The 226,335-nt window shown below is 41.6% G+C and overlaps 1 protein-coding gene, 2 long non-coding RNA genes and 1 other non-coding gene across 8 annotated transcripts; 3 read left to right on the forward strand and 1 right to left on the reverse strand.

The window, feature by feature from the left end:
* The first annotated feature begins 28,269 nt into the window (after positions 1-28,269).
* Positions 28,270-178,150, forward strand: NPSR1 (neuropeptide S receptor 1). 2 transcript variants are annotated; one of them, XM_039239152.1, is made up of 9 exons: positions 28,270-28,425; positions 57,270-57,402; positions 128,300-128,403; positions 137,523-137,616; positions 143,788-143,989; positions 156,345-156,421; positions 171,712-171,798; positions 176,675-176,855; positions 177,737-178,150. In XM_039239152.1, the coding sequence occupies exons 1-9, from the start codon at positions 28,270-28,272 to the stop codon at positions 177,825-177,827; spliced, it is 1,125 nt and encodes a 374-aa protein (XP_039095083.1). In that variant the 3' UTR covers positions 177,828-178,150. The 2 variants fall into 2 exon arrangements, with proteins under 2 accessions (XP_039095083.1, XP_039095084.1); XM_039239153.1 differs by lacking the exons at positions 128,300-128,403; positions 137,523-137,616.
* On the forward strand, positions 152,868-152,974 carry LOC120236389. Its single transcript, XR_005529665.1, has one exon. It is a non-coding gene; the product is annotated as a U6 spliceosomal RNA (small nuclear RNA).
* Positions 178,151-187,774: 9,624 nt separating the features above from the next.
* On the reverse strand, positions 187,775-195,422 carry LOC120236383. Of its 3 annotated transcripts, none has more exons than XR_005529659.1 (5): positions 195,313-195,422; positions 194,645-194,676; positions 194,297-194,527; positions 188,509-188,578; positions 187,775-188,015 (listed from the first exon to the last, which is right to left on the reverse strand). It is a non-coding gene; the product is annotated as an uncharacterized LOC120236383 (long non-coding RNA). The 3 variants fall into 3 exon arrangements; XR_005529658.1 differs by having other exon boundaries at positions 194,645-194,705; XR_005529660.1 differs by lacking the exon at positions 194,645-194,676.
* Positions 195,423-205,284: 9,862 nt separating this feature from the next.
* Positions 205,285-212,383, forward strand: LOC120236385. 2 transcript variants are annotated; one of them, XR_005529662.1, is made up of 3 exons: positions 205,285-205,394; positions 208,865-208,937; positions 212,210-212,383. It is a non-coding gene; the product is annotated as an uncharacterized LOC120236385 (long non-coding RNA). The 2 variants fall into 2 exon arrangements; XR_005529663.1 differs by lacking the exon at positions 205,285-205,394 and adding an exon at positions 208,278-208,434.
* The last annotated feature ends 13,952 nt before the right edge of the window (positions 212,384-226,335 follow it).

Raw genomic sequence — 226,335 nt, forward strand, 5'->3', positions numbered from 1 at the left:
CTGTGACCCCTGAGGGGATACCACGAGACTGATTCTAACAATAAAGTTGGTAACTACTGCTGCCAGAACTTGCTCCCCCTGCTGGGACAAGCTACCCTTGCTGTGGTATGGCTGAGATGAACAGGAAACACTCATTTCCCTTCCCCCTTTACAGCTGGCCATCCTCCCTCTAGCTCCCCCTGTTGGCAGAGACAAGGAAAGGAGCCCCTGACAAAACAGAAATGGGCACAGAATGGTTTGAAGCTCTGAAATATTAGCAAAAGTCCTCTGCACATGGCTCCTGTCAAGAGTATCTGCAAATATTTAGCAAAATACAGCATCCATTCTTGATAAAAGCCCTCAAGAAAGCTGGGATAGAAGGAATGTATCATAAAGATATGATACAAGATCATAAAGGCCCACATATGCAAAAGAGCAAAAGACCCACAGCTAATATCATCCTCAAAAGGGAAAAATTGAGAGGTTTCCCCCCCAAGGTCAGGAACATGACAGAGATGTCCACTCTCACTTCTTCACATTCAGAGGTCAACCCTTCTGAAATACTCTGTTACTCAAGGTCATCAATGAAGCTCAGATATTCAACCATTCATTCATTCATTCATTCACTCATTCAACCAACACAACCAGATTCCTGCTCTAAGATAAGCACTGTTCCTGGTGCTGGGACGCAATTCAAATAAGACAGAAGTAGTCCCTGGCCTCACCAAGCATACAGCCCAGTAGACCACAATAGGCCTATTCACACACCAGACAAAGCTGGGTGTGTATCCTGCCTCCCAATTACGATTTATGCATCCTTGGACAAATTATTTCATCTCTCTGGTCATCAGTTCCCTTCTAATATCTGCCTCCTAAGACTTGTTATTAAGGCAGAATAAAATAGTGCATGTAAAGCCCTTAGCAGAGTATTGGCTTTAATAATGGAGTTCGTGGTTACTACATGAGCATATTGTCGTATTTATATATGTCTTGTATGGCTCTCAAATTAATTCACATGCTGATGATATCCCCAATTCTCATTGAGTGAAGCCACACTGTCATTTCCTCTTTTAGGAATCTTCTAAATATGCTACACATGTAAAACTGCAAAAAAAGGTGATTTTGTCTTTTCATAGTTGAGTTGGCACTTTGTCTTTCCCTCCTCTAGCTCAGAAGATCTCAGGAAAAACATATCTTGTTTCCAGTCATATAAAGGAAATTTTCAGGTGCCTGGGTGGCTCAGTTGGTTGAGCACCCAACTTGAGCTCAGGTCATGATTTCACGGTTCATGAGTTCAAGCCCTGTGTCAGGATCTATGCAGAGAGCTAGGAGCCTGGGGCCTATTTCAGATTCTGTGTGTGTGTGTCTCTCTCTCTGCCCCTCCCCTGCTCATACTCTTTCTTTCTCTCAAAAATAAATAAACATTAAAATTTTTTTAAAGGAGATTTTCATTTGCCATTCCTTCTGTTTGGTGGGGGTAAAAATATCTAAGGACTGAAAGGAAAGGGACAGGAACATGGCCTCAAAGACCCTCAATGACGGTGCCAGAATTACTGCAAACATCTAAGCAGGTGGGAGGAAGTTAAAGGAAGTAATGCACTAGCTCCACCAAGGAGCCTCCATCATTTAATTGGCTCTCCTGGGAGTCACTGTAATAAACAGTTCTCACCAATTCATGGAGTTCCAAGGACTCCTGAGCTCTGACGCCAGGAGGCTGATGATATCCATCATAACACACATCATGATTATGTTACTGTATGTTCAGTCCCATTATGTTCTAATGGAACTGAAAGTACCTGTGACCTTGGCCATATATTTAAAGTTTTGATTAGGCAGTTCCCATTTCAAAAAGCCTTAAGTAGTCCAAGAAAACATAACTCTGACTCTTCTTTTAAGTCTTAAATTATGTAAATTGTTTCTTTGTTGAATGTTTCTTGACTGGAACCACTTAAAAGAAAAAAGTATAATCTATCCTCAAAATATAGTTACGTTCTCTCTCTCTTTTATCTTTTTTTAATGTTTATTTGTTTATTTTGAGAGAGGTGGAGAGGGACAGAGAAAGAAAGAGAATCCCAGGTAAGTTTCTCTTTATCAGCACAGAGCCTCACATGGCGCTCAATCTCATAGACTGTGAAATCATGACCTGAGTCAAAACCAAGAGTCAGACACTTAACCAACTGAGCCACCCAGGCATCCCCTTCCTTTTTTAAATTCTAGACCTGATTAGAGACCTCATTCCCAACCGACTCAGTTATGAGAATCCCCCAAAGCTGAATTTATGAATCAAATACATATCCTCCTATATGTATGCTCTATTAATATGTTAGGGCAGTGAATGTATGACTAACAATATTCCCATATGTGTGAGAGATCCACTTTCTTCCCTGCCAACCCTTTCTCTTCCCAAGCAGAAAGGGTCCTAGGGGTCAGACACTACAACTTTAAAATAAAGAGGACTCCATGATTCCAATACAATTGTGAGAATATAAGGTACCCTTTCAATTCCTAAATGTTTTAAATAAGTATGTAATAAATAAATAGATAATATATACTTGACTTATTCTCCCCCAAAAGATATTTTAATTGTCCAACTTAAGTCAATATGGATCTAGAGAATGGTCACAAATGGTTAATAATTGAAGTCCCATCACAAGCAAATAACTGAAAAACAATGAGGAGATTAATGAATTCTTACCCAGGCAACATATGGTCTTTAACTACAACAGATACGTGAATATGTTCTATGTTTATAAATTTCTAATTTTCCAAAATGTTCTAAGCAGCTCAAATTAATTATTGGCATATGTTACTTCTTAAAATACATTCCATATTTTGATTCACAAAACAAAATTAATTTTTTCGCTTGAAGTCTTAACTGACGTGGATAATCAGATGTCAACTGTGCAGAGAAACTAATTTCCTCCAAATTATGGGTAAATGACATTCTCAGTCAATGATGTTTATTTCAAAATTCTCACCCATCTTACTTTCCACACAATTCTGTTATGTCCTGCTTTAAGCTATAACAATACAGTAATTCCTCCATCTTTTAACTTCCCAAAGAATACTGTGGAACCTAGATAGGAAAGACCTGGTACAAGGCTCATACTTGGCTCCCATTTTCTCTTGACATTTTCCCATTTACTCCATGTATTTATCAATAATGATGAAGAAGCTGATATCATCCACTCAAATGTCATTCAATTGTCTTGTACCAAAATACCTCTAGAGCACTTTCTCATTTGTTACCTCATTTAATTTTTACATCCACTCTAGAACATATTATCTAGGGAGATAATATGATACCCATTTTTACATACAGTATAAGAAAAATTAAATAGTTTTAGAAAATTACAGAGTTCTTAAGGATTGCTTCTCAGAATGGTACCCAGGCCTCCTAAATCCCAGAATACAATGTTCTCCAAAGTACCCAATATTTCCTAGGGAGGAACAATTTGAGTTTTGATATTATGTGCACTTCAGTTGGAATTTTATCTCTTAACCAGCTGGGGGAATGGAACTAGAGGTAAACTCCTTAAAGCTCTCCTTGAGCTTCAGTTTCCTCACCAGCAAAATGGAAATAAATAATAAATGACATGTATAACTACTGGATGCAGTTCTCAGCACATCTTAAAGTTTTAATAAGTAATGGTAGTGAATGGTATAGAGTAAGTATTTACTCCATAAATAGCCAGATCACATCAAGGTTTGTGGCAACTGTGACTGTCACTAAATGAAGACTAATGGAGTAAAAAATGTTTACAAATCAAGTTGAACAATGACGACTAGTAATATGTATTGAATGCCTACTATGCCACACACTGTTTATTCTAAAGTTCTTTATTTATGTAAAAGTAGGTACCATTATTGTCTCTGTTTTACATATTAAGAAACGAAGTCACAGATCGTTTAAATAACTCCTTGAATTCACAGAGCGAAGAGTGACAGAGCTGCTGTTTGAATCCATTAATGTGGTTTGAGAGTCCTCCAAATATAGGCCAGTTCCAATATCAATACTATATCCACATTATATACCAAAAATACACACAAAAAATATAGGCAAGCATACATACATACAAAACATGTCCTGTTTTGTTTTATACTTTTGTAATAATTGGTTTCTGTCCTTGTATCATCCAATAAACCAAATTAAAAAACAGTATTAGCAATATCTTGACATAAAGCAAAAGGTGCTCCTGAGAACAAGCCAATCAACATGGATTTTTTAAGCAGCCATCAATTAAAATCCTACTTTTAAATATTACAATAAAGAAAAGAAAAGTTTCTATCAAGTAAATCAGGGCAATATCATACCACTTCCTTGCTCAAAAATCTCAAATTCCTCTCTTTTTCCTAGAGTCAAGCTTAAATTCCTTTGCCTGTCACTGAGGACTCTACAAAATCTGCCAGCATTTAGTGTTTAAGTCTTTTCCCCTCTAATCATAGCCTGACACCTCCGACTCTTGTACTAATCTTATCTCCACAATTTTTCTCTAACTGTCCTTGTATCCAGATTGCCATCTTGCCTCTCTATTGTCCCTACCTGTTCCCCAAGGCACATGCAGTCAGCAGCATTTCTGTGAGTTAGCCTTCACTTCTGGTATCTTCGAGGGGTCCTTTTCTCTCCATCCTGGAAGCACACCAGGATGGATCATTTGATGTTAATCCTCTCGTTGATTGAGCACCCGTGATGTTCCAGGCATTCTAAATACACATTTGTATTTAATCCTCACAAAGACTGGCATATGCCTCACTGTCTTCATTTTACTTAGAAGGACATCAAAGCTGAGAGGTCTAACTTGACAAAGGTAGATAACTGTTAAGAAATGGATCAGAGATTCCGATCAAAGTGGTCCATATCCAGAGCTAAATTTTTCTCACAATTTTCCAAAATGAAATCTAGGTTTTACCTTTCAAGCCAACTGGTCAATTTCTCATGGTACTTAGAGTTTTGAGAACTCTAAACTAAGGATACTAGGGCACAGCAGCTCTAAGTGTAATGATCCATTAGAGGGTCCTCAGTGGTGGTGGGAAAGGTAGCAGGCATGGAGAGGGGAGAATATGCCTAGGTCAGACAGAAGGAAGGAGAATGTATTGACACGGTGTTAAGAGGTTGCTTCTTCCCTGGGCTTCCTTGTCTCCATTACCTAACTCAGCCACTCTGCAGGCATTTCCAGCACTCTTTTTGCCTCCTACTATCAAGTCCTTAAAAGCCAGCCACTCATTTTCCAGACTCCCTTGGAGATAAGGGTTGCTGTATGACCTTGTTCTTGCCAACAAGATGTAAAGGGATAACTGTCAGTACCTTCATGGGTAGCATGAAAATATTCTTCTCTCAGAAAAGAGAGGCAGATAAGAACACCTTCTTCCATCATCCTTGCTTTCTGCTTTGGATCCTGACACATGAAGCTATGATGATCGGGGACCTGGGGACCATCTTGTCCACAGGAAGGGAGACATTGGCAACATGATAACATGGTATAGAGGATCAAGGAAGCTACCAAACTCACTCTGATACTGCCCAGATCCAGCTCTCTGTGGTATAAACACTCCATTTTCATGGTTTAATCTGTGAGTTAAGTCTCTCGCTCCTTGAAGTCCATGGCATCCTAAAATCAGTACACTCCCAAATGAGCAACAGCAATACCTTTCTACATGTTCTGTCCTCTTTGACAACACAGAAACAGCCCAGAAAAAGGAAAGCTCTGACTCTCTGAATGACATTTTTGTAAAGCTATGGAAGCAAAAAATCCCACATATCTTGACATACTTAGCTTGTAATTGTTACAAGATCCAGATTCTTGAGAAAATTTCTGATGAACTCACAGCCTCCAATTGATATGGTGAGGCAGGAGGAGAATCCTACCTAACTTTTGTTTACTCACTGCAGAGAAGGTAAGAACATTTTCTACAGAGGATTGAGGAAGAGAATAACATAATAGATGCTAATGCTGGGTTCTGACTTCTGACTGTCTTTTCCTGCATATCTGACTTATTATTGGGGGGCTGGATAGAATAAGCTTGGGGATTTAAATGCAGAAAGGTTTGTACCACACTCCATGCCTGGAAGTCATTCAGGAGACAGTTGTGCCAAGTGCCTCACACCAACAAAGGTAGACTGCTACAGAGCAGTAATGAAGGATGGCACAGCGAGACCACCCATCTCAGGCCTTGGAAGAGACTCATAAAGTTCTCAACAGGCCCAGAAGACAGCAGAGAATTAGGGGCTGGAATGCAGTCAGAGATTCACAGCCCCATGACAGAACCAGAGGTGATGTCATCAGAGAAATGGGAAGAAAAGTAGAAAGAGAGCAGCTCAGAGACACTGAGTTTAAAATTGAATAGCCTGAAATGGGAAGGCAAAGGTTGGTTTGCGGGTTTCTTTTGCCTACTACAGAGCAGAAATGGTATTCCGTGAATGGTAAATCAACTAAGTTGATTTCTATAATAAAGTTTCATTTTCCCCATCTGAGTTGGTATTACACATTTAAAGTTGTAGCAGACAATCTGACATTCCTGGCGTACAACGTTAGAACTCATCCATCTGAGCTAACAGCAATTTTCCAAAAGAGCCTACGAGCAGCAGGCTACCCTGCTGCCATCACATCTGACTGACCCAAAAGAAAAGACCTAATTTGACAGTCCCCAGGTGGAGAAATCCCACAGGCTAAGGAATTTGAAGCACGGATTATATCATATTTCACAACCACGAAGAGCAGGCACAAGCCAACCAGATGAAGATGGCTTTATCAGTCTTTGCAGCCCCCACCACCCAGCACTTCCGAGCTCAAGAACAGACCTTGTCCCTGAGAAGCCACATCACTCAGCGGAGCTTGCCTGTGACACCAGGTTCCTGGGGGTACCTGCCCATTGTGAGTAATGTTTCACTATTGGCAGACAGGTTTCTTGGCTTCCTGGTTTACGCTCTCTGAAGTTCTGAAGCATCCAAAAGGAGAATGTTCAAATTATAAACCAAGTCAGATGTAACCAAGGAGAGTTTAGAGCAACCGTTGCAGAATATTAGAGTAATTGTGGGTGTGGAATCAGACATCCTGGGTCAAAGCTCAGTTTCATACCCTTCTGGGGATGTCACTCTTGGCTCCATTTCCTCCTTTGTGAAATGGAAATGCTAATGTCTACCCCAATATACTTTTCTAAAGATTAAAAGAGTTAACACTCAAGTCTGCTAGCGCATATGGAAATGCAACAAATACGAGTTTTTCTCTCTTCTTCTGTTATTTCATGCTATAAATTTTACCATATTCTGAGCTTAAGCACAATCTATGCTAAGGTTAACAACCATGGTGACTTCATTTTTAAGTCCGTCTAGTTCATTTTAGATTTGGCTGTACCTATTGGCCTCTGTAAATAATAACAGAACCACTAAACACTAAACTCTCAGGTAACCACCTGTAAGCCACAGCTAGAGATGGCTCCGTCAGTACTCATTCAACTGATGTTGGGTTTATTAATCTTGTTTTCAGCAAAGGTACAGTATCAGTATTTCTAAGATTCTTTACATTATAATTTAAAGCAGAGTTTAGTGCTACAATATAGGGTATGATGCTTTGACTCTGGTATAAATTTACCATATATGAGAAAAGGGAGAGGAAGAAAAGCTGGCAGTTCAGATAAGAGAAAATAATTAACTAAGAAGCTCTTACACTTGAGAAAGATATAGAAGTAAAAATTGAAATCATTGGCATGAACTGAAGACTTAGAAAAACGTTTACTCTGGAACTGAAACTACCCAGATATGTCTGGCATCATTCCATCCAGAGTCAGGGATAGTGATATAAACCTACAGGCCCTGCATTCAATCTTTATATTTTCTCCCTACTGGGAATTACAGTTTACCTATCAGGTAAGAGTGCTAAATCTGGGGATGGGAAAATAAGATGGGCCTGGGCCAATTTGTGGTTGGATTTGGTGATCTATTCAGACAGTCTGGAGTCTGACAGGTACGTAGATGTGAGATGAAGACTTACACAGCAGAGCATTCAATTAGCAGAAAGGTGACTAGAAAACCAATAATTATGGTTCAATAGAATAAAATTAATCCATAAGTAGGCCTTGAGTCCATGATAACATTTAAAAATAAAAATTAACTGAAAAGTGCTAATAATACTATATAAGTTGGAATCGAATCACACACATGAGACTTCAGTGTTATTTACAGTAAGATGAGTTACTTGTCAAACAATTAAGAGAGTCCTACAGTGAAGTTTAGCCAATCCAGGTTACCCATGACAAACTGCTTCCCTTCTTGTGGAGGTTTTAAAGCATAAAGCATTTCTTAAAGAGATGGGGTCTATGTTCGTGTCTAAATCTAATTGGGCTCACAACTGCTATAACCATTAGAAGATGTTATAGTAGAGCTGATACTATGTGACTTCAAAAATAAGGTCATAGAAGTCCACCTACCTGTGCTTTATTTACAGGAATACTCATTTTTGGATCCCCGAACCACCATGTAAGATGTTCAATTATCCTGGGGTTGCTATGCTTTGAGGAAGCCCGAGCTACATGGACAATACTGTATGTAGGCATTGTGGTCAACATTCCTAACTGAGCTCAACATTGGAGTCATTCCAGTTCAAGTGCCAAGGATTTGAGTGTAAAGGTCTCTAAAATATTACAGCCTGATGCCATTAAAGTTACCCAAAGTTTTCAAGTCTTCTTATTGAGGCCCCAGATATCACGAAGTAGTGAAAAACCATTCATGCTACATCCTGTCCAAATTCCTCATTCACAGAATCTGTAGGCACAGGTTTGTTTCACAATAATATATGATCAGAGCATCTCCAGACTTTTAGGCAAGAAGAAATTATGTGATTAAAGTCTCAGGTATTCATGAAGTGTTGTCTCATATTATTATGCTTTTGATTGTGCTCAGTGTTTACATGTATAATGCATTCCAGACAAAAATCAAGTAAAGTAGAAAGATAACAACTCAAGAAATTTCTACTAAATATAACCACGACAGAATGTGGATCAAAATAGCACATAAACCTCCTCCCTAGGGCTGTTACTAATTAAAGTTCCCAAGAAATTGCTTCGGTGCAGTGATTCTCGAACTTTCATATGTATAAGAATCACCTGAGAAACTTGGTAAAAATGGAGAGTCACAGGCCTATACCGACTTAATATGCCTGAGCCTCTCTATTCTTTATTAACTCTCCAGGTGACTTTGAAACACGTTAATGTTTGAGAACCACCAATACAGCGCTATGGAAAGTAAGTAAAGAAAGGGAGGTAATGTAGATAAAATGGCAATATTTCCTAACCATCTACCCACTGCATATAGGAAAATTTTTAGAAGTTTAGCTGAAGGAAAAGTAAGTATACTTTTTCAGCATGTTGCAGACAGTTTCTGAGCAGACAGTCTCTTAATTGCAGTGCCTTCTTCCTCTGACTTGAGTGAACGCCCCATGCCCACACAGAGTTAGCAATCTGAGGTTATGTGGCCATGCACTCATACCATAGGAGAGACAAGTACCAATTTATTTGCCAACTGTGTAGGACTGGAGCTATCTATCGTCAACATACAGAAGACCTACAGGGGCAGTTGCTTTGTTTAGCTCAGTGTTTCTCAACCTTGACTATCCGCTAGAATCACCTGGAGAAATTTTAAAAATCTCCATTGCTGTACCCCAGACTATTACAGCAAAGTGGAAGTGGACCACAGGCACAGGTTATGTATCAGCCATCCCAGGTGGTTCAAAGTCCATCCAAGTTTGAAAACCACTGTCTCTACCTTAAATTTCCACAAATGAAGCTAATCCATCCTGGATTAAGAGAGAAATCTGTAATTTTAAGGGTCATCATTTTATTAGGATACTCTCATAATCTGGCATCAGATAAAGTAGTTAAAAATATGAGAAAATGGGGGCACCTGGGTGGCTCAGTCGGTTAGGTGTCCGACTTCGGCTCAGGTCATGATCTCATGGTTCGTGGGTTCGAGCCCTGCATCGGGTTCTGTGCTGACAACTAGCTCAGAGCCTGGAGTCTGCTTCAGATTCTGTGTCTCCCTCTCTCTCTCTGGCCCTTCCCTGCTCATGTTCTCTCTCTTTCAGAAATAAATAAAACATTAAATTTTTTTTAAATATGAGAAAATGTAGAGAAAGACAATCCCCAGGGATTCAATTGTCTGTACTCCTGCCCTCCCTCTACCATATTGACAAAAGAAAAGACAATTTCTTTCCTATATACCAGCATTGGCAAGTGAAATTTGAAATTAAAACACACTACCATTTACACTAGTCCCCCATTAATACTTAGATGTAAATCTAATTAAGTCTGTAAAAGACATAGATGAGAAAAACTATATTCTGATGAATTAAATCAAAGAAGCACTAAATACATGGGAGAGATATTCCATGTTCATGGAGAGGATCTCAATATTGTCAAGATGCCCATTCTTCCTAACGTGATCTAAGGATTCAGTACAATCCCAATCAAAATCCAGGAAGTCATTTTGTGGATGTTTACAAACCAATTATAAAGTTTATATGGAAAGGTAAACGGCCCAGAGTAGCCAACACACTATTGAAGGAGAACAAGTTGGAGGACTAACACTACCTGACTTCAACACTTACCATAAAGCTACAGTGATCAAGACCGCAGTGATGTTCCCACAATTCTATAAACTGCTGAGTCAATTTAATTATATAATTCAAATAGATGAATTTTATAGTATGTAATTTATACCAAAATAAAACTGTTTAGAAAGACACAATGTGGAATTGGCTTTAAAATTCTGAAAAAAATAAAGGGAAAATAATAATCATGCAAAATTAAAAATTATTGCTTTGAAAAAGTTACTTTAAGGACTAAGAGAAAAAATTAAGTTGCAGGATTTTTTTTCAAAAATGCATGAACTCTAGGGGCAGCTGGATGTCTCAGTTGGTTAAGCAACTGACTTCGGCTCAGGTCATGATCTCATGATTCATGGGTTCAAGCTCCATGTTGGGCTCTGTGCAGACAGCTCAGAGCCTGGAGCCTGCTTTGAATTCTGTGCCTATCTCTGTCTCTCATGCCTCCCCCACGCATGCTCTGTCTCTCTCTGTCTCTCAAAAATAAATAAACATTAAGCAAGGCATGAACTCTATAAAAACAATTTAATATGTTGAGTGTATACTACTATATACTAACTCTATTCTCAGTGCTTTATATCATTTTGTTGTTGAACAATCTTATAAGTTTGATATTATATCCCCTTTTACAGATATAGAAACTGAGCCTAAGTGGATAAAAAAAATGAAATGATAGTATAAAAAGACTTAAGCTAAAAGGAAGATGGTAGCACTAAAGAAATGATTCAAGGAATTAATAATGCCATATGTATAACTGTAAATGGTATTAGAAAGAGTAAAGACTAAGGAAGACCCAAAAGTAGTTTAGTGGTGACCAGATTGGGGTCGAAGACATCACAGGCAATGCAGAAGAAAAGGAGAAAAAGATTAATGTTATCAGAAAATAAATGATAGATATGGATGACATAAAATGAGGACCAGAGAAAAGATAATAGTGTTCATAGGGGTGCAGGAGGGAATAACATAAAACATATTTAAAAGTTATTATTTAAATTTTCTCTTAGCTGAGGAGAATTTTAAATATAAATGGCACTATCACTAACAAGAATAAATATCAGGTAACAATATACCGGCAGCTGCACTGAACACTTCACACACAGCAACTTGTTTGATCTTCACAACCCTAGAAAGCTCACACTATAATTATGCCCATTTTACAGATGATCCTTAGAATAAGATGATTGTATATCCCCAGTTTGCCTAGGACAATGCTGATTTACTCCTGATTCCTGTGGTACATCAGTAAATGAATGAAAATTACTTGAGGCACCATTTCATTCTCAAAAGTGTCAGAATGTGAACGGTAAATTACACAATGATCCTACTTTGAACCTAAGACCATAGATGGCCAGTCACAGAACTGAAACTTATAGTCATGTAAGTCTCCAAAATCTTTCTTCTTCATCATTTTATGACACCAACTCTGTAGAGCCAAAGTGTTTATCACATCAAGTCAATATTAGTGAAAAGGGGTCATTCCAAAAAATCCTGCTTTTCAAAGATAAATGAACAAGTCTACATACATTTAGTAGAAGCAGTCACTTGAAAAACAATAATTAATTACTTAATTTAGGAAGTAAATAATGCCCTAGACTTATTCTCCACAACATTTGATAACAAGAAATAATTTATATACAGTCAAGTTATAATTAATGTACAAAAACAATGAAAAAGCTGTTTTTAAATATACAAAGAGTTGGGCAGCAAATAGTCAAGCAATTATTTAAGACTTTCTTTAGCTGATTGCGGGATGAATCAAAATTTAGACTTCACAGATACTAAAGGACTGGCAGTGGGCAACAAATCGACTTTAAAAATCAAATTGTAGGGGCAACTGGGGGCTCAGTTGTTAAACGTCCTGCTATTGGTTTTGGCTCAGGTCATGATCTTGGGGTCATGGGATCAAGCTGAATGTTGGGCTCGATGCTGTGCATGGAGCCTGCTTAAGATTTTCTCTCTCTCTCTGTCTCTCTTTCTTTCTCTCTCTTTCTGTCTCTCTGCTTGCCCTTCTCTCACACTTGTGTTCTCCCTCTTTGAAATAAACGGTTTTTTAAATTTAAATATCAAATTATATGTAAATTGATTCAGAAAATATTGTGTCTGGATGAAACACGCAATGGTCTATTTCTTGAAAGATGATCAACATATTTAACTTCTCTAATGCATCAACAATTCCAGTGCAGGGGCGCCTGGGTGGCTCAGTCATTTAAAAAAGACTTCAGTTGAGGTCATGATCTCACTGCTCACGGGTTCAAGCTCTGCATCAGGCTCTGTGCTGACAGCTCAGAGCCTGGAGCCTGCTTCAGATTCTGTGTCTCCCTCTCTCTCTACCCCTCTGCTACTCTCTCTCTCTCTCAAAATTAAATAAACATTAAAAATAATTTATTAGAAAAATTCCAATGCATATCAGCCAAAAGTTTTATGAACAAGTCGGTAGAAGAAAGTGAAAGTGATGAGGAAAACAAAGGCAAGAGAAATGTAGCTTAAATTAAGTCTCCTTAAGGTTTGCAGCCCACTGATACATACCTAAACGTGAAGAGTGTGACCTTCCTCAAGCAACTCATGGCTGCCTTACTTTCTTGATGCTTTTGTTTTATTAAAGACTTAAAGTAACCTTATCTTAACAGCGGCTAGCCCCTCAAGATCCTGAAAGCCTTGTTTCCAAATTCCTTAGAAACTTACTTTATCTCTATCTCCCTCCTTCCACAAACTTAAAAATATATAATTAGTCACCTCCTCACCACCCCAATGCAGCTCTTTTTGCCCACAGGTCCTGTTCCCGTGCTTTAGAAAAATCACCTTTTCACACTAAAGACATCTCAAGAATTCTTTCTTAGTCATTTGCTCAAGAACCCCATCAAAAGAGAATGTATGTGAGCTGATTTTCCCATTTTTCACAGAGGGAATTCAATAATGTCTTCTAGCAGGATTCTCACAAAGAGAGTCGTGACACCGAGGCTTTTCTTTCCAGGAATCAGCTTTATCCTTGGCGGCACCACTCAGTTAGGTTTTTACCCAAAGAACTGAGCCTCGAACTCCGTGTGGCATAGTTTTTTACATATTTTCTAGGTCTTTGTCTACAATATATGGTAACACACAAACATGCAATCTGATTAAGTGGTCTCATGTTACAAGGTCATGAGGGATGCTGCCACTTAAGCATAGAGCCAAGTTGCCTTGAGGGGTTTTTTGTTTTTTGTTTTTTTGGTCTTTCCTCAGGGAGAGGACCCTACCATAGTCTCATTTCTAGTGTTGATAAATAAAGTTTTAATTAAAGTATTTGCAGATATAAAAAATATATAGTAGCAGAACAAAAAATGTATATATCTTTCACATTATAGAAGAAAAGCGACTAAAGAAAGCCTTAAAAAGATAAAAACACATGAAGAGAACATAAAAACTGAAGAAAATACTTGATAAGAAAAAGACAGAAGACAAAGGTAAGATTCAGGAAGTATGTAAAGAGACCAAACACAAAAATGTTTAATAACAAATACAAATGATTAAACCACTGTCTCATTAAAGGAAAGACAGTCTGATGTTGCACAATAGATAGATAGGGAGATAGACAGATAGATAGATAGATAGATAGATAGATAGATAGATAGATAGATAATAAATCCCATAAGTAAATAAACCTATCTACAGAGAGATCTCAAGCCAAAGATTAAGAAATATAAGGGGGAAAATGATAAGAAAAAAAAAGATGTATAAGGAAAAAAAGTTATGCAAAGGATCTTAATGGAAAAGAAAAACAGGCATGTGTCAGGGATTGCTATCTGCCAACCCCAAATTCATGCTTAACTGATTGACTTACCCATCATTTTATGGGGCATGACGATATTCCCAATTTCCCTTGCAAACAGGAGAGGCCATAGAATCAATGAAATAGAAGTGGGAGGCACTGGAAGAGGTTTCTAAGAAAACTCCTTTAAAAAGAGCTGAGCACCCTTTTACTTTCCTCCCTTTCCCCCTTTCACTGGCTGGGATGTAAACATAATAAATAGGAGTGTCCATCTTACAACTATACGCTGCCTTCAAGGATAGAAGCAATTCACCACAGATGCTAGAGCAGGAATATACAAGGGACCTGTGTCACTGATGACATCATGGGACCCCTCCACCAGCCCTAGCCTCTCATCACCTCTTGACTCTGTTACGTGAGAGGGAAAACAAACAAACAAGCAAAAGACTATCCTGTTTCAACTACTCTTCAGATCTCTGTTTCTTGTGCCCCAAAACAACTCTTAACTGATACAAGATGATAAAATCAATATAAAGCAAACCAAAATCCAGTGTGAAAAAAAATCAAATGCGACAGAGAATCACTTTGCTCAGATCTAATCCAGCATGGACATGTGTCATACATTTTTCTGTGAAAACAATATATCAAAATGTTTAGAGGAAAAGCTATTGGAAACATAAGGAGAAACTGACAGGATTTCAAGTATAATAAGAAATATAAGCAAGCTTTTCTGGATCTTTGAAAACTCAAGGAAACAAAACCATTAGGTAAGAAAATGGAGGTTCTAAAAAATGTGGTGGAATTAATGAGGGTGTCCGGACACATATGCATATGAAGGTGTTTGTGTGTATATATATTCAATTGTCTTATAAATAAAAATCCATGGACTTTTTTCCAAAAATTTATTATATGAAAATTTTTTAAATATTTCAAAATATGGATCTTCACTTCAAAACCTAATTCCATAAATAAATAAAAATATGACATTAGATTAGATTGAAAAGTATATATCAACATTTGGAAGTCACCCACAATAATTCTTTGGTCCAAACAAAAATTAAAATGCATACTACATAAGAAATAACGAAAATAAGAATAATATGCATCAGAATTCACATGAAATAGCTAAAAGCTATTCAGAGGAAAAGTCATTGCCTTAAACATGAAAGAATGAAAATAAATGTAAAGCATTTAATCCAAGGATGCAGATTAAGAACAGCAAAATTACAACAGAAGAGGAAATAGATCAAAGAAGCAGTAGCAAGTATACCACAAGAAAATCTTTGGGGGAAACTATGAGAAAAGTACTCAAACATGATTGCTCAGTGCCCAGTTTCCAACAAATCAGACACAACTTAAATCTCAGTTAATATGAGAAGGAATGAATAAAATTATGGGAACATCACATTTGAGCTTTACAGAGAGATACGAGAAGTAACCATTGTATTTATTGATATCAGAGTCAACATTATGCAAAATTAAAGCGTAGAATGAAAAGCAGAGTGTGTAGTATGATTTCACTCTGGGAGTGAGGAATACATTAGCAGTTAATATAATCTGTGTCTTTGCATGTGCAGGTCAGTAGTTAGAGCAGGCAAGTTTTGTTGTTATAATCAGAAAAATACAACTCTAAAATCATGGATGGCTAAACCCTATTTCCTCTGGTGTCCTCTTTAAAGTAGAACATTGCATTCCATTTCTTTAGGGATAATATCTCTTAGTCATTATAACATGTGTAACCTCTTGCACCTATTAGAGCAAGCAATTACCAGATGTAATACTGCATTTATCTTTTCTCTAGGAACCCAAGATTTCTCTCTGTTTTCAAAGCAATTTCCTCTCAGAGGATACTATTATTCCATACTAATGATTCAGAGCCCTCACCACCTCTTCAGAATGCATGGCAAAAATAAAGGGACTATGGAAAATTAATCAGTGTAGAGAGTCAATGATTGTTTCCAATTCTGTGTTTCTACCTGAAGAGCTCTCCTTTACGAAGAGTTCTCTGCACCTTTAAAATGGGGAAACTTGCACCCACTTGAAAGTAACATTCTGGGAGTTAAATGTTGTGACATATGTCAAGCTCCCAGAATAACGATTAGGTGGAACTTTCCCTTTTCCCTCCCCCCGCATCCTATCCTATCTCCTACCTCTAGGATTAAAACTCCTTTAACCAATCCACATTTACACAGACGCGAAAAGAGACACTTAGAGAATAAATGTCCGAGTTTGGCAGTGATATATTTTACTTAGATGCGGTATGTGACGCTGTGTCAACTGCGAGCTTACACTGTCAGCTCATTCCTTTGAGAGAGGAGTCATGGGGCATGGGAGGTGGCTCGTCTATTATCACCTCAACCCCAAGAAATTGAGTCCCTGCAGGCAGTGACACATTCTGGTAGCAGAGAATCAAAATCCCACTGAAGGAAGTTAATTTCCTTTGTCCTTAACCTACTCTTAGTCATCATTTCCCACACTGGTGGAAAAAGAAATGTTGCGTGCTTCATTCAAGGTAGTTAAAAACACCAAAGCCCAAATTTAACCCTCATAACTATGATCTTCCTCTGAACTTGGAATATTAATTCTCTTTAGTCCTCACTTGGGAGATTAACCACACTCTGTCTGTGTCACCTCCTGCTTCTGCACTATTTTACGCCCTCTGTGATTTAACCTGGAACGTTTTATTGTCTGTTCTTTCCGACCAAACCATGGACTTCCCCGCAGGACCTGACAAAATGTAGTCCTCGTTTAGCAAGAGCTCAAAAAATTGTTTTTCTAACCAACAGCATTTCCATTCAATACAGCATGAATTTTTTAACAGTTTGGACTTGGGTAAGGAAAGACTTAATTTGAAAGTTTTGTTACAAGAGGGGAAGTTTTCACTGCAATAGGGAAAAGTGTCCATTATAACGGGGAGAATGTTCCCACCAGTCGATGTGCAAACATCTTTGTTAGGACACAAAGAAGTGTACGAGACTGGACAGAGGCTGGACAGAAGCAGTGTGGAGAAGAGGGCTGAATGGAGCGCTTTGGTCGGATACTAAAGGGGAAAATGTTTTCCTGAGGGGCTGGCCCATCCTAGCGAAGGGCTGTTAAGGAGGGGTTGGTAAGCTGACCTAGGCTGAGGGGCACTGAAGTTCAGCCTGGGGAAAAAAACAGAGTCTTAACTAAAGGTTTCTTAACCAGCATTTTATTCCCAGTTGATCAGTAGGGACACACTAGTTTCGCTAACCATTTATGAGGCAAAGAAAGAGAATTGGAGGGTCTATCTCTGTCTGGCCTTGTTACAGGTGTCCATGACCCACAAGGAGGCATCCAGGAGTCTGATCTGAGCCACATGGGAAACCATCGTTACTTGCAGTAATCTGTTTCTGGAACACAAAGCCATGATTAATTTCCCTGTTTTCCCACAGGGCTCAGGCAAGCTTCAGTGTTGTCACAGGGTACAAGAAGAAAAGGGGCAGCTTCAGCCCTTTAGGAACTTGGAGACTAAACAAAGAGCCCAGGAAAATTTACACACATAAAAGAAAGAGTCATAATTAAGAAGGAAAGAACGAAGACAATTAGCATTAATGGATCAGCATTATCTCCTTTAGTTCTCTGATGCGCAGGCACTACTGTCATCCCTGATAACAGAGAACAAAAGAGAAGCCCCAGGGTGTCCACATACTCATAGAAAGGAGGCAGCCGAGACAATTTTGGATTCAGATCACTGACTGCTGAGGTTACAGTTCATACGTGTAAGTTTCAAATAATGAATGAGTTCTGGGAAGGTCAGAAAATACCTGGGAGCTCAGAACTCTGTCTCACCTACCTCGGACTAAAGGGAAATCATCAGACTTGCAGATTGCAATGAGATAGAATGGCAATCCCTATTGAAAAGGACCCCAATGACCATCAAAATTATGTCTACAAGTTTAAATTTTTTGCCTATAATTTTTATTCCAAAGTTTATGAACTCTTCCCTTTCATTATTATAGAAAAAAACAATCAATTTGCTCAAGGACATAAATATTGAGTCGGGAAAGTGTTAACAGTAGGCAGGGAGAGAGATAGGGGAGGCAGGCTGCAGCTGCAGGGGTGGGGGCTGAAGCAGCAGCGGGTTTGGGCGGGGGGGGGGGATAAAAAGAATGAATGCATTCCAGACCTGCCTGCGCTAGAAGCCAAGAGTGGAGTCTCACCAACTTTCTGATAAGGTCCCAATAAAAAATCAGAGACAAAAGTCCTTGGCGGCTATCCGGTCGGGACCCCTCTCAGTCTTGAGAGCTTTGTAGATTTGCTTAATAAATTCTTTCATTTTGCTCATGCTCTGCTGTCCTCAAGACTCATCCCTCAACTCCCTGAGACAGTGTCTCTCCCTCCCACCTGTAACAAACAACACCTGGCCAGGGTTCCCGTGAGAAATTCATGAAGCTGGTGGAAATTCATGGAATGCGAGCATCTCCCTTCCAAGCTTCTCCATCATTCTGTTTGCCGGAGGTGAAATCCCTGTCCCAGGGGCAACACTTATCAGTTTAGGAAGATTAAGATTAAAAAAAATAAACGCCCCTACCAGATAACTCCAAGGGGTATGTACCTGATACGAGACTGATTCTGAGCAGAGGTTTTCACAGTAGAGATGAAGAAGGGGACCAGTAAGCCGGAAAAGGTGACCTTCATCTAGAAAGGGAAGAGGCTGAGTGAGGTGCCGCACTCCAAACAGAATGTTTGACAGATATATCAGGACGGGTAAGGGGAGTCTGGAGAGGAGAACTGGGCATGTTCCAGGGACACAGGGGGACCAGAAAGAGAGGTGAAACTCTCCCAGACACCACTTCTTTCCCAAAGGCCGATCGCCTGAATGTGCCCCAGGAGCATGATGAGTAAATGATACTTTGTAATATAGTTTCATAGCAGTCTGTACAAACTTTTCTCTTAAAAATCTCCAAGCCTTTGGGGAGCCTGAGTGGCTTAGTCGGTTGAGCGTCCGACTTTCGCTTAGTCATGATCTCGCGGTTCGTGGGTTCGAGCCCCGCGTCGGGCTCTGTGCTGACTGCCAGCTCAGAGCCTGGAGCCTGTTTCAGAGTCTGTGTCTCCCTCTCTCTCTGACCCTCCCCTGCTCAAGCTGTCTCTCTCTCTCTCTCTCTCCTAGAAATAAATAAAAATATTAAAAAAAAAAATCTCCAAGCCTTTAAGGTGCCCGGGTGGTTCATTCGTTTAAGCATCTGACTCTTGACTTTGGCTCAGGTTTATGATATCACCAACTTGAGATTGAGCTCACTTAGAGCTCTGTGCTGGGTGTGGAGCCTGCTCAAGATTCTCTCTCTCTCCTCTCTCCTCCTCTCCAGCTCACGTGCACTCTCTCAAATTAAAATAATAATAATAATATGTCCAAGCCTTGGTCATATTTTATTGAGATGCCCCGCCCCAGCATGTGTTGCATTCTCAGGCAGAGGAACTAACCTGAGACCCACTTCCCTAAAGTCAGGAAGGCAGAATGAATTACTTTACCACCCACGGCAGAGAAAGTCGAAGGGATGGAATTGGAGTTCTATAACCCATTCCCTACCTGGAAAGTCTTCGTTCAGACTCTAGTTGCATGTGTTTTGAGGAAGACAAGTCTTAGAAATGTGATCCAAATTGCTATCTGGGTGTTTCCAAAATGACTTGCTGGTGCCGAGAGAACAAAACTCTCTGCAGGCGCAGAGATAAAGATAGGGGCAACTTCCTTCCCTCTCTAGAGCTACGGGTGCCCGGAGGTTCAAACTTGGTAGTGAGAAAGTAAAGCCCAGAAAGGAGGTCGAGCTCACAGTGGATGCCAGGAGGGCCAGAAGCAGCCCTCAGGGTCAAAGACCGGGCAGAACCAGATAATTAAGATAGCAGCAGCCTGGGAATGAATGCCACCGGCACGCAGCAAAAACCACCTACTGGGAGTCTGATGCTAGAGACTGCTGTCCTCCTAAAACGAGCTTTCTCTTCCCTGGAGGCACATTCGAATCACCTGGGGAGATGTTAACAATCCCAATCCCCAGACTGCACCCTAGAACAATCTCATCAGAACCTTGGCATGAGAGCATTAGTGCTTTAGATAGCACCCTACGTTATCCCAATGTGCAGCTGGGGCTGCACAGGGCTCACTAGGACAGTGAATGTGAGCAGTGAACATGTAAATTCCAGGGCTTTCTTGGAGAGGACTCCCAGTTTCTACAGGGGACAGACATTTGAGGCTCACTTTATTGCAGTCTGTTAGTAAACCATTTACTAAGGTTTGTGTTAGGGAGGTGGCAAGGTGGGGAACACTTAGGCTGCATCTATTGATACCTCGCCTGCAGACTAGAACTCTCAAAACAGGATAGAGTTGCTGTAGGGGTTACTGGCCGGCCCCGCCTTGAGTCAGCCCGCCAGCACTACTGGATAAGTCAAGGCAAAGTTTCTCTACTGCACCGACACAGCAATTGTCATTGTTACAGGCTAACAGCCCGTTAATAAAGCTAAAGTACTGACATTTTCAGCTGTGAAAATATTTTTCTAGGTTTTCTTCTTAGAGCTTATAAGAAGACTTGATCCATCCCAAATTAATGTGGGGCATGGTGTGAGATAAAGGCCAAGGCTCATTTTCTTTTCCACATGGATATCCAGTTTTTTGACACCATTTATTGGACAGACTTTTCACTCATTGGATTATTTTGGTGCCTTTGTCAAAAATCAGATACCCATATAAATGGGAGTCTATTTCTGCCCATATAGTATGCTGTGTTTTGTTGATCTACTCATCAACCTTTGTTTCCTTGCCACATAGTCTTGATTTCTGTAGCTTTATGTAAATTCTTGACCTCCAACATTCCTCAGTTTTAAGAGTACTCTGGATAGTCTAGAATCATTGCATTTCCACATATTTGTATCAGTTTGTCCACTTCTACCCAAATAACTCGATTTGATTGTGACTGGAACTTCAATGAATCTATAGATCAGTTTGGGGAAAACTGACACCCTAACCACACTGCGTCTTCCAATCCCTGAATTGGGATGGCTCTGTATTTTTCAGTGTCTCCACTAATTTCTCTCAGCGATATTTTATAAAAAGTATTTCACATATTTCGTTACATATATTCCTAAGAATATTAAATTCCTAAATTTAAAGAATTCCAAAAAAATTGTAAATGAAAATGTTTTGTAAGGTTTTTTGGTTCAACCCCTTCCATTTATTTTTAACTTCCCTCTAGGGCTCATTATATAGATGCGCACATATGTACTTCTTTGGCTTATATTCCTTAACTATTTTTCTCTCATTCTTTCCTTTTAATGCCTTCAGTTTCTGGCCTACCTTGTATCTCACCAATTCTTTGTTTTTTTTTTTTTTTTTTTTTTTTTTTTGCAATTCAAAACATTTTATGCTTTTTTCTAGCTATTTGTTTTTATATCCATTTTTCTTTTCTTTTTTTTTTAAATATAACTTACAGTGTATGTCGGCTAACATACAGTGTATACAGTGTGCTCTTGGCTTCAGCAGTAGATTCCCATGATTCATCGCTCACATACAACACCCAGTGTTCATCACAAGTGCCCTCCTCAATGCCCATCACCCATTTTCCCCTCTTCTCCACCACCCCCATCAACCCTCAGTTTGTTCTCCATCTTTCTAATTGGTACACCTTAAACTTTGAGCTCTCCTCTACCTTCCTCTTTCTCAAAAACTACCTTCCTCACTTCTAAACATTTAACCCATGGGTGGTATGAAGGATAGATTTAAATTGGCCACCATGATACATGACTCCTAGAATTTATGCCTTTGCATAATCTCCTCATCTTGAGTGGAATGAGGCAAAGGTAGTGGGATGTATGCAATTACATGTATGTGATTACATAAGAGTGTTGAACCCATCTTGCTATAATCTCTCCTCCCTTTACTAGCTTTGAGGGAAAAAGGTGCCATGAGTTCTACAGTTACAAAACATGGATTTTGCCAACAGCATGAAAGAGCCTAGAAGTGGATCCGGCCCAGTTGGGCTTCTGGTGAAACCCAAATCCTGACCAGCACCTTGATCTCAGCCTAATACAAATGGAGAAGGAAAAAGACTCAGAGGCTAGATTGCCCATCTTCATGAATTGTGACCTACTCCCTTCACCCAAGATCAGACTCTGGAATTGCTGCTGCCATTTTTCTGCTCTGCTGTAGCCACAGGCCAAACAATAATCCACTTGGGCAATTTGTGAAAAAAAAGGCACAACTAAGGAAGTTTCCTTTCAGCATATCCCTGTCCATGGCACCTAGCCCTTGCCTGTTCTAGATTTTCCCTCCCACTTTCGGCCTTCATCACATTGTGACCCAACCAGTCTTTGACCCACAGCTGTCACAGAGCTGTCAAAGTTGTCACAGAGAAGTGCGAAGATTGTAAGTGTATATAGCTCAAAGTATTTTCACAAGTGGAATACCCACATGTAACTATCATCCTGACTAAGAAACAGGATATGACCAGCATCCCAAGGGCTCCCCTCCTGGCCCGCTCCAGTCACTACCCACCAAAGGTTTCTTAGCTTTTAATTTATGTAAATGCAATCAAACAGTATGTATCCATTTGTGTCTAACTTCCCTAACTCAAAATAACAACTATGAGATTTGTGCATTTTGTCACCTATTGTGTCAGATCACTCATTCTCATTGGTATATGTCTTCCATGGTATGAATACACCACAATCTATTTGGCCACTTTTCTGTTGATGAGGACTTAAGGACTTCCCAGTTAAGGGCAATTACAAACAGAGATGGTACATTCATCTTTACACTTTTTGATTAACATAAATGTTCATTTGTGTCTGGTATTTTCTTAGCAGAAAAACTGCTAGGTCATAGAATATGCATATGATCAGCTTTATACTTTATTTTCTTTCAGTATTTATTTATTTTGAGAGAGACAGACAGACAGAATGCAAGCAGGGGAGTGGAAGAGAGAGAGACACAGAATCCAAAGCAGGCTCCAGGCTCTGAGCTGTCAGAACAGAGCCTGGTGCGGCTCCTGGCAGTTTTCCAAAGTGCTTGTACCAATTTACATTGCTACAGGAGTGTACAATAGTTCCTCACCCTATACATCTTTACCATCACAATGCATTTTCCCTCTTTACCATTTAAGTCTTTCTAGTAGGTGTCATGTGGTTTCACTCCAAGTCCTGAGATCCATCAATGCCTCTCACATTTTTGTGAATCTCTAGGGCTAAGTTCAGGTGAGGAGGTAGAAGCCATATGAGAAGTCTAGGCTAGAGAACCAGGAAGCTGATGTGTAGTTTCAGTCTAAAAGCCAGCAGGCTTGAGGCCCAACAACAGTTGATGCTTTAGTTCAAGTCCAGAGGCTTTTAAAGACCAATGTTCCAGCTCCAAACAGTCAGACAGTAGTTCCCTTTTACCTTTTATATATGGGAGAATTAGCCTTTTTGTTCTATTCAATCAGATTGGGTGAAGACCACACCCATTAGGGAGGGCAATCAGCTTTACTAAGCCTACAGATTCAAAAGTTAATCTCATCCAAAGACCTAAATGTGAGACAGGAAACCATCAAAATCCTAAAGAGCACAGGCAACAACTTCTTTGACATCAGCCATAGCAATTTCTTACTAAACATGTCTCTGGGAGTAAAGGAAATAAAAGCAAAAATGAATTATTGGGTCTTTATCAAGAAAAAAGCTTCTGCTCAGCAAAAGAAACAACAAAACTAAATCAACAAAAGGCAGCCTACAGAATGGGAGAAGATATTTACAAATGACGTATCTAATAAAAGGTTAGTATCCAAACTCTATAAATGACTTATCAACCTCAGTACCCAAAACACAAATAATGCAGTGAAGAAATGGGCAGAGAACATGAATAGACACTTTTTCAAAGAAGACATCCAGATGGCTAACAGATGCATAAAATGATGCTCAACATCATTCATCAGCAGGGAAATACAAATCAAAACCATGATGAGATATACCCTCACACTGATCAGAATGAGTAAAATTAATAGCACAGGAAATAACAGATACTGGTGAGGATGTGGAGACAGGGGAACCCTCTTACACTGTTGGTGGGAATGCAAACTGGTGCAGCCACTCTGAAAAACAGTATGGAGTTTCCTCAAAAAGTTAAAAATAGAACTACTCTGCCATTCAGCAATTGCTCTACTAGGTATTCACCCAAAGGATACAAAAATACAGATTCAAAGGGGTACATGTACCCCAATATTTATAGCAGCATTATCAACAATAGCCAAACTATGGAAAGAACCCAAGTATCTATCAACTGATGAATGGATAAAGTAGATGTACATATATATATATGTTTATATATATATATACACATCACATAAAGAATGAAATCTTGTCATTTGCAATAATGTGGATGGAGCTAAGCAAAATAAGTCAGTCAGAGTAAGACAAATACTGTAAAATCTTGGTTTGCATAATTCTTTCTGGAAACTTACTTGTAATCCAAAGCACTTGTATATCAAAGTGAGTTCCACCCCCCCAAGAAATAATGGAAATTCAACTGATTCATTCTACAACCAAAAATATTCATTTAAAATGATTACACTACTGTAATACAATACACAATAATAAAGAAAATATAAAGAAAAATAAACAACCTGCCCTTACATTTGAAAACCTTCATGGTTGGTATGAAAGAGACAAGAGAGAGGAGGGTTATTGTGTAGGACGACATTCGCTATCACTAACGGAATCACTGCTATCTATTAGCTCAATGGAATCTTTTTCTTTTCATGTGACTTTAGCAAGGACCCTATCCAATGACACTTGCTTTTGCCTCTTTTTTAGGATTTCATAAAATGTGACATTGCATTGTCGTTAAACAGATTCATCACTTTCACTGTTACAGCCTTATTCGGGTGGTGCTTTTCTACAAAATTTTGCACTGTTTCCCACATTTTACACATCTCCCTAATCTCATTTGAAGTGATGGATTTCTCTGCCTTCTTCTCCTCCTCTGCAGATGAGATGTCCTCCATAACCTCTTGCTGTTGCTCATGATGCAGAACCATCAGTTCGTTGGTGGTCAGCTCCTGGCCATGTTCCCCCACCAGCTCTTGAATGTTGTCCTCATTCACCTCCAATCCCATGGTCCTTCCCCAAGAACACAATTTCATCAACAAGTGGCTGCTTCTGTTCATGAGCAAGCCCCTCTATGTCATGTCCAAAAACGCAATCAGGCCACACACAGCTTTCTCCCAGCAGAATTGAGGGTTCTCTTGCTGACCCCATCCCAGGCTTTATTGATGAGCTTGAGGCAGTTCATGATGTGGAAATTATTTTTCTAAAACTTTCAGAGGGTAAGGTGTATTCCTTTGGTCACCTCAAAGCATTGCTGAAATAGTGCTTTGGTCTAAATATTTTTAAAGTTCAAAATGACCTGCTAATCCATGGGCTGAAGGATTGGAGTAATGCTGGGAGGAAGGAACTTGACTTAATGAACTTGAATTCCTCCAGTAAGTCATCCTTAAAGCCTGGAGGATGAGCAGGAGCATTATCCATAACCAGCAAATCTCTGAGTGGCAGATCTTTCCTAGAAGGCATTTCTTCACTGCAAGACCAAAGACCTCATGATCTACTCAATTAACAAGATGCAAATGACCCAAGCCATGCTGTTGAACCTCCACATAATGTTTAACTGGCTGTTCTGCACCTTGCATTTCTTGAAGGTTTGTGGACTCTAGGAATGATACAGAAGCAGGGGCTTGACTTTGAAATCCCCTCTTGCATTAGCACAAAACAAGATGATGAGATGGTCTTTCATGGGCTTGTAACCGGGCATTTAATTCTCTTCTGTAATGTAGGTTCTCTTTGGCATCTCTTTCCAAAAAAGCCCTATCTCACTGCAGTTAACAACTTGCTCCAGCAGGTAACACTCAGGAACCATGAGCTTCTGGAACTCAGCAGCAAACGCCTCAGCAACCTTAGTGTCTGCACTCACAGCCTCTCTGTGTCTCACAACACTATGGATGCCACTTCTTTTCTTTTCATGTTTTTTTGCCAGTCAGAATTTTCTTTGCTCATTTTGCTGTTGGTTGTTGTCCTGTGTTTTTGTTTTTAATACATTTTTCTCAAGTTTACTTATTTATTGATTTAGAGAGAATGAGCAGGAAGGGGCAGAGAGAGAGAGGTAGACAGAGGATCTGAAGTGGGCTCAGCAGAGATCTCGATGTGGGGCTCCAACCCACAAGCCGTAAGGTCATGACCCGAGCTGAAGTCGGATGCCCAATCTACCGAGCCACCCAGGGCCCCCAGTTCTGTTTTTGCTCTTTCCCCTTGGAACCCGTGGCCTGTCCACTTTTCTGGAAGGCTCCCTCCTATTTGCTGTCCCTTGTTACCGAAACAAAGTGGGTGGACAATGGATCACAGAGAATGATTTCCAAAGTCGGGTCTCTCTGAGCAAGGGAAAGCTGGCTCCTTTTATTAGGGTCTACAATAAATATCCCAAGGGGGATTTTAAGATTGTAATGAGGCACAGGCACTCTCTGGCACTTTTTGAGTCTTCTGTGCAGACATCTTCCTCAAATGTTTCTTTTTCTGTTCTACCAGCTCATTAGTTAGTTTCTAAAAGGCAAGGTGGACAGTTAGGCAGAAGCTTTTTAGGATCTTCCTCAGTTCAGATCAGTCCTGAGTTCAGGAGTTTAGTTCTGAGTTCAGGAGGTCAGTCCTAAATTCAGGAGGTCAGTTCTGAGTTCAGAAGGTCAGTCGTGAGTTCAGGGGATCAGGGTGGTGAGATTTGCTGTCCCTTCAGTATAGACTTAAGTATCTTCTCATCTATAGCTCTCTGTGTTCTTCCTGGCCTGGACAGATTATGCTAAAGTTTCCCAATTTCATGGGGGTTACAGCTTTTTATGATCATCACTAAACCCACTTCTTCTTATACTAGGTGTCCATAACCAATGGCTACCCATATTTGGAGCATTTTCCACGTAAGTGTCAGGCAGTTATGCTTGCTTTCAATACAAGCAGCTTCTGTTGTTTTACACGGAGCCTGTTATCCTGGCTTATGTTAACTTCATGCCTCCATAGGCATTTGAGATGTGATGGAAATCAGTGTACATTCCAGCCAAATGTCTAGGAATTTCTGAATAGATGAGTTATCTCATTTCCATCACCAGTTGTGGGATCTTGGGCAAGTCATTTCCCCCCTGAGAGCCAGTCTCCTCTAGGATCAAATGAGAACATACAGAAGCATCCCCTGCCCACCTCACAGAGTTGCTGGGATATCCAATGAAAGAACGAGGTGATCAGAATATCTATCAGGCACCATTTCCAGGCACATCACGGAGAGTCACAGTTTATTGACAAACATAGACCCCAGGCTTTTCTGAGAAGTGCCCTGTGAAAAACCTAGAATAAATGCAAATATACTATTTCCCCATGTTTATTGTAATAATGTGCAGGCTACTAAGTAAATGGTTAGGGGAGTATCGCAAGTCAGAAGGAAGCACAGCTGAAGCAAATGCATAATTATGATTTCGTATCAGAACGTACAAGACCTGAATTAATCAGTCTGCTGTTGAGTCCAAGTTCCTGTAGTGTTGAAGCTGGAGCAGAAGTGGGGGGTCCATCCTGGAAGTTAAGGAAAGCATAGCCAGGCAGGGAGGCCTGTCTCGAGAGCCAAGTGAATCGCTGTTGGCGGGATCTCCGACCTGCCCTGGGTCGAGGCCCGGCCATGGGCGGGCGGGACTTGGGGGTGAAGAGGCTGTGCGGGCTACTGAATCATAACTGCTGAGGAGAGAGCAGCAGGAGGATCCTCCCTGCCGTCAGGCAGAGCTCTTCAGGGAGGTGGGCTCCGGGAGGGCTCCATGCCTCTGCTCAGCCGAGCTCCAGCCAGAAGCCTCAGGAGGCAGAGCCGGTGCAGAACTGCAGCTACTGGCCAGCTCTCAGAGGGGGCTGGACTCTTCCTGGGCTGCAGGCGCGGGGACAGCCAGGCTCAACTCAACCCGAGCCATGCCCGCCAACCTCACGGAGGGCAGCCCCGACGCCAGCGGCTCCAGCGGCACCACGCATGCCCCGGACACTTCCCCAGCCCTCTGCACCGCAACGGTGACTTTCACTGAAGTGGTTGAAGGGGAGGAGTGGGGCTCCTTCTACTACTCCTTTAAGGTAAGTTTCCTGCTCTGCAATCTGAATGGATTTTAAATGAGACAAGTGGAATTTAAGAGACACAGTTAAACTATCATTGCCAATACCGTGAATGGGTAGAGTTTGTTTTCCCCACGGAAAAGAAAAAAGAAAAGAAAAAAAACTCAATGAGCCAAAGCAAGTTTTTCATATTGTCCAGAGACCTATAGTGTAGTTTATTCTGAATACTGGTCTTTTGTTCTTCTGCTGCTGCTGCTGCTGCTGCTGAAAACATGTGAATCTTGAGTAGCGTTTATGTTAACTTCATGCCTAAGAGTCTGCAGAGTGGATGATCTCCACCCCCCCTTTCCTTAGATAAAAGCACTTTTAATTAATTCTATAGTAGGGCTTGAAATGTTGCCTGTTTCTTGTAGGGGTCACTGCTGTGAGTTTTCTGCTAGGAACATCAGAGGTGTGGAAAGCCCACATCCCCCAGGACAGTGCCTGATGTAACCAGGGACTTTATTGGTAAGGAGTGGACCACACTCGCTTTTTGATCCTATGCTTTGAAATCAGTGAGAAATAGATTCTTTGACTGTAGTTTGTGGTGCCATAGTTTGCAACAAGTTGCCTCCCAGAACAAAAGCGGAATCAGACTTTGGTGAGTATCACCTTCAAAGCATCCAAGGGTTATATTGAGGGAATGACCCTCCTTAAAATAATCTTGCTCCCTCTTTTGCAACAAGATTGCGGGCAGAGACAGCATCTGGAAAACGACAGCTCTCTGCTTCCTGCATCAGAATACAGGGATGGCAGGGTATTTATTTCACACGGTGCCTGAAAGTGCATTAAGTGATGGCAATAATTCCCAGGTCTCCAACTGGTGTTTTAAATCAAAAAGGAAAATACTTCAAAAAAAAAATCCTAGCCATTTCTTTTTAATCCTCTGGGTGTTCTTGAAATGATTTCACTTTTACCCACAAAGTAGAATTACTGTAACATCCACCTCTCTACCGGAGCTTTACTTCTCTGCAAACACTCAAAATAAAACTTCCAGCAGGGAGCAATCCTGGGAGGCAGCCTTGTGCTCCTCAAAAACCAAGAGACAAAATAACAAAGCAGAGCCTGAACGAGTCACGTAGGCTGGCTCCACGGGACCCAGCGCCTCAGAACACACATGCACACACACTGCCCAGCCGCCCAGCTCCGTGGCAGGAAATAGAAACTGAAATTGGAGTTTGTCACCAGTTACCTTTGACTGAATAATCCCCCTTTATGAAATCAGCTTGCGGACCTGGAGATTCTGTCTTGGAGAAGCAGGCTCTGTGCACTCAGGAGACATACACACAGCTCTTTCTCAGTGACACTGCTTCTGAAGCCTCTTTTGTATTTATAAAACATGACAGCAAACAGGATGAGAGAATGGCCATTGCAAAAGGGATAATAGTCAGCAATAAGGCAATAATCAGTCTCCCCTGAAATCTCGTTTGCCACTTTTTGAATCTAGCTCCTAAGCGGATATTTTGAATATTCAGACAACCCCCCACTGGTTCTCTCTTGGTGTTTATATTCTGTACTAGCAACATCATCTCTAGGCACTAATGAGAATTACGTCCCTTTTTTTTTTTTTTTTTATCTCATTCCTTTTCATGTTTGCCCTCAAACAACTGGACCACTGGACAAGGAAAGAAGATAAAAGAGAGGAATTGTTTATCCAGGAGCTTAGAATGTTTCATTTTTTGACCCATGCAATCATTGACTAAAACAGTGATTGGTAGTTACAAGGCAGTCAATGGTGTTTGTGGGAGCCTGGCTGAAATGTTTCAGGGATTTTTTCCCAGGGATCTCTTTGAACAAGGCAGTTCTGTTACATTGTCGATTCAGGAACAATGGTGATGCAAACCTTATTAATTGATCCTCTTATTTCACATACTTATCAAGAAGAAAGCCAGAACTGCCCCTCTTTACTATCTCCCAAATGTCTCCTTTTAGTCCCCGTTCTCTACCAAAAACAGTTAATAAATATAAAAATGGTATCAGCAATAAAAGTAGAACCAACAGCAATAGGAATAGCCTTACATCTCATTTGCCTTGGGCTTTCTTGATCCCAGGAATCTTTCTAAAGGACTTCTGTGAAGTATCTCATTTAATTTTCCCAAACTGTGGTGTATCTTTTCCGTCTGGAATTGCCTTCCACCTTCATCTGTGTTTATATAAATTCCACCCACTCTTAAGTATCCTCTTGAATTGCTTCCTCCTTGAAGCCCTCCTTGACTCATCTCTGGTTCCAGTAGTGCCAAGGAGTGTAGCTGTCTTCTTGCCACTTACTGCTACTTCAGTATGTGTCTAGGAGATTCTAATAGTCATTAAGCCCCTTGAGGGAAGGGAATGCTTGGTTTTTGTGTCCTATTCTCCAGAAACCAGCTAGACATACTCAATAAATGTTTACTACAGAGATGAAGTGTGGTATTCTGTTTCTGTAACCTGCCCACATTTTGTCAGACTGGGTAATAGAAAGCTTGCTTGCTCCATAACAGAATCGGAGGGGGACTGGGAGTTATCTTGTTAACCATGACTCTAAAGGCAACCCCTGCCCGGTCTTGTCTCTACCCTCTGTACTGGCCAAAGTCCTTCTCTGCATGAACATTCAAATCATCCGTATCCCATTTCTAAGCCAAGGCGACCAAGGTAAGTTATGGATTCCATTGGGTGGGGTGTGGACTTAGTTGTGGTGCCATAGACTAGCACCTAGTACTGATTTGGGCCTGAGAAACCACACCCCCCGTGTTACAGCCTTATAGTCTTAACAGTCTTGTGCAGTCCACACACATGGGCATCTGCCTTAGTTTCCTGCTTAGCATTCGTGTTCTCCTCTGAAGCCCAAAGCTCTCTTGGCAGGAGATAAGTCGTCCTTGTGTAGATCTGGTTAGCTTTTCCTTCCACAGGCTTAGAGCTTTTCTTTCCTTCCCATTTCCACCCCCAAAATCTTGCCACCACTCCCCACGACTCTAACCTACTCTGCCATCCAAACATGTCCTTGGATATAGGCAGGAAGGTTAGAGGTGAGTTCACCACCCCCTTTCTCTATCATTGGCTTCGTGCTACCAATCCTTTGTGGTCCTGGATTCAAGGTTCCCAGCTCAAGCCTCGGTTTCTTTCATAGTTTCCAATTTCAAGGTCCCATCCACTCCATCTCTTCAGTTCTCGGCAACAGCACTAAACTCTACCAGAAATTCCCTAGGAGGGTGTGACCTGGCTAATCAGAAAGTGAATGGAGGAGGTGAATATAAACCTGTCCAAGTGGAAGACAAAGATGAAACTCTTCGTGATAGCCTTTCCTTTTGCCCTTGAAGGCACTAGCAATGTTTCCTGTATCTCTTAATGATGAGAAAATTAATTCAAAGTAACTGGGAGACAGAAACCTGTCTGAATGAGTAAATTGGCAAAATTATGAAATAATGCAAATGAACTCATTTTTTTTTATCACTCTCAGGTGAGGGAAGAAACATCAACCAAGATTGCTAAATATTACCTAATGACAATCTTTTATTGAATCTCCTTCGGTGGGTAGTTACAAATGATATGCCATTAGTCTAACTATTGTTTATACGTAAATGGTTGCTGCTAAGTGCTTGAGTGTGATTGGACATGTTTTTTCCCCCTTTGTTCACACAATCTCTTGCCTACTGTCTTACAGTTAATATTCTTAATACACCTTTCTTCCTTTAGTACAACAAAAGCAAATTCTAGTTCAACTCATGCCCTTCTTATCTCACAGGAGGCTTTAGCAAGAGCTCAGTTGAAAAATGTTTACATAGACTTGCTTGTTTTCACTGTATTTCAGTTGACAGTTCATTTCTGAGAACTTGACCTACCTACTAAGTACCAGCATTTTCACCTCAAATGACAGTACCTGTCATTTCAGCTTCTTTTTGTCCTGTACCACCTCTTCGGGACTTGTTTGTCTCCTTCCTGTCTTGGATGCCAGGGCAGTGTCAGAGGTGCCCTTCCTGGAATCCAGGAGCCCTCGGTCCCTGACCTTTCCATGTGATCTCCTGGCAGATGACAACAAAGTCTTTACCTTCACATCATGCATTTGTGTTTGCCTTTCTATGTGGTTTCACTCAGTGCGTTCCTTTTCAGTACATTCATACAGTTGGATATGTGGCTGTTCATAAGAAAATGACAATGAGTTTTGCTCAGTTAAATAACTGTTAAGGGTCTGCTATTTATTGCCTGTCTCTGCTATGCAAACCCAGCACTGCACTTTCCACACCCCTCTTGGGTAGACTCTACCTCATTCAATTTTACTTTGTGTCACTGAGAAAGACACAGATGCTGCTGGTTGGTTCCTGGGGGACGTCCTGCAATTCCCAAGCTGTGGACTCTGGTTTGTGAGAAAGGAAAAGCTGTTCTCTTTGCGTTACTAACACATCTGATGGCAGGAAATATGATCTTCATTCATTCCAAGTGACCTCAGAATTGCGGTTTCTCAGCCTCTGGAGGGCTTTCCCATTTTCTGACTCAGGGGATGTGTCTGGGCTCTTGGGATGGTGTCTCTATGGTGTGATCACATGTGTGTGATGGGGGTGAGGGTAGGGATGCAGCCCAAGGAGGGATCTGGGCAAGCCGGCACCAGCAAAGACGAAAAGCCGTGTCTGGCTTACAGAAGTGGACACCCTTGTTCCAGACCCTTGTTTGGATCCCCATGGGGCCCAAGTCAAGTCAAGACTGCACTGCGTTTGGAGGCGGGGTACCTTTGTCACATTTCCTTCAGGAACACAGATGTCTATACCTCCCTCTTTCCCTCTCTCAATCCCGGCTAAATTTTTGTGTCCTCCCCTCCCAGCTCCAGGCTGTGGGAAACACAGTGGCATCGTCTCTGGTGCTGCCTCTACCCACGTGGCAATCATGTCTGTACCATTCCCCTCCCCCCCCAACGATAGCTGGGAAAATCCCCCAGAGACTGCCATTTCCGGGTTCCTATACAGTAAGTGGATTTCAGTGCCCTTTGAATCCTGTGCTCCCAAACTCAGAGGGTGTTATCTCCTCTTTGTTCTGTGCTGGCCTTTGGAGGAGGCAATCCAACACCCTCTCATCAGAATCTACCCTTCCTCACATGTTATACCACTGTTGTGCTCTTACTGGCCTTCTCCATCAGCCTTTCTTTATGGAGGGGAGACAGGCTGCACTATGTTTTTCCCAACTCATTATTCCAAGCTTTCTGCTCTGGATGTTCAAAAGACAAGGGGAAAAGCCATTTCTTTTCAAGGTATTGAAGATATCCTCCATGAGGCATTTTTTTAAAAGCCTGACTTGGACTTGTTTCTGTCTGCCCACATTGATAATACCCTGAGGCCAGATGGGATACAGCTCTCTGGCAGCCTGGGCTAGGGAAGGACCTATCAAAGGAGTAGGGAGGACCACATCCATTTATGTTTCAAAATGTCACCCTGTCGTCCTGTTGATGTAGTGGATAAGAATGTTTGGAGCCATGTACTCAAGTGGTCAAGAAATGTAACCTCTTTCTTCTCTAATTGAACTTCACTTTTCTCTATCGCTCAATTGACCTGATTGCAGTAGTGGCTTAGTCAGCCCCAGGTAAACGCAGGCTCTCAAATCTTCCCCATCCTGTTAGTGAGGCACAGCCTCTAAAGCCAGACTGCTGGGGTCAGGTACACGTTCCACCACTACCTAGCTTGCGTTAAGCAGTTCACCTCTACTTCTGCCATGGTGTCCGTGTCGAATAAATGACACGAATAGTTAAGTGTCCTTCAGAGGACTGTTGTGACAAGTCAAGTGACAGAATGCTTGTGAAACCTTTCACAAGAGTGAGTGGCCTAAAGTGTTCAAGAAATGTTAGCTATTCTGTCCCCAGGAACTGGTTGTTTTAGTCTTTTCTAAAGCTACTTTCTGAGAGATGAGGAGCCACCATTCTCTATGGAAGAAACTTTTGAATATTCTCAAAGATATTACTGCAGTCGAAGCCCTTTAAGACAGTTTTAATATGCATTAAGTCCTCAATCGGTGGTGGTGAATTGAGCTGTTTCTTTTCTCTCAATTAGACCATGAAAAATGTAGAGTCAGGTATTTAAAGAAGATTCCATTTCTTACTTTATCATCTTGATATAATATCTAATTTTTATGTATGCAAGCTTAATGGCCCACTACAAGAAGGGCTATTTATTGAGATGGGAAATTATGCCCTAACCAGCAGAAGAAAGAATAGCTTCTACTGTGGCAAAAAGATTTTCTGGGCCACAGGATGGCAAAACCACCCAAGGTCATGATGAAGTCATTAAGGAGTAATCCTCAGGCTTGTCTTTTCTTTTTCTTTCTTTCTTCCTTTTTTTTTTTTTTTCTTCAGACTTGGGCAATATTGGCAGCTGCTTAAAAACGCTGGACCTCTTACACCTGTCAGCACTTTACAGTCCACAGCATAATTTACATGATTTTGTTTTTGACCTACCATCAACTCTAGGAGAGTTTAAAATAACATTCTTATATTTTAACCAAAGGTGGACATGAAATCTGAGAAAAGGTAAAGGTGTGAATTTCCTAATACATTAGAAAGAAAACAAGAAAGAAGAAAAAAGAAACAAGATTCTGCTGCTGATTTTAGTCAGGATAAGTTAGGTTCTGCAACAAAAAAAACTAAACTCTGGATATTTGTGGTTTAGCACATTAGAGCTTTCTTTTTCTCTCATATTCCAGCTGCAAGCAGGTCAACTTGTAACTCTGCCTTCTAGAGCAAAATGGTTTCCAAGAAAGAATGCAAACTTTTCCTTATCTGTTCTGGCCTGAAATGGCACATGACTTTGACTCAGTTCCATTGGCAAGAAATTAATTAGGTGACAGGCATGGGAAATGAAGCTTTATGGAACATCCCCAGTGGGGGGAGCATAGTGTACTGCTTTAAAGCTTGGTGTGATCTTCACCTTCTATAGGATGAAACCCAAATTCTTGGGCCTGATCTGAATATGTTCATAATCCCCATATGTTATGTAAGTTACGCATATGAACACATACATTCACACACACACACACACACACACACCACCACCACCACTACCACACACTAGATGTCAGTCGTAGAAGGATAATTCTAGATCCCACTTCCCTAGCATAGTGTCTAACACATAGTAGAAAAATGGTCAGGAAATAGTTTGTTGAATGAAAGAGCACATCAAGAAGTAGTTTGTCACAGGCGCCTGGGTGACTCAACCCGTGAAGCGTCCCCCACTTGATTTCAGCTCAGGTCATGATCTCATGGTTTGTGTGATTCAGCCCCGGGTTGGCTCCAGCATGGAACCTGCTTGAGATTCTTTCTCCCTCTCTCTTTTCCCCTCCTCTGCATTCTCTCTCTCTCTCTCTCTCAAAATAAATACATAAACTTTTAAATAAAAGAAATAGTTTCTGTCACAAGTTTATTCTTAAGGTCTCAAGAAATTAATGTGAACATATAAGAATGGAGAGAGTCTTAATCCTTATACCATAAGCCCTTGTGTTTGAGTGTTAAAGGTACTGTGATCTGGGGGAATTCCTGACCGCAGCACAAGGCTGAATGACAGGGAAGCGTGTGTAGGTAAATCTTTAGACCTGAAGCAAACAACATCCAAGGTCTAACTGTACTTCTTTTGATGCTACTAGCTCTGATTCTGCCTCCGAGGCCTGCAGCCCATCCATCTCTGAGCCCCAGAACATGAAGCAGGTATTGGGAAAGGCAGATGTTAACATTCACATCCCTGCTCTCCATTAATGTGTTCTGACACCTGATTATAGAAGTTCAGCCATAGAGATCTTCTGCGAGGTACAGGGGGCTAAGGGCGCCATCTGTGGACAATAGGACCTGCTGCGATGGGGTGAATGGGTTCCGCTCTCTCTATTAGAATCTCAATCAAGCAGCCACACATGATTCCTATCTGCTGCCTCTGGTCACTGCCCAGCAGAAATTGTGTCTGTCCTGTGAACAGTGAGACTTCAGCTGCTTTCCCAGGAGAGGACCATATAGTAGTTACCAAAAAAGGATGTTCATGGTCTTAAAGGGCTGGCCAACTCATGCTTTCATTCAACAAGTATTACTAAAGTGTCTTCAGCCTTTTAAAACCTACAGATAAACATAAATATTTCTCGCTCAATTTGATTTAAATTTTAAAATAAAATATTGTATCAAAAAATGTCAAAAGTGTAAATACAATAACACAGAATGCAATCTTTTAAACTATATTCTTTCCCACCCCATATAGTATGTTAACCTTTGCCCCAACAAATTGAGAATCACAGATTGGTTTGACAGAGCATTACCTTGGGCACTGGGAGTTCAGAGATGAAAGAAACCAGTATCTTGCCTTTGGACAGATTAACAGACATTTAGTCAGTAATTATAAAGGAAGAGGTTGCAGTCCATCAAAAAAAAAAAAAGAGAAGAAAAGATGGGGAGGGCAGGCAGGGAGTTGTATAAACAGATTTGAAAAGAAGCATTTCTGCATAGAAAACCAAATAGACCTCGTAGAAGACAAGTAGAAGGGAAGCTTCAGGTTTAGATGAAAGAGTTAAGTAAAAAAGACCCAAGGGAATCATTAGACTAAACAGTATGGTTTTTTTTTTCCATATCAGCAAGAAGATATTTATAGAGTTTTATTAGCAAAAATGTTAACAGTGAAAACTAACTTGAGAGAGGTTAATCAGGCTGCAGGGTGCTGGACGGACTGTAGGGAAAGGACCTTGGGGACAGAGTCAGTTATGATACCCTAATGAGAGGTGTCAGTGCTCAAGGAAGGATTGTCTTGTCTGAGAGTGGGGACAAAGAAGCGAGAGGCCACCACACTGGGTCACAGGCAGGGTTCGGGGAATCAGAGAAAGCGGGCTGAGGCAGAGAAGGAAGATGATGAGGGGGGGTTAAAATTGATAAGTTGATCCCAAAATGTATATGAAAAGGCAAAGGAAATTGAATAGCTGTAATAATTCTGAAGAAGTATAAAGTAAGGGGACTCACACTAGGTGGTTTACAGACTTACTGTCAAGTTCCAATGAGGTACTGAGGGAACGCTAAACATCCAGAAATGGAAAAGAAATAAGCCCACACATATATGGTCAATTAATCTTTGACAAAGGTAAAAAGCAGTTCAATGGAGACAGGAAAAATAGTGCTGGAACAAATGGCTAGCTATATGTAAAAAGTGAACCCCTACCCAAACCTTACACCTTATAAAATGTAACCCCAAGTGGATCATTTACCTAAGCGTAAAACCTAAAACACCTAGAAGAAAAGACCGGAGAAATTTTTTGTGACTGTGGATGGGGCAGAAATTTCTTACACGCAGCACTGAAGACATAACCCATAAAAGAAAAAAATTCGATAAATATGACTCTATTAAAATTAAGAACTTCTGTAATTTGAAAGATGCTATAAAGAGAATAAAAAGACTGGGGGCCCATACTGTTTCAGTCAGTTGAGCATACAACTCGATTTTAGCTCATATAATAATGTTGCAGTTCATGAGTTCGAGTCCAAAAAAAAGGCTCTGCACTGACCATGCAAAGCCTGCTTGGGATTCTGTCTCTTCCTCTCTCTCTGCCCTTCCCATGCTCATGATCGCTCGCTCTCTCTCTCTCTCTCTCAGAAAATAAATAAGTAAAATTTAAAAAAAAGAATAAGAATACTAATTACATACTAGGAGAAAATATAAATAGCATATATATCTAATAAGTAATTTGTATCCAGAACATGTAAAAAATTCTTAAAGCTCAATAATAAGAAAAAAAATCTCAATTTAAAAATATAACAAAAGTTTTGGCCAGACATATCACCAAAGAAAATGCACAGATGGTAAATAAGTACATGAAAAGATGTGGAGCATCTTTAGTCATTAGGGAAATATAAAATAAAACCACAATGAAATAACACCACACGCTTATTAGAAGGGCTAAAATAAAAATATACTGACTGTATCAAGCACTGTCAAGAATAGGAAGCCATTAGAATCATCATACAGTGCTGATGACAACATGGTAAATACACTTTGGAAAACTTTTTGCCATTTTCTTATAAAGTTAAACATACATTTATTGTATAAGCCCTATAAGCCCCAAATCCTACTCCTGGGCATTAACCCAGGGGAAATAAAACATGTCTACACGAGAGCCTGTATGTCAATAATTACACTGCCTTCATTTGAAGGTGGCAAAAAGCAGAAACAACCCAGGCATCCTGCAGCTGGAGAATGGATAAACAAACTGTAATACACCCATTCAATGGAATATTACTTAGTAATGATAAGGAATAAACTTACAGATACACAAAACAACATGATGTATTTCTTCTTCTTCTTCTTCTTCTTCTTTAATGTTTTATTTATATCTGAGAGAGAGAGAGACAGCGTGAGCAGGGGAAGGTCAGAGAAAGAGGGAGACACAGAATCTGAAACAGGCTCCAGGCTCTGAGCTAGCTGTCAGCACAGAACCCAATGCAGGGCTCGAACTCACAAACTGTGAAATCATGACCTGAGCCAAAGCCAGACACCTGACTAGGTGCCGCTATAACCATCCTTAAAATCAAGATATGAAATAGTTCCAGCATTCAGAGATTCCCCTGTGCCCACTGTAGTGCCCACCCCAGCCCATGGCAGCCACTCTGCGCACCCCCCCACACACTGTGTCTCTGTCTCAAAAATAAATAAATATTAAAATTTTTTTTTTTAAAAAGGCTGGTTATATCTGTCAAAGCTCACAGAACCATACACCAGTAGGGTGAATTTTCTTCTGTAGAAATTATACCTTAATAAAACATTTATTATCTAGAGTTTTACATTGTGACTTTAGTTTTCAACCAAATGTGTTTCCTTTAACAATCATAAATCCCCAAATGACAGCATAATGGAAGTATAGCTGAAGCCTCAGGAAGACCTGAAACAGGATCTAGATTCAGAAGATGAGTACAGAGTTCAAGATAGATGAGCCTCCCAAAGCAGCAAATATGGATCAAAATGCACAGAAAGATGAAAGTCCCACTTCACACAAGCCTTTACTCAAATGTCATCTCCTCAAGAGTCTTCTTCGACTCCTATGATATTGTATCACACATCTGTGCATGAAACGATGTTCTGTGACTACCAAAGCTTCACCTTGTTTGAGCATGCCTCTTCAGTGTCAACAACCTTATGGGCCTGATTAGACCCTCAGGGAGGCTTGAGGAGTGAATGGACTCCATTGTGGACTTTAGATAGGTATAAAATGTTGACAAAGAACTCAAGACACAGCTCTATGAGTGCTTTACCAGGGTCCTCTTTATTCTACTTTACAAATAGATATCAACCATTAGCCATTTAGTATGAATCTTAAGTATAGAATAGCCGGTACTGGTAAGATATAATGATGAAGCTTCCCAATTCTGGAGAACATCAACAGATTTGTGAAAGGCACTGAATGAGCCTGGGGAAGGCAAAGGTGTGCTCGAGAACAGACGCTGAATGGGCAGTGCTATATGGTTGACCCCATAGCTAATATCAAATCTCTTCTCACTTTCCCAGCTAAATACTCACTGTCCTAGCCTCCCTAATGGTTAAAAGTAGCTCAGTTTGGGAAACTTAATTGGAAAAGCCTGTGAGATTTCTGATAAAAAGTTTCTCCTTTTCTGATAAAAGGAGAATGTTATGGCTGGCCTTTTATTTTTTCCCTTCTGTCTGCCTTGAATTGTGACACAGTGCATGGAGCTGCAGCAGCCACTTTGTGACCACAAGACAAAAGTCAAGGCAAGTTCAATGAGTCAAAGACAGCAGCCACCTACCTTCAGATGTCTTATTATAAGAAAAAAATGTTTGTTTAAGTCACTCTTAAGTAGAATTTCTTTTATTTTTGAGCTGAGCAATTTCCCAATAGATACAAAAAACAAGTGTAAAACTACATGCTTAGAAGCCAGGGCCATGAAAAAGGGCCACAGAGAATCAAATAGACATTTCATTTCTTTTATTCCACATTTGATTGGTACAAGGGGTTGGCTAAGCTCAGGTTTTCTCATGCTGCTATTATCCAGATTACAAAGGCATTGAATAGAGTTTTATAAACATTGATTCAGACTGAATCGTACGTATCTGAGTAACTAAGAAAATGTCTCTCTCCTTTCCGAAGGAAAAAAAGCCTTAAATTTTTCAGACTGATTCTCCACATTTTGGATAATGACGGTGTTATTCACTTGGGCAATTTTATGAAAAAATACTAAAAGCGCTTTTAAAATATTATCTTAAAAAACTACCCAAAACATTAGGTCATTTTTTCACGACAGCTCAACAAGAAGATTTTCTATTCTTCCTAAAGTGTAAGGAATCATATCCTTTCCTGACACTTTAAAAGAACCAAGAAAAGTGTGAGACATGGACCCTGAAACCAATTCCATGCTGTGCAATCCGGAACACCTCACAGAGCTGCTCTCCCCTCATGTAGCTTTGCCATGGGAGCCAAGCAATGACTACTTCACCACAGGATGCTGAAGTAGGGAAGGAACCCATTCTCATGTGAAAGATGGATTTCGGGGGATAAAAAGAGGAAGGCAGTCATGGAGGAGTTCTACTCCTTAATCTCCTATGAGGGTGCCCCCAAGCTGAGAGCCCGTGAGCAGCGAGGGAAGGCTAATGCCCTGCCCCCTTGAAAGCCAACCTCCCAGGGGGCACCTGGGTGGCTTAGTCGGTTAAGCGTCCGACTTTCGCTTAGGTCATGATCTCGCGGTTCGTGGGTTCGAGCCCCGCGTCGGGCTCTGTGCTGACTGCCAGCTCAGAGCCTGGAGCCTGTTTCAGAGTCTGTCACTCCCTCTCTCTCTGACCCTCCCCTGCTCACCCTGTCTCTCTCTCTCTCCTAGAAATAAATAAAACATTAAAGAAAAATTAAAAAAAAAAAAAAAAAGAAAGCCAACCTCCCAGGCTCTTCACCACCCAGATTCCCCACCCACCCATACTCTCCACTCTCCCCAGTTCTCCACCCTCTCAGATTCTCCACCCACCCAGATTCCCCACCTTCCCACACTCTCTACCAGGGTGTTCCCCCATTACAACTAGGCAAATAAAGCAGAAACTTCCAGGGATTCTTCCCGCATTTGTGTTTCATTTTTGGAAGGAAAGAGACTGTTCTCTCAGAGACAGAAGTAGGTGGTTGGAGAGGAATACGAAGGAAGCGTAACCTTGACACAAACAATAGCTCCGCTGTCTGCTCTCATACCGGCCCGCCCAGGCATTCAGCTTGGACCTTACACGCTCTGCTTCAAAAACTTTTTTTCTCCCTCTTTTCCCTATAGTCCTCCTTCCATCTAAAAACATTCTTCCCCAACAAGCCGATTCCAAGTATCAGCATAAAAGCCTTTCTGAGTACAGGAGTCGTTTCCCTGTGAAGCCACAGCCTCCTTAACCTTCCAAGGCTATTTGCATTTTAAAGAGGATTTTGTTTAACATAAACAAACCTCTGCTCTCTGAGCATCCTGGGCAGAGATAGTCAAATCACAGGGTCTGGAGGAGTTGTTGGAGTTCCTTGAAGAATCTACAGCGAGAGGGAAAAGGGTTCCCCTTGATTCTTCTTCCTCTGGCTCCCAAAGGCTTTTGCCCGGTCCCTCTGCTGGGCTGGAGCCCTGATTCACCCAGGCCTGCAAGTTTCCAGGCTCTGCATCTGATAAGAGGTCTCCCCACGGTACTTAGAATTCTGTTCACGTACAGATATTGAGCCGAAGTCTTTGCTCAAGGACCATTATTCACAACTCATAATTTAATAAAAAATGAAATGGAATATTGTTAAGGCCCAAATGCAAGTTTCCTTCCTTTCATCTGGTATTGTGGACTATTGCCCTTGGCAACACATCGCAATCTATGCAAATAGAAGATATTCTTTCAACTGAGGATAAATTTAATTTTCCTTCCAATGCATTATTTCCTTTTGAGGATTTTTTTTTGGGCCTGGGTTGAGATAAAAATGCAAAAGGTATTCAAGAATACCGAAGCTACTTGCCCCTAATCAAACTTAGGATAACTTGTTGAATGCTAACTGCCAAGCACTTTGTTTTCCCCATCAATTATTTCATTTTCTCCTTCATTACTCAGGTGAGGCTGGGGCACGGTGTGGCAACAAGGAACCAGGTATTATCAGAAAACTAACGTTCTGTCTACGCGCTTCCTGCGCGCACGACATGTTTATTACAGGTTAACAAGGAGCCCCTTGCTTATGGCAGTCACTCAGGGACACGGGCCGATGGAGGCCCCGTCCCAACACGGGCTGCCATGATACCAGGGCCAAAAGACAGACAGACAGAAACTGTGAACCCTGCCCTGGCTCTCTTAGCTGCTACCCAGAAATGACACACGTCACTTATGCTCACAATTCATTGGCTAAAGTCGCTTCATGGTCAGATCTAATATCAATGGGAAAAGGAAAGAGCCTCCTCCCTCTGGGAAAGGCAGGGGCTGTGGGTGATCGGAACTGCTGTGCGCTCCCATAACACTGAAACAGGCATTACTGTCCCTGATTTACAGACAGAAAAGGTGAGGCTCATAGAAGACAAACTCACAGAATAATCAATTGTCTACAAATGTAGACAGACCCTGTCAGATCTGGTTCAGAAGCACATGCTTTCTCCACCATAACAGAACCCCCCAAAGATGTTCCACAGAACTCTAATTACGTGGACTGTGGGCAAAAAAGCCTGGGAAAATGCACATATTATATATCCCCACATATAATGGAGTAGCCTATTTAAGTTTCTGAGAAGTCTTACAGTAAAGAAACCAGTTTAGTTCTGCTTAATCAGAAGTTCCCAAATTTATTTGACCACAGAACATTATGATGTCACCTCTAATAATACGCCATGGCGACAATGGTCCCTGGAATACACCTCAGAAAATTCTCTGCCACACCATGTTCTTTGCCCACGGAACCCGTAGAATAACTTAGCAGAACCACCTTTTTTGGCAGATGAAGCCCAGAGAGGTAAAGCCACCTTCCCAAGGTCACACAGCCAATAAATGATAGAGGCAAGACAGAACTGTAGTCTCTAGCTATCTAAGTCAAAGCTCCTGGTTGGCTTGTGAAAGGATCATGAATATACGAGGATACTTTATAAAATGAAAAGCACTAACTAGTCAAATTTAATCATTTGACATCAATTCTTGATACTTAGAACTACTGAAATATATAAAATACTTGAATAAATAAAAAAACTTGCAGTGCTTTAGGAGAGGAAGGTTAAATTGTATGAAGATGTCAATTCCTCCCTAATTACCTTAGAATGTTTAAAGCAATTGTAGTCAAAACTTCAATGTGATTGCTTTATTTTGACAAAATAATGCAAAAGCTTGTAAAAAACAGGTGAGAAAAATGAAGAGATTTTAATATAAATGCTAATGAGGAAGAGGGATTTTTCCTATCGGCTCTTAATAATATAAATCTTCATTAAGCAAAAACATTTCAGAATTAGCACAGTAACTGGCATCAATAATAACAATAATTTGACCTAAAAATAAAGTTCTTATGCATAAATGAACTTAATACTACAAATAAACTACAAAAAATAGGAAGAAGGAATGCATATTTTAGCAATAAAAGTAAAAAGTGTGTGGGTGATGATTCTTACATCATATAAGGTTGTAAGATCAAGTTCACTTGGAGGCGCCAGGGTGGCTCAGTCGGTTAAGCCTCCAACTTTGGCTCAGGTCATGATCTCATGGTTCGTGGGTTCAAGCCCTGTGTCGGGCTCTGTGCTGACAGCTAGCTCAGAGCCTGGAGCCTGTTTCAGATTCTGTATCTCCCTCGCTCTCTGACCCTCCCCTGCTCATTCTCTCTCTCTCTCTCTTTCTCTCTCTCTCTCTCTCTCAGATATAAATAAAACATTAAAAAATTTTTTTAAAAGATCAAGTTCACTTGGGTTTTGAAATGAAGTTTTTACAAAATAGCTAGACAAAAAGTATAATTATCAGACTGATTTGGGGAGGAGCAAGAACTCTCTCAGTTTAAAAATAAAAATTTTAAGGGAAACAAATTTTGTTGAGAAAATTATCTGCAACAAAACTAAATATGTGTCCTATCATAGATGGTAATAATACATAACTGTATGACAAATATAACATGTTAAAGCCTTTAATATATAATGGGAATGTAGGAGAAAAAAGACATTTCTAATGGTAAAGGGGGCAAAAGAAATAAAAATAATTTTAGATTAAATCCAGAGTTAAAAGGACATATAAAATATTGTGGCTAGTGTCTGAACAATACAAACTTAACAGTGAAACATATCAAATTGGCAAAGATTGAAGAAAAATACTATGTAAAGCATGTGACCGTTCTATAAAACTGTTACGAGAATAAATAAGGACAATTTTAAGTTTTCTGGAGAGCAGTTTGGTAATATACAGCAAGTCTAAACAATATATCTGCACTTGAATTTAATAATTCTGCTTGGAGGATTGAGCCATAAGAATACTAAAGAAAAATTCACAGAAAGTTTGGAACATGGTTTTATGTATTAAGTTGTTTTGTTCAGTATGTATCTGGTAGTTGAAGAGTAAAATTATGATCTAACCACAGGATGGAATATTACGCATCTATAACAATCATTGTTTTCATTCAATGCTAATGTTTTTTAAAATCATGATAAACTCTGTAGATAATATATTCTGAGTAGATACATACTCAGAAAATATGGAGGGAAATATACCAAAATGGGAATGTGAGAAATTCTCCCTGGAAAGTGGGTTTTGTCTTTGTTCTTTAATTTTTTCTACAGCAAACACCGATTACTTTTATTATCAGAAACAACAAAATAATCATATAAAATACATCGTGCAGACTTTTAAATATATTTTGCACATTGTGTTTCCATAAGAGCAAATGAAAAGATTAATTTTTTTTTCCTGCAGAAAAATCTGCAGAGAGGTTCTACAAGGCATCTGTGAGCAAGACACCTTTGTGACAACAAAGTATGCCGAAAAGAGAACGTACTGGCCCCAGAGGCTCACACGTGGAAGGGTCTGGGGAAATGCCCATGTCTCTCTAGTAATGACCCATGTGTATGGGGGAGGGATGTGGTCTCTAAATAATTAAGGTTACGCTTTCAGAGTCACAACCGGGCTCTGGAATTTAGTGGGAGCAATGCTGCGATTTTCCCATTTCATTTCTTTCTCCTGTCTCTTGCATCGCTCTTACAATTTCTCCACACTCCAACCCCCAACTGAGATTTTAATAGTGATTTCTGGATTATGTATGCACCCTGCGAAATTATCTGTTCCTTTGAAAATCCACTTTTCCAATCCTGCATCATTTTCCTATCATCGTTGGGATAGGCTGAACCACAAAGTGTTCTTGAACTTCCATCGTAAGAGGAGTAGGAAGGTGATTTAGACAGAGGCAGGCATCGGGCTAGAGGATCAATCTCTAGAGGACTCATCCCTGCAGGGGTAACCAAGGCTGCTGAGTATAAGTCCAAAGTGATATGGCCAAGCCCACCAACATCAAAGAGGCTGAGGTGGGAGTGATGCTTGCAACTAGGCAGGTGATTCCATCTGTCGGCCTCAGATAGGCTCGCATGGAATGACTGATGAGAGGTGGAGGGGTTAGTGTCCGACCGTGGGCCGGGAGGGCTTGCAAGACTCAGAGAACATCTAGGAGAGCCAGAAATGCAGACGAGGGAAGGAGAGGATGAATGGAAACCAAGGCAGATGACCAGCTGTATGAATCGAGTGCATGCTAATTCATTAGCCTTTTATACTCTGTTGACCAACCACCCAACTTGGGTGCCCAGAAAGTGAAGTCACCAGGAGTTCAGTATGATCTCCCTGAAATCCTCGTACTGAATGCCTCCGGTGCCCCTGTCTGTTACCCATTCTCATCTACTCCATATCCTGGCCTCATGTCTCCTCTTCCTCATCGTTTGCTAAGTCCTCCCAGTTTCTTTTAGCTGCTTGAATGTGAGCCTCCTAGATAGACTTGTGTTGCGGACGAAATGACACAAAGGACAAGACACACACAAAAGACAGACACAGACACAACTCCGGCCGGAGGAACAATTCCACACAAGCCCCTCTTGCGGTTTATTTTATACCCCGGTAACTGGATACAAACTGAAATCTACAAGATGCATTCCTTTACCAATTAAGGGCCAGTAGCCAAACACATTTCAAGGACAGCGGGGAGCAAAGGGAGGAAGCGACCACAACATGTTTACTTAGAGGCCTGCCCACAATTCCCGCCTTCTCCTTACTTCTAAGGAGGGCATGTTCCCTCGTTTGCGAGCGGACCATTAAACTTGGATATTGTGTGCAGGCCTCCTGGCAGAGCATCCTGTTTGCAGGCATGCTTTGCCCAGGCAGGGAGCCCCGTGTGCAGGCACATCCCCGCGTCCCTAACCACGCTTTCTTGTGGTCACTGTCGGGCTCCCACAACTTGAAAGTACAGATTGAAAGTATCAGAGTCTGAACTGCAATGGGCTTCCAGGGGGAAACGTACCTTGGACACTTTACCCCATTTATTAGTACCTCCGGGACAGAAAACAAGTTTCCGGAGGATTTTTAAAATTATGTGGATCCTCAGGAGGAATAGTTTTTGGTATATTACACAGTAATTACTTTAGTTTCTACTACATTGTAGATATTTGGACCTAATTTATCCAAATGTTAACTTTTTTTGTTTTAATTTTTTTAAATGTTTGCTTCTTTTTGAGAGAGAGAGACAGAGTGTGAACGGGGGAGGGGCAGAGAGAGAGGAAGACACAGAATCTGAAGCAGGCTCCAGGCTCTGAGCTGTCAGCACAGAGCCTGATGTGGGGCTCAAACTCACAAACTGTGAGATCATGACCTGAGCAGACGTCAGACACTTAACTGACTGTGCCACCCAGGTAACCCCAATGTAAGGTTTATTGTTTGTTTGTTTGTTTGTTTAATTTCAAGGGTCTACGGCTCAAATAGCAATTTAAATGTTCATCTCAGGTCTAGGTACAGAGGTGGAACTTAATTTGTTTGTTTAACAAATATTTATTACTACCTAGACCTGCAGCCCCGTGGGTTTTCAAATGATTTCTAATATCTGTAGTCTGGTCTATTATGGGAATTCAGATGGAATCTCAGAGTTTAATTGCCCCAAAACTACCCATACACCCTATTTGTGATTAATTGAGAGGTCCTCTCATGATCCAAGAATGAGTCACAAGAAAGGACTCACACTGAAATGAATGTGGGGCACTGGTATTTCTGTTGCTGGTGGAATTCAAGGATTCACTATTGACCAAAGAGCTGAATCACGCAGTCCATGCAAATGCAGTCCCACGCTACCAAACCTTGATTGAAATGAGAACAATTAGGCAACGGGAAATGAACATTGTTCATTAAACATGAAGTATAACCCATGGCAGTAGTGATAAAACACTCCAGACCAATAAGTAACCCTTTCTTGTCAGAGTAGAAAGAGCTGATGCAGTTATTCAATATGTCCTGGAGGCTAAACTGAGAAATAAATGTTAGACGGTGAATCACTTCCCTGTGGAGGCCCAATGTGAAGGAGATAAAATTGTCTTCTGTCACTTATGATGGTGGTTGAGAGAGGTAGGGCAAAGGCAGTTCAGACAATGAAGACACTTCTAGATGGAGAATTTATTTTTCTCTTGGTAGTAAGTTCTCCTGACTCGGGACAAAGATCTAGAATGGACCTTGCCCTATTTTTTAAAGAGTTGCTTTTCAGGACACAGGTCCAATTTCTCATTATTAAGCCTTCCATTGCTCTGTGACCACTCTTAATGTTCATAAGTGGCCCCTATCTGTCCTAATAACCTGAAAGGTTTCACCTTCTTTCACGTATACTATTGCCAGGCATTCTACTCTTTCCTTGGCTACTTCTACTCATCTTTTTCAGACTCAATTCAATATTAATTTCTCTAAGATACACCTTTTGGCCAGCCATGACCAGTCTCTCCTCAAGTTCTATTACGTGTCCCTTATGTGGAATTCTAAAAAACCTCCATTATAGTAGCTCACATTAAGTTTTTTTACATATATGCCTCCACCATCAGACAGCGAGTTCCTTGTCTTAGCCTTCCTTCCTTCATCAAACTATGTTGAACTTTAGTACTAGATTCTCAATAAATGCTTGTTGGCTTGATTATATGGAAAGCAAACCAGGAAGTTTGTATTCACAGCAACATGATTTCAAGAACAGTTTTCCACTTCTGGTCTGAGTATCATTTCTATATATATATATGTATATGTATATATATATATGGCCTCCCTTTAGAGCCAATGTCTTACCCTCCTCCCCCACCCCCAATATACTATATGAGTTCACAGAATGACTCTTGGTTCACAACTTTTTCAGACCATCTTGGTCCACAGCCATGCTGTGAGAATACCTCCCATCTCATTCACATTTTCTATTCTTCAAGCAAGAGGCCCCTGTTAGTTTGTCCCCCCAGCCCCTAGTCAGAGAGTGCAACCCACATGTCTGTTCTGAACCCCTGTTAAAGTGATAAGAAAAGCTTTATTATTTTTTAAGTTTTTTTTTAATGTTTTATTTATTTTTGAGAGAGAGAGAGATAGAGACAGCATGAACAGGGGAGGGTCAGAGAGAGAGAGGGAGACACAGACTCTGAAGCAGGCTCCAGGCTCTGAACTAGTGATATGAAAAGCTTTACAGAAAATTTAAAACTGGAATTAACATCCCCAGTAATATGTAGCTTTCTATACAAAATTTCTTATTTTTGCAATAGTAATTATTTTAAAGGTTTTGTTACATATTTTTCCTCATTGGGTACTAGAAATGAAGGCTATCCTGGGAAATCATACATGGAATTCCTATAGCTCTGGGTAAAACAGTTTGAAAAGGTGAATGCAGATAGATGGTTGTGATGACGGTAATTCAATTGTATTTGCGAAGGCGTCTCCCAGAGAGCTGCTGGGAGGGTGGCGAAGTTTTAAAAGGCACATCATCAGTTGTGGGGTAGAAGCCAAGGTGTGCACCCTGGAGCAGCCCCGTCCCACCTCTGAGCCTTCTAGTTGACCATTTCCTGGTAGTGCTTCTGGAACAGCAGGTGAAGTGAGACATGGAGAGAAGTTGGCACAGACGCCTGAATGAGAGGTTCCCAACTGTGCAGAAATGGTTACTTCCCAGCGGTTTCTAGATCCCCTCGACGTATCTCATTCCCCAAATCTAATCAAGCAGCTTCAGGAATCCAAAGCTTTGTAGTCTGTTCCTACCTGTCTCGCTTTAAATTGTGTGCTCCCTGCATTGCCTGGTGATTCATCCTCAATGAAATTAGACATTTTCAGATCTTTGCTTGATATTTGCAGCCCACCTAAGCAAATTAATCGGGCTTTGAGCAGCCTCAGAGCCTGCGTGCTGTGAATGACAGGTGGCATATGAGTCTCAGTGACAGGAGAGCAGAATTTCTTTGCCTGCTCCCTGAGAACTGAGGCTGAATCATAACCTTTCTGAGATTTCATTTCCTCTCCTGGGAAGTAAGATATATTTGCTCCTTCCTGTGTTTGAAGGATTCATCTTCAATGTCACAAAAATAACAATAACCGTAAAATGAACCATGTAAAGGGGTACAGAAAGTTCTGTGATTCCTGGAACCGATGATACAGCTACATCTTGTATGACATTTATGATTACAGCTGTGTGGAAGTCCTATACTGCTCCAGTGTCCATCCAACCAAACCCATACTGAGCACTCACCTTACACTCAGTCCTTCAGGACACAGTTATGAAACTGACCCGACCCCCTACCAGGTTTTGGGTCAGAGGAAAATGAAGATCTGTCTCCCAACTGAAAATTGAAAATAAACGAGGCAACTTCACAATCTCTGGTCTCAAACTGTAACAGAAAACCATGATAGTAAGCAGGGCATGGACTTTTCAGTCAAGTAAAGCTGTGTTCAAATCCCAACTGCAACACTTATGAACCAGATATTCCAGGCTAGTAAGTTTTTGAGCCCCATGTCCTTACTTAGAAAATAGAGGACAGGGGGGCGCCTGGGTGGCTTAGTCGGTTAAGCGTCCGCCGTTCGCTTAGGTCATGATCTCGCGGTTCGTGCGTTCGAGCCCCGCGTCGGGCTCTGTGCTGACTGCCAGCTCAGAGCCTGGAGCCTGTTTCAGTCTGTGACTCCCTCTCTCTCTGAACCTCCCCTGCTCACGCTGTCTCTCTCTCTCTCTCCTAGAAATAAATTTAAAAAACATAAAAAAAAAGAAAATTGAGGACAGTGACATTTCATTGGTCAATTTGTGATGATCCCGCGAGCAATATTTAAAGCTTCTCAAATGATGTTTGGTACATGACAATCAATCAATAACAAAACACTTATAGTATATCTACTATACATGTCAAACTAAGTGAGTCACATTCTAGATTAATGTGATTCACTCAAATAATGTTAGTTCCCATTCACCCTATAACTGTCAAAGATACTTTAGGCCTTTTTTTTTTTTAAATTCCGGTTTTCAGGACTCCTCTGGAAAAGTGGACCCCCATTCCTTGGACTTGGATAACTCATGCTTTCTCCTGCAGACAAGTCTGACATATCCAGCATTAAGCACTATCACCCAACTAAATGTATTTCCTGAGTTAATCCCCATTCCAGAAAATCTGTTCTACTATAGTTCTAATTACCCTTTCACTTGTCATTAACTGTGTATCCATCCAACAGATATGTATTAAGCACTTTCTACAGGGAAGTCGGAATTCCAGCCTGGAGTGGTGACATGGGCCTGATGCCCACCCTCAGGGGCATCCTTTTGGTCTTAGAACCCTATTCTGTGGAGTGAAAATCCAAGGATCAGCCCTGTGGCAGCACCAGCATCATCATAGGAAGGCTGCAATCCATCTCTCTAAATCCCCAGTCTTCATCTTCTGCTCTGAAAAGAGATTACATCACTGCATGGCCTCATTACTCTGAATTTGAAAACCAATAGTCATGAGCCTAAAACCATGTAACTGAGTTGAAAACACTGTAGTCTTTAGTCATCGTAGAATTTTAAACTCACCTACTATTGAGCATCCGGCTGGAATTTTGCCTCACATGACCACTAGGGGGCATTTGATCCCCAACTATATTCTGCAATAGTTTTGAGACTTAGTTTAAGACACCATCCTTACCTACATTGGGAGAAAGGGGTCTGGATGGAGAGCTGGTTGGGCTCAGGTGAAATTCCAATAGGCTGGAACTGAAAATAAGGTGAACAAGGTGAATTCAAGCATCATCCTGAAAAGGTTGAGTTATTTATAAAATACTCCTCAAATCTATACATAGTACATGAAACTAAGGAAGGAGACAAACCAGTTCTTATTGTGTGTATACTATGAATCAGGCAGTGAGCTAGAAGTCTCCATTTTCATCATCATATGTATCTGTCACAAGTATCCTGTGACAGGATATCTTCATTTTATAAATGAGAAAACAGGCTCAGATTATCACTTACCAATGTAACACACATTTAGCAAGTAACAAGGAATCTGATTCCAGGTCTGGCTGGTTTCAAAGTCTACTCACTTTTCTATACATTGCCTGCCTGATTGTGATAGTCAAATGCCTCTGAACTTGTTTCCTCAATTCCCATTGCCGTAATTTTCCAAATCCTTGCATTACTGAGGGATTTGTGTGTCTATGTGTCTGTGTGCACATGGGTAAGAACACTATGAATCAATGATCCTACAAGTAAGTGTTTGCATACTTAATGCCCCTTGTATTACTTGGTCAAAACAAGGTTTAAACTTGGCTGTGCACAATTTATATAATCAACATGTTTTATTTTCCCTTATAGTGCCAACTCAATGCCTATACTATAGACAATTAATTGATTTTGAATAAATTAATAAACAAAGAAGTAAACGTGGCTTTTAAGAAGACTCCAGAAAGCAAGAAGGGGGGGTGAGGGGGGTGTCTTCTTCCATCTGGAAATTTCTAGAAGCTTCTGAGCTAAGGTGAGATTGTCTTCAAATAGAGAACACTAAAGCAGGAGCAGGGGGCCTGATTTCACAAGACTTGCTCAGCCTGCCCTATAGACATCATCCAATCGTAAGGAGAATAGATCCTGACCTGTTTATGGAGAGCCTTGGGTCTAACAGCCCAAGCACAGTGACTGCAAGCTTCTAAGAAAAGGCTCGGCCAAGCTAGCACCGACTGTGCCAGCCCTCCTGAGGCCTGACTTCCAATCCACTGATGTATCTAAGCAGCATAATTTGATTTGCAGTGTTTGTCACTCTGTGCTCCCAGCAGAACAGATCTGAGCTCTAATCCTGCTTTGAAGATATTGGATGCCTGGGTCAGAACTGTGCAGCACAAAGACGAAGAGAACAGCTACCCCATGCCCACTGGGAGGCCAGGTCTTCCACTACGGAGAAACTAGATTGCGGGAAATCTGAACTTTGGTGTCAGCGGCATAATCAGCAACGTGCTATGTGAAAAGCAAACCGTTGACCCACTTTAGTGTTGTTTTTCTGGAAATGAGGGCTGACCGTAACTTACCACAGGCAGTTGGTTATGTGAGGAAAGGAGAGCATCAGGAGAGAGAGATTCTGGAAATAAAACATTGACTAGAAATAAAACATTGACTTTAGTTCCAATTACCTGAGTTGGGCAGATCAAATCTCCTCCTCCTTCTGCTTCTCATCCGGAAGGCCTTCAGAGTATAATTTTCATTGAAAAAAGTACTGTGTCAGAAGTAGAAAACAGAGGTTAGCCCTGCCTGCTGCAAAATGGGAAGAATCCGTATAAGGTAAAGAGTAGGTAAGACGTTCTGAGGGAAGGGCTGACAGACTCAGCGAATTAAGAGTCTCCCTGGAAAAGCAATAAGAAAAGGCTGGCCTCAGGGGATCGCTTTAAAGGAGGAATCCAGAGGCTGAGGGGTGCAAGGGTCGGTGGGAAGTTCACCCAATGCCGCAGGCTCCATGGAGGAGACGTGGCCAGCAGCTCTCATCCAGCTGAGGGACATGGGCAGTCGACCAGAGCCGTAGGTGGTGCTGGTGAAGACAGAGTCTCCCTAAGGAAAACAGCCCTGTCTCCACCACCTTCCTGACACTCTGCCGCTGCCAGCAGAGTAACATGCCTCCTTCTCCGTCTGCTCCCAGACTTTGCTCTCTGCCCACTCACCGCGGAGATCTGGATCCCCGATCTGGCAACGAAGCATCACAAACATTCTGACTTCTCCCTTTCTTCTTCATCTGAGGCTGAAAGAGCTCAACAGAAATCGACTCAGTACTGGACAAGCATGGAAACAACCCCCCACACCACCATCACCTGGGCTGAGGCAGTTTGCTGGACTATAATTTGGAAACAGGAATTTCTTGAAGGCATCAAAGTGTTCTTCTCTGTGAAACATTTCCTGGAAGAAACCGGAGAAATTCATGGAAATGCTCTTGTTTGTATTCTCAGTGGGGCTTGACAGGACTTGGTGTGCACATATCTGCCACACCACCAGCTCCAGGGGCTCCTCATCTTTTCTGAATCATAAACACCCCCAAGAGCCCGCCACCTTCCCGAATAGCACACTATATTAGGACCGTATTGGGGACATAGGTGCCTCATCCCTTCCCCTGGCCCCTGACTGTAGCAGCTATCAGCATCACAGCAGCAATGAGACCTGTTAATGGACGTCTAAGCCACCTAGTTTCTTACGTTGGTCCCCAAGTTGTTCTAGAGTTTTAAAAGTTAGGTCCTTCAAGTTCAAACTGCCTATTTATGCTCTACGGCCTGCACACTAGCTGCTGAAAGGGGAACATCATTCTGGTACCTCAAAGGCTTCCCCTGTTGTATCTGCTCATGACAACTGTCTGTCTACCTCAAAGGAGAGAATTCTCTTACAAAGACCACTCCCTCACTCCACTCAGACTAGCCCTTTTCATAACGGTTTTCATTCTGGATGCTTTCTCAATGCCGCTCATATCTAGATTGCTGGAGAGACGAATCATCCGGAACAAGGGGACCCCTCTGGTTACAAAAAGACCAGAGAAAAATATGGAACCTGGCACTGCGCAGAGACTGTTCTTCATCAGGGAAGATGAAGTAAGCCTGCTGGAGGTGAGGTACTGACCACCTCTGCCCCTCAAGGTAGCAGAGGTCATCAAGCCTGTGGTCCCCCACTCTAGTGTGCACCCTGCCCCTTAGCACTACTATAATGCCTTCCCCCCTAACTTCCACCATCTGCAGTTCCAGGGCCCTGACCTCTGTCCAGGGCCTCAGGAACCCATCTGTAAATCTGCGATGGAGAACTGAAACATCAATATGATAAAGTGCGGGACGGGTGGAGATGCAAGCTCCAGCCTGGACTTCTGGAAAGGATTGGGCTGGAGGAGAAACATGAGAAATTACCCCAGTCCTGGAACATGGCAAAGAAGGTCTAGGTTTCCACCTGGCAGCACAAGGGACCCAACCCCAGTGATGCCTGGGGAAAATAGGGTCTCAGAGAATGGAGCCAATTCAGTATGCTTCCCAGCTCCCTCCCCTCCCTCAGTCTAGATGCCTCCCTACACTGCCAACCTATTTTGTTTTAGCAAATCTAATCCATTTCTTTTAATTGAAATATTTTACTGCACTGTATGAAAGTACTACCTCTAATGGAGCCATCTCTCCAACTGATTGAGAAAAACAGTATGCACAATACATAGAGAGGATAGTAAATATCAAATTGCTGACCACAGAAACAAAATACTATTCATTTGCTATGGGTATACTGTGTGTATGTCTGTGTGTAATTGGAAAGATAATGTCATCAAAATTATATTTACCTTCTGGGAGAAGGGAGTTGATCAAGACAGAGTGGTGGCAAAGGGACTTTGAGCTTTATCTGAATTGTTACAGTGTTTTAATTAAGTATTCTTCACACCCAGTGTGGGGCTTGAACTCATGACTCTGAGACCAAGAGTCATGTGCTCTACTGAGTGAGCCAGTCAGCTGCCCCTGAATTGTTATAGTATTTTTTTTTTGAGAGAGAGAGTGGGGGCCAGTGGGGGGAAGGAGACAGAAAGAGAGAGAGAGATAATCTTAAGCAGGCTCCACACTCAGCATGGAGCCCAGTGTCAGGCTCAATCCCACCACTCTGGGATCATGACATAAGCCCAAATAAAGAGTGGGGTAGACGTTCAACCAACTGAGCCCCCAGGTACCCCTATAGATTTTAAAAATGAATTAATCTATCTGTTACTGCATAACTTAAAATTAATATAAGAAAAAGTGCTACTGTGATGCCTCAGACATTTAGAGTCTATTAAGGTTCTCAACAGAAAACAGTCAATAGGAAGAAAGAGAGACATATTTTAAGAAAATTGTTCATGTGATTGTGGGAATGGCAAGTCTTAAATCCAGAAATGAGGCAGCACGCTGGAAACTCAAGCATGATTTCTATGTTTCTCAAGGAATTCTTTGAGAAATCCATCTTTGGGCAACTTCAGATTTTTCTCTCAAGGTTTTCAACTTAGTGGATGAGTCCCACCCATATTATGGAGGGTGGTTACTCTGCTGTATTTAAACTGAAGATGAATGCAGATGTTAGCCATATCAACAAAATATCTTCACAGCAAGATTTTACACTACTATTTGACCAACCAGTTGGTCATCATAGCCTAGCCAAGTTGACACGTGAAATTTTACCATCACAATGGATATCTTCAGGCTCTTCTTATCTCCACCAAGTAAGAGCTATACTTTGGATTCCAATATTAGATGTGTGTATCCTTACCAGCATTCTGCCCAGACCTTTTGAGCTCATGTCTCTTGGCTTTCTATTTCAAACTTGCCTCTGGTTCACCTTGGCTCTATGCCCTTCACCCATGGCTTTGCTCTGCTTTGTTCTTGCATCTGGCCTGTCCCATGGCCCTGGCCTCTGCTTATTCTGGGCCATGGATTTTATTTTATTTATTTATTTATTTATTTTATTTTTTAAATATTTTTTATTTATTTCTAGGAGAGAGAGGGAGAGACAGCGTGAGCAGGGGAGGGTCAGAGAGAGAGGGAGTCACAGATTGAAACAGGCTCCAGGCTCTGAGCTGGCAGTCAGCACAGAGCTCGACGCGGGGCTCGAACCCACGAACCGTGAGATCATGACCTAAGTGAAAGTCGGACGCTTAACCGACTAAGCCACCCAGGCGCCCCTGGGCCATGGATTTTAAACGGATGGAAAGCTTCATTTGAAAGAATCATGGAAAACTTCTTACAAAAGGCTTGGCATTTTAAATGAGTAGCATTCCTCATTTTTCTGTTGTTTATTATTTATACATTACTGAGTGGAACTTTAGTATTACTGTATTATAAAATTATGTCAAAAGAAAAAGAATAAGATAACTCATAATCACACTACCCTAAAATAACCCCTCTTGACATTTTAGTATACTTCAGTCTTTCTTCGCATGTAGAATTTTACAAAGCTATAATCATACCCAATATATAATTGTATCGTGTTTTTCCACTTACCATTATAGTATAAGCATTTATAATGTTGCTACATAATCATCTTGGTCCTCATTGTTAATAGTTACATAATAGTTCACTGAATTTGTGTTTCATTTGCTTACTATCTTGTTATCTTTAAACAATTAGCAATTTATTCTTACAATAAATATCCACATCTTTGCTATCATAGTATTCTTTTGCACACCTTGAATTCTTTCACATAGACTTAAACAATTGCTTGGCCAAGGAATATATATACATCTTGTTGTCTCTTGACATATATTTCCAAATAGATTTCTTAAAGGCTGCATCAATTTCCACCGCTATTAGTGTAAATAAGGACCACCGTGTCTCTATTCTCTTGAGGGTAGAGCTTTGACAGGTGAAGATTCGACACCAGGAAGAAGACATTCCAGAAGCAAAGCCTAAGCCTTGCATTATGTAAAGTACCCTGGTCCTCACTAGTACACTGGTTTTGTGTTGCTTTGTTTCTCACAGACTGAGCAGTTGATAACTCTGTGGATCCTGTTTGTTTTCACCATTGTTGGAAACTCCATGGTGCTGGTCTCTACATGGAGGAGGAAGAGGAAGTCCAGAATGACCTTCTTTGTGACTCAGCTGGCTATCACAGGTAAGTGACTGTGCAGGTGAGACAGATAAGCTGTGTGCAAAATTCCTGCGGCTCCTTGCTTTCAATGCTTTTACCAGAAGAAATGGTATGCTATCAAGTCCAAAAGGCATTAGCAAATTTGAGAGTGATTTCTATAGGGATTAAAAAAAAAACCCATATTTGGATTTTTCTTTCAGCAAGTTTTAACACATCTATACATCCGTAAGACTCCATTATAAAAATAATTCACTATATAGCACACTTGAAAATACCATTATCAGTGCCACCAAGGGGTTCTCTAGGGTTCCACTCTTTCTCTACACAGCAGCCTCCATACTATCACTAAGATGATAGTACAATATCATACCATATTATAAGCTTAAAGAATATATCCTAGGGGCACCCAGGTGGCTTGGTCGGTTAAGCTTCTGCCCCTCTCCCCCACTCTCTCTTTCCCTCTCTCTCTAAAACAAGAAAAAAAAAAAAGAATATATCCCACAAAATGGACCAGAATTATCTGTACTCAATAATAAATGTGAAGTCTTAAGCACTTTGCAGATTTAAGTCTGTGGACACTGCTTTTGAAATATAAATGATATGTAACACCACTGGAGGACATAAGAGAGTATCTGGGATTGGGATGTTGAAATGTGGATTTGGGAAGTGGCCAGTATAGTTGAAGTGCGAATGCATCACACTTAGAGGGTGAATGGTGAAATATTCTCAAGTTTAAAAATGATCTGGGAAATAAAGGCTTCCACAGAGATGGGTAGAGCCTAAATTGGTAGGGGTCAGGTTCAAAAGGAAAACATAATCCAGGAGAGAGTCCTATTCTACAGGCCAAAGAAGAGAGTGGACAGATGGAATTTCCAGAGAGTCCAGCCTAAGACAGGCTTGGGCTCCTGAGCTCTGGGAACAAGATGGCTGTGATAGGACTTTAATATGAATCAGACTGTAGGGCAAATGCAAAAAAAAAAAAAAATTTTTAAGTGCTAAGAAGAAACAATGGTAGATGACCATCAGAATGGGCTGTTTGGTGCATTTGAACCTGGGCTATACTCTCCGTTGCAGCATTGACAGTGGAAGTTCTTGGGAATTTAGTCTTGAGCCACAACATAGGAAAAATGTAGCACCATATCTTAGAGGAAAAACTTAGCCAAACATTGTTGATAGCTTGACATTCTCCCATCTCTTTCTAAAAAAAGTGTAGCAAGCCCATCTGCTTAAGCTGGGCTACAGACACCAGGATGAGAAACAAAGGCACTACTGAGAAATACAGAGATGGTGAGAAAGCTTGTGCCACAGAGGTGATGCTTCTGATGGGTAAAACCTCCTTCAATCTTTCCTGAAAACAGGAGCCCCACATTTCACTCCTGTAGGAATAAAGGATAATCAGGATCATCCAGCAAAAGCTGAAATGCAAAATCCCTGGATAAGGATGTAATAACTTACTTTCATTGTATTTCCTTAATTACTGTATTATAACTCACATTCTACAGAGCCCTGTGGTTTTTTTTTTTTTTTTTTTTTTTTTTACAACATAAGAACTTAGAGACAGCCAGGATTTCAGCTTGGAATTTAAACTGTTACAGAAAACAACCAACAAATAAATCGTTGAAATATCACCATCTATTGTTAAAGAGAAAAGTTGCGTATTCTAGGTATTCTAGTTTAATCCATAGTCTGCTGTATTAACCCGAGCTTAATTTCTCTTGAATGTTCAAGTCTCTTTTTTATGTGTTAATTCTTTCTGGAAAAACTCAAGGGGTCTGATCAGGGGCATTTTAAGTGAAGAGTTCTGAGAGGAAATTTTGCCAAGGTTCTGAAAGTTTAGGAACTGAAAAATGTAAAATAACTGAAGCTAAAAATACGATAGATGGGTGTAGCAGCAAATTAGACATAACTGCAGAGAAAATTAAACTGGAAGACAGGTCAGAAAATAATGATTGAAGCACGAAGAAACAACAGGATGAACAATGCAGCCAGAAAGTTAGAAACATACGGGCTCAGTGAAAAGGATTCCTTTAGAAAAGGGTAACAGAATGGACAGAAATAGTACCTCAAGATATAATGACCAACAGTTTCCCAAAAACCCTGAAAGACATCAAAACACAGATGCAGAAAGCACCAGAAAGGTCAACAGGTCAGAAAACAAACAAACAAATATAAAGAGAATTGAAACGCATGAAAATGATGAGATTATATAAAATCCCCATATTGGATTTAAATTGAAAGTGTGTGTGTTAACTCATGGTTTATCTCGTGTTTTATTTTTTTTAATGTTTTATTTATTTCTAGGAGAGAGAGAGAGAAAGCGTGAGCAGGGGAGGGTCAGAGAGAGAGGGAGTCACAGACTCTGAAACAGGCTCCAGGCTCTGAGCTGGCAGTCAGCACAGAGCCCGACGCGGGGCTCGAACCCACGAACCGCGAGATCATGACCTAAGCGAAAGTCGGACGCTTAACCGACTAAGCCACCCAGGAGCCCCATATCTTGTGTTTTAAAAGAATCCTTATCTTTTAAGTGTACAGACTGAAATATGTGCAAGTGAACTGATAACACATCTTAAATTCACCTCAAAATAATTTTGAGGACATATAAAGGGCAAAACTGATTTTTGTTGGCGATTGGTGGTGAGTACATAGGGTTTGTTGTGCTTTTTATACTATTCTCCTTACTTTTACGTATATTTGAAAAGCTTTTATAATACAAAATTTAAAACAAAAGAAAAGTGAAAAATGTACTTGATAACAATGAAACAAAATAACGGGGCCTGGGAGAGTTAAAGACTTTAAAGTCCTTGGATTGTTTTGGATGTAGTAAAAGCATTAATTTCTATCAGATATTAAGAAGTCAGGGGGTATGTTGAAATCTGTAGGGTAATCCCCAAATTATAAAAATGGATAATACTAGCGGTTGAAAAAGATGTAAAATGAAATATTTAAAATGTGCGCATACATATAAATGTATGTATTTGTACATAATATGCGTGTATTCTATATAATTAATCTAAAAGAAATTAAGAAAAGAGAAAAAATGTTAGAATTATTAGGACAGGTAGGACAAATAAGCTGATACGTGTCATCTCAAATATATTGGTAATTGCATTCAGTGTAAAATAAAATTGTCAGAGTAGATTTAAGACACACCTACTTTATTGGGCGCCTGGGTGGCTCAGTCGGTTAAGAGTCCACGTTCGGCTCAGGTTGCAATCTCATGGTTTGTGGGTTCGAGCCCCACACTGGGCTCTGCACTGACAGCTCAGAGCCTGGAGTCTACTTCGGATTCTGTGTATCCCTCTCTCTCTGCCTCTCCCTGACTTGCACTCTGCCTCTCTCTCTCTCTCAAGAATAAATAAACATTAAAAATTTTTAAAAAAAGACATACTTTAATCTCTTTGTAAAAGATGTATACCTTAAAAATAATGATACAGAAAACTTAAAATTAGAAGGAAAGTAAAAGGATTAAGATAATAAAACAAGGACACACAAACCAAAAGAAAGCGTATGAAGCTATATTTATATCTCAGAAATTTGGGTATTTACTGTGCTTCTCAAAGCTCGGGTGCCCATATCTTTGTCTCAGCACTTGCTTTAGGGGAGCAAAATAAAGACAGGAGGATTCTAGCTCTAATAATGTTCTTTTTGGTGGTGTTGATTGGAGTTACGTGGATGTGTTCCTTTGTGATAGTTCACCAAGTTATATACTTCGTATTTGTGCACTTCACATAGTTTATATTATGTTTATAATATATGTTTATATATAGTTTATATTAGTAAAAGTTTTGTTTACAAAACACAGCACCTCAGTATAGAGCAGGGGCTGCAGTCTCAGATGCCTTCAGAAGCAAAGGTGTGGAAGAGCTCAGGGGAGGGAAGGCGAAGATGGACCCCCAGGGGACCTGGGGAATGCATGTCTCACCTACAGGCATTCAAAGTCAATTCTTGTCAAAGGATACTAAGCAAACAGACCCTTCTGGCAGGCCACATTTGGCCTAATGGCTTCCGGTGTACAACTGCTGTTATATCAAATCTTAAAGTCAGGGGCGTCTGGGTAGCTCAGTTTTTTAAGTGTCTGACTTCGGCTCAAGTCATCATCTCTCGGTTTGTGTGTTCGAGCCCCGCTTCGGGCTCTGTGCTGATAGCTCAGAACCTGGAGCCTGCTTCAGGTTCTTTGTCTGCCTCTCTTTCTCTGCCCTTGCCCCGCTCACACTCTTGTCTCCTTTTCTCAAAAATAAATAAGTGTTAAAAAAAGTATTTAAAAAATAAAATCTTAAAATAAGAATTTGAAAAGCTTGCACCATTATAAAATTCTAGCCCACTCCATAATATGAATCCCACTTTCAATGTCAAGGGAACATCAAGCTTTTTGAGTAGGAGTTGGGGAGGGTGAGAGCCAGATGGGGAGCTTAACATTTATAAGGGTTTAGACAAGTCACAAGGTTGTCAAAGTTTTAAAATGCATTCTCTTTGGACACCTGGGTGGCTCAGTTGTTTAAATGTCTGATTTTGATTCAGGTCATAATCTCATGGTTAGTGAGTTCGAGCCCCGCATAGGACTCTGGGCTGACAGCTCAGAACCTGGAGCCTGCTTCTCCTTCTCTTTCTGCCCCTCCCTTCCCCTGCTCGCTCGCACTCTCTCTTTCTCTCAAAAATAAATAAACATTTAAAAAATGCCTTAAATGAAATAAATACATTCTCTTGAAAAAAAAACTCTATATTAAGACTTTTATTATAATTTGAAAATGACAAACCATTATGTTGAACTACTGAAACCAAAAAATTGAACTATTATATGCCTCTGGAATAATAATAATGCAAATAAAAATATAAAGGAAATTTCCTCATGATATCAAGCCCAAACCACATAACCTGGTCTGATGATTATCAGATGACCACTAACATTAAGGAGAAAATTCGAGATCAGCATATACTCATCTCTGTTATCACAAAGATTTTTCTTCCAGAACAACATGTATCAGGCTTTTCTGTATGAGGAGAAATCACTGACAAGACACTGGCTCTGTCAGGGTGGTATTATTAAAGCAGAGGCTGCTAGCTTAAACTCAGCATGAATGACTTATTCTCACATAGATGCTGCTATTATTAGTGTGTCCCTGTGATGCCAAGGCATTTGCATAAATACAGCTAAAATTTTATAGGTGTTTTCCTCTTGGCATCCAGAAGGGGATGTCTTAGTCTGCTCAGTGTGCCGTCACAGAGCACCGTAGATTGGGTGGCTTAAACAGCAGACGTGTGTTTCTTCATAGCTCTGGAGGCGGGGGTCTGAGGTAGGGCGCCAGCGTGGTCAGGTTCTGGTGAGAGCGCTCTTGCTGTCTTACAGGGTGTGTCTTCTCACTATGTCCTCACATGGACAGAGAGAAGGCAAGCTCTCGGGTAGCTCTTCTAAAAAAGACACTAATCCTATCAGATCAGGGTCTTATCCTTATGACCTCATTTAACATTAACCACTGCCACAAAGGCCCTATCTACACATACAGCCACCTCGGGAGCTGGGGCTCTCGCGTATGAATTTTGGTGAGACACATTCAGATTACAACAGAGGGGGAAAGCTAGGTGTTTTAGGAGATTACAAGTGACTCAGAATGGGTGGAACATAGTACGGGACGATGGAGGTCTTGAATGAAAGAAATAAGGGGTAGCCATAAATAGGAGCTTCGGATGCCTTGCTAAGAGGTTCAGGCTTTACCTTGAACATAGCCTCTGTCATGCTGGCGTGGCTCAGGACACCACTGCCTTTTATGCAAAAGTCCCAAGGCATAAGAATGAGAAAACAGGAGCGCCTGGGTGGCTTAGTCGGTTAAGCGTCCAACTTTCGCTTAGGTCATGACCTCGAAGTTCGTGGGTTCGAGGCCCCCGTCGGGCTCTGTGCTGACTGCCAGCTGAGAGCCTGCAGCCTGTTTCAGTCTGTGACTCCTTCTCTCTCTGACCCTCCCCTGCTCACGCTGTCTCTCTCTCTCTCTCCTAGAAATAAAATAAAAACATTAAAAAAAAATTTTTTTTTAAATTAAAAAAATTTAAAATAAGAATAAGAAAACAGATACTTAACCCATGGCCAGGTTTTGCTGGTAACATGGGAACACAATAAAGTAAGAAGTTAAACTTCTTGTCAAGAGCATGATACGAATGTTGGACCACAGAGACCATGACTAAAGAAGGAAATGAAAGCAGTACGGGTCAGAAAAATAGAGAGACAGTGGAGAGTCAAGGAATGACAAGTGGCCATGAGGTCTTGAGGTGGGTTTAGCGAGAACCCCTGAACAAGAGGACTGGAAAGAAGCGAGTATGTGTTCAGGGACCAAGATATCCTCTGGTGAATGTTACAGAGAGGGTGTAACTCAGTGTCTCCCTTGTACCGGGGACCTAAAGTGGAATCACAGAGAAAGTCATTAGCAAACAGGGCCACCATAAGAGAAGATAGATTCTATTAAATGCTTACCATGTACCAGGTTCTGTGCTAAACGCTTTGTGTAGATTATTTTCTTTTTTTTTTTTTTAAATGTTTTATTTATTTCTGAGAGAGACAGACAGCGGGGGAGGGTCAGAGAGAGAGGGAGACACAGAATCCGAAACAGGCTCCAGACTCTGAGCTAGCTGTCAGCACAGAGCCTGACGTGGGGCTCGAACCCACGAACTGTGAGATCATGACCTGAGCCGAAGTCGGACGCTTAACCGACTGAGCCACCCAGGTGCCCCTAGATTATTTTCTTTAATCCTTACAATAGTTCCATGACCTAGCCCTGCCCTAATCCTCTTTTTACAGACAGGGAAATTAAAGCTCAAAGATATTCAGACCTTGCCCTAGGTCATGCAGTGAGGGGTGGACCAGATAGTCAAAACTCAGGTAGTCTTTCTTCCAAGTGTGAGCTTTTAATCATTACAGGATGGGCTTCCCCAAGAGGCCTGTGGATGGGTGAGTGATCCGTGGGCATAATTAAACACCTCAGGACAATGGGAAGCTGGTTAGACGGAAAAAAATTCAGAGCCTGGTGCCGATGTATTTAATAAATGAGGAAAATTGGACAAGCCAGAGCATAGGGATCATGAGAGGTAGGAGAATATAAGAGCTGAACATAACCTCAAAGGATTTTGCTTGTTATGAAGTTCAAGCTTATCTGTAGCTGACCAGTTGGCTGGATTTACAGTCTGCACAGTGAGCCTCAGGACTGGAGCTAGCGATAACTGCCCATGCAGGATGGGACGCCGGGGTCCTCCTGTCCCATCCCAACACCTTGCAAACCTGTTGGCATCGGCTACAATGTCTGTCACAGCATAACCAGTTCCTGCATGTCCGTTAAAGTGAGAATCCTCTGAAAACATATCTCACGTTTCACTTTGCTGGTTGCTTCCCCATATGGAATGAAATTCTGAGAGCTCGTAGAAAGAGAAGGGCCCTGGGGCGCCTGGGTGGCTTAGTCGGTTAAGCATCCGACTTTCGCTTAGGTCATGATCTCGCGGTTCGTGGGTTCGAGCCCCGCGTCGGGCTCTGTGCTGACTGCCAGCTCAGAGCCTGGAGCCTGTTTCAGAGTCTGTGACTCCCTCTCTCTCTGACCCTCCCCTGCTCACGCTGTCTCTCTCTCTCTCCCCTAGAAATAAACATTAAAAAAAAAAAAACATTAAAAAAAAAAAGAAAGAGAAGGGTCCTGGGGGACAGTGGATGGTGTGGAGTGGGGATGTGGCTAGTGTTACTGAAGACAAACTTCACCCAGTTTTTACTTTTCTACTTCAGATCCCTTGGGGAATCATTGGTAGTTTACATAAAGGCAAACCAAATGTGATGATTCCAAGGTTTAGGAAGAGCTAGATAATGGCAAAGTTTTACCTTTTTATATCAATCAGCATTCTCAATAGAGAGATGATCTTTTCAAAGTATCTATTCTATCAACTACTGTATAAAATCTCTCTTTTAAATTCATCAAAATTTCGACATACTCACCCCTTTGGGTGAACATTTTGTTTTGCCAGTGTTTTACGTTATCCAGACTTAGGCTTCAGTCTCAGCAATTGAACTTCTTAGCTCTGTGCCTTTGGAAAAGTCATTTTCTCTGAATATCAGTTTCCTAATCCAAAAAGTGAGGATACTTCTCAGAGCTGTGGAGAGTAAATGAGACGATATCAGTGACATGTTTAATACAGTGCAAGACACGTAGTAATAGCTCAATAAATGCTAGCTGCTAATGTACCACTATGGTTGTTTCACTCATCAAAATGAAATGAATGGAATGATTAATTTAAAATTCTTTGAGTCACTTACTAAAAGAGTGAAAGTTCTGCAAAAGGCCTGAAGCTCATTGCAACTCTCAACTGCTCTGCTCTTTTATTCAGGACAGTATACTTAGCTCAGATGTGCCTTTGGCTCTCAAATGTTGCTTTGAAGGGTGGCCAAGTTTTTTCATATAAACGTATTCTTAAATCATCATATTCAACTGACATCATAAATGGTACAAATATTTGGAAAATAAATTCCAAACATTGTACCTGGCTTCTTTGAGGGAGAAAAATGTGCTCTAACACTTATTATTTGATAAGACAATACTAATGTCATTCATTAAATAATATTTCCCTCATCACTCATGTGCTGAGAATAGCCACCTACTTAGAGACTAGTAGGCTTGAGTGGTTCTTTGAAGAACTTTTGGATTTCCACGTGATCTTTCATTTATTTAGTTGGTAAATCAGTTGGGATTAAGTTCAGCCACACATTCATAAAATCCAGGTAATAGTGGCCTAAGTGTATAGGGATTTACTTTTATCTTATGTAAAGAATTCTTGAGGTAGGCGGTCCAGGGCTCATATTGTTCTTCCACATCACTGGGGAACCATGTTCTTCTGTGTTTCTACTCTGTTAAAGGACTTCCATCCTCAAGGTCAGTTCATGGTATGGAGGACTCTTGGTTCAAGACAGCTGCTAGAACTCCTGCTGTCATGTACAAATTCTAGTCAATAGGAAGGAAGAGGGGAGGAAAAAGGGAAGAGAGGAGAGGTCCATGCCAGCTATCTGTCTTTCTCTTAGATGACTTTCCAGAACTTGCACCCATTAATTTTTGCTTGCTTTTCATTAACCATCTGTAATTGAAGGAAAACAAATGTTTTTGTTGGTTTTTCACCTGAATCCATTGGCCAGAATAAAACCAGATTCCGTTTCCTAAGAAAAAATGAGAGAATAGAGGTATGTGGCAGTCTCTGGCATAGTTTATCTTCCATACTTTAATTTCCATAGAGAACTGAGAAGTTTAGACAGCGAATCTATGTTTGACTAGCTATTCCTCTACTTTGAGAATGCTTCCTCTAGAGTGGCATGCTGTCTTCTTCTAACCTTTTATCTTGGCACACTCTCCATACACTACATTGACCCATTGGACAATTGTCCCCTTAAGTCAGTAAACTCCTACTGTTTACTGTTTCCATCCTCTACCCCTACCCAAGTTTTGGCCTTTGTTAGCAATTCTGCAATGAATAGTCTCATGATTAAATCTTGTGAGCATTTATTTTTTATGAGAGCTTATAGAAGTGGACTTCTATGAAAGAAAGACACTCTTATGGCTTTCAAATTGGCTAATGTCTTTTTAGTTCCCCCAGTACTAAAAGATGATGGAAGATGTCAAGAGACAGATGCTCTAGAAGCCACCAACATAGATTCCCACTGAATCTTATTTAAAAAGGTCCCTGAAAACAAAAGCCGTGCTGACTGCACTAGTTATAGAATCATAACCAGTTTTTTGAAGGCTGGGGTTCTCTCTGTTCATCTGTTGATGATACTTATGTATGTATTCAAGTATAATTTGCTTATTTAAAAAGGAGAATTTTCTTCCACTTTAGCCAGTGTATTGGAGAAGAACCTTAAGTTGTCTTTGTCTTCCACAATGACTATAGCAGTACACATATGTTTGTGAAAACAAAGAACACATCATTTATCAGAAAACTTGAATGGAGGAATTGTTTTAATTTTGCATGTGTATGATTTTTTTATTGAAGTATAACTGAAATATCATACCTTATTAGTTTCAGGTGTACATCATAATGATTTGGTATTTTTATACTTTACAAAATGATCCCCCCTATAAGTCTAATTACCAACTGTCACCATACAAAGTTTTTACAATGTTACTGACTGTATTCCTTATGCTATAGTTTATATTCCTGTGACTTATTTATTTTATAACTGGAAGTTTATACCTTTTTTCATCTACTTCACCTATCTGGCCAGCCCTCAAGTCTTCCTCACTCTGGTACCTGACAGTTTGTTTCTCATATTTGAGTCTGTTTCTATTTTGTTTTGTTTGTTTTGTTTTTTAAACTCCACATGTAAGTGAAATCATTAAGAGTATTTGTCTTTTTGCCTGATTTATTTTATTTAGCATAATACCCTCAAGATCCATCCATGTTGTGTAATGACAAGATTTCTATTCTTTTTACGGCTATGTAATATTTCATTATATACAAATAGAGATATAGAGAGATACAGAGAGACTATATATATATATATACACACACACACATATATATATATACACATACATATGTATATATATACACATATATATATATACACACATATATACATATGTATACATATGTATATATATACACATATATATATATACACACATATATACACACATATATACACATGTATATATGTGTGTATATATATATATGTGTATATATATATAGAGAGAGAGAGAGAGAGAGAGAGAGATCTCATATCTTGATCCATTCATCTATTGATGGAAACTTGGGTTGCTTCCATAATATGGCTATGAAAAATAATGCTGCAATAAACATAAGAAACATAAGACTGCACATATCTTTCTGAATTAGTGTTTTCATATTCTTTGGGTAATACCCAGTAATGGAATTCCTGGATGATATTGTTGTTCTATGGTTAATTTTTTGAGGAACCTCCATACTGTCTTTCACAATGGCTGTGTCAGTTGTCATTCCCAGCAACAGTGTATAGGGGTTCCCTTTTCTCTACATCCTTACCAACAGTTTTTATAGCCAGTCTAATGGGTGTGAAGTGATACTTCACTGTGGTTTTGATTTACATTCCTCTGATGATGAGTGATGTTGAGCATCTTATTAAGTGCCTGTTGGCCATCTGGAAGTCTTCTTTGGAAAAGTCTATTCAAGTACTCTGCTCATTTTCTAATCATGTTATTTATTTGTTTTTGATGTTAAGTTGTATAAGCTCTTTATATACGTTGGATATTAACCTCTTATAAAGATATATCATTTGCAAATATCTTCTTCCCTTCAATAGGTTCCTTTTTTGTTTTTTTACTTGTTTTCTTTGCTAGGCAAAAGCTTTTCAGTTTGATGTAATGCCATTTTATTTTAGTTTTTATTGCTCTTGCTGGCAAATCCTGGTCCAAAAAAATATCACTAAGACTGATGTCAAAGAGCTTATTGCCTGTGTTTTCTTCTAAGAGTTTTATGGTTTCAGACATTCAAGTCCCTAATCTATTTTGAATTTGTTTTTGTATATGGTGTAAGATAGTGGAAAGTTTCATTCTTTTGCATGTAGCTGTCCAGTTGTCCCAACACCATTTATTGAAGAGACTGATTTTTCCCCATTGAATATTCTTGCCTCCTTTCTCAGAGATTAATTGACCATATATGAGTGGGGGGGCAGGTATTGCTGGGCTTTCCATACTATCCCATTGATCTATGTGTCTGTTTTCATATGTTTTAACTTACTTCTTCTCCACATTTCAGACTCCTTCAAAAAAACCTTAACTAATTCTTCTCTATACATTCCATTAGGACTTTTGGCGATAGGATTAGTCTTAAGAATGGAAGGAAACCAGAAGCCATTGAAGCTGCTATTTTGGCACATTCTGCAATTTTTAGCACTTCCATTCTAACAATTTTCTGGATGAATTTAATGACTGTTTATATTTTATGAGCTAAAGTGCCAATTAAAATTTATTAGTCATTTATCATCTTCAAGACTGACTTGTCTGTTTTATTCAAATGCAATAAAGAAGAGGAGCTAATGAGAATAACTCCCGTTGAGTGTTCAACAAAGGGAAGATAGAAAACATATTTTTTGGCACACATTCAAATAACTTCCTTTTTCTGATAGGGCCAAATCTTATCATATTAGTATAGAAAATTAGCTTTGCCTCAAAGCACTTCTTGGAGAGCAATTTACTGATGAACTAAGCAATTCTCCACCCTCAAAACCCCCTGGTTAATTATCTGACAACAGAGAAAATTGAGAGGTTCAGCAAGAGACGTGAGACCGGGAGTTGAGGTTTCCAAGGACATAGGGAGAGCTCACTACAACTTTCCTATGCCTATTTCATTCACCTTTTTCCTGGATTTCTGAGCTGCATACTTACTTCATTTATTTATTTTGATTCTGCTCATTCATTTACTTTTAAATTTTTTCCAGCTTCATTGAGATAAAATAGGCTTAACATGTAAGCTTAAGGTGGACAAAATAATGATATATGTATATGTTGTATGATTACCACAATAAGTTTAGTTAACATTCATCACCGCATATAGTTACAATTTGTGTGTGTTAAGAACTTTCAAAGTCTATTCTCAGGTGCATGCACACACACACACACACACACACACACACCTTCCATCCTTTAATGAACACAGGTTGTTTCCATGTCTTGGCTATTGTATATAATGCTGCCTTGAGCATGGGGGAAGGGGCGGGCAAAGATATCTCTTGAAGATGTAGATTTCATTTCCTTGGATGTATACCCAGGAGTAGAATTGCTGGATCATATGGTAGTTCTATTTTTAATTTTTGAGGAACCTCCATATTGTTTTCCAGAGTGACTGCACCAGTTTGCATTCCTACCAACAATGTACAAGAATTCTCTTTTCTCCGCATCCTCACCAACAGTTGCTATCTGTTATCTTTTGATCATAACCAGTTTAACATGTATGAGGTGATACCCTATTGTGGATGTGATGTGCATTTCCCTGGTAGTCAGTGATTTGAGCATCTTTTCCTGAACGCACTGGCCTTTTGAATACCTTCTTTGGAAAAATGTCTATTCAGGTCCCATGCCCATAATTTAAATGGATCATTTCTTTTTGGCTATTAAATTGCATGAATTTTAAAATATATTTTGGACCTAAATTTGGACTTGATCCCCAGAGGTCAAGCTCTGCAGATCTCTCCAGTGATCTTTTTCTTTCCCCTGAAGAAACTGTAGGTCCAAGAGGGGCCCTATTGATGCAGTGGTGTGCCTTCCTGAGTGAGGGGTAATGCAGCCAGAGGAAAGCTGCTCTTTTTAACCCTTCTAATGCAGCCCTTCTTGGTCTCTGTGGTCCCGCAGGGTGCTTCACAATTATATCTTGACTATGGACAACTGCTAGTTTGTCTTCTTGTGAGGGGGGCGTCACGAGGGACATGGGTTGCCATCTTGATGACATTACTTGTAATTCTCATTCATAATGAAAACGTTGAGACTACCAATCTTTTTCTGAATTCATAAATTTGTGTATGACATTATGTTACTATTTTTATTTCTAACATATTTTAGTTTTGAAGTTTTCATTTCCTTTTTCACACAATAACCATTTAGTGTGTTTGGAGTTCTTTTTATGTTTATTGTCTAGGTGACTTTCTATTTTTTTTAACATTTTGTAATTCACATTTAATGTTTTTGCCTTGAAGTCAAAGAGTAATTTCGGAAGGATCCCTGGTTTTTGGAATTTATTAAGAGCATCTTTGAGGACTAACATGGAATTGTTTCTTTTGAAAGCTATTTAATGTATACTTAAAAATAGGATATAATGATTAATGTTGGGAGTAAGAGAAAGCCACCTGAATGAGAACAAGCAATAATTGTTTATTCAGAGCTTGCTATAGCAGGGGAGTCCACCACCATAGTGTCTGTTGGTAGAGACTCAAAGGTGGGCAGAAGGGTGGGAAAGCTTTATAATAGAAAAAAAGGAAGGCTTCAATTGTGCCATCATGGGAGGCTATTGGCATGGTAAGCCATAGGCCAGCTAAGTAGAAACATGGCATCTTATGTCATTGGGTAGCTGTGCATATTTGACTTTCTCTGTTTGGCCCTAAGTTGGAAGCAGGGTCAAAAATTAGAAAAGGTGTCAGTTGTTAATCAAGTTCTGGCTATTTGGAGGGGATTACAACCTTGATTATGGCTTGCCTTTCTGGACTGGTTGCTACAGAGAGATAATAGGTTGGCTTCCTGGGCTAGTTGGTGCTGCATACGTAGGTAAGAGTTCTACTTTTATATACAGTCTGATCATTGTCTGTTGTGTATTCAATCTCTCAATGTATTCTTTGTGCTGATCTTTTAGAATTTGCCCATATTAATTACAGCTTTCAAATATTTTTTATTTTCATGTATTTCTTATCTATTTGATATATCATGGGTGACTAAAAGTGCTGTTACAAACTTTCATACTTTCATTTTCTCCTAGTATTTTTAATCAATATTTATTTTATAAATTTAAACATTTTATTATTTGGCTCCTAAAGTCTCCTGAGTTGTATATCTTTAATATAGGTTGGTGTGCTTAACATCACACACACACAATCCTTTTAGTTTCATTTATTCACTCAGCTCCAAATTTACTTATGTGAAATTAATATTAACTTCATCTGTTTTATTTTTATTGCATTTATTTGACAAACACTGGACCAAGCATTTTAATAAAATATTAAATTCTATTTTTTTTTTCATGATGCTTGTGTGCTTTTATTTTCATTTTTTTTTTTTTTTTTTTTTTACAAATAGTTTATTGTCAAATTAGTTTCTACATAACACTCAGTGCTCATCCCCAAAGTGCCCTCCTCCATGCCCATCCCCCCCTCCCCCCCACATCCATCAGTCCTCAGTTTTTGTCAGCATTCAAGAGTCTCTCATGGTTTGCCTCTCTCCCTTCCCCCCACCATTTCCGCCCTTCTTCTCCCCCTTGTTCCTCCGTCAAGTTCCTCCTAATCCTCCTATACGTGCAAACATATGGTATTTGTCCTTCTCTGCCTGACTTATTTCGCTCAGCATAACACCCTCAAGGTCCATCCATGTTGCTACACATGGCCAGATTTCATTGTTTCTCATTGCCATGTAGTATTCCATGGTATAGATAAACCACATCTTCTTGATCCATTCATCTGTTGATGGACACTTAGGCTCTTTCCATGTTTTAGCTATTGTGGAGAGTGCTGCTATGAACATTGGGGTACATGTGCTCCTATGCCTCAGCATTTCTGTATCCCTTGGGTAAATTCCTAGCAGTGCTATTGCTGGGTCATAAGGGAGTTCTATTGTTAGTTTCCTGAGGAACCTCCACACTGTTTTCCAGAGGGGCTGTACCAGTTTACATTCCCACCAACAGTGCAGGAGGGTGCCCGTTTCTCCACATCCTCGCCAGCATCTAGAGTTCTCTGATTTGCTCATTTTAGCCACTCTGACTGGCGTGAGGTGGTATCTCAGTGTGGTTTTGATTTGTATTTCCCTGATGAGGAGGGATGCTGAGCATCGTTTCATGTGTCTGTTGGCCATCTGGATGTCCTCTTTGGAGAAGTGTCTGTTCATGTCTTCTGCCCATTTCTTCACTGGGTTGTTTGTTTTTCGGGCGTGGAGTTTGGTGAGTTCCTTATAGATTCTGGATATTAACCCTTTATCTGATATGTCATTTGCAACTATCTTTTCCCATTCCGTTGGTTGCCTATTAATTTTCTGGGTTGTTTCCTTGGCTGTGCAGAAGCTTTTAATCTTGATGAGGTCCCAACAGTTTATTTTTGCTCTCGATTCCCTTGCTTTTGGGGATGTGTCAAGTAAGAAGTTGCTGCGGTGGAGGTCAAGGAGGTTGTTTCCTGCTTTCTCCTCTAGGGTGTTGATAGTTTCCTGTCTCACGTTCAGGTCCTTTATCCATTTTGAGTTGATTTTTGTGCATGGTGTGAGAAAATGATCTAGTTTCATTCTTCTGCATGTTGCTGTCCAGTTCTCCCAACACCATCTGTTAAAAAGGCTGTCTTTTTTCCATTGGATATTCTTTCCTGCTTTGTCAAAGATCAGTTGGCTGTATACTTTTGGGTCCACTTCTGAGTTCTCAATTCTGTTCCATTGGTCTATGGGTCTGTTTTTGTGCCAATACCATACTGTCTTGAGGATGACAGCTTTGTAGTAGAGGCTGAAGTCTGGGATGGTGATACCTCCCGTTTTGGTTTTATTTTTCAGTATTACTTTGGCTATTCGGGGTCTTTTGTGGTTCCATACAAATTTTTGGATAGTTTGTTCTAGTTTTGAGAAGTATGCTGGTGCAATTTTGATTGGAATTGCATTGAATGTGTAGAGTGCTTTAGGTAGTAATGACATCTTAACTATATTTATTCTTCCTATCCATGAGCATGGAATGTTTTTCCATTTCTTTGTGTCTTCTTCAATTTCCTTCATAAGTTTTCTATAGTTTTCATCATACAGATCTCTTGTATCCTTGGTTAGGTTTATTCCGAGGTATTTTATGGTTTTTTGTGCAATTGTGAATGGGATCAGTTTCTTGATTTCTCTTTCTGTTGCTTCATTATTGGTGTATAAAAATGCAACCGATTTCTGTACGTTGATTTTGTACCCTGCAACTTGGCTGAATTCTTGGATCAGTTCTAGTAGGCTTCTGGTGGAGTCTGTCGGGTTTTCTATGTAGAGTATCATGTCATCTGCGAAGAGTGAAAGTTTGACTTCCTCTTTGCCAATTCTGATGCCTTTGATTTCCTTTTGTTGTCTGATGGCTGATGCTAGGACTTCCAGCACTATGTTAAACAACAGTGGTGAGAGTGGACATCCCTGTCGTGTTCCTGATCTCAGGGGGAAAGCTCTCAGTTTTTCCCCGTTGAGGATGATGTTAGCTGAAGGCTTCTCATAGATGGCTTTGATGATGTTTAAGTAGGTTCCTTCTATCCCAACTTTCTCGAGAGTCTTTATTAAGAAGGGATGCTGTATTTTGTCAAATGCTTTTTCTGCATCTATTGACAGGATCATATGGTTTTTATCTTTTCTTTTATTGATATGATGGATCACATTGATTGATTTGCGAATGTTGAACCAGCCCTGTAACCCAGGAATGAATCCCACTTGATCTTGGTGGATGATTCTTTTGATATGCTGCTGGATTCGATTTGCAAGGATCTTGTTGAGAATTTTTGCATCCGTATTCATCAAGGATATTGGCCTATAGTTCTCTTTTTTTGTTGGATCTCTGTCTGGCTTGGGAATCAGAGTGATGCTGGCTTCATAAAATGAGTCCGGGAGTTTTCCTTCGACTTCTATTTTTTGGAATAGCTTGAGAAGAATTGGGATTAATTCTGTTTTAAATGTCTGGTAGAATTCCCCAGGGAAACCATCAGGTCCAGGGCTCTTATTTGTTGGGAGATTTTTGATCACTGATTCGATTTCTTCACTCGTTATGGGTCTGTTCAGGTTTTCTATTTCTTTCCGTGTGATTTAAATTCTATTTTTAAATTTAATAATAAATTTAATTTACTAATAACAATATTAAATAATAAAATATTAAATAAAAATAAAATACTTAATAAAATATTAATTAAAAAATAAATAAAATTTAAAAATGCTTTTATGGCCTTCATCTTCCATTTTGTGTTGAGGCTTACAATTATCAACAAGTATTTCTGTGCATCAACAAGTATTTCGTGCTCACCAGCAGTTGGTTTCCTCACTCTTGGCCCCTCAGATACAGCTCACAGTTTCTGAAGTATTTTGAGTTATGATTTCTTCTCCTTTCAGGATTGGTTCCTGAATAGGAGTCTCAAACACCTGGCATTTATGAAAATGTCTTTCTCTTGCCTTCCCAACAATGACAATAAGAGATGGGTATAGAAATCTGGAATTCACAACTCAGATCTCCATAGATCTTACTCCATAGATTCCCTGCAATATATGTCACAAAGGAGAAGTCTAAAGTCAGCCAGGCATTTCTTCATTTATAGGTTATCAAATTTTTGTTTGTTTGTTTCTAGATTTTTTTTTCTTCGTGGTTCCATACCTTTATCTGGTTATATCTGTTTACCAGTCCATTTGATCAGTTACCTGCTCTTGGCCAGGTAAGCTCTTTTGATCTGCAGATTAAAGTGATATCTTAGCTCATTTTATTTATGTCTGAATATTGATTATCTTCCATTTGTTCTGATCTTTAGTTCAGGAATGCTAACCATTCGTATGTCAGTAACTCTGATTTTTCTTTCTCATCATTTAAATATCTTGGTCCTATTCCTCTACATTTGGAAGAATTAAACTTTTCCTAATCACAGATTTGATTTTGATTCCATTATTAGCAGCATTACCTCTACTTTTTATCATTTCTGAAGTCTCTTAAAAGTTGCTTCTCCAATAACTAGTTTCATAATATGTTTTATATTGCCTAGTGCCTTTCATTTCTGTCAATTTCTAGTCTTTCTTTTTTTGGAACTCATTTAATATCTTCTTGGTTCATCTCTCACCTTTTAAGCCATATTGTCAAAGTATTCCTAAAACACACACACACACACACACACACACACTACACTGCTTAAAATTGTAGTATATTTCTGAACTAAAGTGGTTTTTTTAATGTAGATTTTTTTTCCTGACATTTGTGTGCTCTTTTGTACTTAATACCACAAAATCTTTCTACTCTATGACTCACCCATTCCTCCAAAAGTTGCCTAATTGGCTAACATCTGAGTAAATGCACATGCTTTTCATTTAGATTATTCCTACAGTGGCGACACAATGCCATCATTGTTCCAGACTCTGAAAATAAAAGGTCTATGTTTGTAAAGAAAATCAGTTTCTTTTGAGCAGGAAAAGAAAGTATTGTCTTATCACCATGTGAATAATTTGACTAAAAGGAATGAACTCTTCTCCTAGGAAAGCTTTTTCTTCTTTTGTATTTCTTTTTGTTCCCTGCCTTCATGCCACCATTAGCACACTGTGTGACCTGGGAAAGGTACTTATCCTCACTAAGCCTTTGTTTTCCCATCTCTAAAACTGAAGAGGTTAGCTGGTTGAGCTTAAGAGGCCAGAGTGACCTAGTTCTAATAGTCTTGTGCTTCTCATCAGAAATTCCCAGTTGTAAAAAGTGAGAGGAATTTTTACATCTTTATATAATTGTTTAATAACTAGACACCTTTTACTTCAATGAGTACTGACACATTTATGAATTCGCTTTGTTACTTCATAATGGTAGTGTCTGGTTTCTGGCCCACATCAGAGGAAAATGACCAATGGAATGTAGTTATAAAGTTGACTCAATCCCCTGTTGTTTGCTGCCTCGTTGGTCTTTCCAGATCAACATTCGAAAATTCCATGCGTGGCTTATTTATTCATTCCTTCCTAAATTCATTCAACAAATATTATTGAGCACTCACTATGATGAAGTCTGATTCTAGGTGGTAAGGACACAATGGTGTATTAGGTTATAAGTGAGAGTTCAAACAATAATACAAGAAAAAGGACAATTTTGCTTTTGTCCATGAAAGATTCAATGGCAGAGTAAGCCTTGGGCTTGATTTGTTTTAGCAATTCAGCAATGCCACGAAGGAGTCTATCTCCGATATGGTAGAAGGCATCACCCCCTAAGCTTTGTTCCCCATCCTGGTTATGGGATGCTGTATTTGCTGGAGGTGCCATAAATACTACAGACTGGGGAACTTAAACAACAGAATTTTATTTTCTCACAGTTCTGGGGGCTGGAAGTTCAAGAGGAAGGTGTTGGCAAGTTGAGTTTCTTCTGAGACCTTTCTCTTTGGCTTGTTGATAGCCGTCTTCTTTTGTCTTCAGGTGGTCTTTCCTCTGTATGTATGAATGTCTGTGTCTTAATCTTTTCTAATAAGGACACAAGTCACATGAATTAGGTGTCACTCAAAGGACCTTATTTTACCTTAATTATTCCTTAAAAAGCCGTGTGCTAAGTTCTTTATAGATTTTGGATATTAACCCTTTATCAGATATGTCATTTGCAAATATCTTTTCCCATTCTGTAGATTGCCTTTAAAGAATTTTCTAATGTTTATTTTTGAAAGAGACAGACAGAATGCAAGTGAGGGTAGGACAGAGAGAAAGGGAGACCCAGAATTTGAAGCAGGGTCCAGGCTCTGAACCATCAGCATAGAGCCCAACTCAGGGCTCGAACTCACAAATCATGAGATCATTACCTGAACCAAAGTCATTCGCTCAACCAACTGAGCCACCCAGCTGCCCCCAAACAGTCTATTTTTGCTTTTGTTTCCCTTGCCTCCAATAATGTATCTAGTAAGAAGTTGCTATGGCCAAGGTCATAGAGGTTGCTACCCGTGTTCTCCTCTAGAAATTTGACAGTTTCCTATCTCACATTTATATCTTTTATCCATTTTGAGTTTATTTTTGTTTATGGTGTAATAAAGTGGTCCAGTTTCATTCTTCTGCATGTTGCTGTCCAGTTTGCTCAACACCATTTGTTGAAGAGGCTGTTTTTTTTTTTTTTTTCCCATTGGCTACTCTTTCCTGCTTTGTTAAAGATGAATTGGCCATATAATTGTGGATCTATTTCTGGGTTTTCTATTCTGTTCCATTGATCTATGTGTCTGTTTTGTGCCAGTACTATAATATCTTATACTATCTTGATGACTGTAGCTTTATAATATAGCCTGAAATCTTTGTGGGTATTAATATGTGCTACAGTTCCTATTGTAACTGCCGAAAATATTCTTTATTTGTTTTAAAGAAACCCAGTAATCTATACTGTGGGGGAAAGAATACCTTGTGTCCAAATACTGTAACATTCTGAGGTACTGGGAGTTAAGACTTCAAAGAAATCTGTGGAGACACAATTCAACCCATAGCAGATGCTTCCTAATGACTCCTAAAGAACATTAGTCCACGTACATGGAGAAAAACTGTGACTTCTAGAAGGCTTCTTAGAAGTATAGGAAGGCACCCTACCCAGCAATGTTTGGCAAACCTTATCTTGCACCTCGCTGACCTAATTTGAGCTATATGCTCTCCCAAGAGAGATGTACTAAATCAGGCCACTAGTGTGGTGCTCAGTCCTTTGACTCAAAGTTATGTCATCAGGCCTCACCATGATTATATATCCACCCTGTCAACCAAAGCTCATTGAACATCTACTAGACATGAGGCTTGTGCTAAGTGCCAGGAATCTGGTAGTGAGCAAACAAGATGTGTACATGGCCCTGTGGAGCAGAAGCCTAGTGTGGATGCAGATATTAAACATACACTAGTCATGGAGGCTGGGAGGTGGTCTCCAAGACCAGCCGCCAGTTCTTACTCTGATTGTATGATCATGAAGCAACCTTGTGATGACTTCTGGCTCTCCATCAGGCTGTTATCAGAAAATTGAGTTTTTTGGGCAGTGGCTATAGATCAGAGCCCAGTTTCTGGACCTGCTGGACTAAGGACTAAACCAAACACCCTGACAAATTTACCCTGTGAAAACCGCTCTGTAAACCTCTTGGGAACAAGCAGAGGCCTTCTCAGAGACACCTTTCTGCTTGCTGCATACCATCTTTTCAGGAGAAAGAATTACTCGGGCTTCCTTTCTTATTTCCATTGATGTTTTTCTCATCTCTTCATTTCCCTGTCTCTAAGTCTTCCCCCAAATAGGTTTGTCTTGACTTACCTTGAGTTTGTTTGTCCAGATGGTCTCTTGTTAATTCCATGTCACCACTGCCTCCTCTCCCCTGTTGCGTCACAGGGAAGAAGCCTACATTTCCCAGAATCGTTTTTCCTGTTGGCTGCCATGCAGATCCTGCCACTGAGGAGCACATCCAGGAGATGTGGAAGATAAGAACAAAGGAGAGATCATTATTCCCTAGCGGCGAGTCACGAGCAGATGGCAAATGTGAGATTATCATCGGTGCCTTCTAAGCTAGGTCTTGGAAGTTACCTGATTTGTTGGCACTTACAAAGATTGTTGAAGTCTGCCAGGACTCCAGGTGCGCTCCTGCAGCCCACCTGTTGTAGCGCTGCAGGGAGCTAAGGTCATCTGCATGGCTATCTAGCCATTCAGGTGCTTTCAGGTTTTATGAACTCAAGCCAAAGCTTCCCTAACCCCTCTTATGTCTCTAGTTCTCTGTATCCAAGACCCTTTCTACTTGGAATTCCTAGGAAAGCTACTTTCTGTCCCAACCTGACAAGTTTGATAGGTCTACGGGGGAAAGGACTAGTCTCACTTCTTCTGGCACTCTCCGCCAGACCCCAAGACTAAATATACAATGGCCTCCCTTCAGGGAGAGGAGATAAAGCAGAGAAAGGAGAGAAAGATAATCCAGTGTCTGTGAATTGTCTATTTCTAAATTCTATTAGCGACTAACAGCCTTCTGCACTTCCTATGTGGAGTCTCAAAGGCTGCGAATAATCAGAAGCTTGAGCCAATACGATTCCTTTAGCCAATAAGAGAAAGGCCTTTCTGCTTGGCCTGATATTAGATATTTGAGAGGCTCTTCTTGATCTGTGGCCTGATTCAGTGGGGGAAATACTAATCTGGGATCTGTTGTGCACAAGGCCCTCTGCTAGACCTAGCAGAGAAGAGTGGCATTAGTAGGAAATAGTCTTTCACTGGGGGACTTATGTATAACAGGGAGATATCAGAGTTAGTAATTGAAATGACACAAGGTAGAGGGAAATGTCATGGAAAAAATTACATAAAAGCAAGAGCTAAGATGTTTTCAAAGAAGGTGAAATTATATTCTCATAAGAGAAATCAGAAAGGCTTTTCAGGGAGAGATGGATCTTAAATGATAGGTAGATTTCCCAAAGAGATAAGCCAGGAGCTATTCTGGCCTAGAAATAAGATAACCAGAGGTATGTGGTGTTCTCAGAATATGGCCAATAGGCTTGCTTGGCTAGAAGACAGGGACTCTATAAAGGATTGAGGGAGTTTGCAAATATAAGCACTAGAGGTACTTCATAGCATCCAAGGCTAGTGGTTTTCAGTCATCCTGCAGGTAAGAATCAAGTCCAAGAGCACTTAAAAAAAAACAAAAAACACTAATGTCCAGGCTCCACACCAAAGATTCTGATTCAGCTGATCTGGAGGCACATGGAGATAGTACTATTTTTTTCAAAGTTCCCCAGATGATATTAATATGCAGCCAGGGAGAAATACTAAGACAATGCTCTTGAAATGCCTAGCACAGAACCTGCTCAGACAATGTCAGCTTTTGTTCTCTGCTGTCATTGTTTAGGAGATCTGAAACCTGGCTCAGGTTTCTTGGAAGAGCATCATTTTAATTGCCCTACAGCTGCCAAAAGGGTGGATGAGACCACAGAGCACACGTCGCGACACTGGCTGTACATTTTACTCAACAGGGACTTTGCAAAAGCACCGACGTCCTGGCCTACTCTGACCAATTAAATCAGCATCTCTAGGGTGGAACCCAGGCAACAGTATTTTCCTCATTTATTATTCCACAAAAACCCACCACGTGACCTGATCCCTGTTTCCCCCTCATAATTGATTTGTATGCTATTTCGGTTTTCACAATATGCCTTGTATTATAGCTGCTTGTTTATATTAGCTCTCCCGCTGTGCTGTTAATCACTGGAGATCAAGGATTATGTTTTGTTTCCTTTTGTTTTTATACAATCTCTTTCACTTTGCACTCGGTACCCAGCAAAGTTCTAACATATGGTATATGTTTAAGTAACATCAATTTAACTAACTGTCTGAAGCCAAGGGTACACATCTGAAAGGCCCTGACTTCCCCATTCTACTTTTCCATTTACATTACTTGCCATGTTTTCTTTTGCCGTTGTTTTGCTTTATGTCCTTTCTTCGCACTGTAGCCAGAGTGATCTTTTCAAAATTCAAATCCATCATTGAAGTGTTCTGGTGGGTGTAAAAGTATATAAGCGGTGAGATGATTAACACGCATGTCAGTTATAATGTTCGACCTATTTTTGTGTATGTGGACGCCTCCACAATTTATAAAGGTCCCCAATGACTCAAAAGTGTACCCAAAGTTAAGAACCACTGTGCTAGGAGTAGGTTGGGACCAGAAGCTAGAGGGTGAGAAATCAGGGCGCCTGGACATCACCGGAGGCTTTGAGTGGGGGAGCGACTTAAACAGAAATGTGTGTGAAGCATATAAGCTGAAATACAGCCTGTGGATAGAAGAAGACTTAATTACTTCTGAGAGAGTCCTTTATTCATGTCTCAAAGGACTATGTAATCATCTCAGTTCTGTTTCCAGTTTCCTTCCTTCCTTAAGGATTTTTTTCTCCGTTCACTTGCCCTGATAGCCTTATACTCATTTGAGTATCTGTCAAAGGGTCACATTTCAGTATATTAATTCTCTTGCTCAATGTTAGGGCCTGAATTCCCATCTGCTAGTTTTATTAAAATCTAAATGGGGGGAAAAAACCCTCTACATTATCTAGGAGATCCATGCGAGCAGCCTGGCTCCATTAGCTGTGGTCTGCAGTGGAGATGGATTGCGAGTCGGTGTGATTTTAAGGACACAGCTCTAGCGTGCTTGTTAGAAAGCACAGACTGGGCAGGAGGGAAGCCTCCCTGATCAGTAGTTACCGTCGCTGGTCCCCAAAGCAAACAGAAGCTCAACTGTCAGACCTGCCCTGGTGGAACAACAGAATACAACTGTGAATTTAAAAATCTAGGCCATCATTTCATTTTTTTTCCTAAATGATTTTCCATCTTTTGTAAGAGTCAGCACATTTGTGGTGTTGCTAGCACCGTCTTGTGATGTAGGGGGCAAGTGCCCCCAAATATTTGAGATAGAAAGTAAGGAAGTCAGGTTAAAATGTCAGATGGAGCCACCTCTGGGGATTTCGTCCTTGTAGCCCACCCTTGCCCCTTCTCCGAATTACAATGTCTAGAAGATACAACATATATTAAAACAATTGATGATTTAGCTCAAAAGCAGTATGTAAAATCTCCAGGGGCCAGAGATGAAGGGCAAATGCTTGGGGGTGGGGGGTGGGGGGAAGCTTTGAGAGCTGAAGCCCCCTAGAACATAGTGAGGATCCAGATGCCATATTCAAGGGCTGGGTTTTCACGTCTCTGTGGGGGAGTCAAGGCTCCAGGACTAAAGCACAGAATTGGACCACCTGAACAGAGCCCGGAGCTGGGGAGGCTCCACACCATCCATGATTAGGAAATGAAAAATTGCCCCATTGACTGGGAAGCCAGCCATATGTCCCAGGCTTTGTCCCAAGCCCCTCTGGATATAGGAATACCCTCAAGAAACACGATCTCAAACCCACTGTGTCCCACACAGCGGGCACCATGTCCACTGGACACCTCCGGGTAGCATCATTCCTACAAACAAGTGTCCCCTTTTCTGGTCATTGGTTGCTCTATGACCCAACTGCTAATGGCTTAAACATCAGTTTATTGCCCCCCATGTTTCTGGGAGTAAGGAAACCAAGCGAGGCACAGTGAGGGAGTTTGCCTTCACTCCATGATGTCTGGGACTCAGGTGGGAATGGTTTAAATGGCATGCCTGGCATGTTGATGCTGGCTGGCTACTGGGAAATTAACAAGATCTTTCAGGCAGGTTCCCCAGCTCCTTCTCATGCAGCCTCTCTAGAGCTTTCTTGAAGGTGGGCAGCGGGGCTCCCAGGAGCACCTGGTAGAAGCTGCAAGGATTCATTCAGCCCAGACTGAGAAGTTGCAAGGTATCCCTTCTACCACTTTCCATCGGTCAAGCATGAGTCACAGCCCAGCCAGGATTCAAAAGGAGGGGAACATTGCAACATGAAACATGGCTTGAGGTCTAGGAGGGGAGCATCTTTGGAAACTGCTGGAATTGGGCAATGTGCCAGTACTTGGCTACAGTTGTAGGACTCTCTGCAGAAAGCCAAATAGAAACACGGTTCAGAATCAGACAACGACTATGGTTCCCTTCAGAAGTAACCCTAAAAATTGCTTCATAGGACCTCTGTACCTTAGACCACCCACAGAAGCTCAGGGTTCCCAAGGAGGGTAGGTCCCCTGGAAAGTGAACGTAGAGGTAGATGTCCACTTAGCAGAGCGGAGATGTGAGCTCCAAGACTGACCAAGTAGAGACCCACCCAAGACCCACCCAAGACCTAGTCAGTTGTTCCCGACCAACTTCTGGAGAGAAGCAGAGCTGAGGTCGGGGCTAGATGGGTAGGTGGGCTACCCAGTGACTTTAGCTATGCATCAAGGAGTGCCACTCCTTGATGAGAGACCAGGAGCCAAACGAGTGAAGATGCACTATTATTTTGAAAGAAATAAGGCCACTTGCATGTCCATAAGAAATGGTACCAGTTCTGCAAACCTCCCCTCTCAGGCAAACAACAGCCACCTCTGAAAAGAAACCTCAGGCATAAGTCACAGTGAAGATGTGTGCTCCGACGAACACAAATGACAAGTCCCATTGTGCTCCTTCTATCTGGAGGGAGATTAATTGAAGACACCTGATGTGAGAGAGAGAGAAGAATCTGTCAGAGAAGATGTCCTGCATTGTGGCTGGTTCCCCTCTACCTGGCTGATGCATCAGAATAGAGCAGGGATATAATGGCCTCATCATTGGGGCTGCCTAAAAGGCAGCAAAGAAAGAATACCTAACTCGGCAAATTCAAGAAGCTCAAGAATGTAAAGGCAACTCTGTCCCAAGCCAGTGTTGCTTTTGGACTAAACACATGGGAATTTCTCCCAAAGAAATCCTCTTTTTGACAGCCAATCAGACCCCTGGGATTTTATAGGCACCCACACTCTGAATCATTCAAGAGAGTCCAAAAACCCTCATATTACTGGAATCCTCCACCAGGAAATTGTCAGTCAGCCTTATAAAACATTCTTTCTGCCCTTATCTTAAACTTGCCCCAGAAATAATGCCATATATTCAGTGTTCCATTTCCTACCCATCCTTTCTGGACGGGGTCATGTAATTTGTTCCAGCAGATGAAACGTCAACGGAAGTGGTTGCGTCACTTCCCAGTGACGCCACGAAGAAGTCTATGCAGTTCCCAGTCTGCCCTTCCATTTTTAGTAATGAGTGTGGAGGCCGTGTGTTGAGGCATCAGGCTCTTTAGATGAAAGTAACCTGAACTACTGAGTTCTGTCCATTTGGAGGTTGTTTGCCGCTGCAGGCTGCATAAGCCTCAACTCTTCTGTTAGTCCAGAGACTTGGTGGGCCCATCTTTGCAGCTTCCGATGCTGGGACCCTTGCAGGTGGTGGGGGCAGCACCTGGGTGGGAAAGCTCTGTGTTCAGCTTGGAGGGATATTAGTGCAAGCAGCCCAAGGATGTACCGCCATGAGAAGAGAGGTGAGTGAAGCCACAGTCAGAATGAGGGGGTAGCACTGGGTAAATGCAAAGAAGGAAACATAGACAACCTGGAAGAAGAGGGAAAGGTATGGCAGCCTCCAGAATTGAGGTACCTGGATGCTGGGAGCCGCACTGGCCTCGCTGGATGACAGTCACAGCGAGGAAATGGCAGTGTTTGCACAGCTCCTGCCATGAGAAATGAAAACCTGGTATCTCCTTCTGCTACTACTGGCTCTTGTTGGAAATGAGCCTACAGGTATTGACCAGGCCTCACAATATTCCAGATCAGACCAATATTCCCCACACAGATACCTCATATGGAAAAACATATTCCTGCCTCTTCAAAAGAGATTTTAGATGACAGCACTGTGGATGATTGTCAAAAGGCTCTTCCTATGGGCCTTGCAGATCCAAGACTTAGATAAAAAAAGGGGGTTAAGAACACAAGAGTTACAATTGAGCCTGGCCCTGAGTCAAGGAGCCTAATTTAGAGTTAAGGAACAGATAAGGGCAGAACTTAAGTTAATACTTAAACCTTTTCTAACTGGTGATACAGGGCAGTCCCTTCCCTAAGGCCTACATTCCACTAACACCCTCCCTTACACTGGTGGCTGGGATGAGGATAGACAAGAGTAGCTAAGACATAAACCCAAAAACAAAGGCTAACACATTTAGGGCCTCCATGGTGTTTACACATTCAACATCAAGTCAAAAAAGTTTCCACAAACAACTTACTAACCAGCTCAAAAACATTCCTCCCTTTGTGAGCCAGACAGAATGACTCCTAGCCTATCTATATACAACTTAACCTCTGTCCTAATCTTAGCGTTATTAACTTAGAACAAATACGTATGTCATCCTGTTTTTCACTAAGAACATCCTGTTATTTCCTTTGTTGTAAGATTTACTCAACCTCACTATGATTGGGGTAATTCTGCAAGAATACTTCAGAAAAACCTGTTTTTGTATACTTTTCAAAGCATCTTATCACAAAGAGTTTTCCATTGTAAAAATTCCTTTTTCTGACGCCATGTTATCGTTTGACCTATAAATAATGACACCAAAACCGACAGGGCAGAGATGACTGCCTGGTGATCAGAAAGATGCTCGGGACTCTCTCACTCTCTCTCACCAACACCGTCCTTCCTTCAGGGGCCCCTGGACCGGCGAGAGCAGGTGTCCAACACCAGGACATGGTCCACCTTGTGCCTGGGATTGAGCTGTTTGGGACTCATTTATTAACCTTTAGGTGAGAAGAGAAAGAGAATGTACATATTGACAACAGGTTCCAGAGACAGGGTCCCTGGTTCAAATCCTGGCTCTCCTGCTTTCTTTAGGGAGATCTTGCAAGATATTTACTTGATTTCTTTCTGTTCCAATGTTCTCACCTGTCAAGGGGAGATTGAAGCAGTTCCTTTTTCATGAGGTCAGTACAGGAATTACATTAAATCATGCAGAAAATTATTTAGCACTATGCCTGATACTTGAGTCCTAAATAAATGCTAGATATTGTTGTGCCCGAATTGCGAGTCCCAGAGACCTCCAAGGAGCTGGCACTGATGCAAATACGAAAGAGTCTTTATTACAAGCTCGAGCAGGGGCTCACCAGCCTACCAGTGTCCTGGCAGCAAGGTGAAGCGAAGAACAATAGCGAACAGGGCTTTTAAGGAGTAAGGGATGGCGTTGTTACAGTACATGTAGCATCATCACATAAGCACCAATTACAATTACAGCTTTGACCATTCAGTGTCTGTGAGGTGTTCATTACTTTTGGTGGGACCCAATCATGACTTTTGAGAATCTTTTGAAAATGACCAATTATGAGGTGAGTTCAAAGGGCCCACGTGATGTTCAGACAAGCGGTGAGAAACTGGCTAGTTTGTATCTGCAGTTCCCAGCCTTGACTCAGACCATAAGAATGTTTCTTTTTACTTTTTGATTAGCTGAACCGAGGGCGGTCTGAGGATGGCTTTAGCCTTGAACAGTCTGAGGCTTTTCCTGGACCTGGGACTGGAGCTACGTGCAGCCCGAGGTTTCTCTTAATGGAGGACTTAATTTTTGGCTCTTCAATATCATGATTTACCAGGGATCCTTCCAACCCCTGCGCAGGCATCCCTACCTCTTTCTTTACCCCTTCTTCCCCTCTAAATGCCAAAGACAAGTCACTCCTCCCCCTCCCCCACCTGCTGTGCATTCCTGGGAACACAGAAGTGCACTGTGGAGCCTCCCTCTGGGATGGGGGCATCAGGACTTAAGGGCACTAATTCCTTTCTGCATGTCCCAAATCTCTGACTTGCCACCGTCCTGTGTGCTTTATGCCAAGACTATGGTGTTCAGGAGCAGATTACATGGAGCCTTACAATGCCTGTGCCGGGAGCGAGGGTTGCTCTTAGAGGGAGAGAAGCCAGATTATTTCCCACTTCGGTGTGCTTTGTAGGACACCAGAAAACTCCCACTGCCAGTAATATTTTATCACTCGTTCACGTCACTACCATTCCACAAATTAGGACACAATCATTCGGCTAAAATATAAAAATTTCCAGGGAGAAGATATATAGCAAGACCTATCAGTCACATATACCTTAGTAGAAATCAATTTCTAGGATTTCTTTCTGAAAGCAGCTTAGGTGAGCAGGGAGATGTAAGAGAGGATGAAAAGCCTGAGGATTTCAGAAGCAGCCGAGAAGACAAAGGACCCAAATGTGAGCCCCAGAGACCATCACTGGGGCGGACCATTGGTACAGAACTTCCTACACTCTTGCTCTGAATTGGCCACGCCCCAAAGTGAGACATACTCTGGAAAGCCCAGCAGCGCTGTCAGGGTCTCCCCGTAGCGAGAGGCTACAGTCACACCCTGGGGTTGCGGAGTTCGCGGTGGTCATCTCAGGAGCTTGCCCATTAGACACAAAATGAGCCAGTCCTACTTTGAGTCCAGGGTTGTCTGATCTCCAAGCCCATGCTTTTCCCGGTCCTGCTGGCCGGGTGACGCGTCCAGGGTCAGCAGGGAGCAGAAAGAGGTGGAAGATGGAGTCTGCTCTGTGAGTGACCCTGAGCCCATGGCATGTGGTAGCCACGGAGGGTGGATGAGCACTCGATACTTAACAACTGCATGGGGAGGAAGGTGGTATACAGTGAGTGGGAAATGGACAGTCACGTGGCTGGTTATCAGCGGGCTGGAGTCAGGATAAACGCTCTCTGAGCACACGTGCTGGGTATGCAAACTCCACCTGCCCCACCCCTGCCCCCTTGGGGCAGAAAGGGCAGGGAGGTTTTTTCCCCTCCTTTCATTTCCGTCCTGTGCTTGGCATAATTTGCTGCAAAGCTGTTTTCTCTCCCATGACTTAGCGAGGAGAATGGAGTCTCAGATGGTTAGCATGCTAGATTGTTCAGAGCTGTATTGAAGCAGCAGGTGACCTAGAAAAGATTGGTCCTAGGAAAAAAAGGATAATGCGCCATCCCTGGATAATGATGGCATTCTGTCTTTGTGCCCTGTTAAGAAGTTTCAGAAATATGAGAAACAAGAAAGAGGTTTTTCATACAGCTGGCACCTTACTAAATAAATATATATTTCCTACCTGATTCTCTCATGAGGATTTAAAACATATGCTCATGTTGCTGTCAGGTATGTTCCTAAAGCACAGATTGTTTCCAATCTCTTATGCCTAAAATCGAGATGGGCCTCCAGTTCAGGACTGTGCCTGTCTCAGAAGCCCCCCTACCCCATGCAACCTACCCCATTTTCTCACTTAAAAAATAGGGGAAAAAATGAAAACTCCCATCATTATCAAAAACCTCTCACAATGGACAATCTAATGTCAGAATTAGAGAGGAATTGATGCTACTTATAAGACAGATGGGGTTGCACTGAGAAACACTGAGCCAAGTAGCTCTCTAGGCCACTCCTAGATTCATTCTGCAAAACCTGGACTGAAAAAAATACAAGAAAGAGGGAGCATCTGTGTCCTGATGATGCTGATGACCCACTGGGCAAGGAGAAGTTCATCCTTAGATACTGATAATGGGCTCATCATTCCATTGACTAGTTTCTGGAAAGAAATACAAGTCCCAGGGGAAAAATGGGCAGGATGTAGGAGCAAACTCGGGATACAGGGTGATGTGTGGTCCTACAAGTAAAAAGCTAGGTATGTGAGGGGCGCCTGGGTGGCTTAGTCGGTTAAGCGTCCGACTTTCGCTTAGGTCATGATCTCACGGTTCGTGGGTTCGAGCCCCGCGTCGGGCTCTGTGCTGACTGCCAGCTCGGAGCCTGGAGCCTGTTTCAGAGTCTGTGACTACCTCTCTCTCTGAGCCTCCCCTGCTCACGCTGTCTCTCTCTCTCTCTCTCCTAGAAATAAATAAAACATTAAAAAAAAAAAAAAAGCTAGGTATGTGAGTTTACAGAAATCTTCTAGTAAATGTACCAGATTAGGAGTTGTATATGTTTTGTGTGTGGGGTGTGTGTATGTGTGTGTGCACACTAGTGTGGTGTGGTGTGTGTGTGTGTGTGTGTGTGTGGTGTGTGGTATATCTGTATGCAAGTGTTGTATGTGTATGTTGCATGTGTGCATATGTGTATGTGATGTAAGTGTGTGACGTGAATATGCTTATGTATGCATGTGTGTGTGTGTGCACGTGTGTATATGTGGCATCTGTGTGGTGTGGGGTGTGTGTACACCTAATGAAGAGTCCGAAAGAATCAGGTGGTTGAAGGAGAGGGAAGACTTCCCTTAGACAAAGAGCCATCAGAACCTTGGAATTGGCGTGGAGCTCTGCACGTTGGCCTGGCCTCCCAGTGCATTTCAGGAAGGGGTATTATTTGTTCACCAGATGCTGAGCAGAGCACGCACGAGAGTAATTCATTTGCCATATCTGCTTCTAATTATCAAATCTGAAAAGAAATCTGGTGTTTTCCTGAAAAAAAAAAATAAGGAAGCCATTAAATAATTTAGAACTATAGAAGCGTCTTTTATACCAAGAAAAAAGGAAACAACATCTGGAAGGCTCAGAAGAAACAGATAACTATGGAAAATATATACCTCAGTGACTAGGGGAAAAAAAGCTTTCAAGGAAATGTTTCTGTATCATCTAAAGATGTCAGGAAGCCTAAGAAGGAGCAGTAGCATAAGCAGGGTGGGTAACGGGGAACAGGGTGACAGGAAAGAAGCCCCGGCGGGGAATGGACCCACCAAACATCACCTGAGGCAACAAGAACAACAACAACAAAATGATGTCCTCAGTTGCCAGAAGGACAGATGTGAGAAACCTTTCCAGAATGACAAGGGAAAGGATAAGAAAGTCAAAACAAAGTAAAAGGAGGTAGGAATGGAAGACAGGAAAGAGTATTCTGGAAGAGAAACAAGAATAAATAGAAGAAAAGCAAAATCAAGACTGTAATGGAAGAAAGTCTCCCTGAGCTTAAAGAAAATGGGAGAGAGAGGTCTATGTGAGGGGGTCCAAGGGCTCATCATTTCTGGACGCAGTCATTAAAAGGACATGCTGCCCCACCTCCACTACCATTGAGTCACATCTTAGCAAAGGGTTTTTATGCATTCACTCAACAAACGTTTATGTGTAGTTACTGCAGTGATAAAGTTAAAAGAAAGTCTCCAAATTTTAAGAAGAACAAAACTGTTCACTTAAAATGTTCCAGTGACTTCTGACTTCTTTGTGAAAGTGAACATAAGAAAACTTGGAAAAGACTTATAAAGTCTTTTTTTTTTTTTTTAAGTTTTAAATGTCTATTTTTGAGAGAGAGAAACAGAGTGTGAGCAGGGGAGGGGCAGAGAGAGAGGCAGACACAAAATCTGAGGCAGGATCCAGACTCCGACCTGTCAGCACAGAGCCCAACTTGGGGCTCAAACTCATGGAGTGCGAGATCATGATCTGAGCCGAAGGTGGACGCTCAACCGACTGAGACACCCAGATGCCCCAAGACTTGTAAAGTCTTAAGGGAATAGTTTGTGGCCCAGGGATTTCAGATGTTGCCAAGTTACCTTCTGTGTTTGAAGGTAACAAAATGGAGTATGCAGATATGTGGTAGTTTAGAAACCACGGCATTAATATAGAATGTTTAAAAATAAACTTTAAAAACTTAAAAATTAAAGTTCCACAGCCAGTGGAGAATTGGAGCCAAATTAAAGACCTGAGGTTGAAGTCATGGTATAAAAGTCCTGAAATTATTAAAATAAAAATAAACATAAATAATTGGTACACGTGGTTGTCAATTGTAAGTGTCTATCAAATATTGTGTCTGAAAAAGAATATATATAAATGCACATACTGTTAACATAACAACTCTATTATAGTTTCCAAAGAAATTATTTAAGAATAGGTGTAATGATCTCTAAACAAAGATACAATTTACAGTGTTAGTTATAAAGAAAAAAAATTAGAAAAACAGTGGTGTCATTGGCTATAGAAACAGTAATTTAAACCTATAGTGAAATACGATAGAACAATGCATATAAAATCCATTTATAGGAGAATAAGCTGTGATATGTTGTCATGTAAAAAAAAGCAAGTTTTAAAAAAATGTTTTATTTATTTTTGAGAGAGAGAGAGACAGCTTGAGCAGGGGAGGGTCAGAGAGAGAAGGAGACAGAATCCGAAGACAGGCTCCAGGCTCTGAGCTAGCTGTGAGCACAGAGCCTGATGTGGGGCTTGAACCCACGAACCGTGAGATCATGACCCGAGCCGAAGTCAGATGTTTAACCGACTCAGCCACCCAGGCGCCCCAAAGCAAGTTAAAACCCAATATTTCTAGTATAATTCTACCTTGGAAAAAAAATAACGTATGCGTAAAAATAGAAAATAAAGTCTAAACATCTCTGGATTAAGTGTTACTAGTTATTGCATCTGAATGGAAAAGATTTTACTCATTTTACTCACCTGATATTTTCTGGTAAATGTTGGTTTCTTGTGGCCCCTCTGGATTTTCTAGTTTTTCTATAAGTTGGATGTAAGAGATTTAAACAAGGCTGTGACATATTCGATTTTCAAGGGCAGAGACAGGGTTGAGGGCCAGGATGAGAGACCCAGTAATTAAAGCAAGTCAGATGAGAAATGGTGGCCATCCAAAGCCAGACAGATAGCAGGGGAGATGGACAAAAATAGGTAGACTTGAGTAATCCAATGACGAGGGACTGACGAGGCTAGAGATTGGGTAGATATGGGAGTGAAGCCACAGATCATTACTGTACAGTGCAGCAAGAAATTGTGTCTCCTCGGAGTTTTAAAGAATAAGGAAGAGTCAGCCACATCTCTGGAGAGGAGGCAGGACCATTTCAGCCAGAAGTGTGGGTCCCGTTATTAGATATGTCTCCCGGTGGCCTTTCCCAGACAAATTGGAAACACACTCACCGAATCTGAATGCACGTTTTCAGAGGGAGAAGAAAGCACTGCTCCCTCCGGAACCCCTGAGCGCGTTCAGTCAGAGTAAATCCATCCATCTTGGCTGAAGCAATCCCCAGGCGAAGCCGCCCAAGGCCGCTTTGCAGAACGGGGTTATTCTCTGCTGAGCGCCTCATTTACTCCTGAATGGAGAACCCCTGGGAATCCTGCACCAGCCAAGCACAGAACAGTTTCTATTTCTAGGAAATAGGGACACATTTGACCCCGATGGCTTACAATAGCAGAGCAATGTCCCATTGCCCAGTAATAATCACTGTGACCTTCATTGGGACTGAAGTGTCCTTTCCCCACGGACCTGCTCCAAAATACCATCAGGCAGATCGGAGGGCCTGTCAGAATGTGAAGACTCATCACCCTGACAGCTTCTCCCTGAGGACTCCACGAGCCCGAGGATTTGAGCAAAGCATCCTTCACATACAGAATGAAGAGGGTGCAGATTTCTAAACGGCACAAAATAAGATGGCCTGCAATTATCTACATTTAGCAGACTTTTAAAGTAAGGATAGGCCATTGGAATTTGTTTCAAATCATTGAAATTCTTTATCAAAAGACTTCTTCACTTGATCTACCCATTTCTGACAATATAGTTTGTAACAATAGTTTATAACAATAATAATGATAATCATGATAAAGTAACGTGAACGTTTGTTAGTTTGCCAGGCCCTATTGTGAACATCTCATTTTATCTTTACAACGATCACATGAAGAAAGTAATCTAATTTCTATAGACGTCAGAGAGAAAACTTATCCATTGGGGTGAACCAAAACCCATCTACTTCCCACACTGAAGAGTTCAGCTTTCATTTTAAAGAACATGCTATGATCAAGAAAGCCCCATTATACTTTCACTTTGAACTTTGTCCTCAAAGTCGCCCAAACCTGAATTATTAGCAGGTTTCTCCAAAAACATAATTAATGCTGACTTTCTTTTCTTCACCTCCTATAACTAGACCTGGAAAAAACAATGTAGCTAGCATAGAGGAAAAACTCTCAATAGTGTGGCCATATTGCCACTGAAACTGACTGTGAAAAATAAACCTGAGAACTCTAGAGAAGGAAAGCGTATTATATAAGTTTTTCCCTACAGTCTGGCAGCATTTGTTCATCGTTGGATATAAACTCATTCAGTTCTACCCATAAGCCCACACAGCTTCACTTCCTGGCATCTGTTCTGTGCTCCCAGGAGCTGGGAGATTTCTTTCTTCTGATAAAGTGTAAAACGTTTGCAGGAATAAGGTATGCTTAGAGAGGGAGAGAAATCAGACAGCGTGATTCAACAGGTCTGGTGGGACCGGGAAGCTGTTTTTTTTTTTTTTTTTTTTTTAATAACTTCCTCAAAGTTATTCTTATGCAGATGCTTTTGGAGCAATGTTTTGAGGATCTCTAAGGGGGATGTTGATGGTAGAATCACCTAGTGGTTAGGAACTTGGGAGTTACAGAGCCTGGGGTCAAATCCCAGCTCTGTCTCACCAACAGGTGAATGTGGCAAGTCCATTAACTACCTAAGTCTCAAATTTCCCATTTATTAAGTGGGGATGATCATAGATGAAACTTAATGAGATGGTATATATATATGGAAATATATATGTAAAGTGCTTAGCACAAGAGTCTGGAGGATTACAGTAGGCACTCAAGAAATGGGAGTAATTATTATTATCATTATAGTATATGAAGAGTCTAAAACAGATAGTACTATATGCAACTGACAGAAGTGATTAAACACAAACCGTCAGTGTCTGTTGTTGATGGAGTTGGATGAGAGAATGTCTAACGGTAATAGACAGTGAGTGTTACCAAGCTACTAAATGGCCAATACATTCAAATCCCACTTTAGAAAGGAATAAAAAGAGAGGGGAGATCTGAAACCCAGACCCCCAACGGCCACAAGGTGAGTGCCATAATTTCCATAACCATTTCCTGAAGCCACTCCTATTCCAAAAAGAGAAAACATTTGCGGGACTAAAACTTTGTAGTTAAGATGCTAAGCCAAAAGAGGGTGTCATCATACATGTCATAAGTACACTTTTGAAGAATTTGCTATGTCCCCTCAAGGACACCAAATCCTCTACTGAGGTTGGCTCCTTCTATCCTGACAGCCGCCCAAGAGTAAGTCTTGGTTTTATCTCCAGTTCTGACCCGGGGTATTGAGGACCGAGAGATTAAGATGTTGAGCCAAGCTGTACACCTCATAGACAGTGGAACCAGGAATACCCAGGGCACCCTCATCGTAAAGTCCCTGTAATGAGGGCAAAGCCAGTGGAGAGCTGGTTTCCTGAACTATGACATCTAGATGTTGTCACCAGCTTGTTAAAAAAAAAAAAAAAAAAAAAAGGAAGGTGGTCAAGAGAATGAGAAGACAAGCCACAGAGAAGATATTTGCAAAAAACCCATCTGATAAAGGCCTATTAACCAAAATATACAAAGAACTCTTACGAGTCAATGGTACGAAAACAGCCTGACCTTTAAAATGGACAAAAGATGGAAACAGACAGTTCACTAAAGAAGATACACAGATGGTAAGTAAGCATATGAAAAGATGCCCCACATCATACGTCATTAGGGACTTGCAGATTAAAACAACCACGAGTTACCAAGGTACACTTTTAAGAATGGCCAAAATCTGGAACAGTGACAACAGCAAGTGGTGGTGAGGATATGGAACAACAGGCACTCTCATTCATTGCTGGCGGGGATGCAAAATGATACAACCACTTTGGAAGACAGTGTAGCAGTTTTCTTACAGAACCAAACATACTCTTCACCGCACAATCCAGCAATTGCACTCCTTGGTATTTACTGAAAGGAGTTGAAAATGTACATCCACACAAAAACTTGCATATGGATTATTGTAACAGCTTTATTCATATTGCCCAAACTTGGAAGCAACAAACGTGTCCTTCAGAAGGTAAATAAACTGCGGTAAATCCATACAATGGAATATTATTATGCTAACAAGAAAGGAGTTATCAATGAAAAGACACTGAGGAAGCTTAAATGCATATTACTAAATTAAAGGAGCTAATCTGAAAAGGCTACACACTGTGTGACTCCAACTCTATGACATTCTGGAAAAGATAAAACTATTCTAAAACTATTCTTTTTCAAAATTGAACTGAAAACAGTACAAAGATCAGTGGTTGCCAGGAGTTAGGGGAAAAGGAGGGATGAATAGAACAGAGGGCAGAGGATTTATACGGCAGTGAAACTATTCTGTACATCATTGCAGTAGTGGATACATGTCACCATAAACGTTTGTCAAAACCCAGGGATTATGTAACATCCAGAGTGAACCCTAATGTAAACTATGAACTTTGGGGGATAACATAACAATTTGTCGATGTAGGTTCATCGGTTGGTAACCAGTGCAGGGTTCTGGTGCAAGATGCTGCTATTTGGGGAGGTTTGATGTGAGACACAGGTAGCGGGTATCTGGAAACTCTGTACCTTCCTCTCAATTTTGCTATGAACTTAAAACTGATCTAAAAAAATGAAATCTGGGTGTTTTTTTTTAAAAGAAAGGAAGTGGAGACTGAACTTCAAATACATGTACAGTGTTTTTACAATTCATTGATGAATAGTAATCTCCAAGGGGGTAAGAATCATGTGTATCCTGTTTGCTTTATTCTTAACTTATTTTGAAATAATAATAAACTCAAAGGAAGATGCAGAAGCAGTAGAGAGAGAGATCTTCTGCAACTTTCATCTAGTTTCCCCAAGGTTTTTTGCATAATGTTTTGCATAACTTTAATACAATATCAAAACAGGAAACTCATGTGGATAAAATGTGCATGTGTTCCTATGCAGATCCGTGTAATCACAACCATGTTAGGTACCTTGTTCAAGTGCTAAGGTACCCAATAATACTGTGAAGTAAACCGGTGAATGAACAAATAAGCAAGAAGTTGAATAGATGCCTGAATCTATGACATAAATGAATAGCACATATTCTCAGCCAATGTCAAAAATCATTTTATTTTTATATTTATAAAATCTGGATCTGAGAATTGCTTATAAATCCATGGATTGGGAGCCCACACTCACACTATTGAAGAGTCATTCATGCCTTTCATTTCAAGATGGCCAACTGAGCCTCCATGAGCCTACTTGCCCTCCCCAGAAACATTCTTGTTGAAATAATATAATAAAAATTTCCTGAAGACAAGAAAGAGTGCTGTTCATGTGGGGAAAAAAACAAAAAAACAAACAAACAAAAAAACCCAATAAAACAAAAAGGCAAAACAAACAAGCAACAACAATGACAAATCTTTCTTACCGGATTCAAAGCAGGTGACAGGGAAAGCCAGCACGTGAGAAAACAGGAGCTAGTAAGTGGAAGGGATACCAATCAACAGTCCATTCTCAATCCCAGAACTCAGAAAAGCGAGAGCTACAAATAAAAGATATTCTGGGTAGAAGTCATGACAGAGATGTGCCAGACCCAGTCACAGAGCAACGGATCATGGTGACCTCCCAGTGCATACTGGAGGCGGACTGCATTGGGCTGGGGGTGTAGGAGTGGGGTGCTCATGGCAGAGCCACTTCTTCCCTGGGGTGGCCATGCTAAACAGGGTGATGGGGCAGTGCCTCAGTCCCTGACAACGCTCAAAAGCTCTGTAGGGGAAGCTGGTACTTTTGTCCTAGTTTCTAAAAATAAGTGGATCTTGATCTGGCCAAAAGGAACTAGAGAAAATTCCCCCTCAATCTTTGTCCACTGACCTAAGCTTTTCAGACGCTATCCAAGTATTTATACAAGTGTGACATCATCTGTGAAAGAAATAAACTCAGCTCCAAGGCTGGTGTTAGGGAAAAGTCTCAGGAAGAACTCCTCTGCTGGGTTGAGATCATGGCAGCTACACGCAATGAGTGTCTTCTCACAGGAAGCCCACTGGTCTGGAGACTATGGGGACTCACCACTGTCTCTGTGGGCCTCTTCTTAGGGTGAGAGGCAAATAGGAGCAAAGAGAGAACATAAAATGTCTGTAAATTCATCATTACAGTCCCCTTTGTTTAGAAAACATTTTGTTTGCTTTCGATGTTGGTGTTAAACGCAAGGGAGAAACTTATTCCTCTGCCCCTCAAGAGAAAAATAAATGGTGAGATTCCATTTCACTGTGCCCACTGTTTCTGACCTGAGGAAATTGATCAGGGTATCTAGGCACCTCCCATCAACCCTTTGCAAGAACTGTCACCTATCTGGCCCGTTAAAGGGTCAGCTCTAAAACCTTCTAGGCACACCATCCTCCCCCAGGGCCTCTGCTATGTGAGAATTCTATCCTGCTGAGGGCTATGGAAGTCCAGGTGATCTCTCAAGGCTGCTTAATCTTACACTTAAGAGAAATAAAGAAGCAAAACCTATTGACTGATCCCCGCTTCTTTGTTTCCTGAAATTTCCATCTTCTTGTGAATAAGAGTCAAAATACGTTCGATCCCCGAGAAGAGATGTATCCCTGAACTTTGCAAGATTTAAACATCTTGAAAAAATACACTAGCCTCTGATAGAAAAATCAATGATCACATACAGAGATTCTGCAGTTCAAAGGAAACTCTCTAAGGAATTTAGCTAATGCAATCTAGTAAGAAAACAACATAATAAAAGATGTAAGTGGAAAAAATGAGTGAATTATCAGTTTGCAAATGATGTGGCTGTCTAAGATGAAAATGCAAGATTGTTTGGAAACCTATGGGGCCTAATAAGAGATTTAATTAAACTAGCTGATTATAAAACCAACTATAAAAAGCAATTAGCTTTCCTATATACTAACAATAACCTATTAGAAAATATAATAAAAAAACCCTGCAGGTTACATTTTCCTAGAACAATCCAAACATGAAGTGCGTGTGAATATGCTTTAAAATAAATGTAGTGACTTATAGGAAGACTTAACTAAGTGACGTCTGAAAAATTTAATAATTGAAAATCCATTCATTGTTTCTGGTCAGAAGTCACCACCTTCTAAAGACTCCAGTTATCCCCAAATTGAAATTTTAGTTTCATGCAATTCAGATGAAGACTTCAACTGGATTTTTAATTTAAAACTAGCAGATATCATTTTTAAGTTTATTTTTTAATTTTTTTAGAGAGAAAGAGTGAAAGAGAGAGAGTGCAAGTGAGGGAGGGGCAGAGAGAGGGGGAACTAGCAGATACTATTTTAAAGCACAACATGAAACATATACTTTTGATATTTTCCAAGAAGATTTCTTTTTTTTTTTTTTAATGTTTTATTTATTTCTAGGAGAGAGAGAGAGAGAGCGTGAGCAGGGGAGGGTCAGAGAGAGAGGGAGTCACAGACTGAAACAGGCTCCAGGCTCTGAGCTGGCAGTCAGCACAGAGCCCGACGCGGGGCTCGAACCCACGAACCGCGAGATCATGACCCAAGCGAAAGTCGGACGCTTAACCGACTAAGCCACCCAGGCGCCCCGAAGATTTCTTTTTTTAATGTTTATTTATTTATTTTTGAGAGAGAGAGAGAGGGAGAGAATGAACATTGGAGGGACAGAAAGAGAAGAAAGAGAATCCCAAGCAGGCTCCACGCCGACAGCAAAGAGCCTGACATGGGGCTCCATCTCACAAACTAAGAGATCGTGACCTGAGCCAAAATCAAGAGTTGGAAGCTTAATCGACTGAACCACTCAGGCACCCCCCAAGGAGTTTTTTAAAAGGAAAACAATGAGTAATATGTAGCTGCCCGTCTTCAAACAAGTCTGTGTTGGCTTAAGATTTGAAAGTGAAGAACCAGAATGAAAGGCCAGAAACAAATCAAATATCCATAAGACTTGAAGATGTAAGCAAAATGCTTTTGAAATGAATGGGGGGCAAGGGGAAGATGACTGAACAAATAGTGGCAGGACCATGTACTGCGACTGATTGACACTCCTGCTTCCCAGCACATACTTAACTCTGTGCTGCCTTCAGCCCTTTGGGATTGCTCTTCCCTCTGCCTTGAACAGTCTTCCACCAAAGCTATTCCTGGTCTTTAATCAGTGTTCCCTCCTGAGCAAGGTCTTGGCCTTCCTAAGATAGCACAATGCACAGGGGGTTTGAGGGATCTTCAGGCTGATCAATGTAAAAGGTATGACCAGTAATGCACACAAGCTTTATTTAAGGGGTACTTCGACAAGTTTGTGTGCGAGGAAGCTCTTCACATCGGCATGATCTAGAGGCTATGATGCAAGGTCACTGCTCAGAAGGAGAGGAGGGCAAGCAGGAAATAGGATCAGACAGAGGTTTATGTGTCCAGATGATGTCACTCAATGGCACCAGAGAGCTCCAAAGGTGACAGTGTCAGCTTGAGGTCTATACAGCCCCAGAGATTATCTTATCTGTGGCTAGCAGATGTTGGACACAGTTTCAGGGTATACAAAGCAGGCAGGACTTCAACCGCTAAAAGTCCATTTATTGGAGCCATATTTAAAATAATTGGGTGTAAAGTTTTGAATTTGGTGCCAGTGAGCTTTTGAGCTAACATATCTCAGCGTGCTGTAAAGAAATAAGCAACGTAGGAGCCAATAGAGAGAGGCCATCTCTGGCTTATTTACATAAGACATTCCCAACCCATTCTCTATTTCCTTATCCTTTCATATTTTGTTAACGCTTCTCACTCTGTAACACTATAATCTATATTTACTTGGGTTTTGTGTTTATTATCTTTTTTTCATTAAAATATTAACTCTATGAAGACAGGAACTGTATCATCTTTATTCACAGCTGTTTACTCAGTGTCAAAAACAATTGAGTGCAGGGGTGCCTGGGTGGCTCAGTCAGTTAAGTGTCCAACCTGGGCTTAAGTCATGATCTTGCGGTTCCTGGGTTTGAGCCCCATGTAGGGCTCTGTGCTGACAGCTCAGAGCCTGGAGCCTGCTTCAGATTCAGTGTCTCCCTCTCTCTCTGCCCCTCTTCCTGCTCACACTCTGTCTCTCTCTCAGAAATAAATGAACATTAAAAAAAAGTCATTGAGTGCCTGAACATAATAGTAGGTCAAAAAGTATTTGCTGGAGGAAGGAAGAGAGGAAGAGAAGAAAAGGAAGGAGATATACTTAAGTAAGCAACAAGTAAGTTAAAGACTCCAATATAAACATGAAATTGTTTTTAGGAAAAATATTTTAATAATTAGGGTGAGGAGGGATTTTTCTAACTGTGAAATCAAGGTAGAAATTATTAAGAAACAATAACAGATTTGACTAAAATATATAAAACAAAATTTAAACTCTAAAGGGAAAGTTTTTAAAATAAAATTATGAACTAATTAAATATTTACAATATGAGTAGTATCTGAATAGCTGATAACAGTTAATTCACTTACCAAATAAAGGCTTATGACAAATCAATAAGAAGATAAATACTTAATATAAAGAAATAAGCACAAATATGTGAACAGATAAAACACAAAAAGGAAATGCAATTTACCACTAAGCCTATTTTAAATGTTAAATGTTGCCACTAAGTAAATAAATGCAAGTAAGAATAACAATGACCTGCCACATTTTCCTATTAAGAAAGGAAAGTAGGTTTCAAGAAATTGGTAAAGCATCAGGCCATTTCTTCTTAATAAAATCTGAAATGGCATCAACAAAATGTTAGCAAGTATTTATTTCTAGGCCATATTTAGCTTTGGGGCACTTTTTAATTTTTTTAGAAATGCATACTACTCATATAATAGAAAAATTTAATTATACATAAAAAATATACAGCTATGATAAACCTTGGCTCCTAGGATGGGCCAATCCTGAAAAAGATGTCTCAGTACTGAGAATTGCCTAGGTCTGTTGCACCTGTCAGTAGCATGGAGGAGAGTGTGATTTTTTTTCTCTGCTTTGGATGAGGGCCAGGGGATCAGGGTTAATACTGCACAGACGGATCTTAAAGTCCCACTAGAGGTTTCCAGGTGGTCAGTGGGGGAAGGGAATATAGGCAGAAGAATAGAATGTGCAAAAAGAGAGAGTCACAAGACAAGAACATGTTGGCTTCTCACTCTCCAGAATTCACAAGTGCCACCAAAAGTTTATCGTGTCCAGGGTTCAGGTCGAAGTTCACCTCACAGGTTATGGGTAACAGACAGAGTCCTTGATGAAATTTGCAAAGCAATTGTCAGGAAAAAAGAGCGTGTTTCTCTAACCTCTCCCCTTGGCAAGTGCTGGGGTTGGTCTCCTATACCTCTCAGGAAAGAGATCCAGCTTCTCTAGATATTCACCTCTTATTTATCAAGGGATAGGGCAAGTTCTTCAGTGGTGGGGAAGGGAATGGTGGTGGCAAGGAAAGGACTGAGCACTAGGCAGGGTTGTTTAGATGTCAGTTGTTTACACTGGTAGTTTAAGAAAGCCAGCTGCCTGTTTGAAACTCAAGAAGTTGAGTACAAGTGTGGCTCCATCTCCTGACATGGGAAAAACCCATTGCCTCCATTGGCTCATCATCCGAGCAACTTAGTGAGCATTCCCAGGTTGCTTTTAGACTCTTTTGTTTATCCATATCAGAATCCTAGCGTGGCTTTTGGACTACTGGGGTACCCATAGCAGAGGTCCATGATGTTTTAGAAATTTTAATTTTACTGAGACTAGATCTGACTCATCCACAGTTTAAGATTACTGTGCAAAGTACATCACTAAATTAGTGAATGAGACTAGCTAACCACTCAGAAGGCACATCTCTACTAACATCTTTTTTGCGTACTTATTCACAAATACACATGCACACTTTTACAATGAGGCTGTTATTTTGTAAAAAGTGGGTACAAAAAAGGTGTCAACTGCCAATTCTTGTTGTGGGCGTAAAGACTGAGAGATTATTAGTTCTTGGGCAGAAGAAAAGAAGTTGTGGATATATCATAAAGAAATGTTAACTCCTCTATTTTTTAAAGTTTGAATGATAATGAATATAGCATTTAGAAAGAAGTAAAGGTGATTCAGGAATCTGTTTTAATGATTGCCTGAACCAATTCAAAAATTGCTCATCCAGTTAGAGATACAATGAACAAATGATCAAATGGTGGTGAACGTACAGTGTTAGCAGGTGTCTAACTCATTACAGGAATCCATGCACAGCAAAAGTACCATTACGGCTTTGATCACATATGCTGAAAAATAAAAGTTGGTTGGGAATTTTAGGAAGTATGTTTTCCTGTGCAGAATTTAGATAACAGGGTTTTGTGAGGAGAGGGCTTCTTAATTCCACCTCTCTACAAATGTGGATTCTACCGCAGTGCAAAACCCATTCATCATTCTTGACCAGTGTTACTATAGAGATGTAATGCAACATTGTGTGGACGTTATTTTCATGATCAAATGTACTGTTATTGCTATTTAAATTACCTTAGTTCTGCATTTATGGAGTCATGGAAGTCACAATTTTTTTAGTTATAGTATACCATACTCTATGGAAAGAAATTATATGACATCCAAGAAAATAGAGTGTCACAACTGCCTTGAGATATTTCTCTTTTGGATACCAAAGACTGCTTTGGTATTCCCATCAGGTAAACTGGGAAGGGAACAGCGTAGGTGTTGATATGGAGGAGAGCAAGGTGAGTAGCCAACTGTGAGGTTGTGTTTACAGCAATGCACTTAGGTTAGCATCACAGGAGGGTCATAATCATGAGAGTGACATCATCGGATAGGTTCCCCTTGAAACCAGTTCCCTCAAAAGATTTCCTAGGAAGTCGTGTGGAAGACAGACTGGGAAAGAACCAGACTGGGAGAGTCAAGGTGACAATTTAGGAGAATATTTTCATAATCCTAAAAAGATGATAAGGATCTCAAGTTAGCCTCTAGTCCAGCAGTTCTCAACCCTGGCTGGATATTAGAGTCAGTTGGGGAGCTTCGAAAACTGCAGATTCCTGAATACCTTTCCAGATCAATTACATCAGAATCTCTAGGAGTGACACTGGGCACCAATATTCTTTAAAGTTCCCCAGATAATTCTATTGCAAGATGAGAGTTGAAAATGCCACTGCAAACCATCAATGGCAATAGATGTGGATGTTTTCAAAAAAACATTCAGGAGTTAGAAGTTGATGATGACTGATAGAGGATCGGAAGTATGTAATTTCAAGGTGTAGGTCTTAGACAGCTTGGAAGATGGGGTGGCACTTATTAAGATGGGAAATATGGAGGACCTTCTCAGAGCTAGACACATTTCAAACTTTGAATATACTTAAAAACCTAGCCTTTTCTACAAACCTACAGCAGCAAAGAAAGCCTCTAATATTTGAAAAATATTTCTTTCAAATTGGCTGGCTCATGTTAGGAGAATGCTATCCTCTCAAAAGCCACAAGAAAAAAATGGCTTGACTATAGATGCCTGCTCTCAAGGGAGATCTAGATAGTGAAACAGCAACATTTCATTATGAAGATTTTGATCCTCTCTGAGATTAGATTTATCATTCCTTTAAGATTGAGGGGGAGCGTCCCCTCAGAGGACAGTGTTTCTCAGCAAATTGGTTTAAATGGCCAGGAAGGTGCATAGCAATTATTAGATTTCAGTCTTCTTGAAAACCAATGTCCGCCTGTAAGTATGTTCTCTTTCATCTCTTGTTGGCATTACCTGTTTTCTCTTACTGTTCTCTCCCTCATTTAATGGTTGTATTTTCCTCTTAGGCAGGATCTCTGCACAAAGGACCCCAGAGGCACAAGGCTTATATTATCCTTAAAGCCAGTAGTTAATTACTATGGCCATGGGAGAACTCCTCTGACTGGCCATTTCTGGGTCATGACTCCATCCTTGGTGGAGGAATGGAGTTAACACCACCTAAATCATGTGTGTTGGGACCTGGTTGGGGAAAGGATAAATGAGATTCTGTCATCAGCAGAAATATATGCAGGGCGAGCAAAAACAACAGGCGACCAGTAAAACTTCTGTGAGTCTCCAATTTTCCATTCTGTTAGGCCTCACCAGAGTCTCATGAACCCCAGGAATAGTCTGTGGATTACTATGTTCCCTCCCCAGTCTCCATGCATAGCTACAGCCATGCTTTATGGGGGGGTGGGGGTGGGAGCGGTTTGAAGGTTTCAGAGAAAATACCACTCTGGAAGAAAGAGCTAAAATGAAGGCCAACTTGTGCCATTCACAACAGGGCTGTCTCTCTTGTTCCTTATCCCAGAGCCCTGTTCCTCTTTTCTATTTTGCTGACTTTGATAAATGAGTAAATGAATGAATAAATAGATGAATGAATGAATGAATGAATGAATATATATATGTATATATACATATATATATATACATATACATATATATACATATATATATTTGGGTCCTACACATATCATTCCCTATAAATGCCATGCCAGCCTCCCTTCTTTCCTCCAAAAAATAAATTGGGTGATTATTGGAATAGAAGAGTTGATAAAAAATGAGAGTTCTTCACCTCAGGCTCTAGAGAAAACAAAACAGATATCTTGTGAAAAGTAATGCTTAATGAGTTAATTTCCAAAAGCCTGAAACACAGTCTTAAAAATGTTCTTTTTAAAAAAATAGTAGTTAACGTTTTGATAATCTACCCTGGGGAAGTCATCTAAAACTGCTGATGAGGCTTTTTGCAAAGAGATTTTTATCACAGGGCTATTTATAACAGCAGAAAATCGTAAACAACTTAAATGCCCAACATTGAAGGAACGGTTAAATAACATATGCTACATTCCTCGAAGAATATAACGTACCATTAAAAATAATGTTAATAATAAATTTGTAATAGTAAAAAAAAAATCTCATAAAGTAAATGAAATGCAAGAAAGAGGACTATATACGCACAATGGACCTCAGCTATATAAAGTAAAGCCTTGCATAGAAAAAAGAATGTGGAAAACTGTTGGTGGTAGTGATGATAAGACATATGATCTACCTTCTCTCCAAACTTTCTACTTTTCTTTAGCTTCCATATTTATGGTAAACACAACTGACGTTCAGTTCTCAGACATCTTGATTGACCTGTCAGCAGAATTTGACATAGCTAATCACTCCCTGCTCCCTGAAGTACTTCCCAAACTTGCCTTCCAGAACATCAAACTCTCCTGATTTTTATCCCACCCCACTGGTTCCTTCTTCCCGGTCTCCTTACCCTGTTTCACACCTTCTCCCTGATCAGTTAGTTTTGGGTGTCGTAGAACTTGGTCCTCAGACCTTTACACTTTCCCTAGCCACACTCACATCTTGAGTGATCATAGAGCAGCATGACTTTATGCATCACTATATGCCAATAACTCCCATTTATATCTACAGACTAGACCTCAGTCTTAAATTCTAGACTTGAATATATGTCCCTACTAGACATTGCCACAAAAAGATGTCTCCAACAATCCATGCCCAGAGTGGAATTCCTGATCTTCTCTCCCTAAACCTACTTCACTTGGATCCTTTCCCAGCTGTATCAGTCTGGATTTTGTCAATAAATGAAAGTCACTCTAGGTATTATAGGAATAAAGAAATATAGTAGTTAAATGGGTGCTTTCTCAAATGTTAATAGAGTTGGAGGAAGGAAGACCAAGAAGCCAGATGGTCGGGGCACCTGGTGGCTCAGTCGGTTAAGTGTCTGACTCTTGATTTTAGCTCAGGTCATGATCTCACCTTTTGTGGCACTGAACAGGCTCTGCACTGATAGTGTGGAGCCTGCTAGGGATTCTCTCTCCCTCTCTCTCCCCAACTTGCGCTATCTCTCTCTCTCAAAATAAATAAATAAACGTGAAAAAAATTAAGAAAAGAATCCAGGTGGTCAAGGAAGCCAGTGGTTCTCAAATATTCTCTTGAGTACTGCAGCAGTTCTCAAGTTCTATGGCAGAGCTCCCATCAACTGTCTCAACTGCAGAAGCAAAACAGCCTCTTCCGAAAGCTTGAGAAGCCACTGTCAGACTTGCAGCTGCCTATGCATATGGTTTCTATGGCCTCCTGACAGAATGGTCTCTCCTCTTTGGGCTCTCAAATTTCTCATTGAAAAACTATAACCTGAAACAACATGGGGAAGAAGAATCTAGAAAATGTGGTTCCTAGAAAGCGTGAGATCTAGCAAATGTGGCACCGTTTCAGTTGATGGCAATGCCATTCTTAGAGCTACTCAGAACAAAAACCTCAGAGATATATTGACTCTTCCTTTCACACTCAATTTCTAGTCTATCAGGAAATTCAGTTGTCTCAACCTTCAAATATATCCAGTAATGGCCACTGGAGTGTAAGCTTCTTTAGAGGAAGATTTTTATCTATTTTATTCACTATATTTAGAAGAGTGTCTGGCACAAAGTGGACCATTTAATAAATATTTGTTGAGTCAATGACTAGTGATACTACACCAGTTCTCTTTTGGTTACTATTTGCATGGATTTTCCCCCATTCTTTTACTTTCATTTTATTTGTGTCTTTGAATCTAAAGTGTCTTTTAAACAGCATATAGCTGGATAATGATTTTTATCACTTCTCTACCTTTTGATTAGACAGTTTAATCCACTTACATCTAGAGTAATTACTGACAAGGGAAGTCTTACTTCTGCTATTTTGCTATTTGTTTTTTGTTTATACCTTTCTTGTTCCTGTGCTTAGAGGGAGCTGCCAGACAAGTCAAAACATACAACCACAGCTCTTTGAGAATGAGATTTGTATTGCTTCCTGTGGCCTTAGCAACCTGCAGCAGGAATGCAGTGTCCTTTTGGCCATTGCTGATCTGGGGACTAGGGTATGGGAAGCAGGTGGTGTGAAATGCTGTAGCTCTCTCTTATCACAATGCAGCACATTCTTAGTCTTTCCCCTGGTTGTTGTTAAGTTTTTTACTATATTTCAAAGTTCTTTGAAAGTGGATTCTGAGAGTTTCTGCTTGCTTATTAGTTTCTGAAATGACAGAACCAGGGAGTTCCTTGCTCTGCCAATTTCAGTAATACCACTGAAATTTTTTTCTAGCTTCCTAAGTTACTTAGATAATTTACTTTCATACTTTCTTCTTTTCTAATACAGGCACTTAGAGATTATAAGTATTTCTCAAAGATGCTTGAACTTCCTCTCAGAAGTTCTGACAAATACTGTTTTCATTTCTATCTCATGATTAATTAATCTATGATTTTTATTATGATTTCTTGTTGGGCAAATTGTTATTTATAAGTATGTTTTTTAATTTTCAACTGTGCCAGGTTTCTCTAGTTGCATCCTTGTGATTGTTAGCTTAATGTCTTGTATGTTTTGGATATATTGAAATGGGATGAAATGACACATGGTCTAATGCATAACAGTTTTATAATGTGCTATGTGTCTTTGAAAATATGTGTTCTCTAGATTTGAGGGACATTACTTATATATTTATATCAGGTCAAGTTTGTTTATTGTATAATTCAAATCTTTTCTATTCTTAGTGAGTTTTTAAATCTACTTGATCTATAAATAACTAAAAGAAGTTGCTAAAATCTGCAGGTGTGTTGGTAGATTTGTTTAGTTCTCCCTATTGTTCTATTATTTTTTACTTCATTTATTCTAACAGGTTTAGAATTCCTACATCTTCCCAATGAATTAAACTTTTAATCAATATTCAGTAAGTCTCTTTGTCTTCGGTAAAGTTGTTAGCTTTTAAGATTTTATCTTGTATTGATGTAGCCATAGCATCTTTGTTTTAGTTACTCTTTCTCTGATGTATTCTTTTTTAAAAAATATTTTGTGTTTTGGGGGGTGCATGGCTGCCTCAGTCAGAAGAGCATGCAACTCTTGATCTCAGGATTGTGAGTGTGAGGGGTACCTGGGTGGCTCAGTCAGTTAAGCATCCGACTTTGGCTCAGATCATGATCTCATGGTTCGTGGGTTCAAGCCCCGTGTTGGGCTCTGTGCTGACAGCCAGCTCAGAGCCTGGAGCTGCTTCAGAGTCTGTGTCTCCCTCTCTCTCTGACCCTCCCCTGTTCATGCTGTCTCTCTCTCTCTCTCTCTCAGAAATAAATATAACATTAAAAAAAAGGATTGTGAATTCGAGCCCCAAGTTGTGTGTAGAGATTACTTAAGTAAATAAAACTTTAAAAACACACATTTTGTGTTTTTCTGTTTAGGTGCTTCCTTTTTCTTCTTTCGTAGAGCAAGTATTCATGTGCTTAGTCTTGTGGGCACTTTGACTGCCTGCCACAAAGGTAGTAGACTTTAGGTGAGAAGATACGAGAGAGCAGAGGAGGCAGGAAGGAGTCCTGAGACTGGGTGATTCTCCTGGAACCTGGCAAGGCTTTAACAAATGTTGGTGGGATCACCAAAGTGAACGTTTGTGGCCAGGTTTTCTTCCTAGTGTTGGTCTTGGACTCAGATATAAGTCTCCTCATGACTCTTTTGTGTTAGAAACTCTGGGAGTTCCATTAAGAAACCCCGATCCCCTAGGTCTTCTGTTCATAATAGACACTCCATTTGGTTTGTGATTCAGGACAACATACATGATTCCCTCATCCTAAATCTGCAATGCTGTCTGAAAATGGTGTGAGATATTTCAAACCCAGACTTTGTCAGTTTCCCTGTATCTGAAGACTGGTGTCCTTCAGTTACAGAATATTCATAGCCACTGTCTCTTTGAATAATGCCTCTTTTCCTTTCTCTTTATCATCTTCTGGAACTCCAATGAGATTGGTGTTGGACTTTCTCATTCTATTCACTACATGTTTTAACTCCTCTTTGATCTGCCTCCCTGTCTCTATTGACTTCAGGGTGATTTCTTCAGCCCTATCTTCAAGCCTACAGTTCTCTATTCATCTGCCAGTCTTCTATTCAGCATGTTTACTGAGATTTCAATTTTAATTATTACATAATTTCTCTTCATTTCTAAAAGTTCTATTTTGTTCTTCTTTTATTATATCTGCTCTGTTAGAGTTGCCTTTTAATCTTATCAAATTTATAACCCCCTGCTTTATTTTAACACAGTTTTAATGGTTATATAATATTGTTTAGTTGATAATTTCTGATATAGGAAACTTCTGTACACCTGTTTTCTGAGTGTGCACAGATGTTTATGTTTGCACAGAGGAATTTTCCAAAGGCCATAGGACAGTAGTGAGAGACTAAACAGAGTAAAAAAGTCAAATAAAGTCTTAGTATTATTATGAAGATCATTTTGTTTTGACCTGATAGACCGAGGGTCTCAGGGACCCTTAGGGGCCCTCAGATCACACTTTAAGAATTGCTTTCCCAAAGCATTCATTGCTTTAGTGAATTGTTTTTCTCCTGTGCATCCAGGATTACCCTGAGGAATTGCCTTGAGCAACTTTGGGAAGGTATCCACCTCGGGAACACTGAGAAAATGAAAACTCCAATCATGTTCCTTAGGGCTTAATTTTCTCTGGAACTCTATTTGAGAATGACTGCAAGCAAGTCTTTAAAAAATTGAATGTAACCGTATGATGTTTTTGCTCCTCAACCGATGTGTTCTTCCCCCTCTCCTCTTTAGCATTTCTATCACTACATAATCCTCCATTTGGACAACTGTATCATGAGGCTTTTACTGCCATAACGAAGGTTTATTAAAGGAACATGAAAACAAAATAGTCTACTTCTTGGCTTTTGCATTTCAAATGATTTGGAAGAAAAACTGAAAAGCTAGACTACCTGGATCCAGCAATGGGAAAGGACGAGGAAGCACATACAGGAATCAAGAGCCAGGACATCAGGGCATTGCTGAGCAGGAGTCCGTGAGCTGTGAGCCACTCCGGGGCAAATATTAGGGGGCTCTGGGAGGGGGACCACAAGTCAGAGAGATTCAAGAGCAAAGGGATCTGTGACCCACTTTCTTCAGAGGTAGTCCAGGGAGCCAGTGAGGCACTGGGCCCTCCACCCCCACAACCAAGCACTGAAAGTGAGAAGAAATGTCTGTGTGGGTGTGTAGGCAGAGAGCCTTAAATAGCCACATGCAGTCTGCAGGACCACCCTGTATCCCGGTGCAGGGACAGAGGAATGTATTCTGAGCGAGCAAGAGAAGGGAGAGCCGGTGGCCTAAAGGGATCGTGGGATTGGAACAAGGCAGGTGTCACTTTTATCTGCTGACAACCTAAAGCAAGATGGGATTGAGGACTTAGTAGATATCAGCAAGTATAAGGTAAGACACCTAGGACCAGACACTATGCACGCACGCAGACTCCCCCAACCCATCCCCCCTCCCACACATACATGACTTAATACTGCAGAAATGTTCTAGAACTTAAAGAGGACTGCAGAGACAGGGCAGAGTAAACACTTAATTGACTGCAATTAAGTTTTCGACATCCAGCAGAGTAGGAGTTCACACTAGCAATTAATTTCAGGTTTAGGAGATGAAGAATGTTATTTTTCTTGTATACTACAAACAGAAGTGTAACAAATACTCGGATCCCAGGATGCCTCAGTTGTGGTGACAGGTGGGAGGAGGTGGAGAGGGGAAGGAGGGAAGGCATGTGGGTACCGAGGCCTGGCTGCATCCCTTCTTATGGGGGCTGCATCACAAATGAGGCTCATCGTGGCTCTGGGCATGTTTACTACTCAGCAAGGCCCTCAGCCAGAGAACATAATTGATGTGCAGAGAGCTGGGCTGTTGCAGGCTCATGGTGCAAGGGCCTCTAATTCAGAGAAAAAAGAATTGGGCCTCTGCCAGTCATGTACCTTTTATGCTTTCATGTGGGCATCAGTCAGGCCCTGGTTTCCGTCTGACAAACCAGGAAAAATAAAACTGTCAGAATCCAGGCACGCTCTTTATTGGGACTGTTAGCTTGGTAATGGAAGGGAATGTTATTGCTCTAAGCATTTGCATAATATCTATTGATCAAGCCTCCTCCTCACTCCTATTCTTCATGCTGGGTTCTGGCAGTGGGGGAGGACTGTTTGGTGCTCACATCACATTCTTCACGCTCAGGCCCGGGGCACAGTCAGTAACACAGTTCAAGAATAGGGCTGGAAGTGCCCGGTATGACCAAAAGAGGCAGCCTCAGGATGAGGCAGCAGTGTGAGGTAGCTGGGCTTTATTTACAGCTCTGCCCCCACCGTGCTGTGTGACCTTGGGCAAGCTGCCAGCCCATTCTGTTCCTGTCTGCATTCCATACTGCCTGGAATCCCTCCATTATAGAGTCCCTCCTGGGCCAAGGTTTGACGCCCCCATTAAAATGAAAGTACCGTGGAGAGCATAAGTGGCTTCAACCATTAGCCCTGGAGAATTAGCTGTCAGTTAGATTTGTTCACAACGGGGAGCCCTTTGGTTTTGGTGGGCTGAAGTGGGGGCCAGAGTGGGGAAGAAGAGTAGCTGGGGTGTTGGGACTTTCTTGCGTGGGCGTAGGGTGGGTGGGTGACTTAGAGAAGAGTCCTCGTGAGTCATTATGGAATCAGAGACACAGGTCCGGGAGATACAGCTTGGGTCGTTGCATCCATCTCCCCACTGTGCCTGAATCCTTGTCAAATGGACAGAGGCTTTTCACCTAATCCCCTCTAATAATGGGGATAAGCTACTGCAAAACTCCAAGATATTACTGAGAAAAGGCTCTTAGCCAGCCACGTATTAGGCTCAAGTCGAATGTTTTTCCCAGGTGACAGCCCTTAAAGGAATGCGTGACAGGCACACATTAAGGTCAAGAGTGTGACCTTGAAACTTCTTCTAGGTAAATAATGTCCCATCCGTCGCCTGCACTGTGTGCAACCCCAACAAGGCTCCGCCCCCTTGTGGCCAGTCTCAGCCTGATGCCGTGCTCCAAAGAAACGTCCAACTTCAGTCTTAAGGAAACCTCTCTGATGCAATGGCATTTATCCGTGGGGATAAGTTGCAAGAAACCCAGAAAAGTGTCTTAAAATTCCTCTCTACGAGTCCGTTTACCTCTCCCAAAGTGTCCATCAGCTCCTCCAAATCTCTTTCATCGTCTGACTCCTAGGCTCTCTCTTCCCAAAATGTCCTCCCAATCCTGCTAAGGAAAGAGGCAAGGGGAGAGAAAGGGAAGTAAGGAGAAGAAAGGAAGGAAACACTTACGTTATTGTTATGTTCCAAACACTTATGACATTTAATCTTGACAAAGTAAGTATGTATACTTATCTCAATTTTATAAGGTAGCCACAAAGATCCAAGATGTCTAAGGAAGTTGTTCAAGGTCGCAGAGCAATTAAGTGGCAAACAGTGGATTCAGATAGTGACTGTGTCACAGGCCAGGCCCAATTATACTCAAAATAATTCATAGCCTCCTGAGAACCAGAGAGGCAAGCCCTGGGGACCCAGGCATGGGATGTAGAATAAAGCGGAAAGTAGAGAGGTGACAAGCTGCTAATCACAGTTTGACCCTGATTATAAAAACGGCTCCAGTTGAAGTTCCGTTTCATCTCTTTAGAAGGTTTCCTTTATATTCCGAGTCTGATGAGAAGTCCGCACACTAAAAATGGAGACTTGCTGAATATGGAAAATTCAGGCCCTTAGTTAGATCTTTTAAGAAGACTCTTCCTGTGTTTGCCCTTAATCTTTTGTTTCTAACTAATTTTAGTGTCTAGAGCTTGACTAGGGGAATAAAGAAAGCTATTATGAGTCTTATCCATGAGTCTGTCACAGTCCAGTTGGAGAGACTAGTAAATGAAATGACACCCTAAGCGATGAATGGCAGTGGGCGCTTCATACTTCCGTGCCTTCGCACATGCTGCTCTCTTGCTGTGTCTAGCAAACCACTGCTTGGTCCTTGAGATACAAAGCTCCAGGGGCACCTCCGTGAAGCCTACCTTGTCCTCTGAGTTCCTACCCTAGCAGAGCTGATCTGTCACCCCATCCTTTGTACAGATATCATGCAAAAACGCGTTACATTATTTTACATGTCTCCCTTTGACACCAGAATGTGAGCAAGTTGAGGACAGGGATGGAGTTTTCTTCCTTGGGGGATGCCTAGCACATGGTATGGTATGTGATGCCTAGTGGACAGCAATCAGTACTTGCAGACTGATGATCACTTAAAGGAGAACTTAAAGGAGATGAAATGGTGCAAGTCAAAGTCCTCCCTCCAGGGGCACATGGCGGGAACTCCATGCAGAGGTGACTCTTGCAGTATGTTTTAAGGGGTGACTAACATTTGGAGCTGTTCATGCTGCCAAAAGTGCAAGAGAAAGTCACCAGCAGGGAGGGTGAGACAGAATAAAAAGTCCAGAAATGCAAGGACGCCTTCCCAGGGATTTCATGGTGGTACTGATTTCAAATATCCCTTCCCATTGTCTGACACCATCACAGTTTCAGAACGAGGGAAATGGTTCCACAGAGAAGATGGATGATATCTGGAATCACAGATTGGGCTTAGTGCTCATCAAGAATAGGCTTGCGAACAGAACTGCCCAAAGGGATTTCTAGAATTTGAAGCACGAAGAAGGTAAGAGGCAACAACAACCCAACATGACGAAGAAGGCCCAGCCATGTTGAAGCCCTTAAATTCGCTTTGATAGTTCAACAACCATTTGCAGAAATCTTGCCAGGTCCAGGAGGGTTACCCAGCCTCCGAGCTCCTTCCCAACCCCTCTGCTCTTATTCCATTCCCCTGAGGTCTGTCTTTGTAACAGATGGTCAACATAGGGCTAGGCATATCAAAACTTGCTTTCAGGCTGGATTTTTAAGGCAGGGAATGTACTCTATACAATACTATCTATAATGATGATTACATTTTATATATATATATATATATATATTGGGCCAAACTCATAAGATGTACACCACCAAGAGAAAACCCTAATGTAAACTGCTGGCTTTGGGTGCTTATGATGGGGCAGTATTTTCCTTACTTGTAACAAATGCACCACTTTAGTGGTTGATGTTCATAATGGAGGAGGCTGTGGGTATGTGAGGGAAAGGGGTATATGGGAACTCATTGTACTTCTGCTCAATTTTGCCATGACCCTAGAACTGCTCTAAGAATAAAGATATTATAAAATAACACAAAAACTTGCTCTTAGGAAATCTAAAGATGGAAGGAAGGAAGGAAGGAAGGAAGAAAGGAAGGAAGGAAGGAAGAGAGAGAGAGAGAGAGGCAGGCACAATCTACCCATGGAGACACGTTCTGGTACATTCAGTGACTAGCTCTGGAGATTCTGTTCCACATAACAGTTACTGCTTCTAAGGAAGGAGCTGAGTGAATAGAAGTCAAGAGTAGGTTAAAGTTGCCTTTCTCATTTTTATTTTTTATTCTTTATATTGAAATATGAAGTCTAATCCTGTGTACGCATTACCAATGTCAGTTTAATGAAAGTTCACAAACTGAATAGACCTATGTAACCAGTACCCAAATCAAGAAACAAAGCACCGCCGATTCCCCCCCTCCCCCCACCCCATCTCCTTCAGCCAACTTCTAGTCTCCACCCCTCACCTCCAGCAAGGGTAATCCCAGAAGCAGAGGGGAACGTCCCCTTACTGTACTCTTCAGATAGAGCCTTACAGTAGGCATGCATTTTATGTGTGGCTCCTTTAGCACAGCATTCTGTTCAAGAGATTTGTCAACATTGTTGCACATATTGTAGACCCTTCACACTCTTTATTGAATGGCTCCACTGTATGAATATAGCACAATTTATTTCTCCATTCTACTGGTGATGGCCATTTGGGTAATTTCCAGTTTAAAGCTATTATGAACAGTGCTGCCTTGAACACTGTGAAACATTTATTTTTATTATTTGTACTGCTTGATTTGTGTATTGTGTGCTGGTGTTACTCATTGGCATTTTCGTTGGGATCAGAAAATTAGCTTCTTCCCTGCTGACAAGGAGGCAGGGAAAAAATACCAATAATGGTTCGTATTTACTGAATGCTCACTCAGCCAACTCTTTGCAAAACAAACAAAGAACTCTTTCCATGTATTTTCTCATTTAATCCTACAAATTGCCTGAGCTATGGATGTTTTGATTACTCCCATTTTAGATCTGGGGAAACTGACACTGACAGAGGTTAGATGATTTGCCCCAAATCATAGCGCCAGCAAGTGGAGAAACCAACACAAAGCAGCTCCCTGCCTCTAGAGCTTGTGCTGTCAGCCTCCATGTCTGTCCGCAGCCTCCGCTGGGCGGGGCTGGGGGCTCTGGACCCCTCACATGAGGGGAGGAGGGACTCAAACGCAGGAGTTCCAACTGGCAGCCTGGCCCACTGCAAGAGCAAGGATTGTTCTCTCTCCCTCTTTGTGTCCTCATTAATCAAATCCTATGAACATGAAAGAGAATGAGATTGAATTTTTGTTGAGATGAAAGAAAGGAATCTGTTCCCATCTGGTACCTTCGAAACTCTCCTATGTAAGCCAGCAGGGAGCCCTTCAGTGCAACCTGCCTGGCAATTTGAAAAATTCCCCCAAGAATGCTGGAAAATTTGGCAAAGTCACAAGCAATCTGGATCCACCGGCACTTGGCCATAACAGAAAGATCAGGGGGTCTAAGGTCTGCAGTAAGGGTCGGCCAGCTTTATCTAAACATTTTAGGCTTTGGGGGCCAGATGATCTCTGTCTCAGTCACTGAGCCCGCTGGTGGTGCAGCAGGAAAGCAGCCATGGACAATATGTGAGCAAATGGGCATGGCTGCGTTCCAATAACCTTGTGGATACTGCAATCTGAATTTCATATCATTTTCATGTGCCACAAACTGTTTTCACCCTTGTAATGTTGTTCAATTATTAAAACATTTTTAAAAACCATTCTCAGTTTGAAAGCTCTGTGAAAACAACTGGCAGGGTCTAAGTACCTGGGTGGGAGTCCTGGCTCCGGTGCTTATCATTTGTGTGGCTTTCAAAACGTTACTTAAATTTTTATTGCTTCATGTCTCTCTTGGGGAAGTGAGCAGAGCAAGGACCATGTATCCAAGGCCTCCTTGTGACCAGACATGTGCTTCATGCACTTTACTGGATTTAATCCTCATGATGACCACAGATACAGAAATTACCTTGTTGCCTTCCTTTGGACAGTTGTGGGAATGGAAAGAGATTATGTGTAAATTATGCCTGACATGGCCTCCACCATTGACGGAGGTTAGCCCTTATCACAGGCAGAAGTCTGTATGTTCAGTGGCAGTGTTTCAGCTTCTCTAAGATTCTGTGATTTTTCTGAGTGTCTACACCTTAAACTCATCATTTTATCTAATTAGAATTATTTTATTCAGTTAAAAATCTACAAAAGTCCAATGTATACTCCAAATTTCACTGAACCCAAATGTGAATGCAGACTCTCAAAGGTCACTGATTCTATTTATGTGTACAGTAGAGAGTTTGGCTCATATACACTCATACAAACACTGCGTTAAGTAAACTAATGTATGTTAAATTTTTTTTAATGTGTATTTAAAAAAATAGAGAAAAGGAAAGACAGAATGTGAGTGAGGGAGTGACAGACAGACAGGGAGACACAGAATCCGAAGCAGGCTCCAGGCCCCGAGCTGTCAGCACAGAGCCTGACTGGGGCTCGAAACCACGAATCATGAGATCATGACCTGAACTGAAGTCTGGCACTTAACTGACTGGGCCACCCCGGCGCCCCTAAACTAATGTATGTTAAATGCCTTGTGCAATGCCTGGCACAAATGCGGTCAGCCAAAAATTTGTCTCCACCCTCCACCCAGACCCAGAGGACTCTTTTTTGGGAAAGGTGAGTTCACCTAGAAAGATGAGGCCAAGGCCTTATAAGACACACTGGAACAAACAAGCTTTCTCCAAGGAAATAGGGTGGCCAGTGTCTGAGTACTTGCTCTGAAGCCCAGCCAACTCTCTTATTCCCAATCCCTGTTTCTGCCTTAATCAATCACCCACTAGGCTGGGCATTGCTTCATCTCACTCTGCTATTCTAGTGACCCAACCGTGGCCCAAATCATCCAGCTTTCTTCTGATCCTGCAATTAGGTTCTGCTCCCTTCCTCTGCATGCTGGCTCCTATCTTCTGTCTCCTCCTCTAAGCTTTGGCTCCACTCCCCACTCAAGGCAGACAACTCCTTTCTGCCCTAATATATTATGCAGTTACTAGCTCAGACTCTTTTAGATAACTCTGACCTTGAACACCTCAGTGTGCCTCATAAGCCATTCTCAACTGGAGGCAGTCCTGGGGCATTTAGAATTATCACACAATCCAGGGACGCCACATTTTCTGCAACGCACAGCACAGTCTAGCTCAACAAAGAATTGCTCCTTTAAATAGCATCTTTGTCAATAAACAATGGTTCTATCTCTGAACCTTCATCACAACTAGTATTTCTTTGTGTTCTATTCTCCCAAATATTGGCTTGGGTTGTATTCACCTTGTGAGCCAATCCATTAATTTAATCAACAGTGTTTTCATAGTGGATGCCAAATGTATTAAATTAACTAGCATAAATTAACGAGCATGCGTTGTAGAAAATAACATAGATGATCTTTACTGTAGATCAAGTTTAAACAAAGCCTGAACCTCCTATTTATCAAGTTTTTCAGAACACTATCTTCTAGAAAATTGGGTAGGAGCTCGGGATTCCGTTAGGGACTAAGATCTTAGATTATGCAGAGGTAACCTTTAAAGATGATCTCTAGACAATGAATGGTCGTGTGTCTCTTCCTGCCCTACCTCCTGTTGCATGTTGAGTTCTTTGGGAGACAGATGCTGGAACAGAATTAAGCATGCAAAAATTGGAGAACATATAACATCTATGAAAAGAAAAGGGAAGAAGAAAGATTATAAGAGAACCCATTAGAATATGATGACAACCTTACAGCTTCTGCCTGCTTACTGTAGAACTCCCATGCTCGATGGAAATGACTAGACCTTTCAACTCACCCCTTGCCCCGTCATTGGCAGAGCTTGTACCTCTAGTAGCGTGGTCTCAACTAGGAGCTGAGAATCTAACAGCTGGAGGAGGACAGCAAACCATACTCCTCGCACTTTTTCTTCAAGAGGGATCTGAGCAGCCTGTCTTCCATGTCTGCATCATCTCCTTGTGGATAAGTCTGGAGGATGAAGTGAGAACCAAATATTTCTTGTTACAATTTACTACTTTAGTGCCAACCTGCTGCAATTCAGCTGCCTCTGGGCCACTACAAAGAAAAAGGCACATTAAAAGAATTCTTCTCTTGGATAACTGCAAACGGAACCCCTCTCCTTCTCTTGGATTTTTAAAAATGAAAGACCATTGATGGGATGGATGGAAGACCATTATTACTAGGAAAACAAACTCTGAGTTGTCCATGTCTTACTTTATACCCAGAGTCAGTTTGATCCTCAAGTTGTGCAATGATGATGATGTACTGCTGTGCCTCAAGAAGTTCCCCCCCTAAAGTGGAGTGAGGAGGAGAAATAGCAGTGACTCCATGCCTTATTTTTCCTCACTTCAAGGAAACATATACTGTTGCTGAACCTGATGTTTATATGTATGAGTAGAAGAGTTCTTCACCACCCAGCAATGACAAATGACCCACACTGGCCAGTTGGCCTCATGTATTGAGATTCTTGCCTTTGCACACAACGGAAGCAGAGAATAGGTTTTAGGAAGACTTGAATTCCTTTAATTAGACATATGATCTTTATTTGTTTAGTGGACCAATGGAAAAAGAGAGGCAGTAGTGACATTTATGACTTATTAAGACTAACTGAAAATCTCGAGAACAGCTTTCTGTGAAGAGAGTGATCTAATGAGAATGGATGTGATGGTTATTTACCTAATTGAGCAGTAATGACTGAGGTGCGAGCCACTTTCCCAGGATTAATAAAGAGCTGGGGAGTTGACAGTTTGGGCCATTAAGCTCAGCCCGTACTTAATCTTGGTGAAGGGCACAGTGCCAGGACCATATTAGTATTATAAAATGAATCTAAAACTCAGAAACACAAAAACTTACCTTTTTGAGAAAGAATTTTAATTGGCAGTTAAGTACCAGACATCAAGTTGGGCAATGCACATTCCATCAATAAACAAATTTTCACATAACGTCTTCAAATCTTGTTCCATTTAGAGAGTGCTTGGTTGTTTAAAAGAGAGAGAGAAGGCCTCTTAGCAATATCAATAACGTTTTCATGTGCAACCACAAGCAAACAATTACCACCTCCCTTGTTTTAAAAACAAAACAAACAACAACACTAAAGACGTTGAGTTGAGCTGGAAGCATTGTGTACCTTGGAGATTCGCTGTTGACATTGCCACACACAGTGTCCTCCGGGAAAACCAAGGCATCTCTCATCCATAACCCCATAGCTGAAACTAAAAGACTCTTACATTGTCAGAAATGTCAAAGTCATTGTTAAAATTGTGTTCAGTAGTCCTCTTATCCAGTGTGACAAATGCTCGTGTGCTACTCATTTGCCAAGAAAAAGTTACTCGGCTTGCTAAGAGTTCATTATTCCTGTAGTCCTGTTCTGTATGGGAAAATATGAACATCAGCTGAGAGCAAGAAGAATCTAAGAAATGGTGCTCCAACTTGTTCTCTCTGCAGGTGAATCCCATACCAGTGGTCTTGCATTTTCAAGAACTTTGCAAGTCTTCACTCAGCCATTTCCTCCATTATCTCGCGAGCACTGAGTATCTCACAAGACACCCTGAAAAAGGATGAGGCGATAAACATGAGTGAGGCACAGCCACTGCTCATCAGGAGCTTACCATCTAGCAGAGATACCAGAATCTAGAGAGCTCTTTTAGAATTCTGCTTGGGGATCAAAATTTCCAATCACATTCCTCTTTCCAGCATCTTGACTCCAAAATCATTACCTTAATCTACTCTAAAGGAGACAGTTAATGGGCTCAGTCTGCTCTGTGAAACCACATCTGCTGGGACAACCAATCAAGCAACAGCAGTGCTAATGTCGCCATTCATTTACCAGAAAGTTACCACGCTCTTACCACGCAAAAATGTTAGGGTCTGGAGACATGACAGCATATTAAACATTTTTTTTATCCTCTCATAACAGAATTAGAGAGAAATACAAAAACTTAATGTGCTAATGTGTTATAGGTACTTCAATAGTAAGCTAGAGAGAGGCCCAGAGAAGGTAATCAGCCAATCCCACTAGTTAGAAACGGCTTCATAGAGGCAGTAACCTTGAACTAAACCTAGAAGAGTTAAGATGTCCTTTAGGCTGAAGTGCAGCCTAAAGAACCTCCCAAGTGAAGGGAGAAACAGGAAGAAAGGGGCTGGCAGAGTGGGTGGCCAGGAATATTCAAGGGAAAGTAAGGGGTTCCCATAGAAGGTCTGATGGCTGAATCTTCTCCATGCCTTACTGGGTTAGCCAATGTTCTCCACCCTTCACACGCCCTGACTAACTAGCACCCATGACTAGCAGTATAGTCCCTAAGAAGCTGTCCATTTCTGCTCCCACTACTTGAGTTATAGGAGTCACAAGGGTCTGTTCCCAAACCAGTTTGTGCCAGTCATATTCATTATTAAAATTATGTCATGAACACAAATAACATGAAAGAGTTGTTTCTGTGGAAATTAGGTTGGATACATTGGAAAGAGTTTGTTTTTTTTTCCTGAGTCACTAAAAGAAGCAATAGAATTAAGCACAGAGAATGTACCTATAAAAGAATGAAAAAGGATTATAAAAATCTTTACAGTGAGATTCTGCCTCAAATTGTTTTCCTGTATCTCAATTTTTCCAATTTAAAGAAAACAAAACTGGAAATCATAAAAGATGCATTATGGATGTATTTTCTGCACACAAAAGAAAGAGGATGCATAAAATCAAATAAAACTCTTGGCCCTACATTAAAGAAATGGATAAATACATGCACATTAATGTTTTATATAAAAAATGCTTTAAGATGGGGTTGTGTGTGTACTTCCTTTTTTTAACCAATGTTTGATCAATTAACCAGCTCTCAGTATAACTGCTGGTTGAAAGGGTTTCCCTTATGGTATGAATTTATAATTGGACAAGAAAAGATCAGACCTAAAAGGTAGGCAGGAAGGCTCCAAAAGCACAATAGGACCATTTGTAGTTTATTCTGTAGACCAGGGGTGGGCAAACTGTAGCCCTCAGACCAAGTTCAACCTGCAGTTTATTTTTATAAATAAAGTCATTATTGGGACACAGCCATGTTTGTTCAGTTAAAGGACTGTCTAGGGCTGCATCCACTCTACAATGGCAAAATTAAGGAGTTGTTACAGAGTCTGTGCAGGGATACATGAAGGTTTCATTTATGCCTTCAGGAAAGATATGAAATCATGCTCTCTTGTCCAGTTACCTCTCAACAAAAACCTTAGGCCACTGCGTGACCAAATAGTGTCACAGAAACAAATAAAGAAAGCCCTCATCTCTTGGGGATGGGGGCATAAAATGGCTGGCCCTGGATACTATACCAAATCCATTGGAAGTCACCCACCGCTAGGGAAAGGGCATAAAACTCTCCCACACAAGACGCATCACAGATATAAGGCCGAAGTTCAACAGTCATGGTGGAGAAAGAATTGGAGTGTTGAGAAGGTCCCAACCCCATGGCCCAGATGCACAGATGGATATAAGAGGCTGAGCTGGAACAAAATAACAGGCTCCAGTCTCCAGCTTAGCAAGCACTGAGCACCAAGGAGCAGCAGTGTTACAGGGATGCAGATACAGATGAAGGTAGAAAATGGGTTATTAGAACCCTCCACACCCCAGCTCCCACCGTAAGCCAACACTCAAAGAGGGGTTTGAGGCATAGGGGCTGCAAATGACCATAACGTCGTTAACCATTAGGAAAATGCAAATTTTCCAACGATCTCACTCCTGGGTATTTACCCTAGGGAAATGAAAACTTACATTCACACAAAATCTTATACATGGATATTCAGATCAGCTTTATTTGGAATTGCCAAAAACTGGGAACAACCCAAATATAATGAGCTTGTTCTCCTGCATTCTCAAGAGGCACCGCCATCTCCCACGAACCCCCAAGCCAGGACCCATAATACAGTGTAGACTCCTCCCTCTGCCTCACATGTATAACATCTATCACTCAGTCCCCAAGTCCTCCTAATTTCACCTTAAAAAGCATACCTCAAATCTGCATCTTTCTCTATATCTCAATTCCTATTTGACATACCCCAGGTGCTACTTCTCTCTTTCCTGAACTTTGGCACATTTCCCTAACAAGTATAGTGTAAAATCCAGCATTAGACCTCCCAAATTGATCCCCCAATAGTAACTAAAGAAATCTATTTGAAACAGGTGTTTGAACACGTCAACATTCAATTGCTCCCAGAGTACACGGGGAAAAGCGCAAGCTCCTTTAACTGGCATCGGAGACCCTAAACGGTCCAACTCTTGTCTCCGCAGCCCCATTTCTTGTCACTTGGAAGCTCCTACTTCAGACTTCAGCAACTACACACTGATGTTGTTTCATATACACAAGCCACGGAGTCTCTTACCTCATTTTTTCTCGCCACAACTTTGTTCATGGTGTCATCCTTGCCTAGAATCAGTGTCCTTCACCCCCTCTCCATGTGACCCATTCTTACTGACCCTTTAGAGTTCAGTTCAGGCATCCCCTCATTCTTGATTTCTTCCCAGTCCACCTATAGCCATGCTCCAACTGGAAATCCACACTCATATTTGCAAGAAGCCATCAAAGGAACAGTAACGCCTGCAATGAGTCTGTTTTGGCTTTTCTGAGTATTCCAGTTTCCTAAGATCTCTCACTGAAGAAATTTCAAGAAGCAGGAGTAATAGGCTGGAAGTGATTAAGACTTTAAAGTGTACCCTTTGTTCCCAAGGTCCTATTAGTTGCCATTTAAGAAAGGTTTATTTGCAATGTATTCAATTACTTAGGTAACTAAATAGCTTTTTACTGATCAGATCCAGCAGTATTTGCTTAATAGCAACAAATGCTGTAGCCCAGGCTCCACTGATAGTCTACTCCTAGATATGGACTCATTTGAGACTGAGCTCCAGAGGGAAAAGGAAATTTTACTGGGGGTACTTATAATTGTTGATGTATCACTTCGATTCAGAGAACTGTAAGCTTAGGAATTTTCCTCATTATTCTTTAATTAAAGAATAAGTAAACCAAAAGAGAATGCCCAAGGAACTCCAATGTCCATTCCACTCATTCATCCAGTCCATTCCTGCCAGGAAACCCTTCATGAGATTTCTATTGATTGGGTCATAACCCACAACTCTCAAGATAACTGCTCAAATCTGACCTTCTCAGAACTTCTCTGATTTCTCTAATCTTTGACATTTTTGTTGTAGTTCCCATGTGCTTGTCAATGCTCTAATTGTCACCTACAGAGAAACAAAAAGGAAAAGACAGACAGGCAGAAGACTTGGAGGACCAAATATTTTATGTGGCAGACTCTACCTTGTGAATGGTCAAAGGAAGCTCCTGCAAAAAAGGACATGTCAGCTAGATATTGAAAGGTAAATAAGAATTCAACAGACTGATAAACAGAGCAAGGTAACTTCAAGAAGAAAGAATACATGTCAGAAAACATGAATGTGTGATCACTGTAGTGTTCAAAATAAAGATGCCACATGGTTACTTAGCAAGAGGTAGGCAAGACCAAACAGTGGAAATTCCTTATGCTAAGTTAGTGGCTTAGCCTTTCTCCTGTTTACAGTACAGATCCTGAAAAGGAAGATTTGCCATCACAGTTCTCTAAAGGCATAGAAGCAAATTCTATGGGTAGAGTGACCCTATAAATAGAGGAAGCCAAGAGAAAAATCACGGCAGCCAGGGCAGACAATGAAGGGATGGGAGGAAGAATTGTGCCTATATATTGTTCTAGGGAATAAAAGAGAACAGATAGAACAAGAATTAGGAAGGAATAGAATGGAAAGGTAATGGAAGGGAAAGGGGAGGGGGAAAGGGGAGGGGAGGGGAGGGGAGGGGAGGGGAGGGGAGGGGAGAGGAGGGGAGAGGAGGGGAGGGGAGAGGAGAGGAAAAAAACACAGGTAGTGTGGTGAAGACTGGACACTGACATCCAGTCTGTGTTACAAGCCTGACTTTACATCTAACTTGTTATACAATCTTAGAAAACATTTTAATCAGGGGCACCTGGGTGGCTCAGTCGGTTAGGCATAAGACTTCAGCTCAGGTCATGATCTCACGGTTTGTGGGTTTGAGCCCCACATCAGGCTCTGTGCTGACAGCTAGCTCAGAGCCAGGAGACTGTCTTCAGATTCTGTGTCTCCCTCTCTCTCTGACCCTCTCCTGCTTATGCTCTCCCTCAAAAATAAATAAAACATTAAAAAAAGAAAAACATTTTAATCACACTTAGTTTGCCTATCTATAAAATGGGGAATTTATAGTTTTTTGTTACATTAAAAAAATCTTAAGATACTTCAAATACTTAAAATATTGACAAGGATATAATGACTGCTTAGTAACATTCAATAGGATCATGCTCCATGTTGTACAGAAACCTGGGTTAAAAGTAATTATCCTCCTTTGAACAATGAAGCCGACTTGAGTTATGTAAGAAGTCACCATCGGGGAAGCTGGGTGATGGGGACGAGAAAACTCTCTGTGCTATTTTTTCAACTTCTTGTGAGTCTTTAATTATTTCAAATTAAAATTTAATTTTGTATTTATTTTTTTAAATGTTTATTTATTTATTTTGAGAGAGGGAGAGGAAGAGTGTGAGCAGGGGACGGGTAGAGAGAGAGATGGAGAGAGAGAATCCCAAGCAGGCTCCATGCCGTCAGTGCAGAGCCTCATGTGGGGCTCAAACTCACCAACCATGAGACGAGGACCTGAGCTGAAATCAAGAGTTGAATGTTTAACCAACTGAGCCACCCAGATGCCCAAGTTTAATTTTTAAAAAGCCATAAATGCCTTTTCCAAACCATAGTGACAATTTATTTGACAAACATGTTCTGAGCACCTACTCCATGCCATGCTCTGCTTGGGATGCTCGCCTCCCTTCTGTCCTCATTCTCCAGCGTGCACAGACATAACTAACCAACTGACAGTGCCATTTTCAGTTTTTCTTACTCCTCTTTAACAGAAACACAGTAACAAAAATAAACCATTGGAAATGGAATCATGAGTGGCCAGCTCCAAAATGGGAGTTTCTTTTGCAGTTTGGCTGTTCAGCTTTCCGAGAGCCTGAACTCCACCAAATGCACACCCTTCACTTCTGAGTGAGGTTCTGCCCACTCTTCTGTCTGAACAGAAATGCACAGAAACCACAGATTCTCTCCCATAAAGCCTGGAAATGTTTCTCAACAAAGGCAGGACTCGAATTTTGATCTGAACAATTTAGTAGAGGGAACCGTTCATATGCCATGCAGGACAGAGTTGACACTTGCTTTGTCTTTGTACAGCCTGAAGCCAGGGTGCATGACTTCATGACAATATTAAGTCTCGATTTCAGCCCCCTCCACCCTCCCACCCCAGCAGGGCAGAGCACTCTAGAGCCTCAATAATCTGCACAGCTTTACATTGAGAGCCCGCTGCACATGCTTAGCCCCAGTCACTAATTATCTGTAGCCGATCATAAAATGAAGAGCAGATTACGTGTGTTCTACCCATATCTTCTCTTTCCTCACTGTATAAACATAGCTCTGCCTCCGTCTGTTGATCACAGTCAATTACTCTGGCCACCATGGTGACTCCCCTTCTTGACTGCTAGCCCCTGGACAAAGGAGTCCAAAGTGTCTTTGTGGCAGCCATCACTTTTAGTTCAAGGGGACCCTTGCTATGACCCCTGGCAGGTTTGCACTTTCTTTTGGGACAAGGACTTCCAACCTGCAGTGCAGAGAGGGACACAGAGTGCCTCCCGGGTGTTCACCGGGAGTGATATGTAGTGTGGCCATTCCCACCTCTACCCCTTGGTTCTCAGACATATGTGTATCTCCGATTAGTGACACAGCACCATAAAGGGAGCTCTGATTTAATGCATATGCAGCATTTCAAGGACGGAATTCCACCCTTTCAGAGTATTGCCACTGAGCCGGCACTTTACCTGTGCCTTTAGTAGTGCATCTCGGTGCTCCAAGAAAACAGCTGCTGCTGGGTGGTGCGCTACGTGACACAAACAGAGGATTCTATGATCAGTGGTTCAAGCCTCTCTTCCCTTCACAGTGAAGTGGGTCTCCTGATCAGATACTGTGTTATGTGGAATTCCATTCTAGTTGGGCAGTCAGAAATCCTCTAGCGATTGGTGAATGGTGTTGACTACAACTCAGAGGTCAGGGAAAACAAGCCCGTACGCAGAATGGGTGTATACTGGGAAGACGGACAGCTGGTCCTTGCAATATTGAAGGATCCAGTGTAATCAGTTTGTCACAAAGGAGCCGGTTGGTCTTGTTAAGAAACAGTGTCATATTAGGGCTCAGTGTTGATCTCCGTTGTTGGTAATTCAAAGACATTCAAATACATCAGGAGCTAGATTGGCCATGATAAGGGGTAATCCATCGTGTTGTCCAATGAGCAGTCTTGCTGTCTGCCACTATTATGAGGAAGCACATATGGAGTTATTCCAAATGCTAAGTATATCAGTATAAATTAAGCACTCAGAGAATGGGGAAATGAACAATGGAAGGTCTGCACATCTAGTGAACCATTCCGTTTCAACTAGGATTCTATTTGTTACCTGGCCCCAAAGATTCCACTCTTATAGTTGAGCCAAATGACACTTTAGCTTTCTAGGTATCATGTCAACATAGACCCTGTGCCTCATAGTCCTCAAAATGTCTGTATATTCTTCTTTCCCCCGGGTACAGTCATGCAAATAAAGGACTGTAGGTCCCTTTGGGGAAGGACTAGGAGAATTGTTACAGCGCATCCTTACCATAGTATTACAAGGCCTGGCTCTATGACCACCTCTCTTACTGCCCACCCTGGCTTATAGTTGGAAGTTTCTTTGTCATGCAGGTCCTCTTCTCACCAGCACATTTTTTTTTATTTTTTTTATTTCTAGGAGAGAGAGAGAGACAGCGTGAGCAGGGGAGGGTCAGAGAGAGAGGGAGACACAGAATCTGAAACAGGCTCCAGGCTCCGAGCTGTCAACACAGAGCCAGACACGGGGCTCAAACCCACGAACCGTGAGATCATGACCTAAGCGAAAGTCGGACGCTTAACCAACTAAGCCACCCAGGCGCCCCTCACCAGCACATTTTTATTTATTTATTTATATTTAGAGAGAGAGACAGAGCGTGAGCAAGGGAGGGAGAGAGGGAGAGAGAGAGGGAGGCATAGAATCTGAAACAGGCTCCAGGCTCTGAGCTGTCAGCGCAGAGCCCGATGCGGGGCTTAAACTCAGGAACAGCGAGATCATGACCTAGGCTGAAGTCTGCCGCTTAACTGACTGAGCCACCCAGGTGCCCCTCACCAGTACATTTTTGATGAGTGGGGGGTCTTCTGAGTCCTTCCATGGAATATAATTCTCTAGTGGGTCTTCTAGCTTTACATAATACATACATTATAACATGCACACTTTACTTGGCATTTTTGTTCTTTTTGTCCCTACTGTCTGCCAGGGCAACTCATGCATTCCCCTTTTGCCTAGGAAAGACCAACACTTTCTCCAGACTTCTAAAAGCTATTCTAGCAATGAGTTTGCCTTGCCACTTGGGTCTTTGACAGATTATTATATCCCATGTTCCAAGAAAGTGACTCTAAGTCAGTGAATTCTTACTTATTCTGTTTTAAGTCCCAGCCCTATCCATCAGTTAGTAGAGAATCCCTACAGCTCTGTTTTGAGAAGATTCTGGATCACATGATCAATTAATGATATGGCATGGAAGGGTGAGAGAGAACTTCTAGACATATAATATATTTTACCATTTCTGGTGTAGAGATCTGCACAACTTTCAATCGAAGTAGAGGGGTGAGTAAAGATAACCACAGGAGCCTAAAGTCTCTGACTTTGCTCTCAAATCTTGGCCTCAGTTCCTCTATAGTTTAACCAACTAAGGTAATGAAATTGATAGATCATGCACTAGACTTTTTCCAGGGATAGATGCTAAAAGCAGAAAGGAGAAGAAAGAAAAGAAACCTGGGGTGAAAGAGGAATGCTGTCATTGATGGTAGGGAGGTAACAAGAGGTCCACATTATAAAGCAATGGATACAAGAAGGGGGATTTTGAGGGACTTCTTAAAGATAAATATTTTCCTTCTCTCAGTTTTGCCCTTATTGATTCTCATACAGTCCTAGTTTTGGTATAGACCTAACCCACCCTTAAAATTCCTCTTCTGTGACTTAAAAGGTCAACTGTATGGTTACAAATATCATTTTAGTCATGACCAAAATCTTTCCAAAGTGGCTACATCTGAGTAGTAACAAACTCCAATAATAAAAGTCAGTGAACTCTTGCCTTGCCTTACTTTTCCTTAATGGCCACCTGATAAATCAGAAGGAAAAAAAATCTCCCCAGGAATTCATTTCTGTTGTGGCAAGGCTGGGCTGGAAACTTGAAAGAGACTAAAATGAACCACTTGTGTGTTTTTGTTAGACTCTTTCACAGGACTGGTTAACATCTTGACAGATATCATTTGGCGATTCACTGGAGACTTTATGGCACCCGATCTTGTTTGCCGAGTGGTCCGCTATCTGCAGGTATGGTGGCCCCTTACAAATATGATGAGACACTGACAAGTAGTCTTTGGAGCCTTCACAAAGAAAATAATACTCAACACTTCTACACAAAAAACTGCTCACTTCCTCCTAGTTGGAAGGACAAGCCAAACTGGTAAGCTTTTTAAATTTTTTTTTTTTTTTGCTTAAAATAGTAAATGTATAAAGCAAACATAAATAAGCATTAGTAAGAACATGAATGTTCACATTTTAAAATTTGGGGGTAAATATATAGGACTTTGACATTTTCTGGCTGTCTGGGTCCATTCAGGCTGCTGTAAAAATACCACAGAGCAGGTGCCTTAGAAAAAACAAGCATTCATTTCTCACAGTTCTGGAGGCTGGGAGTTCAAGATCAGTGTGCTAGCAGTTGTCAGGTGAGGGCCTTCTTCCAGGTTGCAGACATCTCAGTATAACCTCACATGGCAGACAGAACAAGGGAGCTCTGCCAGGCCTCTTTTCTAAGGGCACTAATCCCATTCATTCACGGGGGCTCCACCCTCATAACCTAATCACCTCCTGAAGGCCTCACCTCCTAACTTTAGGAGGTTGGGCATTAGGTTCCAACATGTGAATTTTGGTGGGACACAAGCATTCAATTTTTTTTTTTTTTTTGCTTTTCTCCACCTCAAACTAAAACAACACAGGCTACTGTCCTTTTTGAACAAATCTGACACATTGGTTAGAAAATAGGTATCATGTCTAATTGTTTTAACTTGTGTTTCTTGTATTGCCACCTAACTTGGACTTTTAAAAATATCTACTGGCATTTGAATCTCTTCTTCTTTAAGTTGCCTATTATCCTTTTTCATTTTTTTATAAGTGGGATACTTGGGTTTTTGGGTTTGTTTTTTTTTACATCTTGTTGATTTATTTCGAAAGAGAGAAAGTGTGTGTGTACTAGTGGGGGAGGGTCAGAGAGAGAGACAGAACCCCAAGCAGGCTCCCTGCTGTCAGCACAGAGCCAGACTCAAGGCTCAGTCTCATGAACCCTAAGATTATGACCTGAGCCAAAACACAAGAGTTGGATGCTTAACTGACTGACTTAATCCAGGCATCTCTGGGATACTTATGTTTCCTCAGATATTGCTAATATCTATTTTTAGATTAAAGACATTTACACTTTGCTTGTTGAATATACTCTAATGTAAAAATTATAAATGCAAATATATATACATATAAGTGCATAAAATATATGGCACAAAATATTACATATGAACTATATGCATATATTGTATTAACAATATACCATATATGTATACACTATGGATTAAGGCACTTCAACTAAGTACAGAAAGAATGAACTGTTTCATAACTGTTGTTAGAACTGATGTGTTCTGTTTCTGAACTCTTAAAATTATTTTACATTAATATATTTCTATTTTGATGCCCATATGCCAGGTCTAAATTATTATAGCTTTATAGATGTAAAGTGCATATCTGGAAAACCTTATCATACAGTATTCCACTAGTTAGTAGGGATTTTTTTAAAAGAATTTTTGCATTTATAATCATCTATGATTTTTATTTGTTCTATCATTTTCGGATCTTGGAAATGGAGTTACTCCATCTTCAGAAAATGAGTAGAGAATAGTTACAGTTAAAAATCTTTTGGGGTGCCTGGTGGCTCAGTCAGTTAAGAGTCCAGCTTTTGTATTCTCACAGTTTGTGAGTTTAGGCCCTGCCTCAGGCTCCATGTTGATGGTACAGAGCCTGTTTGGGATTCTCTCTCTCTCTTTCTCTCTTTCTGCCCCTCCCTCACACTCTCAAAATAAATGAATATATTTTTGAAAAATAAATAAAATAAAAATCCTTCATGTTCTGAACATAATCTTGAAAGCTTACTAGATGTGAAAGACCCCTGATTACTGTCTGGAACTGGTGTTTTCTCAGGGGTTATTTTTAAAAACATATTTTCCTTTCTTATTGAAAAATTTTGTTTCCTTGTAGACAAATGTTATCAATTGCTCATTGTGGCAATTGCTGAGAAATAAATTATGCCAATAGCGTAAGAAGCAGGGATATGGTTGAACTAAATAGCTATCAGTTGAAGTAAACTAAACTATCAGTCAAATTGACCTAATTGGCATTTACACAGCACTTCATCCAACAAAGCAGAATACTTATTCTTATCAAATTCACATGGAACATCCAACAAGGGTAATTACATACTGGACCATAAAATACACCTTAACAATGTAAAAGAGTGGAAATAGCACAAAGTATGCTCTCAGTCCAAATTAGAATTAAACTAAAAATGTATAACGGAAGTATAACTAGCCAATTTCAATATTTTGGGGGATTAAACACACTACTACGTAACATGTGGGTCAAATCAGACATGAAAATACAACCTATAATAATTTGTAGGATAATAAAAACAGTGCTTTTGGAGAAATACATAGCATTGAATTCTTGTATTAGAAAAGAAAAGAGATCTAAAATTAATAATCTTCTATCTTCTAGAGAAAACAGACAATGTATACCTAAAGGAAGCAGAATTTTTTAAATGATAAAAACTAGAGCAGAAATTACTAAAATTGAAAACAGTAAATCAATAGTGAAAATTAATGAAACTATAAGCCAGTTCCTTGAAGAGATAATAAAATTGATCAACTTCTAGCCAGAATAAACAAGAAAAGGGAGGGTTGGCACAAATTACTAGTATTAAAAATGAAAGAAGGTTAATTACTACTGATCCTATAGATTTTAAAAGGATAATAAGGGAATGTTATGAACTATATGCCTGAAACTTTGATAATTTACTTGAAATGGACCAAATCCTTGAAAGATACAATCTACCAAAACTCATATAAGGAAAAATAGACAATACAAGTAGGTCTGTATCTATGAAACAAATTGAATTAGTAATTAATAATCCTGCAGGAAAGAAAGCACCAGGCCTAGATGGGTTTACTGGTAAATTCTACCAATTATTTAAAGGAGAAATTATACCAATAAGTTGCTAATTTTTCTAGAACACAGAAACAAAGGGAATGTTTCCTAACTCATTCTGTGAGTCCAGCATTATCCTAACACCAAAAACAGACAAAGGCATTACTGGAAAGGAAAACTATAAGACCTATATCTCTTGTGAAAATAGATGTAAAAATTATCAGCTAATACTAACAACTGAATCAAAGTATTTATAAAAAGTACTACATACCATGACTAAGTAGAATTTATTCCATGTATACAAAGCTGGTTCAACATTCAAGAATCAATTGATGTAATCCTTTAGAGCAAAAGAAAAAGAAGAAAATGTATATAATCATTTCAATAAATACAGAAAAATCATTTGATAAAATCCAATATTCATTCATGATAAAAACTCTCAGTAAACTCTTCATGGAGGCAAACTTCCTGAGCTTGATAAAGAACATCTACAAAGAGCTACCGCTAACCTCATACTTAATGGTGGAAACTGGATGCTTCTTTCCTAAGATTGAGAACAAGGCAAGGATGTTCCCTCTCACTACTCCTAATAAGCATCATACTGAGTCCCACTAATTCAACAGGACATGGAAAAGAAATAAAAGGTAAACAGATCGGGAAAGATGAAATAATATCTTTGCTCCCAGATGACAAGATAGTCTATGCAGACAATCAGAAAGAATAGACAAAAAACAAAACCAAACAAAACTGCAGAGAACCTATGGGCTTATTAAGTGAAAATAACAAGATTGCAGAATATAAGATTAGTAAGTAACAAAAGTCAGTTGTGCTTTTATATGCCAGCAGTAAACAATTTGAATTTAAAATTAAAAACACAATACCATTTATGTTAGCACCAAAAATATGAAAGCTTAGGTATAAACCTAACAAAATATGTGCAAAATCAGTATGAAGAAAACACAAAACTTTGGTCGAAGAAATCAAAGGCTATCTAAGTAAATGGATAAATATACTATGTTCATAGATAGGAAGTCTCACTATTGATAAGATGTTGATTCAGCTCCAAACCATTTATAAATTCAATGCAATCCCAATAAAAATCCCACCAAGTTATTTTATAGATATAGACAAACTCTAAAATTTATGTGGAAAGGCGAAAGACAGTTGCCAACACAATACTGAAGAACACAGTGGAAAGACTGAAACAATCTGATTTCAAGACTTACTATAAAGCTACAGCTAAATCAAGACAGCATGATATTAGCAGAGAATCAACAAATAGATCAGTGGAACAGAACAGAGGCCCCAGGAACAAATGTACGCAAAAAGTCAACTGATCTTTGACAAAGAAGCAAAGACAATTCAATGGAGAAAAAATAGCCTCTTCAAGAAATACTGCTGGAGTCATGGGACATTCACATAAAAATAATAATCATGAAACCCTACACTTTTCACAAACTAACTCAACATGAATATAGATTTGAATGAAATATGCAACGCTATAAAACCGCTAGAAGAAAACATAGGAGTGAAGCTAGGGCACTTAGGGTTTCTCAATGACTTTTTAGATATAACGTCAAAAGCACAACCTATGAAAGAATAAAAATGAAAAGTTTGATTTTATGAAAGTTTCTTATTTATCTGCATAAGACACTGTTAAGAGACTGAAAAGACAAGGCACAGAATGGAAAAAATATTTGCAAGCCCCACAAGCCTCGGTGGGGCTCCATTGCTTGAGCGTGGGACACTTGATTTTGGCTCAAGTCACAATCCCAGGGTCATGGGATCAAGCCCTGTGTCAGGCTCTCTGCGCTGACAGTGTGGGGCTTGATTGGGATTCTTTCCTTCTCTCTCTCAATCTCTCTTTCTCTCTCTCTCTTTCTCTCTCTGTCCCCTTCCCTGCTTACATGAACACAGTCTCTCAAAATAAATACATAAACATTAAAAACAAAGAGAAAATACTCTTATCATGCAGTATAGCATTTGTGCTCCTAGGTATATATCCAGTTGAGTTGAAAGCATATGTTCACACAAACTTGCACAAGAATGTTATAGCAATTTTATTCGTAATTGTCAAAAATTGGTAGTAAGATGTTCCTCAAAAGCTGAATGGATTTAAAAAAAACTTTGGTGCTTCCATATCATAGAATAATATTTAACAATAAAACAGAATGAGCTTTCAAGCCATGAAAAGTCATGGAGGAATATTATGTGAACTTTGCTAAGTAAAAGAAGTCAGTCCGAAAAGGCTAGAGAAGTATGATTACAACTATATAATGTTCTGGAAAAGGGAAACTATGGAGACAGTAAAAATATCAGTGGTTGCTAGGGATTTGGCAAGATAGACTAGGTAAAGTACAAGGCATTTTTAGGACAGTGAAACTTCTGTATGAATCATTGATAGGTGACATTATTCATTTGTCAAAACCTATAGAACTAAACAACACAAGTATGGACTTTAATGGTAATGTATTGATATTGGTTCATCAGTTTTAACAAATGGCCCACACTAAAGAAAGATGTTTATAATGGGCAAAAGCGGGGGGGTGGAGGTGGACACTATCTTTTTTTCTGTAAGTCTAAAATTGCTCTAAAAAATAAGTACATTAATTTTTTAAGTCAATTCAGGGATCCTCCTTTACATGAATCCAATCTGGTATATTTCTAAATAAAATTTTTCTAAGTTTGCTGCATTTAAGTCTCAACTTCTGTGCAAGATTTTCTTTGGTTTTATATTTCCTAGGTCATTTTTGTCAGAATAGAGGGGTGGGGTAGTGAGAATTCAGACATATGTCCTCAATCTGCCATCTGTTATCCAAATGGTATCCCATATGTTGTTGATGTGTAGAATTTTCATTGTTGACATTTATGAATTGACTATAATTGTACTTTGATTTCCTTCTTGACTCAAGTTAATTACAAGGGTGTTTAAATTTCCAAGTGGTATTTAAAAAAATAACATGATGCTAATTTCAGTTTGTATTTCTTGTTGTTTTAAATATGCAAATTATATAAGTTGTATAATTTTGAAATCTATTGAGGAATTTTTTTCTTGGTAGTTTATTTTATGATCAATTTTTAAAATGTTGCCTAGATGTTTTACAATAATATGTATTATTGTTAAAGTGTGTTTAATTGTTTCTATATATTATTGTGTTTTATACTTGGTAAGTCTTTGAACATTTTAGTTATGCATATTTAGTATTATGTTACTTGTTACATATAAGTTTATTAATATTCTATCATCATTATGTATTTTATCTTTTATCAATAAAAATAATCCCTTTGTCCTATGTAGTACAGTTTGTTTTGAATTTAATTTGTCAAATAGTAGTATTGTAGTAAATGCCTTCTTCTGGTTTTAGTTGTTTGCTATGCCTTTGGCCATCACTCTGTTTTTAAACTTTGATAATAATTTGGACTGAGAGGCTTGTTTTCAACACAGTATACAGTTAGATTTGGGGAAGGATTTTGTACGTAGTCTTCATTTTAGTCAAGGAGCTTAAGTCATTTATATTTATTGAGACAAATAGTGTTTGGTGTTATTTAAATCACCTCATTTTAATCTTTATGTGTTAATTTTTTTATTTACATGCTTTTTTGCCCCCTTCCTGCTTGGTTATTAATTGCAGTAGGCTGAAAATGGCACCCAAAAATCCAAATCCTAATCCCTGATACCTATATATATATTACCTTATATGGCAAAAAAGGACTTTGCAGATATAATTAAATTCAGGAATTTGAAATGGGGAGACTATTCTAGACTATCTTGATGAGTCCAAGTGTAATCATATATATCCTTTATAAAAGAGAAGCGGGGCGGAGATTTGACAAACAGACAGAAGAGACATTGTAACCATAGACTCAGAGATGAGATAGGTGTGGCCACAAGTCAAAGAATACCAGTGGCCTTTTGCAGCTGAAAGAGACCAGGGATGGATTCTCCGCTGCGGCCAATGGAGGGAGGATGCCCTGCCAACGCCTTAATTTTTGACCCAGTGTAACTAATTTTGGACTTCTAGTCTCTAGAAGTGTAAGAAAGTGCATTTATGCTGATTTCAACCACGAAGTTTGCGGTAACTTGTTACAATAGCCGTAAGGAGCTAATAAATTATTTTTTTCCACTTTTATTTTATATCTTAGCTTATTTTTAATTTTTAAATGTCATGTCTCTATCAAAGTAAAAAACAAAAGAGATGTCTAAAATGACCAAATGGAAATACATAACAAGATTTCTTTCCTTCTACTCTCTCTTTGCACTCAACTCCCCAGATTTGTCCCTGGAATGTTTCCTAACTATATTCATAGTCATTTTGTGAACATTTTGTGGGATTCTGGGGACTTGTTACTTATTATTCAATCCTGTCCCTCGTCTTAGAGTTCCTAATTTTTAAATAATGCCCAGTCAGCAGAAATGTTTCCTCAGGGAAGATTTTTCAAAAGATTATGTGATGTTATCCTTTCTTCTTCTTCTATACATCTAAGAAAACTATTCTGTGCCTTGGCACAGAAATGATATTTACAAAATTCTTGGATCATAATTTTTCTTTCAAAACTCTGAACATGTTTTTATGCTGTTTTCTGGCATTTATTTTTGTAAAAATGAGGCATGACAATTTGAAATGCATTTCTTTTATGTAACCTTTCATTTTTTTACCCTGCCCACACGTTTGAAGACCCTTGAAATTAACTCCTGTTTTTGACCGTCTGAAAGTACATCTCTTTGTATTAACATTGCCTACTCCTCCAGGCACTCTTTATTGTGACCTTTTTCTTTTTGCTCCAAATTCTGAACTTTTGTTGGCCACCTCACTCAGCACAGTCAAAGACAGCTGAGATTCTTATGACCTTCTCACCAAGACATTCCATCCCATAGAGTTCTGCCCTTGGGGGCTTTCTTTCTCATATTCCTTGAACGCCACCTACTATGCTGTTTGTGGCTGGCCTTAATAATTCTGAATTCATAGATCACACATAGAAATCCAGTTTTCTCTAAGAAGACAGTTGTGTAAATTTTTGGGTTAAATTTGACCAAAATTCTTCTCTTTGTCCATTGTGCATCTTTTTAGCAAGAGGAGAATTTCTTCTTATATCCCTCAGGAGAGCCTTCAGTCTCTCATCAGCCCTTAGAACCCCCTCCCTGTAATACCTTCCACAACATTCGTGCCAGGATGCATTTGCATCCTGTTATACAAATAAAAATAGTAGAGAACAATAATATAGTTGATTGTTATTTGTCTGAATGAGAGAATGAACAATAAGGCATAGATTCAGACAAAAGTTATTATCAAACTCATGACATTTCTATTTCGTTTTAGAAGGGATTCAGACACTCACCCTTAGACTTTGGTCTTTGAGTTATTCTTTTCTGCTCTGGAATTGATCCAAATGTTACAAAATGGAGATATGACTAGATTCTTGGTAGAAATGAAGCTTAAAGTTACCTGAAAATTTTCCACCTTGATCATTCTTTCAAACATATTTCATTTAATTACATTTTGATTATGCTCTTCACATGAGAGATGTTAACCTATTTTATCCCAATTTCCTTCTCTGCAAACCATGCAAATAACACTGTACTCAGGAAAATTAAAGGGCATGGGTAAGGTTAATAAAAGAGAGGGTGGGAAGGAGGAAGCGGGGGGGGGGGGACCCAAAGACTGACCGTAATGAATAGCTTTACTAGAGAAATGTAGGAGGAAGTGAGCTCTGAGACTATCGATGCAGATGGTGATAAATGATTCTAAACAGCACACGAGCTCCCGGAAGCCAGATCCCTTCCATTGTCTCTCAACAACTCATACTGATCAAAGGCAAATGAACGTTTGTTTCTAATTATTCTGGAATGTCAACGGTGGCAGGGAAAATTAAGTTAGTTTTAAAAGTCAATTACAAACAAATGTACCATGCAAATGTCGAGAGACTCTGATCCTGAGAAGTGGAGTCTCCAAGAAGCCAAGTGAATGACTGAGGAAGAATGAGCTGGAAGCATTCTCGCAGGCCACGACTAGCAATGACAGGTGCAGCACCAAGAACGACAATCTGCTTGTAGACACAGGGAGTCAATCATTTCTCTCCCTAACCCAAACTTCACCCCTCCCTAGATTTGGTGCGCAGCTTTCTCAATAGCACAGAAGTCTTCATCCCATTGTGTGGATTCCCTCACTTCTATGAAATCATGCAGCCCCTCTTGTTTCTCTCTTCAGGTTGTGCTGCTCTATGCCTCTACCTATGTCCTGGTGTCCCTCAGCATAGACAGATACCATGCCATCGTCTACCCCATGAAGTTCCTGCAAGGAGGTGAGCTGGCTCAACCAAGCCTTCTTCTGTAAGAAATCATCTTTGGGTGAGAGTGAGATTTTTTTCACTAATATTGCCCTCTTCATAATGGTTCTTTTCCTCCTACTTTCCCCTGCTTTACTTTCTTTCTACTTCATGGGTCTGATTGTCCACAAAGACGTAGAAAGACAGGCAGAATGCCTGGGGAAATGTTGATGGTTCCCATGGATGATCAAGAGCCACTAGGGAAGGCAATTCGCTGGGCCCTCTTTGTGACCATTTACCTTGACCCTAATGCCTCTGGCTTTTTCCTTTAAAGCAGTGTTGACACATATACCTCTCCTGAGAAATGAATATTCCCACTTCAACTTGCTCATTTTCCAGAAACAAGCACCTTGCCCTCTGTACTCCAAACCACAGAAATAACTGGGAAGATTATTTTAGTTCATAATAATACTGGAAACAAGGAAAAAACTCTCCTTGATCCAGTGAGAGTGAGGAATCCCCAGAAGAAGGAAGCAGATGGGTCAGAGGGCAGGCTGAAACCACACAGCTGACAGTACCCACAGTCAACAGTAATGTGGATAAAGTGTTAAGATTGTGTAAAGGCCCAAGGCAAGAAGGACTCAAGGAAACTATCAGGGTGATTTCTGGAGCACAATGAGGAGAGTCAGTCACTGCATGTTTCCCTTCCTTCTGGCCTCTCCTGCCCTAGAGAGGCCACAGAGATCCTAATCATGTGGATGCTGGATTTGAAGAGACAGAGTTGAGGGTCTTGGGAATCAATGAGTCCTTGGAGGGATAATGTGTACCTAGTCATGAGGCTAATTATCTATTACTCTGCCCATGAGCAGAGCCCACTTTATTCCATGACCTCTGAAAGCAAGTAATAACCCAATGTTTAGCGACCCATACCACTCTTTCTCAAGCAGGCTATGAAAACTTATAAAATGGAGAACTTAATGTGAAATCTTGACTACAAAGATGAGGTGCAAATATAGAAAATAGGACAAAAGCCAAAGTGTGGAAAATAGATAATACTTTAAAATACCATTCTGCAGAGTTTACAGCTAAGAAAGCAAAATGAGCAGAATAAGCAGAACCTTGGAATAAGTAGAATTAATGTCAACAGATACTATTGAATATATTAGATAATATTGGCATAGACCCTTTGAATGGCAGGTAAACAATATCTAATTAAAATATAAAATGTGCCATTTGACATAAGAATTCTACTTTTTGGTATCTTCTCTTGACAAACACCCACATGCATGCATGTATGCACATATGTTGTTTATTGTAACGTTGCTTAGAATAGCAGGAATTCCCTCATTGGAAGAATGGCTGGCTAACCTATGTAGAAGCTTCAGTAGCTTAGATTTATTGATTGCATACTATATTCCATTCATGACTCTAAGCTTTTTATGCATGTTAAGTACTTTAATTCTTACAACATCTCTCGGAGATAGGTGTTATTATTATCTGAATCTTACAGTTGGGACAATTGCAATTCAGAGTACTAAAGTAACTTGCTCAGGATCACACAGCTGGTAGGTGTAGGGGTAAGACTTGAACCCAAGACAGCCTGGGTGTCTTTGACTACCATATCCTGCCTTACTGAGACATTGAGAGCCATGGACAGTAAAGAAAGAAAAAGTAATAAGCAATTGCTTGCAATTACATACCAACCAGTCCTCACTTCTGGGGATGGGATTTGGACTAGTCATAATGACCACAGGGACTTACATACAAGAAGGTGTATTGATGAGTTATGTGCCGTTAAAACAAATTTAAAAATAGAATTTGCACCCATTTTAGGCTTTCTCTAGGGTTGTTTTTGTTTCACTGTGTGTGTCTGTGTGTGTGAGAGAGAGAGAAATTGAGAGAGAGAGAGAAGGTATGTGACCAGCACTGAGCGTTCTGGACACTACCATTGCCTCAGCAATCATGATAAAGATGGAAGCAGGGAGTGGAATGAAGGGAAATGGGAGAAACACTTTACGTTCTATACGAAAGTGTGATATACGTATTCATTCATCTATTCATCTATGCCCAGTAGGCCCCAGGAAGGTTTGGGGGGCGCGTACAGGAAACATATACATCAGAGTATCTCAAAGTGCAGAAATATGAGTGAAGGGAAATCATATAAGAAAACATGTGAGAGGTGTTTCAGGACATTTGGTAGAAGGTGGAGGCTTAGGGAATCCATAGCCAGAAGGGAAACATGGTTAGTTACCTGTGTCACCATATTCATTAGGTTAAAAAAAAAAAAAATCATCTGCTCATAGCAGATATAACTAGTTCTAGAAGACACCACAGTATTGTGAACAGTGTCCTAAATTACAGAAAAGGCAGGAATGAATATCATAGTGTTCGGTTAAAGATGTAAAGTAGTTTATTTCCTCACTACAAAATTCATAGAGGTTCAGTGTGGAGCACTTGGAAAATAATCATCTCCAATGGCTTCGGGGAAAGATGAAAGTTGGAAATGGAAATTAGCCATTTTCCCTTTCTTTCTGCCAATTCCACTGAAGTCATGGAAGAGACATAGAAATAGAGGAGACTTAGGGTTCCTGGGTGTTTCAGTAGGTTAAGAGTCTGATCTCCGCCCAGGTCATGAACTCATGGTTTGTGAGTTCAAGCCCTGTGTTGGGCCCTGTGCTGGCAGCTCAGAGCCTGGAGCCTGCTTCGGATTCTCTGTCTCCTTCTCTCTCCACCCCTGCCCTGCTCGCGCTCTGTCTCTGTCTCTCTCAAAAATAAGAATAAACATTAAAATTTTTAAAATAATAATAGTTTAAAAAAAATAGAGATGACCAGCAGCTGGGTGGGACCCAAGGAAAGAAGCCATCTAAATCCCAGTAACTTCCGGGAATTTTCAGCACACATGGATGCCACGCCCCCAGGAAAGCTGTATTGGCTGTGTAAGAGTTTGGGGGTGAGGTATAGGTGAGAACAAGGAACCCTATGCTAGAGTCTCTTGATGCCACAGCTCATTGGATTTTAAGGGCAAGCCTGAGGGGCAGGACTAAGGGTTTACATCACTGAACAAAGAGATGACAACAGAAAGCCATTCCCCACCGGGCAGCACACCTTGTGGAGAACAGGAGCACGTGAAAGCCACATAGAGTCACACGTGGTTCAACTAAACCAAAGGAAGGAGAGGGGAAGGGCAGGCCACATTTCCCTGATATTTTTACTGCTTTTTGCTAAAGTGGTAGTTTCCTGAGCCCAGCAACTCCAGAGAAGCTGACATTTCAAGGCTCTTCAGGATAAATAAAGATGAGAACAATTAGGAAAGCATCCATTAATAACGAAGAGCAATATGTCATACCAGATATTAAAACATAATATAAAAGCTTGATAGTTTAAAAAACATGCTACTGAAACCAGAATAATGTATGTAAAGCATATAGAGTAACAAATCAGTTAGAAAAGAATGAGTTATTCAGTATATGATGTTAGTATAGTTGTCTAGCCACTTAAAAAATATTAGACTGCTATCCGTCACAGCTAATTATAAAGTAAATGCCAGTTGGATTGAAAAAGTAAAAATTTTAAACTCAATGAATATGAGTAAAACTTTTTTTTGTGTGTGTGAGGGAAAGATCTTCCTAAGAATAACACCCAAAGCAGAAACAATAAGGGAAATAAATGTTGTTCTCATTACATCGAAACATTAAATCTCTTTATACAAATAATAAATATTGTACACATACTTAAGAAGCAAAATGACAAATAAAAAATATTTGTATTTTCTATTACAAAGGGGTAATATTGTTTTTGTAAAGAACTGTGGGGCAAAGAAGTAAAAACATACCAATAGAAAAAGTGGGCGAAGAACATGAACAAATTATTAAGAAACAAAGAAAAATGGGTGGACATATACAGAAATGCTCTTTTGGACCACTAACTGAAGAATTGCAAGAATTAAACATTTGGATATGAAATCTTACCAGTGAGGTAACAAGAGTAAGAAGAGGAATCCTCTCGGGGTTGGGAGGGTGTAAGGAATTAGTCATGTCTGTACACTTCTGGTGGAAGCCATACTTTGTAGACACTTCTGGGAGAAACTTAATAATATATGCCAAAATCTGTTTCTATGAGTTTATCCTAAGGCAATAGCAGTACAAAGAGATACATAAAAATTATTTGTAATAAAAATAATTTGAAACAATTTAAATACTTAATAATAGGCTATTGATAAAATTGCAGTTTAGTGGAATTGGGTGGGGGTAGGGATAAAATTACAGTTTGTGTAATGGTGGGGGTCTGAAATTTATCAGTGCTTTTCAAATTAAATTTCACACACTGGCCCTGGAGGGCTCTTTTTGTAGACTTGCTCCAAGACAGATCTGGAAGCTTCTGGCTGTCACCCAGCCTCAACCTGAGCTCCCCGGGCATCCTGCACTGGGCTCAGGATAAAATTATATTTGATGAAAGGCTTTCACTGCCTGAAAAAGTCTGAATGCCACTTGTATAGATGTAGACATGAAAAGATGTCATAAAATTTTTTGACAAAGATTTTCTTGATGTGAAAAGATGGCCATAAAATTCTTTTCAGGGAAAAAATTAGGTTGAAAAGCAGCATATATATTATGTTCTCATTTTTATACGTGTAATCTATCTATTATATATGAATGCACTATCAAAATTTAGTCTGGCTATTTCTGGGTGGTGCCGCTATGGACTTTTTTCCCCCTTCTTTTTGTTTCTATTTCTCTGCTAGTATTTCTTTGCTTTTTTTTTTTTTTAACATTTATTCATTTTTGAGAAACAGAAAGAGACAAAGCATGAGTGGGGGAGGGGCAGAGAGAGGGAGACACAGAATCCAAAGCAGCCTCCAGGCTCTGAGCTGTCAGCACAGATCCCAACACGGGGCTCGAACCCATGAACCATGAGATCATGACTTGGGCCGAAGTCGGACGCTCAACCAACTGAACCACCCAGGTGCCCCTCTGCTGGTATTTCTGTATAATTATCGTGTGTAACTTCCATTACGAAAAGCAAAGAAGATATGCTTGATGTATAAAAGGTAGAGGCTAAGACAGAAGTACAGAATTGGACAAGAGGTTATGGAATGAGAATCTAACTTTCTATGGGTAGGAGACACAGGCCACTTTGAAGGTAACAGAAGATGGCCTACCTAACACCCAGACTGCATTTCATCTGTTCTGTCCCTGAGTGTTAAGCCCCAAACGGTCACTCTTTATGGCAGGTGGGCTCCCCTGGCCAGAAGGTCAACAGTCTTGCCACTGCGGTGTGTTTGCTGGTGACACATCTGGCTGTGGAATAGCCTAAGACTGGGGACTTCCTGGTATAGCCCAGAACCCGTATGAGAAAAGTAATTCCAAGCATGTGCCCTGGGAGGACTTTGGGGAAACATTTTTAGTACCTTGGTGGAATTAATTCTAAAGCAGTTTCCTATTCTTTGAATTTGATCACTTCCTTGCCCATCCCTTTCACAAGTGAATACATTGTTAACCCATCAAGTGGAGTCTGAGTGGGGCCCAGGAGTTGCAAATCACTCTTAAAAGTCCAGGCTCTAGGACCTACAGAAGAAGATAAAATTTGAATTTTAAACAGTGAAAGAACAAAAGCATTCAGGAACAGTTACTTATGGTGTCAAGGTCTGCAGAAACCTAGCAGGTATCACATCTATCTGATCAAGAGAAAAAGTCCTCCTGCCATAGCACTTGCTCCCTCAATCCCATCCTGCTCTGTGCTTATTTTCTCATGAAATTCCCACTCCTCTCTTTCTACCCAGAATTTTCCTTGATTCCTCCAGGAACCAACTCCCTTACATCGTCAACCACATCATAGTAGGTTCCCTCCACCCTCTGCCTCCTGAGATCCCTGGTCCTCCTGACATCTCTGAATAGGATGCTTCTCAGCCTTCTTTCTGAGAACATCAAGGCGGGGGGGTGGTGTTGACATTTTTCTACCTCCCTGGACCACTTCTGGCTCACTTCTCCTCCTTTATTGCACGTGCATTGGTCTGTTCCTTTGATGCTCATGCGATCATGATTACCTTCTACAATGTTCCCTCTCTGTCTGACCACACAGCCATGCTCCTCGCCCAGCGAAGATGTCAGACACATCTTCGGCCTCTTTCTCACCTTTCATACTGTCCTCATATTGGGTGCTTTGATGTCTACATGGACAAACCATCCAACTTCTCTTTCCTTTGAGCAGAAAAACAAGCCAAGGTCCTCATCATGATTGCCTGGAGCCTTTCGTTCCTCTTCTCCATTCCCACCCTGATCATATTTGGGAAAAGGAAACTCTCTAATGGTGAAGTGCAGTGCTGGGCACTGTGGCCTGATGACTCCTACTGGACCCCATACATGACCATTGTGGCCTTCCTGGTGTATTTCATCCCTCTGACAATCATCAGGTAAGGGACCTGCAGTCCAAACCCATGTCTTTCCTGGTGCACCAATTCCTGCTCTCCTCCCCTACAGGTCTTTCATTATTCCTGGTGTCCTTGAGGGAAGTGGCCAGACCACAAGATTTCATCTAAAGCTACTGTGTGTCAAGCCCAGCTTCTCCAAAGTGGAGTAAAAGAAGGGAACTAATATTTTCTGAGTATGTGCTATGGGACAAGCATTGTGCTGAGTGGTTAACAATTGTCCCATTAACCATATTACAACTCGATGAAAGAACTACTGTTATCTGCATTTTATGTGTGGTAAAATTCAGGCTCAGCGAGGTCCAGTAACCTACCCAACTTTGCACAAGATTTAAACATGGGTTTTTCTGATTTCATGCCTGTTTTTTCTCCTTTAGTATGTAGTCTTTCAAATATAAGACAGAGAACCAGTTTCAGAGACATTATAATTGAAAAGATAGGCAAACTAGAAACAAAACTGAGAAAAAAATGGGGAAAAGGCAATGTACACAAAAACTATACTAGCAAGTATGTGCAGTGAGGTCAGGTAATGGCAGGGAACATTTGTTGGAAGCCGCCGTTGAAGGAGAGAAGAATTCAGGTAGGGGAGGGGAAAGGAGAGAGGAAAGCAGGCTCCCTGGTGACTGGGGGTTAGAGTAAGTGTGGTGACAGGGAAAAGGGCAGGCAGGCGCTGTCAGTGGGGGAAAGGAGAAGCTGGCAATAAGCTCTTTCTGGTGGGTCTGGTGGTGTGAGGCTCGGTTATAAAGGGCCTTAACCACCAAGCCATAGGAAGTTTCCTTTGTTCTGCCATTGATGGTCTTTCAGCAGAGAAAACCACAGCCACCTGGAGAGGCAGGTCTCGCTAGTCATATGGCAGGATTATTTCTGACAAAGTGGCTCTGCATGGGTGGGTAGTATGGGAATAGGGAGACGCTGGCCTGTTGGATGTGTGCATGGCCGGGCGGATTCTGCACCTTTTGAGTGTCCCCAGGCTTGCCCTGGTGTGTCCCCTAATTTCCCTTGGTTGAAGGAAGATCAGCCTTTGGTTTTGGATCATATAAATAATGATGCAATAAAAATCTTTACATTTACATTTTTTCATGAGTCCTTGATTATTCCTTCAGAATCCATTCTAAGTGGAATTCTTAGATCAAAGATGATGCTCATTTTAAGACTTCAGATGCATAGTCACAAACTGCCCTAGAGAAAAGGTGTATTCCTGCCAACAGCAGAAAAGAGCTCTGAGTTTTCTTCCCCTGCCCCGGTGGAAGATGACACCACTTCTTTATTAAATCTTTGTAAAGCATAGAGGTTTTGGAAAGATATCTCACTGTTTTAATACCCATTTCTTTGACTATTAATTGTTATGCGCATTAAGTATTTTTCAAGTGTTTTCTGACATTATGGGAATCACGTATTCTTGCTCGCTGCTCATCTTTAGTCTCATAAAATACCAAAGCTGGAAAAATGTTATCCATCACATAATCCAGCCCCCAAATGTTTCATAAAAGTAGGCTTAGGGCAAAAAGAAGCAAAATGACTCACCCAACACCTGCCCAGCGGTGGAGCTAGGCAGGGCAGTGATCCCATAGCCAGCCAAGCAGCCTTGCTGATGCTAGAGGTTGCCCAGTCATCTCTGCTGAATTGACAAATTGACATCTTCGTTATTTCATCATACTGCCTCCTCTCTACCAAGCTGAATTTGGGAGGAATCCTGAAGGAAAGATGAAGGGTATTTAGACAACCAATCAAAGGTAAGTCATAGCATCGTTGGAAAGGAGCACATGGAAGAGGAGGGCGGCTAGGCGCAGGGGTAAGCATTTGGGAGGAAGTGGCTTCCGCTGTCTGTCACAGGCAACTAATGCATAGATTTCAGTGGCAGCGTATGTCCTTGTTCTCTCTTGATTGATTTCCCATCAGTTCACAAAATCAGTCCAAACCCCTGCTTAGCAGGGTGAATACAGTATGTGAATCACGTGGCTCCCAGCGCGCTGTCTGGCCAGATCCGACCTGCGGCTCTTTCACTGTCCCTAGCTGCTTCTCCCGGCCAGGACCTCTCAAACTTGCCTATAGCCCAACTTGTGTGTTCTTGTAGTGTCCTTGGAAAAAGCTAAGTATAATTTGATGCTGAAGGGATGATTTTTAAAAGCAAGTTTCACTCACCCCTCATCAAAGTACAGCCTCCTTAAATCCTTCCCCTTGCTCCCTAGCTGTGGTAGAATGATGGAGCTTCAGAATGACCACCCTCCAACCTTGAGTTTTTCTGAAGGGTTTCCTATCTGCTCAGTTATGAGCTTTGCTCTTCATGGTCAGGATCCTCCTGTTGAAGAAAGAGCTTCTCTCAGGGGCATATGGTTCCACCGCCATCAGCTCCTTCACTCTTTTTCTTCGTCGTCTTTGTCTTCTTCGTCTTCTTCGTCTTCCCCTTCTCCTTCTCCCTTCTCCTCTTCTTCCTCCTTCTCTTTTTTAGCTTGAGAGAGAGAAGGAGAGAGTGGGGTAGAGAACTGGGGGGGGGGGCAGGGACCCAGAGAATCCTATGCAGGCCCCACGCTCAGCATAGAGCCAGACTGGGGGCTTGATCCCACAACCCTGGGATCATGACCTGAGTGAAAATCAAGAGTCCAATGCTCAACTGACTGAGCTGCCCAGGCACCCCTCCTACTCCCTTCTTTACCCAAGACCAGGTCCAAATAGAATCTTGTGAGGAATTTATCTACTTATCGTTGTCCAGCTAGCCCCTTGGATAACTCCCTACAATTTCATATCTCTCAGAGCTAAGGTTCACCATTGTTGTTTTCTCCCTTCTTAATTATACTTTTGATCCTTGAGTTTGATTCTGTTGCTTATAGTTCTTTTAGGTAAAGTTAAGCTTTTTAATTCCACGCTTAAGTAGACAAAAGAAACAACTCAAATAAGGCATTTCATTCACTTTATGAACCATGCCTCATGCTTCATTGTTCTTCAGGCATGATACACACCTACATATATATATACATATATATACACATACATACATGAATACATACATCCGTGCCAAACTGAGAGGCAAAAAATACATATATCATTGTTTTAACTTGTATTTTTTTCATTACAGATGAGATTTTTTTAAAATATTTTTATTTATTTCTAGGAGAGAGAGAGAGAGAGAGAGCGTGAGCAGGGGAGGGTCAGAGAGAGAGGGAGACACAGACTCTGAAATAAGCTCCAGGCTCTGAGCTGGCAGTCAGCACAGACCCCGACGCGGGGCTCGAACCCACGAACCGCGAGATCATGACCCAAGCGAAAGTCAGACGCTTAACCGACTAAGCCACCTAGGCGCCCCAACAGATGAGATTTTAAAAATTTAATATTATTATCTTTCTTTTTTAAATAAATTACATATTCTATTCCTTTACCCATTTTTCTCAACTTTATTTTGTTTTCTCTATTCTTTATTTTCAAAGATATTCTTTAAGTAATGAGATTTTCCTGTTTTCAGGCACTGAAGATATTTCCCTAGTTTGTCATTTGCCTTTTCATTTTGAATATGGTTTTATTTTGCTTTCAGTTAATATGACTAACATAATTATGAAAGGAGAGACAGCATGGATAACAAAAATTAGAAATGAGAAAGTCAAATGACTAAATTTAAAAAGTTAAAAGAATTGTAGGAAAGCATGTGCAAACTTCATAACAATGCAGGAGAAACTATGAATGAAATGTATATAACTTCTCTCTAATACATCCACGGTTCACACTGTGGCATGTGCACATTTACCTGTGTTTTTCTTTACATTATTGCTTTCCATTTCTTTCTTAGGAAATCGCCTCTTGCAAATACTTATCTCTACTTTGATTTAACTTAAAAAAATTTTTTTTAATGTTTTATTTTGGGGGGGAAAGAGAGAGACCTAGCATGAGCAAGGGAGGGGCAGAGAGAGGGGAAGACACAGAAGCCTTAGCAGACTCCAGGCTCTAAGTTGTCAGCACAGAGCCTGACACGGGGCTTGAACCCATGAACTGTGAGATCATGATCTGAACCAAAGTGGGATACTTAACTGACTGATCCACTCATGAGCCCTGATTTAACTTTTTAATGCTTTATTATTTTAGTTATTTGAAAGTAATTTCAGTGTTGGGAGTACATTACAAATGTCACTTTAAAAAAAACATATTTGATTTGATTTGCCAATTGACCAATAGCATTTATTTTTGATGTTACATAGGAATTAGAGATCTGAATTAATTTGTTTTTTTTTTTTTTTTTAAATGTTGGGTCATTTGTCTTCACACCATTTACTGAATAATCTATCTTTTCTCCATGGTATGAAATAGAAATTCTATCATAGGCATATTTATAATTATAAATACTCTCATGATTACTGAACTTGTTAGTTTCTTCAGTTTGTTTTTATCTTCTTTTCTCCCTATCTGGAAAGATATTCTTAAACAATACCTTTTTCTTTTTTTATGTGCTGCAAATATGTCTCTAGTTTGTCATTTGCTTCTTCATCTTATTTTATTTTATTATTTTTTTACATTTATTTATTTTTAGGAGACAGAGTACGAGTGGAGGAGAGGCAGAGAGAGGAGACACAGAATCCATAGCAGGCTCCAGGCTGAGCAAATGTTCAGCACAGAGCCTGATGCGGGGCTTGAACCCATGAGCTGTGAGATCATGACCTGAGCCAAAGTCAGACGCTTAAACTGACTGAGCCACCCAAGCACCCCATCTTCTTCATTTTAAATATGATTTTATTTCCAGTTAATCATAATTGCCATAGTTAAGAAAAGAAAGAACACAGAAATAAGTAGGTTAGGTGCTTTTTCGCCACTACTACCACATTGCTTTATTATAACTTTATATACATTTCATATCTGTTAGAACAAGATGGCTTGTCTTTCTCAAAGGTCCCCTGGCTATTTCAAGGGAGTTTTCCCTTCACCCACTTCTCCAGCCATAGCAAACAAGGATGTCTCTCGCTCCTCTCATGTCTGTGAGATGTCCTTTCTGCACATCATTCCTTATGACTGAACATTCCTCCACACTCACCCTGCCTTGCTTCTGAAAACTCAGTTCACATTCTTCATGTCTCCCTCCACATACCAATGCCACACAGAGCTGCCAGTCCTGGGCCAAATAGTGCCTCAGGTGTTCCCCCATAGCCTCCGACCTCAGCTTGTCTCTGTCGCCATGAAGGCTTTGTGGTAGTATCATCACCTGCTTATGTGGCTGTATCTCTTGAGTATAGAACTTTGTCTCTTAATTTCTGGATTCCAAATCCGACATGCTATATAGGCCCAACTGATAAACTGCACCAATCATAGGACAGAGGAGCCATGTCACTCACACACACACACACACACACACACGCCTATTATGGAAATTTCTGGCTATTGAGTAACTAGATCAGTTTCTGGCATATGGTAGATCCTTCATTGATATTGGTGAAAGGAAAGAAGGGAGGGAGAAAGGATAGAAGGGAGAGAGGAAGAAAGGCAGAGAGGGAGGGAAGAAGACAGGAAGAAGGAGCTGTACTCTCTGCGGCAAACGTTCATGAGAGCTGCGTATGAATAAAGATTTAGCTGCCCTGTCATTAGTTAAATCAGGCTCCCAGGACTTGAAATCACAGTGACTGACAATAAAGGCAATACAGTGTTTTTCTGGGTCAACACAACTCCTGTTATTTAAAAATTACCTTGACACGATTGTCTAACTGCTGCCGGGGAGGTTATTAGCCCCAGTGTAATTGCTTTACTTTAGCTGTGGTTATTTTCTTGTGATTTAATTGATTTCTCATTCTTATATCAATTTTATCTCTGTGACATAAAGATAGAGACATAAAAGATCCATGGCCAATGATTGCAAAGTAATAAGTGGAAAAAAGCACATTTGTCATAGAGTACTGATTCGCGTTACATGAAAAATAAATCCTTCTAGTTTGCTTGGGGAATGGAGTTCTGATGGTGGGAAAGCCCTGTGCTAAGGTTGGTACAGCCCAGTAGAGTTCATGGCCATGGTGGGTAAAAGGACCCAGGGGCTGGCCAGCACTGTCCCTAGGCATGAGGTCCAAGGTCAAGGAGAATGACCCATCATACTAGTAAAGGAAGTGACATAATATATATGTTACCTGAGGGGTGGCAAGAGTTATACCTTTCGAAAAGGCATTCTCACTGATTTGCTAGGTTAGGGTAGATGTTTGTGACTTGTTTTCCAATATCCATTCCACAAGAAGCCCCTCATAGCAGCCTCTCCCCTCAGCATGTGAATGGTTTGGGAATCGCTACGTGACCAATTCTAGCCAATGAGATGTGAAGGAGTGTCTTTTGATGAGCTTTGGGAAAAGATTTCCTCATTCTTAGGGAAGAAGCCCAGAAGCGGACAGTGCCTCATCTTCTGGGCATTGCTGTCTCTGCACTGACACCTAGAACTGCTGCGGTCTGACTCGGGAAGACCCTTACCCTGAAAAGAAAAGAGACAGGGATGGAAAGAACGCAGATTTGACCCTTTGAAGTTACAATTATGGAAGATAAGACACATCCTAATTGCTCAGAACAATTTGAGTTGGGAATTTTCTGTAACTTGCGACAAAAAGCGTCCTGACATCCAGCTGTCCATACTTGCTGGTCCAGACATCAGTGAATTCTGAACTACTGAAGTCACCAGAGTGAACGCTTCTGAGAAATCTCAGTTAATTCTGTGGTGCCAAGTGAGTTAGTAAAGGCATTCCTTTGACTTTCTCTGTCCTCGGAGCCCATGAAACGGTGCCAATGGACTGTGTATACCAGAACTCTCACGTTTCTCTTGGTTTCTTAAGTATCACGCTGTTTCTACACTTTCCCCCCAAAGTTAGATCTGCCTTCATGTCTCCCAGAGCCCAAAGACACAGACCCTGACCCCTTGCCTCTTCCCATACATTAGTTATTTCTAGAAATACATAATACATGTAGGACACCACCTTCTGCCAGACCCTGGACCAGGCAAGGGGGATACAGAAATGACAAGACATACATCCTGTTTGAATTTAAGAATCTTCTTGTATAACAGAGAAGGCAGCCAATTAAGAAAGGTGTTACAACAGTGTGGTGAGTGGTATGGTAGGGTTAATAGAGAGCCCCCTTAGGTGATCCACAGCAGAGACGCTAAGCTGGCCTAGGAATCAAAGAAGGCATGCAGTAAATAACTAGAACCATATATAGCACGTGTAACCCAATACAGCCCCCAGAGGAGCCTGCGCACCCTCCTTAACAAGTATGTTAACAAGTTGGTTAACAGCCCTTAAAGTCTGAGGACCCAGGCTACAGTCCCATCTTCTAGTTGTGTGAACACAGACAAGTCACTGAATCTCTCAAATCTGAAGTCTGACCCCAAGAACAAGTCAGGGCGCTTATTATATACTCTTGTATTACTCTACATTTTATCTTCATATGATTTTGCTCCTCTATAATCATGTATTACTATGTCCTCATTTTATTATTGTCTATCTCCACAAATACAATGTGAGCTCCATGAAGGGTAGGACTCTGTTTTTTTTCTGCCATGGTATCCACAATGGCTCAACAGGTGCCTGATACAAAGTACGTGTTCAAATGCATATAGTGGAGTGAATTAATTAATGAAGGAGAGAGACCTTTTCAACTAAGGAATATCCTTAAAGCCCCTGCTTGGAGAAGAGGGGGGAAAAAAGCCTGTCCAGTGAAGTACAACCCCCCCTACCTGTCCTCTCTATGGCTGACTTCTACTGCAACCTTCAGAGCACAACTGGACACCATCCTCAGGCCCCAAAGGTTAGGCAGAGATGTGGCCTTAGGCTCTGTCTGACTCTGAAGGCGTATGGCAACAAGATTGCAGTGGACATCTATCAACTCCCCAACCTTGTGCTGGGTTCTGCAGGGGTCAGGCATCTAGTCTGAATGGGGTGCTCTCTGTTGTGTCTCATAAGAAGAGTAAAGGTTTTGTTCTGTTTCCTGGACACTTCTTACACATAATCCAGACTCCAAATGAAGGAACTAGGTTCAGGCATCCTCCTAAGAGTCCTGCAAGGTTTGCTCTAGCTTAGGCTCTCACTCCCCACCCCTCCACCATGAGCTGCCTCTATAAAGGAAAGGAAAGAAAATGCATCTGTGTCTAGATAGTCTTCCATAAAATCAACAATTCAGCCTGCCAGTTACAGATAAGGGATACTTTCTTCAATCTAGGTGATCTTTCCATTTCAGATTTCTAAGGAGCTTGAAGAAAAGGTGTGCTTGTCAAGAGAATGGAAATAGATTGAGGACATGGAAGAAGTTGGACCAAAAGAATGGAGATCCTATTCTTTAGCTCTGTTTCTGCAAATGGGCTATTTATAGATCTGCTGATCTTTAGGACATGATCACCATAGACAAGACTCAGTGTAACCAGTATCATACTAACATGGAAACCCCAAGGAAGAGGGAGCTAATTATCACTGAGGAACAAGGACAGCTCAGAAAGTTTTCATAGCAAAGTGAAATACCGAGAATGGGCTTTAAAATGCATTTCAGTGAGAGAGCAAAGTGGACGCAGACAGACGGAAGGCACTGGAACTCAGATTCACCCAAAGTCAACTTCATGTGAAGCATGGAGTCAAGGTTAGTTTTGTTGGCCTGCTCCTATTGGCCACTCCCATCACTGATATGGAGAAATGTCATTGAGAGTCAGTGGGGTGGAAGGAAGCAGGATGATGATGGTAAAGGTAAGGAAGGCAGAGGCAGATTGTGGGAGGCTTTGGATGCCCTGCGCAAGAGACTGGATGCCATGTTGTAGGAATGGGGAGATAAGCCAGAGACTGACTCTGTGTCCTAGAGTGCCACCTTGATGGCAGCATGGACATTCAAGATGGTAGCTAAGTAGAGGCATTAGAAGATCACAATAATCAGGCAAGGGGAGCTCATTGGGGCATCACACATACTGAAATTAGAATCATACAGAGAAGATTAGTATGGTCCTTACACGAAGATGACATGAATATTCATGAAGGCTTCCATACTTTTAATGGGTATAGAGCTTCACTTAGCGAAACTGATAAATTCTGGAGATGGATGGTGATGATGGTTATACAACAATGTGAATGTACTTCATGCTGCCAAACCATGCACTTAAAAATGACTAAGCTGGTAAATTTTGTTATGTTTATTTTACTACAATAAAAAAAAAATTGTCAGGGCACCTGAGTGGCTCAGTTGGTTGGGCATCCAACTCTTGATTTTGGCTCAGGTCATGATCCCAGGGTCATGGGATTAAGCTCCCAAGTCGGGCTCTGCTCTGACTGTGCAGAACCTGCCTAGGATTCGCTCTTCTCCAGCCCCCTCTCTGTCCCTCTTCTTTGTGTGTTTGTTCAGTCTCTCTCTCTCAAATAAATGAACATTTTTTTAAATTGTCAAAGTACTAAAAAAAGAGGCTGTAAGGATCTGGATTGTTGCTGAGGAGCAGGAATGGAGAGGAAGGAACAAATCATGGAGCCCTTTTGGATGGAAAGTCCATAGAACTTGCTGATGAAAGGAATGAGAGGAGGAAGGAGACAAATATAATTCAGAGATTTCTCTGATGCATGACTGCTCTGCTCTCAGAAGTGGCCTTATTTGGGTAATAAAGGGACACCCTACCTATTAGGAGCTGTTTTGCACTTGCCTGGTTGGTCCTAAGTTGATTGGGTGGGGAAAACTTAGTCTTAAACCACTAACACATAAGACCTTCCTTAATTTTCCATTGTGTATATGGCAGGTGGTCAATGAAAATTTCAATTACTGATTGATTTAGCACTGAGGTTGCAATTATAATACATAATTAATGTTTCATGGTGGTTGTAACCTTTCCTTATATTTCATTTCCTGGTGAAAAAGTTTCCCTGCTGCAACAAATGTCCAACTTAGGGTAAAGAATAGACTCACAAGTAATTTTTTTCTCATTTCTTCTTTAAAGTAGACATACAAATTCCAGAAAATTCTCTGGACAGGTATATGAGAAGGAGTGAGGATGCTCCAAAAAGGTCCCAAGCTCACCTGGAGCATTCAGAGCAGTACAGTGAGAATAGGAAAAGCAATGAGGAGCAGGTTTTAACACAGTCATTAATTAAGTTATATTCTAAAGGTCATTAAAAACAATTAGTGCTTTGTCAGCTACCGCAGACCAGAGCTCTGACTTTGTTTTAACCAGTGATTCTCAAGAGGGAAATTTGTGCAATGCTGGGCACCTGGTTGGCTCAGCTGATTAAGCATCTGACTTTGGCTCAGACCATAATCTCATTATTTTTGGGTTCAAGCCCCACATTGGGCTCTGTGCTGACAACGCAGAGCCTGGAGCCTGCTTTGGATTCTGTGTCACCCTCTCTCTCTGCTCCTCCCCCACTCATGCTATGTCTCTCTCTCTCAAAAATAAACAAACATTTAAAAAAATATTAAGGAGCGCCTGGGTGGCTCAGTTGGTTAAGTGTTGGACTTTGGCCTAGGTTATGATCTCATTGTTCCCAAGTTCAAGCCCCGTGTTGGGCTCTGTGCTGACAGCCAGAGCCTGAAGCCTGTTTCAGATTCTGTGTCTCCCTCTCTCTCTGCCCCTCCCCCACTTGTACTCTGTCTCTCTCTCTCTCTCAAAGAGAAATAAACACTTAAAAATTTTTTTAATAAAATAAAATAAAAAAGCAATGCTTGTCCCAAAAATTTTAGTTGTTTCTTAATATATAGAAACAACAAATAGCTGATTAAAGAGGAGTATAAATTTTTATATTCATCAAAGGGGACAAAAGATACAAAATTTTCTGATGCTTTTGAGTCACCAAAGCTTTGCTTTCCTGTTAGGTATCGATTATATCCTGCTAAAGTAGATGTGATATTATGTGAAAAATGGAAAAGAAAGAGGGGAAAGAAAAATGGCATTTATCGATTAAGTCTCTGCTAATTTCCAAGCACTGTGCTTGGCATTTTCAATATTGTCACATTTGATCCTAAAAATCTCATAAGAAGTTTGCATTATTAACTGCATTTTACTGTCAGCAGAGTGCGTTAGTTGGTTGGGGCTGTGTAACAACAGACAGACAGACTAGGCAGCTTATAAAAAACTGAACATTACTTCTCACAGTGCCAGAGGCTGGAAGTCCAAGATCATGGTGCCAGCACTGTCAGATTTTGGTGACAACCCTCTTCCAGGTGGCAGATGTCTTGTTGTGTCCTCACATGGTAGAAGGGGCTAGGGAGCTCTGTGCGGTCTCTTTTATAAGACCACTAATCTCATCCATGAAGTTTCCACCCTCAGGACCTAATCACTTCCCAAAGGCTCTACCCCCTCATACTATTGCCTTGGTCGTAAAGATTTCAACATATAAATTTGGCGGTGGAGACGCATTCAGCCTATACTACTCAGTGTATCACTTATCTATTACTGGGTCACAAATTATCATGAACCTGGTGACTCAAAACAACATATATGTGTTATCTCCAGTGTCTATGGGTCAGGAGTCTGGACATGGCTTAACGGGGCACGCCGTCAAGGTGTCTTCCAGGGCTGGGATATCATCAGAGGCCCCACTGGGAAAGGATCTTCTTTCAAGCTCTCATGGATTCTTGGCAGAATTAATTTCCTGGAGGCATAGGACTCATGGCAGAAACAAAGAGAGACACTAGCAAGACAGGCACTACACTCGTATGCAATCACGGACATTTATCACCTTCGGCCCAATGCACGGATTAGAAGTCACAGTTCTCACCGCACTCAAGGGGAGGGGATCTCACAAAGGCATGAATACCAGAGACAAGAATCATGGGGCCACATTAAAGAGTGTCTAAGGTCAGGGGTGCCTGGGTGGCTCAGTTAGTTGAATGTCTGACCTCGGCTCAGGTCATCATCTCACGGTTTGTTGGGTTCGAGCCCCGCTTAGGGCTCTGTGCTGACAGCTCAGAGCCTGGAGCCTGCTTCAGATTCTGTGCCTCCCTCTCTCTCTGCCCCCCCACCCCCCCGCCAACACTCTGTTTCTCTGTTTCTCAAAAATGAGTATTAAAAAAAATTGAAAACAAAGAGTGTCTAAGGTCAAGGTCAAACAACCAGCACATAGTAAAGCTGGTTACAAATATAAATCTTTCTGACTCCAAACCAGTGTTTGGATTCTAATCTCAGCTCTACTTCAGCTCTACCTCTGGCCTCCTGAGTTATCTTGAGAAACCATTTCCCTTCACCAAGTCCTAACCTCCTCAGTTAAAAAAGAGGTACCTGTCATCTGCTGGGAGCACCATCAGCAAGGATAGGGACCAGGCCTGGTGTAGAGACCCTTCCCCTCACACCTCACACTCTGGCCACTGGGAGTGCTCCTCTATCTGTGTCCTCACTGTAGGAGCCCACCAGCCGTGTTAATGTTACGTCTGGTCCTTTCCACAGTGTCATCTATGCCATTGTGATCCGAACCATTTGGATTAAGAGCAAAGCCCATGAGACAGTGATCTCCAACTGCTCGGGTAAGTCTCTAATCAGAATGACCCAACTCTTCGGTAATTTTGCTTCTGTAGTTTTTTTTTTCTTTCCTAGCAAATATGAGCTTGGGCTTTGCCTGAATACAAGTGTGCATTATTCTCTCAGGACTCAGCCGGCAGAGCTGACCCACCAAAGGCTCTCCCCGCAGGTACTGTCTCTTCCCTGTGGCCTCCCTGAAAACTCAAAGAAGGAAGGAGGGACTTTGGGTGACAGGATCCAAAGGTCCCCCTAGTGTCTTAGACCTGACAAAGAGCCACCTCCTGAAGGACAGTGGGGTGAAAAGACAGCTGTCCAAGGAGCACACATTCAGTGAAACACGAGCATAGACATTTCTATCTGGCTTGAATTCACAGATGGAGAAAACTGCCGTCTATCCACAGAACACTCCTGGACCCTAAGCCAGGCAAAGAATGGTCAGTTTCTCCCCAGAATGAGCCTGAGACCACCCGCTACAGCCCTTCCCCGGATCCTGCTGCAGGCAACCTTAATGCAGAGCCCCTCCCCCATGGCAGGCACTGGGAGCTGAAGGCAAATATTACTGGACCTGATGGAGACCAACCCAGAGAGGACTCAGTGAACCACGTGCCAGAAAGAGAGGGCCAAGGGCTCCTGGTTTTCCATTTAATATAATGCAACTAGCTCTCTCCTCAGGCTCCCCACCTCTCCCCGTTCCTTGTACACACACACACATATGCACCCGTTCACACACCCACCCAATCTGTCACACGCACACTTATACGCTCATACACGCCCACATCTACATACTCACCCGCACGCACTCACACAAGAACAGCAAGCCAGAATGCAGATACCTGGGCTGTGAAGAGCTGGTTTTCTGTTCCAGATGTGCCACTAAGAGCTGTGCCACCGTGCGCTAACCTCTCTGGCCTTCAAGAGGTTAAAATAAAGGGACAGACTAAACGGTCTCTAAGTCTACCTCTTTTCAGACCTTGGGACAGTACCTCTACTGGGCAGAGACCACACTCCTCTTCCTCCCTCTTGAAGCTACTTCCTGCAGTGAGAAAGTCACATGGATCCCCAAGTGACAACTGATAATCTGTGTCCCTCTCTCTAGAAGAATTGGTAGAGACGCGGAAGCTTTAGTGTCTTCATCTGAATTCAGTTCATTTCTGCTGTGTTCACCACGTGTCAGCAGCGCTACAAAGGACTGGGAATGCCAGATGAATAAGTGGCATGGTTCCGCACTAGGGGAAGCCTGTTCTCATGCACTGGGCTTCAGCTCTGGCTGCACAATGGGGCTGCCTGGGGAGCTGTTCAAATGCACTGATACCCAGACACCACTGCCTGAGAGATTCCGATGCACCTGTTTGGGATGAGGTCTGGCATCATTACTTTGCAAAAGCTCTTCGGATGATTGTAATGTGCATCCAGGTTTAACAGCCTCTTATCCGGTGGGAGACACAGCTATAGGCAGCTGACACCCACAGTGATTGACGATAGTAACCCAGAGGTGTGTGCAGGCTGCTTGGAAATTTTCTGTCCATGAAATACGTATCATTCAGCTTGTGGCTCATTCTGGCCTCCATGCAGATCCTCCACACAGACTCCCTCACGCCGGTCTAGTCTCTGCCCCCTGGCTTTTCTAGAAGAACAAGAGCAATCAGAAAGAATAAACACAAAGGCATTCATTTTATTTATTGTGAGTGACTTTGGTCAAAAGTCAGAATGTTTGTCTGAAAAAAAAATGGAGGAAGATATCCTTCCTCTATCAGATATCAGATAAATACATTAAAATACTGTAACTGTTGAAATAAGGTATCTCTATCATAGAATTACATAAATGGGAATAGAACAGAACAGAAACTCTAAAGGAAACTTTAGGAAATTAGGGTACGATGAAGTGTTTCAAAGTGATAGAGTAATAGAGATTGTTCAGTAATTAGTGTTGTTGAGATGATTTATTTGGAAATAAATACAGCTGTATTTCTACCTCATATGCCACAAGGAAATAAATTTTTATTAAGGGTATAAATCAAAGAGAGAGAGAGAAAGGAAAGGAGAGATAAGAATCATTGTTTATAATCAGGAAAAATGGAAAAAGTTCCTTATCTGCAATGAAGGATCAACTATAATAATTATATAGACATACAATGAAATACTACAGGTATAAAAAGTATTGTGTAGTATAATTATTGCCTTAGAAAGGTGTCTATTAAGTATTAGATTAAGAAGAAGAATGTGATATGATGCAAAAATCCCTTTTGTAAGTATATAAATCTATAATAAATAGAATATGCATGTGCATGTACAGATAGATGATAGCTAGTAGGATAGATGGATAGATAGATAGATGATAGGTAGATGATTGAAAATGTCAGGAAGGGCAAACACTAAATGTTGCAGTAATTATCTCTGAGTCATAGAATTTTATCTTCTTTCTTTTCTTCCTTCCTTCTTTTTTTTTTCTTATCCAGGAGCTAAAATTTTCCACAATTACATATGTTATATAATATAAAGTAATAGCCCACTGGCCCTTTAGCCTGAGTAAACATCCATCATTATGCTAGCTGTGTATATGAGGTATCCCTTTTTTTTTTTTTAAGCCCCCACAAAAAAAGTATACTTTTATGTTCTTCTCTGAGTAACTTTATACTTGAACCCTGAAAGACCGAATGATGAAACTGTGTAGATGATAGATAGATGATAGATAGATAGATAGATAGAGATCTTAAATCAATGAATCCTTAAACATGCAAAACTTACATTCTCAGTGAATGAGTAATGACCAAGATCAGCTATATCTGGATATATAAGTAGGATCTAGAAGCTACAAGCAATAAGGAAGCTCCCAGAGGCTGAGATAGAAAGATATGAGATATGAGAGATAGAAAAAGTGCCTCTGCCTCCCCTGAGATATCTTTCTTCTGAGGCTTCCATGATGCCTGAAATTCAAACCAACGGAGTCAGTCCTTTTTCCTTAAGGTAACTATCTCCAGTAGGACCCAGCAGTAGTACATTTGTAGCCTGGATTGAGTAAGGTGCACTGCACAAGCATATACAGATCAAGGCGTCACTTTAGACCTGGCCGACGGTGGACAGGTCAAGTGCGGTGGGACCAGAGGGTTTGGGAAGGTCCAGAATTTTGGGTTTGAAGGGGACAAAGTAAAAGGGGGGGGTATTTTAGTCTGTTCAGCCTGCCCTAACAAAGTACTTAAACAACAGAAATTTATTTTATCATACTTCTAGAGGCTGAGAAGTCCAAGATCAAGGTGCCACTTGATTGTGTTCCCGGAGAGAGCTCTCCTCCTGGTTTGCAGATGGCTGCTACTTCCTCCTTGCTGTGTCTTCATATGAGGCAGGAGATTGAGAGAGACAGAGTGCGTGCTCTCATTTCTCTTTTTTTTTTTCTTTTTAATATTTTTATTTATTTCTAGGAGAGAGAGAGAGGGAGAGAGACAGCGTGAGCAGGGGAGGGTCAGAGAGAGAGGGAGACACAGACTCTGAAATAGGCTCCAGGCTCTGAGCTGGCAGTCAGCACAGAGCCCGACACGGGGCTCGAACCCACGAACCGCGAGATCATGACCTAAGCAAAAGTTGGACGCTTAACTGACTAAGCCACCCAGGTGACCCTCATTTCTCTTCTTATAAAGGCACAAATCCCATCCTGAGGGCTCTATGCCCATGACCTCATCTAACTCTGATCACCTCCCAGGGGCCCAATCTCTAAATACCATCATGTTGGGACTTAGGGCTTCAACATATGGATTTGGGGAGGACACATACACTTAGTCCATACAGAGAGAGAATCGGGGGAAAAAAGACACTGTGGAAGTAATTGAAGACCAACCGAATGAGAATAGACAAACACTATTTATCCAGAGCTTGCAAAAGAGCCATACATAGCAAGGGAGTCAGCCACCATTACCTACATTTTGGCAGAAACTCAAAAGCAGGCAGTAGAGTTGGAAAGCTTTATAGTGGAAAAAGGGAAGATTTCAGGTGTGCCCTGGTTGGTGGTTTTTGGCCTGGGAAGCTACAGGTAGGGTTAAGTAGAAGCATGCCATCCCGTCTGCTTGGTTAGGAGTGTGTGTTTGGCTTTTTCTGGTTGGTTTCAAGTTGAAAGCAGGGAAAAAAACGAAAGAAGCTGCCTGTCATTAATCAAACGTTGGCCATTTGGGGTAGATTGTTACAGGTCTTACTGGACCGCGTGATAGAGATACAGGTCTGGCTTCCTGCGGGGCTGATGTGTGCATAGTAGGGTGGCTTTCTGGTCTGCTTACTGTAGATAATGGACTGGTTTCCTGGCCTCGCTGCTGCAGAGTGTGGGTCAGAGTTCTGTTCTGATATTTGATCTCGCCATGATCCATTTGTTTATTGAGTCTGTCAACACAAACTGACAAGACGGCGGGACAGGCAGAGCATCTACTGCCGGTCACATTCTTTCCATGTTATCTTCTTGAATCCTTGCCCAGTGCTGCCAGGTGGCATCATCATTTCTCTTTTACAAATAGAAGACAGGCGTGCAGGTTAAGCCCATATGATTGACCACAAAGCCTATGTGCTCTCCCCCGTATCAAGCTCCTCGTGGAGAGAAGGACACTCCAGAAAGGGAGGTGGTAAATGACTTTAAAAAATGCTCAGGGGGGCCTGGGTGGCTCAGTCAGTTAAAATGCCCAACTCTTGATCTCAGCTCAGGTTTTGATCTCAGGGTCATGAGTTCCAGCCCCACATTAGGCTCCACCCTGGACATACAGCCTATCCAAGAAAAGAAGGAGAAGGAGGAGGAGGAGGAGGAAGAGGAGGAGAAGGAGAAGGAGAAGGAGAAGGAGAAGGAGAAGGAGAAGGAGAAGGAGGAGAAGAAGAAGAAGAATCTCAAAGTGAAAACAAAATATTTTTCTTCATTAAAAAACCCAACTCAGGCTCTTTGGCATGGCTTATGCCTTCAGAGTGCTATTCTTGTCTTAGCTCCTGTAAGTGTTTTGTTTTAAAGTGTTTAATATCTAAGAGATGGCCCCTACTGGTGCACGGTTCAATTTTATTTAGGTAGGCTGAGGTCTTCCTGTGCTTTCAGATTTAAATCCGGTTGGTCTAAACCCCTGTCTTGTGATTCTTGCCAGTTCCAGGAGGCTGGCGTGTCCTCCCTGCCTGGGCCTCTAAGCTCTCACATCACTGACTCGTCTCGTAGCTTCTTCTATTTCTTGCTCCTGGTCCAGCAGGCATGGAATCCACATCATTTTCCTCAAGTTCACCACTCACAAGAGGAAACAGAGCAAATGTCGCTGGAGGTTTGAGGTGATGAACGGTTTCTCCATCCCACCGGCTGCTCCACCCTCCCCTCCTCATCAGGCCTTTCACCACTGTGGTTGGGCGCTATGTCTCTCCAGAGTCCCTGTATCTCCTTGCTACTGGATTTTCCAGTCCCTTAATTCTTGGCTTTCCTCGTCCTCCAGTCTCTGAAATAGTATAATGCCTCAAAGAGGCACTACATACACTGATATACAGTACGCCATTACCCTTCCCCAAAGGTAGAAGTGGTGACAGTCACTTTTTATTCCTTAATACAAGTTTACATCTCCATTAACTTTTTTTTTAGTTGTCCATATCGCCACCAGTGAGCACCTTCTGGAATGAGGAGCAGAGAGTAGTATCAAAAGCTCCTATACTCTATCTGATTCATAATGGAACTCACCAGATTTTCTTTTTTTTTTTTAAGTTTATTTCTTTATTTTTAGGGAGAGCCAGAGAGTGAGCAGGGGAGGGGCAGAGAGAGAAGAAGGGAGAGAATCCCGAGCCGACTCCATACTGTCAGCATAGAGTCTGACATGGGGCTTCATCTCACAAATCACAAGGTCATGACCTGAGGTGAAATCAGGAGTCAGCCGTTTAACAGACTGAGCCACCCAGGTGCCCCATGATTTTCCATTTGTCATTACAGCCAGAAAGCTATGGAATTGGCTGGTAAATAGATCTCCAGTGTTGTTTGCATGCCAGGATTATTGCTCATCAACAAGGGGACATCAGCCTCGATTAGTGTGAACAGAGGCACACTTCGTCAATACAGGTTGCAAAGTTCAGTCTATCACTCATTTATGAACCACTCTTCTTGCTGGAAAATATGTCTGTTTTGTTCCCCTCAAAGGCTGACGGAAAATAAGAAAGATATTTAATAAATGATCTAACTAATTTCCCACAAACAGGTATAGGAGGCAAGAGGTAGAAGAGATAAGATTTTCAATTTTCAATCTTGTAGGTTATCTTTCATAAACAACATGCTCTTGATGTCCAGGGGTATCTACTTCTGTAAAATTGAATATTTAACTGCATAAGGACAGGAGATGAGATATGGGAGGTGAAGCCACAGAATGGACAAGTAACATATCTACGTAGAACTGCGTCTGGTCATTGTAGCTTGGAAGATGTGATACAATCCATGCTACATCCAAATTGCATGTTTCAAATTAAATGAGGCACAAGGAGGTGGAGAAAAAAGCTTTGGATTAGGAACTGGGTTAGAGTCTTAATTCGTTTCTAGCTAAATGAATTGAAGATAAACTCATTAACTGCTCTCAGTACCTTTTTTCATCAGTAAATGTAGGTAAAATGCTTCTCCACAAATAACTACATTTAGCAAAAGACTTAAAGAACTTCATGCAAAAGAAGTATAAATATATAAATAAATGAAGCTTATAACAAGTTCATGGGTAGGAAGATTCAATAGCCTAGAGGTGTCAATTCTCCCCGACAATCTACAGATTAATGCAATTCCTGTTGAAATTAAAATGAGACATTTTATTGAGCTTGACAAACCAATTTTAAAATATATATGGAAATTCCAGGAGCCAAGAATAGCCAAGAGACTCCTGGAGAACTAGAACAAAGTGGCGGGGGGGGGGGGGGGGGGGGGGGGGGGGGGGGGGGGGGGGGGGGGATGTTACTGTATTAAATATTAACATTTATCATAAAGTCAGAGTGATTAATCGGGTGTAGTATTGACACAATACAATAGAGAAATGGAAAATAAAACAATCCCAAAACAGAATCTACACATATATGAGAATTTTATATATGTCATAAGATCATAGGAAAAGAAATAAAATTAGGTCATTACCTCAATTTATAAGAATAAACAAATTCCAGGTGAATTGGAGACTTAAACTGTGTTAACTTTAAACAGAGCATTTAAGTAAAAAATGAGTTTATTTATGAATAGCAGAAAAATTGCAATTCGGGACAGGCAAGTTATGATGAACCTCAGGCAAGTTCAAAGAGACAAAGGGAAGATGAGATTTTATTAGGTTTTAGGAGGACGCCAGGGTGGGCTGTTCTGAACACAAGTCCATTGGAGAAGAACCAGAAGCAGTTCCAGGTCGCGGTGGTTTCTCATTGGCAGCAGGTGGGTGGTTGGTGCTTTGTGGCTGGGGCAGGGAGGGAGGGGTTTTCCTTACTTTTCTTTTTCTCTTTATTTTTTTTTTATGTTTATTCATTTTGGAGAGACAGAGTGTAAGTGAGGGAGCAGCAGAGAGGGAGACACAAAATCCTAAGCAGGCTCCAGGCTCTGAGCTGTCAGCACAGAGCTGGACGCGGGGCTTGAACCCACAAACCATGAGATCATGACCTGAGCTGAAGTTGAATGCATAATGGACTGAGGCACCCAGGCATCCCTTCTTACTTTTCTTAATGGTAGGAATTAAATTCTATGTGCAAAGTGCCTTCCCTTGTCAAAATGATTGTTTCTGCATTCTGTTCGTTAGGCAGCTGCAAGGAGCGGTATGTGCATGTGAGCGCCCCCTGCAGGGCTTGGCGATTCCATCTTAAGTAGGTTTCCTTTATTTTCACAATATGTAAAACTTTTAAAAGAAAATGTAGGGTGATACCTTTATGACATTGGGATAAGGAAGGATTTCTTAAACAAGATCCAAAATATGTTAAGTCACAAAAGAAACGATAGATCAATTTGATTTGTTTAAAAAGTTATTTAAATAGTTGAGCTACAAAGTGGGAGACATTTGCAACACATACCTGGGAAAGATTAGTATCTACAATATATGAAGAACACCTAAAAATCAGTTTAAAAAAGAGCTTTTTAAAACTGAATGAAATAAATCAGTTACAGAGATGAAAATTACAGCATAGGGAATATAATTAATAATAACCTAATAACATCATATAGTGACAGTTGGTAACTACACTTATCGTGATGAGCACTGAGTAATGTATAGAATTGTTGAATCAATATGTTGTTCACTTGAAACTACTATAACACTGTGTGTAAATTATACTTCAATTAAAAAAAATATAGCCACAACAACAAAAGATAAATAGAAAAAAATGAGCAAGATATAAACAGGCATTTCACAGAAGAGAATTGAGGAATGGTCAAAAATAAGATTCTCAACCTCACAGATAATTAGGAAAGTGCACATTTAAACCTCGGTTGGGTAAAATTTTCTTCTACCCACAGGATTAATAAAAATTTTAACATATGATCTTTACTTATTTATTTAATTTTTTACATTTATTTATTTTGAGAGAGAAAGAGAGTGAGGCCGGGGGAGTGGCAGGGAGAGAAGGAATCCTAAACCGACTCCATGCTGTAAGCCAAGAGCCTGATTTGGGGCTTAATCTCACAAACCTAAAGTCATGAAATGACCCGAAATCAAGAGTTGGGCACTTAACCTACTGAGCCACTCAAGAGCCATATACCGTTTGATCTTTTAAAGTGTTGAAAAAGAGGGGCGCCTGGGTGGCTCAGTCGGTTAAGCTTCCAACTTTGGCTCAGGTCATGATCTCACAGTTCGTGGATTCGAGCCCCATGTCGGGCCCTGTGCTGCCAGCTCAGAGCCTGGAACCTGTGTCGGATTCTGTGTCTCCTTCTCTCTCTGACCCTCCCCTGTTCACGCTGTCTCTCTCTCTCAGAAATAAATAAAAACATTTAAAATAAATAAATAAATAAGTGTTGAAAAAGATAAAGCCATGGTTTATTTGGCAATATCATTCCTCAAAAACTTAGTGGATTTCTGATCTATTTGCTATCAGTCAGTTTCATATGCCAACAATCATGTCCAAAAAGTCTTTCTTAATAGAATTCTCAGGTCTGACTTATTTCTTTGCTTCCTCATGCAATCCCTATCTTTAACTTAATGGAAGCTAGGTTGAAGCCACCTGAAACAATAGTAGGGAGGCCACATCCTTGTCTGATCTTTGCCTTGGGAATGATTCTAAATGGGTCTTTGCTGCTTAAAACTTCTCAGTGTTTTAACTTGAGGATGAGGGTCAACTTCGTTGGCATAAGCCTTGCACACTTAGAAGTTGTACACATTTGCTTTAATGCTCTGCTCACATTTTCCTTTTGTACTGGGTCAGGTAAAGTACATATCTGTTACTATTAGGGACTGGAAGCAATCGATGCTTGCAACTCTTTGAAATCTCAAATTGTAAGACTTTCTTTAACTTCCTTTCGTTTTTACCAACCAACTCTCGTCGGAGTTCATCTATTTTTTCTAATACCTTGCTAAACACAGCTGGTAGCAATCAACACACACTATTAAGTTTCTGTTTACCAATTGTGATGGTTAATTTTATGTGTCAACTTGAGTGGGCTAAGGGATGCCCAGATAGTGGGCAAAACACCATTTCTGGGTATGTCTGGAAGGCACTTTGGGAAGCATTTGAATTGGTAGACTATACAAAGAAAATGTTCTCACCAATGTGCATGGGCATCATCCAATCTTCTGAGGGCCTGAATAGAATAAAAAGGCAAAGAAAGGGTGAATTTGCTTGGGCTGGAACATCCGTGTTCTAGACATCAGTGCTCCTGCTTCTTGGGCCTGGGACCAGGATTTACACAACTGCCTGATTCTCCAGCCATTGAGCTCAGACTTACACTATCATCACCCCTGATTCTCATTCCTTGGACTTGGACTTAATTATACCACCAGCTTTCCTGGTTCCCCAGATCGCAGACAGCAAATTGTGGGACTTCTCAGCCTCCATAATTTTATGAGCCAGCCTCCTATAATACATTTCCTCTTCTATGTATTTGCTATTGGTTCTGTTTTCTGGAGAACCGTGACTCCTACAGCAACCTGTCTCATGGGCTCTGGGCTCAGTAGGCACACAATTTGACTTCATCAGGCATCATACGTGAAGGTTGTAGCAAATGGATCTCTAGTGTCCCAGTTTCTAATATCAGTTTCCTTGCCACCTGCTGCCTGCCCCCTAGGCCAATGTCACATATTTTAGATTTTTGTTATGATAGCATTGCATATGAGATGCCAATTTCTTCTTCATTTAAGGAAACTATAGCTGCTATGCCAAAGAAACCCCCAAATACAGTAGCCTTAAGAAAGTGGAACTGTGTTTCTTGTTTAATTAAAGTCCAATTGACGGTAAAGGTCAAAGGGAAGGGCACTGTTCCACACAGTCATTCAGAAACTCAAGCAGATGGTTTTAATTCAGAAACCCAACAGTCAGGGGTGTGAGGAAGGGAGAGGAGGAGGAATATTCAGATGGTTTATCTGAGCCAGATCTGAGAGTAGTGTATATGGATTCTTCCCATATTCCCATAGGTAGAACTTAGTCATATGACTACACCATGCTGAAAAGAAAACGATTTGATGGACAGTAAACCTGTCTCTGCCACAATTATCTTAGGTCTGTTAGGGTTCCTGGTTCCACCTCCTTGACCTTGGCCACAGCAACTTGTTACTCACCATGTCTCTGGAGCCGAGGGAAACAAAAGGAAAGGTAAACTATTGCAACCTCATCAAGATAAAAATCTTCTGCACTACACAGGAAATAATTAGCAAAGCTAAAAGGTAACTGATGGAATGGGAGAAGATATTTGCAGATGACATCAGATGTAGGGTTAGTATCCAAAATCTATAAGGAACTTATCAAACTCAATACCCAAAAATCAAATAATCCAGTGAAGAAATGGGCAAAAGACATGAATAGACACTTTTCCAAGGAAGACATCCAGATGGCTAACAGACACATGAAAAAATGCTCAACATTACTCATCATCAGAGAAATACAAACTGAAGCCACTATGAGATAACACCACGGGTCAGAATGGCTAAAATTAACAACCCAGACAATGACAGCTATTGGCAGGGATGTAGAGAAAGAGGAACCCTCTTGCACTGCTGGTGGGGATGCAAACTGGTGCAGCCACTCTGGAAAACAGTGTGGAGGTTCCTCAAAAAATTAAAAATAGAACTCCCCAATCACCCAGCAATTGTACTACTAGATATTTATCCAAAGGATACGTGTGTGCTGTTTCAAAGGGGCACATGCACCCCAATGTTTATAGCAGTGCTATCGACAATAGCCAAAGTATGGAAACAGCCCAAATGTCCACCAATAGATGAATGAATAAAGGAGATGGTGTGTGTGTGTGCATGTGTGTGTGTGTGTGTGTGTGTGTATAAAATACATATATATTATATATATAATGGAGTATTACTCAGCAATCAAAAAGAATGAAATCTTACCATTTGCAACAATGCAGATGGAACTAGAGTGTATTATGCTAAGTGAAATTAGTCAGTCAGAGAAAGATAAATATCATATGACTTCACTCATATGTGGAGTTTAAGAAACAAAACAGATGAATATAAGGGAAGGGGAGCAAAAATACCATAAAAACAAGGAGGGGGACAAAACATAAGAGACTCTTAAATACAAAGAACAAACTGAGGGTTGTTAGAAGGGTTGTGGGTGGGGGGATGGGCTAAATGGGCAAGGGGCATTAAAGAGGACACTTGTTGGGATGAGCACTGGGTGTTTATGTAGGGGATGAATCACAGGGTTCTACTCCTGAAATCATTATTGCACTATCTGCTAACTAACTTGGATGTAAATTAAAAACAAAATAAAATAAAATAGAGAGAAAAAGATTAATAAATGAAAAAAGTGACCAGTAGATTTCCTTGTCACAAACAAATCACCTGCACTCATTATAAGTCCATAGATGGCTCCTTCCTCCGACCAGGAATAAATTCTATCTCATTTACAAATCCCAATAAACCAATTGTTCCCCCTTCAAGCACTCAGCTCATAAGAACAAAGGGTTCCCAGCGGCTCTGCGAAGCAAGGAGCAGGAACTGGCCCCTTAGAGACTGAATTTACAGTATGGGGTGTTCTGGGATGCTTGCTTGAACCAAAACTGCCTAAGGCAGCATGCTGCTTCCAGTTCCGAATATAATGGACCTGCTGCCTCTAGGATACCCCAGCTACTAATGCACAGTGATGGCTGAATTTAACTGCTTTTTGCTCCAGCAGCGCCAAGGCCTCGGTAGAAATAATCCTTTTATCTCCCAATAAAGGAGAATTACTGGCATTTTGTAGCTCAGCTCTCTTTGAAGAACCATCTTTAAAAGCTGGAGGCTTTGCATTTCCTAGAGTGGTCAGACTAAAGACGAGTTTCACTGATCTCATTGGGAGATCAAAGGGCAGGTAGCTGATTATATTGTCACCCAGCTGCCCTGTGGAAAGTACTGCAAGTTTCCATTTTGAAAAGATTTCAGGGCACAAATGTCACGCTCAAGAACTTTTCAAAAACAAAAACAAAAACAAAAAAAACAACCAACAAGTCTTCAGCACCATATTGTTTCGAAGCCAGCTGTTACTCCAGCAAATCGGGATACTTTGAAAGGACATAATTTGGTCAGCTGTATTTCTTACTTGCCTCCCATGGGTGAAATCTTTCCGGGATAAGTTTTGGATGTATATAACTCCTATATGCCGAAAGCAACATTGTATAATAGACTCTTTAAATCTAGTATTACCTTCTGTTCATTTCCATAAAGGTGGTTCCGATGCCTCCTGAAATACTGTTAAAACTTTATTCATCTCAATTAATAAGAGAATTTATATTCTCAGCATAGGCTTGCCATCTTAAATACATTATTATATTTCAATATTCAAACCTCTGAATTTGCATTTTATGCCTCATGTTTTAAATTGGGAAACCGAGGCTGGGAATGGTCAGCATTTTGCCTGAGGTTACACAGCTGGTAATTGGTAGAGCTGGAAGGTGTAGTCAGGTCTGACCTTGAGGCCTGCATCCTTCCCAGGATACCACCTTGGAAATCGGGGTGTTTCAACCTTGGCACTACCAGTACATGGGACTAGATAATTCTTTTTTTCTGTCTTCTGCATCTTAAGATGTTTAACCGCATTCCTGGCCTCTACACACTAGAGGCTGATAGCAGCCTCCCATACATTGAGACAACCCAAAATGTGTCCAGACATTGCTAAGTGTAACCCTGGGGGGCAATATTGCCCCTACTTTAGATCCACTGCTGTAAATACTTCTGAAGCATTTGCTTCCTTACACCACTGAAGCCCTGTGGTCCTGTGAAATGCACAGAATAAATGGAAGCCCTAATAGTACCTGAGAGTGGCCTTACAAGGTATACATTAAGAAATAAAAAATCAACTATAATCAGCATTTCAGCTTATTGCCCATAAAAGAGCCCCTTATTCCCATTATTCCTGATAACAGTTTGTCCACTCCAGTGAGTAAATGCTCACACTGTGAAAAGACTTAGAAGTTTCCATGGCTTGCGGCTGCCTCAGAAATTCAGCCCAGACTCCTCATGAAGACATTCTAGGTCTCCCCATTTTGGCCTCAATTTTTCCCACCCTCAAAGCCAACATCCTTTCAGGCTCCAGCCAAGTGAGGGGACTCCACCGTGGTCCAAACACATCCGACATTTTCTTGTTTCCATGTCTCGACTGAGGACTCCCTCTGTTTCATGAGTCTTTCCCACCCCCAACTCCACCTTCGATATCTCTGCATCTGGCCCGCAGCCTCCCCCAGCATAGTGGCGGGGTCCTTATTTCATGACAGTTGTGCTATGCTGGTTGGATTGGGCTGGACTGGACTGGAGAGCGGCTAGAATAAGAAGTGCAAAAGTAAACTTCAGACCGGTTTCCGTGGATTTGAAATAAATTTCAAATGTGAATCTGAACAATGTAGTGAGAACAAGCAAGCACAGAAACTGGCTTCTATAACTGTCCTGCCCCATATTACAGGTGCCCTGGGTAGGCTTTTGACCTGGACCACTACTAAGGTTGTACCCACTGAGACCTAATCAGTGGCATCCAGCCAGGGGTGTGTGAGATTGGCATCCCAGCCGTGCTTCCCTCGCTGAGGGTACACTGGGACAGGGCTGTGTATGTGCAGAGGAAGAGCGCCTTTTCCCAATGTTTACAAAAGCGCCATATTGCCTGGCAGAAGCTCTGACAATAAAAACTCTTCCACAGCATCAAGGACCCTGTGTCCAACACCTCCAATCCCACATTTGCCATTTAACACTCCTTTTACTGAGAGCTATCACTCTGAACTCTGTCCGCCCTCGTCAACTTTAATTTTACCACTACTTCTTAACTAGAGAGAGGCTTAGATTGATTGATTTCAACAAATATTTATTAATCATTTACTAAGCTTAGAGGATATAGGAGTGTAAAAAACCAAGTCTTTGCCTCCATCAAGTTCATATTCTAGTGGATTCTAATATTTATCCCGCATGTGTTTACCATCAAATAACAGCCCACATAGAATTAAATTATATCCAGACTCCTAGTTGGGACAGGTGTTTTTTGTTTGTTTGTTTGTTTTAATTTGTTTGTTTTGTCTTTGTTTTGCTTTAATTTTTCAATGTTTATTTCTTTTTCGAGAGGGAGAGAGACAGAGAGCACAAGCGAGGTGAAGGCAGAGAGAGAAAGAGACACAGAATCGGAAGCAGGCTCCAGGCTCTGAGCTATCATCACAGAGCCTGAAACGGAGCTCAAACCCACAAACCATGAGATCATGACCTGAGCCAAAGTCAGCCGCCTAACCGACTGAACCACTCAGGCGCCCCTTTGTTTTATTTTTAATATCCTTGGCTCGGGATTTTGTCGAGAGTGGAGTTCTGAGTTAGATGTATGAGTTACTTTGGGGTAACCATTCTAAGAAAGTGGGTTTGCCCTAAGTTGCTGAAGTGACTAGATGGGTATCTTAGCATTGCCCCCTGGCCAATTCCGGGTCACAAGGCTAATTCCGGCCTCAACTGACTCAGAGCATTCAGCCATAACTCCAGAGAATCTGGAGGTCCCAATGCATTTGCATTTATATCAAGTTGCAAACTGAGCAGTTTCCAGCGTCCAACCCCAAGCCGTCTTTACTCTGAAAATGTCCAGGAGGTCCTCCTGGGAAGAGATGAGTGGATACAAGTGGTCCCGTGACAGCTGTGGGTCTAACCTGTGATGTTCCTATTGGCAAAGATAACTTCATTTCACCACTGCCCTTCTGTATCTACAGATGGAAAACTGTGCACCAGTTACAACCGACGGCTCATCTCAAAGGCGAAAATCAAGGCCATCAAGTACAGCATTGTCATCATTCTCGGTGAGCAAAGTGTTGCAGAACTGTGTGAACATTCCAAAGGCAAACTTACGTGGAGAACAAACAGAGGGTTGTTGGAGGGGCTGGGGGAGGGGGATGGGCTAAATGGGTAAGGGGCATTAAGGAACCTACTCCTGAAATCATCGTTGTACTATATGCTAACTAACTTGGATGCAAATTTAAAAAAAATAAATCAAATTGAATAAAAAATAAATTAAAAAAATTTAAAAAACTAAAAATAAAGAAAAAATGAAGAGACCAAAAGCACACTTGTACCTGGGAGCTGGCAGTGGGGAGCCCATGCAAGAAAGGAATTTGTCTGCAGACACTGCCACCTTGGTCCGATTGGAGAGGAATGTGTGGAACTTGCCAGTCCATCTTCATCTCCCTTAAGAGCAGACATTGGTTCCTGATCCCTCCCTGTATGACGAGAGTTGCCCATCAAGACCACGGGATGGATAATTTGGAGAAAGTTGCATAAGACAAAACTAGCTGACCTGAAATCATTACTATACTATATGTTAACTAATTTGAATTTAAATTAACAAAAAAAAAGAAAAGAAAAAACAGACATAGCTAGCTGAATGATGTTCACCATGCCCAGTTGGCCCAGCTGCATTCTCGAAGACTTATTCTCCCCTGGAGCTGACACGTATGAGCAAAGTAAGGAAAGAAGTAACATTCCATCTCTTCTGGATATTTAATTGCAGAGTCACTACAAATCTCTCCCTAATGGTCACTTTACCTTCTCTGCAGCCATCTTGTCTTCTTCCCTTTCCTTTTCTTTCCTCTTTACTTCTAAGACCAACAAAGTCACTTCATCTTAGGGGGAAAAAAGGTGTTTTGAGAGCACATAGTCGGATTGGAGTGTATTCTTTGTTATTCTCAAACCATCAAAGCTTCCTCCCTCTTATGCCCTCTCAACTAATGACCTTGCTTCATATGTCACTAGGAAAATACTATATCAGAATAGAACTCCCTCGCCCTTCCACCTTCACATTCATTCACCTATCTGCCTCTGTGCAATGTGCTCTGTCTTTTCTCCTATTTCTGTGAACAAACCAGCACTGCTTCCTTCTAAGCCCAAAATGATGGCTGGAGCCCTGCACCCCATTCCTTGCTGCCTTCTCAAGAATTTTGCTTCTCCAGTTATCTTCCCTCCACAACAGGCCTCCCCTTACCTGGATCGTGTGCACATAAACGTACAATAGCTCCCTCCGTGAATTCTTCGGAACAGACCTGCTTCGCCGCTCTGTATGACTCTTCAACCATTTACCTCTCATTCTCTGGAGTCTGTTTCTATCTACTCTCTGCCATGTTACTCCTGAAACCACCCTCACCAAGGTCACCAAGACCTCCAAAATGCCCAGTGTCAATTCTCAATCCTCATCTTGACTTGTAAGCAACGTATGATCAGGCTCTCCTTCTTAGAACACTTCCTTTGCTTACAAATCATGCGTATGATTTCTACTTGCGATTTCGATTTGTATTTCCAATGAATTCATTGTACTCAACATGGCAAACCCAAAGTCTTGGCATGTTCTTCTCTCCCTGCAGAGTGACTCTTCCCCCTATTTGTCCCCATTTCAGTAAATGACACCATCTTTCACCCCGTGTCTACATCAAAACCATAAGCGCCATCTGTCTGTCATTATTCTATTTCTCTGACATCCCACATAACTAGCCTGGAGGCTCTACCTCCAAAATTGTTCTCAAACCCAACCATTCTTCACTATGTACACAACTCCTGTCTTAGTCAAAGCTTCCACCAATCTCTACCTGAAACATTAGAACTGGTCTTGTCTTTTGCTTTTCTGCAAAACAGCCAATGTGATCTTTCAAGATTGTAAATCAGGTAACTTCACTATCCTTGCAAACCCACCTCTGGCTTCCCATTACATTGGAATAAAACCCCACGTTTTTACCATGTGTGATCTATCCCTCAGCTAGGTCTCCAGCCTCATTCACAACACTCTCCCCCTTGCTCATTCTCTTCCAGTTCAGTTAGTCTTCTTGCTATTTCTTCGCTATGTCAACTTGTTTGCACCTTGGGGACCTTGCATGTTTCCACCACCTGAAAGACTCTTTCTCCATACGGTGGTCTGCCTTCCCCCTCACATCATTTTGCTTCCCAACAGTGCTACCTCATCAGCCAGGCCTCCTGCACAAGTTTTAGATAACACCCCCCCCCCCGCCAGTCCTTACCCTGTGGTATTTTTCTGCATGACATTATATCTATTGATCTGCATATTGTCTATCCCATACTGGCCTAAATCCATGAAAGCAATGACCTTTGCTTTTGTGTTCCTTATATTATTATCACCAAAGCCTTAAATAAGATCCCATGTACACTAGGTGCTTCATAAACATTTGCTGGGAACAAACGAATTAGGATATGCAGGAAGAAAAAGGATTCGTGCTATTTCCTTTTTATTTAGTTCAACTACTACCCTCCCTGTCCTCTTGCAGCTCCCGAGAGCTCTGAGAAAGCAAACCTCTCGTGTTAGCTGTGTGTCAGATCACCAAAACAGTCCATCTCACCTTTATGAGGCATAACTGCAAAATGCCAAACAGACCACATGCTGTGTGACTCAGCCAGCAGAACAGAGGCACAGAACAGCACAGCAGGCTGACCCGGGGATAAAGCAAGCATATACAACCCTGGGGGGTTTCAGACTCCTTTCCCAGTAGCTTACAGACTAGATCAAAGATTCTCTTGCCTTCCCAGACAATCAGAAACACAGATATACCTCCCATGGATGTTGAGTCGGGAAATATGTGTTATCCATGTGTGCCAGAGACATAATTATTTGTAATCAAGAACCATATGCTCAGGCCTTGGGGGTCCTTTAGTCCAAGAGCAGAGATGCCCACAAGATGGGTAGCCCGTGTTAACAGCCCAATCAGACCAAATCAGTCATTCCTATAGCAAATGTTTTACAAGGCCCCTTTACCTGAAATGAAATGTATAATTAATACCACTTACCCAACATAAGTTTTAAAAGATCAATATTTAATAATATAAAGGAGGACTAGAAAGAAAATAATTTATAATGAAACCATGCAGATTGCAATATGTAAATACTTAGGCACAGCTACCCTAGGAGAATAATGAAGTAGTCAGCTAGATGTATTAACAGCTACAAAGGAAAATCAATGCAGGTGTGTTTTCATGAAGACATGAAAATAAAGCAGTATTGCTGTCAGGGACTTGATTTTCTGAGCAGGTAAACAAATCCTACTCAAGTTCCAAATTAAAGAAAGTATCTTTCCTCCCTTTTCAAGAGAATTGCATTTCTAGAAGATTCACTATTTAATACAAATATTTGTGTTCATATATAAAATGGAGTTAGGTTTCCAGAGTTCTGGAAATTACAAACAGAGTTTTCTGCTACATAAATCAAAGGCTGTGTGGGACCTGGGTCCCAGGGGAGGACTGGTTTCCCTGGGCACACCAGACCCCTTACCCCCTCAACACATAAATACATAAGCGTGCACATTTTGAAAATGCCCTCCAAAGAGGCAATTTTGCCCCTCCATGCCCAAGAACCACTATTCTAGGTCAATGCTGGGCTCAACCACCAACACCCACAAGGCTCAGTGGTCTTTGTGTTTCAATTGCTCCTCTTTAGTACATTGCCAAGGTCTGGGGAAACAAACACGTGTCCGTTGAACAGTTTCAGAAGGAAGTTGGAGCCTGCTAGTAGATGGTGAAGCCTGACTTCTCTGAGGAAAGTCCTATGGGTGAGAAAGGGAGAAAAGGAGGGTGGAGAGGGTGTGACAAGAAAGCAGGAAGACCCATCCCAGTGATTTGTCAGCCCTAAGATTGTTTACCTCTGTGCACTTGGGGATTAGTTCAGTTCTCCAGAGAATGAGGAGAAAGACATGTATGTAAAGAGAATCATTATAAGAAATTGGCTCAGGATCTGCAGACCCAGGAGAGCTCATGGTGTAGTTCCAGTCCGAGTCTGAGTGTGAAGGCAGCAGAAGAACAATGTCCCACTAGAAGATAGTCAAGCAGACAGCACGAATCGTCTCTCACTCAGCCTTTTGTTCTATTCAAGCCTTCCATGATTGAATGGGTCCCACTCCCACCATAGAAAAAGATCTCCTTTTCTTAGTTTGCCCATTCAAATGTTCATCTCATCCAGGAACACCCAGCAATAATGTTTCCCCAAATACCTGGGCACCCCCTGACCCAGTCAAGGTAACACATGAAGTTAACCATCGTACTCTGGATCTCTGTTTACCACTCATTTCCTCTGATGATGTGGAGACAAACAGAATCAGGGGCTCATGTGCACCAATGACTTGGAGAGGGGTAGAGGGCAGCTGTTTTCTGGAGTGGCTGACTTAGAAATGGTAAAGAAAATTAAGAGCATTGTGATGAGGCCAGACTGTGCTCTGGAAATATTAGGCACACAACTTTCCCCTGCCACACACTAAAACCAGAAATCACTATCTGGTCAAAAGGCTTCCTGTGCTTCTGGGGTTTTTTTCATAGAGTCGCCAAAGAGTTTTGCTGGTTTTCCTTCCATACGATGCAGGATGAGAGGCTGAGACCATGCCAAGCCATTCCTAACCTTTCCATGAAGGCTGACAACAAATCAGCCTTCAATCAAATCAAATGCTCCCTTTACAGAGAAGATCCAAGAAATTCCCTCAATTTTAACAGTGTATCTGTGGCATGTGTATGCCTGCGTGTATACGTGTGTGTGTGAGTAAACATGACGTTAATGTGAACACACACAACTGTTCTAAATACTTCTGAGAGGTCCCAGGTGCTAAGGAACCTCCTATTTGGAGCTTCAGTTGAGGCCGCCACTGAAAAGCCCCTGGCTCTGGTCTGCTGTGGTGCTAATGGTTCCCTTCTCCCCAGCCTTAGTCTGCTGTTGGAGTCCATACTTCCTCTTCGACATATTGGACAATTTCAGTCTCCTTCCAGACACTGAGGAGCGCTTCTATGCCTCTGTGATCATTCAGAACCTGCCGGCTTTGAATAGCGCCATCAACCCACTTATCTACTGTGTTTTCAGCAGCTCCATCTGTTTTCCCTGCGGGTAAGGCTCACTCCTACCCGGGCCAATGCAGATGTCTCTTGTACTTGGACTCAGACATGTGTCTTCTCTTTCAATGCTTCTTGGCAGGTATAGATGAGATGCCTGAGGATCAGAAAGGTCTTGCTAGTGTGACAAATTCAAACTCAGGCCATTGTCCATGCTCCTTCTCCTATTACCATATCACCTGCTGTAGCAACCATCTTAATCAGGTCGCATGTAGAAGAGCTTTCTTTTGTCCAAAGTTTCTCTATACAAATTGTCTCAATGCAATGCTGTGATGGTAGCAGGACCCAAAGCATTATTACTATTTTACAGATAAACAAACGAAGGCTCAGGACCTTAAGTAACATTATTGAGGTTATCTGAAAAATTAGTAGCAAAGCTGAAATTAGATCCCCCCACAACTACTCAGCCATCTTGCTGTTTTTTCAGCTGTCTTACTGCATGAGGTACAGAAAGTAGGTAGAGAAATCCATAGGAGATAAAATAGTAAAGCGGTTTAAGGCTTGGGTTTGATGCTAGTGGCCGCAGTTCAAATCCTGCCATTGCTGATTAATAGCTATGGATAATAGATGTGGACAAACTCAATACCTTGAGCAAGGTATTTAACTTCCATAAAAGTCAGAATCTTCACCTACAAAATGGGACTAAAAGCAGTGCCTACTTTTGAGCAGAGATGTGTCTGTGCGCTGCGCTCTGGTGCTGACCAGTGGGAAGGAAGATCGGGCATGATGGGGAAGGAAGGAAGGATATTACATGCAAAGTGCTTAGTACAGTATTTGGTCATCAATACATCCTCCATAACTGTTATGGTTTAACTTTCTTACTTCCCTTTCCATCAGGTCAAATTATTTTCCCTCCCTGATTTATTCTTTCTCTAGGCAGCAAACATCACGGGATTCCAGAATGACATTCCGGGAAAGAACAGAGAGGCACGAGATGCAGGTTCTATCCAAGCCAGAATTCATCTAGACTCTGGGGCACTGGTATGGCTAAGCTCAGCCCCATAAGCTGTGCTGGGTCCCTGTCTCCACCTTGGGCATGTGCATGGAAACTGAACTAATTTCTCCATCCTCCTCCTTTTCACAAAGCAAACATGAGTGTGCTCATGAGTGTGCCTCGCCTAATTGAGTGTGCCTCGCCTATGTCAGCAAGTATTGGCCAATGTGAAGTCACCAGCTATTCATGTCAGCCAAGACAAATGCTCCCTCCTTCCCCATGACTTCCAGCCCTCCTTCCCACTGTTCAGCACCAGAACCCAATGGACAGAGACATCTCTGACCCAGGGCCCAGGCTTGGGCAAGCAGAGGGGACTAAAGAAGCATAGTTGTACTATGAGAGTCTTCTAGTTACAACTTAAGATGTAAATAAAAGACTTGTCAAAACCTAGATTGTCCCCCCCATCTTTGGATTGGCAGTTCAGTAGTTGTAGCCCAGAAGATATTTATGCCAACAAATTCATTTCCAGTCATGGGTACTTTGTGTCTCCTCTGCCGATAGACTTGGTTTGTAGCTGGGTGTGTTGGCAGGAATCAACCTCATGTCCTGTTGTATCAACAAATGATTTGTCAAAAGAACCCAATACTGGCCCTCCAGAGGAAGGTTAAAATTGAAGGGTGCTTTCTTTGATGGGGATAAACAAATAACACTAAAAAAGTCATGGGCCCCAGATTTCCGGTCTTTGAGAGTTGGGACCTGGGTCTCACATATCTGAGGCTCTCTGAAGGCCCCTCCCTTTGCATTCAATGTTTGGGCCACTCTGGGCTCTGTTCCTCACACCACAAGGACACTTCTTCCTCTTCTACGAACCGTCTTGTTAGCTGGGAGCTGAATTCCTGTGGCTTTTCTAGGCTCCATTCTATAAGCTCTGTATCATTTTTGCATATCACAGCATTGTCTATCTAGCACCTCGGCCAGAAAGTGCTGGTGGGGTTTATTTTGACAAGTCTGGAGTTTGGTATTTATAAGCATAATCCAAGTGAAATATGACTAAATGTTTTCTAGTCAATTTTTGCCATCAGATTTTTTCGTAAGTGGAAATGGCATAATTTAATTTGATTATATATACATCCCCACCCACGGCTCTGGAATGTGCGTGAGCTCCTTATTTTTAGCCTCACATACATTCTTGACATTAAAATCTCCTTGGCAAAATCTTCCTTCCCAGAATTATTCTGAGCTTAAGTCTTTTTTTTTTTTCTTGGCCTACTGCTAGTGGAGTCATTAAAATGTGCAGTATATTTTAATAGCACTCCATTCCTCATTATGGTGTCAGCTCAGAAACTGCATGTTTAAGGTCACAGTGGCATTTTTTCCCGCAAACTCCCTTATCGATTCTGTCTGACCTTAGGGAAAGCATCTCCTTAGGCAGAAATCAGACTCCTCAGTCACTATCTCTCTGAAAATTATTCTCTGAATTGAGGGGCCTGAATAATCTAGTTGATATCTACACAGTAGAGTGGAGACTGCCTCCCCTTCTGTCCAATCAGCTAAAAGTGAACAACCCTGAACACCTTGAGTCGCTGGGAAGTACTTTTCAACATTTCACTCTAAATCAAGATGCACCACAAAAGATCCACAGAATTGTTGCTAAAATCTCTGCCTGCATGGAGGCCAATTAACAGAGCAAAATCTCGCAGGTGTCCCGGATAGCAATAGGAGGCCTGGGTTCTCCTGACAGATGCTTTCAATCTCCGTCAAGTCCTGGTCTGCAAAAGACATTAGATGTCTACCTCATCTATCAGTGGAGTCTGACAGTGAAGGAGAGAGCGGAGTAAGGGGCTGTGTGCTCTTTAGAAACTGGGAATGTTATTTTGTAGTTGTTGAAATGCTGTGTATCTCATTCCCTGAGAAGGATGGACATCAGTAAGATAATGATACACATTGCTGCAAGATAAACCACCTTTACATTCTTTAATTTTTTAATGTTTTATTTTATTTTTGAGAGAGAGAATGTTTTATTTTTGAGAGAGAGAAAGTGAGAAGCAGAGTGTGAATGGGGGCTGGCAGAGATAGAGGGAGAGAGAGAATCCCAAACAGGCTCTGAAGCTGTCAGCACAGAGCCTGATGTGGAACTAGAACCCATGAACCACGAGATCACGAGCTGGGCCAAAGTCAGATGCTTAACTGACTGAGCCAGCCAGCTGTCCTTGGAAAATGAAAATGAAATGAAACTTGCTTTCTATTGCTTTCTATTGAATGGTATGCATTCTGGAATCCTGATCTCAATGTATCTGCTGAGCTTGGGGAAATACGATTTAAACATGATGAGAACATTGGGAATTACATGTCCAAGGTATGACCTTGGACAAATCATGTAATGTCTTTGGATATCAACTGCCTCAATCTGTAGGATGGGAACAGAATAAGACTAGAGCAGAGGATCTTATGGGTTCTTGATAGATACGGTTCTGAGACTGAAATGGTTTAAATTATACCCACGGAGTCAGACTTTTTGCAATCCTTTCCCCACAGGACTGGTGACTTGGTGACTCAACACTGAGTCATTTGCCCTTTAGAACTTCCCTATCTATCACTATGAAGTCAGGGAAACATCATTTCCTTATCGAGAAATACAGTTTGAGCACTTGGGGAAAAAAAGACAAGCTTTGGTGATGTGTCGGTAGCTTTGGATGCCCAAGTGGGGCCAGAGAGGTCAGCAGGGTGCTTATAAAACAAATACGCTCACTTCTTACACCGAGAGGAGGTCTGTGGTTACATTATCACATAGCTCCAGGCACAGGTGAACATTTAGGATAAGAAGAGTAGGTGTGCTCAATGTATTTCGCCACGCTATAGAAATAAGTGTCTCCACTCTACTGAACTAAATTAAACATGAATGGTAAAAACTTCTCTGCTTTCAGGGTTGGTGTGAAGCATAATTTAATTGAAGTTTGATTTCACCAAGCAACGTCTCTCACCATGTTTTCTCCAGAAAGCAAGGGGTAACACCTTTTTAATGGCTTTAATTTGAAATTAATCATGAGGAAAAAACCATGCCTTTTAAAGCAAACAAGTGTGCAACATAAACTTTCTTCCTCACTGCAACAACTTTGTATGCACATATGCAGAAATGACTGCTTTTTTCCTTCTGCATGCACGGTGTGGAAAGGGGCCACTAGGAAACAGGAAAACAAAGATCCTTTTAGCAGGAAATAGAGCCACTCTGTCCTTCTAGAATCACCTTAGGTAAGCTACAGACCTGCTGGCAACCTCAGTTCTTTTATCCTCTGAATATACCTCATTTTATATGCAGATCTACTCGTGCACCCTACAGCTTTGTAATTGTATTTGATTAAAAGGAGATAGCCCTGTTTAGGCGCCCACCTCTGTGCTTTTGGAATCTTGAAGAACCCATGCCTCATTGCTCTGCAATTGCATTTTTAAAACGCATTATCCACAACAGTGGATTAACTGGGCTGGTCCTGTTAACGTTCTAGAAATGCAATTCTGTGCTTATAGAATGTTAAAGTGGATGGGGCGTGGCTGTCTAGTCTTATGGTTTTCAAACTGCTCAGGGGACCCCTCAAGAGGTTCCCAGGAGGTGTGACTCAGTATTACCATTTGTACACATAACAAGAGCGGATGTCCGGAGAGAACTCAATGTAGTTAAGTTAAAGCTCCTTGAATTACCTGGAATGAGAGTAGAGCATAGATTACATTAGACATCGATACACCCAGAATGCATGCTGTGATTTCAAGAATACCCGTTGTAAAATAATGGAAATGAAGAGGTATATAACTTCTAAACCAAAAGAGAAGGAAAACTGAATGATGAAATCACTCAAGCAGTCTGAAAGAAGGAAAGAAAAGAGAGAAACTGGAACAGGAAGAGCTGGGACAAATAGCACATAGGAGGATGGTGGGGTTTTTTAATGCAACTATATCCGTAACTGTAATAAAGGTAAGCAGATGAAATGCTCCAATTAATAATCAATGTCAGGCTGGAATTTTTTAAAAACAGAACACAACAACAAGCTGTCGTTTACAAAAGACACGCCTACAGCACAAGGACCCAAAAAGTTTGACAGTAAAAGAATGGCCCAAGGCATTGCAGACACCCGGTACCAAGAGAAAGCTGATGAGACTTTGTTAACACAGACTAACTAAACTTTAAGGCATAAAGCATTTGTAGAGTTAAACAGGGACACTTCAGATGACAAAAGCCTTCATTCAACACGGTGATATTTTAATTCCACATTTCTGTGCATTTAACAACATGGCTCCAAATATGTATTTTGCAAAGTTGTCAAAACTACAAAATAAATAGGCCAATCCATAGCCTTATGGGGAATTTTATCACACTTAATTCCAGTGATTGAAGCAAAATTTAGAAATGATCTGGATAATGAGAAGAACGTGAATAATGAATAACACATGAAACACGTTACCCTAACATCCCAGAATAAGCAGTCTTCTAAAGCACATGCGAAGCAGTTATAAAAGTTGACCATGTGCCAGGCCATAAAACAAGCTTCAAAACTTTTGGAAGACTGTACTCATACAGTTAAAGAGTTTCTCTGATCACGATGCAATTAGGCTAGAACAATAAGTAGAAAATTGCCATATGTTTGGAAATTAGGAAACACACTTCTCAGTAACTTATGGTCAAAGAAGAAAGTATATGGAAGTTAGAAAACAATTGTACTAAGTGATAATAAAATTATATATCAAGTGTGTGGGATACAGATAAAATAATACTTAAAAGAAAAGAGGAAAAATCTAAAATCCATGAACAAATTATCTATCCCATGAAATTGGGGAAAAAAATCACCAAAATATACCCCCTCCCCAAAAGACCTAAGGAAGAAGTAGAGTTGGAGTAAAATTAAGGAAATAAAAAATAAACATAATTTAAAAAATTCAACAAAGATAAATTTCTGCACACTGAAAAAATAATAAAATAAACCTCAGGTAAGATTAGTCAAAGGGGAAATAAAAGAGAAGGAATAAATAAGCAGTATCATATTTTTAAGGATATCACTGTAGGTCCTGGAGTCAACAAAGAGATCATAAAAGTATATCATGATTAAACTTATGCCAAAAAAATTGAAAATATACATGCATGGGATAACTTACCATAATGGACATAAGAAGAAACAGACCATGTGAGTAGTATCATAACCACTAAAGAAAGAATGTACCTTCATTGGTGAGTTCTACCACCATTTAAGCACAAAGCAACTCCCAACTTTACAGTATCCAGAAGACTAGAAAAAAAAGGTGAGTTTTTAAATTATTTTTGAGATTAAACATACACAAGGCCAAAACCCTACAAATTACAAAAAAGGAAAATTACAAGACAACTTTTGTCACGAAAATACATACAAAAACTTGAAATAATATATTAGCAAACCGAATCCAGAAAAATATAAAAAGACTAACACTTATGACCAAATTGCATTCCTTCCAGGAACGCAAAGTTGGCTTAATGTTAGACAAGCACTCAATAGCTCATTAATTAATAGATTAAATGATTTTTAATAAAGGTAGGGAAGATGTTTGTTAAAATTATTTGACATCCAGGCATAATAAAAAAAATCTCAGACTTGAGATAAAAAGAAATTCCTAACTCACTCTAAACGTTACATATCAAAAAACCTAATGATGAAACTTTGAAGGTGTTCCCTTTAAATTAAAGAATGAGTTAACGTGGCTAAAATTAACAACATGGGAAATAACAGATGTTGACAAGAATGCAGAGAAAGAGGAACCCTCTTACACTGTTGGTGGTATTAAAAACTGGTGAAGCCACTCTGGGAAACAGTATGGAGGTTCCCCAGAAAGCTAAAAATAGAATGACCCTGCGACCCAGCAACCAAACTACCAGGTATTTACCCAAAGGATACAAAAATACTGATTCAAAGGGACACACGCATCTCAATGTTTACAGCAGCATTATCAACAATAGCCCAATTATGGAGTGAGCCCAAATGTCTATCGACTCATGAATGGATAAAGAAGATGTAGTATACACACACACACACACACACACACACACACACAATGGAATATTACTCAGTCATTACAAAGAATGAAAGCTTGCCATTTGCAACAATGTGAATGGAGCTAGAATGTATTATGTAAGCTAAATAAGTCAGTCAGAGAAAGACAAATACCATGATTCCACTCATGTGGAATTTAAGAAACAAAATAGATGAACGTAGGGGAAAGATTAAAAAAAGAGAAGGAAGCAAACCTTAAGAGACTCTTAAAGATAGAGAATACCCTGAGGGCTGATGGAGGGGAGGTGGGTGGGGGATGGGCTATATGGGTGATGGGTATTAAGGAGGGCACTTGTATTAAGCACTGGGTGTTATATGTAAGTGATGAATCACTAAATTCTACTCCTGAAAGAATGAGTTGAACATCCAAGACCATCTTGACTAGGAAGAAAAATAAAATGGAAAAACTTGACCAACCGGGTACCAAACCTTATCATAAAGTCATAATTTAAAAAAAGGTTGTGGTCGGGACGCCTGGGTGGCTTAGTCGGTTAAGCGTCCGACTTTCGCTTGGGTCATGATCTCGCGGTTCGTGAGTTCGAGCCCCGTGTCGGGCTCTGTGCTGACTGCCAGCTCAGAGCCTGGAGCCTGTTTCAGAGTCTGTGACTCCCTCTCTCTCTGACCCTCCCCTGCTCACGCTGTCTCTCTCTCCCTCTCCTAGAAATAAATAAAAATATTTAAAAATAAATAAATAAATAAAGGTTGTGGTATTATCTTCAGGGTAGACAAATTAGCAGATGGAACAAAGAAAGAGTCCAGAAGAAGATGCCCACATTTGGAAAACTTGATATATTTCAGAGGTAGCATTGCAGAGGGATGGAGAAAGGCTACTCTTTCCAATACATTATACTAGCACAACTAGGTGTTTACATGGGAAAAAATTAAAATGAAAACCTAGTGAATCATATGCAAAGTTGGTTCTAGGTGGATTATGGATCTAACTGTGAAGACAAAACACCCTCAAGGAAATAATGTAGGACAATAGCTTTAAGATCTCTGAATAGGGAAACATGTCTTGAACAAAACACAAATCTACAGTTTGTAGAGAGATCAATTTGATTACTTATATTTAGAAACTCTGTTAATCAAAAGCCATCATGGAAAAGGTGAAAAGGCAAGACTTAGAATAGGAGATGATGTTTGTAACACATATAACTGAGCAAGATCTAGTATTGAGAATATATAAAAAGCTCCATGCAAATCAGTAAGAAAAGACAATAGAAAAGAGACAAATGGGCAAGACTTGACTTCAGGAAAGAGGTGATCCAAGTGGCTGGTAAACATGTGTAATTCAATACCATTAAAAGTCAGGAGAAAGCTAACTAAGCCACAATGAGAAAGTAATATGCATCCAATGAACTTGCAAAAATTGAAAACTTTGACAGATACCGAGTACTGGTGAGGGCACAGAGCACCAGAAATTCTCACTCTGTTCTGGTGGGTGAATAATTAGTACAACCATTCTGGAAAATCATGCACCTTTAAATAGTAAAATTAAGGACTCATATACCCCATGACCTTGAAACTCCATTCCTGAGTACACATACCACAGAACAGTGTAATTATGTGCACCATGATATACATGAAACGATATTCAGAATAGTATTGATTATAAGAAACTCAGTTGCAGACAAAACAAATGTCCACCAATGGTAGAAGAAACAGATTGTGCTAGATCTCGTATAATGAGATACTTTATAGCAACAAATATGAAAAAACCACAGATGCTTACTACAACATGAAAAAAAATCTTTCAAAACATAACATAAAAGGTAAAGAAGATAGATACCAAAAGGTACTATATGTAATTTGCTTCATATAAAATTCAAGACCAGCCAAAATTAAACTGCTGTGTTTGGGGAAGCACACATAGATGATACAAATTTTAAGGCAAAGCAAGAAAATTGCTTTTTATAAAAGCCATGGCCAGACACCTTTGTAGGAGAGGGAAGAACCCTCTTTGAGAGGGGGCCTGCAGAAGAGGGATGGACAGGCTATATTTCTTGCTCTGGATGGCAGTTACATGCTCTAATTACTCATTAACCTATATATTTATATCTTGTGCACTTTTAGGAATGCACATTACATTTCACAGTAAACAGAATTTCTAAAACTGTATTTCTTTTTTTTTAATTTTTATTCATTTCTGAGAGAGAGAGAGAGACAGCATGAGCAGGAGAGGGTCAGAGAGAGAGGGAGACACAGAATCTGAAACAGGCTCCAGGCTCAGAGCCAGCCGTCAGCACAGAGCTCGACGCTGGGCCTGAACCCACAAACCGTGAGATCATGACCTGAGCTGAAGTCGGACACTTAACTGACTGAGCCACTCAGGTGCCCCTAAAACTGTATTTCAAAAAGGGTTTTACAACAATTATTCTGGACACAGTGCAGAGAGAGGAACCAGACGAGAAACAGGGAGGTGATCAGTTGGGACTGTGTTACATACAAGAAACAGCGAAGATGGTGGAAAGATCCTTCTGAGTTCCTTCTCTGCATTCAGAGCCAACATGTATCATTAGCATCAAGTAATAGGGATATTGATGCCAACATTTCTCAAAATCTACAGAAACATCTTGGCTCCTTCACAAAGCCTTGGGAGTCAGTTCAGCAGAAATCAATATTCATCTTCTGTTCTCTTCTTATCTGTCATGGGAGTCTGGAGTCCTTAAGCTCTTCCCATATCCTTTCATATCCTTTCCCAAAGTCTCCCTCTCCTCCTTGTCCACAACCTTTCTACCCTTCTTCATCCCGCAGGGCAAAGCAGGTACACCACACACCTACTAAGATGTCACCAGAGCTCAGGTGAATGCAGCATTCCTTGAGAGATTTGCATGTAAATCTGGAACACTGAAGATGATTATGTCCTAACCCCAAAGAACTAATCACCAAGCCTGAGTACTTTGGGCCTGCAGTAGGTAGCTGGGAGAAATATTTGGGGCCAAAAACTTGTAAGTCACACATCCCCAGAACTACCTGACTGCCTTTAAGGACGCTGATCAAATGGCCGCAAACCTACCTCACAGAAGTTTCAAAAACAAAAAAGTACAAATTGCTAGATCTCCAGACCCAGAGATTTTGCTTCACTGGGTTCTGGGCAGAACCTGGAGATCTGTATGTATAGCAAGCAACTCAGGTAATTATGGAATAGCAAGTCTGTGCAGACCTTCAGTGGGCCAGGATTTAGAAGCCTACATTCCTCATGGCCGAGTGTGCAGGCTCCCTTTGCCTCCCTCCATCCAGTGGCCCTGGGACCCACCTGAAGACAAACGTGTTCTCCTAAGAGTCCTACTTCCTCCTCTTGCAACTCTTCTTATATCTGTTAGATAAACCCAGGACAGTTCAATTTCTTCTTCTTTCCACACTGGATTAAATGCATTTCCCCCCCAAGAAGATAGACTTAATCTAAAATAGTTCTGTGTCCATGTGGACACCCAAAAGAGAATCAAGTGGATAAGTATGGCCATGTATTTATATGATGCTTGGACACAAGGAAGGATGCTTCCAAAGAGGAGTTTTGGGAGCTCTAACAATGGGTGAGTGTGACATCACATCAAAGCCCTCTAGAGCAGGCTTTCTTACATTCCCGCCCCCCTCAGGACCACCTTATGTGGATTATACTCATTGATATTTACTGCATTAAAAATTAAAAGTGAGAATATTCAATATTTATGGATTCATTTACAAGTAGCAGTAATAAGCTCATTACCTATTAACATAAATATCTTTTATTTGGAAAGTAACTATGTTTCTCCCCAAAATAATTAGTGAGAAGGGTGACATTGTTTTAACTTTTGCAACTCTCTTTAAGTTCGGCTTAATAGAAGACAGCTGGATTTTCATATCTTCTGCATTCAATCTGTTGCAATATGTTGTTTTGATGGAAATATATAAAGAAAATCAGGCTTCACACAAATATGTACTTAGGGGAAAAAGAGTATTTTAATCTGCTTCTGCACTCAATCTGTTGTGCTATTACATGCCATGTAACCTCTGGAAAATTCGACCATACCCATGAGAGAATGAAAATGAAGAAGGCGGAGAGCATCCTGGTGCTGCCATGAAAATAGTTTTGACCTCCCACATCACCCCCTGAAAGGTTCTCAAGGACAGGACCCTCCAGCCTCCAGGATCTGGACCACCCTTTGAGGATCGGTGCCTGAAAGAAAAGCAGTGTTTATTTGCTTGCCAATAACATTGCTATTGCCACTGTCTTGGATGCAAATCAGACGCAGGGCGAGGGAGGTAGGGTAAGGGACCATATGCATCTGTTTGCAAAGCTGGTTAAAGCATAATCATAGGCAGTTCTGATTGAGGTTCCCAGACACCACCTCAGGAGGTGATTCAGCCTGTCTCTGCTGGGCTTAGGCCTACTCATACAGGCCACTCAGAGCATGTCCAGGACTGGGGACAGTGATTGCTTAGACTGAGGAACACAGTGGTCAATATTCCCCTCAAAAGCTAGGGCGTTTGGTGGGGTTCTGAGTGATGGCCACAAATAGCACTCCTCGTTGGCTCAGAGGGGCTTGCTGAATGAGGCTGACCCAGAACCGCAACCCCGGTCCCCTTCACTGTTCTGTGTTGACACCAGCTTTTGCCACCTTCTGATATACTCTGCGATATACGTATTGGTTATGGTTATTGTTGATTACCTGCAGGTCCCATGAGATAAGGATCTTTTCTGTTTCATTCACTGTGGTATCCCTGGGACCAGAACGGTGCCTGAAATAAAGCAGGTGCCAGTACATATTAGTCTTATGAATGAACTGGTAAGATGTACACATGAAAGGGCAGAAGAGAACCTCCGCTTCCTACAAGGAGCCTGCACCCAGAGGAAGGGGAAGGCTGAGTTGAGCATACCCAGTTTCTTCTTCCCAGATTTGTAACGCAGATTAAGCCATTCCTTTTTCCTTGGGTGATTGAAGGGCAAGCAAATGGAAGTTGGGAATGTGACATCTCCACATGAAAGGAAACATTAGGAAGAGAGAAGCACCCACTGTGATTTTCATCAACTGTCCATGCTTAACTAGTAAGCTGTGGTCAGCCAGAGGGTGGCAATACTCGAAGAAGGAGATGGGAAGGTCCGTCAAGACCTTTCTGCCCCTCCTTCATCAGGCACTCCCCTGGTGCCATCCACTGCATGTAGGCCCTTTATCTCCCTACTGCTTCTCAGTGCCAAGCCCACCCTTCAAGTTCACCTTCAATTTGGTGCTGGGGCTCTGCAAACTGCATTTCCCAGACTCCCTTGGCAGTCGGCTCTGTTAGGTAGGGTGTGCCAAAGGGAGACAGGCAGGAGACTGGAAGGAAGGACACAACTGGGGAGAACGGAGGGGCATTCTTCTTGTCCCCAACCTCACCATCTCAGAGTTATTAGCAAAATCGACTGTGCCTCTCCTGAGTTGCATGGAGCTTGGACCCCAGCATCTGCACTGGGGGTGCAACCTCCTAGGATGACTCCACCTCTTTCCTTTTGTTCCCACAGTCAGGGATGGTAGCAGCTTCCTGTCCTTATTCATCTCTCTGCTACTCCTCCTTATCACTCTTTCCACCCTCCCACACCTGTGCATCCAATTCCCTCCATTGAATCCTCTCTATCTGAAATGCCTGTGGTGGCTCCTCTTGCCTGACTGCGTGGTCCTGACTGGGACGGCTCCCTTGTAGATCCTGCTGGGACCACTGGTGAACAAGTTAGAATTGATCCCCCGAGGGCTTTTATGTGGGTCGGAATATCTTCATTAATTAAATCTACTACACTGGTGGAAATTCATTCGCATTCCATTTCTCTTTCCTAATTATTTCTTTCCACATGTTCTCCATACATCCAAGTTCATCCAAAACAGTCCAGGTTCATGCCTGTTGTTGCAGCTTAATTATTAATAGATCCTCCTTTCTCTCTGAAAACTATCCTAGTTTGGCTGATAAATTATATGGTCACTCTAAATATAAACCATTCTATGTTCTGCAATAAAATCAAATGATGTTGAGATATTCCAGCAATAAAATACCAATTAAACATGTTCCAAATTTGAATATCAACCTCTTCTCATCATGAACTTTCTGGGAAGGAATTAAAGTCCAATGATTAAGTTAAATTCCAAAGATATTAAAGTCCAAAGGATTTGAAGTCCAAAATCATATTCTCTTCCCTTTGTGATTTAAGGTTCAAAGAAAATTAAAATCTAAATTTCCTCCCAATTTGTTATTCAACTCCTACGTTCTGTTTCTCAGTGTTCCAAGGCCATGCACCAAATGTTGGAGTTGAGAAGTCCAAAAATAGCCTCTCTCTTCCCCATGAGAGCTTTGAGCAGATTATAAAATAAAACAAAGGATGACAGAAGGGAGAATAAAACACCCTTATTACAAATAAATGCGGTTTTTACCTACAGGCAAGAGAACCTACTAATAATGAAATCTAGAATGAGACTCCCTCACTGTGGGCTTCCTCTCTGAGTCTCTATCCAGAGGCTAATATCATTATAACTCCTTGTGGAAGGAAATATCTGCCCACCAAAAATGTGTTTTCTTTTCGTACACCTCTTGTTTTGATCACTGATATCTTTTCTTTGCTCCCCATCCAGATCTATTAACTCTTTCCCAAGACACACACTCCCACCTCGGCCTCCTCAACAGGTGTGAAACAGAGAGCAATTGCCTTTGCCTCTCTCTGGTGATTGGCCCATGAAAGCTCCGCCAAATTGTCCTCTAGACAGAGCTGGAGTAAAATTAAAGAGAAAACAATGCTTCTTGACCACCTACCTCCCCACCTGCTCCAGATTCCAGAATCCACAAAGGGTCATGCTCAGTAGACCTAACAGGAAATTCTTGGCACATTAAAAAAAATTTTAATGTTTATTTATTTTTGAGAGAGAGATACAGAGCATGAGCGGGGGAGGGGCAGAGAGAGAGGAAGACCCAGAATCTGTAGCCAACCATCAGCACAGAGCCAGACGGAACCCACGAACTGGTAAGATCAAGACCTGAGCCGAAGTTGGATGCTCAATTGACTGAGCCACCCAGGTGCCTGTTGGCACATTTTTAAAAAGAATGGTAGCATTTGCTTACAAATCACCAGACTATTTCTGAGGGTAATTTGTGCTCTCAGCCAATGCCAGAGTCCACCCTCCTGGGAACCACCTTTCTTATGTCTTTACTTGAAATGGAAAGAAAAAAGCCCAGATCCTCACCATACCAAGGATGTATGGTGGGGTGGGCCCGCTTTAGTGTACTTGCCATGCCTACAGTCCCTTCAGAAGGACACTGTCCTGCACAGCACTTAATGCTGGGCCAACATTTGGCTTAGCACCATGTGACTTAACGCCTCCTAGCCAAAGCAGATTGGACCAAGGAAGACCTCCCATCCATGGGAGCTCATCTACAGATTGATCCACAAACTATGGCCAAGAGACTGAGTCATTTAGTGGGAATCGAAACCCAAAGTTCATGGTATAGGATTCAAACAAGGGAGATCACAATGGACCATTTCAAACCCATTAAACAATAGGATCCATGAGTAAGCAGAGGAAATGGACTGATAGAGAAAGACAATGGTACAGTTGTGCAGAGAAATGCAAACAGAGACAGAAGAGGCGAGAGGGGAGGGGAGGGAGAGAGAGAGAGGGAGATGGAAATGGAGAAACTCATCCACAGAGATATCTTGGATCCTGACAGCTATTCAATTCTCTCCATGTCTATCCTTATAAAAACCTCCCTTTTCCTTGACCTGACGTGAGAATATCACTGTGTCTTATCTGACTAGAATAGTTCATTTCCATAATTGTGTTATCAAACTGTGATGAGTGATTCCTTAGAAAACTATGCTCGTATGAGCTACTTCCTCTTCCTACCTACCTGTCAGATGCCTTGAGCTATAAACTTTGGGAAGAAGCTATGAATATATATTAGAGAGTTTGGCAAGATTGGCACTTTGGGAAGAAAGGATAATAAGACAGGTGAATTTTTATGGTATTCTTTAGGTTTCTATGAGGTTTGGAGGTAAGGGTAAAAGAAAAGTCACCCACAGAAACATCCATGCCAGACTGAAGAATTCTCCAGGCCGCATGAAGAAATAAGAGAGGTTTCTTCAAGGGCATCATGGTGCTGGTAAAATATTAGTTGACTCTCTTACTTCTAGGAAAGAGAGAACTAAATCATGTCCTCACTGTCATCTTTCAACCCAAGACAGATACTGATCCTTTCCTACTATGGGATGTTGAAGCCTGGATGGGACCCTTCCAAGCGAAGGTAAAAAGGCTTTGTGTATAAGAACCCACAGACATAAGCTGCAGTAACATGGAACTGAGAAGCTGGATCCATTATCAAGACCAACAGGTGTCCCCAAGAAATGAGGCAGTTGTTCTGCCAGAGCTGCAAGGGCCAAGAGGCTTAGTGGACCAGCTTCCAAAGCAGAGTGAATGGGAGGAGGGATGGGTGAAAGAATTTAGCTCCAAGCCATGCCCTGGAGGGGATAACAGAGTGGCAAGTGGGAAGACTGGCAGATATGGATCCCACATGAGACAGGAGGTCCAGGCACTTGATGACTCACAGTGCATCTTCTGTCCTTATCTTCGGGAAAGGCTTGGGGTACTTGGGGCTAATAGGCCAGATCAGCTCACCCATCCAAAGAAGGTAGGTCTGTGGGCAATGTGCACTTGCCAGTACCATTGTAGGCCCTACTGGATAAACACATTCAAGTCCCTGTGAGTCACACCTGTTACAGCTATAGACGAGTGCCATCTTTCTTCTTGGAGATTTCCTATATATTACCCAAGGAGCAATAACGATGTTTGGTTTTGATCTGGAAATAAGAAAAGGGTCACTAGGGACATTAACAGAACTTCTTCCGGAAGCAATATCTCTTAAGAAATTCTAGGGCTGCCTGGGTGGTTCAGTCAGTTAAGCATCCAATCAGACTCGGCTCAGGTCATGACCTCATGGTCAGTGGGTTCAAGTCCCGCATCGGGCTCTGTGCTGACAGCTCAGACCCTGGAGCCTGCTTCAGATTGTGTCTCCATCTCTATCTCTACCCCTTCCCCACCAGTGTTCTCTCTCTCAAATATAAATAAAACTTTAAAAAAATTTTTTTAATTCTAAAACAAGTGCCCCCCACCTCCACTCAATGGCCCCCTATGGCATAGTGTTCCCAGCCTGGGTTCCAGGATAAATCCACAACAGTCTTGCATCCAATAAGAGAGTTCATTTATAAAAAGGAGGCACTCTGAGATCTGTGGAATAAATAAACTAATGAGGCATGTCTACCCCAAAGGCAGAAAGTTCAGCCAGTTTTACTAAAAATTTCCAATCTGTAAAATGTATAACTTAGGAAGCTATAACATATTGATTTATCTTCATCCTCACCAAAACAAAGACGTTAGTGAGGAAATCAAATGAGATGAAGCTAAGACTGACAGCTCAACTTAGCCAAATAGCCAATAATCTGGTGCACATACTAGAATGTTATTGGGCGCCTGGGTGACTTAGTCGGTTGAGCGTCCGACTTTCGCTTAGGTCATGATCTCGCGCTTCGTGGGTTCGAGCCCCGCGTCGGGCTCTGTGCTGACTGCCAGCTCAGAGCCTGGAGCCTGTTTCGGAGTCTGTGACTCCTTCTCTCTCTGACCCTCTCCTGCTCACGCTGTCTCTCTCTCACGCTGTCTCTCTCTCTCTCTCTCTCTCTCCTAGAAATGAATAAAACATTAAAAAAAGTTTTTTTTAAAAATCTGGTGCACATACTAGAGTGTTATTAAAGAATCCCCTGGCTAATTTCCTTTATTAAAGAGCAAGAAGTTGGCAGAAGAAAGACAGATTTCGGAGGCCAAGGGGGTAATTCATCAGTGAAAGTGAGAGGGAGTCTGGACCCCCTGAGCATCCTCTACTAGAGAGCAGCTACACCCTCAGCACCACGGCAGCACCCCACGTGTACTCCCTGCCTGGCCTATCAATCTCTCCCCCCTCAGCCAGACCCAAGTAGCTCTGACCCTGATGGGAAGAAAATAGAGACTGGAAATTGCAGCATACCTGACCACTGAGAGTTGAGGGAGTAACCCTAAAAGTCAAGAAAAGGAAATGAGATCTCAGCATACAGCCATAGTCGGCACCCAGCATACACCCTCGCAGGGCCCACCACCGGGCACAGCGGTAGCTCACTTGTGCAGCAGAGCAGTGGAGGGGCGGTGGAGTCTGCTCTTAGAGTAAGAGAGAGAGCATTTGCATTAATGCAGAGCTGGGTGCGCAAGCCTTGCTCTTCAGAGGGGAGAGGCCTCGTGGAGTAGAGTGGTCACTCATGCCGGCCCCCGGAGCCAGCCTCCATGGACTCCAGTTTAAACTCATCAGGGTTGCTTGCCCTCCTCTGTTAACAAATGGTACAGAGGTGCTCCCAGAGCTCGAATCGCCAAGGCCTGGATGAGGGTGACCATGACAAGGAGGGGCCCCGTGCACAGCACGCACCTGCTCAAAGGCAGCAGAGGCTCCGCGTGGGACTGAGACAAACCTCCTCTGAGGCAGTGGGAAGACATCGCATGAACAATTCACTCTAGTTGGCATTTACAACAGGGTCGGTGAGAATGAGTCCCGGTGATGAGCATGGGAAGAAGACCATTCGTCTTGCCATCCCGCAAGACAGGGCTGAACACAGGGCAGCTGGAGACAGATCTGTCTCTGGGTGACGCCCTCTGGCAACTGCAGAGGAGAACGTGGCCTTGGTTACTAGGTGAAGGCAACAATCAGGCAAACGGTCTGGACAATACGACAATTCAAGTGAAACAATAAAATAATTCAAGGGGAGAAAATACAGACCCCGTCATTCATCGCGCTTGAAAGTCATTCTTCTACAATCCAAATTTGGTGACATCAGATCCTGTTTAAAATCACTGCCTTTTTTCTATTCCCCGTACACTCGACGCACACCGTAATTAACTAGCCCTTGGATAATTGCAGTAGTCTAACTTGCCCCCTCCCCACAGGCTGCCTTTGAGAACCACGCTTTGAACCTTTCTTAGAGAGTGGAACTGGCAGGGTGTGTGTGGTGTATTCGGTGACAGGCAACAGAAAGCAACATCTTTCTGAACCTGAGCTCCTGATGTGTTCCAAGTGCTGTGCTAGGTACTTTCTTATGCTTCATTTCATTTAATTTCATTGTCGCATCCTCCCATGAGGCAAATGTCAGTATCTGCATTTTACAGACAAGGAAAGTGAGACTCAGAAAATGTACACACGATGGCAAAGACACCTAGCCATCAGTGGGGTGTGGATTCTGAACCTGGGCTTCCCGACATCCTATCTCAGGAGTGTGGGCCAGGAACAGCATTTCCCTGCCCTCCCCACCCTCGGCTTGCTTTTGGCTCCTCAAGGCCCTGGGGCAACACTAATGGATCGTGCCTTCCGGATCTGCTGTGGCCCGTGAGCTAAGCCACCCTCATCATCACCTTCTGTCCTGCCCGTGCGCCCCCCTTCATCCCTCTCACCACCATCCCTCTTGGACCCCAGAGTTTACTGCAACTTCATATCCCTTTTCCTGGGAAGAGATGAAGAGACCTGTGTCCCTGTCCCACAGTATTTCCGAGGAAAGAGGTGAGGCCCGGGCAGGGGCTGTGTGAACAATGGCTGTTATGATAGGTCTCTCAGGACTGGCTGAGGCATGGCACCATCACAATGCCTTGCATTTTGTCTCTTAATCATCCCCTGGCCTGTCTGGCTGGTTCCGGCCGTTGAAATCTGGTAACAGCCAGTGATAAAGGGCCATTGTGCTTCTTTCCTGAACAGAACTGGGCTGTCATTCCAAATGCAGATAGGAGCTTCACCGTGTCACTCAGAATTTGTTCCCACTGGTCCTTACTCTCCCCTAACAAAGCAGGCAGGTGTCTCCCAGAGCCTGAGCGCCACAGCCCGAGGCCTCCCGGCAGTGCTGGGGCTTGACGCCCTTTGAAAAATGGCTCGTGTCCTTCCCTTAAAGTTGAGATCACAAGGCCAATCCAGGATGGAGGACAGACTGATAATAGAGCTGCAAGACCAGCTTTCAGTGACTTGCTTGCCCCTGTAGCCTATGGTCTCACTTCCTTGAATCAGATCCTTCAGTGTCGGGCAGCAATGCTTCCTGAATTATGTTATTTACCCCTTCGAACAGGGCTTCTCCAACTTGAATGTGTATAGCAATCACCTGGGGCCCTTTGAAAACACAGGTTTGGATTTAGCCTGAGATTCTGTGTGTAGGTATGGGACCACGTTTTCCTCAGCCTGGCTGAGAGGTTTGCTCGGGCCCCAGTGTGTAACACTGTGTGACACTAGGAGGGAGCCACTCAGCTGGAGATGGCCAGGACGCCAGCTGTCCCCACAGCAGACGCCCAGATGGAGCAGCAAGGGTCCAGCCCTGGGGAAAGAGTTGAAGAGGAGGAAAGCATCATGATGAGATGCTCACAGGAGGAAACAAAATTTTAAAAAGACCCCCACGGTGGTACTAGCTAGAAGGTGAAAAACAGGGGTCAGGGGTGAGCTCTACATGGTATGAGGAGTTCCCAAAGTGAGTTCACACGTAGGAAGACCCAGGCCTTATCCACCTCAATCTGTCTTTCTTCCTTCCCATCTTTTTCCTTTCCATGTCAACTCCAGGAGGCCGACTCTGCCGCTCCCTCAAGGAGAGAGCCGGGCAGGAACTCGGTCAGCCGCCGTCCTGGGCTCCTCTGCTCTCACCACGTGCCTCAGGTGGCCTTGCCCAGGGCCACTTTGACTGCTTACGACAGCTCACGGTCACCAGTCGCTCTGAAAATGGGTCACAGCAGGCCGGGCTGTGTCAGAATCACCAGGGCGGCTTGTAAAAATGCAGAGTTCTAAACCTAGAACACAGTACTAATGTATGGGAAGGAGCCCAGGAATCCACCAACACGTGTAAGCTCCCCAGGCGATTATGAAGCACAGCCAAGCTGGTGAGGTACCGATTTCTGCCACACCATACTACCATCCGACCGTTAAAAAGGATGTTAACAAAAGGCATTTGATATTATATATCATATATATATTTATATATATTATAAATAAATATATATATAAAAATATATATAAATAAATTATATATATATAAATAAATAAAAATATAAAAATCATATATATTATATATAACAAAACGTTGATATTATAGATAATATATATCTCTACCTATTGCAAAACTCCAATTTTGTAAATACACATATTAGATACATAGATACAGGGTGGTAGGATGATAGGATCGTAAGATTTTCCTTTTATTCCTTTCTCAGTTTTCATTTTATAATGAACACATGTGTTTGTGAAGGCCGGGGAGCAGATTATGACATATTCTTAATATGGGTTTCCTAGAAATGTAATGCCTCCTAGGGAAGTGTGCCGTTCCTTCCTTTCTTCTGGAGAGAGTTCACCGACGTCGGCTTCAATGTACTTTTTTTGTTCTGACTGGCGAAGTGCCTGGCTGGCTTTTGTAAATGAACACTCATTTGCCTGCATGAAATAAATAAATCAACTGTTTTGTTTTGGTTTTTTTAGAACTTTTGCTTTTTTGTTCGTTTCTTTTGAGAGAGAGACAGACAGAGAGAGAGAGAGAGAGAGAGAGAGAGAGAGCATGAGCGGGGAGGGGCAGAGAAAGAGGGAGAGAGAGAAAATCCCAACCAGGCTTCATGATCTGAGCCCGATGTGGAGCTCAATTTCCTGACCTGAGCTGAAATCAAGAGTCAATCGTTTAACTGACTAAGCCACCCAGGCACCCCTCACCTTTTTTTTGTTGTTTGTTTGTTTTTAACAGGAGTTAAGGAGGGGTCAGGGACCTGGGCATGTATTTGGGACAGGACTCCGGTCAACAGGAAATGGCAGGCCTGAGCACAGAAACTGAGCTTAAAATCAACATGGTAGTGAAGAGGGGTGACTGTGGCTGCGAGGAGGCTCCTAGGCTCCCCCCGACATACTGAATCCGGGGTCCAGCCACGCCAGGGCTGAGTCTGCTACCGTTCATCCTGGAACAGGAAGTGGGGAAGGTCTGATTTGCGGCGAGTTTTACTACTTACTGGCTGTGCAAAACAAAATACTTTTCATCTCCATTTTCTCACCTGCAAACGGGAATAGCAATCCCCACCTCCAAGTCCTGGTGATAACTTAAAAGAAGCCTTGTATGGTATCTGGCACAACAGATGGCCCTCAGGAAACACCCCTTCCTTGCCTTCAAGATGGGCTTAAGTCGGGGGTGGGGTGGGCATGAAATTGCAGGTGGTGGGCACCAGGGGTTTCCTGGGAGAACCTGGGAGCAGAAGGGCCCAACAAAGCCCAAGGGAAGGGGAGGGGCTGCCACGATCTGGCTTCTGCACAACCATCCAGGGACAGGCTCATGCAGCACAAAGGGCTCCCTGAGAAGCTTGGGCGTCATAGAGGTTCTTCCCTCGTCACGCATCTGCTCTCACACCCAGAAGATGGGGGTGACCTTAGGCTGCCTTGTCCCTACGTGTCTGACAGCAGCCTAGAGATGACAGGCAGGTGGGGTCAGGGAGAACTTGGAACAACACACCCGTGCTCCACATCTGGTCTTACCACTTACAAGTGGGGAAATGTTCTGTGCCTCAGTTTCCCCATTTGTAAAAGGCTAAACAGCACCTTCTTTTGGAAGGCTGCCATGTCTCTGACGTAGAGCACAATGCCGAGTGTGGAGCCTGCTTGAGATTCTCCCTCCCTCCCTCTCTCTCTCTCTGCTCTTCCCCCTGCCCTGCATGTGTGTGCTCTCTCTCTCTCAAAATACATAAACATATAAAAATAAGTAAAGTAAAAACCCATGTTCTACCCACCATATTCATTGATTCAGCCAGTGGTGTTGAACTTCTATATGTTTCAGACACTGTTCTAGATGCTGGAGATACAAAGCTGAGCAAAAAGACATATTCCCTACCCTTGGAGAGCTTACAGAGTAGGGGGAAAGCTATTAATCAGTTAATCACCAAAGGAAATGTAAAATTGGAAGGGTGCTAAGTGCTCTGAGAGAACACTTTGATATGGTGCTGTAAGACCATCCTCAAAACCCTGAACCAGGAGGCTGAGGCCAGGATCCATTTCACCCACCATGCAGCCTGGGCTGGGCGCTGAGGCTCTTTCCTGGTTGGTAATAACCCCCACAGAGCACCAGGGCAGCAGCCCTCCTTAAGCCCACTACGTGACCCTTCACTGTCCACCTTCTCCTCCTGCAAGTAAGCAGTCTTACAGCCACTCCAACCAGATTTAAGCAATATTGGAAGACGTGGCAGAGAAGAGCTAAAACGTAAATCATTGAAAGTGTTAAGAAAATCCCTGGAATGGGTCACCTGGGTGGCTCAGTCAGTTAAGCATCTGACTTCGGCTCAGGTCATGATCTCATGGTTCGCGGGTTCAAGCCCCGTGTCAGGCTGTGTGCTGACGGCTAGCTCAGAGCCTGGAGCCTACTTCAGATTCTGTGTCTCCCTCTCTCTCTGACCCTCCTCTGCTCACAATGTCTCTCTCTCTCTCAGAAATAAATAAAAATTTTTTAAAAAGGGGGTAAGAGAAAATCCCTGGAACATGAGCCTCACCTGTTCATCTGCCTAAAGGTGCCCTCCTTCCTTGGGATGGAGTGACAGTGTTTGTTCCCAACATGAGACTCAAAGACTCTTGACTTCTCTTCTTCAACTTTCTTTTTTAATATTCATTTATTTATTTTTGAGACAGAGAGAGAGAAGGAGAGGAAGGAGCGAAAGGGAGACAAAGTATCCAAAGCAGGCTCTGCATGACAGGGCAGAGACCGACATGGGGCTTGAACTCACAAATTGCAAGACCATGACCTGAGCCGAAGTCACTTAACTGACTGAGCCACCCAGGTGCCCCCTCTTCTTCACTTCTGACTGAGGCGGTGTGAAGGGGCCAATTTTTTGAAAGGAAGGGAGTTGCTGGAAAGTTCCCTTGCTCTTCATGGGGAGCCACAGGAAGAAAATGATGTCCAGACACAGCTAGTGCCCAGGCACAGAGCAGACAGTATGACCTGGGTCCTCAGTGCCATCACTGAGCCACAAAGTCAGCTGTCGCTGATGCTGCCTACCTCACAACTTCCTGTGCCCTGAGATAATAAAGTCCCCATTTAAACCAGCTTGAGATGGGGCTTCTGTTTCTTGAAGATGAACATATTGTAACTGATTCATAAGAATAAGCTTTACTTTTAGTACCATGAAGATTATTTACAACCTCATGGAAGCAGAGTTATTGATGTCTTGTACCTGGATCAAAATACTTATCTTTTTAAGTAAATGTTTTATTAAAATGCATCATACATTAAAAATATGTGCCAATCCTAGGTGTACAGTTTGATGAATTATGATACTAGGAACACACCCATGAAACCACCTGGGTTGGTCCTAGAAGAACAGGGAAAATTTGGAGAAAGAGAAGTTAGAGGGCAGCCAGGCATGATAAGAGAAAGGAGCTAGAAGAATCAAAGTCCAAAGGCAGGAGCTTCTGAGATGGACTGGAGAGGAAATGAGAATACAGGCCTCACAAACTGGGTCATTAAGAAGAAAAAATATCCATCCCAGACCTGTTCCTTGGGAGAGTTCAAATAGTTATGGACCCAACTATCAGGGTGCTAGATGCCTATTAGGAGTATAATGAGGAGGAATCCAAGCACCACCAAATGTAAAGTGAAGGGCAACTTAGAAAAACACATTACGGCCTATATACTTCCTCGCTCTATCGGCTGAGGGGGACTAGTGGCAACGAGCACATAATGATTTCTAATCCTATCCTCTAATAAGAAAGGAAAGAGGGAAGGAAGGAAGGAAGGAAGGAAGGAAGGAAGGAAGGAAGGAAGGAAGGAAGGAAGGAAGAAAGAAAGAAAGAAAGAAAGAAAGAAAGAAAGAAAGAAAGAAAGAAAGAAAGAAAGAAAGGCCAAGTCTCCCTAGAGAAATGGCTGATTCTAGAACCAGGACAGGAAATATACAAGATGAATCTGGAGCATCTCATAGTGCCAGAAAAGGAAGTCCTTGGGAAAGAAAAAAATCCCAGTGATGGGTCTATCGAAATGGGAAACAGGAGCCAACCAAAAGAGCCCCCATGGCCAAGCTGGAGTAATTGAGCAACAAAATAAAAGTAGTATTGAATCATAATCTACAGTATAAAATAAATATCCATGAGTCCATTCTCATAGAAAACCGATTGACTAAATTAATAAATAAGAAAGAAGAGACAAATCTCCCATGCAAAAGAATTCTAACTAATGTCTGTAGATGTAAGGGTGTGCAGTATAACATCCATCTCTTAAGTGTGGGCTGCAGATGCTGACTTCCAAAGCGCACAGTAGGAAAATGGGAACAGAAGAGTCGAGGAATCTGACAGACTACCTCAGCCAGGAGGTCAAGGTTGGCATCTACAGTTGTAAATCATATCGATAGCCTTCACCCTTGATGTGACGAGACTCCACTCTACTTCTGTGTCTTTGTCCCAAAATTACATAACCCCAGTGAAATCATGAGAAAACCACCAGACAAATCCTAATAGAAAGGAATCCTGCAAAATATCTCACCAACACTCCTCAGAACTGTCAAGGTCATTGAAAACAAGGAGAGCGTGAGAAACTATTACAGCCAAGAGGAGCCTAAGCAGACATGACAACTTAGTTTCCTAGGAATGCTGAAACATCCCCAAAATGGGTGGCTTAAAACAACAAAAGTTTATTCTCTCATAGGTCTGGAGGTTGGAGGTCTGAGATCAAGGTGTTGGCAAAGCTGTGCTCCCTCCTGAAACCTCCAGGAAAGGATCTTTCCTTACTTCTTCTAGCTTCTAGTAGCCCCAGGTGCTTGTTGGCTTGTGGACTCATCACTCCAATCTCTGCCTCCGCTGTCACATGACCATCTTCTCCCCATGTGTCCTATCCCCTTCTTATAAGGACACCAGTCACATTGGATTAGAGACCATCCTACTTCATGTGTAGGATGTAATTACATCTGGCTCAGATGTAATTACATCTGCACCAACCCCATTCACATTCACAGGTACCAGGGATCAAGACTTCAGTGTATCTTTTGGAGGGATATAATCCTACCCATAACAATCCCCACCCCAACTGTTGTCTCCATTTTACCAACGAGAAGCCAGGACTTGGTAGAGGAAAAGCAACTTTCTCAAGGGCACGTCACTAACAGAGTGTCAGAGTCAGGTTTCTAACTCAAGTCTGCCTGATTCTCAAGCACGAGTTTCTCCACTATATTATACAGTCTTTTTCACCCTAAACACCCCTTTCTGCCTCTTGCCCTCAGAAGGGGTAGTGATTTGTCCAATGTCGTGCAGGGAAAAAAGCAGGCAACAAATTTTGAGATTGGGACTTTTAAAAAAATTAATGTTTATTTATTTTTGAGACAGAGAGAAACAAAGCATGACTGGGGGAGGAGTAGAGAGAGGGAGACACAGAATCCGAAACAGGCTCCAGGCTCTGAGCTGTAGCACAGAGCCAGATGCAGGGCTCGAACTCACAAGCTGTGAGATCAAGACCTGAGCTGTAGTTGGACACTTAACCTACTGAGCTGCTCAAGTATCCTGAGACTGGGACTTTTAAGTAATGTATATCAATTCAAAAATGCCTATTAAAAATCTGACCACTCAGCCATGTGGGGAGAGAGAGCGAGCGAGCGAGAGAGGAGCTCTGGAAGTTGGTAGGCTCTGGATCGGTGCCAAGTTTACAATAAAAGAATTGTCCATGGCACTGCTTCTGCAATTTTCCCTCCCATGCCACTTTTTCTCTATATAGTGACCTAGAAGAGAAAATAACGATGCAGAGAAATTCTTAGAACAGGTCATCTGTCTCCTATCATCGGTCAGAAGTTGGGGCGTGATGGGTTTCATGGTGCCCCCAACAAGAAGCCCAGACTGCAGATTCATAGACACACGCTCTGTCTTCCTCACCTGCGAAAGTTCTGTGCCTTTTTCTCCAAGAACATTAGGGCCATCGTTATCGGCACCAACCTCCGTGATTGATTTTACAAAGGCTGAAGCTACGATGACAGGCTGGAAATGCCACCACAGTCACTCATGTCCCTTCCTTGCCGATGACCAATAACTAGGCTGGTGTGAGGCGGTGTCATGGGTTGAAAAACTGTCCTGCAAATATATCAGAGATTCTAACCTTTGGAACGTGTAAATGTTATAAGGATAAAGGGTCCTTACAGGTGTGACTAAGTTAAGGATCTTGCCATGGGAAGATTATCCTGGATTCTCAGGGCGGGCTCCAAATGCCATCACAAATGCCCTGAGGAGAGAGCACAGCGTGAGGTCACAGAGAAGGGGAGAAGACGATGTGACCACAAAGGCAGAGACTAAAGTAACACATGTCAAGGAATGCCAGCTGCTCTCAGAAGCCGAAAGAGGTGAGGAACATCTAAATTCTCCCCCATCCTCCAGAGCCCAAATAGTCCTGCTGACACCTTGATGTTCACCCACTGATACTGACTTCAGACTTCTGGTCTCCAGGATGATGACAGAATAAATGTCTGCTGTTTTAAGCTACAAAGTTTTGGGAAACTTGTTACAGCAGCCTCAAGAAAATAATACAGATGGTAGAAGATTTATTCCATTACCAAGTGGGAAGAACTCTTTAAAGCTGATGTAGTTTTCCTGATTTATACTAATCACTGCAGGGGTGACAGGCTGTCCAGTGACGCCCGTTGTGCACACCTCTGCAGAGAATGGAGTTCTTCCGAGCTCTGGGCTTCCATTTGGTTAAGGAAGAAGTTAGAGCTAAAAGAAACCAATATGCAGTGTAATTACCTCATTTTTCAGATGAGGAAAAGAAGATCCAGGGATGGTATTTAGCTTGTCCAAGATCAGTTAACCAGTTCCTAATGAGTAAAGCTGCTTAAGGGCTCTAGACCCAGCGCACAGCACTGTGCTGCGCGCACACACACACACACACACACACACACACACAATTGGGTCATGATGACAAGGACACATTCAATGAAGTAATGACAAAAATAGGGGGAAAAAACTAGAATCAGGATTTAGGGAAAATATGATTAAAAGATTAAGATCAAAGCAAAAAAAAATTAGTGAAATACAGACTCCCTCAGAGCCAACACCCCATCTATAGTTAAGTTTCAAAATAGATGAACGGAAGGAAGGAAGGGAGAAGGGAGGAAGGAGGAAAGACAGGAGAGAGAGAGAAGTTTGCACAGGAAGCTGAGGCAGAGCTTTCCTCACGGGATTTTTTCTTTTCTTTTTTTAACAAAGGGAGTGTTGTGTTGAGAAAGGATAGAGGAGCAAATAAAAAATTACCAAGGGCCACCATGGCCCAGTGAGGCTGGTTCCTGCGGTGTCTGATCTCTGGGTGGCCGGGGCCTTCCTCCTGCCCTGGTGAGAGGAACAGGTTCTGGCTGTGACATCACTGACGAGAGGAGCACGGAGAGGTTTGAGCACTCAGGTGGCCCCTGGCTCTTCTCTGCCTGGCTCCCTGCGGCCACTGCCTCTTCCCTGCAGGATACTAAGGAAAGGACAGGGACAGTGACTGGACCATGAGGAAACCCCTGTAGGCGCCTTGGAATTTGAGTGGGAGGTCGCCTCCCAAAGGACAGAGGAGCCAGCCGAAGGCTAGTTCCAGGCTGACTCCTTTCCCCCACTTCTTTGCTGGAGTGCTCCCAGCAGACCTTCCAAAGCAGACACGTCCCCTACTGGCCCTCCGTGCTCCTCCGGCCGAGGCCTCGCTGCTCGCTTTTCCCAAACCGCTTAGAGACACCCCGCTTTCACTCCTGTGCCCCGTGCGTCTGCACACATGCACCAAGCCACTGAAACTGTCCTTCTCCCACAGGATGAACCCCTGTCCCGCCAGCTCTAGGGAGGGCCAAGGTACTTTTGTGTCCTATGAGACAGGGAGCCTCTGCCAAAGCAGGCAATTTCTAGACCCCCGGACTGCTCACTAATCCAGCTTGTGTCTAACAAAGCCAGCGCGTGTTTGTGTATCGCCCTTTCAGTCGTCCGTCCTGGCTGCCACCGCCCTCAACTCCAACTTGAGCTCAGGCTCTCAGGATCCTGATCTCTCCCCTCCGGTCGGTTCACCTGCTGTCTCGGGCTCACAGCCTGCCCTCCTGGGAGGGGTCTCCAGGTGCCCTAAGCAGTGACTGCCTCCACTGTCCCAGAGACAGCACTTCCTAAGCAGGGGCCTTGTCGGCATCCCGCAGGCTTCCTCATTCATGTTCAAGTCCTTCCAGGCAGGCCGCTCCTTGAGGCATCCCCACTGGTGTAGGGACAAACCTCTCTGGTTCCTCGGGTTGTCCCAATGTGAGGAACATTGAACTTCCTTTCTGCCCCTGCTCATCATGTCCAGTGCTCTGCCCACTGGGCAGAAGGAAGCATTGTGACCTCATCCTTGTTGGCACCTGCTGCCCTGAAATTCTACCTGCGGCTTCAAGATATGGCATACTTCTGCCTTTCTGTTATGATACTAATGTGCTCCACTTCCTACAACTTGTAGAGCCGTGACGAAATTTCTAGAAGAAATGTTCAGTCGAGGAGAGCTGCGAGGAGGAGAAGCAGAACATGGACAAGAGAACCCAAGGTCAGAACCGGGGATTGGCATGGCTCAACCTTCTAGCAATGAAGCAAAAGAAGAGAGAGAAGGGGCTGCAAAGTCACTTAGCAGCAGGGGAAGATGAGCACCCTTGGGTGCAGGAGAGAGAACATGGGGAGTGGCTGGTATAGACCTAGGCACACAGGCAGAGCCAGAGCTGCCCTCGGACACGGGACTGGAGCTGTCGCCCTGGGCTAGATGGGGGGGGGGGGGTTCCTGTGGTGTCCCCATCTCACCCCACACCCACGCCAGTCCTCCTGTGCGGGGCAGAGTCAACCTCCCGGTCCCAGGATCCTGCACCTTACATGCTGACAGGGGGTCTGCCGATATGATAAAGTGAAGGATCTCGCGACAGAGAGATTATGCTAAAACCTGGGGGGCTGAGTGCGATCACAGGGGCCTTTAAGAGGGAGACAGGTGGCTCAGAATCAGGAGGAGGAAGAGGAGAGGTGACAACAGAGCAAGAAGTTGCAGAGGAGTGGAATACAGCTCGCTGCCAGGCTCTGAAAAGACAGCAAATCGATTCCCCCCAAAGCCTCGAGAATGAACACAGCCCTGCAGACACTTTGCTTGTAGACTTCTGACTTCCAGAACTGCAGAAGAGTGGATGTGTGTTGTTTTAAGTTACTGAGTTCATGTAATTTGTTACAGAGATAATAGGAAAGGAGCGCACTTCCGTGTAGTGCAGGGAGGGTTGATCAGTGCACACAGGGAGCTCTGGACTTCTCTGGAAACGTCAGGGGGCAAGATGCACTGCAAACGGCAGCACTGGCACCTCCCAAGGCTCCTCTTCCTGCTCCTGGGTCATTTACCCACTTAGAACAATGCGCTATGAACTGCCAACAAGGTTATCGGTAAAGGTGGCAAGGTCAGGGTCCACGCAGGGCCCTGTGAAATCCTCTTCCCAGCTGACGGCACAGCATTTGTTAGGGCCAGTGAGGCTCAGCCATTCTGCTGGTCGCCAAGCCTATGAACTGAAGCATGACCAAGTCTTACCCTGTCACTGTGGGGACACCAGGGGCCTGCTCTTGTTTCCCGACTCACACCCAGATAGAGCAAAGGGAGCCAGGGAAAGCAATTTCAGGCGGACCGCAAGGATTCAAAGAAAGCACTTCTCCGGCCCAGACAGCCCACGGGGCCAGCGCCAGCAAGGCCACCATTGTGCCAACGGGCCCCTGCCAACCGCGGCCGGCGTCCCAGACGCTTGCAGGTTGAAGGCGAAGACACAGGAGGCCTCTGGCTGCTCGCAGCCTCCACTTCCCCACTCTGTGTGTCCTGGTCCCTTAATAAAAGCAATTTCCAAGCTCCTTCCCTGCAGAGCATTAGCATAAAAGAGCTCTGGCAGTACCTTCCTGATTCTTTCATCTGAAGCACATGCTCATTATAGACTTTCTTTCAAATAAATCATATTGCTGGCTGCGAAGGAGAATATTTCTCTGGGTGCACGTGACAGGCCGACAAGACACCACAGCACCGTCGTCTCTGTGACATGCCAGGCACGAAGGCCTTACTCGCAAATGCTGGAAGAGGCCTGGATTACAGCCGGGTTCCTACCATGGCCCTAAACGAATACCACGGACCCACAGGGGCATCTTCTATGGGGAACATGACTTTGTAGGCACCTGCCCCGCTTGAAGAGGCTAGAAGGAGAGACCGTGGGCCACAGGGGCAGGTCAGCAGCAGGCCCCGAAGGCTGTATGAAGCAGTCGTCACAGGCAGAGGTGAGCCAGAACCAGAGCACAGAGCCTTCCAATTCCAACACCAGTACCCTCCACCAGCCATTCTGTACCGTTAGGTAAACCCAGTCCTTGTGCTGGAAGCCCCCAAATTCCAGTGCGCCTCCTACGGGTACGTGTCATTCTCCAACAGGCTACTTAAACTCATGTTAACCATTTTTTCTTACCGAATTTTCTCAACTGGTACAAAGAAGCAGAAAAGGGTCATTGATTGGTCACGGGCCAGGAAACCCGGGCGGGCATGCCCACCCAGCCCCCCCGTAGCAGGCACTCCTGGGCAGGGCCACCAGCTCTGTGCGGGCCCAGCCAGGGCTCCTTCTCTTCCACCTTCATTCTGCCTATAACTGGGCAAGAAATTTAGGCTGCTGTCTTGCATTTTCTGGGAAGAGGAGTGAGGTCTCAGACTCCTATCTCTGTAGTGGAAGTGGTTGAATCTGGCACTTAAGGAAGAGGCACAGGGATTTCCATCTGGCTATTAATCCCGGTGTATAAGCTCCTCGCCTGATAGCCACACAGAGAGGCCGGTGTGATTGAGCCCAGAGTCCCACAGCTCAGGAAATAATGTCATTGGAGGTCCGATGGCAGGCCTTGGTGAAGAAGTGACTGTAACTGAGAGCCTCTGGGGTGGCTCAACGTTAAGTGTCTCATGCTCAGGTCACGATCTCACAGTTCGTGGGTTTGAGCCCCACGTCTGAAGCACCTGCTTCAGATTCTGTGTCTCCCTCTCTCTCTGCCCCTCCCCTGCTTGTACTCTGTCCCTCTCTCTTTCTCAAAAATAAATAAAAAACATTAAAATTTTTTTAAAAATCTTGTAATTGGAAGAGAATTACAGATCTTGAGCAGTCCACACTTAATTCTTTTCAAATCATATTATGATATTTGGGAAATATCTAAATGACTTGCAACTTGATCTTGATAAAGTCAGGAAATGCATTTGATTTAGGGTTGGGTTGTAGGATAAGGGTCCTCTGTGGTAGGCTGGATAATGGCCCCCAGAGATGTCCACATCTTACTCCCCAAACCTACAAATATGTTAGGTTAAGTGGTGACAGAGAATTAAAGTTGTTGAGGGAGCTAAGGTTGCTAATTAGATGGCTTGAGATTATCCTGGTTTATCCAGATAGATCCAAGATAATCACAGAATTCTCACGTGAAAGAGGGAGGCCGAGGAGGGAGAACCAGACACCTGGCACCTGAGAGCCTGGGCTGCCATTGCTGGCTTTGAAGATGAAGGACAGCAGCCACGAGTCAGAAAATGGGAGTGGTTTCTAGAAGCCGGAAAAGGCAAGGAGGTGGGTACTCCCCTAGAACCTGCATAAGGAACCCTGCTCTGCTGACACCTTGATTTTAGCCCAGTGGCACCGATTTTGGACTTCTGGCCTCCAGAGCTGTGAGAGAAAAACTGTGTGTTGCTTGAAGCCATTGCGTTTAGGGATATGTAGAACAACCTGTCAGCCTCTGTTTCTCAACCTTAGTACTAGTGACATTTGGGGGCTAGAAAATTCTGTTGTGGCAGCAGTCCTGTGAACAGTAGGCTATTTAGTAGGATTCCTAGCCCCTACCCACTAGATGCTAATAGAGGCTCTTCCCCAAGGTGTAACAACCAAGAATGTCTCCAGATATTGCCCTGAGTGGGTCAGAAGGAGGAAAATCACCCCTGGTCCAGAACCACTGTTTTGAACCCGCCATGGTTATTCATTCTAATATGCACTTTGTCCTCAGATACACTGGATTCTGTTCACTGACCTTTTCTATATGGATGCTTCTGGATGAGGCCTGTCATGCCAGCTGAAAGGTAAGTGCCCAGGGAAATACCACACAAAGCTGTCATCAACCTCTGATACCTCCAAATGCGCTTCCATTATTTCAATCAAGCTGATTTGACGGGGAGAGAGAGAGGGATCTGAATGTGCTATTAAGTAAAGAGGACATAGAACTAAGATCCAGATGGATAAGAGACAGACTGTGCTCACTCCGTGCAATACTCTCTATCATTCAAGCTGGGCCAGAACACGCATGTGAGAAAGATGCAGTTTCTGCTCTGAGGACCTCACTGTCTCCTAAGGGAAACTTGTGTGCAATTTTTTTTTAAAACCCTCAATAGAAACTGAAAGGACTATAAACACACCATGGTCATGTGTTCTGAATCGGGTGTCCAGGGCCTGGGCACGAGCTTTGAGAACGCGTAACAGTAGGACCAAATATTTTAAATCAAGACTACCTCAGAATATGTGGCCGTGCCACCTATAAAAGGCATATGCAAAGTGCTACCAGAAGTTTCCAGGGTGGAGACCTACTCTTGTATGAGCAAGAGGAGGAGGGAACCACAACCTACGCAGAAGAAACGTGTGCACAAAGATGAAGGATAAGAAAGCGTATGGCACACTGTTGGGAATTAAGCAGCAATTCCAGATAGATGTAACTGTTTGAAGATAATTCCAAATATGCATTATTAAACTTCAAAGAAATAGATAAAGTAGAAATGATTTTTATCGTTTCTGGGTTAGGCATCTGGCTCTTTAGTTCAGCTCAGGTCATGATCTCGATTCATGGAATCGAGCCCCGTATCAAGCTCAGCCCTGACAGTGTGGAGCCTCCTTGGGATTCTCTCCCCCCCCCCTCTCTCTGCCCCTTCCCTGCTCATGCTCACTCTCTCTCAAAATAAATAAACATATATATATGCTATTGGTCAATAATTTCTTCAACAGTAGGCACCAAGGATTTAACCTGGATTCTTCTTTCTCCTAATCACCTGTGGTGCAACCTTGGACAAAGTGCTTCTCTGTGTCTCTGTTTCCACATCTATAAAATGGGAATAGTGATGTCTGCATTCAGATTCATTGAAGGAGTCATGTATCCATCTGATGCTCTTGACAAAGTGCCTGGACCATGGGAAGTGCTCCATGATTGTTTCCTATTAATATTATTGGAAGTGTTATTGTTAGTGTTCAGATAATGTCACAAAGGCACGGGCACGTGCTGCCTGGGTAGACGTGGGGAAGGGGGACAGCCATGGCCTGGCACACCCCAGGGGCAGGCACCTGGTGAGGCACGTGGAGGAGAGTCAAGCCTCCCTGACAGTCAGGGAAGGGTGACTGTGTTTACAGCCTCACCTGCGTGCTCGGGGGCTCAGACCAGAAGGTGTTGCATGTATGACACAAGGGTCCTTCTACAGTCACTAGCGCATTATCAACCTGCAGCTCAGATGGCTGTGAGGGAGTGCTGGGGCCCATCATTAGCCTGGCTATAAATGCCTTTGGAAAAAGAGTCTCCCCTCAGCTCCAGTCAGCTGTCATGTGAGAATGTTAGCAGAACTTATTTCTATTTTTAAGTTTATTTATTTATTTTGAGAGAGACAGAGACATGGAGTGAACAGGGGAGGGGCAGAGAGAGAGGAAGAGAGAGAGAGAGAATCCCAAGCAGGTTCTGCACTGCCAGTGCAGAGCCCAAGACGGGGCTCGAAACTCACTAAACCCCAAGATTGTGCCCTTAGCAGAAACCAAGAGTCTGACGCTTAACCAACTGAGCCACCCAGGCGCCCCAAGCAGATCTTATTTTTAATTTTTAAAATATTTTTATTATTTTTGAGAGAGAAAAAGATCAAGCAGGAGAGGGGCAGATAGAGAGAAGGAGACACAGAATCTGAAGCAAGCTCCAGACATCGAGCTGCCCGCACAGAGCCAGACCTGGGGCTTAAACTCACGAGCAACGAGATCATGACCTGAGCCAAAGTCCGACGCTCAACAGACTGAGCCACCCAGGCACCTCCAGATCTTATGTTTAAAGAGAAGATGGAAATCAGAAATTCTGTATGGAAATTCCCGGTTTTAAAACAGTGCAAGATAAATCAGCTGATTGCTCTGTAAGCCAAATTCAGCCTGCGGGCCACCCTCGTGAGACCCCAGGTTAGAGGCTTATGGCATCACCTTTCTTGCCATGCCCTGTGATGTGAGAGCACCACCGGCAAGAAGTCTGGGTAGTTCTCTAGTAAGACTCTGATGAGCCCCAGAGGAAGAAATTATTTCTGACTTTCCTCTAGAAGAATCCATATATTGACTTAAGTAGTGCAACTACTTAATACCACTTTACTGCCACTTTTACTGCTGCAGCTGGCAGCTCACCAACCTCTTCAAGGCCAGGAGGATAGGAGTCACTTGCTATGACCTCGCCTGCACAGCCAATCCATGACCATGTCCAAGAGAAGGCATCGGGTCCTTGTCCAGTAGATCTTCACTCTCACGGACGTTTAGGCAATGCCATCCTCTTGCTGAAGGCCTATCGATGTTTCCTAACAGGTCTCACGCCTCCACCTGGCCAGCTCCTCCTGCACACTCCACTCCGCAAGGTTCCCACTCAAAGCACACATTGTGCGCCCTCATGGGACCGCCTTCCTTGGAATCACTCAAAGATACTCTATTGTTTGCAAGTAAAAAATCTGACCCCTTGGCATTACATACACATCCAGGCAACGGCGAATATTTGTGTGTGCCTGAGTGTTGGGGGCAATGGGAGTGGTAGCATCAGGCAGGGTCCATGTTGTGAAGAGCCTTGAACGCCATGCTGAGTTGCTGGCTGCCTTGCGTAGGTAGGCAATGGGGAGCTGTGGAAGGGTAGAAGCAGAGAAGAACCTTGGGTGGTCTAAATTTTATAAGTCACAACACTCTGTTTGCTCCTTTCATGACACTTACCACAGTTTGTAAGTATTTCTCTGACATTTATTTTTTTCCAAGCCTCCCATTAAACTTCAAACTATGAGAGGGAAAAAACCCATGTGTGCTGTTCACATTTATTTCTCTACTACTCTGTAAGCACCTGGAGCATAATAGAAATTCAATAAAAGGTTGTTGAATAAATGCGTAAATAAATGACGAATGCAGGAATGAATGAGTAGAATTAACACGAAATTAACTATATGTCCTGTTCAACCCATACTTCACCATTCCTGTGTGTATGTGTAAGATCCTTCAAAAGTATGTCAAGATGAAATGTGTATTGTGGTGAAGTTTTGCAATGCAGGATGCAGCAGCAGGGACTAGACATTAATGATGTGTATTTTTATTCAATAAGGCAAAATGCAGAGCAGCCACTAGTAGGTAATTAGAGGAATAAGACCTTCAAGAGTGCTCATATGCCATAATCAATTGAAAAATCTGCTTACTGTTACCGGGAGCATAAATGCCAAGATTTGGTATTCAATTTGGTCTATATTCACGAAGGATCAAGAGAATTAGCAGCAGTGTTTATTCAGGTATGCCTTCTTTTAACTCATATCAATCAAGTTCTTGAATAATTTGGACGTACGCTGAAATGTAATCAAGGACCTTCTTTGGGTGGTGATATGTCTTGAGTCTCCAAATTTTCAGTAATAAGCATGCGTTATTTTAAAAATCAGAAAAACAACAAAACCTTAAGAAAGGATTCTTAGGAAGGAAATCAATATATTGTGTGTCATCTGAGGTGCTGTCATTTTTCAAACATTTTGGTCCTTAGAATCATGAATTTTTAGAGTAGGTAGAAATCTTGCAAGATCATCTCAGAACGCTCCCTCACGTTTCACAGGTACAGTTTTGACTAAACAGTGTCCCTCCTCCTCTAGTGTGATTCTAACAAAACTGTCAGTCATGGGGATGGTGGACGGAAGGGAGTGTGGAGAGCTGAAAAACAAGATCCATGCTAAATAATCAGAGTAATGTAGATCATTTCCCTGGAAGCAGTAATTAATCTGGTAGTGTTCACATGACTCAAGAGCCCATTCAGATTACTTATGCTTGTGAGAGCATTATTCTCTTTGTCTTAGCCCTCATGTCAAGGGAAGACCTGGGTCTAGAGTGATTATTCAAACCTTGAGTAACAGATGTGCCTGACACAACTCCTTGGACTTTCCAGCAAAAATGCTAAACTAATTAATAACCCTTTTTGCTGAAGATTTCAATTTACTTTCTGTCACAGACATCAGAAAGAATTCTTAATAACTACCATGACAAACATTATTTAATTTAATTTAATTTAATTTAATTATTTTATTTTATAAGAAAGGTAGACTGTCACATTCAGTGCCTCATTTGAATGTTTCTGGAGTTCTGGAAGCTTACCTGTACTATATTCTTCTGCAAATGGACATTGAGGGCTTGATTTAAGGTTCTAACAGGGGAGCCTGGCTACTCATATATCCTTGACTGAAGAATGGTTTTCCTCTAACGGTGTGGTCGTTCTCTTTGATCAAGCATACAGCTCTGGGAGGTATGCACATGCAGCAGTTAGGAAGGAAGGGGATACCTGTCTAGCCAGCCAGAACAGCCAAATCAACCCTCGCATGAATGGGACAATAGATGTCCCAGCCAGGTCACACTCTCAGCCTGTTCCCTTTATTAAGGCTCCAAGCAAGAGGACTCCAACATATTCCTGGGTCTCTTTTTTTCAATGACATTTTTGTTTTTCTAATAAAGTAAAAACATCATTCCTTGTGTTCAAATTAAACCTTCTGCTATAATTTTAAGTTAAAGACTTCTGCTTCCATCTGAGATAGAGTAACAAGAGTTAGATTCATCTCCCTACTGAAGTGACAACAACAATAGGAAACAGACAAAATATATGAAACAGAGATTAGTCATTGGATATTCTGCGGTGAAGGACAGTGATCCCTGAGATGGCTAACGAACAGGGTGATCCCTATAATTGCCACCAATGACCTTGAGAGAATTTACAATCTGCAGCATAAGAAGGGGGAAGCCAGACAGGGCCTGATGGACTCCATGTATTGAGAGTCTGGAGAAAAGAAGGGAGTGGGAACTGGCAAGACAGGGTACCAAAAAAGGAGAAAACTTCACAGAGAGTGGTCTGTAGAGGGTCCTTCTTGGGCATCTTGCACAGTATGAGGAGCACATACATTTAAGGAAAGTACACGAAGCTGGGGGAAAACCATCTAGAAGGGTTGAAGAACAGTGCCAGTGCTCACACAAGACTATACATAGTGCCTGTTTCTACCAGGCAGAGGGGAAAACATATAATTCATGGCACATTGGGGAAACTTTCCCGGGAAGCCATGCCTCAGTAGTAGGAAATAAATAGTCGTAGACGGAGCATAGCTCTGAGCCCACCGAAAAAATCACAAAAAGAAGAACCAAAAAGATCTATTTTAAAATAATTTAATTGTATTCCAGAACGAAGTTCAAGGATATTCATAGGGATATAAAAAATAATCAGCACTAAACAGGATAAAATTCACAATGTTTGGAATCTAATCAAAGATCATTAGATATGTAAAGAAGCAAGAAAATACGAGAAGATTGGTCAATCAATAGAAACTGACCCAGAGCTAACAGTAGAACAAGCAGAGAAGGACATAAATAATGCTTTAATAAGCATTTATTATAACAATTCCAATATGTTCAAAAGTTATGTAGAGACATAGAGAATATTTTTTAAAGGCCCAAATGGAACTTCAGGGGATGAAAACTATACTGTGTAACAGGTGAAATACACTCCAGGGCACCACAGCAGATTGGATATTTCAGAGGAAAAGATTAGTGAACTTCAAGACACAGCAATAGAAACTATCCAAAAGGACACACAGGATATAAAAAGAATCCCTCCTCCCTCCTGTCCACCAAGTGAAAAAGGCATCAGTGAGCTGCAGGATAATTACAAGCAGCCTAAAATGTAGGTAGTTGGAGTCGCCCGAAGAGACATTAGTGAGAGGGGTGTGGACAGAAAATGTACTCTTTCAAATGAAGAAATAATGGCTTAAAATTTTCCAAGTTTTCAGTGAAAACTACAATCTCATGGATGAAAAGAGCTCAATGAAATCCCAGCACACACACGCGCGCACACACACACACACACACACACACACACACACACAGACGAAGAAAACGACACCAAGACATATCACAATGAAATTGCTTAAAAACAATGATAAAGGGTAAAGCTAAAACATCAAGAGAATGGCAGGTTATACACAGAGGAACAGAAGAATTACAGCAGGATTTCTAAAGACTTAAATAATAATAATAATAAAAGAATTATAGCAGATTTCTTCTTGAAAATGTTGAGAGCAGGAAGACAGTGGAGCAATGTCTTCAAAGAACTGTACTGAGAGAAAGCCTGTCAACCTAGAACTCTTTACTCAGTAAAAACGTTTCAAAACAAGGGCGACATAAAGACGTTTCAGTCATATGAAGACTGTAAGAGTTGATGTGCAGCAGACTTGCGCTACAGGAAGTGAGAGAAAGTCCTCCATGTGGAAGGAAATTGACATTGGACAGAAATCTGGAGCTACACGAAGGTACAAGGATCACCAGAACTGGTAAAGCCATGAGCAAACATGTAAGATTTTTTTTTTCTTACTGTTTAAGTTTGAAGTTGCTCTTCCTTCACTCGGTTCTCCATGACCTCCAACTCCTCATTAAAACCCTTCCTATAAGTGAAGATGAGTCAAATAGACTTTTACGCCTCTCTCCTAATTGGCATCCCATTTCCACGGGCTTTTATTCTCATGGTCTCACTCTCTGTGTTGCTGGGACTTGTGCTTCTCATTCTAGCTTCTCCCCACCTTCCTGAGCTCTGTAACTAAATGTCCAGAACAAGTATCATTCGTACCAATAAACCCATTAAGTGGCTTGTCTGCCACCTTCTCCATTAAAGGGTTTTTGATGGCTTATGAAAACGTGCATGCTATCCTTGTCCTGGGAAGTTGTGGTGCATATTCACATGTTAAAAGTTTTTTAAAAAATGAGAAGGTCATTACTAAGACATCCTAAGTGATTTATCCCAGCATTTCCTCCAACTTACTGACTATAGGATCCTCAGGACGCAATTTGAAAAGTATTGATCCTGTTCAATGTCCTCCCTTTATAGATGAGAAAACTAAAGTCCAGAAAAGTAAAATAGTTTGCCCAAGATCACACAAGGGGTTAGAGCAGAGACTAATACTTAAGTCTTCTGCGGGAAGCCCAGTGTCCTTTCCTCAGCACTCATCCAGAAACCTTGGGATTCTTGAAAACTTCGAGAATTTCCTGTCCTTCTGAGACCAGTCTCACAGCTTTCAACTTGGCCTTTCCTGGTCAAATTTCTTTCCCAGAATAAAACTCTGCAACTCTAGGACTCAGTGGCTGCCTGGGTATTTGGACAGAAATCAAATCTTCAGATCCTAATCCTCTGCAGGGACAGCAAGCTGGTTGCGAAAGTGCCATCTGAAGAGACAATGCTGTGCGTGCTCAGAGGTGGTGATTCTACTTGGAATTGGCAGCCATTTCTCTGTCATCACTTAGTCATTTTCCTGCTCAGCTCAGAAGGCAGCCCTGGCTCTGCTGGGAGTGACAGATGCCGTGGCGAGTTGAGCCCCGCCCATCCTACCCAACCGGCCCTGCTTTAAGCAAAGGCTGAGTGAAAGGGGCAGATGTGGACCCAGACTATTTTGACAGGGGACTGATTTCTCCCCCTTCTCCCCAGAAGCCTTTATCCCCCCTCTCCTTATGCTTGGATGAATTCTTCCAATGCTCAATGAAAGACAAAGAGGTGAAGCAAGAAATTATTCCCCAGGGCTTGGGGAGACACCTGGGAGAAAAGGTGCAAAAAGAAACCCTCAAAGGATTTCAGCACTAAAAATGGTTAGTGACCAGATCCACCCTCGTTATCTCACCTGCACTGGGTACTCTGTATGATTAAGGGAAGGGGAAGGGGGAGAAGTTGCTATGTTTTAAAGCTCTCTGCTATTGGAGCTTGATAGAAAATTCATTTCAGAGAGACTTCTGATCCTCTGGTTGGGAAAAAATAACCGAACAAACATGTTTGCTTCTGAATGTGAAATCCCCTTGGAATAGATAACCCAGATGAGATGTTTTAGACAAAACAACCAAAATCAGGATCTCGAAGCGATATTAGCCCTCCCATGCTCACTGCATACCACACATACCACATGGTCTATGTGTACAATGGACTATTATTCAGCCTTAAAACAGAAGAAAATCCTGCCATATGTGGCAACATGGGCTGAACCGTGAGCATGTTATGTTAAGTGAAATAAGGCAGTGCCGGAAAGCCAAACACTGCACAATGCCACTTATATAAGGAATCTACAATAGCCGAACTCCTAGAAGCAGAGACAAGAGCGATGGTAGCCACGGGCTCATGGGAGGGGAAGTTGGGAATTATTAATCAACGGCTATGGAGTTTCAGTTCTGCAAGATAATGTTCAAAAGCTCTGCCTCACAACATTGGGCCTATCGTTAACAATTGTGTATGGTACATGATAAGTTTTGTTCAAAGGGCAGAGCTGATGCTAAGTGCTCCTACCACAGGGCTAAGGAAGTAGGCTCAGCCCGTGAAAAAGTTTCTGAGGTGGACATGGGGCCACGATGACAGTACCGCTGTCACCCCTAACCTCAGGGAAAGTCCAGGATGTGCCACACCTTCTGTTAGCAGTGTTTTTGGGGGGCTTTAAAGCAATTTTCAGTGTGAGGGGGAGAAAAGAGTGATAGGGAGGATGCTGGCGTGGAGGAAAGGCCAACATGATTGAACAGTGCATGTGACAGGATCCATAGACTGAGTTTCTTTTCATTTTTTTGATGTTTGTTTATTTTTGAGAGGGAGAGAGAGCACACACTAGGGAGGAGCTGAGAGATGGAGACAGAGGATCTGAAGTGGGCTCTGCACTGACAGCAGGGAGCCTGACGTGGGGCTGCAACTCAGGAACCGTGAGATCATGATTTGAGCCGAAGTCAGATGCTTAAGCCACTGAGCCAGGCAGGCGTCCCTAGGTTGAGTTTATTCTTACAGTGAGTGAGAGATTGAGCACAGAGAGCTGGCGGAAACTTGCTCAAAAAATAAGATCTCATTTAAACCTCACACCCAGGCTATGAAGAATCATTATCCCTATTTTACAGAGAGGAAACCCGAATTGGTCAGGTTACTGTGGTGCCTCAGCTCACTCAGCCTTTTCCAGACGCTGGCAGAACCAGGCTGCGTACTTTGCTCTGAGCCACTCCAGCTCATGTGCTCCTGACCAGTCTGCTTTTTGATAAAACTTGCACAGCCCTAAACTTAATTCTGAATCCCTTGACGGTAGGGGAGTGTGACTTATTCATTTTGTAGTGCTCTCTCCCTGCGTGATCCAGCAGGTAGGTACTCAATATGTATAGGCTGAATTGTTACAAAAAAAAAAAAAAAAAAAGAAAAAAGAAAAAAGAAAAGAAATCCTACAAATTCTCCGTCATGGAGAATATGTTCCATATAGCTCAAAAGTTAATTAATTTGCCTGAGATTACATAGCTGGAATGTGCCCCAGACGTGCCTCACCAAAACACTTAACTGCGGACCCTCAGCCAATCTCCTAGTGGCCCTGTTGGGGCACCACAAATCCCCATGACCTGCACACCTGTTCAAGCCAAGGTGAACGGTCCCCAAGAAAGAGCAGAGAAATGTCACTGTATAATGCCCCACAGGCAGAGAATGTCCTGCCAATTCATTTCCACCCAGCTTAAGATCCCAAAGTCAGGGCGAAATAGCAGGCAATGGAGGCTGGGTGAAGGGAGAAATCAATAAAGGAATCAGTCATTCATCCAAAAAAAAAAAAACTGCTTTGCACACAGACTGTGAATGATAAAGCCTCCCAGCTTCAGGAAATTGATTTTGGCAAAAAATCTTTGTTCAGCTTGATTCTCTTCGTTCCCATAGGGATCTCTTGGTGATAACAAAAGCTCTGCGTGTCTGGGGTAAACAGGAAATAACAATAATTGTTTTGTTTGTACAAATGCAAAGTGAATGTCTAGTCATCTGGAACCAGAGATAAATTCGGTTCGAGCATCAAAACGAAGAAGCAAAGAGCACCAAGGAGAAATTTACCCAGAAACCCCAATGTGCCCTTCCATGTGCCAGCACGCTGGGAGGTGCAGGGCTCTGACTCTGCTGCGAGTGAGCGCACTGCTCTCTGTGTGGGCGTGTGTGGGGTTGATGATGTCACATCATTCCAGCCTCCTCACCTGCTGCCATCATGGGTAGGAGGTAAGGAGGCAATGGATTTTTAACTTTTACATACAATACCTCATGCAGCTTCTAACAGCCATATGAGACTGGTATGATTTCCTATCCCCGTTTTACTCAAGGGGAAATTAGGCTTTCCAGAATATAACTGACTTGTGCTGGCTCATAGAGCTTAGTGTCAGTGCCTGAATTCCAACCCAGTTTCAGTATATTCCTGAGTCCATGTTCTTCCTACCTAACCAAGGTGACCACAGTGCCTTAGACCCAGAGAGCTGCTTCTAATTTCAGCTCTCTTCCTGAATACTGGTGTGAACTAAAGAAATCACTTCCCCACTCAGAGCCTCAGTTTCTTCATTTGTAAAAACATGTTGACGTCAGCCTTGCCAGTCAACACTTTTTTTTTTAATGTTTTATTTATTTCTAGGAGAGAGAGAGAGAGAGACAGAGTGAACAGGGGAGGGTCAGAGAGAGAGGGAGTCACAGACTGAAACAGGCTCCAGGCTCTGAGCTGGCAGTCAGCACAGAGCCGGAGGGGGGACCCGAACCCACAAACCGCGAGATCATGACCTAAGCGAAAGTCGGACACTTAACCGACTAAGCCACCCAGGTGCCCCCAGACGTTCAGTTTTAAAAGCAGAGTTATACGCCTATATTTACAAAAGTCCTTATTATCACACATCAAGACCAAATACTCATTTGGAAGCAGCTACATTCTGGAAGAAAAGATTGCTGAAGCTAGCTGAGAGCCCTAAGATATACNCTCGAACCCACGAACCGCGAGATCATGACCTAAGCGAAAGTCGGACGCTTAACCGACCAAGCCACCCAGGCGCCCCAACACTTCTAATAGTCTGTCGTTTTGTTATCCTAGGTGGTCACTGCTGGCCTTTTGAATGAGATACTTGTTTCCTTCATCCTTCTAGACCCTTTACAGTGAACTGAGGGTCCATCACACACCAAGCCCCAAGGGAAAGCCTACTTACAAATTGTGATTGCCAGAGAAACTGAGGATTTCCTCTCAACTTCCTGCCTTGCCTATTGGGGATTGTTCTTTTCATGTGTATTAGCATCTGAGAGTGTCTACTTGTTTTTCCAATATTGAATATTTATAAAATATTTAAAGCTAAATAATTATAATAAAGTTACATCTACATATCCATTACCCAATTTCAAAGAACATAACCTTCAACTTTAAAGACCCCACTGAACCCCTCCTCCATCCCATCCTGTGAGAGAGGACCACTCATCTAATGTTGTATTTATTATTCACTTGACTTTCTTTGTATTTTACCATGTTTCAGGAGCTTAAAATATATTGTTTAATTTTACATGTTATTGAACTTTCTGTAAATAAACTCCCGTCTCATGTATTCTTCTGCAAATTAGATTTTTTTGGCCTAATAATATTTCCCTGGGAATCATCCACATCGTTGCATATTTTACATATTTTTACATATTATACATATTCAATAAGACCCTACTGGATGACTATTCCTCAGTGTCTTTATCTAGTCTACTATTTATTCCAGATGCATGTTTAAGTGATGTCCTGGTTTTGGGCTATTATGAATTCTTGGCAGTGACCTTCCTAAACATGTCTCCTGCTGTATGTGTATAGAGATTTTTCTGGGGTATATGTCTAAAGATTAGAGAAGCTGGGTCATAGTACGTATATTCTCAAATTTATCAGATTATGCCGTTTATTTCCAAAATGGTGACCTTCCACCAGGCATGTGTCTTTCCTCCTGTTTCCCAGTATGTACTTTTATTTTTTTAACCAATGTTGTGTTATACATGTTATCATTATGGTTTCATTTTGCATTTCTCTGATTATGAATAGGCATATTTAATGATTATGGCCATTTGCATTTCTTTAGCTGTGAGATGTCATGTTTTTGGCCAATTTTTCTAATGAGTTGTTCCTTACTGTTTATGAGTTCTATATTCTGGATACTAATCTTTCTTCTGAATACTAATCAAGTGACTTCTACACATTGTGGCTTGGTTCACTTTCCTCATAATATTTTTTGGTGAACAGTGGTTATTAACCCTAGTGAATTGATTGATCCTTTCTTATACAGGTTTTTCTTTGTTTCCTTTTGTTTTGGAAGTCCTTCCTTGAGGGATTTCTCCCTGAGGACATGAAGATATTATCCTATACTGTCTTCTAGGTTTTAGAGTACTCTCTCCTACTTGGGTCTTTCACCTATGTGGAATGTTATTTTTATGTGTGATGTGAGGTAGGCAAACAATCCATTGATTTCCTTGTAGATAACTAATTGTCAGCCTCATTTATTAAATATACACACATTTGTTCTTGAGCTATTCTAGTCTCTTTTTATGAGTTAATTTTATATCTTTGTGTGCCAATGCATCTATATCTGCTGTGATAAATTTTGTTATCTGGTAGGGAAAAATGCCCCTATCTCATGTCCTTCTTCAGACTTGTCTGGATTATTCATCCATAAGAATTTTATATTCAGAGTGTCAGCCTCCATAAAAAGCCCTATTGATATACTGATTAAATTATGGGTCAATTGGAGAATTGGTATTTTTACATCATGTTCAATTTATTCTTAGTTTCTTGTTTGAGTCTTTGTTCATGCATGTTAATAGACCTGCAATTTTCTTTTACTGCATTAACCCCACTCTGCTCTTGGTATTGTCATTTACAGGCACCTAAAAAATGGAGTTCTCCAATTTTCTATTCTCTGGATGTTTGTATAAGGTTGGAATCATCAGTATCTTAAATGTTTAGTAGAACAGTCTAGGTGATTTTTTTTTTTTTTTGAGGGGAGATGTTTCTTGAACTTATTAATTCAAATTCTTTGCTGGAAATAAGACTGTGCCCAATTTCTATTTCTTCTTGGAGCAGTTCTTGGAGTTGTAATTTTCTAGGAATTTAACCACTTATCTAAGTGTTCACATTTACTGACAGAATTGTTCCTAATATCCTCCTGTTATCTGTAATTTGCCATTCCTAATCTTTTCTGCCTTCCCTATTTTGTCTTGACTCTGAATGATGTCAAATAGCCAACTTTGGCTTTGTTGATCTCTTTTCTATTTCATCAAGTTTTGCTTGTTATTTCCTTACATGGGTTGAGGAAAAGGAGTGCTGCTGTTTTTGTCTATATTTATGACACAAATATTTGAATTCATTTTTAGTGAGTGCATTTTAGACTAAAAAGGAAAAAAAAACATACCTCTAGACCCGCTTTAATTACATTCCACAAGTTGTTTGTGGTATATAATTGTTTTCTTTTTTCCTCAAATGTTTTTAGATTTTTCAATTCATGAATAACTTAAAACTTATTTTGTATTAATTTTTATCATAAGGGGTTTTCAATTATTTTTTTTTGCAAAGTGCCATTTGGTTCCACATATCATTTTTTTGGACAAGTATTAAGCATTCATATAGTCAGGTATTGTTCTAGGTGCTTGGGTTCCATCAGTGAACAAAATGAACCAAAAATTCATGGCTTTCCAGAGTTCCTGCTCTGCTGTCAATGGTTGGCAATGTCCCAATGCTGAGATAAAACATGTATTCTTCACTTGTTCAGTGCAGCTGTTTTACATATGATCATTAAATCAACACTGCTCTTTCCATTACTCAAATTATGTATATCTTTACTTTTTTTGTCTGCTTATATCCATTTTTAAATGCTTATTTGAGGGGAGGAGAGAGGCAGAGAAAGCAGGAGAGAGAGAAGCCCAAGAAGGCTCTGCATTGTCACCGCAGAGCCTGACATCAGTCTTAATCCCACGAACTGTGATATCATGACCTGAGCTGAAATCAGGAGTCAGATGCACCCAGGCACCCCTATATCAGTTTCTAAGAAAGGTATGTTAAAATTTCCTGGTGGATTTGTGAATCCATCTAATTCTCTTATTTTGAATTATCATCACAGGAGGCCTATCCTTTTAAAAGACAAGAAAATTGACTTTCAAAATAAGAAGCATGTCTTATTTACAAAGTTTGTAAAGATGGAGCCAGGATTCCAACTTAGTTGTCTCAATTATGACAAGATTAATTGTGTGTCATCTGTTTTGTCCAATATCCTCCTCCAGCAGCAACATACCAATCCCTCCCCAATTTTAGAAATTTCTTCTCCCGTACTTTAACCAAATTCCTAATCAGAGTTCTCTGTTTCCCAGCCAGCAGTGAATGTGCCAGGACCAGCCATGATAGTATCTTAAGCCACACAACCTAAACCAGGCCAGGAAGAGTTCTTTCTCTGGAGATAGACATATCTGTCTTTGCCATATTGCTATCTAATAGCTACTCAGTGATTAGCCATGTCTGAATGTAGCAAGGTACTTAGCCCAGAATATGTCTTATGGTTAATTTTTGTTTTGCTGTTTGTCAAGGACATTCTTCTCCTATATGTGGTATTAATTTCATCTGAAGATGTTCTGAATGTCCTTATTTTTTATCTCCACAGCTAGAGTACATAATCTTGAACTACAATTTCTTACGGTTCAGGGGCGCCTGGGTGGCTTAGTCGGTTAAGCGTCCGACTTTCGCTTAGGTCGTGATCTCACGGTTCGTGGGTTCGAGCCCCGCGTCGGGCTCTGTGCTGACTGCCAGCTCAGAGCCTGGAGCCTGTTTCAGTCTGTGACTCCCTCTCTCTCTGACCCTCCCCTGCTCACGCTGTCTCTCTCTCCTAGAAATAAATAAAAATATTAAAAAAAAAATTTCTTGCAGTTCAAAAAATGTTAGTGCTATATGGAATTTGCTGCATTGTTGGATGAAGTATGGTTTATTTCAAAGCTCATTAAGCATTCCGACATGCCAGGAACTGTCCTAGGAGGCGCTGCACATTCCGAATGGAGTAAGATAAAAGTCCGGCTATAAGGACACGGTGCAGTAGAAAAAGTTATGTTAAATGTGTGGAATACATTGAATTACAGGAGCATGCACAGTGGGGGCAGTTCACTCAGCAAGAGGCCCTCAGGGAAGGCCTCACAGAGGAGGGGACATGTGAGGTGCATCTTTTGTAGCGAAACTGATCAAGAAAGTACAGTCCAGGGAAAGAGAAAAAAGCATGATTCTCCACACTGATATTAAATGGTCAGTGATTCTGAAAGGAACTCCTTTTTATTTATTTTCTTGCTGTTCTATTCCCACTTCTCACTGGCACTCTAATCAGGGTTTATGAATATGTGGCACCTAGGCTGCCCCACACCCACCTACCCCAGGGCAGGTATCTCTAACTGAACACAGAATTCTTTCCTTAAGGAGTCTACTCAGCACTAGGTTCCATGATTAATAAGGTAGAAACCGCCCCTCATCATTAAGAAAAGAGAGTGTATATGAGAGAAACTTGCTGACCATTTCTAATTTCATTGAGTGGAAGAGACATGGAGAGGGTGGATCTGGAGATGAGGCAAGGAGGCCAAGTTCTAAAATGTCACTTAGGCATTTTTAAAAGTTTCAAATCTTGGGCCACACCCTAGACTGTTTAAATCCCAAACTCTGGGAGTGGGAGAAAGGATTCAGTAGTTTTGAAGCTCCCCAAGTAACTTCCAATGGGCACACAAGTTTGGGAATGACGGCCATAAGGGGGCTTTGTTAGAAAAAGTTGAATTCAGGGGCACCTGGGTGGCTCAGTCAGTTAAGCGTCCGACTTCAGCTCAGGTCATGATCTCACGGCTCGTGGGTTCGAGCCCCGCGTCGGGCTCTGCGCTGACAGCTAGCTCAGAGCCTGGAGCCTGTTTCAGATTCTGTGTCTCCCTCTCTCTCTGACCCTCCCCTGCTCGCTCAGTCTCTCTCTGTCTCTCAAAAATAAATAACATTAAAAAAAAAAAAAAAGTCGAATTCAGATTTAAAGGGCTGACAATTACCAAATCGCACTTTCTAGGGAGGATATTTTAGGGCAAGAGGGAGGCCTCGGAATCTGGTCTCGTCAAGGACAGATACCAAGAGTGAAGACCCGAGGGGCCTGGCCAGTGTGCGGGGCACCACCACCCAGGGGCAGAGCCAGAGAGGTGAACTGGGTCCATAACACTGAGCTGAAGGGCCAGCCTTCAGGCATTTTTTTTTTAATCAGTTTTAATGGCCTACTGCCAAATCTACTTAAAAATGGTCATTTCCTGTTTTCATTTCTTTCTAGAAATGGCTAAGTACTAAAGCTTGAAGGGCAATCAGCGTAACAACTGAATGAGCTTAATTTTGCTACACTGAACTTTCTTTCAAGGTATTAAATTTGCATACAGAAAAAAGCCCAGGTACTTAAAAATCAATGAAATGATATTATGTTGAATTAAAAAGAACATGCCTGCGTAAACATAATACTTGGTAGCACTACCATTTCTTTGAAAGTCATTTTGACAACACATCCCTTAAAGTAATGAGAATTTTGAGTTGGAGATAATTGAGTACAGAGAAAGCCGAGTTGAAAGCAGAACCAATATCAATACCATCCTAATCTCTTTGCAAAAAAAAGAGAGAAAATCTACCTTTTAATTATATTACAATGACTCAAAATCTTAGAGGAAAAAGTCTTCAACTTTTAAAATTCATTCAGAATTTTAAAATCTCTCTCATGAGAGGAAAGGTAAAATGAAAGAGTTTTCAAGACCTTTCTATACCTTAATGTCCTTTTTAACTCCAAATGTAAAACTGGATTTGTACTGATATAGTACTGTGAAATAAAGACCAATTCAAGAATACAGTTTAAAAGCACCTTCTCTTTTTCTGCATAGGGAAAATTTTTACTGATTTAAATTAGAAGCTCCTACCTAGTTGAAGGGAAGGAGAAAGGGGAGGCAAAAGAGAGAAACAGGTGATCCGTGACTCAAAGCTGGTCCTTAACTGCTCTCTAACAAAGGGAGAAGTCTGAAGATTTCTGGAGCCAAAGGTAATAAAGTGAAAAATGAAGTTTGAAAATCCACACACATCACTGAATTTATCCATTTTCTTTTAGTCAGAGTGATTTTACAAAAGGAAGTTCGATTTTAAAGGATTTCACTCTTTTTCCATCTCTAAACTGAAAAGAAACAGTTTATGGCTTCATAATATTTAAATGATAAGCCACTTCCTCAGCAAACACAATGTGTATTGATGCTCTGGTTAAAAACTACCTTATCTGTTCTTGGCTCCTGCAAGTTCTGTTGAAAGTAATGCCCCCTAAAAGACAAAGGCACCCTACAAAATTCAGTTTCCAATATAGGGACCCTCTAGCCTGCTCTGGTGGGATAAATGCTGTTAAGAA

Source organism: Hyaena hyaena, unplaced genomic scaffold, assembly GCF_003009895.1.
Source record: "Hyaena hyaena isolate Hyena2069 unplaced genomic scaffold, ASM300989v1 scaffold_153, whole genome shotgun sequence".
Lineage (NCBI taxonomy): Eukaryota > Metazoa > Chordata > Mammalia > Carnivora > Hyaenidae > Hyaena > Hyaena hyaena.

Bases quoted from the DNA above. Each gene is read 5' to 3' on its own strand.
- NPSR1 (XM_039239152.1), top strand. From the start codon at position 28,270: ATGCCCGCCAACCTCACGGAGGGCAGCCCCGACGCCAGCGGCTCCAGC. The intron at 143,990-156,344 runs GTAAGGGACCTG...TCCTTTCCACAG, and splicing joins ATCCCTCTGACAATCATCAG to TGTCATCTATGCCATTGTGA. The intron at 156,422-171,711 runs GTAAGTCTCTAA...CTGTATCTACAG, and splicing joins AGTGATCTCCAACTGCTCGG to ATGGAAAACTGTGCACCAGT.